The following is a 288358-nucleotide window of genomic DNA, read 5'->3' as shown; positions in this document are numbered from 1 at the left end:
ACACTGGAAAACTAGAGGAATACAGTCAAGAAAGACTAATGAATATAAGATGTGTGTGTGTTTTCATAGATCGTTGAGGAAAAGCTGTCCCTAGAAGTTAGCTACATCCCAGGGTAAAAAATATATATATATATTTTTTTGCCAAACGCCAGTAAAGAGGCTTGTAACTTTATTACATGATTTTAAGGGAGAAAATAAAAAATATCCCATGATTTACTCGCCCTCAAGCCATCCTATAATATTACTTCTTTCAGATGAACACAATCTGTGAGTCATATTATAAAATATCCTATTTCTAAGCTTTAAAGTCCAAAAAATTGCATCCATCCTCCATCATAAAATATATCCACATGACTCCAGAGGGTTAATAAAAGCCTTCTGAAGCGAAGCGATGTTTTTTTTGTAAAATCTTCATAAACTAAAATAACTAGCTTTAGGCAGACGGTCTGAATCACACACTCCGCATGTGCGCTTCTACCTCAGACTTTCTTTTCCCGCAAAAATAACCAATTTTCACTTGTTGGTAAAATATATGAATGCTTTCAACGTTTTCAGTGATGTGCGGCCTGTACATATCTGTATCGTTTCACAACTGAAAAAACATTTTTGGGTTTCAACCCTTTAAACTCAAGGTTCTGGTTTGACTTTGTTCCTATTCATTAAAATTAGCTTTTTTATAAAACTCTATGCGTGCTTGGGCAGGTACTAGGTACAGAGCTCCACTGTATTCCACCCTCTCATCCCCTGCACCCATACCTCCTCCGCACCAAACCCAGATTGCCATCTAAAACACAAACACACATACACGAACACACACACAGTGTGGTCTTGTTCTAAGTGTTGGCTCTATGTGTGTGCTACATGGGCAAAGTGAATATTTAATCATCATGTAAAAGCAAAGTTCACTCACTGACCAAACACACACACACACACACACACACACACACACACACACGTAACATCCCACAAAAGCAGGAACACACACACACACACACACACACACACACACACACACACACAAGTACCTATTCATCCCCTCCTCTCATGAGCTGATATGAACATTCAAAGCGGCTCTCCAACTTAGAGTATGAAACACTCAGGTGTTGCAGCTCAATCTTTAATCACCCACTGTGGATTCTTCATGGCCAAGTACCAACATCACTAAACCCTTAGGGGGAAAAATGATGGAAACCACAATTTCACCTTCTCTTGTAATCCATATACGCAGTTCTGCATGCTCTCCTGCTAGGAAGTCATCAGGAAAAAAAGATATAGGAGATATAGAGACACAGAGAAAAGTAAAAATAGATGGAGTGAGGAAGATAATAGGAGAGATAAGGGGATATAAAGTCAAGAGTCTGCCTCCTCGGTGTGAGTCAGCCGGTCTAGACGTCACCATCTCCTCCAAAGCCCGTTTCAGAGGCATGCCGCCTGAGGTGGAGATGGAAGTGGGCTGGGAGTCACACGGGGAGACCTGGAGGAGCAGGGGTGTGTATTGTCCTTGAGAGCCTCATTAATGTTCCCCACTGCAGCACCTCCACAAATAAACACCAACACAATAAGGTTTTGAGGTGATCTTTGCCTCTTTGTTGTTTCCTATGATGCAGGACTTTTATCAGCAATAGCGACAAGCCATGATGTAAAAAGAAGTTAATTCAAGATCATATAAAAATAATGACAATATAAATGACATAATAGAAAATAATTATTATATTAATAAAATTATTATGTAAAAATATAATATTATTGACACTAGGGCACATAGTCAAGCATGCGGGCAGAGGCTATTTTCACTAACTCCGCCCAGTACTGCTCAGGCAATTTGCCCCTATACAAATAGCATATCACTTCTATTTACATTATATGTGTGAATAGCATCTACTGTTATTTATACCTATATAGTGTAAAAACAAGCCATTTGTTGCTATGTATTCAGCTTTGGTGCAAACAAACCAAAAAAGGTCTCTGCTATTATTTACTCTTGAAAAGCAGCTACTTTCTTTACACAGAGCAAATAGCAGTTACCAGATATACATCACATCAAGATGCACTATCAGTATTTAGAAGAAGAAAAAAAGATAGAAAAATAATATATATTTAAAGGATACATCAAACTGATCAAAAGTTACAGTACAATACATTTTTATTGTTACAAAAAATATTAAGAAGTGCAGCTTATCAGACTTATCCGCCATACACGCATTACAATTTAGGACTGCACAGATAAACTTGAACTAAGTGCTAGTCAGAATATGTAACTAAAATGCAAGTACACTGTTGCTAACACTGTCTATCCATTCATAAGACCATCCATGCTTACATTATATTGTTTTATTCATTTATCTAAAAATGCCTACAAAAACCATTTAGAGTTAAAAAAAATGACACATGCTATGAGTGAATACACATGTGTGGCGGTATCAGTGAGTAACACAGAAAGCATGGGGAAGGATTAGTGTGAGTGCAGAACAATCACTCCCATAATCTCGGCTTTAATCAGAGCAGCGCTCGCTGTAAACCATTACAGAGGCAGAGAGGTTAGTCTGGAGGTTCATACACGAGGACCTGGAGATGGAGGGAAGCAACAAAACTACAGCAAATTGGAGGGTTCAAAAAGTTCTTTGATCATGACATAGCTAAATCACCTCTACTGCAATCAGTCTCTCGTTCCTGTCTGTCTCTACCTCTCTAACACACACACACACACACACACACACACACACACACACACACACACACACACACACACACACACACACACACACACACACACACACACACACACACACACACACACACACATCAAACAGAGTATCGATGCCATCAGAGAGCACTTCGACATGCTAATACAGCTGATTCTGAAGTTTTTTGAGAGCTTCATAACCATTGGATCGATACTCCCAAATGGTTGTGTGTGATGATAAATAATCCTAGCCTGATGCTCTTAACTAACATTTTTCTCAATCCACAGGGATGTTGGGTATTCATGCCAGTTTCATTTGCCATGACGCTCTCTCTCTCTCTCTCTCTCTCTCTCTCTCTCTCTCTCTCTCTCTCTCTCTCTCTCTCTCTCTCTCTCTCTCTCTCTCTCTCTCTCTCTCTCTCTCTCTCCTCTACAAAGAGACTGAGATACAGATGAAGGCTTGCCTTTAGCTCAACATTTGTTTTTAACACAATATAGCTCATTAAACATCATCTAATGATTACACTTACTTCTGCACAGAAGTGGGGGCAGAGTTATACAGTCACAAACTGACTGATTAAAAAAATTAAAAACTATTTTAAACTGACAAATAAATGCATGTCATGATGACACAGCGCACATGCAAAACTATATATTACGCAGCTTCTCTGCCATCTAAAGGCTACTGTGGTGATAAAACAGACGCAAGGAATAAAAGACCAATTCAATAACAATTCAATAGACAAGCACATTTAAAGGGGTACTTCAGCGATTAGAATATGGCTTTGTATCAGTAGAAACCCTGGAGTATATTCGAATGATGCGAATGATTGCTATGCCAACAACACGTTCAGCCTCGTTGTGCTCTCACGCCAGTTATATGAATGAAAATGATTTATAACTTGAAAGCGACTATGAAATGTTTCTTGTCTTGACAGCAATGTACCGTTCTAAATGTTTAAAAAGCACTAAACAGTTGTAATCCTGTTTACCAACAACTATCTATTGGAGGTAATAGAGCTTAAAAAACTAAAACAAGCTTAAACTACTTACATTTAAACACAACACCTACGCTTTTATGTATATCTTTGGTGGTGCCGTTTTTTAATATAATATTTAAAAAAATGACAGTTGTTAATGGCGACGCAAAGAATTGTGGGTTATCTCCAGCCGTGAAGGATACTCCTCATGCACACTCTGAATTCCTGTGAAAGAAGGACGCATTCGAAGGGTCTCATTTGGAGAGTCCTACTCACTTTTTTGAAATGAGACGGCCATATAACGCATGCAGCCTTTGAATGCGACCTCCGGAGGACGCAGCCTTCTGAAATGAGAGACAGCATATGTGTTTGAACTTCTCTAATTAATTCCTATAAAAGTTAATCTTCCAAAGGCATGAACTGAAATGCCTTTGGAAGTTCAGTCGCCAGACACGCTGTAAATCTGTCGCGAGTGCAGTCGCGTTTACCTCAGCTCTCATCACGAGAGCTCATTCAGCTCATCACGAGTGTATGTAATTTGACTCCTGCAGTGTCTATGCTGTGTGACACTCTCTCAGTAGCTAAATCACATATTGAACAGACCATTGTAGTACATTGTAGTGTCTGTTCTTTAACTGAACTGATTTTATGAAATGTATGCGGTCGCGGTGGAAAAGTGAAAGTGATTCAGTCCCAGTAATCCAGTAACAGTGGCTTTGGGAATGACCTCGTAGGGCAGCAAAGCATTCTGGGAATTGTTGTCTTTCATCCCCATGAGACAAAAATACATTTTCTGTCTTTTCTCAGTCTAGAAAGCCCCAAATAAAAAGATTCTTTCACATTTCTACTACATTAATGACCTAGTTTAAATACAGATTAATGTTCCCAGCGCTGAAGTACCCCTTTAAGAAAGAAAATCAATTGCAATTCAGTATGCAAATACAATGATGTAATATCTGAAGGTGAAGAGACTTTCCAATAACTTGACTTTAAATTATTTAAAAACTATAATGTTTACAAAGACATTAAAAAAGCAGACAAAAAAGTTTTATGTTACGCTGTTAAAGCTGAATAAATAGAAAAAAAAGATGAAAGAACTGAAGAGGAAAGAATAAGAAATACGTCTGAAATGTTGTGATAATGTTTTTTTGATGTTTTTTAACCATGAGTTAAAAAAAAGTCTGAAATGTAAAGGGTTAGTTCGCCCAAAAATGAAAATTATGTCATTAATTCCTCACCCTCATGTTGTTGTGAACTTTTTTCATCTTCGAACACAAATTAAGATATTTCTGATTAAATCTGAGAACTCTCTTGTTCCTCAGCCCATAGACAATTTAATAATAACTTTCAAGGTCCAGAAAGGTAGTCAAGGCATCATTAAAATAGTCCATGTGACTCAACCTTAATTTTAGGAAGCATTAAAAATGTTTTTTTGCACACAATAAGCAAAAAAAAAAAAAAAAAAAGCAACTTTATTCAACATGTCTGTGTCAGTCTCCTACACAGTTGACGTAGTAAATACAGTCCAGTGCTTCGGAGTTACGTCAGAGCTATGCCAGATGGCAGCTTACCATTGGCCGATGTCACACGAGAAGAAATTGTTTAATAAAGTCGTTAGTTTTGTTTGTTTTTTTGCACACTAAAATATACTCTTCATTAAGTTTGAACCACTGGAGTCCGATGGATGGTTTTAACGATGTCTATACATTTCAGGGCATTAAAAGTGGTAATTAAATTGCTGTCTATGGATGGTTGAGAGCTCTCGGATTTCATCAAAAATATCTTCATGTTCCGAAGATGAAAGGTCTTACAGGTTTGGAATGACATGAGGGTTAGTAATTAATGACAGAATATTCATTTTAGGGTGAACTAACCCTCTAAAACAGCTTCAGATGTGAAATCTCTCAAGGGTGAAACCCTTTTCTCCAGATACTCATCTTCTTGGCATTTACATAGCTCACCTTGAAACACTTTAAACGAGAAGGAGTGGCTGCTTAACACTCCACTCATTCTGAGAGTAAAAAGCCCCTGCTGGTACACACACACATACACACACACACCCTCTGCTTGCTTAAAAAGGCAAACAGTGCCCTCATTTATGTTAGACTGGATTGAAGGTGCCTGGGAAGAAAAATGCCAACCTGTTCCTATACACACTCCATCTCTGTTCACAGTGTGTTCGTTGGCTCCCCGTCAACCAGTGCAAAAACTGTGCCACTGAGCAGGCCAGTGACTCACAAATGGTTTATTTGCAGGATCCGGATTTTACATTGGACATCAAGTAGTGACATAATGTAGTACAAAACTGTTCATCACAGTAAAGTAATATAAATTAGAATTATCATAATTGGCAAAGACCCAACAATTCACAAAACATATTCATGAGAAAACTAACAAGTCTATCAAATTAAAAACAACAGAAGAAATGTGATTAAAGGGGGGGTGAAACACTCAGTTTCAGTCAATCTCATGTGTACCTATAGAGTAGTATTGCATCCTTCATATCTCCGAAAAGTCTTTAGTTTTATCATATTTATAAAAGAAATATAGGCTGTACCGAGTCTTTGCGGAAAAAACCGAGCGGCTGGAGGCGTATCGTGTGGGCGGAGCTAAAGAATGACGAGAGCGCACGTCCTCAAGCGGTGACGTCCTCACGCGTGGAGAAGAAAACGCTACACAGATTCAACTAATACAGATATGATCCAGAATCAGTTCCGGAGGCTGAAATAAATTAAACAGGAGAAGCAACAACAGCAGGACGTCCTAGAGCCCTGCACGGGCCTCAAATCTAAGCCCTAACCTGGCCCTGGCTCTAGACGCTGAGGCCCTAGCCCGGCTCGTGTCCGACAGCTTATCAAAATTCTCGGCCCGAGTCCGACTGGAGCCCGTGTTTTTTTTTGTTGTTGTTGTTTTTTTACATTGTAGCAGCCATTAAAATAGTTCTATTTTGTTTTTAATGTCAAAGTAGTTATATTTTGTTTTGTTTCTTTATTAAGTTAATTTAGAAAAAATGTTTAGAGCATTTTTTTGTTTGTTAAATTAAAGTTTTATTTTTTTTTAAGTGAATTTTTTTTGTGTGAAATATTAAACCTGTCAATACAGAACTAAATGTTCTGTAGCCTTTTGCCGTCAATACCATGGATATGGTATGGGCCGGCTACTGCCGATGTTGTCTTTGCTGTATCAATAGGCAATATATTTATATTTAACATGAAGTTTAGGGCTTCCCTGTACATTAATAGAAGCAGTCGCCCCGCGGATGACAAGCAACAGAAACGCCACGCTCACAAGAAACGCGCACTGCTGCTACTGGCGCAGACTCTGAACCTATGCTTTGAACACTGTGCGAGCCATATCTGACAGTCGCGTTAGCTATTATGGTCTCGTGTTGTTTCCACCAGAGCAGAACATCTCATTATTCCTTTTAATTAATAGAATAAATATAAAACGAAGGAGAAGCCTAAAAAAGGCCCAAAGCCCGGCCCGCGTTTTAGGTATGACGTGAAAATTGGGCCGAAGCCCGGCCCTAGGGGCGTAAAAAAGTCGGGGCCCGTCGGGCTCGGGCATAAATGCAGGGCTTTAGGACGTCCGTCTCTGTGGTATGGACTGTATTTAGTGGCCTGTCAACATTTGTGTGTGTTTACTCGCAGTTTATGAGGACATGATTCGGTTTATGGACTTTTGTATGCGACTAAACCTTAGCAGTAGCAAGCAAAACGGTTTTGCACGTCAGACTAGTGTAACGTTATAGAACAACAATGGAGTAACCGTTAGCACATTTGAATGACGAAGCACGCTTTGTGAGAACGCTAGGTCTATGTTTGGGTGGTTTTTCAATAAACAAACTGACACCTATAGTGGTCAGCTAAACAAATGTATTTAAACACACACCATACATCGCATGCTCCATTTATAAATTAACTAACATTATACACGATTGTGTTGTTTACTGATGTTTACTTACGCGACGATAGCCAACAACATAGACATTTGAAGCAGTTGTACTCACTGCCTGCTTCCAAAACACGACCATGAACCTTTATCGTCAACGCTCCATCAAAAACACACTTCTTTGGTAACTGTTGATTTCGTGAAGTCCTGACAGCAGTAACCGTGAAGATCTGCACCTGAGAGAGTGTTTATGGGCGTGCATTTCCTCTCTCGCTCTAGTCGCGCGCGCACACCCTTCCGTGAGAAGAGCCCGTACGGCCCGTACAAGGACCTTCCGCTCTGTCGAAGTCAAGCCGAGCCATACTCGAAAAAAAACTCTCCGAAACTTGTGAGAAACCGGAAGGAGTATTTTTGACACAGAAATACTCCATCAAACGTCCAACTTAGTTTTTGAAACTTTGTCTATGTTTAGGATGGGAATCCAAGTCTTTAACAGTGTAAAAAGCTCAGTATGCATGAAACAGCATTTAAAATTTGAGTGATGGATTTTATAAATGTTAGTTGAATTTTCCTTGGTAGCCAATAATTCAGCAATTACATCACCACTGCTACTAAACCTCATTAAAAGAAGAGCCTATTAATTTTGCTACCCTAACTATCCCTTATATAATATGAAACTGTATATAGTAGGTGTTTTCAAACTTTTTCAAGCAAAGCATACCTCAAATATTATGAAACCCAAAAATAATTATTACATATTTAAAACATCTAAAAAATAATCATATAAAAAAATAACAAATATATATATCCAGATAATTTTGCTACTTTATCCTATAGTGTTTACACCAGGACAATAAGAAACTATCTTCTCGTTTTTTCTCTTCTCATGGAATTAAGCACAGGCATAAGTTTGAAAGCCCCTGATATATATTTCCCTACCAAAACAGACCCATTTTGGGGTCACAACCAACAACTGAGAATCGCTGCCCTAATCCATTAGAGCACTAAAAACAATAGCTGTAACTAGAATCACACTGTATATTAAATTGTGAGCATATAGATGTTTGATCCCTTGTAGGAACATCAGCTCCAGACACACATCATTCATCTATAATCTAAATGTCCAGACATTGAACACTTAAATATATGCAGGCCATTTGATTTGTCTTCATATGCATGCGTGTTCCTGTTAAAAGAGAACGGCAGCGGTAGCCACCGGCTGTCGGGTGATGAGAAATGAGAGAGGTCACAATGCTGAAACATTAACCCTCCAGACCTCTGGCCCCCGCTGAGAAGAGGCCAGTTCCCGCTGACCGCGAGGGTCTAGCACTCACCGGCGGGGAGCACAGACAGCGTGATGAGGGGGTGCTGGAGGCTCGCTTCAGAAAAGGGCAGGTTGTATGCCCTTGGGGCCTAGACAGCTGTCAGACACCATAGTATACATGGTACAGAAGCACATGTACAAGGACACACACTTATACACAAGGGAAAAGCGCAGCAGAGGGTGAGAAGAACAGAGCTGGGGCTACGGGGAAAAGGGAAAGAGATTTGACAGGGGTTGTCCCACTTGACCGCTCTGTCTGCTGAAGTGATGAAAGCCACCAGGACAGAGTAGGGTGTAGATATACATGTGTGCACATACTACACGGTGTCCAAACCACATTCCAGTGACAAGCAATTCGTCTGTCTACACTAAAAGAGTATATGCAGTGGGATGCAGTACAATAACAGCCAATCAGAACCTATTTTAAACCGGCATTTAATATTCAGTTATGTGGAGTGGGATTTTTTTTAATGAGATTTCACATAGGGCAAGAGCTACTGAACAGGCTGTTGCAGAAAATAAAAACAAAAAAATAAAAGCAACAGCTTGTATCATGTCATGGATATTGTCATATGTCCATCAGCTAATTTAATATCCAATAAACCGACTGCTTCAAATTCTTAGTTTAGCTGGTCCAACAGCTGAGTAGATTTATTGATGCTATATGAAATGTTGTAGGAAAGCAGAAATAGTGATTGCAAAAATAAACATCATAAAAATGTTAAAATAAATCTTATAGAGAAACAAAAAATAATTTTGCAAAGTTTGCAAAGTTTGAATAATGAATCAATGGCACATTATCAAAAGGAACCAATTATTATTATAATTTAAAGGGACCAGGTTCTATACTTCTGGAGTGTTAGTTTTTTTCCTCCAAGAAGTCCATATAATAATGTTTCTATTTTTTAAACACAAAAAAACATCTTCAACCCTCTTTTTGGCCTTTAGAACGAAATGGCCTATTCTGGATACTGCATACAATTGTTTAAAGGGGGGGTGAAACACTCAGTTTCAGCCAATCTCATGTCAATCTTGAGTACCTATAGAGTAGTATTGCATCCTTCATATCTCCGAAAAGTCTTTAGTTTTATTATATTTATAAAAGAAAGATAGGCTGTACCGAGTCTTTCCGGGAAAAAACGAGCGCCTGGAGGCGTATCATGTGGGCGGAGCTAAAGAATGACGAGAGCGCGGAGCTACTGCACGAGAGATTGCTGAAAGCTGTCATCATCAAGCGTGGAAAAGAAAATGTTACTCTAATAAACCATGGCTATCAATCAGATTCAACTAATACATATAAGATCCAGAATCAGATCCGGAGGCTGAAATAAATTGAACAGGAGAAACAGCAACAGCAGGACATCCGTCTCTGTGGCATGTAAGTTACTGTATTTAGTGGCCTGTCAACATTTGTGTGTGTTTACTCGCAGTTTATGAGAACATGATTTGGTTTATGGACTATTGGATGCGACTAAACCTTAGCAGTAGCAAGACAAACGGTTTAGCACGTCAGATAGTGTATAAAAAAACAATGGAGTAACATTAGCGCATTTGAATGAAGAAGCACGCTTTGTTTGAACATCCCATAGGTTTATGTTTGGGTGGTTTTACAATAAACAAACTGACATATTAGTCAGCTAAACAAATGTATTTAAACACACACCATAGATCGCATACTCCTTTGATAAATTAACTAACGTATACACAATCGCTTTGTTTACTGATGTTTACTTAGGCGACGATAGCCAACAACAGACATTTGAAGCAGTTTTACTCACCGCCTGCTTCCAAAGCAGAACCGTGAACCTTTATCGCTGGGACCGCTCCATCAAAAACACACTTCTTGTTGATTTGGTGAAGTCCTGTGACAGCAGTGACTGTGGAGATCCACTATTGCGACACGACCGAAGCGTGATGTGACGCTTCTCGTCATTTCTGCGTTGAAATCGGTTCAAATACAGCGCTGCCCTCCCGGAATGCTCTGCGGGCGCATTAAAGTCGTTTGACGTCACCCATACGAATAAAGTGGAGCAAGGCGCGACAGAAGTGTTGCACGGACGAGTGAATCTGCCCCTTGAGAGCAGTGTTTATGGGCGTTGCGCAGTGTGGGGCACATGATAGTGGTTTTTGGATATTTTACTGCAAAAATACTACATAGTGCACATTTAAAGTATGTCTATTGTCTACAGAGTGCACTGAAACTCTAAATCCAAAAGTGTCCTGTTTTCCATGAAGGTGGATCCATGGTTCAACAATATTGAAAGAGGCACTGTTCATAGTCCTATTTAAAATAAATGAAATAATAAATAAACACTGGTTCTCCTTTTCTGCATTTCCCTTCTGCTCAAGCTTGTGTACTACTCTATCTTACACTTGGAACATGGAATTGTGTACCGCGAATATTGTATTGTTAATATTTTGCTGGTTGCATCTGCTAAATGACTAAACATACATACAAGTAAATGTGCGAATTTAACTGTGCGTGTAACTCTAAACCTAAATTTGTATTGCAAATAATTCATTCTCTCTCTTTGTTTCTCACCTTTCATCTCTCTCCATCACCAGCTCACTCACTGCCATGAAAATAGAATGATTGAAGAGGTAATGAATGATTAAGAGAGTGATGAGCTGAGAAGAGCGAAATGACACAGAGAGAAAATCCTATATTTAAAAGCGAAGCATTCTGCCCAACAGTTTACATTCCAATGTAGCTATTACCCGACAGGTGTCATCACCCTCATGCCCTTCAAAGCTTAGAAACAGATCCACACAACTAAACACACACTACTATCTGTCTATAATTACATTTCTTATCAGTCTCTCATGTACGCAAGTAGAAATGGAAGCTTACGTGTTAATTCTACCAGAAATTCATTCTCAATCAGTCAGAATGAGCTTGACAAATTTGCATTCACTCTTAAGTCCTATTTGTGGAATATAACAATTTAAATAGGGATGTCCCGATCAGGTTTTTTTGCCCTCGAGACCGAGTTCGAGTCATTTGATTTTGAGTATCTGCCGATACCGAGTCCGGATCTGATACTTCTATAATACATCAAAAAGTATAAAGAAGAGCGGGATATCAGCGATATCAAAAGCCCGCCCATACTCTCACAGATGCAGAACAATTAATTATGTTGGTGTGAAATAAACAGTTATGGAAATGTAGAAATTAAATTAAATTAAATTAAATTAAAGAAAACAGTGCCTCCGTTAGTTCCGTTAGTGCCTCAGTGACAACATCACTCAGAGAGGACCTCAGTCTCAGCTGTCAATCATGACGTCACACCCCCCGAACGATGAACACTTGAAATGAAATCATTGTGAGGATAACTGCCTTCAGTGACATAAACTCACTTTGGGGAAAAAATATTTGAAGTGTAATTTGATTGTTTAGTTTGCCTCGCGTCCATTAGAAAAAACAGAGGTGCGGCTATACTGGGACCAGTCACCTGGGGTCGATCGAGGCTCGGAGGCTTCAGTTTCTGAGAGGGGTGCAGCAGGCTTGATTTAAACAACAAAAAGTGACGTCATGCCACATGCGTTGCTGTTTCTGTGTGGAGTTAAAAGGGTCTAACTCTGTGCCACCGCATAACTATTGATGTTTTAAAAAAATAATGAGAACATACAAATTATGTATATTCTCATTATTTTTTTAAAACATCAAGATAAACTTAAAAATTCGCCAGAGTTGTCCTTTAAATTAAGGGATGTCCCGATTTCCGATCTCGTGATTTCAGACTCAATCGGAATCGGACCTTACCTCCCGATCAGGACTCGGACATATATTATATATCCGAGTCCTGATCGGAAATCGGGACATCCCTTAATTTAAAGGACAACTCTGGCGAATTTTTAAGTTTATCTTGATCGTTATATCTTTATGAGTACAGTCTATAGAAAGAAAGAAAAAACGAACCGGATTGGTGCTTGCAACACAGAGTTATTACAGTTAATGCACCCGTCTTTAATCACGGAATGGCATTTTTCTTCAACCGGCCCCGCTGTGTTGTGTCTGTGTAAGTTAATCAAGTGTTCACTGCAAATTTTCACAATTTGGAAAGGCAGAAATGCGAACCATTTCTTCTTCACTTGTGAGCCCGATCGGATCATCACTCTAGTAATGTCCGGTAGGGCTGTCACTTTTTATTCGATATTCGAATATGCATTCGAACATGACGTGAAATATCCGTAATCGAACTATAAATAAACTATCCGGTTTTTAAAGTGCCAAGTAGCGCAATTTTTTACAGTTGGGTGCGTTTACATGGAGCACTGTAATCGGTTTAAAAGTCCAATATCTGAATGAAAATGCTCCATATAAACACCTCAATCGTAATCAAAATGCCCAAACTGAATGAAATTGTTCTTGAGATGGGTGGGATAAACCTTTTCATGAATCGATCAAACGAAACATTTCACCATGTAAACGACCTGACCGGATTTCTTTGAGTGTGCTTCCTTATATGCTTCCTTATATGACGTATACAGCACGCTTTCACCACTGAAGAGCACGCGCCGCACTCATGCACCAAGCATGTTGACAAGAGAGGAAAGAACATTTTTCTGAGGGATAAACTTTTTATTTATTAAGAATTTATTAAGATAATTTTGGCAAAATGACACAGTCCCTAAACCTAGCAAACAATCAACTACTTAAACTGCGCCTGACATTCGAATTTTTTTTTCTGAGATGATTAATACAGTTTTACAACAAATAAATAGCTTTTATAAAACTGTATAAGTCCTGGTGGCTGTTGAGAGTTGCTATGGCATCCGTAAACAAATTCCAGCTGCTGGAGAGGACGGCGTCGACATCTGATGCGGTAGACAAACTGAAAGCTGTGATGATTGCATATAGTGGCACTTCATATATTAATTTACACTTAAGTTGATAACCTGCTGTTTCAAACATTAAGTTAACAATTTATTTTTCCATACAGGCTGTTGCCTGAGTCCTGTTTATGACTGTCAGACTGTTAATGCATTTGTGATTGAATCTCTGTTACGGCCATTTTTTAAATTTCTTTTTATGGGGTCGTAGATATTCGAATATATTCTAATACATTGGTTGATATTTGATATCCGTTCGAATTAGATTTTTTTTTTTAAATGACAGCCCTAATGTCCGGTTCACGAACAAATCGTTATTTTTAACCGGTTCTTTTTAGTGAACCGGTCGAACCAGTTCACCAAATTGGACGGAATCGTTCTAAACGGATCGCGTCTCAAATCAGCACTGATCACACAAGTTACTTTAGTTACTCACTTTCTGACATGAGTGACAGTCCCTCCGAATAGAAATAAACTAATGTCTTGAATTATATGTTGTAACTCCAACCGTTCACTGAACTGAGACATGTTTTGCTGAGAGAACCGATGAACTCACGAGCGGCTGATACTGAGCATGCGCGTGTAACTGAACTGAATGAGCATTGGTTCTCAGATCAGCAGTACAGAATCAAAACAGAAAACGGTTTCTCTTGGACACGTTCAATACTGAGAACCGGAAAGCTGATGAGCAGAGCCTCTTCATACAAACGATGCGCTTCCCAACTGGACTATTTTTCCGGCTACAACGGCGTTCCCACAGGACTTAAGCGCGATACACAGCTAGCCTTCTAAAACAGGTGAATTTAAACAATAGCTAAGTGGCTAAATGCATCTCTTTGTCATGTAAGGGCCCTGTTCATGTTGAACAGACATTTTAATTGCATTTTGTGTCTGTTAAGAGGCACATAGATACCCTTTACATTATGCCCCTAAAGCTGCCATTTTAGCTGAGGGGGGCATTAACTTTAACAGCTCCGTGTTGCAAGCACCAACCCGGTTCGTTTTTTTTCCCAATGACTGTACTCACACAAAAAAATAAAATGATCAAGATAAACTTAATGTTGTCCTTTAATGTAACTTTTCAGAAGAATCATGAATCATGAATTGGATTAATGTCAAAGAAAATATAATGTGAAATTTTATATTGGAACTGCTGGCAACTACCCGCAAATTCTTGCTTGAATATACTCTTGTGTATTGTATGTTCCTTTTTGGTTCATCCTTTTCAATGGTTTGTCATGTACCCTTCAGCTACAATCAAAAGGCACACACTTTTGTGGATGTTCATGCATTTGGAGGGCGGAGCAAGGGATGGGTGTATTTGTTCGGGTTGATTTCAAATATCAACATCCACCTATTTTTAAAAACATTTTGGTATATCTCGTAAATCGCATACAGGTCCTTCTCAAAAAAATAGCATATTGTGATAAAGTTCATTATTTTCCATAATGTAATGATAAAAATTAAACTTTCATATATTTTAGATTCATTGCACATCAACTGAAATATTTCAGGTCTTTTATTGTTTTAATACTGATGATTTTGGCATATAGCTCATGAAAACCCCAAATTCCTGTCTCAAATAATTAGCATATCATGAAAAGGTTCTCTAAACGAGCTATTAACCTAATCATCTGAATCAACTAATTAACTCTAAACACCTGCAAAAGATTCCTGAGGCTTTTAAAAGCTCCCAGCCTGGTTCATTACTCAAAACCACAATCATGGGTAAGACTGCCGACTTTCCTTTCCGGGAAGGAAAAAGTGTGGCAAAAAACGCTGCACAACGAGAAGAGGTGACCGGACCCTGAGGAAGATTGTGGAGAAGGACCGATTCCAGACCTTGGGGGACCTGCGGAAGCAGTGGACTGAGTCTGGAGTAGAAACATCCGGAGCCACCGTGCACAGGCGTGTGCAGGAAATGGGCTACAGGTGCCGCATTCCCCAGGTCAAGACACTTTTGAGCTACAGAGAAGCAGTACTGGACTGTTGCTCGGTGGTCCAAAGTACTTTTTTCAGATGAAAGCAAATTTTGCATGTCATTCGGAAATCAAGGTGCCAGAGTCTGGAGGAAGACTGGGGAGAAGGAAATGCCAAAATGCCTGAAGTCCAGTGTCAAGTACCCACAGTCAGTGATGGTCTGGGGTGCCATGTCAGCTGCTGGTGTTGGTCCACTGTGTTTTATCAAGGGCAGGGTCAATGCAGCTAGCTATCAGGAGATTTTGGAGCACTTCATCCTTCCATCTGCTGAAAAGCTTTATGGAGTTGAAGATTTGGTTTTTCAGCACGACCTGGCACCTGCTCCGTGCCAAATGGTATTACTGTGCTCAATTTGCCTGCCAACTCTCCTGACCTGAACCCCATAGAAAATCTGTTGGATATTGTGAAAAGAAAGTTGAGAGACGCAAGACCCAACACTCTGGATGAGCTTAAGGCCGCTATCGAAGCATCCTGGGCCTCCATAACACCTCAGCAGTGCCACAGGCTGATCGCCTCCATGCCACGCCGCATTGAAGCAGTCATTTCTGCAAAAGGATTCCCGACCAAGTATTGAGTGCATAACTGAACATAATTATTTGAAGTTTGACTTTTTTTGTATTAAAAACACTTTTCTTTTATTGGTCGGAGGAAATATGCTAATTTTTGGGGGGAATTTTGGGTTTTCATGAGCTGTATGCCAAAATCAGTTGGTGTGCAATGAATCTAAAATATATGAAAGTTTAATTTGTATCATTACATTCTGGAAAATAATGAACTTTATCACAATATGCTAATTTTTTGAGAAGGACCTGTATAACACTGGACGGAAACAGCAAGATGAGCATAAATTCTAAAAAGGCACATAAAACTGTACGCGCCCAACTGAGTCGGATAAATGTTTTATCTGATAAGAAAAGATGCGTATAAACTACGATGGAAACACATACCCAATAAATTCCTCAATATGCATAAAAAAAAGACATGTGACTTTGCAATGGGAGAGGATAACTGGACCAGTAGACTGATCTCGTTGTTGCACAGAATCTGAAATGCTGTATGTCATTCTGAAATGCCTGAGCAAAGTCTGTCATCAAAGTGGTTTGGTAGCTAATTACTTCCCAGAACTTTTAAGTCTTAAAGATCCACTGAAATCAAACTTTAGTTTTTTTAGTATGACTGTGTTAGCCTTAAAGTTATGAATAAGCTGGTATGTTCCAAAACTATGACAAAATTTGCATTTAAGAGATATAAGCATTCAAAATTTACAGTCTTCCACTTCCGTTAAAACGAATCTCAGATTTTGATGACATCATCGCAGACTTGTCAAATCATCTGTCCAAACAAAATGCTCTCTAGAATCTAAAGCCCGCCCCCTACACTGCCGAAGGTAAGGCTGAAATCAGTCAGTTGTTAATACATATTTACTCATTTCTACATGGTGAATGGCACATAACACACTATATATGTGATAGGACACGATTCAGTGTAAATATGCTTTCATTTGAGGTGAATAAAGTCTGTTTTTCACGTTAGTTTCACACACCGCAGCAGCGCACACACCCCAACGGCTCTGGTCTAAAATACTACAGACGCGAGAGCGCAGCGAGGATCATATGCGCAAGTCCGCGCAGACAACAAACATATCGACCCATTTGAATTCTGCACAGAATGCTGCATTTTAAAGCGATATGGAGGAGATTATGATGGTAAACAGTGTTAGAGGAAACTGGCTTTACCAAACAGAAAGTTTGGCTCTTGCTCTCTAGTAAAACTGTATATTAACGAAACGCTATTGGCTGTTTCAAAAAAGAGGAGGAGCTGCTAACAGATGAAGCCGTTTCAGGGGAAATTACGTCAACACATTGAATAATGCAGCGTGTTTCAAGGCACTTCAGTGGGCCTTTAAGTCATGTACACACAGAGGCGATTATCGTGCGCGCGCTTATGACCAGCGTTTTTCAGCGCAACTGTGTGTTTACACCCAAGCAAATTTTGACTGTCAATGCGCCGAGTGAATATTAAAATTCAGATGCATGGCATTCCCGGCACACAAGGTGGAGCTGCGCTACTTTACGCTTCGGACACTCAGATGACAGACATTCACACATTTTGCTAACTGGCAAGCAGCATTAGCAGCTCATCTTCTTTAATTACTTCCTCTTCGTTATATCAATGTGAGTCTGCGAAAATCGAAAATCATCCCTGTGTGAACAGGCCTTTACACGAGTGTGTTCCTCAGAAAGCAAGTTAACATAAACACATTTATTGAGTTTCGTCTGCACACTCCAAGGAGTATTATATGAACATTATGATATATTAGTCACTTCTCTTCCTGCATCAACTACCCTTTTTTTGTGAAATTTATCGGCAGTTAATCAGAAAGTGCCGATTTTGACTCAATGGAAAGGGAGATTTATTTGCAAATGTCTAAGCTAAATTCACAAATTTGGATAGAAACATATTCTCAAAAATCGTTCACTGCACCCTTAAAATAATACTTTGCAGACCAAAATAACTAAAAATAAAACAATGGCAAGTATTAAGCCTAGTTCACACTGCCCGATTTTTGCCCCGATTTTGAGTCGCCGACAGGTTTTGTGAAATCGCCGACAAATGCCCGAGGTCACAGGCAAATCGGTGCTCGTGCACGTGAGTGACAATCACGCAGTATGAATGATCAAAGACGCGATCAGAGAGAATCGCCGACGAGTCGCCGACGCTGGTGAGATATTTGGCATGCTAAATATCTGGACCTGTCGGCGATTGAAACTCCTGCTGTGTGAACAGCGTTCTGACTGAAAATTACACCGACAGCCAATGAGAGAGTGAGATACAGGGCAGCAGGAGGTTCAGGGAGGAGTTATAGAGCAGAATTTCAGTATATATTTACGATTCTATCAAACAGAAACAAAGGCCAAACATTTGCACATCCAGCCACAGCAGCAGCACATTTCAAAACTGTTTATTTGCCTCAAACTGTTTTTGCAGAACACAATCCTGGCTCCCTGGCTCTCCAACAATTTCTTCCGCCATAATCTTTTTTCTTTTTCTCCACAAATCAGCACACATGCAATTTGAAGCAAACTTTGTTCAGTTTATCATTTTTAATAACAATCCCAAGTCTCGCGCGATAACTCCGGTCTGATGCATGTGTGATCTCGCGTTGTTTACTTGTCACATCGCACGTGTGTTTGGGAAACGTAGTTTGCGCACCGGAGAGAGAGAGAGTTGTCGGCAATTCTTCCTCTTGTTCAGTCATGCAGTGTGAACTCCTCTGTCGTCAAACCATTGTGCAGTGTAAACACAGCAGTGACTGAATGATACCCCAGATAGTCTTGCAGTGTGAATAGAGCAGTGACCCGACGAGTTTGAAAATCGTGCAGTCTGAACTAGGCTTTAGTTATGGCAAGGGTGTCCAATCCTGCGCCTGGTTTAGCTCCAACCCCAATTAAACACACCTGAACCAGCTAATCAAAGTCTTACCATGCATACTAGAAACTTCCAGGAGGGTGTGTTGAGGCAAGTTGGAGCTAAACTCTGAAGGACAGTGGCCCACCTGGACCGAGTTTGGGCATCTCTGGTATATGGCACTGGTTCCATGTCTCTTTTCTTTTAAATGTGCAGACATGTAATGTTTTCTTAAACTAATCAACCTAGCTGTTGTAGATGTGGAGGCCACAAAAACGTGTGGGGATTTACTGTCCCGGCAAGTAAGAGATTGATCAGTTAAAGACTAATGTTTCTTCAGACACAGCCCCTTTCAATATTACTTGAATAAAGAGAAGACAGATGTACCACATCTAAATCCATAAATAAGAGACCCAGGCAAAGTGTCAAACATAAATAAGCATTTGACTGATATATTGCCAACATATAGGAGTCTGGTTATCAGATCTCCAATGTGACTGAAGGAGAATATGAGAAAATACAGCCTTTCCACAAGCCTGTACTGCCAACAGAAACAATTGCTGCCATATCCTGATAGCTGACGTACTGACTTGTGGTCTGTACTTATTTGAAACTGGATATTCACAACCCCTTGCTAACAAATTAGTGCCTCTAAAAGCATATTTGTATTTATAAATCAGTTCTGTATTTTATAACTGAGACCGGTTGCAGGACCGAATCTGCAGAAGAGGAGAAAGCAAGGTGCATAATAGTCACGAGCGCTGCAGAAAGGGCAGTGTGTAAACGTCACCCTGCCCCAACTGAGCGTATTTCTTCCCAGCTGTGATTTATCTGTTTACTCCGCCGGCCGCAGAGCCTGTTCAGAACTCAAGAAGATCATCAACATCCAGTAAACTTCATCGCTTGCCTTGGAGTAGGAAAGTGGTTTGTTAAATAAAACTTTAAGAATCAGTTTAATGAAACCTCAAGAGTAAACTGCACAATTGTTATTTGAGCTCATATGATTCACTTTAATGCTGAGCAAAGACCCATAATCATCTTAGTGTTCACCCTGGTCTAAAGCAATGGCCTTGGGCCTATAGAATGAAGCACTTCCTCTCTAGATCACAATCCGGCATTCACTAGGAGTCACGCAGCTCAAGGAGAAGAGGTGTATTATGTTATTTAGAGTTATTGTGTTCTTCAAAAACCCAAACGCTTCCTGATATGCAACACAGCTTTCAAAAAGCCCACATCACATGTCCGTGAGAGACTGCATTACAACTTTTGCACGTTTCAAGCATAATGAAAGAGTGAAATAGCAATGTTAATAAATAAGTAAGGTTTTGAAAAGATTTTAAAATGGCCTTGATTTGTCAAGATCAAACCCATCAGAGTGAACGAATTAACTGCTATGCACCATCTCTCATAGACTCAAGAGACAAATGAGCATCTCTGATCCGCACACCTGCTATGCGATGCTTTTACTCTCCTACTGTGAAATGTGGAAAATGGATGTTCACCAATTTCAAATTATGATTAAAGACAATAAGCGAAGGAATGCTTTGAAATGTAAAGGGGATGCATTAAGACATGGGCATCTCCAGAAATGAACATTTCTAATCCCAAAATATAATTAAACGCGAATAGACCAAATTACACATTTAAATGTTCACTTTAAGCACATAAGCAAATCAGAAAAAGGAGATTACATTTAAATCTTTCTAGAGAAGAATAAATGCTTTTGGGAAGTGGACAGTGCCAATTCATCCCAAGTAAAGAAAGGAAACATGCAAGCGGTGAGAGAGCAAATCTAATATAAGACACGCACTATCCTTGTCAGTGGTGGGTCATCTTGAGCAGCAATGTCAGATTTGCCACACACTGAACAAATCAATATGCCAAACTTCTGGAATGAATGTTAACTGTTCTTTCCCCTTTTACTTTAGCCTAGATGTTTACATTAAAAATAATCATAATAGATACACAAAAGGCAGCACCGAGTTCAAAATACGATAAAAATACAGTATGGTGAATTTTAAAAAATATTTTAAAATATAGGTTATATATTTTCCAACGTTATGATGGGGGAAGCAAGACCCTCACATTTCTCCTTAATATGCTTGTACAGAAGCCAATGAACTGAAAAATATGGTAAATGTTAAGGCACATTCATCATGACGGTGTACTGCTTGAAGTAATGAGATTGTGTGAGCTTTCACACGAAGTTTCATCCATTTGCAGCATGCCAGAGAATATATTGCTTGTTTTGACAGCAAAGTAAACATGGCAATCCTTACAGAGCTCGGCGAAGAAAAATAAAATAAAATTCCTTTTACTATATCAGTTATACTTTTTATACATTGTTTCTACATTCTTGAGATATAAAATAATTGCAATCGATAACCGATAACACAACTATGATTGATGCGTTAGTCAGACAGCATGTCCCTCGCGCATCCATCCAAACTTATCCTCCTTTCGGTTTGGTCCCACACCTGCCGTTTTAATCTAAACCGAGTCATAATGAAACTATAGTGAATGAATGAAAGGGAAGCTTACCCGTACCGTTGCGTTTGCGAGTCTCTCCGTGGTCCTCTGAGCCCAACATTACTACCGTAGGCTACTTCTCGCTCTCCGGTGTTCCCGAGCTGAGCTGAACTGATTCCGAGTACGTTACCTCGCGCAGCCCAATGGTCACCCGTGCGTCACAAACCAACGGCTCTCCCGCAAAGCTCGTGTCAATCGCACTAACGGCGCGCGTGAAAGCTCTCTTCAGGGAAACTTTCCAGACTTTTCTTCTTTCTACAAGACTATATTATAGCTACAGAGTAGTGGTGTGTGGTGGTCTTTTGAAATGAGGCAGAACTCCCCCTCTCGTTTTTCCCCAGTAACTATATATTTAGGTTCCATCCAGAGCCACTTGATGTTTCCGGATTAAACACTTTTATAATTATATAATACAATCAACCGATACATTAAGGTGCTATGAAAACTGGCTATATCGAAATTTTAATTGTGGTCGGGTTTTATTATTGATCACCTGACCTTGCCTACGTTCAAAAAATAAATTAACCAATAACGGTGTCTTTATGTGCTTGTGGTCGGGGAGCATAGCGACGGAGTTTGTCCAATGTATTCACTATCCTTAATGTAAAAAATAATAACTAAAAAGTACGTATTGCATATATTCTCTACGATTTGATTTGATGGGCCATTCACGTGCAACCTCAAATACAAAAACTGGCAAGTAAACTTTATTTACATAAACTATTAAATAAACTAAAAATGTATTATTATATTATATTATTATATTTATTAACTTTATTTTTTACGTTTACTTTATTTTTTTTATTTATTTCCCCCCCTGAACATAGACTGTAAAAAAATATTTGATTTAATATCCAAGTGGGTGAGTTCAGTTTAATTGATTTTAACTTGTAGCCTACCTGTTGTTGAGCACACGATTTTTTTTTTTTTTTTATGGCTATAAGCGTTTTATCCACAAATGTAGATTTTTTTAAATCTCTTTTGTTATATTATTTATTCAAGCCCAAATACAAAATAAGAATAAAAAAATAATGTATTATAATATTTAGTTAAAATCTAAGTGATAATTTTGTACTTTTAAGGGTTAGTTCACTCAAAAATTAAAACTGTCATGAATTGCTTACCCTAATACCCTATTGCGACACCCGTAAGACCTCCGTTTATCTTCGGAACACACATTAAGATTTTTTTTTGTTGGAATCCGAAGTACGGAAGCCCTGAACCGCAAAGTAAAAAAAAAAAAAATCTGTAAAAAAAAAAAAAAAATCTGTAAAAAAAAAAAATAAATCTATAATTTCGAGATTAAAGTCGAAATATTTCGAGATTAAAGTCGAAATTTTTCGAGATTAAAGTCAAAATATTTCGAGATTAAAGTCGAACTTTTTCGAGATTAAAGTCGAAATATTTCGAGATTAAAGTCGAAATTTTTCGAGATTAAAGTCAAAATATTTCGAGATTAAAGTCGAACTTTTTCGAGATTAAAGTCGAAATATTTCGAGATTAAAGTCGAAATATTTCGAAATTAATTAGGCTACAGACGCAGACTCATTGACGTACACACAGCCCTGCGCCAGCCGGTAGTGTATTTGAACAGGGGGCTTTCATCATCCATCAGGTAATTGTCCTTAATGTACAGTAAATATCACTATATAAGAGAGAAATTTGAAATATAAAATGTAGGCCTATTGTGTTCAGGTCATTGTAACGTTCATGAAACAGATAGGCCTACAGGAGTAGCCTATTCAAACTGCGAGTGCCTGTTAGTGAGGCTCAAGAATGATTGGTATAGGCCAAAACTGCTGTGACTGTGAATATAATTAAATAAACAATTTTATCAATATTATCTTATACATTAATATCTGCTCTGAGAGCAAAATCTAATTAAAAATCCCCGCACTTTTTTCGGATGTGTTCACGTAAAGATGTCTATGGGTCAATGTGAATAAATCTAGATTTAAATTCAGAGAGACCAGCGCATGACCTGACGGATTTGGATTATTCTTATCCAAAATTAGATGATCATGCGAGTCTTTAGTGTAACTTCGACAGTTTAAAGCTGCAGGGCGTTCTCACACAGAACGCCAAAACGGTCTCGTAAAGTAATGATTTATGACGTTCCACTAAATGGAAAAAAAGCATCCAGCTAAATTGAATAAAAAGCAGAAACCTTTTGACTAATGAAACATGAGGACAATTAACACATGATGTGATCATATATGGTTTGTGTGTGTTTTTCAAGCCATCTTTGGGTATTTCCATATGAATAATGCCGTGTTAATTGCCATATCCTTTATTACAGTATAGAAACCATTATTCTATGATAATTGTTTTAATTGTATAAAATCCATGATGTCTTAATGCACAAGGGTCTGCAGTACATAAGCCAATCATAAAAAAACAGATAAAAACCTGTCAAGCAGACAAAGATAATTAAAAAAAACTGGTATTACACACTTGGCATGTCTGTCTTTTTCACTTCTAAAATGATGGCTACGCCCCTGGTTAGCTAAAACTATACAATAAATGTATTTAATTTCACTTAAAAAGAAAATAGAAACATGAAAACTATTTCAATACTAAAGTAACACAGGCCAACCTATGTCCAGAGACTAATCTGCTGATCAAACTACATTTAGCTTTTATGTGATCAAAAACAACACTATGGTCTGTCTATATTAATTTGGTTGAAAACTATGTTTAGATTTAGAGAAAACAGAGTGTGACTGCAGCAATTGTAAAAAACTGCAGTAACAATACTAAAGACCATACTAAGACCAAACTTTTGAATAAATACATGCCATTTTATTTCATTAATTCTGTTTCTGATGCTTTTCTGACATGCAACAGGTTAAAAAAAACACCTCTATTTTCCCCACTAGCCTTATCAATTATTTTTAATCTATCCTATTTTAAAACAACTTTTTTGTACTTTGCAGACCCATGATGGAGGAGAATATAGATGTTTTCCGTTTCTTGAGAAATCGAGGCATTTCTGAGGAAACAATTACAGTTATGGAACAGCAAAAGGTATGGTGTTTTGGATGTTTGTACTGTATAAATCATATGCACACTGAATATGCTCTCTAACTAGCTAATATAGAAAGGTTAACGGGTTAGTTTAAAAATGAAAATTCTGTTATTATTTCCTCACCCACATGTTGTTCCAAACCCACTATCGTTTTAGATAACGAGAGTGCTTTGTTTTACATATTTACAAAATAAAGAACATATTAAGATAAATTATTAATGATGCATATGTGTTGTGTTGACATTAGAGCAAATGTTATTGGATGAATATGCATTGAACGTTAATATTTAAGTGGTAAATTATATTTGTGATTGTATGTGCACACAAAGCACTCACATTGCTTCATAAAACTTAAAGTTTAAACCACTGGGTTCACATGGATTACTTTAATGATGTCTTTACTACCATTCAGGGGCTTAAAAGTGGTAGCTGCATAGCTGTCAATGGAGGAACAAAAAGCTCTTAGATTTCATTAAAAACTATTTTAATTTCTGGGTGAACTAACCCTTTATTATATAAAAAAAATAAGAAGAACACAAATGTTTATTAAAATGTATTTTATTTTTATCATTATGTTAAAAGACCAGTTCCTGTCAAGTAAATAATATAACATTCTGAATTTGTGTAATATCCATTTTAAACATGCCTATTACTTTATCTAATATGAGTGACCAGATTTTACATTTGGTTCCCTTTTTAAATTACATGTCCTTTTAGCTGTAGACATAAAGCAGTATGATTTTCTTGTGTCCAAAGCTAACATGCTTATCCCTTTGCTTTCACAGATTGACAGAGAAGTCCTCCTGCTTATGGAAGATGCAGAACTTGCAAAGTACCTTCCCTCATATGGTGACAGGATTGCCCTGATACATTTTTGCAGGCATCGGACACCATCTGTGAAGCGAAAGCAAGGTCTCTTAGAGAAATTAAGAGAGAAAATGAAGCTTAGAAGGGAAGGAAATAAGGATGAGGAGGTGCCACAAACCTCAAACAAAAAAGCAAGCAGCAAAGCAAAATCATGCATACGAAATATTGAAATTGGATGGCTTCACAGAGAAAATAAAGTGATAAAACAGGTTAGAGCAAGGCAAGGCGGTGGGACTAGAAAACTACAGATAAATGTTCAGGCAGGATATGATGACATACTAAAAGAAGGAAAGGCATTATTCTTTCACAATGGAATTTCCACCAAAGGTCAAGAGTCTGATTTTGAATTCGAAGTTTGGGACTTCAAGCAAAATCTTCTCCCCAAGGATCTGTCAGTTGGAACAATTTACAATACTGTCAAACTCCCAATGTTGCGTTTCTATATAGCAACTCATGCAAAAAATAACCTGACTGAAGAGTCTAGTGAATCTAGTGAACATGACCATGCTAGTGATGTCTCAGATTCAGATTTGACAAAAGGTGATGACTTGTATATTCACGACTATGAGCAACTAGAGGTAAATGAGCCTCAAGTAACCCTTCCTGATGTGTTCTTGGTTTCTGATGAAGAGACGAGCATACATTCCTCACAAGACCATCTTGCAAGCAATGTCAGCAGTGACCCCGAGATTACATTTGGTCCGCAACACCTTATTGATGGAGATTCTCTTAGTGACACAGTGATCCATGAACCTTTTGACCCACAACAGAGTGCTCCTAATGCTTATCCCAACAGAAATGTAACCATACACTACTCAAATAGCTTCAGTGACATGATAGAGGCATTTTCTGAGCACACGATTGTCACCCAGTCCTTGATAGTGAGACGTATACTTCCTAACAACTCAGAGGAAGCAGGCAGTGGTCCGGGTGTCCTTCGCGATGTGTACAGTAGCTTCTGGTCTGATTTCTATGAACACTGCACTGTCGGGACATCTGTAAAAGTGCCTTTCCTCAGGCACGACTTCAACTCAGACAAATGGAAAGCTGTGGGGAGAATCCTTCTTAAAGGGTTTAAAGATTGCAAATACCTGCCCATTAAACTTGCTCAACCATTTCTTGAAGAAATGATGTTTGGGGCTGTATATACAGACCTAAAGGCAGCATTCCTTAATTTTGTGAGCTGCCAGGAACGAGATGTTCTCAATCAAGCGCTCAGTGACTTTTCCTCTGTTGACATGGATGACCTTCTGGACATCATGAACACTTATGAATGCAGGAGGAGGGTCACAGTTTCATCTCTACCAGGAATTGTTGACGAAATTGCACACAAGGAACTCATACAGAAACCAATGTTCGTTATTGACTGTTGGAGGGAGGTCACAAACGGCCAGATTTCTCTTAGTCAAGAAGAAATTCAACAGCTATACAAAGACCTGAAGCCTACACCAAAAAAGGTGACTGGGCTGTTGAAGTTCCCAGCACAAATGTCAGAAAATCAAGCAGAGGTTGCCAACCACCTGAAAAGGTACATCAGGGAAACTGACGAAGACAAACTCTGCAAATTTCTAAGATTCTGTACTGGTTCTAATTTGGTGGTTGCTGAGGCTATTCATGTACAGTTCACCGTCCAGACAGACTTCACCAGAAGGCCGATTGGACATACCTGTGGGATGGTCCTAGAACTCTCTGACTCATATGACAATTTCCCACAGTTCCGTGCTGAATTTAATTGTGTTCTGGATAGTAACATCTGGGTCATGGACATTGTATAGCTGGACATTGTATAAACTTAGATCATCATTACTATCAATCCACAATGCCCACAAATGCAGAATTTTGAAGAAAAAGCATGCTCAAACTTGAAAACATATCAAAGCGCATAACACTCTTTTCACACTATTTGAGACTTTTCATGTGGTACCTGTACAAATACACTATCTATTGGGTTTATATTTTATGTTTACGTTGTAATTATGTAACATTTTATGTTAACATTCCTTTTTTATGTTGATTCAAATAAATGTACACAATGAATGTAGAATTCTGAAGAAAATAGGTTCATACTTAAGTTGTGCAGTGTTAGCGCATGTACTGCATAAAACTCTTGTGCTGTTGAGACTTTGCACATATTAACAATGTACAGGTTAAAATGTTCAAATAATGATTCATATTCATATTGAATGTTGTAGAATGTTTAAGGAATAATTGAGTTGAACAACATTTCAAAAAGGTACATCAAGATTTCTTGGAAGCTTTTTAAATGCTTCCTGCAGTCACTGTGAGGTTTGCATATGCTTAGTGTCCATAAACTGTTAAAAATAATTGGTATAAAATGTTAAATCTGAATTGGGCAAGTATATTAAGTATTTTGCATGTATTGCCACTACTAGTTTATTTTGATAACTGTAGGTTACTGGTGTGCTGTAATTTCCTGTTTATTCAAGAATACATCACAACTGTGTTTTATATTTAAAAAAAAGTTTATTACACTTACAGCTCAAAAATAAAACAATCTATTAGCATAACAGTTTTTTTTGTTTTGTTTAGTTTTTTGTAATACAGTCTGATCTGAGCTCAAATTTAACTATTGTTTCATTGTAAAACAAACATTAAAAGTTTTTCTTTCTACATATTCTCTAGTATCTCAATTCTTGTGTACAGTTCATCTGCATGATGGGTCCAGATGAGCAGTTAATCCCTTTTCTTTCATTAGTGCAAAGAACACAAAAACAGGCTTGTCACATGGATGTGTGTGTGTGTGTGTGTGTGTGTGTGTGTGTGTGTGTGTGTGTGTATTACATCACATCAAATTTTGTATCTCCTGTCTTAGTATAATGAAGAGGTTTCTGCCTTCCTCAGCATCCTCTGGAGGAAGAAGATGAAGCTCCTCCATTAACAGGCAACAAAGTTCAAACACTGTCTCATCACATGGGTAGGTCAACATGTGACACTCCTCCTGGCAGTTCTCAACATCCAAAGAATTGCAGTGGAAAAGATAGTCATCTGAGCCATAAAGATGAGGAGCCATGTACATTATGGATGGACGCCCATGAGGTGCTGTAATGTTCCGTTGCGCTCGAATTCTGTGTGCGTTCCACATCTGCACAAATCTGTCAAGTTCATCCTTAAATGACAAAGGCACATACAATCCTCCATTAAAATTCCATTAAAAATGACAGCTTTATATATATATATATATATATATATATATATATATATATATATATATATATATATATATATACACACAGAGAGAGGCCTGTTGGTCTTAAACAAATAAATATGTGGACAGACAGACAGACAGATAGACAGATAGATAGATAGATAGATAGATAGATAGATAGATAGATAGATAGATAGATAGATAGATAGATAGATAGATAGATAGATAGATAGATAGATAGATAGATAGATAGATAGATAGATAGATAGATAGATAGAGATTTCTTACCTGTAGAAGTTTTGTAAAGCAAAACTGCACAACTGATTTGTCAATAAAGTCCCCACTGAAATGGTCTTCTTCTTTTAAAGTCTGAAAAAAGTTCATCCAAAACTGAATATTCTCTTTCCGAAGTATGCTCCAAAAGCTTTCTATTCTTTGATTATGATTGCTTGAACCGTATAAGAAACTCCGGTGAAAAGCAAAGTCATCAGTAGCATCTCGTCGAAGAAAGATCTGCATCTGCTCCATAGCAACGTTTTCAGTCCCACGATCGGCACGGATTCTTCTAGGACAACCATCTCTATTCTTTACTGTCTCAATAAAATAAGTTGCAATGACTTTCGGGTCATTATTGGTGAAATACACTTTCAACCACATCACATTACGTGAGAACCCATCCACACATCCATTAATGCAGAGGCCGTACGGTTTAAGTTTATCGTACGAATCAACGTGCCACATAAAGTTTGGACCAGGATTGTGGTACCTCCTCCGGCGGAGTCTTCGTGCTCGTCGACAGGCAACGCCATCTGGGTCGAGAACACTTAAAAGTAACCTTACTGTTTCCCTTGTCACCGTAAATCCGTTCTGAATGCACTTTAAATGCATCAGTCTGTAGCCAATCATTTGGCCGGATCCCGCGATTTCCTCGGACATAAAGCTGGCTACCTCCATCCAGTCTGAAAAGTGTTTTCGCCTGTAAAGTCTATTTCGGCGCAGTATATTTTGTAACGTCCTAAGGCATATGGTAATGCCATGTTGGTAGATTAGAACCTGTAAAATTTCCTTTTGTTGAAACCCCAAATAAAAGTAAAAAGCAACTATTACGTTTAGATCCATCATGTCAGAAGCAGTTCGACTTCTTAGCCTACGACTTTATTCTCGAAATATTTCGACTTTATTCTCGAAATATTTCGACTTTAATCTCGAAATATTTCGACTTTAATCTCGAAATATTTCGACTTTAATCTCGAAATATTTCGACTTTATTCTCGAAATATTTCGACTTTAATCTCGAAATTATAGATTTTTTTTTTTTTTTTTTACAGATTTTTTTTTTTTTTACTTTGCGGTTCAGGGCTTCCGTAGGGGCTCAGACATGCCTTCATTGACACCAATGTCAATTCCTCTCAAGACCCATAAAAGGCACTAAAGATGTTGTTACAATTACCACTTTCACTACAGTGGTAATACAAAAATTGTATGAAGCGACGAGAATAGTTTTTGTGCGCAAAATAAATAAATAATGACTTATAGTGATGGGTCGATTAAAAACAAAGATTCAAATCTTTATGAATCAGTGTATCAATAATATTTAATATAAAAATATCTTTATTTGTGTTCCGAAGATAAACGGAGGTCTTACGAGTGTTGAACGACATTGGGGTAAGTAATTCATGACGGAATTTTCATTTCTGGGTTAACTAACACTAAATTTAGAAGATTGTTATTTAATGCATTTGAAGATATTTGTTTTTATTTTGTTTATATAGCCTTTATTATTTTAATATCACTTCCTGTTGAGAAAGCATTGTAGTATTTTAGTTTTCATGATAAAAAAGACATGAGTCAGGAGACATGGCTTATTGAATTTTACACAGATGAAAATTAGTCTGTGAGGTATAGACTTAAAGTCTTTACAATGGAATGTACTGCATAAAAATCACATGCAATTTTTAATAACTTTTAATTGTAACTTGCGACTTCTAAAAATGTTTTTATGGAGGTTGTGTCCACTAATAGTGGGAATATGCTTTTGGGCTTTTAAACAACAATACATTGAATGTACTTCTATCCCTCACACCCTTGTTTTCATCCTGGTCAAAAATTACACATAGTGCTATACCCTGATGTATTCCTATGTCTGTTTAGTTTCATTGTGTTTTTGGTTCTGTTTTTCCTGTTCATGTTTGTGTTCCCTGTTATTGTGGTGTGGCCTTCTGGATGCATTTTTAAAGGGGGGGTGAAATGCTGTTTCATGCATAGTGAGCTTTTTACACTGTTAAAGACTTGGATTCCCATCCTAAACATAGACAAAGTTTCAAAAACTAAGTTGGACGTTTGATGGAGTATTTCTGTATCAAAAATACTCCTTATGGTTTCTCACAAGTTTCGAGAGTTTTTTCGAGTATAGGTCGGCTTGACGTCGATAGGGCGGAAGGTCCTTGTATGAGCCGTACGGGCCCTTCTCCTGGTAGGGTGTGCGCGTGTTACTAGAGCGAGAGAGGAAATGCACGCCCATAAACACTGCTCTCAGGTGCAGCAGATCCACTAGTCCGTGCAACACGTCTGTCGCGCCCCGCTCCACTTTATTCCTATGGGTGACATCAAAGCCCCTTTCACACTGCGATTCCGGCAAATACACAGATAATGCGACCCGGCATTTGCTCCCGGGCCGCTAAATTTAGTCCATTCACACTGCCAGCGAAATACCGTAATATGTGCGCTTTCACACACAACCCGTAACGGTCCCGGATCAAGTTGACACTTGACATCCGAATGTGACATATAATGGCGAGCAATCTCAGCTTCAGCACGGATAGTAAGGAGCTCTGTGGTCTTGACTTGTGTCCATTTTGCGCACATTTCTGCTTGTTTAATTTTAGTTTCTTTTGTATATGAACACTCTCTGCGTTTAAAACACCGACTAGCTCTTCTGGCACTGCAGAGTTGTATTATTGAAAAAACAAGCTCTAGGAGTCGCATGATAACTATGTACACGATGCAGCATTAGTTTTGGCTTTTGTTCACACAGCGCTCGTCCCGGGTCGAACCTCGCAATGTTATAGGTCCCTGACCCGGGTTCAATTCGGTAATCAATTCCGGGACGTGGTTGCTTTCACACAGAAGGCGACCCGGCAATGTTCCGGGAATATTGCGGGTCCGACGTGCAGTGTGAAAGGGTCTCAAGCGACTTCAACGCTTCAGCACAGCATTCCGGGAAGGCAGCGCTGCATTTGAACCGATTTGAACGCAGAAATGACAGAAGCGTCACAACAAACGCTTCGGTCGCAAAAGTGGATCTCCACAGTCTCTGCTGTCAGGACTTCACGACATCAACAGTTAACTTACCAAAGAAGTGTGTTTTTGACGGAGCGGTCCCAACAATAAAGGTTCACGGTGAGTAAAGCGAGTGAGTAAAGCTGCTTCAAATGTCTATGTTGTTGGCTATGGTCGTGTAAGTAAACATCAGTAAACAACACGATCATGTATAACGTTAACTTAGTTAATTTATAAATGGAGCATGCGATGTATGGTGTGTGTTTAAATACATTTGTTTAGCTGACCACTATAGGTGTCAGTTTGTTTATTGAAAAACCACCCAAACATAGACCTAGCGTTCTCACAAAGCGTGCTTCGACATTCAAATGTGCTAACGGTTACTCCATTGTTGTTCTATGTATAACGTTACAATAGTCTGACGTGCAAAACCGTTTTGCTTGCTACTGCTAAGGTTTAGTCGCATACAAAAGTCCATAAACCAAAACATGTCCTCATAAACTGCGAGTAAACACACACAAATGTTGACAGGCCACTAAATACAGTACATACCACAGAGACGGACGTCCTGCTGTTGTTGCTTCCCCTGTTCAATTTATTTCAGCCTCCGTATCTGATTCTGGATCATATCTGTATTAGTTGAAAATGATAGCCATGGTTTATTTAGGGTAACGTTTTCATCTCCATGCTTGAGGATGTCAGCTTTCAGAAGTGCAGTCATTCTTTAGCTCCACCCACTCGATACCTCCAGGCACTCGGTTTTTTAAGGAAGTAGGTATTTTGGGAAGAGTGTGTCCACAAGGTAAATTAATTTATAAACATACTAAATCATGTTTTTTTTGGTGAAAATTTTGAAATGCAAATTGTTTCTTGTGATGGGTAGGTTTAGGCACAGGGGCAGTGTGTGTAATGGGTAGGATTAGGCACAGGGGCAGTGTGTGTGTGTGTGTGTGTGTGTGTGTGTGATGGGTAGGTTTAGGGGTAGGTTTAGGCAGTGTAGGGGGATAACATTAGAATGAAATGGCATTGATAAACACGCTAAAAAAAGATTAAACGTCTTAATAACACGCCAAAATGGCATATGAATTGGTGTGTCATACATACGTCATTTCATGAGATCAGTCTGGTAAACAAGACACAAGTCAACACTGGATTTGTATGGCGTAATTTCCCTGTCAAATGTCGAGAGCGCATTATTGTAGCGCGAAAGTACATTAATATAGTGCGCGAGCGCGAATCTCTCTGCTCGCGCGCGGAATATAATGCGCGAGCGCAAATCTCCCTGCTCGCGAGCGAATTGTAATGTGCGAGCGCGAATCTCTCTGCTCGCGCGCGGAATATAATGCGCGAGCGCAATCTCTGCTCGCGAGCGGAATGTAATGTGCGGGCGCGAATCTCCCTGCTCGTGCGCGAGAACTCTGCGTGCGCTCTCAGATACGCTGCTCTTGTTAGATTTTTTTGTCTGGGCTCACTCAGAGAATATGCCTGCACTTAAAACGATTATGCAATGTTATTATCTTTGATTATTTAATTTCTGTACCTGAATCACTGTGTCCTGCAACTTCAACTGTTCACTTGTATTCAATAATGTTTTACATTTATATTATTAGGCTGAGAATTGTGAAATTTCACTGAAATCTACTGTTGTGGGTGCTTATTTATTGTTACATATTTAATGTTACATTGGTCAAAACAATGAAAACAAATAAGTATAACACATGATATTCACTGTCTCTGGACCCCCTAAAGCAGCCTTGGCCACCCCATGAATAAAAGTCTAGTTCCGCCACCGCCAGTGGATTATTTAGAAATGTATGCCAACTTTTGAAGTGAAAGGTAACTTAACTCACAAATTGCAGTAACATTTTCCCAACAAAATGGATTTCATTAATTTAGTAGTCAGTATTTTTAATTAGTTTTATTCTGTTGCATTTGTGTTTGATGCAGTTAGATACAACGATTTTACTGGGGCATTTTGCCCACTTATCTATTATTACATTATAATTCTTATATTATATCTATTAGGGGGCATTTTGTTCAGATTTTAATTATTTTTGCCTTTTGGAATCTGCATTTAAATCCATTTGGCTCAAAAATCTCACTTTCAAATGGGCATGGCACCTGTAGTGTGAACAAAGTGGCTGTGCAGATAGGCTAGAGTAGACAGTCTAGGTTAATATGTAAAATAATCCAATCGCCCTCTTCCCAGACATTTCTAAGATATATTTGACCTAGGCCTATTTTACATCAAAACAAAAATATCGTCTATACTGCGGATCCATCACTCATCTTTATTGAAGTCACTGAACTCAAGTGATTCTGATTCCATGTGGGGTTCAATATAAGATTTAATGTACGATGTCGCGTTTTCATTGGTCAGTCGTTGAAGCCTATTTCTGATTTGTTGTTGCCGTTTATGCCAAGAGCAAAGAGAACGAAATCGTAAAGAAGAGTATTTCTCTTCTTGCGAGCGCACGGAACACACAGTTTAGTTTAAGCGAAGAGGAGAGATTCGCGATTGCACTGGACACGTTTTAAGTGCAGGCATATTCTCTGAGTGAGCCCAGACAAAAAATTCTAACAAGAGCAGCTTATCTGAGAGCGCACGCAGAGTTCTCGCGCACGAGCAGGGAGATTCGCGCTCGCACATTACATTCCGCGCGCCAGCAGAGAGATTCGCGCTCGCGCACTATATTAATGTACTTTTGCGCTACAATAATGCGCTCTCGACATTTGACAGGGAAATAACGCCATAGATTTGCAGATATATTAAGTTTAAAACACAATGCTGTTCCTTCTATATTGGATATGACAGGAATGGTGCAGCAAACTTATGTGAGTAAAACATTTTTTATATGCGATACTATTGCATTGTTGTTACATTGCTTTCAGTTGAGTTCATGAAAAAAAATGATGTCAAATGATGGTGCTCCTTGGCCCAGGCTTCCACAGTGCTACCCCCTTTGTTAATCCCAGCAAAAAGCATAACATGTTGATTACCACTAGGATATTTTCTCTAGCTTGATCGATTGATTTATCATTAGCTCATTCAAGTATGATGAAATCAACAGCCACAATTTCTGTGGTCTAGAGATGCAAGCAGACTTCCCATAAAAACACTTTTTTTGGCTGCACTGCCTTGGCTGTGAGAAACCCATACCTTTCTTGACACCAGCATTTAATGTCTTGTCCAGGTCTTGTCACATAAAAGGCCAATAACTATACGCTGACATACAAGGGTGGTAGTTCTTTTCACCCTTTGATGACCATGGTTGTCATGGAGATTAGAAAGTACTTTTAGTAGTTTTCAGTCTCTGTGGTCACAACTTCAAAACTTCTTCTCTACCCCAGGGTTCATGGCTTTTACGATGCATGACTCCCTGATTTTCCTCCATTGATGCACCAACTCCATGACTGCTGAGATTCTTTTGCTCGTTCTATACCTTTTTCGAACATGTGAAGAAAGCCTGTATCACTGGATCTTCTAACTGCAATACTTTTAAATCAGCTGGTTTATACATGACTGTGAAATCAAATAAACAACTGTGCAGCCTGTTCTATAGCCCCCAACTTGGCGGTGCAAAAAGTAACAGCGGGATATTATCGGTGAACACTGTGAATTTACAACTCAAGAGGTAATCTCAACTTTTCAGTGACAGATTTAAGCGCAAACAGTTCTAGTTGCAAAGTTCTTTTCAGTGGGCCTAAGCCTACGACTTACATATTCATTTGGCCGTCATTGCCATCCTTCCTGTTCTTGTGACAGAACTGCACACAGGCCTAAATTGCTAGCATCCATGCCAAGAACAAATAGTCTGGTGAAATCTGCATACCCAAAAACCGGCGCACATACCATTAACATCTCTTCCTAGAAGGCTGGAACTTTGCCAACTTGTTGAGAGGGGCAGCATACTTGGCAAAACCTTCCACAAACCTTTGCTAGAAAGACTAAAAAAAGACTGCATTGCTGTCGATGGAGTCTTCCACTCTTTAATTACGCAGATATTTCCGGGGTCCATAGCAACCACAGCTGCTGAGATGACATGTCCAAGATATTTCACCTCTGCTTGAAAAAAGTGGCATTTACCGAGTTTGAGTTTCAGGCGATTCGGTTACAACCTCTGTAACAGTTAAATCTAGTTGACATATATGCCGCATTCCAGGCAACCTGTAACCCATGTTTTTCCAACCTTCAACCTGTAAAAGAGCAGTGAAACCCATGACTTCCCACCCGTGAACTCGTAGTAGATCGATGTAATCCCAGTTGCCAGTTCTGACGTCACATAACCCGTGAAACAGCAATGGCAGACCCTACTGATGCAGTGTTTATGGAAGTCATGCATTAAAAAACAAATCATTTATTAAAATAAGGTATTGCTCTAACATTATTTATCCACAAATGTTATGCATTAGCAGCAGCTTTTCTAGAATTAGCTAGTTTTCAGTCTATTGAGTGCAATACTGTAATACATTTCCAAATATACAAATAACACAAAATAAAAGGTATAATAGCTTCTCTTGCCTTATGCACCCTTGTTTCTCCTGTTTTCTTCAAATAAACAAGGAGTAAGCACCTTTGGTGATAGAAATGATTGTAAACGAGCATAAGTCCATACAGTCCACTATGCTCTGCTATCTAGCTACCGCAATTTCTCGTGCTCAGGCAGTTTGGTGTGAAGTCGTGATTCATGAGTCGTGGTTTGAGTCATAATTTATGGGCTCAAAAACCTGCCTGGAATGCAGCACTAGTTTAGTAAGTGCCCATTCGTTCCCTTAGTTACTGATTATGTTCACCTGTTGTTCATTTAGTTACCTCTTTGCCTCTCCTTGTGTATTTAAACCCTTAGTTCACCTTTAGAGTTTTGTCTTCCAATAACATTTGCATGATTGGTTAGTGTTTATTATTCTTGCACTTTTGTCAGTTAAAGAATAAATATTGAATTCTCTGTCATAGTGATTTCTGACCAGGGTATCGTGCATTGTGTGTTCTCAGTGTGTTCTGCACCATCGTCTTCTTTTTTTTGTGGCTGATTTGACACTTTGAGCTTTAAAGCTCTTGAGCGAGATTCTGAACTTGAGTAAGCACCTTTGGCGATAGAAATGATTGTGCAAATAGGCTGGTGTCAAGCGTCAGCTTGGTGTGTCCGGGCAACTTTGGACCCAGATACCACTACACTGTAAAAAAATTCAGGTCTCCATTTGAAAATGTTCTAGTGACTGATCACATCTACATTTTTCAGTTGGATTGAATTGAAATGAATTTCTGTGAATTACATTTCATTATTGTGAGCAGTTTTTAATTAAATAAAAAATTTTAATTTTCAATTGGATACTTTTTCTTTTTTTTACAGTGTAGTTTGTCATCGGCGCCGGCTTGGTAAAAGTCTAACATAAAATTTCCCAATGTTGTTTTTTCAAAGTTTGTATATTTGTACAAAATAAAACTAAAACATTTTTGTTTTGTACTGTTGATTTAAATGTGAAGCCCTGCCTTCAAGGCCTCCGTAGAAAACGCCAATGCCACAGCAAACTGAACATACAGAAATGGGAGATGAACACATTGTAAACACAGTTAGTCAATTTCATTTTGTGTTTTATGTTTCTCAATTTTAACTGTTATATATGACTTTTTTATTAGCCAAATAAATAAGTAACTATAAATTACCAACCCATCAAATCAGTACTCAGTAACCCAGAATGACACCTCCTCCTGCGCTGAGTGGTCTGTGCCAGACTTTCAACATGCTGACCTGTTGGCAGTCATAAATTATACTATGCATTCAATGTAAGCCCTATTAACAGACACTAATGTGCCTGGCGTCAGTATGGCAGGGTTTCCTCAAAGCTCCCTCCTCAAGGACAGCAAGATAAGCTGAAGAGTGTGTCGATTACAAAGACTATGCCCACACGTCCATAAAGGGCTCCCCCTGCCCAACTGCTGCAGTGAGCTGCATGTGTGCCACTGCTTTGTTCATGTTTATTGACCACAGTGACAACAGTTTCAAATTGAGCTGCGGAATATAATCACCAAGCTGTCAACGTTATCATTAATCAGAATCGGATCATTTTGTTGAGGTCTGCCTACCATGATTCATTTGTAATCTTAATATTTTGGGGCGGGCTTACTCTTAAACAATGCATTCTGAAATTGTTATTGATTGGCTAATTAACCCATCTTATCAGAGCTCATCTGGCATTTTGCCTTTGTAGAAATAGCCCTTCAAATTCAGGTCCACACGAAGCCAGAGCATTCCCAGTCTGATATTTTTTTCTCCTCGTTACAAGAAATATCTGCGTCCACACGAGATCACAGAAACCGATTCAAAACGATGTAGTATGCATGCCAGGGCAGTGTGTGGCGCTGTAATTCTGCCACAGAAATACACTAAAATAAAGAAGAGTTGTGGCTAGAAGGTGTTATGGCAATGTAAGGAGTTGTTACAAAGGAATGTATAATAAAATAACAATAAATACATTTGCTACTTAACAGATGTGTTTTATTAATGCCTACACCTACCTCAGCCCACAATAATGCAAATACGGTAATTAAATGACACGATATTGATGTGCGCATGCCCAGTACCCGTAGTTGTATCCCTTTAGTCTTTCACTGTGCTGGATAGGGCTGCACGATATTGGGAAAAAATTACATTGCGATATTTTTTTCCCCAACGATATATATTGCGATATTGAGAGCCATCAATCCAGGCTAAAGTCAATAATTACCATTCCATGATATTAATAATTTCAGTGATAAGCTTCATTACAAGTGACAAAAATACATGTTGGAAAGTTTGTGTAAACATGAAACTAAACCTCCAGTAGGTGGCAGCAGGTGAACGTCTTAATGAGTGAGTCACTGAGTCATTCATTCAAACGATTCATTCAAACGCTGAATCGTTCACGCTTGTTGTCAGGAGTGAGACGTTTTACGGGTCTGCTATGAACGATTTTAGCTGCTGAAATAGAACAAAGACACTAAATATTGCATCTAAAATGTAAGTGACTTTAAGTGATTGTTAATTAGTTGTTTATGGAACTGTCATATGAAATCAGTGTCATTTTCAGTCGTGATGGTATTCAGGAAAACGCTCTAGTGTTGTGATTTCTCCTCGAGAGGCTGCACGAGCGTGAACAGCGCGACCTTATTATCGTCAGTTCATTATATATTATCCACCACTATCAATCGCCACTTACACTAAATTAGTGCACAAACATTCTTGCATTTTGGTGATTCGCTAGTTTTTTTTTTTTTAAATCCAGCTCTTGTCAGTCAGGCAAGTAAAATTCTCTTTAAATTGTCCCTTAAAAAAATCCACATGTCCCGGACAAGCGTTAATGTCGAGTCCTGCTTTGTATTCGTCGTAAAGATCTTTGTGGTGCCGTTTTAAGTGATCAGACAAATTGGTGGTGTTTTCTTGTTTTGTGGCCACAAGACACTCCAAGCAAAGTAACTCTTTTTGTTCAACATCGTCCTTTATGTAGCCGAAATAGTCCCAAAAAGATGATTTCTGCTACAAATCTCTTCGGATCCTCTTCGTCGCGCATTTTAGCAGTGAATGTTTGGCAGTGAGCGGTGAGCAGCGGCACAGCGAACCAATCACTGTGCAGGCTCGCGTTCCGCGAGCAACAAACTCGTGTTTACTGTGTGCTACCGTTCTCTTAATACACCATGGTCTACTACCCTTCACATCGCATGTTCCGGCGATGTGACTATCGCACACGCGCACATCGCGATGTCGATGTTAAAAGAGAATATCGTTCAGCCCTAGTGCTGGACATAGTGTGATGACATCCCCGTTTCACAAAATATACGGATTTGCTCTACACACGAAAATGCAAGATTGTCGTTTTCCGATTTATCCACTCTGGGAACCGGTTTCAGAAAATATTGGATTGATGCGTCTAAAACGATGGCTCTGTGAAGATGAAACTCTGTATAATATATACATATACAGCTAAACGTGTCTCCGTGTGGACGGGGCCTAAGAGTATAAAAATGACTTAAGACATAAAGACGTTAAAATGTAGATTAAACAACAAAGAAATTGTGGTTTGCTTATTGTCTTTCTGAAATTGGATAAATCAAAAATGGGAAAAACTTAAGCTCTATTTATACTAACAAAAGGAGCAAACACACACAAAAAGGTATGGACAATTAAAAAACTTTTGGTCTTGCTACAGGTTTCTTTTGAAGAAAAAATGTTTGAATGCTTTTCAATCAAGGTTGAATATCGTAGCTGGTGTTTGTGTGCTCCTTTGTTGCTTTCAGCACTTGATGGATGCTCTTGTAAACACACTTTAGAGCTTCACTGATCCTTTTTTCTACTCTGACACTCTTGTCAACTAACAGCAAGCAGCCAAGCAAAATAAAACTACAGTCCCACCCTGCGGAGCAGGATGAAGCAGAATACCACACCCCACCTAACTGCACACGCACACACATATTTTGGGTTTTCATGTTTTATAGGGACTTGCAAAGCCTGACGAAGACCTATCGTTTGAAATGTTGCAGTAATAAATTAAGCAACAATTGTGTTGTAACAGTTATTACCAACACATTCTCACACCCAACTCGTCACATATGGACGCTTGACCAGGACCCCTTGTCGTCACTTTTCAACGAACTGGGCGTACCTTTATCGTCAATTTTCGTCGTGCTGGGTGCTCCATATTATCTACAATGCGTTTCTCAATGTCAAGGAAGGATACTAGGAAGCCAGAATTCTAAGGATGCCACGTCATCGACATCCGACGAAGGACTGTTCCAATGTCGAGGATCCTCGGAATTCAACCAAGGACTGAGTCCTTCGTTCAAAAAATATGTCATATACAGGAAAGGATGCATATGAGTAGCCTTCGCGCACTTCGCGTTCTCAAATCACCCACAATCCTATGCGCGCAGCTTTGCTATCAGACCTTCCCGGAGTCGGACTCGGAGCGTGAACGGGGCAAATATGCTTGTATTGGGGATTGTAGATGGGAAGGAAGGAGGCGGGAACCGGCAAACGTTCAACAACTTTATAATAGCCCCCTCACGGGCGAATGACAGCACACACATAATAAAACATAAACAAACCATAACATAAAGTCCAGGCCTAGTCCTCTCTCATCTTCCATGCTCCTCCAATTATACTCCCGTCACTGCCGTGAGCCAAGACCGGTGTGGCGGCGATCAGGGGAAAAAATCAATTCGTGGCCTTTGAGAATCGATTCTGAATCGGCCAGATTTTAAAAAAACGATTAATCGAAAAATCGATTTATTTGCCCAGCCCTACTATTTAGATACATTTAAACATGTAACCCAACCCCACCCCATCCCTAAACCTACCCATTTGTGTGAACATGATATAAAACACAGGATATAACATACGACTGCATCCACGAGTTATTCAAAAAAATTAAATAATCCAAGTTTTCCGAGGCCAAATGATTGATTTGCATGAAGAAAATCCCCAAAAGCGATCAGCATCCATCCGCCGAAGATCATGAACACATCAAATTTCAAATATTGCCTCCCGTACTTCAGATTTCATAGTGAAATTGCATTGGCTCTCATATGTCTTGTGACCAATTGCGTCATTACGTCAGCATTGATTGTAAAATGTCATTAGCTTTCGTGTGTCTTGTGACCAATTGCGTCATTACGTCAGCATTGATTGTAAAATGTCATTAGCTTTCGTGTGTCTTGTGACCGATTGCGTCATGTTTAAGAGTCTTTTGAATTATTTGAATGAGATATGAATGAGTTCACGGGGCAGCGCGGCTCATCATTTCAGCGATTAAAACATCAAGATCAACTCTGTTCTTCACATGAAGACATTGTAATGAGCTAATACTTTTATACTGTTTTGGTCAGATTTTGCAATAAATACTTGTGACTGTACATTTATTTGCCTGGTATGTGTTTTGTATTGTTAAGATGTGGGTAGGTTTAGGGTAGGAGTTGGGTTAGTTGTTCCAAAATATAAAAGTAGCCTTTAAATATTAATAAAATCATGTCTGCTTTTACAAACGCAAAGAATTAATGCGTCTGTGTATGACGCCAAAGGTTTCTCATTGAAATGAATGGAGCACCCAGCGCGTCGAAAATTGACGATAAAGGTACGCCCAGTTCGTTGAAAAGTGACGACAAGGGGTCCTGGTCAAGCGTCCATATGTGACGAGTTGGGTGTGAGAATTTGGTGTTATTACAATGCATAGATAACGTTACACATCACTGGCAAACTAACGTTAACAGATTTTTTTTTTTAATTGGCATTAGCTGTAACATCAATCTGTCAATTAACTAACGTATACATCAGTAAACACATAGCATTTGCGCTAACATTACCCTGCCAGTATATAAAGATAGATCAAAGTGACATTACCATGGACATTATTAACCAACCATTCAGAAACGTCCTGTTTCGCCTTAATTGTCGAATTTCGTTGGTGCTGTCATCTTGTCCCGGGTCCGACTCCGGTTCAAATTGATAAAGTTGCTCAGATGTGTCCTCAGAGACTCATGTCGCTATTCTTTCGCCTCTACTGTTGTCAAGGGCAACACTCCCCACATAACGTAGGGCAGGGTGAACAAAGCTAATTTAAAGCCATATTCCTTGAAATGGCTTGCTGAAAACAGAGCTATTTTTGACCAGGTCAAATTTGTTTTCTTACAATAGTAATGAGAATTTTTTATTAAAGTATACAAAGTTTTCATTTAGACACTAAACAATCATAAGAACTTGTACAAAAATGTCATTATATGACCCCTTTAAGTTGCCTCATTTGTCATGCACCTGAGCCCTGTTTGGGTTTGAGGATTGTGCGCCTTTCTTGTATTAATTTGGTTTATAGGTTTACATATTAATTTTTATACTGTACAAACTGCATTTTCTAGCCCTAAAACCAAGCCATAAACCTACCCATCACAAAAAACATTTCCATTTTCAAAAAAGAAATAATTTAGTATGATTTGTAAGCCGTTTTCCTCAACATGGTAAAAATGATATCATAATCTTTGTTGGGATAACTGGTCCCCATAACATAGGGTTTACCAGGACACCACATCACACGACACACATACACCTTTACTGGCATACTCAAAATATATCCAATCAGTATTGGCTTTCAAACCCCATCCACCATTTCCATTTGAATTACCTGGTTTCCATGGTAACTGGCTGCAAAGTGCACATCATGCTTTCCAACAGTAAGAACTTTCAAATTTAGAGTTGAATAGAGCCTTTTGAGGGACTGTGAAAAGATTAAATTTAATGGATTGAAGGCAAAGTGAAAGAACAAGACAAAGACAATAAGAGCTGAAGTCCAATGCTTTCTGTGTTGAACAAGGTGTTATATTGGTTTGATTTAAGGTTGGGAGGAAAATTATCTTCTTTGCATCTGGGTGTGTTTTACTGTGCTTTCTAAAAGTTGTTGGAAACAAGAGGATTGTTATCTGTCCTTAAACCCTCATGACTTAAAATAGTTTTCTTTATTCTCCTTTGTAAATCAACATTGTATAATGTCATACTGTAAAAATAGGAAAAGACAGCATTGGCCAATATTAAAATTCAATCTATTAACATTTAAACAAGCCAATAATTGTTTGTTATTGTAAAGATTATGGCTAACAACCAACAAATGGATGGTATTAAAATTCTATAAAATAAATAAAGTAAAAGTAAAATATTAAAAACAATCAGTAATTGAATTTAATGAAGTGAATTTAATCATCACAACATCAAAATGTACACTATGAAAAATGGATATTAATTTTGCGATTTGCTAAGATTACATTTCAGAGTATTAGTCATTATTTGTGTTTTTGAACATTAAAGTATTAGTTCACTTTAAAACGATCATTTCCTATCCTACTCACCCCCATCGCAATCCAAGATGTTCATGTGTTTCTTTCTTCAGTCGAAAAGACGAAAAGAAATTAAGGTTTTTGAGGAAAACATTCCAGGACTTTCCCCACCAACCGGTGGTTGGGTCGGTGGACCAACCAGTGAAGGTCCAAATCAATGCCGTTTCAAAGGGCCACCCCGGCTGAGAGATGGGGTATTGTCTATAGCGAATCCATCTGTCAAAGTAAATCGCTCATCTTCCACTGCTCAGCATTGCTCATCCTGGAGAGCTTGAGATGGGGATAAGTAAAATACCAGGACATTTTCATTTTGAAGTGAACTAATCCTTTAACTTTTGATTAAGACAATGGTAATGTAAATCTAAAGGAAATATAACTGAAACTGATAAATAAAACAGCATGTGTGGCAAGGCAAAGGCAAGGAAGACGTGAAGTGGATAAATAACAGCCGTTGTAACTTTATTAACAAATACAAAGGGGGCAATCCTACATAAAATGTCTATAGGAGATAACTAACACAATAGCTTTACCAAAACAAAGATAACACTAACTCAATAGATAAGTAGAACTAAATAAACAAGGGCTTTAAATACACAGGGTGAAAACAAAATAAAAAAAGAATCGGGTGCAAAAAGCAATCTCAGTCAGGCAATTTAAGAGGGTGCAAGGTGCAGTCATTTACATGCATATTTTAACATTTTAACTAACACATGCATGTGCACACATAATTTTATACATAAATTATCTATAAAAACTACATATTTACAAAAATTTAAAAAAGTACAAAAATGTCAGCACTTTAAAAATACTAGGAGATAATAATAATAATAATAGGAGATACACTTTTCGGCGCTTTGACTTCAACTTAATCAGTGCTTCAAAAAACATATTTCAAGACTTGATTCCACTACAGATGTTGTAAGTGTGTATACATGTGTTGTGTGTATTAATGATCTGGCAGTTTAAACCCATTTTTGTTGTGTCAGTAAAGCTTCTTTGAAATTGTAATCTTTTGGGATCCATTTGGTGTGAGAGACTGTAAGCAGTAAATACTTCAAACACATCTGACTCTTAATAAAGTATGAAGAGCATTTGGTTTGTAATGTGTTCTAGGGTGCCGTCCTCAAGCCCAATAGACTCCAGTCCATTTATTTCACTGACTCTGTGGCTCTTAATTATTTTGTATTTAATCAATAAACCATTAAGGTGTACAGATTGTAATCGAAAGACCCTGATTACCTTCACACCCCAATGAATGTCTCATGAATGATTATACAGGTCCTGTTCAGCGGCAGTTATCGCTTTCAACCATTGCATTTCTTTGACCAGCAAGATATGAGATGCAATGCGTGTCAAAACAGTGTGAAAATGCAAAATATTGTGATAATGTCAGCAGTGTTTTTAAAAACACAATGGAATTGCTATGCTCATGCATTTTTATTCCCTAAAAATTCCCACTATATTATATCTCAGCTGATTTATCAGTCAGGTTACTAATTGAACAAAGGTCACGCATCCCCAATTCCAAGGACCCTCTGTGATCACTTTGGTTGTACAGGGTATACTGATTCATTAATTCAGCCCCCATTTACATAATACATGCTTTCTGTTCCTTACGACAATGCTACCAAACAATCATACACACATTAACAAATACTGACTACAGTACTGAATATAAATTATAGAGCAATGTAAACCCCTTTAGTTTGCTACACTCAGTGTTATATCAACATGAACTGTTAGTATGAAGGAGTGAGTCATTGGTGAGTGCTGATTTTAGACAGACAGACACACACACACACCATTTAGAATCATCATGCATTTTATCATATTTTATTTATATATATATATATATATATATATATATATATATATATATATATATATATATATATATATAGATAAATTACTATTATTTAAAACTTGTAAACTAAAATATGGCACACAAATAATTTTCTCATTACAAGTTGACAAGTTTTGATTTATAACAAGTTATGAACATATAGTTATGAGTTAATAACTATAAATAATTGTATCTCATTATTATTTAATGTTTGGAAGACAAAATTGTAACTTAAAATACAATTTAATTGTATTACACAAAACTGATGTAGTAATGGGTGTTGATACTGACATCTCTTTAGTGTAATTATAAGTGAAGTTTCTGAAAGATGTGATGATGGAGAGGCTCTTCAAATGACCCAGACCAGAGGCAGGAGGCTGAATGTCACCCAGGGATGATTCGACTTTAGAGAGATACTCAAATGATAACAAGAGTCCTTGACTAGAGGTCTGGAGAGGTGCAGCTGAGTGGCTTTACCTAATCCACCCACACAAAAGCGCATTTGAACTTTACAGCACATCAACAGAAAACAAACTGACACTTATATGCACATAGATGTTCACACTGCTCACATATACTGAACATACATGCACAAACTCAATTACATTTCTCTGAAAATACATGCACTCACATAAAGTTGCACCAACAAACACTCAGAGCTGCAACAATCACGTGATCTCTGTCTCGGAGGATGAGGTTCGTAGGACACTCAAACGTGTGGATGTTAGGAAAGCTGCTGGTCCGGATGGCGTTTCAGGTCGTGTCCTGCGGTCCTGTGCTGATCAGCTCGCTGGACTCCTCATATCCATCTTCAATGAGTCCCTTGCTACATCTGTGGTCCCAACCTCATTCAAAAAATCCACCATCATCCCTGTCCCTAAGAACAGTAAACCCTCTTGCCTAAATGACTATCGCCCAGTGGCTCTCACGTCTTTAGTCATGAAGGTCTTTGAGAGACTCATCAAAAACAACATTTGCTCCTCCATCCCCGACACCTTGGACCCTCTTCAGTTCGCCTATCGTCCCAATAGATCGACTGAAGATGCCATCTCTCACGTCCTCCACTCCTCCCTCACACACATCGACAGCAAGAATGGGAACTATGTAAGACTGCTATTTATTGACTATAGTTCAGCCTTTAACACCATAGTTCCCATTAAGCTAACTAACAAACTCCTGGATCTCGGACTGAACTCTTCTCTCTGTCACTGGATTGAAGATTTCCTCACTGGCAGACCTCAAGTGGTGAGAGTAGGACAGTTCACCTCCACCTCCATCACCGTGAGTGTGGGAGCTCCACAGGGCTGTGTCCTCAGTCCCCTGCTCTACTCTCTCTACACGCATGACTGTTTGTCCACACACAGCTCCACCTCTGTCATCAAGTTTGCAGATGATACTGTTGTCCTGGGCCTCATTTCCAACAACAATGAGACCGCATACTTGGATGAGGTGGAGCAACTGACATCATGGTGCCAAGACAACTGTCTCCTTCTGAATGTGAACAAGACCAAAGAACTGATTGTGGACTTCAGGAAGAGACAGCAACGGTCATATTCCCCTCTCATGATCAGCGGGACACCAGTAGAGAGAGTGAGCAGCTTCAAATACCTGGGTGTGAACATCTCCGAGGACCTGACCTGGACTGCACATATCCAGTCTCAGGTGAAAAAGGCCAGGCAAAGACTGTACCACCTGCGCCAGCTGAGGAAATTCCGGGTCTCACCAGCTATCCTGAAAACTTTCTATTCAGGGGCGATAGAAAGTTTACTGACTCAGTGCATCACAGCGTGGTATGGTAACAGCACCAGTCACGACCTCAAAGCCCTGCAAAGAGTGGTGCGCTTGTCCGAGCGTATCTCAGGGTCAGCTCTCCGTCTCTACATCAAGGACATCTACATCAAACGATGCAGAGGCAGAGCTACAAAAATCATCAAGGACATTAATCACCCGGCCAACCCCCACTTCACCCGGCTGCCTTCTGGTAAGCGCTTCCGTAGCCTGATGGCCAAAACTGAGAGACTCAGGAGGAGTTTCTTCCCACAGGCCATCAGACTCCTGAACGCTGTCACTTAACTACATGTGACTTCACCTCACTCAGTATTAACAAACTCACATACTGATATTGCACTGCACTTTATTCTTGTGTTCATGTAACTACTCATTATAATGCTGTTTGCACATTACACTCCTGCACTTCTGTTATCCACGTATTTATTTTTAATCCAGTCTCCAGTTTACTTTATCTCACTTAGTTTATTCCACATCTCTTATTTCTTTACTTGATTTATTCATAATTCTACATATGTATATATATATAGCACCTTATCCTATTCCTATTTTATCCTATCCCTATTTTATAATTTATTGTGCTTTTTTTGTTAATTGTTATTTGCTGTCCATGGAGCGGACCTGTCTACATTTCACTGCCGGTTGTATTCTGTATAACTGTGTATGTGACAAATAAAACTCTTGAACTTGAAATCATTTTCTCTTTGATCATGTATAGGCAGCTTAAGTATCATAGATATATGATTCAAGTGAAGCGAATACCGAAACTGTTAACTGAATGCTGATGCATTTAAATGCTATAAAGAATACAAACAGTCTATTTCTTACAGTACTTATAACTTATAGCCATCTCTTCTGGTAACTTTGCACTCAGTGGCAAGCATTGATCTGGAACGTTTTCAAGTCGGCATCTTTTTTCTAAATTCATTTTTGACCTTAATGTGAGCAGGTTATACATGTAAAAAAAAGAAAACAAATTATATTATATATATATATATATATATATATATATATATATATATATATATATATATATATATATATATATATATATAATTTGTTTGTTTTTTGTTGGTTTAACTTAAAAAAGTAAGTAACCCGGTTGCCTTAAATTTGAGTTTATTGAAATTAAAAATTTGAGTTGATACAATGAAGGAAATTTGTTTAATAAATAGAAACTCAAAATATTATTGTATCTGATCCACATAAAAAATTTGATAAATCATGAAAATAGCACTATTTGGCATGTTTCACTGCTTCATCAGAAATAAAACACACACAATTACCCAATACGCTTACAAAATCTTTTAATAATATTTTAATAAAGGTTGTCGAATCTAAAAAAATGTTCATTGTATTAACTCAATTTTAATTTCAATGAACTTTTTTCTAAATAATTTTTTACAGTGTGTATATTTTTTATATATATATATATATATATATATATATATATATATATATATATATATATATATATATATATATATATATATATATATATATATATATATATTTAATGACAACTAAACCGTCTAATGAATTCTCCAATCATTTAGTCCGTCTAAACTCTGCCCACTTCTGACAATCAATCACAAGCTGGCAATAAAGGCAAAGTCTCTTTTATTGCCTATTACCTATCTATTGAACGGGGACATCCTGAAATTTAAAAAACTGCTTGCCGAACTCAAAATATATTTAAAGTCAGCAAAAAAATCTGACATTAACTGTCCCATAAATGTTGTTTATCATGCTCATATAGCATTAAATGAGGCTAGATGGCTCATCAAGGCTAGTGCGCATATACAGTCCTAAGTGCGAGTCTCAGGTTTCTATGGGAACCGGAGCTTCTAACAACAGCTGCAGTGGCGCACTGACTTTATCAATCAGCCTTGCCTGTTGCAGTTTCTCCCATTCATAAGTTAACCGTCTTTCTAAAGTCTTTGATTCAGGTCTACCTCCATCCAATCAACAACTAAGGAATAAAAAAAGCCCCTCGTCCTACATATTTTTCTTTGCAAATCGGTTTCACTCAGATGCACGTTAAAATATGAATAATCTGTTGTCACTTCCATTACATTGCAACTTTAAAGATACTGAAGTAGGCCTACTGGTATTTGAACTGGGTTTAAAGGCAGGTTTCAACACAATCCATCCTGCTTTCAAGCATCAAAAGGGATGCAAAGCAGCGAATACAAATATCTACTTTTATAATTTAAATCATGACGTAATCTTTTTTATATGATGCTAAATGCAATCAGCACCGATTTAGGCATTTAAGAACATGGACATGAGTATAATCTAACATTTCACCAAAATCATCCACTTCAAACACTTCCAAAACACACAAAAGCATTCATAGGAAATGAGCTAGGACATAACTGATACGATCAGTGGAGCAGGGAAAACCACTTCCTTTCACATTGCTCTAATCACTGTGGTTACTCATGCTGGGACATCGTGGAATAATATCAGGAATGGATCCTCCAAACCCCTTGATTGCCAACCCATTAGGATGTGTGCCATGTGTGAGGGTCTGGCATTACCTAAACTCACCGTTAAAAAAACGAAACGTCCTGCACCTGGAACACATTTAACCCATTAAAATGTGTTAATGCAGATTTTGTTGCCCAAGAGCCGCTGTCAGTTTATGAACTTAGTTCAGTCTATTGCATGCCGTATCATTTCTAATTATCGACCCACAGTAACGGAGCAGCAGATGCAATACATGCACCCAGGAACTAGTCACCCAAACCTAATTTCATCCCTTAATCCTCTCTCTGTATCGTTCTCTCATTCAGTGCATTTTTCATTTCCAATCTGAACGCCCTAGAAAAGCTGTAATCCTCCACCGCTCAGCTTATTGAAAAGCACTGGAGGCACATTCACATTAACGGTTTGTTGACACAAGAAGTTGGCCTGGGTCACACTTAAAACTCTGGTCAAATGAGGTGGAGCATTTTTTCATGCAACAAATATACAGACGTAAACAAACAAATTGAATATCCTTAACCACTCTCCTCCAACCGTTAGTCTTCTATGAGCGCGAGAAAACGTCACTTGGAAAAAGTCAGAGTACTGAAGTAAACTCACTTGCTACTTCTGGTTCACTGTGAAAGAAATATAAAACGATGTAAATATAAAAGATGCATTAAATTATCCCCCAAAAATAATTTTGTTTCAAAATGCTGTTATTTTAAAATAAAGCATATTTTGTAACCTTTTGGCATTTGCTCTTTAGTAAATTGCTAAGACATTTCACTTTTTGCTGATGATACTTCCTAGTCTTTTGTTTTCTGCCTGCGGTAACTATGAGTGAAACTTTATCATTGTGTATCAGACATTGCACTTATTCAGTCATCAAAGATTAAATTATTGTTGTGCAGAAAAAAATATATTTACACTGTTACACACCTCTTTTCGTTAGCGACTATACAATTAAAAATAATAATAATGGGAAAACAAGCATTTTTATAATTGTATTATTTAGTTATTGTTATATTGTATTATAATAATAATTATAATATAATGAATTGATTTAGGAATACTAAGATTGATGTTTAAACTTTTTTTTTTTAATTATGAGGAGAATGTATGACGTCCCGGGTCACTAAAGACCCAAAGTATTTATACATTGAGGGATTAAAGTTTAAGGATTAAAGTAATAAGTGTGCTGAACATATAGTCCTACATATCACTTTATTGCAAAAATGTGCAGTTTTTCTAGGTTGAGAAGGTGGCATTTTATTTTATAGTCCTGTTTTACGTGTACAAACTATTTAATTATTGTAGTAATGGATACTAACCCTGAAACTAACTTTAACCCATGCTGTTATTTTACATTAGGCCTACATTTCCTTGGGTAAGTCCACAGAAAGTACATTGAAAGTCCAGTACTGTAAAATAAAGTGGAACCCCGAGAGGACATAGATTTGCACATGGAAGCAGAACTTACACTGTGTTACATTCTGTGGAGGTGTGGTGACTGGGGGGGGGGGCAGTGTGGAGTAGAGGTGGGGTGGAAGTAGGCAGCGTCGAGCCAGAAGCTACTGAGAGAAACAGAGGGCTTACTTGTTTAAGACAAGTGGCCAGTTGAAATGCTCTTGCATTCCAAAACAGTTACTTCCTTCTCTTTTTCAGTGTTTTCACTGATATTTTTTCTATCCATCCATCTTCTCATCTACCTCTTTCCCATGACTCCATACAACACACCTTCTTTCCCCACTCGTTTCTCACTACTTTCCTGTCCTTTCAATGGCTTACATCGGCTAGTGAAGGTTACCTATGCCTTCAGGGCAGTGTGTGTTACTTGTCTGTGTGTGTGTGAAACAGAGAAAAAGCATGTGTGTGTGTGTGTCACTCCATTTGCAGCTACATAAATAGCCATTTCCCGCCAGAGCAAACCCACTTTTCTAACACCCACCTTACACACGAGTCCCAGCAGACACACAAATGCGTGCACGCACACACACACGGTTTTTATGTTTTAATGGGAACATTCAATAGGCGCAATGTTTTTTATCCTGTTCAATCTGTATATTCCATCCCATAACCCAAACCATACCCCCGCCCTAAACACAGAAATCTTAAAAATGCAGAAATGTTAAAGTTTGTTCCCTCATGGGGACCAAAAATGTCCCCACAAGGTCAAAAATCACTGGTATATACCACTGGTGTGTGGTATAGGAATGTATAGGAACTGTGGCTAGTAATCATGTCAGAACAAAGAAATGAATGACAGCCCTGAGATTAAAGAGGCAATGTTGTACACTATATTCATACTGTATCTCAGAAAAAGAAAGCTCTAATTTTGTGACATGGATAGTTTGTGCTTGGTTTCAGATATTTTATTATGATTGCATCTTACTGTTCTACTTTTTTGTGCTACAAAGGTAGCAATTTAAAATAGCTGTACAATTAACTGTATAATTTGTAAGTGATTTTTTTTTTCAGTGTCACATGATCCTTCAGAAATCATTCTAATATGAGGATTTGCTGCTCATTTATTATCATCAATGTTGAAAACAGTTGAGTTGTCTACTATTCTTTGACTAATGGAAAGTTGAAAAGGATAGCATTTATTTATATGGGGTTCCATTTGTGCCAAAAAGAAGCCAACCTTTTTGTACTATACATTTGTTCATGTGTATATTGCCTTGTTAAATTATACTAATGTGTATGTTTTATGTCATCTTGTTCTGCCATTTATGAAAGGCTGTTTTCAAAACTTTATTAATTTAATTTGTGCCAAAAATAGTGTTGACTGCTACGCACACTAAATTTGTAGGTAACCCTTTATTCTAAAGTGAAGTGGTTTACTTGTACTTAGTACAAGTACATTACTAGTACTTACTATACAAGTAACTAACACCAAACTAAACTTACCCTAATATAGTAATTAATATTACTCGGTACTTAAGCACATTTGTCAGCCTACTTTTATTTCTAATGTTTTGAGTGTTGTCTACTTAAATGTTCAAAGTTCTGCTGTATATTTTACAGATATCCAAGTAAACATATACATTTTGTAGAATTTTTATAATGAGTTCTCACCATCTTTCTAGAAAACACAATGTGAAACCTGCATAAAGAAATGCATCTAAATGTTTTTAAATACTCTTACTATTGTTATTATTATTATTAATAAATATTATCATTATTATTATTATTAAATGTTCTATTTTTTTTCCTAATAGATTTTTGAAATTTGTTTACCTGGATATCTAAAAAATTCATAGTAGAACATTGACTGACTTAAAGCATAAAACTCACCAGAATGTAGGGAGGGCAACTCAAATGAAACGGTTATAAATGTATTGTATGCAGTCAACCCTTTTTTTCAAAAATGGAATGCCATATATTTGAAATACATTTTTTTATTATATATGTCTTTACTGTTACTTTTGAAGAATTTATTGCAGTATATTTGAATAAATTATTTTTTTGGGTAATTTGTTCTCATTATGGACAATTAATTTAACTTGTTAAGTTAAAGGCAAAATTGGATTATCATTGCAATTGTTCATCAAAAAAAAAAAAAAAAAACTTGCTCTGCCTTTTAAAAGCGACCTAGCATGAAAAAATGAATTAACCTTGCCATAGTGAAATAATAAGAGTTCAGTACATGGACATCACATACTGTGAGTCTCACATACTATGCACGCCCCCAGCATTTGCATCTGTCCAAACATGTTCATTGTCAGGCGGAACTGATGGAGCCGAGTCATCAGGTAAACAAGACACTTAAAGGGTTAGTTCACCCAAAAATTTAATTTCTTTCATTAATGACTCACCCTCATGTCGTTCCACACCCGTAAGACCTCCGTTCATCCTCGGAACACAGTTTAAGATATTTTAGATTTAGTCCGAGGCCTTTTTGTCCTTTGAATGTAAGTGTATGCCCACTTGCTGTCCACATCCAGAAGGTAATAAAAACATTATCAGAGTAGTCCATATGTGACATCAATTGGTTAGTTAGACTCTTTTGAAGCGTCGACAATACATTTTGGTCCAAAAATAACAAAAACTTTGACTTTATTCAGCATTGTCTTCTCTTCTGGGTTTTTCTTCAAACCTCAAATAAAGAATCAAACGGTCGCGAATCAGCAGATTGATTCGTGATTCATATCGCCAATGTCACGTGATTTCAGCAGTTTGCCAGTTTGACACATGATCCGAATCTTGAATCATGACCGTTTGCTTCTTTATTTGAGGAACACGGAAGAGAAGACAATGGTGAATAAAGTCAATTTTTTGTTTTTTTTGGACCAAAATGTATTGTCGACGCTTCAAAAGAGTTTAACTTACCAACTGATGTCAAATATGGACTACTTTGATGATGTTTTCATTACCTTCTGGACGTGGACAGCAAGTGGGCATACACTTACATTCAAAGGACAGAAAGGCCTCAGACTAAATATAAAATATCTTAAACTGTGTTCCGAAGATGAACAGAGGTCTTACGGGTGTGGAACGACATGAGGGTGAGTCATTAATGAAAGAAATTTCATTTTTGGGTGAACTAACCCTTTAAGGATAGCAAAAACGTCTCTCATGACACACGTCATGTTCAGGCTGTGCAGGAGACTGTTTTAATATGTCAACAGTAATGGTTGAGGTTTATTATAATCAGATACCACAACAATTTATTTCAAAATTGTTTGTTTGTTCGGCCCATTTCAAGCAAGCTTCGCTCAGCATCTTAAACTGAAGAAAGGGGCAACTATATTCCTGCAAGCAGTAAGTAGTGATTTTATCCACTTATTGACGGTTTAAACAATTTCTTATTAAATTGAAATTTTCTTAGAGAGACTGCATTGTCTAGATAACGCAAGATGCTAGTACAGTAACAAAAGGAAACACCAAGTACCATACAAAACTAAATAGTGTGTCTAATGACAAAGGGTAATATTATTTTGTATTACAAAATACGACCGTAGATACTTTGCTCAGATCGTTCACTCGATCCTTCTAGCAAATGTCACCTTTTCCACCATATAAGTTAAAACGACAGTAATTTGACAAAACTATTCATTTTGTAAAAATTTAAGTTAATATTTATATGTTTGAGAAATGAAGTAGGCCTATGATGTTTTTGCATGCTTTTATTAAGAGTACATCCCAGTCACTGCGTAACCTTAGCCTACATTGTGACTAATGTTATATAAATATGCAATATCGTTGACAAAAAAAGACAAGTCTAAAATGTAGGCTGAATGACACTTTAAGCAGATCATCTCAAATGGAGATTGATAAAATGCAGCTTACTTGTTTATTGGTGTTTTCAGATCGTCCGCGCACGAGAGAGAGCTCGTGTGCATATGGTTGCCCGATTGGACATATACAGTATACTTTTTTTTTCAGAGAAAAGTTCTGTTTGGTGGATTTAAATTACTGAAATCTGGCAACCGCAAACACGCGAGCTCTCTCGTGCACAGATGTTCTAAAAACACAAATAAACAAGTAGGCTGCATATTATCAATCTCCATTTGAGATGTTCTGCTTAACATTTACATTTAATCATTTAGCAGACGCTTTTATCCAAAGCGACTTACAAAAAAGGGGAGAGCAATAGAAGCAACGAAACAAACAAGGCCAACAATCTGTAAGAGCTGTAAGAAGTCTCAATTAATTAAACACAGTACACAAAATCTAATGGATAGTTAAGTGCTATTCTTTATTGGTCAGGTGCAATTGGAAAAGATGTGACTTAAGATGTTTTTTAAAAATGGCTACAGACTCGGCAGCACGAATTGAGATCGGCAGGTCATTCCAGCAGGTGGGAACGGTCCAGGAAAATGTCCGTGAGAGCGATTTCATGCCTCTTTGGGATGGAACCACGAGGCGTCGCTCACTCGCAGAACGCAAGCTTCTGGAGGGTGTGTAAGTCTGAACAAGTGAGTATAGGTATATTGGTGCAGAGCCAGTGGTTGTTTTGTAGGCGAGAACTAGTGCCTTGAATTTGATGCGAGCAGCCATTGGCAACCAGTACAGTCTGATGAAGAGAGGCGTGACATGCGCTCATTAAAGACCATTCTCGCCGCTGCATTCTGGGTCAGCTGCAAGGGTTTGATAGAGCATGATGGAAGGCCAGCCAGAAGAGCATTACAATAATCCAGTCTGGAGAGAACAAGAGCTTGAACCAGGAGTTGTGCAGCCTGTTCTGATAGGAAGAGTCTAATCTTTCTAATGTTGTATAAAGCAAATCTGCAGGACCGGGCTGTTGCAGTAATCTGGTCAGTGAAGTTTAACTGGTCAATCAATCACAACTCCAAGGTTCCTGGCTGTCCTGGATGAAGTTATGGTTGATGAACCAAGCTGAATGGAGAAATTTTGATGAAGTGCTGGGTTGGTTGAGAAAACAAGTAATTCTGTCTTTGCAAGATTGAGTTGAAGGTGATGCTCCTTCATCCAGTCAGAAATGTCTGTCAGACAGGCAGCGATACGAACACTGACTGTAGGATCATCTGGTTGAAATGAGAAGTAGAGTTGAGTGTCATCAGCATAGCAGTGATAGGAGAAGCCGTGTTTCTGAATGACAGAGCCTAATGATGACGTAGATGGAGAAGAGAAGTGGTCTAAGCACTGAGCCCTGGGGAACCCCAGTAACTAGATGATGTGACTTAGACACTTCACCTCTCCATGACACCCTGTAGGACCTACCACAGAGGTAAGACCTGAACCACTGGAGAGCAGTTCCTGAGATCCCCATCTTCTTAAGTGTTGACAGGAAGATCTGGTGGTTAACTGTGTCAAAAGCAGCAGACAGATCCAGCAGGATGAGCACTGAGGATTTGGAAGCTGCTTTTGCCAGTCTCAGTGCCTCAGTTACCGAGAGCAAGGAGAACTGGTTGCTGATGAGAGATGTTTTGTTTGTGGAAAAATGATGCAAAATCATCAGCTGTAAGAGTTGATGAAGGAGGGGGAGGAGGAGGACAAAGAAGAGAGGAGAACGTTTTAAAGAGTTTGCGAGAGTCAGAGCATTTGTTGATTTTGTTGTGGTAGTATGTTGATTTAGCCGTGTAGACATTTGTTGAGAAAGAAGAGAGAAGAGACTGATACAAGGTATGGTCAGTATAGTTTTTAGATTTCTGCCATTTCCTCTCTGCCGCCCTGAGTCCAGAGCAATGTTCACGGAGAACATTAGACAGCCGGAGGGCAGATGGGGTGGGACGGGCTGGTCTGGATGAAAGGGGGCAAAAACTGTCTAAGGAGGATGTTATAGTGGAGCAAAGAGTGTCAGTAGCAATGTTAGTGTCCAGTGCTGAGAACTGAGCAGGTGGAGGGAGTGAAGATGAAACCATAGTGGATAGGAGAGAGGGAGAGAGTGAGCGTAGATTACGCCGAAAGGTAATCTGTGTAGGAGTGCGTGTTGCATCAGGAGTCAGTATGAGGTTAAGAGTGATGAAAAAGTGGTCTGAGGTGTGTAATGGAGTAACTAAAGTATTGTCCATGGAGCAGTTGCGTGTGTAGACGAGGTCTAATTGGTTACCTGATGTGTGAGTAGCCGTAGTAGATACTAACTTAAGGTCAAATGAAGTCAGTAGAGTGCTGAAGTCAGTGGCTAAGTGCTTATCCAGATGGATGTTGAAGTCACCAAGCAGAATCAGAGGAGTGCCATCCTCAGGGAAGCTAGAAAGTAACACATCCAACACCGAGGTGACCTGGAGGACGATAGACCACTACCACATAGATTTCAACAGGGTGAGTAATAGTGATTGAGTGTGATTCAAAAGAACTGGCCGATGGAGATGGTAAGGGATCAAATTTCCAATCATTTGAGATAAGCAAACCAGTACCCCCACCCCTCCCAATTGGCCGAGGGGTGTGTGAAAAAGTTAAATTGGTTGAGAGGGCTGCAGGAGTGGCAGTGTCCTCTGGTTTGATCCAAGTCTCAGTTAGGGCCATGAGGCTGAGCTGAGAATGAGTCCCAATAGATGAAATAAAGTCTGCTTTGTTTACAGCCGACCGGCAATTCCAGAGACCAATTGGAATAGAGAGTAAAGTAACAGAGGATTTCTGTAGACTGCGCAAATGATTAGGATTGCGGCGTCTCGCGCGTACAGAGCGTGATTTACGAGTGCTAGTAGTAATAGTTGAGATTTGAAAGCACATGGTGAATACTAGTGATGTTAACAGTGACACCAAAGCTCCGAAGCGTGTGTCATAAAAAAATAAAAGCTATTTTCTGTGAAGCTTTGTATCGATGCTTGATTCGTTCTATCAAAACCACGTGACCAATGACGACCGAAGCTTCGTTTCACAAACACCCACGTGACTGATTCAGAAAGGTTTAAAAATGCACGACACAGGGCGTGCCCTTGTGGGTTGTTGAGTTGTATTGCGTTGCATTTAGCAGGTTTTTTGTATTGCGCGAGTTTGTTATGGAACCTGCTGCAAAGAGAGGGCTTTCTGAAATGTGGGAACACTTTCATTTGATTTCGCCCAATGAGGTTGATCATTTATTTGGCTTTTGTTCTGCCGCATTTATTTATTTATTTAATCCGCACTAGCCTATGACTTCATACATTAGAGACAAGTATAGGCCTATCCTTCTATAATCATGTGAAAGTGTGGCTGTGTTTTTCCTTGTGTGCATGCATTTATTTAGCATACTTCCTTTATTCTTGAGTTTTATTTGTTTACAAACAGGAAAAATGTTCACATTCACAATACAAAATCATATCTTTATTGGTTTAAGTTACTAGGAGTATGCAATGGAACAGATTGTGTCATATAATGTTGTATATAATATATTGATTAATTCATTAATTTATTAATCAAGCCATTAATTCACTTTTTGCTTCTAGATAAACATTTTGCGACACAGCGCTTTCCCTCACTTTCACCAGCAGAGATCCTCGTTGAGCTCTGCCTTTTTAGAGTAATGAACCTTTTTCTGATACAACTGTGCAGATTGCAGAAAGCTTCACTGGTTCAGAAAGCTTCACTTCGCCATCACTAGTGAATACAGATCAAAGAAAAGGCCAGATAGAAATGAGAAAAACCGAACACAAATAATGAAAAGGAAAATGATACACAAGGGCTTCACGCTGCCGCGGACTATCACGCCATTTATACTCAGCTGGCCACGCCCCCAACTAGCGCGTTCACTCACAAACGTGGCAATGACCATAGGGCAATGACCAAACAAATGCTAACTCCCCCCCACACACACACACCGCGAGAATACACCAAAACTAATAATACACACCACTGCACTACACAGACACACTTATCCAACAACAAATGAACAAACAATCAAATGAGAAAAGTTACAAACACTTACAGAGTAGCTGTTTAGTAGTCAATCGATGCTTCACTTCTAGCCTATGCTACCTCGCTGGCCACGCCCCCAATTAGCGCGTTCACTCACAAACGTGGCAATGACCAAACAAATGCTAACTCCCCCACACACAAACCACGAGAATACACCAAAACTAATAATACACACCATTGCATTACACAGACACACTTATCCAACAACAAATGAACAAACAATCAAATGAGAAAAGTTACAAACACTTACAGAGTAGTTGTTTATCAGTCAATCGATGCCTCACCTCTAACCACTCTTAAAGTGTCTTAAATGACAGTCTGTGTTCTGTCAGGACTCACGAGCCTTCACTGAACTGCTGTGAGCTGCTGAAATAAGCCAATCAGAGCAGAGCTCTACATCAATGTTCATGACTCCTCCAAATAAGGCAAAAACAGAGCATTACATCCTGGGGACAATTTATAGGGTTGTGTAAATGGACCTGTAAAACTGTATCTGGACAATTTTTTTCCCTTAAATAAGCCATATACCCTCTATGTAGATATCAGAGAACAATTTAACATATTGTTACAAATCATTCTAGGGCACCTTTAAATAAATAAAAGCTTATTTTACAGCAGAAGTCACAAAATCTATAATGTTATAGTTAAATAATGGTATAATGTTAATACTTAATATTCACTTTACGCTTTATCAACTTATCAACTCTTAGAGTTTATCAACTCTTGTCCATAATTTTTGAGTTACGAAGAATGTTACGTTCTGTTTGAATGTGTTTGTGTAGTTAGGTTTGCATGTGTTGTACAAACAAACTAAAGCACTGAGTGCTTTGTTTTCCAATATTACACATTGTCTTGTGCTTAGCAATCTCACTTTCACACTAACACACACACACACACACACACACACACACACACACACACACACACACACACACACACACACACACACACACACACACACACACACACACACACACACACACACACACACACACACACACACACAAATGCTAACACACACCTGCCTGTTTTTCGAGAGCTGGCCTGCACAAAAGCCAGATAGGGGTTGATTGAACACAGCAGATGTGAAATTACCCATACCCCATTTGGGCCAATTTCCTTGTCTTTTACTGGCTGTTACTGGCTATCTGAAGTGAGTCAACACATCCATTCAGTCTCTCTTTTGCACACACGAATACACAGTCTATGCACACTGTTCTCTCTCTCTTTTTCAGTCTCGTTCAGCATTGTAACACACACACACACACACACACACACACACACACACACACACACACACACACACACACACACACGCACACGCAAAAACAACCCAGTCCACATGATCATTAATACACAGCTTCTTAGCAGAGAAAATAGGAGCCTATTAACTATAGAATAGGGAGAAAAAGAAAACAAGATTGACAGGGTGTTTTTCATACAAGGCTGAGAGATGGACAAAAGGATGAATAGGGGAGGAAGAGACAAAGACAGCAGGAGAGAAAGAAAGACTTAAGGAAAAATGGGTGTGACTGCCGATAATGACAGAGAATGTTGAATCTATGTTGAAGAACGTTTTTTGTTTGTGGTCTTCTTGAAGGAATAGTCAGCGCAAACAAATTAATAAAAAATGATTTAATTATTTACTCATCCAGGTCTCAGAAGTCATATTATGACTTTGTTTGAGGAACAGGCTAAAATTTAGGTCATTGATATCAATATGTTCACATTTATTCACATTTACATTTATTTTTTGCCTCTGTAAAGCAACATTGAGTTTTGAAAAGGTGATCTATATAAATAAAACATTATTAATTATTTTCAATCCAAACAATGAATAATTCTTTGGAGTCTTTTCAATAAACCAGTTGAGCTGGTTCTCAAGTTGAACTAACTTAAAGGGGGGGGGGGGGGGGGGGGTGAAACACTCAGTTTCAGTCAGTGTCATGTCAATCTTGAGTACCTATAGAGTAGCATTGCATCCTGCATATCTCCGAAAAGTCTTTATTTTTTTGATAATTATATAAGAAAGATGCGCTGTTCCGAGTCTTTCCGAAAAAAGCCGAGCGGGTGGGGGCGTATCGTGTAAGCGGAGCTAAATAATGACGAGTGTGCGCCGCTGTTATTGTGTTGAGTGCGTCATAAAGCTGTGTCATCCCTAACAGCGGGAAAAAAACTTTATTCAAAATAAAAATATGCTTTTAATCAGATACAGCCATACATCTATGATCCGGAATCAGACCCAGAGGCTGCAGTTGAACAGGAGCAGCAGCAAAAACGACTAGAGCAGGACGTCTCTATGTGGTACAAGTTATACACTAACTATATAATATGCTTAGCGGCTTGTGTTATTTACATATTTATACTTGAATTATATCGTCGTATTTTTTTGTCTTTGAAGGTGTACATGTGGGAAGTGCAGTTGTGCACGTGTGTGTGTGTGTGTGTTTACGCGTGGTTTGTGTAACGTTAGACAATTGTAGTAAGCGGACTGGTTTTGCACGACAGGCTAGTGTTTACATAGAAAGACACGGAATAGTAGCGCATTTGAATGAAGAAGCGTGCTTATTTAGTTCAACATATTTCCCCACTCTTTGTGTATTGTTGTTTGGAGTGCTTTTACAATACACAAACATAAAGTTACACATATAGTGGCCAGCTACACAAATGTACACGCACTACACATCGCATGCTCCATTGATCAATTAACTATACGTGATCATGTTTGGGCTACTTGATGAGCATAGGCAAAAACACAGACATTTGAAGCAGTCTTACTCACCGCCTGCGGTTCTAACGTTGGAACCTTTATCGTTGGGACTGCTCCATCCTTCAGCATTAGGCGATCGGAAAATCCGGCGTCGAGCTGGGCCTTGTTTATGAAACAGTCGGCACCGAAATGCAGTGAACAGACATAAACCTTTGCGCAACTCAGTTGCTGATCCGGAAAAGCAAATTCCATCCATGTTGCCTTAACGCGGGGTTTTTTGGCAATCTGTGCAGGACTGTCTTGGTCTGGCAACCAAAAACGCACTTTTTTGGTGACATTGTTAATTTCTTGAAGTCACATCACCTGTGCAGCGCAGCCTACGAGCCAGCGCTTTGATGGGCGTAGCCTGTTGCTTTCGCACTCTCCCTCTCTCTCTCACGCTCTTCCGGTAGAATTGTCCGTAAGGCCCATACAAGGAAATTCCGACCTTTAAACGTCAAGTGGACCCATGATCGAAAAAAACTTGCCGAAACTTATGACTAACCGGAAGTAGTATTTTTGACAAAGAAATACTCCCATCAAACGTCCACCTTAACTTTTGAAACTTTGTCTATGTTTTGGATGGGAATCCAAGTCTTTAACAGTGTAAAAATATCAGTATGCATGAAACAGCATTTCACCCCCCCTTTAAAATAAAGGTTTCGACTTGTAAGACTATTGGTTTCTGCAATTGCCAGGTCTTTAAATACTTCTTCCCCCTCCCCTCAGTCTGAAGAACCTTTTTCCACTATAAAGAACATTTTGTGCATTCTATCATCATCGTTCTTCAAAAGGTTCTATATTTAAAGGTTGCTCATGGAAACATGGATGCCAGTTAACATTTACTTTAAGAGTAATGATTTGGTTACAGCGGTTCTTAAGTTAACAGCTCATTGGAAGAAAAAAATATTAGTGAATGATGATTTAAATATCGTCAAAAGACTTGGAATCTGGTCTCATGAGCCACTTTTATGCTGTTCTTTTGGGCTCTTTAAAGATCATGGTCAGGAAAAGACTCATTAACATTCTTTAAATTGTTTCTTTTGTGCTCAAATAAAGGCAGAATATGGGTTTGGAGCAACTTGAGGGTCAGTAAGTGACATAATTTTCATTTTGGGTGAAGTATTCCTTTAATCACTCCACTACAATCACGTTATTTTTACATACCAAACTATTTACAGTCTCAGTGTGTTAGTGTGGTCAGATGGTTATATATGGACTGAAAGAAATGGGTTTATAAGCTGGACACAAAAAGCAAAGCATATGTCTCTGAATAGGTTCACGTTTGCATGCGAGCATCAGTAATTAAAAACCATGCTTAGCTACGACAGAACGAGGAAAGGAATTTTGGAAATATAGATTTGCTTTATGAGACAAGTCTGTATTTACATGTAACACTGACCATAACCATTGGGTTGGAGCTTTTATAAGATTTGGTTTTGATTACAGACTCTTTGTTGGACTAAGAGGAATGTCTCTCAGTCTCTATATGCGTGCTGAGTCATTTTAAATGACAGCAGGAGAAATATTTGGTTGTGTCTTCTTGGCGGGTCTATTTATTAATCTCCATTCCTTTGCCATCTCTTTTGCACCTGGGTCTACACACACACACACACACACACACACACACACACACACACACACACACACACACACACACACACACACACACACACACACACACACACGGGGGTGGGGGTGGGGGGGGATGTGGATGGAGCTAGAGACTTACGCAAACAGACCCAAACACACCTATGAACCCTGCTGGCATGATTAATCCTGTCTGATAACGTGTGTAGAGCGCTCAGTCGCACACACACCAACAACATCTGCGCCATGCGTGCATGCTGTAGTGTTGTCTCTATTTTTGACCCATAGCTGGTGCTAGACTCTTTTAGGGTCTTTTAATTTAACCCCCCTGAAATCTCTGGTTAAAGCTGTATGATCTCTTTACACATTTGCTGAAAACATCATCTGCAGTAAACCATCCAAGTCGGCTCCCTGCAAACTGATTGGTTCTGACTGGTCGCGGAATTCAGTAGTCAAATGCTGTTGCCCATTGACACTAAACTGCATATTGTTGCCCCCGACAGCAATCTGTACACAGAGCTAGTTATATCACCTCTTTTATTCACATAATAATATCCTTTAAAAATAAAATAAAAAAAATTCTAATTCTGTACGAATGGGTTCAAAAAAGTCCACACCGCAGCTATAACGATAACGACACAGAGGTACCATACAGCTGGAATCTCTTTTTAGAACGATTATTCAGATGATAAACGATTAAAACATTGACAGCCAATCAGAATCGACTCGACTTATAATACTCTCAGCGATACGCAATACTTTCGTTTGTTGGTGATAGGTCATCCAAAAACGAACATTCTGTCATCATTTTGTTTCTAACCTGTATGGGTTTCTTTCTTCTGCTGAACACAAAAGAAGATATTTGGGGGGGAAATTACAACCAAACAGATAGAACAGCCACTGACTACCATAGTAGGAAAAAATACTAGTCAATGGTTGCTGTAGCTGCTTGGCTACATTTTTTTTATTTTTTATATATCTTCTTTTGTTGTTCAGCAGAAAAAAAGACACTTATAGAGCTTTGAAACAAAATGATGACAGAATGTTCGTTTTTGTGTGAATTATCCCTTTAAGTGGTTAGGCACAGGGGTTAGACTATGAATCTGAAACACCTGGTTTTAGACCACAGTCATTTATTAGTGTGGTGTGTAGGGACTCATTTTGCGGCCAATACCAATGTCAATTGGTCTTTGGAATGACAGATACAAGTCCTCCACAGTGGCCAGAGGGATTTTAATCTATTCCTCTTCCAGAACAGTGGTCAGATCACTATGTGATGCTGGTAGAGCAAAAATTTTTCTGACTTACTCCTCCAAAATGCCCCAAAGTGGCTCAATAATATCTGGTGACTGTGCAGGCCATTGGAGATGTTCAACTTCACTTTCATGTTCATCAAAACATTCTTTCACAACTGACCGATTATCTGACTGCTGAAGTTAAAATCATACTCAGGTGGTGTACACACAAAAAGGACATAATGGACATGATAAGAAAATCAACTGTATGTAAAGGAAGTGAGTGTTTGCAGAAAATGGAGTGAGGGTACGCAACATATGTGATAGAGCTCTTGCTGTCTGTGACAGAAATTTAGCTTTGACTTTGAATGTCCTTGCTAAAGTCTGTGTAAATGAGCAGCATGTGTATGTGGATGCGTGTGATTTATTCTGCAGGCATTTTGTGTACGTGTGTGTTTAAATGTGCGCTGTGGGCTTTGCTGAAGCACTGATCCATGCAAAACCACACTGTCACTACACTACCCTTTATGTCAACCCCAGGCCTCTGGCTCTGGCTCTCTTTTGCTTTGATTACACTGAATAAAACGTCACCACAAGAACATATGTATATATAATGTATATTTGAAATACCTGTTTTAATGGCATCTTTTTACTAAGTACTATGAATGAAGGCCAGATACAGCTACTGATGTCTCTATTAAATTAATGAATGAAATAAATGAACTGGAAGTTCATTCAACATAAAAAACAAAAACAAAAAACACAGTGATGGCCGGACTATGAAAACAGACATTTCCACTATTCAAATATCTGTTAAAGATTTTTGAAGAATATTATGAACTTGAAGTTGATTATTTTATTTGTGATAACACAATAAAACAAACCAAACTGTGCAGACAATTTTGGCCAGGAAAGAATCCAAAGAAATTATGAATGCAAAAACAAGATTAAACCACTGAAATCTTAACAACTGATTATGTTGTAGATATTGTGCATTTTGTAAAATTGCCTAGTAAAAAATAACACCTGTAGCTGTTTTGCCAAATAATTTTGTTAGAAAAATACCGTAACCAAGTCTAGTATTTTGTTCTTCCCTAATATGATAAATATAAAATACCTTCTACATAACGTTGATGGTTTATGTGCAGATGAGGAAGGTGAACTGTAACTATTGACTCTTGACAAAGCATAGAACAAAGCCAAAAGTGTTTAGGTAAGGCAAATCCCGAGTGCATATAATTAAATTACTAATTAACTAAGGGAAACTCGCAACAATTAACATGGAAAGAAAACAAAACTGGATGGCGCCATCTAGTGGCTGACACAAAATTATTTTGAGAAACTCCAAATTATGAAATATAGAAAATCTTATCTTTAACGTTTTATTTTTATTTGTTATTCTTTTAGACCTCAAATATCACTCAATTCCTAAAACTCGCCTGAAAACTAAAAGGGATCGGGCATTTTCTGTTGCTGGCCCAAGACTGTGGAGCACCCATCCACCTCGATTGAAAACATTTGTTCTCTATGGCTATTAATTGTTGAAATTGTCTTTATGTTCTGTTTATTATTATTGGTAGAATGTTTTGTACAACCCTTTGGTCTACTCTAATGGAAAGGGCTTTATAAACAAATCAGACGTGATACTTTGTTGTCTCCTTAATGCAAATCTATGGCTCTAGTCTTTCCACATCCACTTGTGCACCAATCATAAATACGAAAACAAACATAGCTCATCACAAACAGAGCATAACTGTTTTATTTATTTTAAAACCGTTTATAGGCCTATTACATATTAAATAAACAAAGTCTTGTGTGTTAATGTCATGTAGAAATTTAAAAAGGTCAAAACATCTTATCTTATACATTATACATCTCATGATTATATTTATCCTCATTTGTCACTTAGGATAAAAGCATCTGTTAAATTAATACATGTAAATGTTTGAGCAATCTGAAAGCAACGGTCTGAGCAGACTAGTGTGCAACGAGGGCCATTAAGAGCTTAGAGTGCATTATATAGACATATTGCACGGTAATGTCAACAATAACTAATAATAAGAGAGCAGCAAAGCCCTGATCCCTGAGTGCATGAAACAGTGAAAAAAAGACACATTTTTTTCATACAAAAGCAAAACAAAAGTCATAAATGACAGAAACTACTGACTAAATACTACAATTGGAAGTACGAAAGTTTAAAGTTTACAAACAGAGGTTCCCAACTAAATTTTGACTATCACAATCAACCATGAAACCAGGATGGATCATTTCATATTTAAATGATGCTATTGAACAGTAATTAATGGTCTACAACAAGTGGAAAGCCAGTGGTATAAAAATACTCACTGTAGACAGAGGAAATCTGGCACAGTGACTTCTACAGGGTTTAGTTGGTCAGTCGTCTAAGTCTAGGTCAGGGAAACGGCTGCTCATGTAGTCAGTAAAGTCAAACTCTGCCACCTGGAACGGAACATCCTTCCACTGCTTGTGAGTGGATTTCCCTTCAGGAGTATTCAAGGAGAAGCTCTTTATTTTCAAACAGGGGAGTGTTGCCGCCCTCTTGAATTTAATCTCCATTCCCCAGTCCTGAGAGAGAGAGATAGATAAAGAAAAGTAGGTCAGTATTCTTAAGGACTTCTTCCTTCCTGTTAAGTTGGATACACTGATAATAAAATGTCATCAATTTTTTAACCTTGTCACAGTTACTGCAACTGATAACCCGTCCAGGCTCCCAATCTTCAAAGGTTCTATCCAGAAACAACTGCCCCCCAGTTTTATAATGCCTCCTATGAAATGGACCACAAAAAATCAACAACAAAAAACATTTGTATATAATCATGGTAGGAACAAAAACATTTGTATATAATCATGGTAGTGACTTTACTGTTTTTTTCCTAAGCTAATGACATTTTCTCTTCTATAAGCTAACAAACCATTTTTGTGAGCATATTTTGATTTGATTTTAGAATGTCCTTTTGCCTTAAAAAAGACGATAATACTTTTATTCAGCAATGCTGAAACCAATCATTTTTTAATAATGTTTCAAATAGATGTTTTTTTAACTTTCTATTCTTCTATTTATCAAAGAAACCCCGAAATTATTAAGCAGCACAACACTGATACTTTTTTAGAGCATCAAATCCTCATATCAGAATGATTTCTGAAGGATCATGTGACATTGAAGACTGGAGTAATGATGCTGAAAATACAGCTTTGATATCACAGGAATACATTACACTTTAAAATATATTCAAATATGTTTGAAAAGTTGCTCTAAATTGTATATTTCACAATATAATGCAGCTTTGGTGAGCATAATTTGCAGGATTGTTTACAGTATGTCATTAAAATAATCATCACTGTTCCACATTTTCAGAATTATTATGTCTATTTGGTCTGATATTAACTCACTCAAACTCGGGGTTGATATTGACATGGTGTGAATTCTCTATCTTTCTTATATCTTCTCCACTGCAGACACGAATGAAACATCCTCTACATTGGAGCTGAACCTGACCCGGACTGTAGCGCTGCATCCTCTCATTCTTTCTCCTCTCGTCTTGGATCCGAATCAGAACAGCTGATAGTTGGAGCTCAGATATCTGACAGGCAGAAAGAGACACGTTTTTATAGGCAATGGAATTTAAATACTTTAAAAAAAAATTCTATATGACATGTTAAGTCAGCTTTAAATTGCAAACCTTGATTCTGAACTCTCTGGGACTCATTATCTGTACTTTGTCAATGGCTTTTGAGGTCAGACTTTGTAGATACTCATTGGTGTATTCTCTGCGTAGTTCACGTCCACCTTCTTCAGCTACCACTGAGTAGACGCTGTTAGCAGCTCGAGCCCGACCACTGGCCTGCTGCTGAGCGATTTCATTGGTCAACAGCCCATAGCGTACAACTAAATTACATTCCGGTATATCAAGTCCTTCCTCGGCTACACTTGTGGAGATGAGGAGGTTGATTAATCCCTTTCTGAAGTTATTTATGGTCGTCTTCTGTACACTCTAAGAGAAAATACAACCAACACACGTTTTAGACCATCTAGGGTAAACATTTGAGATGTTTTCTTGCTGTAACTTACCTGGTTCATGTGGTTTGCACCAGTACCCGTTCCAGTGAGAATGCCAGCGCTGATATTGACCTTCTGCAGCTCAGGGTTAGACTCCACCCAGTCATACAGACAATGTGTGCCCCTGCGCGTCTTCGAGAAGATAATACCGCGAGACTTTTTTTTATTTCTAAACTCTTCCAGCAGTGTGCATTGCAACTGGGCCAGTTTGGGGTTTTCAAAGCTGGCATCCAATGCCAGGTGTCTTAGCTCCACGCGGTTCTCTGAGTAAGAGCAGACAAATCAGCTTTGTCATCAACACAGCGATTAGTTGAGATTTTAACACAAATTACATCTAATTTTGGAGTTAGCATAGACAATACAAATAAAGGGACAGTTCACTCATAAACTCATCGATTGAGATTTAATCAGGAAGAAAAATGATCAGAAAATTTGAATTGGACTTTCATTTCAGCCTGTTTCCCACACAAAGCTACTGTATGACTTTGTAATACTTGGAATATGGCGGACTACATTTATGGTGCTTTTTTTTTTTGCACCAAAATTAAAATTCTGGCCAGTAATAATTTCCATGTTATGGTAGATTACCCATAAAATATATGAAAATTTGATCCTATTCTATCTAAAATTTAAAATGAAACAAGAAATTAAATAATCAGGTTTTTTTTTTTTTTAGAGATTAACTTTAAGTCAGTGTTAGATGACAGAACGGTAATCAAAATGCAAAAATAGTGGATATGGGTAGACACAAATAAATGTATCCAAATGTATCCAAAAAAGCATAACATACTTAAACCCAGTCGCCAGTTAAATGCTTTCATTGTATGAAAAATATCGTTTGGGATTTGACAGAAGGAAAACAGGCAAACAGGTTTGGAAAATAAGGTGAGTAAATTATGTTTTTGTATGAACTGTCCCTTTAAAGGGATAGTTCACCCAAAAATGCAAATTAGCCCATGATTTACTCACCCTCAAGTCATCTTAGGTGTATATGACTTTCTTCTTTTTTCATATGAATTATTTTTTTAAACACCAGAGACGTGTGGAGCATGTTTTTTTGATGGAGCAACAATTCCTGCTATTAAAAACCTTGGATTAGCCAGGATTTTTATAATATAACCACTTTTATTTGTCTAAAAGAAGAATGTCATATACACCTAGGATGACTTTAGGGTGAGTAAATCATGGGCTAATTTGCATTTTTGGATGAACTAACCCTTTAAGAGCATCACAATTATCAACAGGATAGTAAAAATCCACACCATCAAAAAGTCCCTGGAGAAAGAAGTCTGTTCCATCCAGCAATTTGTTGTTCTTTGATTTGTAAAACTCGTCTAGAACATTAAACGCGTCCACCATGCGCACGGTGTCGTTAATGAGAAGAGCATCGTTGTATTGCCGCAGATGAAGCGCACACTGAGCGATTAGTCTGTTCTCTTGCTTTACACCTGATCCAAAAAAACACACAAATCAAATCAAATCTTTATTCTTTTCTTTTTTTTTTTTGCAGGGGATTGAGAATGTACAACTCAAAGTTGTAGAAACAATGACCTCTAACCTGTCTTCTCTAGTTCCACCACATCAGCTTCATATTCCTGAGTGCCCATGTCCCGCAGGCTACGGCTCACTGTTGACGGCAGGAACTCATGAATCATTGACATCATTAACTTCAAGTGCTCTCCAAATGGATCCTGTTGCACACAAACAAACATACACACATTTTGGTATTGAATGTTTACGCTGTTGTGCAGTAGAACGGTATTATGACTGAAGTGCAGCCTGAAAGCGAACAGAGGACGGTACCCGAGCTCTTTTTTCAACAATGTCATATTGCTTTATGGGTTTAGGGACGACTTCCTCCAGCACTGGTGTATAATTCTTGGTGGACACAATTACTGAATCCAGATTGGCACAGATCTGAAAACGAGAGCGAAAGAGTAAGAATTATTTTATTAATTTAAACACTTTACAATAAGGTCTCATTTGTTAATATTAGTCATTGCATTAAATAACACCAAAAATGAGCAACACATTCTTACAGCATTTACTAACCTTTGTTAATGTTCGTTAATAAAAATGTACTATTGTTTAAAAAATTCAGTTGGTTTTTGTATTCATGTGCACTGGGGCTGCTTCAAATAGTCAAATATTTACAAAATATTTGCTATGATTTTGCTAGTATTGAATTTCTTGATATACTTAACAATGGTTGTCAAAATGTATTGCTGAAAAAACAACTTTTCAAGCCATTTCAGTGCAAATACACAAATATCCATGTTGAATATCGTCACAAGATATAATGGTTTTAGCTGTATCACACCTGTAAGACATGTTCCACAGCTTTATCCAGTGTCTTATTTCCTCCTGTACCAGGTGATGCTGTGAGGCCCAAAACCTGGGGCAGATTCCCTTCTTTTCTTACTTTCTTCTCCACATAGCGGCTCATAATTTTGTTATATACACTCTCTTTTTGCGTGTGGTGACATTCGTCTATGATTAGCAGGGTGAAGTCTGAATAAAAAAAAAATAGACGATTTTTGTAAGAAACAAGAAGAAAAAAAGACAAAACAAGAAAAATATACACTACAATTAAAAATCTGGGGTCAGTAAATACTCATTACATTATTATGCAGAAGGTTTCTATTTCAAATAGAGGCAGTTTTTTTTTTTTACTTTCTATTAATCAAAGAAAAAAATGTATCAGTTTCCACAAAAATATTAAGCAGAATAGGATTTTTTCAATAGGATAGAAACGGTTGTCTTTCAAACTCCCTCTGCACGCAATAGGATAGCGCTACAACCAACCAGAGCAATGAAGAAGGTGAAGTGGAGCTAGTTGACAGATTAAACATTCACCGTATCCGGTCGGCTAAACTCAGAACACATCTTCCCTTCTTAAGAATGACTTCAGTGCCGTTCTTTGTTCTTTTCTCAGAGAAAAGCTTAACTCCGTCTTCCAGAGTCGCAGTCAAAGCTGATTCGAAAGACCGTCATTTGCCAGTTTCTGTGTTTACTAAAAGCACGCAAGCGCAACTCGGCCGTCATTATGTTAAGCCCCGCCCACCGACTCTATACAGATTGTCCCGACCAGAGTTTGGTTTTTATTTTAATGACTGATTAAACATTCGCCGTATCCGGTCGGCTAAACTCTGAACACATCTTCCCTTTTTAAGAATGACTTCAGTGCCGTTCTTTGTTCTTTTCTCAGAGAAAAGCTTTACTCCAAGTCTTCCAGAGTCGCAGTCAAAGCTGATTCGAAAAACCGCTGCCGTTCGCCAGTTTCTGTGTTTACTAGAAGCACGCAAACGCAACTCTGCCGTCGTCATTAAGACCCCGCCCGCCGACTCTATACATGATGTGATTGGCCCGTCCAGATTGTGAGGAATACAGCTCAGACGTGTATTGAGAGTTCCTGGACGACACTTGCGGGCAAATTAAATTTGCTGCCGCTAGGGTGCGTCTAGATTTCTAGGCTAGTTTTACTGTATTTTGATCAAATATTATCCTAAATGCCATTCATTAAGCAGTTTATTGTTAATTTTTTTTAAACTTTTTTTTATTATTGATACATTTATATTCTTGGTTCACAACTAAAAAATCTTTGAATTAATCATTAAAAAAAAAATGTCACAATGAAAACTACAATTTTTTTTTTTTGATACAGCCAAGATAAGATAAGTAAAGGATGATGGGCGTGGTGTAGATCTAAGCTAGAAACAGCACATAAATCATGTGTTAAAGTGAAGTGACATGGAGCTATGGTATCCCATACTTGGAATTTTTGTTGTGTTTTAACCATCCAATTGCACACACACAGGCAACACACTCACACCCATTTTTGCAGCGTCGCCCGGGGAGCAATTGGGGGTTAGGTGCCTTGACGTGCACTGTTCATTCACTCCCCTCCAACCAACATTTCCAATAATGCCAATAATAAGACTTGAATCCACAACCTTCAGGTTACAAGTCCGACTCTCTAACCATTAGGCCACAACTGCCTCTAATATACTGTTGTGGTGTGTCTTACAAAATCATCTGTTACCTGTGAGCTCCACATGCTTTTCCTCCTCTGTGCTGGTCAGGGCGTTCTCCAAGATCTGAGCTGTGCAGATGATCAGGTCTGAGTCCTTCACCAGACACCCAAATAAGTCCTTGTCATCGCTGTCCCCACTGATGGGCTTTATCCTGTATCGCTTCCCAAGATAAGGGCCGAACTCATTGTTAAAGTGCTGGTCTACCAAGTGCACCTGAGAACAATGAATATATAAACTCAGTGTGCAAATCTAAAGAACAATGCGTAATAAAAAAAGATACATACAATATTATGCACAGACCCAGTGTGATTAAGCACTAATGTGGCTTCACCTTGTTGACGAGCACTGCCACTTTGGCATTGGGTGTGGTCTCCAGGTGTTTCTTAGCTACATAAACTGCAGCACGGGTTTTTCCTCCACCAGTGGGCAGCCAGATGATGCTGTTCTCCCCCTTAAGAGCTGTCTGCACCACTTCCTCCTGGTATGATCTAAGAGTAAGCTCCGTCTACATTCAAACACAGTGGAAACCATTTACTTTTAATCCAAAATGGTTAGTGTCCATGTACACTCTTCAATGGGGTTCTATATAGACTGACAGTTCCTGCATATTGGTACACTAAAACGCATTGTCACTTGCTTTAGGCTTACATTAGTAAGTAAGTTAGTTAGTTAACCAAGTAAGACCTTATCTGTTACATTCAGCTAAAAGTATGAGGTATGAACATGAATGTATTACAGTAAGATACAGTTTATACACTGCTAATGTTTTGTGCTCTGTGGTTTAATCATAAGCCTAACCACTTTTCCATGTTACTACTCTGCTAACGCTTTTGTATGAAAGACTACAATTTAGATCAAAGAAATATCTGAACATGTCAATAGGTCCACTCACCGTTGCTGCCATTACTGTAGTACTGGCGAGAGATCGGTGCGCTTCTTTGGAGACCAAACCTTCGCTGCTCTTTAAAGCGTCAGTTTAGAAACCTGCTGAGCAGAAAAACGAAACCAAAAACAGAGAAAGGGCCCAGGAGGAGGAGATGAATGACGTACAACAACAGAAGGGCTACATTCAATGACAGCAGGTGGCTGTGGGCTTTTAGTATAAGAAATCAAAGAAACTTTATTAATAAGCAAGAGGGTGTTTTTGTATTCAGTTATCCTGGCTTTGTTTTTCTTTGTCTCTTGGCACAGCAGTTATAAGGACATCTGAAAAAGAATTTGATTTGTAAAAGTAAACGTAAAGAGAAACACTGGCATTGCTGCACTGAGAAAATAACGGAGAGACCTTGATGGGGCCCCATTTTGCAATCAGTGATGTTAGGAAAAGAAAACTGAAGGAACTGTCTTGTCATTTTCCTAACAAACACATTACAGAAACTGAAACAATATTGTGTGTGCAATGGAAAAAAGGAAAATAATAACATAACAATGGGTGTGGTATGAGAACTAGATTGAAGTCGTTGAACCCTTTAATTTAGCTTTAAACACTTATAATGTTTTATACACATTTAAACTAAGACAATTAAAATAAATTAAAATGATTAAGCTTAATACAAAATTCTCTAGTAAATGTATTGCAAAATATTACAGTTTGCACACTCAGGATGATTAATTCCTCTAATTTATTCCTGTGATGTCAAAAGCTTTTTCAGCATCATTAATCCAGTCTTCAGTATCACATGATCCGTCAGAAATCATTCGAATACAATTTGATACTCAAAAAACATTTCAATGTTGAAAAGTTGTGATGCTTAATATTTTTGCAAAAAAATTATACATTTTGAAAAAAGCTATTTTTTTGGGGTAACAAATGTTTTCCCTTTTGATCAACTAAGTGTCCTTTTAGAATATTTTTTTTTCTTCCAAAAATTTTAATAATTAAAACTCACTATATAAACTCCAACCTTCAGACTAATTTATAATTTTTTGTTCCGTTATGCAATCCATTGTGATTCTATAACCTCTATGTGTGATTCAGAACTGAAAAAGCTTGAATCTGCAACACTTCTCAGCAAGGCAAAACTTAGATAAAAAAAAGTTTATTTAAAAAAACAAAATCCAGAATTATAGTACACAGAACTGCAGCAATTTACATGCATCCTCCAAATGTAACCATATCCAACCGCATTCTATCACACCCGTCTGTCCTCTTCATGAAAGGGGTCATCAGCGACCCACAGTAAATCTAAAAATAAAGAACCCTGATAATACATCAACGTTGCAGCAGTTCGTCAAAGTCATGATTCAAGTAAATGCCCATTACAAGACTGAAAAAATAAACCAGCTGTCCTGTCCCATGTGTGAGCGTTAAACTAGCAGAGAACATGCGGTATCACAGAAAGCACATTTGGATATATAGAGGTTTGTGCAGTTGTCCATTCTGAGTATTTTAGGTAGTAGCAGACGAGTGTTTCGCAGTTACAATCGAAATGGAAATAGTTGTTGATGGTCCCAAATGGGTGTAAAAAAACAGGTTGAAAAACGGTGAACGCTTACGCCTGGGGTCATGACACATTGAAAGCTTTCAAAGAAGACAAATATAGGTTTGCAAAAAAAGATAAATGCTTTACGACATCACTGACAAAGCAAAGTGGACAGCAATAATTTCCCAGGAGACAAACAAAACACCACTATTGTTGCTTGAAGTGATCTGCCATGGAACGAGTCGTCTTTTTTTTTCCAATAAAAGCCACGGACTGAACTCGACTCAAAACAAAAACAGGAAAAAAGATTTCCCTCATATTGTCAGATTTATACTGAAGAGGCACATCATGTATATGACTGACCGGCTGTTTCAAACAGCTTTGGCAGAGAATGGTGGCACCGCAGTGACATCACTAGAGGCCAAATATTGTCTGTCTTTGGCTGCAGCATCTCGGGTCAGAGGAGTTTCGCAGGTTACGCAACTGCATGTTTGTGTATGTAGAGCAACAGCCTGCAGTGTGTGTGAATCATTCGTTTTATGCCGGAGGATGGGAAAGAAGGACAGAACTGCTTATGGTGATTTCTGTCTAAGCTAACGCCCACATCGAACACGATTTCAGTTTTCATTTTCCCTTAATGCACTGGCATGGCAGAGTCATACACATGAACATAACCTTGAGTTTTAGAACTATACTGTACAAGGGGGGATAAAAGTAACAAAGCAGCAACTTTTGTCAGTTTTAGATGTCGTTCATTCAAATTAAACGTGTGTGTGTGTGTATATATATATATATACCACTGAGCAAATGTGTATGTATATATATATATATATATATATATATATATATATATATATATATATATATATATATATATATATATATATATACATACACATTTGCTCAGTGGTATATATATATATATATATATATATATATATATATATATATATATATATATATATATATATACCACACTCTCTATATTATCTAACTGGCCCCTTGTCCTAGGCTACATGCCCGTTACTTTTCAATGAGCCCGGCCTCTTTCAGTTTGAAGTAGAAAAACTTCTCCAGTGTGTTGGCACACTTGCAGTACTCGCTGTCTGGAGGGTTGTACTCTCTGCAGTTCGTGATCACTCGCTGCAGGTCGGCGATAAACAGCTTTTTAGTCACATAATACCGGTTCTTCAGACGCTCTGTCATGGTTTTCAAGTCTGAGTAGGAAGAGAGGTTTTTCAATTGGATGCAATTTGATGTTGATAAAACACAACAGATTTTTACTGATAAATATTAGCTGTCCAGCTAGTTTGACTAATTCAATAGCAGCTCTTCAGAATGGTTGAAATCTCATTACTGTATATGCAGATCACATCAGTACCCACCAATGGGGAAGCGGATGACCTCATAATAGTCAGGAGCTTCGGATTTTTTCACTGGCTCCATGAAAGGCCAAGAGTCTGGATGCGTCTGTTAACACACAAATGAGATGCTGAGAATATACAGAATATTGTGTAGTTAATGCGTTTTGATGAATGTGTGTGTTCACGGTTGTGACTTTGTGACTCTTACTTTAATCTGTGCGAGTAGATTCTTTAGCATGTTGTAAAGCAGATCCGGATCTTTCAGCTCTTTACTGCAGAGATAAAATAAGAGAGAATGATGCACACACGCAGTGTGCAAAAATAACACTCAGTAACCCTTCCACCGGCCAAAAGCTTTTTTTTAACTTGCTGGTAACTTTACTAAGAAATGCAACAAGACTGGCTCATCTCATATATAATACACAAAGTGATGAAGAAGTGAACAATTTGTCACAAGCATGCAGAAAAACAGCTAAGACATTTTCGCAAAAATATGCTCTTAAATAAATCATGCCATTTACAGTTTTCATTGCAATTAAAAATATTGCAAAAGATCCCTGTGTACACTACCATTCAAAAGTTGGCTTTATTAATGTTTTTGAAAAAATTCTTATGCTCACCAACGCTTATTTATTTTTTACAAAAATACAGTACATTTCACAGCGATATTGTGAAATAGTATTTAAATATTTTAAAACGCAATTTATTCCTGAGTTTTCAGCATCATTACTCCAATCTTTAGTATCACATGATCCTTCATAAATCTAATTTAAAAGTCTTCATAAGTCTAATATGATGATTTGGTCCTTATGTAACATTTCTTCTTATCATCACTGTTGAAAATAGTATGCATAATATTTTTGTGTATACATTATTTCAGGATTCTTTGATGAATATATTTTTTTTCTCTCCAAAAGAACAGCAGTTATTTGAAATAGACATTTTGTAACATTATACAGGTCCTTCTAAAAAAAATTGCATATTGTGATAAAGTTCATTATTTTCCATAATGTAATGATAAAAATTAAACTTTCATATATTTTAGATTCATTGCACACCAACTGAAATATTTCAGGTCTTTTATTGTTTTAATACTGATGATTTTGGCATACAGCTCATGAAAACCCAAAATTCCTGTCTCAAAAAATTAGCATATTTCATCCGACCAATAAAAGAAAAGTGTTTTTAATACAAAAAAGTCAACCTTCAAATAATTATGTTCAGTTATGCACTCGATACTTGCTCGGGAATCCTTTTGCAGAAATGACTGCTTCAATGCGGCGTGGCATGGAGGCGATCAGCCTGTGGCACTGCTGAGGTGTTCTGGAGGCCCAGGATGCTTCGATAGCGGCCTTAAGCTCATCCAGAGTGTTGGGTCTTGCGTCTCTCAACTTTCTCTTCACAATATCCCACAGATTCTCTATGGGGTTCAGGTCAGGAGAGTTAACAGGCAAATTGAGCACAATAATACCATGGTCAGTAAACCATTTACCAGTGGTTTTGGCACTGTGAGCAGGTGCCAGGTCGTGCTGAAAAACCAAATCTTCATCTCCATAAAGCCTTTCAGCAGATGGAAGCATGAAGTGCTCCAAAATCTCCTGATAGCTAGCTGCATTGACCCTGCCCTTGATAAAACACAGTGGACCAACACCAGCAGCTGACATGGCACCCCAGACCATCACTGACTGTGGCTACTTGACACTGGACTTCAGGCATTTTGGCATTTCCTTCTCCCCAGTCTTCCTCCAGACTCTGCCACCTTGATTTCCGAATGACATGCAATATTTGCTTTCATCCGAAAAAAGTACTTTGGACCACTGAGCAACAGTCCAGTGCTGCTTCTCTTCAGCCCAAAAGTGTCTTGACCTGGGGAATGCGGCACCTGTAGCCCATTTCCTGCACACGCCTGTGCACGGTGGCTCTGGATGTTTCTACTCCAGACTCAGTCCACTGCTTCCGCAGGTCCCCCAAGGTCTGGAATCGGTCCTTCTCCACAATCTTCCTCAGGGTCCGGTCTCCTCTTCTCGTTGTGCAGCGTTTTTTGCCACACTTTTTTCTTCCCACAGACTTCCCACTGAGGTGTCTTGATACAGCACTCTGGGAACAGCCTATTCGTTCAGAAATTTCTTTCTGTGTCTTACCCTCTCGCTTGAGGGTGTCAATGATGGCCTTCTGGACAGGGTCGGGTCGGCAGTCTTACCCATGATTGCGGTTTTGAGTAATGGACCAGGCTGGGAGTTTTTAAAAGCCTCAGGAATCTTTTGCAGGTGTTTAGAGTTAATTAGTTGATTCAGATGATTAGGTTAATAGCTCGTTTAGAGAACCTTTTCATGATATGCTAATTTTTTGAGACAGAAATTTTGGGTTTTCATGAGCTGTATGCCAAAATCATCAGTATTAAAACAATAAAAGGCCTGAAATATTTCAGTTTGTGTGCAATGAATCTAAAATATATGAAAGTTACATTTTTATCATTACATTATGGAAAATAATGAACTTTATCACAATATGCTAATTTTTTGAGAAGGACCTGTACATGTCTTTACTGTCACTTTTGATTAATGCATTCTTGCTGAATAAAAGTAGGAATTCATTTAATAAAATCGTACTGACCACAAACGGTAGTGTACACAACATATCATCGCAGTAAAATCAGTAAAATTATTTAATACAGACACACAGATGGTCTTAGACTTCTGAATAAATATGCATAAATTCTTCTCTGACCTCTTCTCCTTGGCACTAGGTTTCCAACCGGTCTCTCCTAAAGAAGAAAAAAGGGAAGGAGACAGTGTGTGTGAATGGAAGGATTTTGTGGTTGAATTATATCCAGTGCTGTGAGACGAGCACACACTTACTGATGCCTGGTATACTCTCCACAGGAATCTGCCGCACACCCTCTTTAAAGCAGGTGAGACCGGGATACACTTTCCTGATCTGATTCTGTTTCCTTTCGATCAGTTTCTTGATTATCTACAGCGGATGACAACACAACCATATACACAATGTTAAACCATTCGATTTCCTAACGCAATCCGATTCCCCTCCAGCAAAAGGGGGAAACTGATGCACTCTCACCTCTTTCTGTCTCTTTATGATGTGTGAGAGTTCAGTGTATGGTATTCTGGGATTGAGCTCGCACTCCATCAGCGTGGCTCCCTCGTAGTCTTTGATGTAACCAAGGTAGCGGCTCTTCGGCACTTTGATGTCTTTGGAGAAGCCCTACCGACAGAGAGAGAGGTCAAAGATGAAGTTGTGCAGTGGAAAAACAGGGAATGACAAGAGTCTCTGTACATCAGTGGTCAAAGCTGTACCTGTTTCTTGAAGTAGCCAATGGCGTATTCGTCAGCATAAGTAAGAAAGTACAGTATGCCATGCTTGATGTGGTACTCCTTAAGATGATTCATCAAGTGTGTGCCGTAACCCTAAACATGAACACAAAGAATTATCAATAAATTGAGTTAACTTATATAGCATACAACATATTAATATAATATATAATTTCTGTGATTAATGTGGACTAAATTTATTTTTTTGATGAATGCATACTGAATTTAAATTAAGATTTTACTTTCGGAGGTTACTTTTTAAAACTCAAATCTCAGACCTAATTTATTAAAAACATTTTGCTTGACTCCACCTGAAACCTGAACACATGCCATGGTGCCTTATATTTTGGCATAAAGCAAGCAGATTTGAAAAGGTCATTAGGTACGCAGCTCATTGCGGTATTTATTATTATCTAAGCTTTTAGCAGAACTTAGTAGTAGTTGTATTTAAGTTTATCAGCATCACTGCCAGATACATATTACACATTTATCAACATTTCATAAATACAATATAATAATAAAAATCTAATTAAAAATAATAATGACATACAAAATGAGTAACATTTTATTAAAGATTCTTTAAAGGTACTTCTGCTAAAAACTGTTTAAGATTTTCTGGATCCATTAAATAAATCCTTAAACGTTTGTCCTGACAAGTTTGTCCTGGCCAAAAATATTCATAATATACAACGCTGGGTTTATTAGACAACTAGATTAGGTACACACCGTTTTGGGAAATGTATTGCTTCCGAAACCGGCACAATTCTTCAAATTAAACAGATAAATGATCCTGGTCTTTTTCTTTTGGGGCCTCCTTCCAAACGCAAGCAGTGACACTGACATTGGATGCATCAGGTTACAGATTGTTGGATAAATTGCTGCTTGTGGCAAGGGAAATGGGTAATGCATCCTCATTAGATGGATAAAAGAAACTCACCCACTCTCTGTGACTCAGTGGTATAAAGAGGTTTTTGCTTTCATGAGGGAGCCCAGTAAAAACCTCTTTAGAGACAAACAATGTTCAGAACTTCCAAAACCTATGGTCTCTGTTTATAGACCACTGACTTCCAGATAAGAGTAAAATAGTTTTGTGCATTGGTTAGGGCTCCCTGGGGGTGTTTGATCCCTCTTTCTGGAGGAGAGCCTAAAGCAGGGTGCACACTGTACGATTTGGCCGTCTCAGACAAATTTAGCAAATCCTAAAAGATTCCTCAGATCCTAGGCTAAAATCTGAAGTCTTTGGTCGTTAGTTTGACATGTTCTCCGGCAGTCGATTAATGAGCGCTGCGATCAAATTTTACCTCAGACGAAATTCTGGCAGTGTCAGAAGATTTGGCACACAATCCTGCAGTATGACTTCTCCTACAACCACAGTCCAATATCTTGGTTTTTCAAGACAAACTATGATAAAAATGAGAGCTAGAGATTTCTTTGTAGCCAGCATTTCAGTCCCGCGTGTAATGCAGCTCACTGTCACTGAACGCGTCATTCATTGATGATATAAAACTCCGGGTGAGTTTTCTTGCGCGCGTCCGTTTTTAGCGCGCCTTAACTATCGTGCAGTCTGACATTAATGACAACTGAGATCTTACAGTGTGACATGGCTTACATCGGGGATCATGTTCGTACAGTCTGACAAGGGACATTCGCAAAGGATTTTGAAAAATCGCACAGTGTGCAGGACCCATAAGACAACTTATAGAGAATGGTCATTGTTCCTTTGTTTTTCATTGCTGAAAGTAACATGTATCAGTATCCATAATGTGTTTGTCAGTGGAGATGAATATGAATATGTACGGGAAACCTTTTCATGTGCTTTTCTGTAGGTTTCGCTTGTAATTTTTTTTTTTTATGTTCTCTTTTAATTTACTTACTGTATACTTTTAAAGAAATATTATTACTATTGATACATTATCACCCAATCTCTCTATCTCTTTGTAGAGGACAAGTCAATTTATAGCAAAAATCCATGTAACAATGTTCTTGAGGATTGTTTGACTAATGATTCTCTCTCAATTTTTCTCATTTACTCTGACCATGTTAACACTGAATAAACATGTTAAAAAATAAACTACATTAGAAAAGTTTTTTGTGTCAAATTTTTTTTCTGGTATTGCTAATGTAATTATGACAAATTTGCTTGCTTTGATGTTTTTTTTTAATTATGAGAAACCATGTTATTTAATAAAGTAATTACGATTAAATAAGTGAGCACCGCGTTCTTCAATAAAAACTAGTTTTTGAGGAGGGAAACGGTTATATTGATTTGGGGTGTTTTTTTTAGCATTTTAATTTAGAGTTCAATCATTTAATATACATTTTAATGATTTATTAATTTAAATATTTTTAAGTCATCCTGTCCCCCTGGTTGAGAGCCACTGGTTTACAGTCACCAGTTTAGCCTCCATCGAGTGCATCTCCATACCTTGACCTGCTCGTTGGAGGTGACGGCACAGAAGACGATCTCTGTGAATCCCTGAGTGGGGAACATCCTAAAGCAGATTCCTCCAATCACACGGCCATCTTTAATCAGAGCCAAAGTCTTGTGCTTCCTGTGGTCACACAGAGGGTCAAAAGAGGCTTAGGAAGCTAGCGATACTCAGACCTGACAAAAGGTTGAGGCAAGTAGTGGGTTCTTTGGAAAAAGGAAGGGGTCACTGCGAACTTACGGGTCAAACACAAGACGTGTGATGTACTCTTTGGGCATGCGGGGAAGTTGATGGGAGAAAACATTTTGCAGGCCCACGAGCCACATTAGAATCTTCTTATTGGACTTCTGAGAGAGAGAGTTACCAATCACATGGAACTCAATAATGCCTCTCCTCTCCTCCAGACGAGCAGTCTCATCACGAGCCGCGTTTGCAGACAACAGACTAGTCTGGGAAACCAGAAACCAGATAAGATGATTTACTCTTCAACTGTAAACGCAAAATGGAAAAACCTTACGGTAGATCAAGGCTCTCATAAAGGTGTGATAAACTGACCTCTGGCCCCAGCATTGCAGCAGGGTCTGTGATGGTTTTCATGACTTCATTGACCAGTTCCATTGGGATGTCACCCATCACTCGGATCCGCTTGGCATCCTCGAGGGTCAGTGCCTCAGGAAGCTTTCGCTTCTCTCCTGAGAGAATATGTATTACACTGTTATGCAAGACTGACCTGATCATTGTCATCATTACCATGTCAACCGCAGGGGCTCTTAAATCTGGCCCTTGAGATCCACTTTCTGCAGCTTATCTCCATCCTTGATTAAACTCACCATGATTAGCATGTTTAGGGGTTTGATTAGGGTTGGATCTAAACTCTGCAGGAAAGTGGACCTCGAGGGCTAGAGCTGAGAACCCCTAGTCTTCTGCATGTATATGATTGCATACATACAATTGTAATGACCAAGTACACAGTTCACAGTGCACATTAAATAAATCTTGCAACTTGATCTTCTTACCGGTTGTTGGTTCAGAGGAGGCGATGTCCAAACCTGTAACACCCAGAGCAGAACTGCTGCTGCCTTTACTGAGAGGAGAACCAGACACCGAGACTGGACTCAGTACTAAGACAGTAAGAAAAAGGTTATGAAGTCTAAAAAAAGCATGTCAAGACAAGTCTCTATGGTGGGTAACACACTGGTAGATGCATTAGTTCAGTGAGAATTCCTTTATGACACCATACAACTTTATTAATAAAGAGTAGCTTGCCAGTTTAACTCTTAAAAAAGAACTTTCAAAAGACACTGAGCTAGGACATAAATCTTGTCTGGATTATTAAATGTTTGAAGAATCAAATTACAAATTGTCCCCTCATTCACCTTTTATTTTTCTAAAATTATTTCAAAATATATATATTGTAGCCTTTATTGATATAGAATGCATTATGGTGGCAGTGTACATGAAGTTATCTTTATTGTTCTTCAATTTTGATGTTTTTAGGAAATGCTGTTTCATGCATACTGAGCTTTTTACACTGTTAAAGACTTGGATTCCCATCCTAAACATAGACAAAGTTTCAAAAACTAAGTTGGACGTTTGATGGAGTATTTCTGTGTCAAAAATACTCCTTCCGGTTTCTTACAAGTTTCAGAGAGTTTTTTTCGAGTATGGGTCCGCTTGACGTCGACAGAGCGGAAGGTCCTTATATGGGACGTACGGGCTCTTCTCACGGAAGGGTGCACGCGTGACTGAGGCGAAAGAGCAAATGCACGACGTAACGCCCATAAACACTACTCTCAGCTGCAGATCCACTCATCCGTGCAACACTTATGTTGCGCCGCGCTCCACTTTATTCTTATGGGTGACGTCAAGCGACTTTAATGCGCCCGCACAGCATTTAGGGAAGACAGCGCTGCATTTGAACCGATTTGAACGCAGAAATGACGAGAAGCGTCACAACATCGCAAAAGTGGATCTCCACAGTCACTGCTGTCACAGGACTTCACCAAATCAACAAGAAGTGTGTTTTTGACGGAGCAGTCCCAGTGATAAAGGTTCGGTCCTGCTTTGGAAGCAGGCGGTGAGTAAAACTGCTTCAAATGTCTATGCTGTTGGCTATCGTCGCGTAAGTAAACATCAGTAAACAACACGATCGTGTATAGTTCATTCATCAATGGAGCATGCGATGTATGGTGTGTGTTTAAATACATTTGTTTAGCTGACCAATACAGGTGTCAGTTTGTTTATTGTAAAACCACCCAAACATAAACCTATGGGACGTTCTCACAAAGCGTGCTTCTTCATTCAAATGCGCTAATGTTACTCCATTTTTTTTTATACACTAGTCTGACGTGCAAAACCGTTTTGCTTGCTACTGCTAAGGTTTAGTCGCATCCAATAGTCAATAAACCGAATCATGTCCTCATAAACTGCGAGTAAACACACACAAATGTTGACAGGCCACTAAATACAGTACATACCACAGAGACGGATGTCCTGCTGTTGCTGTTTCTCCTGTTCAATTTATTTAAGCCTCCGGATCTAATTCTTGACCATATATGTATTAGTTGAATCTGATTGATAGCCATGGTTTATATAGGGTAACGTTTTCTTTTCCACGCATGACGATATCAGCTTTCAGAAGCTCTTGTGCAGTAGCTGCACGTTCGCCATTCTTTAGCTCCGCCCACACGATACGCGTCCAGCCGCTCCGTTTTTCCAGAAAGACTCGGTACAGCCTATATTTCTTTTATAAATATAATAAAACTAAAGACTTTTCGGAGATATGAAGGATGCAATACTACTCTATAGGTACTGAAGATTGACATGAGATTGACTGAAACTGAGTGAGTGTTTCACCCCCCCATTAAAGTTGGTTCATTTGACACAATTATAAGGGTGATGTAGCCTAATATTTGAGAATAAAAGTACATGTCCTGCTTGTATTTTTACTTTAAAGAGTTACATTTGGGCTGTGCAATATTGAAGAAAAAATGCAATATGCAATGTCTTGTTAAATAATGCGATATTCGATATGCGATTGCTATTAGTGTGTAAAATCTATTTAAATTATATTTTAATGATTTAAAAACTGAGAATGATACCATTTATGCATTTCACATTCTTTCTGGGAAAATAACGCATCGCTACAACTTCTGAAAGTGACCAGAAAGGGACTAGCAAAAATTGATGTCATAAATCTGACAACATCATTTTAACATCAATGTAAACAAACAAATAATGTAATGTCAATATTTAAATACCAAAAACTCATGACTTGGTAATATATAGTTATGTCAACCTAAAACTGAACATCAAAAACATCCAAGTAAACAAAGACACCTGAACTAGGGGTGTTCGATTATTCTTTTATTTTTATCTTTGTTATTAAAAATAAGAACTAAAAACAGTAGTTGTCACATTAATTAATCATACACTGATACATAATAAAGCTACAAAGGTTATTCAGCCAAGAGCACTGAGGGATTTCTTCTTGTTCTTCTGTTGTTTGACTGACAGCGTCAGGTTTACTGTATTAGCCGCCTGTCACTTTAAGGCCGGAGACTGCAAGCGTGGTGTGAGCGTGGCGTTTCTGTTGCGTGTCAGCCGTGGGGCGGCTGCCGGGCGTTTTATCTGCCTTTGCACATCAGAAGCGTGTCTGACGCGGCGCTGCTGCTGGTATTGATGTACAGGGAAGCCCTATACTTCATGTTAAATATAAATATATTGCTTATTGATACAGCAAAGACAACATCGGCTGTAGCCTATGGACAATACATATCTATGGTATTGATGGCAAAATAGGCTACAGAACATTTTGTTCTGTATTGACAGGTTTAATATTTCAAAATTGATAATTATGTTTTTTTATTATTATTACAATTAGGCCTATATCTGCATTTACGTTAACCTACAGAATTTTAAACATGAAAATGTCATTTTTTTACTATGTATTCGTGTCAAAATGGCATATAAACATCTTTTCCTATTCTATTTTGCCTGGAAACGCTTCCAACACGCTCGCGTGTCGCGTGAAAAATAGGCGTCTCTTCTATTTGAAGCATGCACACGTTTTCCACGCGGCTCGGACCGCGCGTGAGCCGTGCATGTGACGCAGGCAGTATGCAAGCTCTAACCGGTTAACATGTGAGCCGAAATAAAAACGGACACGCCACGCAGCCGAGACGCTCACGGCACGCTTGCAGTGTGTCCCCGGCCTAAGAGCTAATGCACAGATCCTATTGACATGCATTCGACTTCTTTCCTCAACTGATATCGTTCACTTAAAGGGTCATGAAACCCCAAAACACTTTTTTTGAGATGTAAACAGATATGTATAGCCTGCACATCATTGAAAACACTAAGGGTACTCATTAATGGTATTCATATGTGAAAATAGTTATTTTTGCATTTTTCAGAGCGATTTCTGTCTTCCGGTTTGAAAAGCTTAGTCGGAGCAACGTCACAAATGCTGACGTCGGCGCGGCCTTTTCGGCCCAAGTATGGGCAGCTGGGCACATGCTGACGTCGACCGCTCCGAGCGATTCTTGATATATATTCATGACATAAAGCTCATTCAGTCCAATCCCTGCGCTGTAGTATGCATGCAAGATAATTTATTTAATATGCATGAGACAGTCACTTCTGTCAGGCTCGTCGTCTTCCATCATTATTGTAGAGATATGGTGGGGAAGTTTTGGAAGCAGCGTGCGGAAAAGTCACGGAGAAAAGCTAGGCGTTGTGCTGATATGAAGTAACGTAAGGGCGCTCAGCGAGCTGTTACCGGCGCCGTCTGTGGAAGCCTTTGCTACAAAGGCTCGGTAAAGTAAAATTAACTTGAGCAATCGCACGCCGAACCTGCAAGTGATGACTATCTATGTCAGGAGTGCAAAATAACCAATCTGTAATCTGTAGGATAATGAACAAAAGCCACGTCCTCTCCGTTTTATTTGTGGTCACAGCCATGCACTAAACCGCTTGTGTTCGGGCTCTTAGTGAAACAGCGTGCTGCATATTTGGACAAATATAGATTTAGCTGCCGAGTGATAGACAGCGCGGATCGTCACGGCAACCCAGCGCGCGTCGCTCTGCTTCAGATGCGCTGTCGTGACTATAAAGCCTCAAACCCCTTCGCTTTTCCCCCGATCTAGAATTACACATCTCTATCACATCGCATGTTGGGTGGTTCACGTTCTCTTATCACGTCGGCGCGTTGTTCAGCTTGCCAGACAGCGTGCATTTGGACAAATATAGTTTTATCACGTTTGCAAAATATTTCGTCATGCAGAATAACATTTATTTTCATTTCTCACTGAATTATGCTAGTTTGAACTTTGAAGAGCTGAATGATTTGCGATCTCTGCTGCACGCCACTCATAGCTCTCTCATTCGCTGTACTCATCCCTCATTTAATCTCACTGTTGTAAACAATGCCAACGTGAACCAAGAACTTGTCTCAGAACCGCTGTAACTGCTGCTGTTGGTATCACTAATCAACCTACTGACACTCCCCTATTTATGCAAACCATTCCCTCTTTCCACACAATACCATCCCACCTTTTCACAGTCGACCACTCCCCTTTTAACAAGCCTTTTCAAATTGAAGGTGTGAAAAAACACCGCTGCAGCAGGGGGGTTTCATGACCCTTTAAAGCATAACTGACTGTGTTTATATGAATATTCATCAAGACAGCCGTTTTGACATAACTGTGTATGTATATTCACAATGGTGAAGTAGCCAATTAAAATCATCAGATATTGCATGCAGTTTCGATATGCATATTTGCGATATTTCGATATTTTGCACAGCCCTACATTACATTATGAGAAACATTACAAAAGGCTCATCCCTAATAACCACTTAAACACACCTGTTTGATGCCCCAGTTGTGTCCCTTCTGAGGCTGGCATGGTGAAGTCTGCCTCCCAAATGGGGGAGTTTTCTCCATAGATTTCTTCTTCCAACATGGAAAGAAACCTAACAAGTACACACACAATTGGACTTTGTGAGAGTGATGGCTTTGGTGTGCAAATGAATACAACAGTAATGTGTCTTACTTGGGGAAGTGTGTGAGGATCAGTGTGCGTTTCTCTGGTGGGAGCTTGTCTTTTTCCACTCTGAACTTCTCTAGTAACTGTCTGCGGGTGACGGTGAAGATGGACTTCAGCAGACTGCGGCCAAACACCTGACAGGTCTCGTACCGTGGCAAGCTGTCATTGCTCTGAGGAACGTGACAGTAACACAGCCACCTGAAACACACACACACACACACACACACACACACACACACACACACACACACACACACACACACACACACACACACACACACACACACGTAATTGTATTGGTTCACTGTTCATACACATCAAAATTATAATTATAATAAGAAATTTCTTAAGCTCACTAAGGTTGCATTTTATATGATAAAAAAATACTTTAGTTTTTTTTTTTAACTGATTAGAATTTAATTACAGAATTCATTTACAGTAAAAACGAACTTGCTATATATATATATATATATATATATATATATATATATATATATATATATATATATATATATATATATATATATATATATATATATATTTTCCTTGTGGCAGCGTTTTACTTAATATAATAATAATGGTAATAATAATAATATTACATTTATATAGCGCTTTTTTTCTAGAGTACGCAAAGTGCTTTACATATGAAAGGTGGGAATCTCTAGCTTAGAAATCTAGACGCACCCTAGCGGCAACAAATCTGATCTGCCCGCGAGAGTTGTCTAGCAACTCTCAATACCCTTCTGAGCTGTAAAAACCAAACTCTGGTTGGGCCAATCACATCATGTACAGAGTCAGTGGGCGGGGCTATAATGATGACGACCGAGTTGCGTTTGCGTGCTTCTAGTAAACACAGAAACTGGCGAACGGCGGTCTTTCGAATAAGCTTTGACCACGACTCTGGAAGACTTGGAGTTAAGCTTTTCTCTGAGAAAAGAACAAAGAACGGCACTGAAGTCATTCTTAAAAAGGGAAGATGTGTTCGGAATTTTGCCGACCAGATACGGCGAATATTTAATCTTTCAACTAGCTCTGTTTCACCTTCGTTACTCTGGTTGGTGGTAGCAATTGCGTGCAGAGGGAGTTTGAAAGACAACCGTTTATCCCGCCCCTCGGACTGAGCCCTGTCAATGGTGAGTTTCCAGACCAAACATCTTGATGTGGGTCTGGCTTGTCAGGCTAGGGAATCTCCTCATCCACCACCAATGTGCAGCATCCACCTGGATGATGCAACGGTAGCCATATTGCGCCAGAACGCTCACCACACACCAGCTGATTGGTGGAGAGGAGACCGAGTGATTAAGCCAATCAGGAGAGGGGGATGACACACAGACCACAGTGTGAGCGCCCCTTGATGGCCTCACTAACACCTCTTCCAGCAGCTACCTAGTTTTCCCAGGAGGTCTCCCATCCAGGTACTGACCAGACTCAACCCGGCATATGTAGTTGACTAAGACTAACCAAGTGTTGGGTATGTGAAATGTAACGGGCTGTGAAGCGCTGTATGAGACAAACTAATAAAGCCTATATCCAGCTTTGGCTTGGGGTGAACACATTTAATTTTGTGTGCGTGTTTGGGAAGTTGCAATGACAGAAACATTTAATTTTAATTTAGATTTAAAGGGGGTAAGCCTGTGTTTAGGAAATGCAATTTTGTCAAAGAACTTAATTTAGAGTACTTTAAATAAATGTTTATTTAAAAGCAGTCTAATTCAGTGTAGTATGTAACCACATTATCACACGTCATTGAGAATAACTGATATGTAATGATCAAAATCAGAGAAAAATCATAGGTGCGGGTGAATGGTTTATTTTTAGGAGTGTATTCGGGAGTGTATTCGGCATTAAAGGTGATCTGCACAACTTCAATATGTATATAACCTACAAACAAAAACTCATTGTCAATATAACTCAAAAACACACACACCTAGTATAATCAACTTTGTAGGCGGCTGTATCCTCTTTCTGAGCCCTCTGACGGAACTGTGATGGAGTCTCCAGCTTCCAGTAGTTCAGACAGAGCAGAAACATCTTACTGAGCTCATACATGGTCTGCCTCTCCTTAGGCGCCAAATGACTGAACTTGTACTGAACAAAGTTCAACACCCCCTGAGATAGAGAGAGAGATCTTGAGAGCGGAACAACTCTGCATATATGACAAACCCAGTCTGCTCATCACTTCCTCTTAGCCTTAAGGACATTTCACATGGAATGTGACTGACAGAAAGCTTTGCTTGTGATACAGACTTATTCACAACATACACACATACTTGTTCTATGTTGGGTTTTTCAAAAGGAGGGCTACCGAGAGAGCCTTCCACCACTGGCTTCCCCATCTGCAGAATACACTTCCTCAGCAACTAAGAAAAGAAACAGGCAGCCATCAAAACAACACAGCCAAAAATGTTAAAAAATCTTGAAAGGATTCTTAACTCATGCTGAGCATACTTGCACTTAAAAAATGAAGGAAGCAGATCTCATTTGCCCATTTACCTTGAACAAATAAAAGTAGACTTGCTTGGTGTCAGTGTCTTCTTCTTTATGCACAGACATGAAGAGATTCTCCACATCCACCACCATCCCCAACAACCGGTTAATCTCCTCCTCAGACACATTCTCCAGGTGAGACACATGTTCCGCTAAAGATTAACACAAGAGAAGGTGAACACTACCTGAAACAATAATTACTATACATTATATGATGTAAACTTCACAATTAACATATTCACCTTATTTACATGGAAAATAAGGTGAATACTGGCCTGTATAACCATGAAAGCTGCTTGTCTTTGGATTGGATGACATAAATTTCATAAATCCATAGGGTGCTGTACTTGCTACTGTACATTTCTATGACACTTTTCAATATTATTTTGGGGCTTTTGATAATTTATTAAAAGCACCTGGTCCATGGGTTACACAGTGGCTTGCAGCGTTTAAAAGCTTAGACATTAAATAGAATGGAGCAATCGGGTTGCAAAAATAAAAAATAATTGTGTTTAGCAGCGAAGAAACTACATTAACAAGAAATAAGTCCACCAATCAGGGAATAGCAACAAGCAAGTCTTATTGTCAGATTTCCTTCCAATCTAATTATCTAAAACTTTTTTTAAATCCCTATTCGAAAGAAATTAGGGGAAAACATTGTATGGAAACAAGGCTATTGAAAAAGCGGACGAGCAATGTTACACTACATTTACACAAGTCTATTTGGATGAAGGGTCTGATAATAGTGGGACGTAACAGAACCTGCATAGAGGCATTATTCTTACCCAAAGAGTGTCCACAGCTTCGGCAGGCCTCTGTCAGACTGGCTGCCTGCTGCTGGAGCTCCATTCGAGCAGCTGTTGGTGGATTGGGGTTTTTCCATCCATTACATTTGCAAGCATCATTCGCCTGTGATCGGAGAACATGGCTGTGATTTAAAGAACTGTCAATAAGGACAGCGAACATCAGGTTCAATGAGATGTTGATCAGGTGAATATTGTAATAACATTCTTATTTATTGTACGAAGTGGTAACAGTGATAACATGGCATAATAAAAGGGGATTATACTAAATAACAACAAACCTAATGTATACTTAATAAATGCATTCAATTAACCACCATAGACAAATTGTATACCAATTTCTTAAAAGCTATTATGCTACCCATTTTGACAGCAATAATTCTGCATATTCTAAAAGTTCACTAGAAATGTGTAGTGAAATGTGTCATTTTCCACTCTTTGGCTCATATGAAAGAGGTTTTCAAAGTCTTGTGTTTGTTATTTTCCAGACTTATATCGTCTTTAGTCTTTTATTATTTTGTATTCGTACCAGGAACATACGGGGCTAGTTTGCAGACTGTTAGTAAGGCATTGACACATGAAAGGCCCGGGCACTCGCTCTATTGTTATGAGACGAGCTCTTGTTTACCTTGCAAGAGGAAAACACTCCGAGCTTCTCCAGCTTTTTTGCCCGCGGAAACGAGCGGACTTGGGCTTTCTTCTGGCTGGACCATTGCTGTTGACTCAGGCCTGGTCGGGCGGGGTCACTGCTCCCGGCTGCGGTGTTTGGGTTGGACCCTGCCGGGCCGCTGGACTGAGCTTGCTGAAGCCGGGGCTGCGCGGAGGTCTGTGCCGCCGGGTCCGCCATATCAGCAGCCTCACTTCCCCTCCTAGGATCGCCGCGCACACTTCCACCCTGTGTCGTTTTAATAAAGTTTTGTGATGATTTTCGATACACTGTCTGGCCACTGCACTGCGCGTGCGTGCGCAACATGGGAGGATGCTGGGAGATGTTGTATTACAAACCGTACTACAGGATAAAACGATACAATACTTTCCACTAGGGGGCATTAAACACTTGAGCTACTTATTATTGTTTTAAAAGTCGAGAAAATAAGGGTATTAAACATTTAGTACTATTTTTGTAGCAACATGTATTATGACATTTTTCAAAACGGCTAATGTGGTAAATTCATTAACTGCCTTTTTAGAAAAATTCCCAAAGCTAAATGAATATACATTTGGGACAGGGTATGATAGTCGTAGGATGTTCCGTATAACGTTACATTTACTGCTCTATGCCTTAAAAAAAACTACATTTAGGTTAATTAATCTAAATATAATTGATAAAACGAAAACTTATAATGTGTATTTTTAACTACCAGCTAGAACCATGCAGATTTGTCTCACGATGTCACAAAATTGTTAAAGGTGCACAGTATTTGCTCCCCTTTTAAAAGTTGTACTCCTACAAAAATGCACTTTAAAACTCGTGTATAAATTGTACCTGGGGTCCACTTAGGGAGGCTGCCATGCTAGAGCACATGGTTAAATATTATTTGCCGAATCTCAGTAACCACCCTGTTAGACACTTCATTCATGGTTTAACTTGATCATGATTGATTGTGAATAGTGACTTTTTACAATAGCATCATCAGTCATTCAAAACTACTGCATTCAGTGTTATGTTCAAAAAGACTGCCTGCAGTCACTTACCCAAAACACTTTACCCATGATGCTCCCTCCACAGCAGCAAAATAATGTATATTTGAAAACCGTTAATAAAACAGTAGAGCACCCTTTAAATTAATGTATTAATGGTGAATAATTGAGGACCAGTCTTCAGTTCTAAAAACTATTTAGGGCAGGAATAAAAAAATGATTCCAAATAACCACCTACGTTTAGAAATAACACAACAGACAGAATGTATACCTTCCCCTCCTTTATTGGTAAAATTACAAGTTCTGCTAAGGTTTGTTTTTCCATTTATTTGCCTTTGTCCATTGCGCCCCTCATTCCTCAGACCTTGCTTGAGACATCTGGGTCACTGTTCACATGTGTTGTGCTAGGTCACAAGTGATGCTGAAAATGCCGGCCGAAATAGACGTCTTTCGACATTAAACAGGAGGGAACAATATTGACAGAAAATTACATGTTGTCAAGAGGACAAAGAAATACCCAGTGCACTCTAAGAGACCTTAAGTACAAAAACAAAGAAAATTCTTACAAAGGTGCTGAATTGAAATGGCTAATGATTGGGTCATATTCACAGGATAAAGGGAAAAAATAAGAGCACAGGAACAGCAACATTATCTTTTCCCCCCTCCTAAATATTTGTGATTTTGGTCAGAGGCGGCTGATTTTGCCTTGTGTAATTCATGTATTTTCTCCAAGTCTGAATGATTTCAAAAAACATTTCATTAATGCAAAGGGGACAAAAAACACATTGGAGTTATACCAGCTGTTAATGCATTTAGATACACAAGTATATATATGTAAATGATTAGAAAAGAAGTCTAGCCTATCAAATCATATACTGGTTTCATTTGTGCAGGAGTAGTGGACGTCTGAGAGACTAATACAATAGAAATAATACAGGATCTACAGAACAGCCTGACATAGATGGAAAAAGAGCCTGTTTTCTCATTCTCCAATCCTTCCTCTCTCCGACAAAGGAGGAACTTGATCAAGGAGAGCAGGAGAAAGTTGAGATGTAACTCAATACTGGCAGTATGCATCCACCAAGAGGGAGAGCACGTTTAAATAGTGGCGTCCACACTAGATTTTTTTTTTTTTAATACAAATGAGAGTATAAGGAAATACAAGGGAGAGACAACTTGTTTTTCCACCAGCAGCAGTCTGGATTTTTTTCTTCCGTTTTAAGAGCGATTGGTTAGATCTGATCATACTTGTCTCCTTTTTGTTTTGTCAAAACTATACAAGACAAATCAAATAACTCATAGATGGCAGAGAGACGTCGTAGCTTCTGTGTGTGTGTTTGCGTGTGAATGTTTGCATGTACTGATCTTGGGAGGGATAAACGGTCGGAACATTAACGTCTTGATTTACAAGGGTATCGATGGCCTGTTTCCAGTTCTGAAGCTCTAATTGGCCATAGTTTAGAGCTGGGTCATAAGTGAATGGATCTCACACTATGATTCATATTGTGTTTGTGTGTCTGTATCAGTCCTTGGGTGCATCTGCCAGCTGATTGGTCCAATAGTTAGTTGCCGCCTCCACAGCACTGGCCGCTTCTACCCTGAGGTGCTGTCTCCTGTAAGTCGACGCCTCCTCTGGCCCGTCCGCCACTCCCTGCCCCACCCTGCGGTTCATTCTTCGGAAGCTTCTTGGCTGCAGGATTTGAGAAGGAAAAATATATATTTTTAAAATCATAGACATACTAGCTTGCTTTGTTCTGAATTAAATCAAAAGCTGTATTTGAATGATTAGGCGTGGTGTCTATAGGAGCGTCTTTGCGGCAGGTGGAAACCGGTGTCATGTTGCTGTGCTTTGCGTTTTGCTCTTAGATGAGATCGTACCAATAGCCATGAATATCTCGTTCACGTTCATGGCGGTCTTTGCAGACGTTTCCATGAAGAGTAGGCTGTTGTCGTCTGCGTACGCCTGCGCCTCCTAAAGAAAGCATGCAGATGTGTTACAAACATTTGCAAGCAGATTTACTGAGGTTGTTTTGCGTTCATGTAAACGTACCTGAAAGTCGACGGCTCTCTTGTTGGCCAGGTCTGCCTTGTTGCCAGCCAGAGCAATGACAATATTTGGACTCGCCTGACGCTGCAACTCCTTCACCCAGTTCTTTGCTCTAGTGAATGTGTCCTAAGAGAGAGGGAGAGAAAAAAAGTAAACGGTAGAGTAACTGTTAAACAAAGAAAAATATAAAATAAATCAAATAAATGAAAAATAAAGGTCATAATGTAGATCAACAGAAGTTTCTTGAACTTGCTGAAATAGATTTGGGCACCAATAGAATCATAGGTTAGGGATGTCAATGTGCTCATTTAGTGCAATTAATAATTATAACGTATTTAACCAAGCCCCTGACACGAACTTGTAACTTATCGTCTAAATGCAAAGCATGTCAGAAATGTATATTAAATGCATATATTGTACATTTTACCTGCTTGCAACAATGTAATGCCAAAGAATAATGCATGTCAAATTTTAAGTACACAGGTTTGGGGTCAGATTTTTTTTTATTGATACTTTTATTCAGCAAGGAAACATTCAATCGATTTAAACTGACAGTAAACAAATGTATAATGTTTCAAAGGTTTCCCATTTCAAATAAGTGCGTTTATTTTTAACTTTCTATTTTATCTAAGAATCGTGAAAAAGTATGATGAACAAAAATATAATAATAAGCAATGCAAATCAGCATATTAGAATCATTTTTGAATGATCATGTGACACTGAAGAGTGGGAGTACAGATGCTTAAAATTCAACTTGGCCAAATATTTATGATGAACTGTTATCCCTGTTCATTTACTAAAAGCAGACATATGCATGTTTTAAAAAACATATACATATATATATATATATATATATATATATATATATATATATATATATATATATATATATATATATATATATATATATATATATATATATATATATATATATATATATATAAATATATATACACACACACATATATACATACATACATATATATACATACATACATACATACATATATATATACATTATATATATATATATATATATATATATATATATATATATATATATATATATATATATATATATATATATATATATATATATATATATATATATAGTCACACACACACTATATTAGCTTAAAGTTGCCACTGTGACTGTTGCCTGACTTTGAGCAAAGGTCTGATTGTATCCTACAGAATAATAATTAACCCCAGCAGTCAGTCAGGTGAAACCTTATTATTCAAAACAGAACTTACCCTTCTGCTGAGCACAACGCTGTGATGTCAGCCTTTATTAGAGCCAATGTATAACTGGCAAAGTCACATTGCAGCTGAGTTGCCATGCAACTCTCAGCTGGTGAATGACTGGCTGTATAAGACACCTTGTAGCAACTCAATGTAAAAACTGCACATAATGTAATAAGCATTACATTATTATTGTGATAAAATGTTCATAATGCAATCATTTTCTCAAAATATAATAAAATCTTCAGCTCATAATGTAATACTTTTTTTTTTTACATTGTTATTACATGTTTATTAAACATAAAGCATTGGTATTCCTTTAGTGTACATTTAACAAACCTAAATTCTTAACTTTAAAGGAACACAGCGACTTTTTTGGGATTTAAGCGTACTCACCGTATTCCTGGAGTTAGATAAGTCCATACATACCATTTTTATTTGAGTCAGACAAAAAATGAAAAGTTGTAATTTTCTAGACCGATGTGGTCCCATTCCTGCGTAATAATCCAGAAACTTTGCTGCTGTACCATGGGTGCAGCGACAATTTTAAAGGCTAACATCCGTTAACATAACCAACGCGACAACCTGCTTGCACAGAGAGCGTGCTGGGGACTATCTCCAGGCGCTGTGTAATATCATTGCCACTGCACCCACGGTACGGAAGCAAAATTCCTGGATTATTACACAGGAATGAGAGAATAGTCCCAAATCATGTCAGTCTAGAAAATCGCAACTTTTCATTTTCTGTCTGACTTAAATGTAAATAAAATGTAAATAATTTTGTAAATAGGTACAAAAAAGTCGCCGTGTTCCTTTAAGGTAAAGAATTTACTTTTTTTTTTTTTTTTAAATGTACTCCATTACAATAGAGTACACTATTACTATAATAATGTAATACTTCTTATGTCTTACATTACGAGTTGTTACACACCTGGCTGACCAACTCTTAAGTTTTTGATTTCATTATCCCGGGCACTTACTGTGTTAGTAATATCGTAGACGACGATGGCCGCCTGGGCTCCTCTGTAATACATAGGGGCCAGGCTGTGATATCGCTCCTGTCCGGCCGTGTCCCAAATCTCAAACTTTACTGTTGTATCATCCAGGCAGACTGTCTGTGTAAGGAAAGCAGCTAGAAAGAAAGAAAAACCTTTGTTTATGACATGACGGCAAAGTGTATCAGTTTGTTCAATCAAAATGATAATTTTAGCACTTCCTTACTGCGTAGCTATTTCAGGCTGGACATGTGAAGAGAGGAAGAATTAGAGATATATGCATAATCAGGCCATTAGGAAGGTGTTTGACGTTTTATGGACAGTTAAGTGGAGCAGGATTCAACAAAGTGTTCTGCATCTCATCACAGCTGCTCAGTTCCTGTTCATCACACCTTTCCCAATCATTCCCTCTACTATTTCGCTTCCTGTCTACTATACATTATCCTACCATAATAAAAGGCAAAAAAGAAAAGAAACGTGTGTTGAAAAGCTTAAAACATTAAAAAGTTGAGAAGGGATGGACAAATCACGAAGAGAACAGGAATTTCCCCCTAAGGGTTTCATTACATTTGCGTTTTATGCTCGCTTTAGTTTAAATAGTGATTGAGCTGAGATAAACATCATTATTACTATTGCTCAAAACATACTGTTGTAAAGGTTTGGGTCAGCAAGTTTTTTTTTTTTTTTTGTTGAAAGAAATTAATACTTTTATCCAGCAAGGATGCATAAAAACTGGTTGATTAAAGTGACAGTAAAGACATTTACAAAATATGTCTATTTCAAACAAATGCTGTTTTTTTGAATTTTCTATTCAAAGAATCCTGGAAAATAAGAACAACAACAAAAAGAAACACCATTGTTTCTAAAAAAACTCTCACTTTTGGTAGTTTATACATATATAAGAACACCAGATGACATGATAACAACCACTAGCACCTTAGAAACCAGTCGTGATGTGTAGACTTCTGGGTGGTTGCCAAGGTCTTTGTGACATTTACACAGGAAAGAGCTAAAAAAAATAGTTCAGATAATTTCGATTTTAGAATACACATTAAAATGACGCAGGCACGGGGAGTATGCAGAAGTGCAGGATAAGAGAGACAATCCATATTTCTAATCCCTTTCACTTCAAACTTTGTGCTGAGTCAGGTGCCATGGTCACATGTTTGCAGCTCACATTAATTTCTCCAAAGCATTGAGTGCTACGATCTTTGACCTGCTCACTGACGACAGGATGATGGCATTGAAGGAAAATATGCCGAAGGACAAAAAAAAAGTGCTGAGAATTTCCTTATTGTCAGCCATGTGTAAGCATGTGGTATCCTGCCCGTAACCAAATGTCACTCCAGCACTTTTCTTTCCTTGTGTCTGACTTAATTCTAGAATATCTTGATAAGTATGAGACTGATCCCTGAATGTCCATAATCTAATTTGTTTAAAGTTCCCCTAAATTGCAGGCAACTTAGTAATAGCTTGACACAATAGCACACACTCAGGAAATCCCATTGTTGCAGTTTCCCTTTCCTTCTGACCCCTCGACTCCTTTCTCTCTCCCAGTAATTCAGTGGCTAACAATCCATCTTTTAAATTAATACAATTTCTAGCTGTATACAGCATTCACACGTTTGGTTAAGAGATCAGATATGTGCATATCTGTTTAATGCTCCAGTATAACTCATGTGGTAGTCATGTGATTAGCGAGTAAGAACCAGCTTGTCTGCTTTAGACCAAGCCCAGCCCTCTCACCACACAACCTCATATATGCCGAGTGTGTTCAACTCAAAAAAAAGCCACATATATAATACGCACACACCCATTTTATTCATCTGCCGATTTTATCAGCCGATATGAGCCTGTCGTGGATTTGTCAGTTTGCTACTCTCACGGATCTCCTAGTTGTGCCCACGCATCTCAAAGCGTGTGGATATTCACAGAAAAATTATGTCAAAATGCCTGTCTTGTTGATTATCATCAAAAAACCAGTTGGTTGTCTTAAGTGAACGTAAACATGAAAATTGCCAGTCACCACCAGCATTTTTGGTCATTTTCACAAGTAATTTTTACATCGATATGTAATCTCGATATTGTCAAAACTTTTACAATATTCCATGTATATTTTATGTGATGCATATGTTTGCAATTGCTTTAAAAATAAATAAATAAATAAATACATAAATTATATATATATATATATATATATATATATATATATATATATATATATATATATATATATATATATATATATATATATATATATATATATATATATATATATATATATATATATATAATTTCTTTCTTTTGTCCCCATTAAAAACAACAAGGTAGAACTAAATCAAATACAAAATGTTTATGTTTACTGAACAGGTTGGGATGTCCATGATACGAGTAATTTAATATTTTTGAAATGCACTTTCATAATTACAAATTAAAATGTTATCTTTATTTTTTTAAATAAGCAAAACATGCAAATGATAAACAACACGACAAAACAGTGCTTTATTTTTCAGCTATAAGTCTATTTAACAGTAACAAGTCAAGAAAGAAATGATCATATTAAAATACTGCTTAGTCTTCACTCTTTAAATTAACTATAGGCTACACTGATTCTTAATAAATATATTGAAGTTATTTAGCCAAGCATTGAGTGTTTATCTTTTTATCATTGTGTGTTTACCTGAATACTCACCAGGGCGTGAGTTTGTGAACATATTTTTTACTAGGGCTGAATGATTTGGGGAGATAATCTAATTGCGATTTTTTAAACCAATATTGCGATTGTGATTTAATATGCACATTTTTTAAAGCTCTTTTTATTCTTTTCAACAAAGAAGAGCAATAAATCATTTTATAGTAATAGTGGGAATCGGCACCTCACTATCCGATTCCAAAACAATTCTTGAACTTTTTTCTTATTAATAAAACAGTTTGTCCTGTCTGTTTAATCCCTTAAGACATTACTGACTGTGTTTACATTAATTTTGCGTCATAAAAGCATTGAGATGTGCACAGCCGCATGCACGAGCACTCTTCACAAAGCGCGGTGCGAGCATTTGAAACTGAAAGCCTTCTGTCGGTGAGTTTCCTATTTTAATACACAAGCACACTGCATTCCAAACAACATAAATGAAGACTTCCCAGGGAAAAATCCCAGGGGGCGAGAACACACTGTAAGCACAGGACCAAGCAAAGTTTCTCACAGCGCATATCCTATGCAATGAAGCCTGCGAATGTCATTGTGATTCGCTTCAACCTTTCCGAACGTTATGAAATATTATTTTATGGTTTGTGTGCGCGTGTGTGAGAAATAGAGAGCGAGGAAATGGAAGCAAGCAGAATACGGGTGTTTCTAAAACATACAGCCATTGTGCGCCTGCAGTTAAAATCTAAGCTCAGAATTGGTCTAGAATCATTGGATAGAGAATCTTTTCTCCACCTCTATTGTATAGTATGACCAACACAACATTAGATTGATTAAACACAAACTGTTCTTTCCTGTAGGCAAAATGTACAAGTTGATTCTGCTTCTGCAGACTCCTCGCGTGTCACTTGACCAGACTGTAAACGCAACCTTTGCAGTTACAAAATCCAGTTATCATATCGCGATATTATTGCAAATGCAATTAATCGTTCATCCCTAGGCCTGTCACAATAGTCAATAAATCAATTAATCGCACAAATAAAATGAGCTCGATAATTTTTCCGGCCGCGGTAATTTCCATTTGTATGCTTGTTTGTTTTCCTCGTCTCTCTTGTTGACTCCGCGCGCACGCCTCGTTTTGGGGAGGTGTTTACACTCGACGCGGAGACCGGGTGCCGGTGTTATGAGCCTCAAGCTCGGACAGATCCGTCTGGAGCTCGTGCATCTTCGGTTGCGGAGCCGCAGGCAAAGTTACAAAATTTGACGTGCACAGCGCCATGCGAATGGGGTCTCGCGCATTCTGCGATGACGTTATTTCTGCACGCGCACACCCTCACGCTCGTGCAGACGAGCCGAGTATAAAAGAGGATTAAAGCTACACTGAAGTTGGCAGTTTGATAAATGCAAGTTAATTCTTCAGTTCAATCTTTGTGTACTAAAAAAGGCACATAAGTTCCTGTAGAGATAGCAATACACATTCTCCTTTTTTGCCAAATAAATGAAAAGCATGTCATCAATGTCTTCTCTCTTCCTGTATCAAAATCGATTTTGAGATCTCACCTAGCTTTCCTCAGAGATGGTCAAGTTGTTTGAGCATGATTACAAGATATAACTTTTTTTAATGCTGTATCCTACATTGTTGATAATTAAGTTATAGATCATATTTGCTGAAGTAAATTTCAGGAGTTTTAACGATTTAAACAAAAAAACAGAAACAAGAACCGTACAGAACCGAACCGTGGGTTTTGCGAACCGTGCCACCTAGACATGTGCCGATTTTCGATAATGCGATTTATCACGATAATGAAGATGCACGATATTGTTATCGTGGGCACTTTAAAATATCGTAAATAATAATTTATTAACAATTTATAATTTTTTTATAATGCATTCAAGAATACTTTGCCCATCAACCGTATAAATGCTCAACACCGCTGTTCTGCGTCAAAGGGACACGCGCTCAGATATAAACAAGCCCAACGTGCGTTTGCACATGACTGAACCGGTGAAGGAGCCGCGCTGCTGAAGTGCCGCTCAGTGACAGCAGAGGGCGCTGATGAACTGCAGAATGCGGCTGTTACCCCGGGAACCCCGCAAACAAACAAAAAACGCGTGTAGTTTTTGTAATCTCAATGTTGTTCATCAAAGCACCAAATACTTAACCTGATAACCGTCACGAGGACGAGGACGTGCTGAAACTCTCTTTGCTTAAATTAGCTCAAAATTACTATCAGATGTAAGTAATTACCTTGACAAACTATACATCATTAAAAAGATCTAAGACTAAAGTTTAATTTTGTTACCTCTGTTTTATTCTCAAAGTCTTATAATGACCGTAATGTGTTAATATGTGCCAGGAGTTATGAATATGATCTTGGGCGTCGCTACCTTTTGATTGTAATATGCGCGTCATTTGCTCCCATTCATAAAAAACTCTTCTCTGGTCGTCATGAAGACACTCGACAAAACAACTTCCCTCAGGGTTTTTACTTCAAATGTGTGCAGATGTGGAGAAATATTGATAGATTCTCACATGTTTGAGTCAAATTTCAATACAGAGAAGTATTATTTATTCAATCTTTATCCAAAATCCGCGGATGTGTGATTATGAGCGCAGTAGACTGTGTTATGCTGTGTTTTCAATTCATTCTGGCAGCCGGAGGGCGCTGGAAAGCTGTACTACTGAAAATTCACTCCCCTATGCATAGATGAAGAACAGACACACCATGTGACATTCAGGAAGTATCTGACATGACCAAAGCTGCTTTCTAGCGATCGTTATATCGCTATTTTATGCAGATAGACACGTTTTAAGACAATAAACACACAATCGCGGCAATATATGGTTGGTCTGTGTTCTTTATGCCATGTTGGGTGGTTTCATAATAGATTATATTTATAATGCAATGCTATTCCACATAGCTTTTAGCATTGTATATTTTCTGTCAGATTTTTTGACCCGAAGCTACATGAGATCACATATTTTTATATAAAACACTCGACTTATAAATTATAAAGTGATATGAAGCAAGTTTTGAATAAAACATGATTTTAATCGTATAAATTGTTGTTTTGCTGGTGTGCTAAGCTAACATGCTAGCTTGCCCTAGATGCACCTGCCACTGAGTAAATACTTTATTTTTATGAACATTTTCTAAATGTAAAACTACTGAAATGCTTATTTGGACGAAATGCATTCGATAGAGTCTCAGTGAGGGTAAAGTGAGAGGTTTGATTTAGAAATGAGGTTTGAATAGAACAGTTTGAATAGAGAATCGTTAGTAATTATAATGCAGACAAAAGAATAATAATTGGAGCCATAACCAGTCCGCAGAAGTGTGAATGTGTGCCGGGGAGACAAACTGAATGGGGCAGTTTGCACCTCTAAACAATAGAGGCAAAATAGAGAATGAAAGCTGAGAAGACATGGCCATAAACATCAGTTGATATTTTAGAGATATCTCAAAATAAAATCACATGAAACGATCTTGTAAAACGTTTAATAAAATTCAGAGTTTTAGACTGATCATCTTCAGATCTGAAATATAACATGGTCAGACTTGTGGCTTTAGCTGTAGTGCATTTCTAGATTTCTCCAAGGCCCACTTCAATTTTATTTTCATAAAGATATTTCATACAAATAAATTTCTAATAACTTTACAAAACTTTGAAGCTTATTATAGCTTTTTTTTATTATAAAAAATATTATCATTTTGACTTTACAGTAAACTGCCAGGTGTCTGCTTTCAAATGAGACCATAATTATGCTTTTAGTGCAAAGGATTCACAAACTGTATTTGTTTTAGTCTGAGTATACATTTCTTAGGATTTTTTCAAAATTTAGAAATCAGCTTAACAGGTTAATACTTAAAGACTTAATAGGCTATTTATTTTCAAATTTAAACATTTTTATGTTTTAATCTGGACTACAACATGCCCTAATGATTAGAACTGTTCTAAATATTTGTTAATGTTCAGTAAAACTTTGAGACATACGACTTCATTAGTTAACATGTTAATTCATTATTACCAAACTGACAATGAAAAATACTTATAAAGAATTAATCATTCTATGTTCATTTCTTAGTTACTGTTTAATAACATTAAAATCAATATCAAAATAACTTTGTTAATGGACCTAAGATAAAACTAACAATGATCAGTATTTCTTAACTAACATTAACAAGAACATTGTTTTCTGTACCAAATGTAGCTATTGCTCAATCTTAGTTAATGCATTAACTAATGAGACCTTATTGTAATTTGTAAGCCTACCTGTTGTTCTTTATAGCCTAATTTTTTTGCAATTTAATCTGTTTGAAAATTGTACTTCTACAGCTCTGAAAAATATCAAGAGACCACTTAACATTGATTTCTCAAGAGGGGTCTCTTAATTTTTTTTCCAGAACTGTATATATTTTTGGTGCATTATTGTATTTAAACATTCAGTTATTTTTGTTATTACAAAAATAGTTCTTAAAGCTATTATGCTATGGCAACACTTTTTTTTGCAACTTATTTCAATATCGTGATAATATCGTACATCGTGATAAAACTTCATCAATTAATCGCAACATGAAAAATTGATATCGGCACATGCCTAGTGCCACCCATAATCTGCACCTTATCTGTTGCAGTTTTCATCCATTATATTTATTGTTTTTGGTTGTTTTGTTCATTTATTGTAGATATTTAAAATGTTTTCTGTTTTCAGTGTTAAATATTTAGTAAAATAAAAGTTTATTGATCTTTGAAAAAATGTACCTGCATTATTGTCATGATCATTATTTTAGATGACAATGGTCTCAGAACGACAATGTTTTCGTTACACGCAATAATTTCTTGGCCAATTTATCGTCCAGCAAAATTTGTTATTGTGACAGGCCTAGTTTTGGGTCTGTGTTAATATTCAAAAAGGCGGGGAAAATTCTCCATCCGTCGATAGAATAAGTTTGGACATTAACATGCTCTGGCTCACCTCCAATAGTGCTCTCCTGGTACTCGTGAAACTGGCCTTTGACGAAACGGAGCACCAGGCTGGACTTGCCCACGGCAGACTCTCCCAGCAAGACCAGTTTAAACTGGCAGATTTTGTTCCCGACGGGGGCGGCACCGTTGGTCCGCGCTGGTCCACCTCGCCCCGCCATGCCAACAGGGCGGACAAAAGGAGAGAAGAGGGCTGACTGGATCTGAGAGGGGTCCTCAATGGATATGACAGAGGTCCTGAATCAGGATCAATGGAGCTCGGGGGAGGACAGGGTCGAGAGAGAGTAAGAGAGAGAGAAAGAGAGAGAGAAAATTGGGAGAGAAAGTGAGAAAAAGATGGAGAGATGGGATGAATAAACCTAGAGGAAAAAGGAGAAAACAAGTTGATCAACAAAAGCACAAATGACTAGATTTAATTGACTATATTATAAAACACTGGACTGTGACGCTTCTAAGTTGAGTGAACGGAAAAGACGGACTTATTACAGGTCGTTAACAGCTATCACACCATTCCAGTGCACTAACCATTAACCAGCCACCCCATAATGCTCCAATAAAACTCACTACAACAAAACAATTCCCTTTAAAAATTCCACCCACACTGTGCCGCAATTACAGTTAAAAGCATCAATACGAAAACACGCAAGGTAAATATCAGAATGTCATGTCACACACACACACACTACCCTAGTACCCCACATAACATCGACTGAAAAGGTGCTGAAAACAGGTCAGGTCCTGTTGAGTTTTTTTGTGTGTATTTTTGTTATTCGGAGGGCCACACAGACCAACATTCAGCTCAGCTTGGGGCAACAAAATGAATTGTGGACTGTGGCGTAAGATTTTTTTTTTTTTTTTTTTACTTTCAGATTGATAAATAACATGGCAGGGGGGAACACATATTTTCAACTTTTGAAACATTTATTTTTTGTCCAAAATGAGTTTCAGTGTTACGTTTTGTTCAAAGTTCAATGGATTCTCTGTAACCAAATACAGACACACTAAAGTAGATCACTGAAACAATTGAGCAAATAAAGGTGAGCAAGAAAGAACAAAGAAATAACAGCAACTCAGTCTGAGGTCATTATTTCAGCTTGTTAAAGACAGATCCAGATATTCTTTCTGCTGCAGCAAACACAGTAATGGGCAGCAGGAGAGAAGAGAAGACAGTCAATAAAAGGATGGGCGGACCTCCATCCTCTGTTGGAGAATATTCAAGCATTGAGGCCTGGGCTGTCACAAAAAAAAAAACCAAACATTTTCATTTAAGCAACGTTAAAAGTAAGACGAAAGGCCTGTTTTTCATATAACTGCAAGAAAAGGCCAATGAAAATAATTAAAGGGGAATCAAAAAAGTGATTATGGGGAGGGAGATCTCTCTGCCAGCATCAGGTCTTGAGATTCAGTCTAATCCAGAGCATGTGACGGAGGTTTAGAACCGCTCTCACACACACATTTCTGCAAACCACATATTCTCATGCCTTTCAACATGCTTTGCAGAGAAAACATAGATGGAAACATAAGTAGTGCAAAAAGAGTTGGCTTGACTATAAAGCTAAAAACAATGAAATCGGCTGTCTCAATTCGATTCATCTCACTCAAATAAATCAATAGGCAGCAAAACATTCAAATCTATAGCCTTAACAAATAAACTAATTTCCTCAAATAAAAGTTAGTCCACACAAGTCAGGATGTTAAAAGGCACATATTATGCTCCTTTTTGCAAGATATAATATAATAGTCTGCATGCGTTTTAAAGCCATATAACTCTCAACTTGAGCACACACATCTGACGGATGTGCACAGAGATGGCTGGATGTTGACGACTCAGTGAATATTAAACAAATCTAGTTGCTATTGCTAAATCTGCTGTTAATATGAATCAAACAACAGAAGAGAAACAGAAAATCACTCACTGCATTTGACTGAATAACTTCATAGCTTTAATAACATTTCTTACTTGAATGCTACTGTTAAATTCTCTGGCAAGGAGATAAACATGGCCGACTGTGCTTAGCTCTCTGAGGGCGGGGTCTATGCTAATACATCATGTGGGTGGGGCCTGTGAAATGTGATGTCACATTGGTCAGAATCTGCAAACAGCTTGTTCTAAGACAGTAATTATGATTAATAGGGATTTTAAAAAAGGAGTAGGTTGATTTTTACCATTATAGGGTGGGTACACACACTGCCAACACACATTTATGTTCAAACACCTTATAAAAGTGAATTTTGCATAATAGGTGGCCTTCAAGGCATTTTTGTTTGTTACCACGACAAAGACTTATGAGTTATGAGAAGCATAGAATACATTAAGCAAATTAATTTTTTAGGATGTTAATATAGCTGTTCAAGAGTCAAGTACATCTCATTCATGTTGTTTCCCCTTTAATCTGATATAAAATGTCATACCCCATTTTCCGGTAGTAACAAACCTATAAGAATAGGTTTTGTGAAGGCTTTCAAAACATATCTTCGAGTGGACATTTATGTGAACGAGAGCAGAGAAAATAAACGCGTGGAAATGAACCATGAAGGTAAAATGTAATTATTTTGTTTTCTGCTCCAGATATATACTTTTCAAAATAATATATTAATTTTAAAATATAACATTAACACGACGGTAATTAAAATTTTAGCCTTTGTAAAAATATAAAGCTAAACATTAAATGTGCCAAAAAAGTTACTAGTAATTAAAAGATAAATAAAAGATAAATAAAATAAATATTTAAGTCGTTAATCGACTAGTTGAATACTTTCGCAAATCCCTAGTAGCATCTCTAGGGCCCTATAATTTCCGCGATCATGGAATCGCGGACGGAATCACGGAATTGGCATATTAACGCGGAATCTGCATATAAACGCGGAATCTAGTGTTAACGCAGATTTCCCCGGAATTTTGCATATTTGTAAATGAAATTCTGTGTCGTGTGGGTTAAGAACGTATGTCTGAGGAAAGTGCAGACGGGGGAAAGCAAATCTCCGCGACACAACCCCTCCCGTCATTTCAGCTCGCCCTTCAAAACAATGAAAGTATGGCGAAGTTGGTCTCCACGGCTCTGCTTTCGGCAGCGAAAAAGTTAAGAAACTCGACGCTAACGGCGGTTTCACACTGCACGCGCAGGCAGCGCAGAAGCTTTGCGTATGGAGAGCGGGAGCCGCGCGCTCGTTGTGCTCAGGCAGCATTGGTCGCGCGCGCAGCTGAACCGCGGCTCGTGTATTGCACAGACAGACAAATGTTGTCCATTCTGTCAGATTTTCCAGTGTTCTGCTCGACCCCTGTCATCTCGTGCTTTGATTTATAATGTGCACATTAGGCAGCAATGCATATCTGCTGCAAATGCGACCGTTTTCCCCTCTGTTAGTCTGTTCCAAACATGCATTTAACATGCTGTATAAGGGTAGTTTACATGATAAGTAACCTTAAAGTTAAAATTAAGCATCTAGTTTTAATCATTTAAAGGGGCCTTTGAAGTTGGGGAAAAAAAACTTCAAGCAGTGTTGTGTTTTCGTGTATTTTTATTTTTCACAGCTCTGGATATCATAATGGTGATTGTTAAACACACAGAACAATTCACTACATGATTTCATGGTGAAATGTGTTATTTTTTAACGTTAATTTTCAGCTTTAAATGTTTTACTTAATAGTACTGTATGTAAAAGATGATTCTTATGATTTTTTTTTTTTTAGTTCTTTTTAAAAAAAATTACTTGAAAGAAAAAGCTACTGGAGCACTTTCATTTTAACTTATATAAACTATTATAATTTATTTTACCGGAAAGTTTAAAGCTAATAACCATTAATATTTGAAGTACTTGAAGTGCAGTGTTATGTCAAATATCATATTTGTCCTAAAAAGTAAATGTGATGTTTGTTACCTCAATAAATTTAAGGTCATTCCTATTTTTTGTTTTATGTTCTATTATATTAACATTAAAAGCACACTCTTTTTTCACCAAAATAACAGTAAAGGGTAAAAAAAAACCTGAATAGCCAAACATTTTAACGGAAAAAAAGGAATCTGCAAAAATTAAAACGGAAAAAACGGAATTTGCAAAAATTAAAACGGAAAAAAAGGAATTTGGGGAAAAATAAAACGGAATTTGGGAAAAAATAAAACGGATTTTATAGGGCCCTACATCTCAAATACTGCGTGCGACAGGAGTCAAGTCGGTATTTTTATTCTCTTAGCATTAACATACTGACTAAATATCAAAGATGGTGACTTCCATAAAACTCTCTCATCACTTTTGATATGATAAAAGTCCAATTGAGCATCCATCAAATCTTCATTATCAAAAGCAGCTTTTATGACTCGGTGGAGAGAGGAGTATTTTTTAATTTTATTTTTGCACACAGAACACAAAACAGCTCCGGTGGAGAACAGTGACCATGTAAAACCTTCATCGTTATTAATGCTAGTGTAATGAGTTAAGGAGACCTAAATGTCCAAACAAATGCCTTTTAAAAAACAACAACAAAAAACCTTCTCACCACACTACAGAATAATTCTCAAAATGAGGGCAAAGGAGGATCAAAATATGGGAAATAATTGCACCAGAGAGGGCGTTGAGAAACAGAGTTCATGTTTATCAAATATTGATGTGATTTTCATATGTTCTGCTTTACTGATTTTTACCGAAGGACTGAAGCATCGTATTAGCAGATGGACACAGACATCATAATGAAAACGTTGAGCAGGACCTACACTGAAACAAGTGTGCTGGATTTACATTATTCAATTGTGTACGTTGGTCCCACATGAATCAGTTCAGTTAAACAAATAATTTATCATGTAGCTCCAACATCATGGAATGAATACATTTTAAGTGACCTGATTAAACAGTTTCAAAGGGTATTTTATATGACTCCTTAAAATGATTCAGGCATTTCATTTAGTAAATTAATTCGTCCACATAAATTTATTATAATTGAATGTTATAAAACTGAATTATAATACTGCTTTTTGTTGACAAACCTTTAGCTAGCAATAGCACACATTAGCATCTTCAATGATAAGCACTGAAAGGTCCTCCAGCAAAACCAGAATGACATTAGATGTTTTAGTCCACAGCCTAAGCAAATGCTACATTATTCTCCACAATGGTAGCCCACAATAATTTAAACTGTTCTAATAATTCCAAAATAATTAATAAATATTAAACACTATTTAACACAATCAAGTCTCCCTCTTTCACATCTTGCTCAAAAATACATACACAAATAACATTTACTCTCTCTTGATTTAGCCATATGCAAAGCAGGCTGGGAACTTACAAGCCCCACCCAGTCTCAGTTAATGCAACACAAATCATTCATGTAAACTCAACACAAACGGATTACGTAAACTTCGATTTGATTTATATAATGGATTGAACACAATCAAACTAAGTTAGGACAAAATGTATAGCAATTGTGCTGCTTTAGCTAATTTGAACAAGTACTATAAATATTTTTTTTCAATGTATGGTTTACATTGTTACCACAGAAGGATGTTTTTTACTGTAATCCCACTATGTTCTGAAACCAAATGACCAAATACCAGGCAAAGACAACGATGAAATTCCACAGAAGCACTTCACAGTAGAACTGCTGTCATTTCCAGGCATGTGTTTATCAGAATCAGAGACACCTGATAAACTTCCTGTCATCTATAGGTAAGGCCACTGTGCCGATACCTGTGCGTACATGTCGGCCTGAATCTCTGGCACCAGCATTCCAATCACTATGGCTCATTTCCTTTCTATGCAAAATCATATGCTGAATATACAGTTTTGCGGTAAGAGCCTTAAATCCAACAAGGAGTAAAATAATACCATCCCTCCCCCATCAAACACTGGGAGGGAGGGATCTCAACAGAGTGGAAATAGGAAGTGCTTTACAGGAAACCGACCAGCTGCAAGGAAATCACACGCATCACCAACGTGGGAGCGCAGGCCGGCCTGATCATTAAACAAATGTCTGAGAGGGTGTGTTGGAGAGTACGGTCTGTCTGTCTATCTATCTAAGAAGTTGTTGCAATTTTGCAGAGAGAACACACAGATAACAACGCACCCACACCCTCCTGGGCACGCTCAACAGCTGCATTCATAAATAATACAACTTAACAGATGCCATTATATGTGTTTTGAAATAAAACGCTCCATCAGAAAATGCCTTTTTTCCATCTCTCTGTTTTTGCCGGCATGTAATCTACTTCATGCTCCAATTTTTCCTATTACCGCAGCTTCAAGATCAGTTCAAACATTTCAAATAGTTGGTTTGTACTTTAAATAAACATGTTTGCATATATCCTTGTGGTGATAAACATTCAGTATGTGTTTGGCTTTCACCATGACCTAAAGACTACGGGTAAGTTTACACGACATATTTGAATAGATACAAAAATGTCCACTTTTAAACCCATTTTCAAAAGTTTGTTTTTCCAGGCCCTCAAAATGCTGTTGTTGAGTAAATAAACACCAATACAGATAAAAGGTTCCTTTTTTTTTTTACAGTATAGTGTAAACGGCCCCTACAAGGCAAACTGATGTGGTTGTTGGCAAGCAGACCAGTACTACTTTAGTATTATTTATATACTATTATAGTATTTATTATATTGAATTTGATTTTTAATTGTATATTTTCACTTCTCTTTTTAAATTTAGCTTCGGTTTGAGTAACTTTGCTATGCGTTTTTGTATTTCTGTTTATTATTTTATTAATTAAGTAAGTGTGAGCAATTTTAGTACTCCAAATTAAAAGCAAGTTCAGTTAATTGTCAAGGTAACACTTCTAAATTTTTCACATTTTAAGTTTAAGTCTCCTAATATTTGATTCTATTTTAGCTTTATTTCAGTTAACAAAAAATGAATGAATCAATTTCTAAGACGTTTTTCCAGTCATCATGAATACTGGGATAAGGATTTTTAACTATTTTTTTCAGGGATTGTACACACAAAGACCAATTTCCACATAATAAAATAATTTGGTTTAAGATAACAAAAATAAAAATGAGTCGTTACAACATTACCTCAATGTCTACTTAAAATTCCCTGTTCATTTTGAATTATTCTAATCAAATTTTAGTTATCAATTAAAATGTCAGCTTACAGCGAACCCTGTGTAAAACAATATAACTGACAGTCATAGTCATAAATGTTAAGAAGAAAACAAACATTCAGTGGTAAAAATAACCTTGATCACACCCTGTTTTTTCATAAAATGCTCAATAACCTCATCATACTCATAAAAGTCATCAGTTAAAAGAACAATATATACTAATGGCCATTTAAATCCAATGAGGAAAGATTTTAATTTGATTGCTTTAAATGGAAGAAAGACAAAAACAGCCTTCTTGATGACCTACAATGCCTCAAGCAGTTACAAAGCATGCTGGGAAAAGCAACTATGCTCTCTGGAGCAGAACTAGGAGATGAAAGTAATATTCTGTTCCTGTTTGTTTACCTGCAGTGACAGCCGAATCAAGAAAGTGGCACACAGTAACTGAGATACATTTCCACCATAATGACATCTGTTTTTATATTAAGTCGCACAATGTTTCGTTTAGCAATAAGTAGATCCTCCTCACACACAAGAACCAACCAAACAACAATTAAGAAGCTAACCTACATTCTATAGCCTACCTCAAAGACAATGACATTATGAGACTGTAAAACAGTGCTAAAGAAAGCAGGTTTCACAAGTCATGTGGGCATCAAGTGCCTCTGCTGAACTAAAGTTCACTATGTGCAACAGGACAGTAAATAGGTGTTATACAAGGAATCCTCTCCGGATCAAAGGTGGACATTCATAATGGATAATAATGCTTCAGATATATATATACATCTACACACACACACATAATACAAGTCTGAATAGGTGATACAATTTATTAAAACAAATGTATATTTCAATAAAACAATCACCTATCTAAAGAGGTGGACTACTATCATACATTCCAATCAAACTGCTCTAAGTTCATATCAATACATACGAGATCTTTAGAATGACTCATCTAGCTGACCTGTCAATCAAGCCTCCTCAGGCCACATTATTGACTTCCTCTAGAAGTCCGTCTTTCACTTCTGATCTGCACCTCCCACGAGCTCTGACCACAAGCATTCAACTGAACGCCGGTGAACCTGCTACACTGGTAAAACAAAAAACAAAACAAAAAAAGGGCACAACTGCAGAAAAGTTTGAAAGAAATAAAGACACGTTAATATGGAAGACAGGTTTTTTGGAGAAGTATCACCCTTACTAATCGTAGTGCAATCAGCGCTTAGCGAAACCACAGAGATGTGTTTAGCTGCATCACAACGGTCAACCGATGATAAGCCATGAAGAAGGAAGGAAGCCCTGCTGTAGATGGACAAACTTCAGAGCTGCTGATCGGGATCTGATCAAACTCACATATGTACATGTACACACCCACAGAAGCCTTCTCCATTAAACGGAACTTTGCCGTAAGATTCATATATCCAGAACATGACAAGAGAGATTGAGAGGCCTGAATTATTTCTTTAATATGTCGCTCAGGGAAAGATCCAGAGGAGCGGCTCAGGAGCGTCATGAGCATCGGCTAACAGTCTTGACAGTTCCTCTCTATCTGTAAACCACGACCAGCTAACAACAACCTACCAATAAACATATGAATACAAAAACCAGCCAGCGGTTACCTTGAGATGAGTGCGGCGCTTTTCTCTTTCTGTCAAATCCCTGGCTGTCAGACTGAGAGAAAATTCCCCTCCAGTCGACTGAAGCGTCTCCTGTCGACGAGCCTTGGCCTTCACTTCCGCTTTAAGGGACGAACTTCCGTAATCCACCTTCTTCCGAGGAGGAGGGGCTTGTTTTGATATACGTGGTGGTGGCCAATAAAATCGCGGTTACGCTACATTTTTAATCCGCAACCAGACAATGTTTTTTTGTGTGTGGTATTTTTTCATTTATTTAGAGCGCAAATCATTTTTACATGTTTTGAGAGCAAGATTTAGATGTAATTTCCAAAATGGATCATTTTAATTCAGAAACTGCGCATTTGTTTTTGTTTTTTAAATCTGAGCATACTAGGCCTACCCCTATTCTAGCTAACTACAACAATTACATAATTTTTGGTTAATTGAAATAAAGCTGAAATAAATTTAAATACAAATATTAGGTACAACTTAAACGTAAATGCAATAGCCTAAATAAATAAACGAGAATGAGAAAAGTTGCTGAAATGAATGTTTTAAGTTGACGTACTAAAATGATTAAAAAACCTGAAATAGAAAATTATTAAGGACTAAATAGTTATACATAAACATAATAATAAAAAAAACTACAAAACCACGTAACAAAAAATAAAATGAAAATATAACAATAAAAGCTATATCTAAATATTAATAAATATTATAATAGTATAGGCTAAATACACTATACTAATATAACGCTGATGATAGGAAGCCCAAGGCATATTAAAAAAAACTTCTGAAAAATGATTATCACATGTGATGTCAGTATCTTGTAGATTGAGCATGATGTAGCCTAGCCTATTTTATTTGTTATTTGCAATTTTGAATTATTATTATTATTTACAATCTATGGTTATTTGTAATTTGCCCATTTGTCTGAAATTCATTTAATTTCTCCTTTTCAATAATAAACTTTAACAACTTGATAACCACAGCTACTTCTGTGGCAGACAGTTGTTTTAGATAGCAGTGAATTCAGGTTGATTGGGACACTTTTCCCTTTTCCCTATATATATATATATATATATATATATATATATATATATATATATATATATATATATATATATATATATATATATATATATATATATATATATATATATATATATATATATATATATATATATTTCACTCTCATCATGTGTTGGACCCTTGTGTTGTCAAACAGACCTTTTGTGTTGTCAAATCAACACAACAAGAGCATAAAAACAAGATCATCTCTGCATGCGGCTGAAGGTTATGCACTAAGCAGTAATCTCCAAGCTGGGGCGCTATAGGCTAATTAAACTTTTAATAGACACCTTTGTTCAAACCTCTTAAAACGCTGGTCGGTTTTTTGGCAGGTAAGTAAGGGAATGATTGTCAACCTTTTTGACTCGAAGGCCACCAGTTGTCTAAGACAAAGATACTTTCCGTATTTCTCATATTTCTGCTATAATTACGACAAACTTCCTTTTTTAAACTAGGCCTATGTATTAACATAAACGGTGAGTATGAATATTTTACATTATACACGATTCATTTGTGATCACAGAAATTTCAAGAACTATTTGTTTCTTTAAATTAAAAGTACGTATAGGGGGACAATATCTTATGATGTTATGTTATCTTATGATGTTATGTTTTCTTGTTATGGCGTAGCCATCATATAAGTGAGGAGAAGTTAGAAGTGTAATACCAGTTTTTTTTTTAACGACCTTTATCTAATTGACATGTTGTTTTTCTCTATTTCTCTTATAATGTATAATCTTTTGCTTTTAATTAGCTAAGAAATCAAATACACTGCTGAACAATAGGCTAGGCTAACCAAGAAATTTTTATATTCTCATTATGTTAGTGTTCCTATATTTCCCATTTGTTGTTTGTTTATGTAGGCCACTACAAATGCTTGAGTATTAAGTCAACATATATATATATATATATATATATATATATATATATATATATATATATATATATATATATATATATATATATATATATATATATAAAATCACAGAATAAGCCAGGACAAATTTGATAAAAATCTATACTGTAATAAGGCTATGTCAATTAGTACTGCCTTATTCATATAGGACCTACTTTACTGTTATGAAAATATAATAAAATGGTTTGAAAAACTAACAATTATATTGTTGCAATCGTATATAAATTGACTCTACGTTTCATCAGTCAAAATGTTTCAGCTATTTATTTAACAACAGCTAGAGCTGGATGCCTGTCCATTTAAAGGAATTCCTGGAACGTTATATAACTTATTACTTCTATGAATTCCATTTTGAACTTTCTGTGCAAGAAACATAAGTTATGAGAGTTAAAGTAATGTTTGCATAAACTTGTTTTGAATAAGAATTAATGTCAGGTTATTTTATTTAGTTTGATCATTTTGATTCTATGTTTCAATTTAAACTTTTCTATGCCCTCCTGGTTGAGGACCACAGGGGTAGGCTAAAGACTCCTCCCCTAGAATAGTTTCATTAGCCTACTCATATTTGATATATTTTAATGGGCTACAAACTCCTGCCATTGTATTGACCTGATAGTACTATATTTAGTTCTCACTCACATACTTCTGTCAAATTAAATCTGATCTCTCAAACATGCTAATTACTGCCCAGCGGTATATGTAGAACAATCAGTGAGCAGTGTGTCATTAAAATTGTGCGGAGGTGGCGAGTACACATATGCTGCTTTTTCTCAACAACGTGCTAATTTTAATCAGACACACAGCAACTGTTTCTACTCGTTATCTGGAAAATATTCTGTTCAATAAATCAAAAACACAACTCTTTCACTGTATAATCAAATGACTGACAAGGGCCTACTTTATACCTTATCTGTCCATATGCTGGCAAGACCCTTAAGCCAATGGTCCAGCTGCGTTTCAGATTAAAACAACAGATCCACAGTCTACATATAGATATAGAAATAGATATTCTTCATGAAATGTTGACATGAGGCATTCATGGGCCTGGGGAGGAGCTGATAGATAACAGGTTGTTAGTAAGATTATCCCACAACCAAGCAGCATGTGTGGGTAGCCTCCTGCTGCTAATGATGTGTCTGGAGCCCTGATGTAGACAGAAAGAGAGAAAGAGCGAGATGGTGGGCGTCTAAAGAAACATCTCTTTGGAGAAGATCTATGCAACATAGCCATCTCAGTTTGTGTTGTTTAAACTAGATTGATCCGTATGTATCTTTGCTTAGATGGGAGGTTAAGCATATTCTGATGTTACATAAACTGAATATTAAAACAACAGTTATCATGTTGATTGATAACACATGAAAATGATAACACAATGGTCTCTACATGTGACAGAGTAAAGCCTATAGATTAGTAAATGTTAGATTTTGTGAATATTTTGGATAAAAGACCAAGAGGATAAAAAACAACAACAAAGAAAAACAATTATTCAACGCCCGTTTGCGAGGGCACTGTATGGTATCTTCAGCCTATTGAGATATTTTATTTTATAAATCGACCAGCCTAAAAGTACTGTAGAGCTAAAACTATAGCCTGTATCAGACACAAAGCAGCTTAATTAACTGCCATTACAATCAGTTTTTTATTTTCATTTAATTTATTTTAAAATTGGCCAATCAAACCTGCAATGGGTGGCAAACATATGGTTTATTCTCTGAAGAGGGCATTTTCAACAGGCAAAATATTTATATATTATTTTATTTTTTTTTACAAATCGCAAAGCATTTAATTTAGGCAGGCGCAACCACAAGATAAGGAAATGGAAGGTATATTTAACAATAGCCAGAGAAAGAATAAATCAGAACAAATCTTTTTCCAAACTTCCTGACAATGAAAAAAGAGGATCAGCAACAAAAATAAATGTATATTGTTCTGCACATGCTTTTATAAACATTCTGCGTGTGTTCAAGTAACACAATTCAAGTAGTTTTTGGTAAACTTATACAACTATATAAAATAAGTTATTTTAAGGAATGTTGGAAACCAAACAGTTTTGGTTACTATTGACTTCTATTGTATGAAAAAAAAGACATGTGATCTTAAATGATCTTTTATGTTCCACAAAAGAAAAAAATCATACAGCTTTGCAACAACATGAGGGTGAGTAAATGATGACAGCGTTTTTGGGTGAACTGTCCCTTTAGCACACTTGAAAATGCCAGGGGAAATAAAATGTTATCATATCATGCATTTGGGTACTTTTTTTCAAACTGAAAGAGTTTTGAAATGAGGCTTTGAAAATTATTCTGGCTCTGTAATCTGTGACTCAGTCCTAGGGGACACGTCTTATACAAAACCTACTCAGTGAAACTGCCAATGTAAAATCAAGCCATATAAAGTCTAAATAAACCCAACCAGTGGAAACAGAGTTAACCTAAATACAATTAAGCATGACTCATACTGACATTTAAGTCCTACTTTAAATCTAAAAAGTGGCGATTTTGAAACAATAGGCACAGTTGTGCACATTATTGTGCATATCTAGCATAAGTCACTTACACTGTCCCCACAATGCATTGCATTTGGCTTAAATTCGGGGCATTATCCATGCAGTAGACAGAGCATGTTAGACTACCCTTCTTAATATGATCACTCCTGCTGATTGATGGCTTAATCAATGTGTCTATCCTCAGCAGGTCCTGGTCTCTCTCCAGTGGATGATACGATGGGCTCAAGTGTGTGAAGAGGACTTGATCCCACCAGATCATTCTGTCTTGTGCCTGTGGGGAAATGTAGCAAGGTGGATCTACAAATCCCAGAATGCAGTCGTGAACTGACTGCTATGAGAGGCTCTGATGGGCCAGTTGGTGTAACAGATAAATGGATGGGTGTTGGCGCCCTGGAGTGCAGCTCAGAGGTCATCTGTACGTTTAGAGATGGATGCGACTGACTCTGGATATTATGGGTGCACAGTGACAATGTGTTGCTGGGACCCCCACTCCTAACCTGAGGGACCAAACCACTGGACGGAAAGGCTGCTGCCAAGCCCAAGAGTGACCCGCCAGTGCAGGGAACATGGTGTCCTAGATAAGGAGAGTTTGGTGTGGTCTTAGAAGTCTGATATGTGTTTGGCTGACTCTCTACGCCCAAGGTAGCCACCCTTTCCTGATCAGGGCAGCATGGAAAATAGGTTGAGTGAGAGCTGGGGGTTTGATTGAGGAGCTCTATATCCCCTTCCTGCCCCAAGACGGAGCCTCTTTCCTGGGCATGGCTGACGCTGCAAATGCACGTGTGCCTGGATCCTAAAGAATCTCTCTGAGAGGGATCCGGCTGCAGGCAAGGACTGGCTGACATGTTAAATGGCAGCCTAGACTGCCAGTCGGCGGTAGAGGAGGCCACGTTGGTGCAGTTGGATGATGTATGACAGTTGAAAGAGCTGAAGGGAGTAAAAGAGGAACTGAAGTGAGTTGGGGTCACGTGCGTATGTAGGAATTGCATCATTTCGTGGAGCTCCTTGGTCAGTGAGGACACTTCCTGATTCAGGTGGTTCATCTGGAATGGATTCAAATGTTAATTTCAAATACTGGTGACAAATGTCTTAAATAAGATAACATATTTTTTTTTCTGTTGATTTGCAGCAGGTGTATCCTGATACCTCTGTATTGAGTTGACGGAGACTCTGTCTGACTTCCTCTGTCTCAAGGAGAAGGTTTGCTCCAACCTGAAATGGGTCTAAAAGGGCCAAAACAAGTAAGAAACTTGAGAGTTTTATGAATACAATTATCATATTTTTAGATATATCAGGTTCACTGGGATCTCAGGGATTTTGCAGCAGCTTTTCTCAATAGTTCTTTTTTTAAATTTGCACTGGAAGTATACCAGTAATGTATATAACATGCGCACAATGAATACGCTGTCAAAATGGCAGTAAAGGTGTTTACATGCAAAGTGACATTGGAGTAATGAGCAAACCATTTTTGACCTTTATTCAATAACAGAACACTGTTTAAGGTTTGTGCATGCTCTTACAGATTGCCAGGTCATTAAAAGTAATAGGTGTAAGATTGTGCATGTAATTGCCTTCCTTAACTGAATAGTAGACTGAAGACATGCAAATGCTGTTGACATTGATGTTTTACTAGCATATCCTGTTAGTTTCAGGAATTTCATGTTCAGTTATGCTGAGATTTATAGATCTTGACTAGTTGAGCTTGCATTTTTTTCCCCTCAAGCAAAAAAGAAACAAAGGGACGGAGTCTACTTAAATTTTCATTAATTATTTGCAACTGCAAAATCACAAAATCCTAGAGGGACTGACATTTAAGATGCATCTGTCTAAAACATTTCATTTCATAAAAATAATTGAATGACAATATTACCCAATATTCATTATTAGTCTAAAAACCAGTGTTTTATAAAACAACATTTCTACATTAAGATCAAAATCCTTATTAAAATAAAATTGTATTTAACCCTTTGGGGTTTGCGGTCATGCCGATGATACCATCTCACTTTTTCTCTTATCAGTGCAAAAGAGACTCAAAATACTCATACAGATACAAGAGTTATACTTGTCATTAAACACTGTTAAGTGTCTATTTTTACTTGTGTACACTACACTCACAATAAAAAATATTAAGAAAAATATTGTGCTTTTTGCAAAATAAAGCAAATATGCTCAATCTACCGCCTCTCTCTCAATGAAGTCCAATCTGATACTTGTCAGAAAATGAACTGTAACTCAGTGAATACATATCACACAAACATGAGACGCATGTCTAAAGAAACGTTGAAATATCAGCTTTTAAATATGTAAATCAAATCTAAAACAAATATTTTCTGCTTATGTAATCTGTTTGAAAAGAGAGAGGTGTCAGTTGTCCTCGATCTGCCCCATTATCCGCTAGGGGTGTCAACAATAATCGATTCGGTGATGCATCGCGATGCGGGGCATGAACGATTCAGCATCGATGCGGCAAAGTCCCATAATCGATTATGTCACTGTTTATTTTCAGGCGGACGATAAAGTTGTGAAGTTTCAAATACTTCCGGTTCCGGGAGAATAACAACAACAACAAGGAAGATGGCTGAGGCGGAGGGAGATGACCGCGATAGACGGGTTATTAAAAACACGCTAACGACCCGAGGTGTGTAGGATTGTACGTATATATTTTTTGCACAATAATCAATGAATCTATAATGACGAAATGTGGCGCAATTCACCTTTATTCCACAAAGTGGCAATGTCTGATACCCGATGATGAAGTGACGTTTCACTCATAGTTACCTCTGACAGAAAACTAAACAATAATTATAATCTGCAAAACTTGAAATGGGTTAGTGATTTACTTCAGAGAGCAAGTACTAAACACAATCATATGTTAGTGTCACTGTCTCTTGATGATGGATGTGGTCAAGAAGCTGTCAGTGATCAAAATATTGATTTTGAAGACGTTGAAAATGAGTTTGGAGAATATGCTGGAGATGGCGAATATGAGGCAGATGCTGGTAAACTGGTAAACGAGCTCTGACAAGGACATATGATGATGGTATTAAACATCTGCTCAAACTAAATCCTTCCAAGCTCCAAAAGGTAACGAAATAGGTTTTATTTTATTCTTCTGTAGCTGTTACTCTAAAATCAGGAGTTTTATATATTATCACGACAGGTAGAGGTCTATCCATGTTAAATATAGATCTGGGTCGCTAACGACCTGAATATGTAAGAATGTTTGGTGAAAAGCATTTAAGGGCTAATTGCATTTTATTTAATTACATTTTATTTTATTTAATAACTTTTATGTCAAATATACAGGAGACACATAGCAGCCAATACAATCTGTTGTTTAATATCTGCTTGTATTGCCTCATGACTGATGAAAAATTTGCTTTGTGTGCAGTAGAATTTTGATGCATCACAATGCATCGTAGAATCGAATCGTTACCTGGTGAATCGTAATCGAATTGAATCGTGAAGGCAGTGCCAATGCACACCCCTATTATCCGCTAATGCGACAAACGTTTTAAAATGTGATTTCTAGATCTGGATTAATCAAATAGCAAATTCATAAAATCTTAGAATGCCTTGGGCATCATAATAATGAATATACAGTTTTCTAATAATGCCAAATTCTAAATTATTTGTTTGGGTAGACATTTATGGTGGATCAACCCCTGCAAAAATTAAAAATTAATTAATTAATGAATGAATAAGTAAATAAATGCTAAATAAATAAATATAAACATATGTAAATTAGTAAACAGATAAATAGATAAATAAATGTAATAATAGGAAAATAAATAACAGAATAAACGACTTGATAAAATAAATATGATTTATTTTAAATCAAACTACATTTTGTACTATCTTTCCCAAAATTTATTTTCTGCTTAAAAAATGAACTTTCATTTATTTGTTAATTAATTGTAATATTTATTTTAATTTTAACTTATTTATGCATTCATTTATTTTATAGATTTGTTTATTCCCACTTATTTTGACATTTATTGATCGATTGATTCATTTATTTTTACTTTTCCTGTGTGTAACATGGAAATGAGGAGGGCGGTCCTTGTGTAGCTTCAGCGCATCATTAGTTGAGAGAATCATAAGACAGAATCATAAGACTCAAACCATCTGACCTAAGCAATAGTGAAGAGTTGTCAGTAAATGACAGCTGGATAGTTCTTTCAAAGACACCAAACAAGTTATCAATGTTTCCAGCAGTTTGACCCATTGAGAGATAAGCTTCAGTGGTTCTTATCGGAAGAAAGTATGATGGCCGTCCCACCTACCATCTGACTCGCACAGATTTTGAATGTGCTGGGACATATTTTGCAAAGTGTCTATCAGTTATTGCGGTAACATTTCAATCTGTACTTCCACATTCATATCCCTCAACATAACCCTCTTAAAACATCGATAAGCACATCTAATTTTAACTACAGTAATTTGATGCGTTGTTTTCGACTTCATTCGCTAAATAGCGCAACTTTCTAACGTTAGCCGTTTGTCTGCTTAGTTTCAGTGGGAAATCAGTCTTGGGCTACAGCGTGATATGGCTGCTTTACTTCGAGTAAAAAAGCTTGGGAACCTTCTAAACCATAATGCACCAGTCTAATATTAAGGGACAGTCCACCTCACCTTTGAGCTCTGCGTTAGAAGATGGCTCGCTGTGCTCAACATTAAAGTGAAAAGCATGTTCATCATCTTCAATGCCATCGACAATCCTACAGGACAGACATGAGGATATTAGAGGATAAAAAAATCAATATTATCTGTTGTCAATATCAATAATATTTTATATGAATGGTTTCCTTCTTCTAGAGGTAGTGCAACTGCAAATATAGTTAAATCAAATTAAATAGTATGTTATAATAAATAGTATATAATGGTAATGAATTATAATTTCTGCTTACCGCGGGCTCAGGTCCAGAGGGCTGACACAGTTCAGGGCGGGAATGAGGAGTTTGGCTGGTCTGTGGCAGGAGCTCTTGTCTATTCTTGGGGCGGGAACTGCACCTGGAGACAGATCCTCATGAAGTGACATCTGAGGAGCTGGGATTTGTACCCGGGAGCTTTGAATAGGCGATCTGCAGAGACGGAGCATGCTAAGGCTGCGAAACTCCTCCCCTAACATGGCACTCAGATTAGTCTGAGATGAAGGACCGCCCAAGCCAGACAGCAGGGGCTTCCTGCCCTGGTTCTGTCCAGCAACATCCTCTTGCTCTGCCTCCACAATAAAGGGCAGCTTGGAATCGCCAAAGCGTTCCTAGGAGACATAGAAAGGAATAAAAACAAAGGTTATGTGATTTAGAGGCAACTGGTTGCTATGTTATTATTTTTTGATTATTAGCAGTGCAGAATATATTTGAATGTGTCAATCATAGCCTTGAAGGGTTTATGAATTGTTTTTAGTTCATTTGTAGAGCCCAGGAAATGCATGAGTTTTTGAGAGCGAGATTTTTTTTTAAACACTTTTGTTGGAATTTAGTGTCTTCTGTAATTTGACATTTATATTAAATGGCATCTACTCCAGTAAATTTTTTCTGGGGGAGAAACCACCAGAATTTGCTTCCGACAAATTGTTTTGCTTCTGACACCCATGGATATGTCCATTAGTGGAGCATTAGTGGTTGCAGCCTTTAGCCTACTTGTTAAAATGACTGACTCTCACTGTTTTGAAGTCCTGTTTGGAGCGGGTGGTTCAAACAGGAGGGGTTACGCATGATGAAATGCTTGGTCTTTGGAAAACAAACCCGATTCCAAAAAAGTTGTACACTGTACACATTGTGAATAAAAAAAGCAATGCAATAATGTACACATCTCATAAACTTATATTTTATTTAATTAGAATATAGATAACATATCAAATGTTGAATTTGAAATGGAGGACCAATTTGCAACTTATGTCAATTGGCAACATTATTGGGTATAAGATAGGAAGAGGATCACCAATTCACCAAATGCTGCGGCAAAAAATAGCTGAGCAATATCAGAAAGGAGTTTCTCAGAGAAAAAGATTCTGAGAATCTGGAACAATCTGTGCGTAAGGATCAAGGTCGGAACACCATTCTGGATGCCCGCGATCTTCGAGCCCTTAGACTGTACTGCATCACATTCAGGAATGCTACCGCAATGGAAATCACAACATGGGCTCAGAAATAACATTCTCGGTGAACAACATTTTTGGAAAACATTACGGAAAATATTCAGAAAACATTGTCGGTGAACACAATCCACTGTGCCATTCGCTGTTGCCGGCTAAAACTCTATAGGTCAAAAAAGAAGCCATATCTAAACATGATCCCGAAGCGCAGGCATTTACTCTGGGTCAACGCTCATTTAAAATGGACTGTGGCAAAGTGGAAAACTGTTCTGTGGTCAGATGAATTAAAATTTGTAGTTATTTTTGGAGAACTGGGATGCTGTGTCATCCGGGCTAAAGAGGACAGCCCAAGTTGTTATCAGCGCTCAGTTCAGAAGCCTGCATCTCTGATGGTATGGGGTTGCATGAGTGTGTATGGCATAGGCAGCTTACACATTTGGAAAGGCACCAATGCAGAAAGGTCTATCCAAGTTCTAGAATCAACTTATTTTTCCCTTAAAATTATACATTTTCTCAGTTTAAACATTTGATATGTCATCCATGTTGTATCCGGAATAAAATATTGAAATTTGAACCTTCCACATTATTGCATTCTGTTTTTATTCACAATTTGTACAGTGTCCCAACTTCTTTGGAATCAGGTTTGTAGATCTGCTTTGCTTTATTGCTGCTTGCTACTACCAATACATAAACAAGACACTCTGCTGTGAGCAAGAAAGACATGTTGCTGGTGTACAATATAGCATACATCAGTTGTCTATAGGAGACTCCCTGCCCCAGGAGAATGGCCATTTGATCAGGGAGGGAAAAGTTACAAGTGCAAAAAAAGAAAAGAAAAAAAAGATGTGCACAGATAAATAATTTATATTAAATACTGCAATATTTCATAAGAAACACAAAAATTGTCAATTTTGCTTTTTTACAGCGATTTTAATAGAGCAACTAGATCTAAAACGATCATTGGTACATGGCCATTTTAAAGTCTTGGCAGGTTGGAATTTTTAGCTTACTCAAGAAATGTACATAAATTAAACACTGCACTGAAAATAATCAATGAAAACAGCTGCCTTTTTAATGAACACCTCACTTTTTACTGCACTGGGTTCTTTTTACAAAAGAACACTCAAAATGATTTATGAGTCACTGCTCTGTGCATGTCTTCATGTTCTTCTGAGTTTGTGTGAGTGTGCTTCTGTCTCCTTCCTTTGGTTTGTGTATGTGTCTGTGTGTGTGTGTGTGTGTGTGTGTGTATCTGTTCTGATCATTAAGACGGCTGGCACAGCAATGAAACAGAGGGTCAGTGCCACTGATTCAGACACATCCAGATGAGTTGCTGTCTTCTAGCTGTGATGTCGCACACTCACAGTGTCTGCAGTTCAGAGTGACACTGATAATTGGGGAGCTTATGTAATGTCGTAGAATAGGTATGGCGGCGACAGCACATGTGCGAGCATGAGAGTGTGAAACAAAAGGTTAAAAAAACATTTATGGATAACAAATCCGCTTGTTACCTGTGGGAGTCGATTTGAGCGAGAGAATCTGGCTTGGCCCTGTTGAGATACAAGAAAGTCCTGAGTACTATTATGACTCAAGCACAAACTGAATATAGATACACACTGCCAACGTACAACATGCAAGTTTATATTGTATATGTAATACGGGAGAAAGAAAGTCAGGAGGAATTCAGTTGAATGAAACAGTTATATAATGGTATTATATAAAGTTTAAAAAATACGTGACCACTAAGAAATATTACAGATTTAATTTGTATTCAGTATGTATCAAATATGTACAAACGATCCATATAATTTGCATACTGTATATAAATTATTTGAATTAATATATAATTATTACTGTATATTAATTGTTTGTTTATATTGCATGTTAAAGTAAGGCACTTTACCTCTCTGAGGTTGTAGGTGAGGTTGTGGTGTATGTCCTCATTGAAGCGGCTGCCATATTCTGGGTAGAGCTCTAGAACCTCCTGCAGCGCTCTGACACTAATGTACTGCAGGTCACAGTAAGTCAGAGCCTTTACATCTGCGTTAGCTTTGATCACATTATCCTTCCCAGGCAAATCAGCACCAATCAGGTCTCCTTTACCTGTAAACCAGACAAACATGTTACTACATGTGAGTCAAGCTGTTGTTTGATTTAATTTAGCTTAATAAACAGACCAGAGCTGAGCTTATCACGTTAAGTAATTATTTATCACTCTATCACTTTGACTGCCAAATGCCTACTCATCGTTTTAAAGTATTGATTTATCAAGATTTAGCCTGCTGGACCAGACTGGGTAAACCAAGTCTGATCTGCCGGCGATTTGATTTTGCCCGGCACAACTCAGTGTGCTTTCACATCTCTAGTTCGGTTCATTTGGTCCGAACCAAGGGCAAACAATTATACATTGTTGCATTTTTCAGCTTTTTTTGGTTCCTTTTCACACCACACTGATTGCTTTGGTCCGAACCAGTTGAAACGAACCAAAACGCAGGCACGTGACAACATCCACATCACTCATTTGCCATGGTGTATTTCCTAAACTGCTTTTCAATTGGTCAGAATTTACGTGTGGGAAAATTCCAACAGAAGAGGCAAAGCCAGCAAACTATAATAACACTATGGAGAGACGGCTGCGCGGGCCAGTTTTGTCCCTGGCCATAGTCTACTACACTGTGTGTATTTACCACAGTATGTACAATACATTTCTATAATGAAGCACGGATGCGATGTGAAAACAACGTTCTAATGCACTGCAAAAGGCGAGCACGCACCACTCGTCATTTCAAGCGGAGGCGTGCATTAATTATTCTTATTACACGGCTCTGTGAAATACTTGATTCTGATTGGTCAATGGCGCATTCCAGCAGGATGTTATTTCCAGGTAACAACCGCTCATCCGGGTACTACGAGTTATCTTGACCTTACTAAACTACTTATATGCTTAACGCTGGCGCCATCTTGTGGCTGTTAAATACTTAAACAGCCATGGCTACAATGGAAGACTTCAAGGTGGGTTTCCTTTATAAAGTTTTAAATATGGATATTTTTCTTACACAAATGCATCGATTCGAATCAGAAGGCCTCTATTAACCCATCGGAGCCGTGTGGAGCATGTTATTTGACTGACAGCTGCATTTTTTATGGGCTTCAAAAACAGCTACAACTACTGCTTGGATTAACGTTAGCCTGGACTTTAAATATAACTCCGATTGTATTTGTCTGAAAGAAGAATGTCATATACATCTATAATGACTTGAGGGTGAGTAAATCATAGGCTTGGTTTCATTTTTGGGTGAACTAACCCTTTCAGCATTCACTTTCAACATTTAGCAGCTATAGATAAAGCCTTAAAGCAGTTTGGAACTGTTTTACTTTGCGGAAGGTTTGCGTCAGAGCTAATAAAATATATAATCTCTACAATATTTTGTGTCTAATTTATTTGAGACTAGGAGCCATGTAATAAGCGGAATAATGTACACCCAGCCGGTTGTTATGCAGAATAAACCCCTTCAGAGTGATGCAAGACCCCTCCGCTCTGTCGGGGTTTATTCTGCGAAAACAACCAGCTGGGTGTACATTATCCCTTACTTAACTCTGACATGCTCATCTTCCCGAAAATATTTCCAACGATCTATCAGGTAATGTCATGCACACAATGTCAGCACAGCTAACTACAACAGCTGGTTCAGTCCAAAAATTATCAGTACTTTTGCCGTTGGTTCTGTTTGAGGTCGGATCACGTTCTCACCACAAACGAACCGCTCCAGGGTTCGTTTGAAAGCGTACAGACAAGAGCTTTAGGACTCATGTTAATATTACAAAAGTTTTCTAGCGTTGGACGTGAGATACATTGTGTAATCCTGCCTACAACATTTGAGGTCAGGAAGTTCGGTCTGGACTTGATCCGTTGTGGAGCAACTATGCTCAAACCAGAGCTGTTTGGACCAATCAAATCGTCAGGGCGGGTGACATTGCCATACTAAAAACTAAAAAAACTTTAATGTAAGGGCCTTTAATGTAATTTTTTTTTACATTTTGACTATAAACAAGACAAAAACACTAAGTAAGAAAAGCATTTTTTTTGCAGTGTACATCTTCTAGCGTGCATGCGGTTGAGTTCAGTTGACAACTATGTGTCGCTCAACATACAACACTTACTCCGTTGCTCTGATTGGTTGTAGTAGGTCTACCCAATTGAGTCCAGAAGCATTTTCTTTCCATGCCCCAATCACTAAGGGTGGGGGGGGTCTAAGAATCAAATCTAAGAATCAAATCTAATTTGATTCTTAGATGCATTGCGATGTGGACGTGGATGATTCTGAATCGACTCATAAATGTAAAAAAACGTTCTAAATGTTGATAACGTAATGTAATGTAACGTCAGAACGCAAAAGGCGTAACGCTGAACGCGCGCGTGGTGCAGCGCCCTGACCGTCAGTGGCGTGCACACGATGGCTGAGAAACTATTATTAAATATTTTCGAAACACGACAAACGTGAGAAACCATACACTGTAAAAATAAAATGTCTCCAATTGAAAAATTTCTAGTGACTGATCACATTTTTTTGTTGGCTAATTTTTTAGTTGGCTAAATTTAATTTCTGTGAATTGATGCAATTTAATGTACTGTTAGTTGCTGCCATTTGCGTCTGTATCCTCTGCAAATGTTAATTTAGTGTTCAGAAGTTCATTTCATAAGCTGTTTTTGATTGTGGTATACAAAAGGAAAAAAAAAGCGTCTGTGCTCAGGATTTAGTTTTAAGTCATACGTCTTAGACTATTTTTTAGTTGTGTAGAAGGGCAGCTGTGTTACTTGTTATTCAGAATATGCTGATGTCCACAAGCATTATTTTTGTATGAGAGCTGCTGGTACAGAATTCTATATTTTGGTATAAAGCTGTGATTTTGGGACAGCAAAATGTTTTTTTTTCTTTTTTTCTTTTCTTAAAGATTATATTGCTTATTGCACATAACAGAAGGGTGTTGGTTATTACTTTATGTTAGTGATTTAGAATATGCTGAAGTCTGCATTAACTTACTATGCTGCTACAGACACTTTTCCTGTTGGTTCTTTGCGATGTTTGGACATATTTTAGCAAATTACTTGGTACCTTTAACACACGAATCCACCTTTTCTTAAATCAAAATTATTAAAAATATATGACCTAGTTAAATTTAATACAGTACAATATTTATTTAAGACATTTTACAACTTATTACCTGCTAACATACAAAAGTTATTCACACAGAGAGAGCAGTTATATAGTTTGAGGGGTTATGGGCACTTTTTAATACCAACTATCAGAACCACCAGGAGAAGTTTCTGTGTGTCTATATGTAGAGTTAAGTTATGGAATAGTCTGGGGCTCGAACATTAACAATGTAAAAGCATTCACCAATTTAAAACACGGAGCAATGAAGGAGGTGTTGATTTTAAGTATCAACAGTGCTTCTCAGAAATTGCTTAGTGCATCTTTAGGGCAAGTGGCTTTACTTGGTACTTTTCTGGTAACACCTTTGGATAGATTTTTTCTATAACATCTCTGAGACGTACCTAGTATGGCAAGTACCATGCCATCCTTGAGGACCTCCAAAGACCCAGAACAGACGAAGTGTTGCGCATGCAGGGCATCTCCATGGCGAATCAGGTACTCTCCAGGTGCACAAAACGAGGTCTTAATGTGCAAGGATAGTGAACGCAGGCACCCTCTACTGGCAGAGGAGAAGAGAGGCAGCTGCAGAATGTCTTTGTTCAGGTGCATGGCGATGTCTGCCCGCAGCTCGTCTGGGAAGTCATGTAAAAGCTAATGGACAAGTAGACAGATGGATATTACCCACAATACATTCAGGTGATCTTAAGATCAAAGATTAAAGTTGTAAAACATTGTACAGGCTATTGTACTGTAATTACTGTCATTATGCAATATATTACAGTAATGTTGTTACCAAGATAATTCACCTAAAAATGAGAATTATCCCATGATTACTCACCCTCAAGCCATCCCAGGTGTATATGGCATTCTTCTTTTAGACAAACACAATCAGAGTTATAATAAAAAATGTCCAGGCTAATCCAAGCATTATAATTGCAGTCCCAAAAAAGAGCATCCATCCATTATAAAAGTAAACCACACGGCTGTAATGCAGTTCAAAACGCTTCCGACATCATGCGCAACACCAGTAACATTTTTTACAGAAGGCGATCTGGCAGAAGCATGTGTAAATATGGATATTTTTCTTACACAAACACATCACTTCGCTTCACAACCACTTTATTTACACCCGGAGCCTTGTGGATTACTTTTATAATGGATGAATTCTCTTTTTGGGCTTCAAATTTTGGGTTTTGGATTATGCTTGGATTAGCCAGGACATTTTTAATATAACTCTAATTATATTAGTCTGAAAGAAGAATTTCATATACACCTAGGATGGCTTGAGGATGGTAGGTAATCAGGGTAATTTTCATTTTTTGTGAGAACTACCCTTTAAGTAGTAATTCCTACAGCAATGTTGTTAAGTATAAGTCAAGTATTAGATAAGGTCATCGCTCTTTCTTAGAGATCAGAATTTCTCTTTCGGTATGATTTCAAACAGATGTAGTTTCAGCCATTTACAATAGCTGCTGCTTTTCAATCACTGTATAAAATAGTAGCATGGCAGATGAGAGTGTAAATGAGCTAGGCCACACTTGTCAGTTGTTTTTTCTTGACACAGATAAACATTGCTGGGGATTAACAAACTAATAGTGCTACTAACTAATTACTACCAACTAAATGCTAAACCTCATTTGTAGTAATATGACTGTAGCTCAGCTGCTTTATTAATAGTTGCTGTAAAAGCTACACACGCAAATTTTAATACTATTTTGTGCACAAAGCTTTACAGTCGTGCAAGCTCAAGAATAATTAAGCACACTTCTAAACAGACCTCTCTAGAAAAGTCAGATTCATTTTAGTCACCCAGTTCATTCAGATGATTTATGTAAATCAACTCAAAAGAAAAATTAACTGATTATTGTATCAAATATTGATGCACCTCTGGATGGAAGTAAGTGTGACGTGATATTATTCAATTTCCATCAAGATGTGCATTAATTTTGGGTCAAGATCTAGTATTGATAATCTAAGAGTTGAGCACTCTGTAAAGTCTATTCCAGCACATCCCAAAGACTTTCAATAAATTTAGGTCTGGACTCAGAGGTGCCAATTCAAGTGGGAAATGATTCTTCGTGCTCCCTCTTGACCAGTCTTTCACAATTTGGGCAATTTTTTGACATTTTTATCCTGGATTCTGGAAAATGACCATGGTGTGTCTTACTACATGGTTGTTTAAGAAATTAAAAGCTAAAGACTCCACCAATTAAGGGTTAGAAGATCTGCTGCCAAACGTAATAATCACTGCAAAATGGATACAGTCAGACTGTATAATTTGACTATTTAAATCAAATATAAATATATATATATATATATATATATATATATATATATATATATATATATATATATATATATATATATATATATATATATAATTACCTCTTTAAAGGGGTCATATAATGCCACTTTTTGTACAAGTTAATATGAATCTTTAGTGTCTAAATGAAAACTTTGTAATATACTTTAATTAAAAATTCTAAAATTGGATTTTTATCATTATAGGATGGTTGTGTACAGGCACTGCCAACACACATTTCCATACAATCAGCTTATAAAAGTGCATACCATTATATGACCCCTTTAAAGAAAAAAAACTGTAGCTTCCCAAGTTACAGGCCCCTAATTTAAAGTAGCTTCTCCAACACTGCACCCAAGGCTTTCCTTTAGATATGGGTCTTTTCATTTTGGGCTATCCAATTACCATTGTCATTGCTTTAACAATGACAGTTTTCAGCATTGGTGTAAGTCTCAGAAAGCTATAATTAGTTCATTGAAAGTAGATGTGACCCAGATCTGTGCTCATGAATTGTCCTCCATCTGATGATGCTAGTATATTATCAAACTCTGATGGGGGCTTTTATACTCTTAGAAAAAAAGTTAATTGGGGTTCTATATTTAACTCTTTATTTTGCTCTTTAATGAACTCCATAGAACACTTTATACCAAAAAATAAATAGAATCAATCCGAGCCTCCACACAATTTAATATTGAAGATAAAGCAAGTGAATTAAATGCCACTGTGTACATTTTTAAGTCATATGCTCCACAAGAGCCATGTGATGGTTTGTTGGGCCTCACCTCATTTGCGTTGATACCGTTGTTGACAGACCAGGTGGTCTGGAAGTACTCCAGCATGCGCTGCTTCAGCTGCTGAGGCAGGCGATGCACACGGATAAAGTCCTTCAGATCCTTCATGCGTGTGTGGTAGAGCGAACGGCGAGAGTACATGCGCTGGATGATGGCTGTCACATTACCAAACACCACCGCATGCATCAGGGCTGTGACAAAAGTGAGAGAGTCTGAATCATCTCAGTGAACAATATGTTCCGCATCCTAACTCAGACACTAAACGTTCTGAAATGAAACACTTGTTTATTTATTTTTTCAAAATGGATATCAAAAGAGGCTTGTTTGACCTACAAACAAGTTAATTATATATTAGGCCTGAAATATGGGCTGGTGAACACACCCCCGATAAGCATGGTGCAGATGGAGAAGATCTTCTCAGCGTCTGTGTTGGCACAGACGTTTCCGAAGCCGACGCTAGTCAGACTGCTCAACGTGAAGTAGAGCGAAGCGATGTAGGCGCTCCGCAAAGATGGCCCGCCAACTGTACCATTTGTGTAAGGAGTCTCCAGACGCTTACCCAACTCTTGCAGCCAACCTAAAGAGGAAAGGAACAGTGAAACAAAAAGAAAAATAAGGAATTGAAACTTGATCTGAAAGAGAAGCTAACAGTTGATATACACTACCGTTCAAAAGTTTGAGATCAGTATTTTTTTTAAAATAAAAATGTATTCATTAAATAGATCTAAACGGATAGTTATAAAACATTTCAATTTCAAATAAATGTTCTTTTAAACTTTGTTTTCATAAAATAATCCTGTAAAAATGAAAGATTATGGTTTTCCACAAAAGTATTACTCTTTTCAACACTGATAATAATGTTTCTTTAGCATCAAATCCTCATATTAGAATGATTTCTGAAGGATCATGTGACACTGAAGACTGGAGTAATGATGCTGAAAATTCAGCTTTACCATCACAGGAACAAATTACACTTTAAAATATAAAGTAATAAAGTTATTTTAAATGAGCCACATTTTTCACATAATTACTCTTTTTGCTGTATTTTTTATATGATTTTCAAAACGTAAATCTTGCTGACTGAATTTTTGAACAGTAGAGTATTTAACTGGCATCTTAATACACAGAGAAACATTACGGTGCCTCACCGATGTCCCAGGTCAGGGGGTCATTGCTGGCTAGCTCTTTGCGTCCAATAACGTACCACACGCATGCCAACCAGTGTGCCAGCAGGGCAAATACAGACATTAGTAGTGTCAAGACCACAGCGCTGTACTGAGAATAACCATCCAGCTTCTGCAGTAAGCGAAGGAGACGGAGCAAACGGACCGTCTTCAACAAGTGCACAAGGGAAGTCTATAAAACAAAACACACATTAGCCAAATTATGATTAATATACAAACATTTCTAAATTCTAATTCTAATTGTTTGAATTTGTATGTATATGATTATATAAGTGATAAATGAGTTTAATATTTGGTTTATAAAACAACATTATTTTATACTATTTAAAGTTTTAATATGTATTTTTACCACTGAGATGTTGAATAAATAGAGCAGGTCAAAGGGCAGAGCAGCGATGAGGTCCAGAATGAACCAGGTAGAACAGTAGTGCAAACAGATTGAGCGAGCATCATAAACCACCTGACCCGCAGGCCCAACGTAGGTGGTTCGGAAATTCAGAATGATATCTATAGAAAAACAAATCAACAACAAAAAGCCATTTTAGAAATAGGATTTGATTACAGCATTCAAAAATCGCACGCAAACCCACAAGTTTATTAACAGTGCTCTTTCAACTGAGTATAAATATTAGCTGCATTAATATTAAAACATGCTAATTGGAGTGATGAAGCCTTGTACATGCTGGACTAATACATATTCATGGTTCCTGTGGAGATCCTTTTTACATGGAACATTTAGTGCCACCAATTATTATCTGCATGTGGGGGCTTCTGTATTATTATTATTTTTTGAAAATAAAAAGACATTTAGTTTAATGCTTTAAGTAAAAAACAGATTATATTGGGAGTGTGGATTAGAAAGATGTCTCAGTTGGAGACGAGGGTGTGATTGTCACTTTGTTAACATGTTTAAGGTGAAAGCAGCTCTAAGCTCTGCAGATGTCTGAAGTTAACACTGTTTAAAAATGGAACAGAGGTGGAAATAAACCCCAAGAACAGATAAATGTAGGAGTCCAGACCATTTTTTCCACGAAATCAACAACAGTGGCACATACCGAGTATGAAGAGCATCTCCACAGCTATGTCGCTGACGATGGTGGTTCTGGAGTCCGAGTCACAGTCCGGGTTGTCGTGTTCGCTGTCATCGGGGGCGGAGAAGCAGACGTTGTAGGGGACGGTGACAGCTACATAAAATGTCGCAAGGAGGATCAACCAATCCCACAGTGCTTTGAACACACTGTAATGAAGCAAAATGAAGCGGGATTTCTGCACCGACGCCACCTTGTATTCCGGAAGAGTTGGCTGTGAAAAAACATGCTGTGAAAAGAACATGAAAAGAAACATCTTTTTATTTCTAAACCAACCAACATGCCTGTATCTGAACAATAAACCCTACACATTTCACAAGGAAAAAGTTATTTGAACCTAGGACATAATCACTATCAGTAAGAGCCTCTTAAGTGGAAGGATTTCCTTTTTTATGTGCGAACTAATTATTTCTCAGCAGTTGCGATTTGAGAGTTATTTTCATGCAGCTTTTATGATACATATTTCTTCTTAGTAATTCAGTGTTTTAGCCTGTAGTGTTCTGACTTTAATAACGGCTGATCCAAATATTCTTTAATGCGTCACTTGTGTGAATGTGGGCCATGTCGTGCCTGTATTATAGGAGTTTTTAAAATAACTGGTGTCCCAGCATGCCCAAATGTTCAATGTGCATGTGCTTTCACCTCATTAAAAAGAAAAACTATAGTAGCCTAACAAAAGTAGTTTCTAGCTACATTAACCTTTCAGAATGTTTGGCGGACAGAGCTGCAATACCTTGCTGCTAGAAATTGACCTTCAGCTAACGTTTTGTTCTCACAGTTAAAACCATCTGAATCTTTAAAATAAAAATGGAGAAATTCACAGAAAAATAAAACAAGTCTCTTCAGGGGCGGGGGGTGGGGGTGGGGGTGGGGGGGAGTATCCCTTTAAGTATAGTCTATTACATTTTTTCTACCATATTAAGGTGATGTCCTTTCACAATCCACCGTTTTCAATCAAACCAATGCCATAGTACAAAATATTGAATAGGCTGTTTTGAACTTTTTTCAAATGGGTGTGTACAGCATACAGATGCAAGACAGTTCTTTATCAATGGAATTTCAATAGATGTGTTTTTGTATGCATGTTTACATAAAATGTATTAGAAGGCATAAAAATCCATGTTACATCATAATGCAAGTATTCAAGGATCTGGGAACTGTGTGTTATTTTCCAATGAGGACTGATTGTCCTGTACAAAGGGCTGGTGTCTGGAATTTTTATTTATAAAAGTAAGAATCACCAGCTGGACGTAAATACTGAATATTCTGCTAGATATCAATACAATTCCAGACATGTAATGAGTCTGACCTTTTCATTTTAACAGCTATACTTCGGTTTCATCTCGTTAGCTGGAAGCACAAGGACATTTCCTCTTTAAAAGTGTCAATGGGTTTGTAAGGTCAGACATTTCCAAACATAAATGGCAGAGAACAAAGAATCTCATCTGATGCACTGCAAAATGGCCTTTTTTTTAAACCAGTATTTTCATGTGTTTTCCAGTAAAACCATAAACAATTAATCAACTTGCAAAAGAAGCAGTCAGCATAATTTAAAGGTGTCATGAACTGGCCTTTTTTCTTTTTTTTATACTGTTGTCTGAGGTCAACTAATGACGTTTGTGTGTTTTTTTTACATTTAAAAACATCATAACTAATAAGGAATAGGCTATTTTCTACACTTGTTTTAAGGCTGTCTTCTGAACGCTGGGTTCTGATGGGCGTGCCGTACTGGAGACTTGGAAGTAAACGCCCACGGCTAGGATTGGATAAGATTTGCATGTTTAATGAGCTTTAGCTCCCCTGTCATATATATGCCCCTGTCAGTTCAAGGTGATTTCTCAATTCATCCCCCTTTTACAATGTAATCAAGCATAGCGTTAGTTCTGATAGGTCACGTAAGTCAAGCTTACATCAGCTGAATGTCATCTGATCCACATCTACCTATAGGAATACACCTATCACGGCATTACTATATATATATGGTTCAGTCAGTATTAACAGCAGCGTTATTGTGTTGCTTTTACCCTCCTCCATCCCCAGCTCCTCCTCTCATCCAGTCAGGACTGGGATTTTTGATATTCCTCTTGAATCAGAATTTTATCAATTATGTTGTAATTATTGTCATTAAGAAAATTAAGGGGGGGGGGGGGGGGGGGGTTATGACAAAAAATCAGACTGTATGACAAAAATCACCACAAAAATTAGTGAAAAAGATTGTGAGTTTCATCACAACTGCTTACGTTCGGCAGCTTCCTTTTGCTCCTATTGGTGAACTGACAGGTCAGGTGGTACAGAACGCTGCGGCCGCGCTCACGAGCTTGACTCAGATGAGTTCGATCGGACTTCCTGTTGTGAGTACCATCCTCTGACACAACAGCAAAACACACAGCAAGTACATTAAGTGTCAAAATAACCTATAGAAGATCAGCTACTATTTAGATCACAGCTGATTTGTTGACTCACTGCCAGTCAGTTACCTTCAGTGGTGGAGCCGGGGTGTGATTTGCCATACGAGTTAGTGATGTTTTTGAAGGACAAGAGAAAAAGAACCACTTCTCCTTTCTCATTTTTAATAGGGACAATGTCCAGCAGACACCAGAATGTGGTACCTAGTCACAAAAAGGCAAACCATGAAAGCTTTAGTATTTAATCGGCCCACAACATCTCATTTAATGGTGTTAATCACACAGGTTTCAAAATTGTGTCCAATGCAGTGTGAACAATTACTCTTTCAAATGGTCTTTACCGTTCTTCCTGTAATAGCGGACCTCTGTCTGGAACTCTCTCTGTCCTTCCAAGGTTTTCTCCACCTGCTGAGCGACTCTCTCGCTGGTTTCCTGTCCGTGCAGGAACTGACATGTGCATGTCTTCTTCATCACCTCGGTACGTGCAAACCCGGTGAGCTCGCAGAACCCATCCGAACAGTACACGATGGGGTAGCCGCGGCTCCCCTGAGCATTTCCCAGCAGGAAGTTACTGTCTGTACACACCAAATTTAGACACACAAAGGAAAGAATTGGAAAACGGTGAGATGTAAAAAGTCACTTGCTCTAGCCTTTTATAAATGTAGGCCTACAAAGTAAATTCGGGATGTTCATCATCGTCATATAGAACACTGTGTGCCATTTAGTTCTCTTTTCATTAACAAGCTAATTATAGATTTCCTGTTTTATTCTGAATTCTTGATCTCACTGGTAGAAAACTAAAAGAGCTGTGTACTGTTTCCATGGCAACTTTGCTATTCATTTCACCTAAGTTCTGCAGGGGTGGTAATTACATAAGAATTGATTGCCTGTGGGTGTTTGTGCATGAGTAAAATGTAGTAATACGGCCCTCAATCCTAAACAGCCCCCTTTCCATCATGGTACCAATTTATTGGTTCCAGTTAAACCGTCCTGAATATGTACACAAACTAAAAGGCAAGTGGAAATAATATATGAAGCAAAGTGCAGTGTATTTGTTCTCTAGTAATGAACAATTAATGCTTAAGCATACACAGAATAATCTTTCCACTTCATATTACGTTCGGTCAGCCATTCAGATGAGCTTCAATCAATAATCTTTATAAAGCCATTATTAAACATTGTTAAAGAGATGGAAAGCATGCAATTGTTTGGTATCATGTTACTCTTTACACACATCTGCAAAATACATTTCATCCATCCATCAGTGGTTCCATGTTTGAATAAGAATCAATAGACAGAGAAACTATACTATAAATAAAGCGCAAATAAGTTCGATGCATGACCTCACCACCGCACCGACCTAAGTCCACAGAACAAGCCTAGAGTGAGTGCTGCATCTGCGGCACTCACTTAATGAATAAATAAATTGACTGGAGCAGGAGAGTATGAAGCCATTGAGGTTTCTAAATGAACAAATAAAACTATTCAGGGAGTTCAGATTTCATATGAGTACATAAGAGAAAGGCCCTTGACATCTGATAGGGTTTTGCTTCATCTGTTACTAATATTATTTCATACAATCATATTATTGACATAGCATTATTCTGTTACAGTCGACATACAAGATTGAGAGATTGCCAATTTGTCTGCTCTTGTCTGCTCGGTTTTAATGTTCATCATTATCAGAGGGAATCTGTCTGTGGTATCAGATAAGCTAGAAAGAATGCAGTGTGTTAGACCATGCTAGATGTAAAAACTAAAATATGCCTAATATCAACCTGTAGAGCTAGATCAAGCCCAAAAAAGGCCAAAATCAGACAAGAATTCAACATAAAAAAGAACATTGTGTTTTTAAATTCTGCACAGAAACAGGTTGTCCTTGCAGGCATCAACTTCAACACAAGACTACAGATTTGTTCAGAATTTTTGTTTTCTTAATATGAATGATCATGTTTTGCAGAACTATGAGTAGGGATAATTGAATTTGTAAATTATACATCTATATTTAAACGTAATTAATTTCAATGAAAAAAAGAAAATGATATTTGCACACAGAGACTTAACCGTGTGTATGCGTGTTCTATCCCTATCAATCCATAGATACTCATCCAAGACACTGTTAATGCCACAAAAGCTAATAGTTTTGACAGATTCAGCTTTCCAAGATGGTGTGATGATACCTGATGATAATATACGAAAACTATCATTTTGTTCTGTGGTATTAAAGCAAGATGGTTCTTGGTACTTGGTTGCTATGGAAATATATATTTAAAAAAAAAAACATATGTCAGTGTGCTTATTTCTGTCGCTGAGGTTACCAGGGAACTGTCTACAGTTTATTTTTTTTTATAGAAACTGTGAAAACAGGTTAATATCCACTTACATTTGTGCCTATTCCTTTAAAACTGCAGTGCACAAATAACTGATAAAAGTTTAGGATCTGTATGAAGTGAATACTTAGTTTTGAAATTAATACTTTTACTCAGCACAGAGATCAAAAGTTTCATTAAAGATATTTATAATGTAACATGGTGTCCACAAATGTATTTAGCAGAACAGCATTTTAACATTAATCTTAATAAGAAATATTTCTTAAACACCACAATCAGCTTATTAGAATGATCACGTGACTCTGAAGACTGAAGTAATGATGCTGAAAATTCAGCTTTACCATCACAGGAATACATTACATTTTTAAAATATACATAAAAAAAAGTATTTTACATTTAATCAAATAAATGATGAGCTTTGGTAAGAATAAGATACTTTTTTATATACTTTTATATATATATATATATATATATATATATATATATATATATATATACACCAACATTTTCAATGGTAATTGTTTAGTGTATATTTCTGAAAAAGTAAACCTTTACATGCATCACATTGTGCCTCCATACATATTATGGTAATTCAAAACATCAACAGTTCTGCAAAGTTTTGCAGAACACTATTATCAAATAAAACAATTTTTTATGTGCCACAAAACTTGCAAACTTTCACCCTTGATTTTCTTTAGGGATTTTCACACTTTAAATAGTTAACCATGGGCAATTCCAGGGTAAACTGAATCATGGGTTATCTTGCTTCACGCTGTTCATAATTTACCCCGGGGTTAACAGTCAATCCTGGGTAAACCAGGATTCACTTTCCTAAACCCTGGGTTAATGTTCTTATTTGCAGGGTCAGTGTCAATAGTGAATAAGATGAATTCAGCATGCGACCTGTTTACATAAAAGCTCTAGCATTGTGCATCCTTGTATTGCCGACTTTACTATCAAGTTTATACTGAATGGATACTTCTGACTATAAAGGTAGGAATGAAAGGTCTCTTCTTCAATCAAATTGTTTTCTGTCAGCATTTTTCCTCTGAAACATTGAATTTGTTTATATAGAATGTGCAGTGTAAATTACAAGTGTGAAACACTCCTTAACGAAATCGACATGAATACAGTAAGAGCTTCTGTTGAGCTTAACAGCGTCATTCATTATACTGGCCGTTTGGACGAGTGTACACTGCAGATATACGTGTGTTAGACCGATCTGAACATTATAAAGAGTGTTCTTTGATCGCTCTCTGTAGTTTAATCATTTAAATAACAGATTGGTTTCATACTACTAACAGAAATGAAGTGAAGTTGATCGTTTTAGTCACTGGATTGATTCACTGATGCATCAAGACAGCCAGCTGCAGGACTGTCAGTATTAAACAATTTAGAAAGAAAGTCTGTGTGAACTTGAATGATTAGCTACACATCAGAACTCACTGATCCCAGATCAGGCATTAATGAACACTGTTACTCACTGTTTGTGGCGGTGCTGTTGAATCCATATGGTAAAGCCTGTGCTGACATTGCAACTGCAAAAGGACAACTCCGGTGAAAAATTAACCTAGGAGTAGTTAACACATGGTTACCAAGTAGATCGTTCTCTGGGATGCGATTTTCATGAAAATCGAATGTAAAGAGTTTTAGCTCTAAAAACAGTTTAGCTTATAACGATTGTCTATGGGGCACAGAGTTAATAAAATTAAATCGCTAGTTTTAACAAGGCTCAAATAGCCTCACACTAACACGGTAGCATAATGAGGGTCCCTTCATTCAAACTGAAGCATTGAGAACTTTGTTAGTGTACAAACAGTTTAATAAGAAGATACTTATAAAGACCTGTCCATTACACGTATACAGACAGGAGCCATTTTGGAAAACAGTCTCGACAAGTCGAGCCACGAACGCTGTGGCTGAAATTAAGTTTGTGAAATCTAATTACATGGACATTTTAATTTATTTATTTTCTCTGTTGTGTTTAGTTTTCTTCCAGAAACAACAGACCATATGAGAATCTAAGTCACAGTTCATCACTTAGCACAACCTTTGTGGCTCAACTCGACACTATTTTTCCAAGATGGCTCCTGTTTGTATATGCATAATGGACTGTCTTTATAAAGTATCTTCTTATTAAAATGTTTGTACACTTACAAAGTTCTCAAAGCTTCGGTTTGCATGTAGGGACCCTCATCATGCTACTGTGTCAGTGTGAGACTATTCTGAGCCTTGTAAGTGGTATTAACTAGCGATTTAATTGTACATATTCTATGCCCCACACTAGTATTATAAGCTAATCTGTTTTTAGAGATAAAACTCTTTACATTCGATTTTCATGAAAACGCATCCAAGAGAACGATCTACTTGGTAACCATCTGTTAATTACCCCTGGGTTCAGTTTTCAACGGAGTTGACATCACAACTGATAAACTGAATACATTCTCTACTAATTCTCTGGGCGGGTAAAGCAGAGGAAGGGGAGGTAAACTTTCCTGTTATGATGTCATAACAGAATTTCAAGAATTCAGAATTCAAGATCAGCTCGTCTGAGCTCTCATTTTCTCAAAGGCAGAGAAAGACCGCCAGAACTTGCTTTACAACGATCACAATTTCTAGCCACTGGGGACAATATTCAGGCTAGGGGAACTCTTATTAATGTTGAAAACCCTCATGAAATGAAAATTTCATGCCAAGGGACCTTTAAGGCCTTGTCAACCACCTCTCTGTTCTAATAAGCCTTTCCAGATCTTTAGTCTGCCTCAGCTAATTAAAAGTGATTTAAGTGATTCTGAAGAAGTGTGTGTGTGTGTGTGTGAGAGAGAGAGAGAGAGAGAGAGAGAGAGAGAGAGAGAGAGAGAGAGAGAGAGAGAGAGAGAGAGAGAGATGAAGCATACACATACTCAACGTCACGTCTCTCACTCACACATGCACATACTGACACTGAATCTAGACAGCCAGTGTTTAGGACGGGTGTGACACGATCGCGGGAGGTTGTTCTGAAAAGTGAGAGAGCAAATGGTCAGCGTGACATTTCATAGTGTGAAAATCTGTCCCTAAGAACGGCAAAGAGAATGATTCATATGATTTTTATGATTGCTGTACAGTGAGTTAGGGACATTGCTTTTTTGAAGAGCATCCCACAGAGACGCTTTCCCTCAGTGGCCTCTTGCAAACAGCTAAGGAGGAGAGGAGGAGAGGACAAGGGAAAGCACAAGCCTTTTGCAGGTTTTAGTTAATGTGACTATATCAATATTTCTGCTTAGTGTTGATCCTCTTATTAGTTTGTAATTTTTTATTTTTTTAACAGCCTCATCAAACAAGTGCAGAGAAGGTGAAAGGCTACACGCGAATTCTCTTGAGAGCTCATTAAGAGACTCCTTACTGTCTAATAAGGAAGACTAACAACAAATGCTTCAATGCATCTGATATTCGGACAGGTTAAAGATGTTGTGAGCTTTTATTAGACCAGAACATGGTTCCTAATGACTGTCTGATTGAAATGGGAGGGGGTGGGGCGTACCCAGTAAAATAGTAAATTACATGATCATAGGTTCAAATGTCTCTTTTCAGGCCAAACTTGATGCTAAAATGGACACGAGCCACCGACTAATGGTGTGTTCACACCAAGAGTGAAACCGTAAATTCACCATGTTACTGCAGATGGTGTAACGAGCCAACTTTTCAGAGTGAATCCTGGTTTCAAATACATTTAGTTGTTTGTAGTGTGAACAGTGTGAACTGTACTCTTACAAACCATTCATATGTGGCTTGAAATCTGATGCTATTTGAGTTTAAACTCCAGGCACAATACAATCAACATGGGAAAATCTCACAGTAAAACAAGCAGCTTTGACTGAGAGTTTATCTATGCATCATCTTTTAACTATTTTAATTCCTTTTATAACCGTTTTAATTGTCCTTTATTTTGTGATTATTTTAATTCCCTTTTCTCTGTAAAGAACTTTGAATTACCTGTATGAAATCATGTGCTATATAAATAAACTTGCCTTGCCTAAATGGTAAGATTGGATTTCAAGTGTTTTCCCCCTGAATTATTCAATTTGTGCATGTATCACAAAACACAATCCATAATACTGCATTTTGAATACTGTGTACGAATTCACATTTACTGAACAAATGATTTCATCCCTTTGCACAGTCAGTTTTAAAGACTGACAATTAGTTAAAAATTGGGTGCAGTGAACAAAGCATCCACTAATAAAGTGATGTTCACACCAAGATTCATAACTACATCTACAGTTTTAATTCTGAGAATAAGGAAATCCACCCGGCTTTAAGAGCTTGAAAACTCTTGTGGTATGCGTCATAACTCAATCAATCAATCAATCAACTTTATTTATATAGCACTTTTAGAATCACGATTGTGTCAAAGCAGCTTCACAGTGTCAAACAGGATAATATTGCAACAAAATTAGATTTGGCTGTACAGTCGTACTGGAGAAAACAGTGATGTCATCAGCTTATTTTAATTTATCATATAGCGACAATGTTGGCAGATCTGTATTATAGTTTATAGAATTAATTAAAACCTAATTCATAAATTTTATTTGTATAATTAGTTGAATAACTTTGATCATAATTTTAATGTCTCCAACTGAGCAAGCCAAGCCAAAGGCGACAGTGGCAAGGAACCAAAACTCCATCAGGGCGTGATGGAGAAAAATAAATCTTGGGAGAAACCAGGCTCAGTCGGGGTGCCAGTTCTCCTCTGGCCTATTAACACACTGTGTAAGATTATTATTCTGGCAACCTTACAGGTCAGAAAACATATTAGATCGGAATATTCAAAATTTCAGGCTATCACGGAAGAGACAGGTTTATTTAGGATGCGGCGCTGATTACACAAGAGTATAAATACTTGAAAGATCGGAGTTATTGCGCCGGAGACAAGTTTATTCAGGATGACGGTGAACTGCAAGTTATTGTCCATTGGCGTGTATGCTAATATAGTTATTATTGGCATAGTTATCGTTCTTTGAGTCAATGGGCTTTAAAGAATTAGTTCAGCCAAAAAAATTAAATTACTCCATGATTTACTCACCCTCAAGACATCCTAGGTGTATATGACATTCTTCTTTCCGACGGTCACCATATGACGAGCGTAACTAGTGTGCAATGTCGTCAGACGTAAACATTTTGAACTGCGAGATGCGTTACACTTTTTCTGTAAGTTGAATACATAGACCATAAAAAAAATAGGTTGAATACAAAAGACGGTCTATAAACGCTCTATAAAGTTTTAGATACAGATATTTTTCTTGCAAAAACACATTACCTTGCTTCAGAAGTAATTTTTCAAGGCAACTGCCCAGAGCCGTGTGGAGCAGTTATGGATGGATGCACTTTTATGGACTTCAAAAACGGAGCAACAATTCACTGCCATCTTGGAAGAGCAGGACATTTTTAATATAACTCTGTATTCGTCTGAAAGAAGAATGTCATACACCTAGGATGGCTTGAGGGTGAGTAAATCATGGGCTAAAATAAGTCACTGGGTTTATTCATCTCATGTATTGAAGGATCAGACTATAACACACTGACTAATGTCATTGTGTCTGTCAGTTGGGAGTAGTATCGCTCTTCATGGTTTAGTCATGCATGCTCACCTTCATGGCTTTAGTACTCTTTGAGTTCTCTAACAGACATGATGGCTGGTAGAGAGGTAGTGAGGACCACTTATACAAAATGATCCCAATCATGTATTGGCCACCATTTTTTTTCTTCTTTTATCTGCACAGAACTGTAGAGCATAACTCCCACACTACCGAACATCGAGTGCCGTTCTTGCAATGAATAACACTTCAGGGAGGTTTCAAGTAGTTCTGCTCTCATATTATTTATGCTCACTGCAAAAGATAATGACTAAATCCAGAACAATACTGAATAAAATTCCTGATTTGACCTACTGACACTAAAGCAATACATTCAACAATTAAGGATGGCAAAATTTCTGCCTGCTTCATAAAGTGAGCATGTAATAAAAATTATGATTGATTCTCATAGGCTACTTTCACCAAATGAAGGTCCAAACTGTAAGCAATCTTATTTCACAGCTAATCTGCTCAGGAAAGACATTCTGCATTCAAATATTCTGACTTTAGTCTTTTCTATTTATATGAATAAAATTGGTGTAAAAATATTTAATGTACAAAAATGTTTTACCTAAAATGTGTTATAGCTTTCAGAAACTTTGAAATCAACAATTCTTGTTCAAATCACTATTTCTTGAAAACTTGATAGTGTTGTTATTAAATAAAATGGTTTAAAAATCTAATTTGGTAAATGAAATAAAGTTGAATTAATAACAAAAATGGAAAATGGAAAAAACTTGAAGTGTTGTTTGGCAATAAAATGAATTAGATTAAACTAAAACAGAAATAAAAATATCCAATATTTTTTAAGATTTATGGAATTTTAATTAATAGTAAAATTCAATTCAATAAAATGTTCGTATGGTAAGTGAATAATTGAACAATTGTTAATCAATTATTCAATTCAATTTTATGGAATTTTACTATTAATGAAATTGAGTAAATCTTAAATCGTAAAACACTTTTTTTGTGGTGTACATTAAAGAAAAGAAAAGAAAAACTAAACTAACAATAAGCAAGAGAACTAAAACCAAAAAAGAACTAAAACTAAAAGCTAATTCAAAATATCAATACATTCTCTAATAATAATAATAATAATAATAATAATAATAATATATTGATAAAACTAAAATAACATGTCTTCAAATGCCTTTCAGGTCAGAAGCTGCAGAGAAAGAGGGTGAAAGCTCAGACAGAGGTTGGAGAAAAGCAGAACTACTCACGTGTGCCATCAAAGCGCTTGGCGATGGTGTCAAGAAAGGTGTTCTGAGGGGCCAGGAGCCCTTTCATCACTGGCATGATGACAAGTCCTCAGATCCCCTTCATCGCAAACAGAAGAAGAAAGAAAGGCAGAGCGAGAGAACGTAGAGAGGAGAGAGGTGAGGTGATTTTGTCCGAGGTTTAAACTGTGTTGGTGGCTTATAGAAGGTGTGAATACCACCTTGTAAGGACCGTATAAAAAAGCGTTCTGCAGCAGTTTTACTTCAATCCTCCATGTCTCTGCGCTTCATGTTTAGCAGCTCCACTAAGCTCAGGAAACTGTAGTTTGGGAGGATGCATTCTTGTCGTCCAGCAGTCTTTGTCCGTATTAAGTTTGCGAGGATATTGTGCTCTCTCTCTACAGCCCATCAGTTTGGTACAGCTGTTCTGCACTCTCTCCAATATAATTGGATTTTATGTCTTCTTTTCTCAAAAATAGCTCAAAACATAGGCTTCGCCTCTCTCTTGTTGCGTGCATTCAATCTCGGTCTCTTCAATGCCTCGTTTCAGTCCCCACACAGCTAGTCCTCAACTCCCTTTTTTCTGTGAATTCCATGTATTTGTTGGTTTCTCTGGTTGTCCTAATAGGAGTTAGGATGATTCTTTTCATCCTTCACTTCCTTTTCATCATTGGTGTCCTCTCTGAGGCAGGTGCACAGTCGCTACTGCATCTCTCACTTTCACTCACTGCTATCTCTTCTACTCTTCTGTCCCTCCCTCTTTCTCTCTCGTTCTTTCTCTCTCCCACTCTCTTTCAAAATGAAGCACAAAAAGTAACAGTAAATACGGCTTGTCAAAAAAATGTGAATTATATATACAGTTTGTGTATATATATATATATATATATATATATATATATATATATATATATATATATATATATATATATATATATATATATATATATATATATATATATATATTATTGTTTTATTTATTACTAGAGTATTTATTGATTTCTTGAATTAGCGTTTATTTTTTTAATATTTTCAGTTTTTATTTTATGCTTTTTTTCTATTATTGTAAGTTTTTTTTTTATAAATTTTAAATAGTTGTATTTGGCTTTAATGTACATGCAAATATAAAAGTACACACACACACACACACACACACACACACACACATAACTATTTCTATTTACTGTACATATATTCCAAAAATTCTCAGATATAGAACATTTATGTATGCTTTTTGTTTGCGAGACAATATTCTGCCTGAAAAGCCTATACAGAAAAATCTTTTGCATATAACCGAATTAATGTGGCACAAGCAGATCTCCAGTGACTGAGCGACAGTTATAGAGGCTGTAATGGGAGCAGTAAGGAGTCTTAAAACCACAAATAAAGAGACTTTAAGAGCTGAAGTGGGTTTAAAGGGACAGTAACATTACTAGAAACAAAAATTAGGAGAGAAAGAGAGAGATGGTGCGAAAAGGAAAGCAGAACAGCCATCTGTGCTGAGCAGATATTTACATATATTACCAGACAAAAGCAACATCTCCCACAACACACACAGTAATTTATATAAGGGTGAAATTTGAAAGCATACAGCTCTGGGTCAATAATACTTACTGGCAGGGCTGCAGGAACAATCTGGAAATGTGTTGTTTTCACAGGCAGTGGGAGTGGAGGGATAAAAGCATGGGCCTTTATGAAAAGCATTAATCATTTCCCAAAAAGTGTCAGGTTGAGGCAAACGGTCACATCGAGACGGGCATGTTGTCACGTGTTTGTGTATAATTCATGAACTATTTTGTGTCTATTATTGTTTTACTTATATATTGTTTTATGTATATATGTGGTTAAGATACCATTTAATGTTTTTGTTTTTAATTATTGCATTTGTGTCCCTTTATCTTGTTATTATTGAGCATTTTCTTTATTTCAGTATTTACCATTACCTGATAAATATACCTGTAAAAATAGAAAACTTTAACAACAATTAGCTAAAACTAGGCCTAAATAAGACTACGGTATATCAGATAAAGCATTAAATATAACACATTTTAAACACAGATAGCTATGTTGTCGAAGAGTTACATCCTCAACCCTTAAGCCAAGTTGTTTGTCGACCAATTTTTCCCCCTCATCTTTATTGTGAAGTGTTATTTTACAATATTTACACCGCCTGCCATCTGCTGACCACAAAACATACTACACATTAGAGAAATTCAACAAATCACTCTCTCACACACACACACACACACACACGCACACACACACACACACAATATATGATAATGCTTCTACCCTGACCATGACTAATAAAACGAGCATTATTAACATTATTATTAGCCTTATTAATTTAGCTCACAAAGTCCACTGAGACTGTTATGGAAAGCAAAGGATCTTGCATTTTTGAAAAAGACACAAGAGAATTGAGTTTTACTAGGTTTTTAAAATGGGTATTTATTTAGTCTACGTAAAATTACGTAGATAGGCCTATAACTTTTTATATAAAACACACGGGATCTTACAAATGAACATCTGAGGTAAGACAACAAGTCTCTTCAAGTAATGTTAACGACAAACATGTATGTTTTACTCAAATAAAATGTTAAAACCCCATTAGGAACAGACTTCCGTATTGGCAATTGACCTGGCGAAATTGACTCGTTTTAAAAAGCGACAGTTGTCATCGTTTATCATAAACGTCCAAATCTTCAGGTACCGTGGTTATCATGGGATATTTCATCAGACGCTCCAGTCCGAGTCTCACAGGCGCGCTCTCGGTCCCTCCCGCGTGCACGAGCGGCAGGTGCCCACCGTCCTCAAATCTCTTTCCCATAGTCAGGATTCCCGCGGCTTGATTCCGTGAGCCGTGCAGTAGTTGTTGTAGGCGGTCTTCGATGCGTCTCTCGTCCACTTTACGTTTGCCAAGGGTTAGAATCCCGACAGAAGCGTCGTCATTAAAGCGACCGAAATGCCTGGCGACGGAAGTATCGTTTCGGCGTCCAGCGCGGCACAGCAGCTCGTAAAACTTGCAGGATCTAGAAGAAGTGCTCGTGCAGCAGGTGGCCACGCCCTCAGCGTCTCGCGCCAGGTGCGCCAACAGCGCCATGAAGAGGAGCAGTTGAACTCTCTGTTGTAAAGAGAGAGTTAATTGTTGAAATTATATATTGTTATATCATTACCCAGACACATAATTGCAAACCCTTTACCACACTAAATTAAAATAAAATCAGCTAAAATGGGTTCATTTTAAACAACTGATTTTGATTCCGTTACTTTATCTGAATTTAGGAAGTAGGCTACATTTATTTTGTTTTCCTTAGTTGGGGCTACATGAAAATAGACCATCTTGTCACACTAAAATGAGAAAATGGGTTTATTTTAAATATTGCAACTGTATTTGTTTTTATTTTTTTATTTATTTATTGAAAGTTATTTTATTAATATATATATATATATATATATATATATATATATATATATATATATATATATATATATATATATATAGTATTCCTCAAAATAATAAAATCTGTGAAATGCAAAATTGGAATGCAAACCTCCAATAATTAAATATGTTCAATAAATACATTTAATGTTATATTTCATCTCACTTTATTGACCAGTGTACATGCTGCTGACCTTTAATGAGTCTTTAGATCTTTAGATTTTTTGTTTTTATTGGTGAAGTAAGTGTTATCTTTGACAATTTTCAATCTGGTTTCCGACCGCATCACAGCACAGAGACACCGCTCATAAAGATTATAAATGATATTCGCTTAAATACGGATACAGGCAAAACATCAATTCTGGTTCTACTCGACCTCAGTGCTGCATTCGACACTGTTGACCACACCATACTTCTTGACAGGCTGGAAAACTGGGTCGGGCTTTCTGGGATGGTCCTCAAATGGTTCAGATCATACTTAGAAGGGAGAAGTTATTATTTGAGTAAAGGAGACCATAAGTCTGAGTGGACGTCCATGACATGCGGAGTCCCACAAGGGTCAATTCTAGCACCACTCCTGTTTAACCTGTATATGCTGCCACTGAGCCAAATAATGAAAAAGAACAATATTGCTTACCACAGCTATGCTGATGACACCCGGCTCTACTTAGCACTATCACCTAATGACTACAGCCCCATTGACTCCCTGTGCAAATGCATTGATGAAGTTTACAACTGGATGTGCCAAAACTGTCTTCAGTTAAACAAAGACAAAACTGAAATCACTACATTTGGAAACAAAGATGAAATTCTCAAGGTGAATGCATATCTTGAGGCTAAAGGTCTGATAACAAAAAATCAAGTCACGAATCTTGGAGTGATTTTGGAGTCAGACCTGAGTTTCAGTAGTCATGTCAAAGCAATAACTAAATCAGCATACTATCATCTGAAAAATATTGCAAGAATTAGATGCTTTGTTTCCAGGCAAGAAACTGGTTCATGCTTTCATCACCAGTAGGGTGGACTATTGTAATGGCCTTCTCATCGGCCTTCCCAAAAAGACCATTAGACAGCTGCAGCTCCTACAGAACACTTCAGCCAGGATTCTGAGCAGAACCAGAAAATATGACCATATCACACCAGTCCTCAGGTCTTTACACTGGCTTCCAGTTACATCTAGGATCGATTTTAAAGTTCTACTACTTGTTTATAAATCTCTCAATGAGCTAGGACCTAAATACATTGCAGATATGCTGATTAAATACAAACCCAACAGATCACTCAGATCAGCAGGATCAAATCAGTTAGAAATACCAAGAGTTCACTCAAAGCAAGGAGAGTCTGCTTTTAGCTATTATGCCAGTTGTAGTTGAAACCAGCTTCCTGAACAGATCAGATGTGCTCCAACAGTAGCCACATTCAAATCCAGACTCAAAACACATCTGTTCAGCTGTGCATTTACTGAATGAGCTCTGAGCCACTGTACGTCCGAATGATTGCACCTTATCTATGCATCATTTTTTTAATATTTTTATAACTGTTTTAGTTTACCTTTGTTCTTTTCTTTGGTTATCATCATTTTATTATTTTTATTTCTCTTTACATTGTATTCTTTTTCTTATGCATTTGTTATCCCTATTTTAATTCCTTTCTATGTAAAGCACTTTGAATTGCCATTGTGTAGCAAATGTGCTATATAAATAAACTTGCCTTGCCTTGCCTTACCTGCGTCTTCTACTCTTAGTGTGAAAGGATCTCTACATTTGATCAAAAATAGAACTTTATTGTTAAATGAAAAAACAAGCCCAGCCCAGGTGAAAAAAAGTAACGCAAAGAAATGTAACATTACTTTTCTTAAAAGGAACCAAGTAACGCAATTAGTTACTTTTTAAGGGAGTAATGCAATATTGTAATGCATTACTTTTCAAAGTAACTTTCCCCAACACTGCTTGCCTACCTGAGAAAACTTTAATCCACAATAAAATAAAGTTAAAAGGTAATGAGACATTTTAAGCATCTTCATCTCAAGAATTCTAATTACTTTCTGACAGCTGTCATAAAACATTATTAGGCTACCAATAGCCTTTAGCATAATTTCTGATGTTCATTTTATTTCTATGAAAAAGTTTTATTGAATTACACAGTTAACCTTTAATTAAATGCTTTACAAACTATTTTCTTGGCAGGTTGTATAATTTTTTTGGTCTTTATAATCAGCATGAATGTCACTGCAATCTAAATGGTATAACCCGCAGACGTAACCCTTAACGCAGCCTTCAGTTGAAATTGCTGAGATAAACTCTTACCTTGGCTGTGCAGTCCATGAGTCTGGCAGCTGCTCCGGTCTTGTTGTAGACAAATGTCATGAATCTGATGGACTTGATGTTTAAAGTCAATGCTCCTTTAACTCTCTGAAACGGGACCAGTGCTTTTATACAGACATGCCACCCACTGCTCCATCCTCTGAAGTTAATTATAGGCATACATTATACTGACAAAAAAACCCAGCTGATATCACCCCCTTTATTTCTTCAATGTCATGTTTCTCATTTGAAGCTGGATTATGATACAATGAAGAATTGTTAGGGTTGTTAACGTCTTTGTCATTAGCGTGTAACCAGGATTGCCTGTATCCAAGTAATTGTACAGAGTTTTTTAAGACTATTATGGAAGGCCAGACGAGCTTCGTTAGCGAATGCCAACAGAATGAGTGTGACAAGGCCTTGACTTAATTAGCTGCAAATGAAGAGGGTCTGATAGAGTAACAAAAGACGGAATGGAACAAAAGAGCAGCAGCATCACTAACAAATAAAGAAGGGGAATATGGATGGCAGGATGCCTTTGTGTGAAGCAGAAGGTCAGAGACCAGTCAGTTAATAATGAGACACTGAATACACACAGTACACCTGCATTACACCACAGAGGAAGGTCAATTTATTTATATGTCGTGGATTGCATGAATAATGGCATTCACATTATATGTAATGGATGTCTTTGGATGAAGTCATAGGACACTACAAGAGAACCCTAGACATATTCTAAATGATTAGAGAAATGCAAACATGAAGGAATTTAAAATTGATGCCACAAATAATCATCTTAGTTGCAAATGTCTGCATATGAATGTTTGTAATGGTTTGTTCCAACGTCATGTGTCTTTGAATGTTAGTGGTTTTCCTGTCGCTTAAGATAGTAATGCCAAAATCCTGGGTTTGATTCCCAGGCGACGCACTGACAAAATGATTTTCATGAATGCACATCAAGTCCAAGACATTTATGATCTTCTGTCATCTACTCTTAACATTCAAAAGTTTAGGGTCAGTGTTTTTTGTTTTTTTTTAAAAGAAAGGCATTAAATTGATCAAAAGTGACAGTAAAGAAATAATATTACAAACTATTTCTATTTCAAATAAACGAAAAGGTTATTTTGACCTTTGTAATCAGAAAACCCTGAGAACATTTTATTTCTATTTCATCACAGTATCCTCAAAAATATTAAGCAAAGCAGCACAACTGTTTTCAACAATGATTATAATATGAATTATTGATTTCCAAAGGATCATGTGACTGAAGACTGCTAAAAATGGGTCTTTCATCATACGAATCAATTACATTTTTAAATATTTTTACCAATGCCAATATACCAATATTATCATTTAAAATATATTTGTTCTATTTTACTATATTATCACTAAAGTATTACTGTTTGTACCGTGTTTTGATCAGCCTCGGTGAGCGTAAGAGAAAATAAAAAAACGCACAAACCCCAAAATTTAAAATGTACTATGTCCTTTGATTTTCTGAAAATGTGATACAACACAAGTATAAAACACAATAATGACATGGAGACATTTCTGATGTCATGTGGGCTTTATAAATGACAGACATCATCTCAGTAAGATGTAATTTGACATTAAGGTGACAGTAAACACCCAAATTCTGACCCAAACTATATTTCCTGCCCTGACCCCAACATTCACATTTTCTGTTCCTGTGAGGTTTCCACCAAGGAAAACTGGTACAGAATGACACCCGTTTACGCAAATATAAAATAACCTCCATTTGAATTAACACCTACCCACAATATTAACAGCAGTAATAACAATATTCATGAACAGGATGTATTATTGGGTGTGATGTGTTCTTAATGAGATGATCAAGTGTCTTTACTCTGACTTAAAATGATTTATTCTTAATTTATTGAAATATTTGTTTCCTTTTCTCATCGTCAGTGGTGCTTTTCTCAACAACTGAGAGCCGTATTTTCCCAGAGTTTCTAATCTTACCAGTAGAGCATATGGGATGTGTCCAGTTTCCAGTTTAGAAATGATATACACACTTTTTCTTATTCAAAATACACCACATACGCATTACACATACATACACGCACACTGTACATACACGCATGACCCCTGGAGAAAGGCCCTTTTAGGACCAGGGTGTATTGAACTGAGTTTTAAAATTAATTAAAAAATGTGTGGAGAAGCCAGCAGAGGAGTGAGAGTCTTGAGTTCTATGTTGCTATAAATGAGGAGGTGTAAACTATGTTGGTGTAAACCTTTGCCTTCATAAGTGAATTCAAATGTACTTTTAATTTTCTGTTTTGCCCAGTTTTGTTAGCTCAGAAAAATCTTGCTCAATCTGGATGTTTATGATTGATACCCCGATGCGGTTTTGAAAACAAAAAACGAATTAAAACCCAAAAAATGAAATCTGCTTACCCCCAGGGCATCCAAGATGTAGGTGTGTTCAAAGATTTTTAACTCCAACTGTTGCTCGTATAATGCATGTCAATGGGTCTAATTAGACCCCATAGACATGCATTATACGAGCAACGACAAACACATCCACATCTTGGATGCCCTGGGGGTAAGCAGATCAAAATCAAATTTTCATTTTTGGGTGAACTAACTAAATTAGTGCATACGATTGAGATGTGGGAGAGTTGTGGCTAGAGAAGGTGATCACCAGCAGCTGAGTCACAGGAGTGCAAGTCACTATAATCCTTTAAAACATGACTTCACAGTGGGGATACCAATTTAAGACCCAAGCCATGCAGGCATTGTGGAGCTGGGAACACTGATCAAAACAAAACTGTCTCTAGTGTGTCCTTCACTGACTCAATGCACCTGACCCCTTTCCTACTGCTGCTTTATTCTGGACTTAAGAGGCAAAGACCAACCTTCCTCACAATGTGTAGAAACAAAAAAAACGTTCTTTCTCTCTCAGTGCAGGGTGGTGCTATTCGTCTCAGTCTCATGGATGGTGTGGAGGGGCCGCGCATGGGGCGGCAGTAGAGGGGAGGCAGGGGACGTGGAGGCTCCATTCTTGGCCAAGCCACACGAGTGAGCAGCACATTGAATCTGTCGCAAAGTGTCTATCGCTTCTCCTTTTGCGTGCTTCAACAGGTCCGCCTGGCCCTGAAAGACAGGAAAAAAGAGTAAATTATTGATGACATTTTTAAAACACACACACACACACACACACACATGTTGGTCAATGTGGTTTACAGGGACTCTCCATAGGTGTAATGGTTTTTATACCGTACAAACCGTATTTTCTATCCCCTTACACTGCCCCTGCCCCTAAACCTACCCATCACAGGAAACATTCTGCATTTTTACTTTCTCAAAAAAACATCATTTAGTATGTTTTTAAGGCCATTTGAATTATGAGGACATTTGATATGTCCTCATAAACCACATTTATAGTGTAATACCAGTGTAATACCCATGTAGTTATACAAATTTGTGTCCTCATAAACCGCATAAACAGGCTCAAACAAACACAAACAAACAAAGATTGTTTTTTTGACATATGGGGACATTCCATAGGCGTAATGGTTTTTATACCGTACAAACCGTATTTTCTATCCCCCTACACACAGAAAAATAGGGTGTCAAAATTGTACCTTTAAGGGTACAACAGCTTGTCGCTGGGGCAGTACCCTTAAAAGAACAACGTTGTACCATTTTTACCACAAAAAGGTTCATAGTAGTACCTTAAGGCACGCATTTGAACTCAAAGGTACTAATATGCACCTTTTAGGAGTAAAACAGGTACAAAGATGTCCTTTTAAGGGTACTGCCCCAGCGACAAGCTAAAGGTACAATTTTGACACCCTATTTTTCTGTGTGTACACTGCCCCATGCCCCTAAACCTACACATCACAGGACACATTCTGCATTTTTACTTTCTCAAATAACTCATCTTGTAGGATTTATCAGCATTTTGAAAAGTGGGGACATGGCCAATGTCCTCATATTTCACCCTCTCCTTGTAATGTCATACCCATGTCATTATACACATTTGTGTCCACATACGTCACAAAAACATGCCCACCCACACACACACACACACACACACACACAGGTTTGTTTCACTATATTAGTGAGGACATTGCATAGACTTCCATTGATTTTATATCAGGTCAATGGTATTTTCTATCCCCTAACCCAACCCCTATCCGTAAACCTACCCATCACTGAAACGTGTAGATCAATAGATTTATATAAAAACACGTTTTGGCTGATTTATAAGCCTTTTTAACTAGTGAGGACCAGTCCAATGTCCTCACTAGTGGGTCATTTTCATGTTTTACTATATAAGTGAGGACATTTGTGTCCTCACAAGTATTACCAAACAAGGAACACACACACACACACACACACACACACACACACACATTTGTGTTCTCACAAGTATTACCAAACAAGGAACACACACACACACTTTTGTGGACCATGGACTTTGTTTCTCTTCAGTTACCCGTTTCCTTTTTTTCTAGTTTCCCGCCACTAATCTATTGTCATGGACATTTATTTAAGTTCCTCTTTGTTCTCTGTTCATTTGTTGGTTTTCGTCTCCTACTTTAGTTTGTAAATGAAGACTGTTTGAGTTTATCATATTCACCGTGCCTGCTAACCAGCACCTCATCGTTCAGTGACACACACAATTTTACAATTTATTTTTTAAAAATGTTAGTAAAAATGTGATCAAAATAAATGTATAAACGAATTAAATGATAAAATGATGCTTTACATAGCATGCTTATTATTGCAAGTAAAACCAATTCACCAATATGTTACAAATGCAACTGTTCTGCATTTTGATGATTTTGACTTTTTAAGGAAACCAGTGAACTTATACACAGGGGTCATAAGTTCACTGGTTTCCTTAAAAAGTCATGAAAAAATTATGCCAAAACAAAATGTGAGAATTTAAGTTAAAAGTTTAATATATAAAAAATGATAATCCCTATATGCACTGAAGGGATTCAGCCTGCAGGGGTCAGTCTAGCACAAGGTGATAGAGCACAAAGTCATTGGCACTGCATTCACAACAGAGCACAGAATATTCCCAATAACCTCTGTAAATCAATGCTCTTTCCTTCGTCTCTTTCTGGAAATGTACCAGAGGGGACTGGACGAAGGGGACATAGACATTGTAAGAAGATGGGACAGGAAAGGGAGGGGTATGAGGATCAGGACATTTTGTCTCCTCATCCTGTGTGTGTCCTTTAAATCAGTGTGCCAGGGAATTTATAAGCGTTTGTATGTATGTGAGAAGACATCTTGAAGGGACCTAATACATAAATGCTAATATACAAGGACATATTACCAAACCGCAAACCTTCAACTGCAAAACATGCACAACCACACATAAATTAGATTTCTATCTCTCTCACAAGGACTCTTGCCATCCTTATTTTTTGATTGTTATAAATCTGAGCCTTGGACAAAACAATAATACAGTAATGGATAATACATTATTAGATATGATAAAGTGAAGCTGATTTGTCTATTTCAGCAGTCAAAATCCAGATGTAATCCAAGTTATTATTTATGATTCAAACATGAAGCAGCCGATAAAGAGCTTTCAGGACACTTGATAACTACATCATGAGGTCACCTAGAGTTCCTATTGGAGGACCAGAGTAAAACAGAATTAACTTTACTCAACGTGATGACAACTCCCAATAGAGCACTGCAACATCAGCTGCATTTTTATTCATTCAGACTGCAGCGACACTCTTTTATGCGCCATGTTGTGAAACAGACAGGACAGGTGAGATGCTTTTCCTGCATGTGCTCCAATATAGGTCCTCCGAGGACACCTGCATGGGTGCCTAGACTAGAGCTCCTTGACCTGGATAGAGGAGTCTTTTGCCATAAATAAGTGATATATTTTAAAACGGATGAATTATGCATATGGGCGTGACGCATATAGACTCTTAGGCTGTGAGGAGAAGACAGGCTAAGAGCACTGCAGCAAGACAAGGTGGTACATACTTTATAAAGTCTGGAAGAAACGCTTCTATGTACTGGGTGATAGTTTTATGTCAATTTCTGGAGTCAGGACTTATCTAACTCATCCAAATGTGTCACAAGGTCAAATCAAACATAACATTTGTGGTTTATGAGCACGGCGACGCTAAAAGTACACAAGTATTTTAAATTCATGATTATAGTTATTTATTTTAGTCATTTTCATAAAAGCTATAATTTAAAAAAATTAAAACCTTGAAAATAAGTACCCTTTCTTTCTTACTTGGCAATAAATGCAAATTGGGTTTGACATTTTGTTGTGTATTTCAGTGATTGTCAAACTGGGGGACATAGAAAAAAAGTGCAAGGGTTCTGTACAAAATGTGAGAGAATTTATTAAGTTAACATTTTAAATTTAAATCCCACAAGTTAAATTAAGTTTTTATACATTTACATTTTATACATAGTATAATTTATATATATAAAAGTTAAAATGTTAAAACAAAATATTTATTAAATGTTTAATGCAATAATATTAATGTACTGATTACTACTATTTTAAAGGGGTGATGAGTTGAGAAATCAACTTTCCCTTGAGCTTTTGATATATAAAAGATCATCGTAATATAAGAATATCCCGTAAGTTCTGGAGCTGAAAATATATTTGTTAGTCAGATAAAAGCTTTTATTGACAGCTCTCTGTGACATCATAGAGCAGCAAAACGCTGCTTCCACAACAGAAGAAGAACGCCTAATTCTGCTGCCCCGCCCACTGATTCACGCATGACATGTAAAAGTAAATAACATAGGCCTAAACCTGATCGGGCTGCCAAGCAATAAACATGCCATTAAAGATTACAAAATAACAAACTGGACATTGCATGTTAGTTTGCTTCACTTCACTGCAGATTCTTTCGTAAACAAGACTGGATTTGCAGACAGAATGAGAAAAAAACAACAACAAAAAAACAATGCTATGCCTTCTATATTGGATCTTAAAGGAATGGTGCGACACACTTATGCGAGCAAAACAATTATTTGTTAGATATCTACTGATTGTGTACATGTCTGACTACAATACCTTACCATGCAGTCACAGGCTGGAGTATCTTTTGTATTTTAATGTTGTTGGTTCATTGTCCTGCAATGTATAGGCCAGGGCTCGAAAAATCGCTAGCCCGACATCCCGGGGCTAATGTGTTTTCCAGTCGGGCTACTGGATGTGTATCACCGGCCTGCCCGACCAGCTTAAATAGTGCAATGATGCTCCTTTGTTGATGGACACTCTCTTGACTTGTTATTTGAAGGAAAAATACAATTGCAGAAGTTTGATCATGCTGATTTGTCTGCAGTGAAGTTTTGCTGATGCACATACTTGGCTTTGTGTGTGTGTGCGTGTGTGTGTGTGTGTGTGTGTGTGTGTGTGTGTGTGTTTGTGATGCGCGGTTTGTGGTTATATCCATCATGATGAAGTAATAAAAGTAATAAAAAATATCATTAAAATGAATTGAGGGTAGATAAGAGATGCATCATTGTGTTTGTTTGATAAAGATATTTTGCGAGCCTTGTGGCCGAATCATTCTGGTTGCCGCTTTTCCACATTGGAAGTTTAAAAAAAAAATCCTCACATATACTGACGCGGGAGTCAAAGCTCATTAGATTATGCAAAACTGTTATCCAATCATAGTAGTGGGCTATCCTTCCAAGTCTTCAATGCTTATAAAAACGAGTGTTTCAAGAGCAAGTCTCAAAACCAGGATAGAAAATAGCCTATTACATACACATTATGATGTTTTTGAATGTAAAAACCATGTGAATGTCATAAGTTGACCTCAGACAACAGTATAAAAAAGCCAGTTTAATAATTGCTGTTGTGCAGGACAATATAAAATCCCATTATTTAAATTATTTATTTTGCAAACATTTTTATTATCACACTTAATATTTTTTCACTCAGTATAAATGGATTTTACATTTACATTAAGATGCTTTTATCCAAAAGAGTCAATGAACAAATATATTTGTCTTTGTACTTTAAGTAGGGTTTAAGAAACACTGATCTAATGCAGGGACATTAATACATTTCAGGTTTGGCTTACTGCATTCAGCCATGTGAATGTGGAACAGAAGTAAATAAATCAGCTAATGCACACAACGACACACAAATAGGAAGGTTTATGTCAGAAACCCACAATTCAATCCCTTTAAGGCCTCTTTAGTCTTTAGTCATCTAATTAAATTAAAGGCTTAAGACAAAAATCTGCCCCACACCCATGTGCTACATACTGTTTTGCAATGGCACACAAACCTAATTTGACCAAAAAAGCTCCCCATACTTATATTAAATACAAAAAATATATATTAAATATACTACACAAATATTTAAAAATCTAGAGATTTCAACAAGAACAAATTGCTACTGACAGTGCAATTAAATTCACAACAATACCAGAGACCCATCTGTATTGTTCCGCAATTTGACACTTTCATTAACACTATTGCGCACTAAAGGTAACATCTAATCTTTGTTCTTTCACTGTGTCCGGTTTATCTGTTTACATAAGTATGGACACAATTAATCTGTTAGAAAACATGGCACTTTAGCAAAGCTTATCTTATCCTGGGCACCATAAATATATCAACACATCTGCAGAGAGATAAAGAGAGCAAGAGTGATTAAACGGAGAGAAGGAGGCAAAGAAGGGGGGAGAAGAGGATATTTTCCCTTTATAAAGGTTTAGCATGTTGTCAATACTACAGATAATAATCTGATGATGCTGTTAACAAAGTGCACAACTCAGCTATCACAGTTTTGGTGGGTTAATGGGCAAGACTGGAAGGGCCCTTAAGGCCGTACTTAATTCTCTTTCTTCCTACTGTATGGTAGCTGACTGGTGTTTAGAGATGTATATCTCAATCCATTTGCAGTCATCTAATGTTCAAAAACATATTTGTTTAGAAATATAGTAAAAATACTAATATCGTAATACTAACAAATGATTTTTTTCTATTGTAATTTATTCTTTTGGCACAGATGAATTGTCAGCATCATTACTCCAGTTTTCAGTGTCACATGATTCTTAAAAAATAAATCTAATATATACACTCAGCTAAACGATTATTAGGGACACCATACTAATACTGTGTTTGACCCCCTTTCACAACTTCTGACTCTAATATCTGAATGTCTCAACAGAAATCGAGACTCATCAGACCAGGCAACATTTTCCATTCTTTAACTGTCCAATTGTGGTGAGCTTGTGCAAATTGTAGCCTCTTTTTCCTATTTGTAGTGGAGATGAGTGGTATCCGGTGGGGTCTTCTTCTGTTGTAGCCAATCCGCCTCAAGGTTGTGCGTGTTGTGGCTTCACAAATGCTTTGCTGCATACCTCGGTTGTAACAAGTGGTTATATCAGTCACATTTGCTCTTCTATCAGCTTGAATCAGTCAGTCCATTCTCCTCTGACCTCTAACATCAACAAGGCATTTTCGCCCACAGGACTGCCGCATACTGGATGTTTTTCCCTTCCCAAGGCTCATTGATGCACATGGGAGAGAAGGCTGGTCCCGTGTGATCCGTTTAAATAGACGAGCTACTGTAGCTCAAATTGCTCAAGAAGTTACTGCTGGTTCTGATAGAAAAGTGTCAGAAAACACAGTGCATCACAGTTTGTTGCCTATGGGGCTGCATAGGCGCAGACCAGTCAGGGTCCCCATGCTGACCCCTGTCCACCACCAAAAAAATCAGAACTGGACCACAGAACACTGGAAGAAGGTGGCCTGGTCTGATGAATCACATTTTCTTTGACATCAAGTTGAATGGCCGTGTGCGTGTGTGTTGCTTACCTGGGGAACACATGGCACCAAGATGCACTAAAGAACGAAAGCTGACGGAGGCAGTGTGATTCTTTGGGTAATGTTCTTCTTGGGTCAAACCTTGGGTCCTACCATCCATGTGGATGCTACTTTGACACATACCACCTACTTTGTTGCAGACCACGCACACCCTTTAAACGGAAAACCTTTTTCCCTGGTTGCTGTGGCCTCTTTCAGCAGGATAATGCTCCTTCCACAAAGCAAAAATGGTTCAAGAATGGTTTGAGGAGCACAACAATGAGTTTGAGGTGTTGACTTGGCCTCCAAATTCCCCAGATTGCAATCCAATCGAGCATCTGTGGGATGTGCTGAACAAACAAGTCTGATCCATGGAGGCCTATGTATATATATATATATGTATATATATATATATATATATATATATATATATATATATATATATATATATATATCTTTAGTTAACATTAACTAATAATGAAATGTACTTATAAAGCATCTATTTATCTATTTTAATGTTCATTTCAACATTTACTATTACATTATTAAAATTAAAGTTAATATTAGTTGATGCACTGGGAACTAACAGCTGTATTAACTCCTGTTAAACGTGCAGTATGCAACTTTTGGCCACTAGGGGTCACTCATTCAAAATAATAACAACAGACGTACTTTGATGACGTCGGGAAAGTGCGTGGGCTCATGGGAGTTGTTGTCATTGTCACTGTCAACCAGCGAATCTGGCATCTCCAGCAGAAAACATGTTCACTGACAAGGTAATTGTTATATTACATCTCTATTATTGTTAAGTTTAGTTACGGCTTTTCACTTTATATAATGTCAATCTAATGAAATAGCAGCGAGCTACTGTTACTTAACAAACTTATCAGTAGCGTTAGCTAATGTGTGAGACAGAATGTTGTGCGGGCGGTCGCTATGTCAACACACCTATAAGTTGGTAGGCTATGTTGACATATTAACCGCGCATCATAATTTGAGTTACTCAAATTATAGATATGTTGACATGGCATCCGCGATTGTCGAACATTCTGTATATCAACTCTTCAATAAGGAAATACATTTCAATTTAGTTTATCATTACCAACATAAAACATAGTAAATGAGAGAACCAGGACCAGCAATACGTTGTTTATTGGAACACGCGCTGTGTCGCTCCCCACGTTCATCAATCATTCTAATAAACATTTATTTTGGAACTCAGAGATATATGAATAAGTAGATCATTATTAAATCAATATTATATGTAGCTAGTATTAACATATGATAAAAGTGACGGTCACCTTATATTAATTGACCAAGATAGTGGCATATTACCTGCTAACGTTACTTTCTCCAGCTACATATAAAACCAATAATAGCTAGTCCATCTGCGTTTTACACATGACATCATCGTGTCACTAAATATACGGATATAAATATACTTTTGAATCAGTTTTAAAAAGTCTCAGTTTCAGTCTCCAAAAACACAGAATCCGCCTGTTTGAAAAGCCGATGCAATACAAAATGTATACGTATTCAGCTAAACGCGTCTCAATGTGGTCAAGATCGCTATGCAATATGCAAACATACAGCATGTTATGATTATATGATTATTATGTTAGCTGAATGGTTACTTAAATTACCTGTTTATTAAAACGAAAGCGAGATCAGCATCTCTCTGCAGTCCGAGCTTGTCACGAAGATTTCGCCATCTTTCAAAGGCTTCTCCAAGGTTTACACGTCTCTTGCTTCTTCTACTGTCCCAAAATCTTCTCGGGTCATTTTTTTTCACCCGTACGTTTGCGCTTTGTTGAGCTGGCAAAACGTACAGGCAAAGAGTAGTCATGATCCATTATCATACAGACTTTTTTATACGGGTGTTCCCCTTATACTGTCAGTGTTCCTCTTTGAGTTTGGCGGTTCCGCCGAGTTCCGCAGGAAGCAAGACGCAAACGTGGATATGACGTGAAAGACGGGCGACATAACGGAAATAAAGACACGGTCCGTGTCTTCGAATTAAAATATTAATTTCTCTGGATTTAGAAGTTAATTGGAACTGTCGGGATAATGTAAACACACAACTTTAAAAAATATATAACATAGATATAGTGATCTTTTATATTTTTAATGCTGAAACATTACATATTGTGCCTTTAACAAAGATGAACAAATACAGCAACAAATGAACTGCTCATAGTTCATGTTAGTTAATACATAAACTAATGAATCCTTATTGCAAAGTGTTACCAACGACTCCGTATTGGCTATTCAGAGTGGATTCTTTCTTTTTGGAGACAATAACTTTTTTATCGTGCAATTTTGCAGAATGTTTACATTCACAAACAGTGATTTTATACACTACGCGTGAAAGTGAATATTCGAAAAACCATATTGGGGCACTTTAAGGACAATCAATACTATATTTGGCAAAACCTTTGTATGAGCAATAATATAAAACATTGATATAATTGGACTATACACTTTAATTTTCATGTCTTTCATCATTTACACACATATTAATATTATAAATGATCATATCTCATTACGTTGCTTTAGAGTGCAGGTTTAAAGATCATCTACATTGTAAAGTACACAATGACAGGACAGGACAAAAGCTATTTAATTGAGGTCTCGACTAGCATGAAATCTGATTGGTTGTGGTTGAGCTGCCTGCCAGGAAACACTTTGAGTAGCAGCACTGAAAGCAAAGCTATTAGTAACCATTTAATGATTATCCCCTGTACAAAAATCCTATACCATGATCTAAATAAGATAAAGAAGAGGACATCCTGGTATATACATCTCCCAGTCCATAATATACAAACCTTCAGCACAGTGATGTTCCAAGCGTAACTCTCCATGGCCTTCTGTAATTTCCTCCCTTTCAGTCCTTCTCTCGCCCCAATTCGATGCAGATCCTCATGAAAGTCCAATCCTGAAAGTACAATAAAGCAACATTTTTTTATAGGATGAAAGACACAGCCAATAATTCCTAGCCAGCATAATGTGAATCTCAAGAATATGCTTTGTAAACATATGGGCGAAGACATCACAGAGTAACATGGGCGTGTTGTTATTGTTAGAAGCTGTTTTTATTTCTGACATGCTGCCACAGGGCAACAGAATCGCAGTCGTGACTCACTCAATATATCATTCATAGCAGAAACAGCCACAGCCACAGAGACAGGACAACACAAACACAGCACTGTGACGAATGGATGGATGGATGGATGGATGGATGGATGGATGGATGGATGGATGGATGGATGGATGGATGGATGAATGGACAGATGGATGTACTAAAATGCAAATGCAGTATGTGAAAAAAAGTATCTGCTCCTTCATACAACAAAACTGATGAAAGGCCGACTGGTGATTCAGAAACGTTTGTTAGCAGCATCTCAGTGTTAGAAGGTAAGCCAATCTGAAGGCAGATGAAGAAACGCTGCTTATGTTGACACAATCTGTCTAATAAAAAGTGTTCTCTGAAGTAGAACAGTTTATATCAGACGACACATCAACAAAAATGTTTTCTTCCTAGTAAACAAAAGACAATTTTCCCTTACGGAGATCTGCTATGGCAGCACATGATGGTATCAGATGTCATCACCAAGTTGCTTTGATATAAACAATGGAATTAAATGACTACTGGTATTTACATTGGTACTTTTTGTTGGTAAATTCTGTCACGATCATTTTCCAGTTTACATGTTGTGACTTCATATTAGTCTTTAAGATTTATTTGAGCAGTTTTCCCTTCTGTGAGAGTATAGCGTAAACAGGAAGATAAGTGGGAGAGAGAGGGGGACGGATTTGGGAAAGATCCGCGAGCCTGGCCTTGAACTCCTGCCGAGGCACAAACGTTTCACAACATTCAGAACATCCACTTGTGACATACTGAATGAAACCCTAGATATGATGTGGGCTCTCGGCTGCATTAGCTAGTGCACACGACTAAGAGAAATGTCTGAGAGCAAGTTCAGGCGGCACTCACTCCGGGCATAAGCCTGAGGGTGTTAAAACATTCCCTAACACCTGCCCACCGTCCACTTTGCTCAGCTGGGATTCATTCCAAGAACAGCTCCTCTCATCTCCACAGCCAAAGCCGAATTTATGCCAAGAGAGGCTGCTACTGCAAGGCTAGCTAGTCATAAACACTCTTTTTAAGTAAAGCGGATGTAGTTGCTCAGCATTCATATGATTTTACACAAGTCCCCTGAGGCCACAGCTGTAAATGAGAACAGCCATGCTCACTCAAGTTTATTTGCTCACTATGTCAGTATTCGTACAACATTGTTATCCAAGTGAGCTCATCTGCAGCGCCACGTTTTCAAGAGCGAGAAAGGGCTTGTGAAATGGAAGGAGTAATAGGGCTGCAAATGACAACAGATTTGCCGGTACCTTTCTGAGCTGTCGCCGAATGAGAGGACAGCTACATGTGTTTGTGTCTGAGGGCCTTTGAAGTTGATACAGATGACAGAGTGTTTAATGACAGACAAAGTTGCCTTGTTACATTTAATGTGGTTGCTATGGCGATGGTGATGCATGGTGATCCTCTTAGAATAGGTATAGCCTCCTGATTGGACGACTGGATGTGACATGTTTGCGTGTGGGATGAAATCTTTGAGTCGGAGGTGTCACGGTGAAGGGAAAGAGAAAAAGAGATGGATGAAGAAAAGGATTAAGGGAAGATATGAAGGACAGGATTAAAGTAACAGGATAAAGTACAGGATTGAGCGATCGTAATGAAGTGAAAGAAAGATTGTGTTAGTAACGGGTGGTATTGCACAGCAGTCGTAGATGATGAAGTACTTGCAAGGGGAATATTGACATGTCAAGTAGATTATTAGGAAACTTAAACTGCATGCATTTATACAGTTATAGTTAGATTAATGCATGTGTGTGTGTTTAAATGCATATAGACATATGCATTATGTATAGACATTATGCTTAATGTATTTCCATTAAGTGTGAGAGTTAGGCCTGAAAGATCCATCCATCCATCCATCCATCCATCCATCCATCCATCCATCCATCCATCCCTTTATCCATCCCTTTATCCATCCATCCATCTGATGTGTTGTATCACAATATCCCAGATGAATCATGGACATCAGGGGAAAACAATCTTAAAGCTACACTGTGTAACTTTTTTAGTTTATTCTTAGCTAAAATCACTTAGTTCTTTCAAAAATATATGTGTTCATGAATGTATATTTACTTCTTTCAAGCAATAAAGTATTCTCGTAAGTTTATAATATGCCATTGAAAAAAACATACGGGTGAGGGGTTCGAATGCCGGTCGCCATGTTGCCCCTCCATCTTGAAAGTACATTAGCCAAAGAGGAACATACCCATAAATTCAAGCTTCGCCTTTCGCGTTTTAACACTCAATGGCACCGTGTCGAATGTGAAGAGGGGGATCGCCATGTTAATCTTGGACTTAATCGGCCACCGTAGGAGTTAAAACGAAATCAGAATTGAGAGGAACAGAAACTAATATTCACTGGATGGTCATATACCTTTACACCGCTAGATGGGGGAAAATATCAGAGTGTAGCTTTAATTGCAAACTCAAGAGAAAATTGTGAAAATTGAAAATAATTTCGGATGTTTGGAATCAGTGTTGTTATTGTTAACTAAAACTATTATTAACATAATTGATTTTAACTGAAATAAAATATAAACACTACAATAAAATAAAAAGGCTTTTGTGCTTATAAAAGGGGAGGAAACATATTTTTTTTTTTTAAAGATTGCATAAAAAGGCTTAACATTATAATAAACTCTGGGTTTATGGTTAATACTCAAAATATAGCCCAGTGTTTGTTTAATGTGTTAAATCACACTTTTGATGTTCACATAAAATATCAATTATTCCATTAGGTTTATTTAGCATTAATCATTTTGCATATAGTTGGGCCTGAGCAGTTCACGGGAATGTTAAGACCATTTTTACAATTGATAAAAATTTAAACAATTAAATGACAAAAGGCATAGTATTGTTTTAGTCTGACTAAACTGCATGTTAACATACAGATAAGTGGTGAGTTTATTTTTTGCCTTAAGCCAGGGGTCTTCATTATTTTTCAGGTCAAGGACCCCTTAGGCGATTAAGTCATGGAGCAGGGACCCTCAATACCAATGTATCAAACAAAGCAATCAGATTATGATAGTATGTTGGCAGTTTATGAGAACTTAGCACGTCATTTCCATTGCACATTCATTCATTAAAAAGACGTCACTCAACTCAGGTCATCGAGATCTAATAAAGTTCTGTTATAATCAATGAAGTTGTCTACACTGCATAATAAATCTATTCCTTACATTGTGTGTTTGCTTGATAATAAGAGTATTCGCGAGGGTTCAGAACTCGGTACTAGACAAAAAAAGAAGTAACACAAACGAGATAACAAACGAACAGTGTGCATATAACACAAACATACCGGACAATGTAAAAAACAGAAACAAATATACAATAGCCATGTTTCAATCCATTTTTTGCACCCCAAATATTTGTAAAATGCAGAGAGTAATGAGACAATTGAAATTCACCAGTTTACTGCTTACTGTTTACACAAATATTAAGCCTAAATTAGGAAATATTAGGAAATCAAACATCACAGTGTAGTTGGACCGCTTGTCTGACAGGACTGAATGTAACTGAAACTCATGGGTTTGGACACAGGGTAGCTCATTTGTCCTGTATGCAGAATTTTGCAGAGTCCATAACATTCAGTCAAGTGGTGTTACGTGGCCGAGAACTCATTAAGAGACATATGCAGCTTTTATTTGTGTAGGCCTATATTTAACTTTTTAAAATGATCTATATCTTAACTGATGCTGTCTTAACAATTCTAAAATTCATTTAGTGTTTTTTCCCCCCTATTTCTTTTAGAAAATTCTTTTATAAATTGTCAAAAAGTGTCATGTTTGAGATTTTCATTTGTCAAGTAGCCAGTATCTGACCATGAAATCTTTTATTTGATTAATTTTTGCCAGTTTTGGAAACGCCTTCCTTCGTTTTTGACAGATGCTGCATTTTATTTTGGATGAGATGAAAAGATTTTCAAAGTGCTATATTTTCCTCATCCATTTAAAACAAAACTTTATTTAATCAAAAAAAAAATTTTTTATTAACAAGCGTAATTTCTTTTGTACTTCATTATAAATATTGATTTGCTTCATTATTAAGCAATATTCAGAAACGGATGCAGTTGTAGCTATTATTTGTTAAAAACAAACAAAAAAAATTACAAAAATAAGTATGAATGATGTTTAAGAGGTAGTAACAAGTCTTATTCTTACCAATAGTAATAAATAATTTTGTATACCATTTAAAAATATGAATATAATAGATTGAATGTGTTGACTAATTATGTCATGTGATACCACATTTATTTTTTCTCAACAAAAAGTGTTTTAAAACTAGTTTTTCCGCAACATTTGAAGTATCAACATAAAATCATAAATCAAACAGCTTTGACTGGTCATAGCATTCAAGAGTCTGCGATTGGTTCCATTTCTGAGCACTGCCAAAACACGCTGTAAACAGAAACATTTGACGTTCAGACTGCAAACACAAATACATAAATACATAAAGTGTTTCCAAATCTGTTTCTACAATATGATATTATAACAGAATCTACTGATTGTGCTCTTGCTTCATTTGAGGGTGCTTAGCATTTGACTTAATCCAAATATTATTTGGCGGACCGCCTGGACCCCTGGGTTGAAGACCCTTGCCTTAACCATGGGACACGATAATCATCTGAAGACGTAAGCAGGAATGGACAGTTATACTTATCCTAGCTCTCAATCCTCTCCATCTCAATTACTTAACTCACTTTTAATTAGCAGAGTTGGACCGAAGTGTTTATTAGGACGGCGAGGAGCTTTACAAGGCTATCAGGGCCTTCCACAGCTCTTCATCTCTCTCAAACAGCTGCCCCCCTCTCCTCACGCTGCTAATTAAGGTTCAGATCGGCAGCTGTGACACTCAGCTGGACAAGTCCTGATCCGCACGGCAGAATGTGAGAGACGGCGAGTGCTAGAAACATGTTTATTTTTGAGCCAAAACCCGTAAGAGAAGAGAAGAGGTCATTAGCAAAGGCATGATTCAACCTCTCCAATGGCGTGAGATAGATGGAGGGAAGAACATTAGATGAGAACGAGTGGGCGAGGAGACAGTGCAAGAGCACGCCAACCTTGTTTATTTACTGACACTCTATTGCTCTCTAAAGCAGACTTTTCCATTAACATGGTGACACAGCCAACTAGGGGTTCTGGTCTGACGGAATGTTATAAAACTGACTTTAGATTCGGATTGGATAGGCTGCATTCAAAGCTGCTGTAAAATGACTATAAACACACACGCACGTTTGTTTTTGTGAAATGTGAGAACATTCCATATGCGCAATGGTTTTTATACCGTACAAACTGTATTTGTATGGGTCATACAATGCAATGGTTTTACAGTGAAAAAGGCCCATAATCACATTAGACACTGTTAAAACTATGATACATTTAGATTTTTTTTGGTGTGAAAAGGGGTTGGTGTATCACTTAATTTATAGTAAAAAAAGTTATGTTTTTCAACATATGTTTCTCTCAAATATTGGCTTTATCTATGTGAACACAGTAGTGAGCTTTAGGGCACAAGCCCCCTAGCATCACTTCCAAATAATAGAAAATTGTGTCTTTGGGTATGTGAATTTTATGCCAAAAGTGGGTAAAAAAAAGCCCCCAGGCTAAGCAACACTCGTCCACGAGGTCAGATGATTACTTTTTTTTTTTCAAAAACATGCACAAGAAATGGAAAACATAGCTCTCAACTGTGCTCTGGAAAGTAATTAACTTCAACTAGAAAATAGATTATCAAGGGGCACACTGATTATTAACCGTGCAAGAAAATATCTGTGTGTGTGCAAAAGTTTATGCTTCCTATAAACAGACAAAAACATTACTTCACAATAACAATTATGCATTGTTAATGACTGTACTGTATTTAAAGGGGTGATTAATTGAGGAATCAACTTTCCCTTGAGTTTTTGGTACATAAAAGGTCATGATAATATAAGAATAGCCTGTAAGTTTCACAGCTGAAAACACCCTTGTTAGTAAAAGAAAAGCTTTTATAGACACCAGGCCCAGCAAACAACTAGTTGGGGATCTATGACGTCAAAGGGAGGCAGGCACCGTCTCTTCAGAAGAAGATCAACGCCTGTTCATCACTGCCTGTTTAGCCCTGCACACTAATTCATGCATGTAACAAAAGCCTAGTGTTAAACCAGATCGCCCTACCTAGCAATAAATGTTGAGGATTACAAAAATGTGTGCAGTGCCTGGGCTCAACAGTAATGGAGCATGTAAGTAACTGTTCATTCTAATGCCTGATCTGAAATGTAATGATTCATGTATAGTCAGATGTTCTTTGGCCGTGTGTCAGTAAATCAAACCAGGTACTAAACGTCAACTTGTGTTGTTTCTCTTTGTAGGAGGAAAATAATCGTATTTAACAGTGATTAAATTCTATAAAGAAAGTGATCAAAGAAAGCTCCCTTTGCAATAGTTTGAGCTACCAATGAAACAGTGAGAGTTTCATTGGTAGCATTCGATAGTGTACAGAAACTGAATTTCAAGGACGAGAACCACTGCTTTTAAGCGCACAACATGTGTGTGATCGGCTACAATCAACACTGCAACCTTTCACGCCACGGTCTGTATATAATGCCATGCCATAGATTTAAATTTAATGCCATAGATCTAACTGTAATGCAATACTTTTCATGATTAGTTAACCATGAGAGCTGTAATAGTAAAAATGCACTAAAAGAGAGAGTCATATTATTTCAAATAGAAAAACGTTAGCCAATCACAGCAGTTGACACTTACAAGTCTCACAGCAGTAGTAGGAAGAATGTTTGTAACCAAGCAGATCGAACAACCACTGACTATCATAGTAGGAAAATATTACTATGGTAGTCAATGGTTGTTCTAACTGCTTATTACAAACCTTCTACAAAATATCTTCTTTTTTTGTTTAGCAGAAGAAAGAAACTCATACAGGTTTGGAACAAAATGAGGGTGAGTAAATGATGAGAGAATTTTCATTTTTGGGTGAACTATCCCTTTAAAATAGAGCGTTCAGAGCAGAGGCTGATGTCAGGGGAGAAGAAATGCCTTTAATTTCTAAATTATGACAATTTTTGATGTAAAAAGCATTCTAAAATTATAAGTGCACCCCAGGAAACATCATAAAATGATTTTAAAAGATGCAGTTCATGACCCCTTTAAATAATAATGGCACTTGAACTGTTAATCTTACTGAAAATATGAGTACTGTAGGTGTGTGCTGGGTGTTTATGCAACGATACCTGCTCGCTGTGCTTGTGTAAGTTTAGAGTACACGCCATCGGCTGATTCGATCAGTGTACGACTCGTCTGGATCATCTATAGGAAACCAAAAACAGGAAACAGGAAGTCAGGTCTCAGCAGGAAGTGAGACTTCCAGATCAGACATGCCCTCCCCAGAGAAGCTCAAACACACACGCTCACGGCATAATGGTTTTTATACTGTACAAATTGTATAGTTTATCCCCCTACACTAAGCCTATCAATCACAGAAAACGTTTGTGGGTTTTTTTTGTAACTTTGTAATACCTAAGTCATAAACATTTGTGTCCTCATAAACCACATATATCTGTACATACACGACATATTCCTGCATACATTATATATGAGGATGCCTGTTCTTCATATCAAAATGGAATTGTGCCATGAAAGAAAACAAATACACAGCTGGGTATGATAGAGCAGGGAGGGTGTGTAATACAATCAAACACTCTCACATCTTTGCAGAATTTAATCTGTTGTAGTAAAGTCCCATTATAAATGAACAAGCAAGAAAGAGCAGAATGTTGCAGTTATTCTGCCGTAGGCTATGATGTCTATTCATAAGCGCAGCTCCAGTTTAAAAACACAGGTACTATATAAATACATATTTGGATTAAGAAATGTACACTGAACAAAATTATAAACGCAACTCTTTTTTGCCCCAATTTTTCATGAGCTGAACGTAACCCTTTTTCTTTGTACACAAAAGGCCTATTTCTCTCAAATATTGTTCTCAAATCTAAGTCTAAATCTGTGTTAGTGAGCACTTCTCCTCTGCCGAGATAATCCATCCACCTCACAGGTGTGGCATATCAAGATGCTGATTAGACAATATGATGATTGTTGCCACAATTAACAACCTGATCAACTCTATGCAAAGGAGAGTGTTTTGCACTGTGTGAGGCAAATGATGGTCACACCAGATACTGACTGGTTTTTACAATACAGTAAAATTGCACATTTTAGAGTGGCCTTTTATTGTGGCCAGCCGAAGGCACACCTGTGCAATAATCATGCTGTCTAATCAGCATCTTGATATGCCACACCTGTGAGGTGGATGGATTATCTCGGCAAAGGAGAAGTGCTCACTAACACAGGTTTAGACAGATTTGAGAACAACTTTTGACAGAAATAGGCCTTTTGTGTACATAGAAAAAGTATTTGAGATCTTTGAGGGCAAAAACAAAAGTTTTGCATTTATTATTTTGTTCAGTGTATATATCTTGCCTTTTAATTCATTACAGTATGAATAAAATAAATAAAATATAAAACAAATTTAAGATTTTTTATATACATTTTAGATTTACATTTCTGGGGCCGTATTCATAAAACATCTTAAGGCTAAAAGTATCTCCTAACTTGCCGATTTAGGAGAAACTCTTACAAAAAATTATGTGTGTGTCAGTACTAATTTTAGGACTCCTACATTTTTGATCCAAGAGTATTTCACAAAGCATTTTAGCACTAAAACTAGTACCTAAATCCATGAAACACTAGGAGCAGTCAAGAGGACTCCTAAGTCACTAAGACCAAACCACAAACAATCCCAATGGCTGTTGCCAAAATCCGTTATACAGACATTATACAATACTGAGGGATGCAGAAAACTGAGGAGGAAACAAACGCTAGGTGAGTCGGCTCTTGGCTGTGTGTATATAACTCCTCTCATGCTGATTAGATGGACCGTTTGAACATGCTCCTCACACACTTTGTTTATAAAACAATTTTCGCTTGAATTCTGCAATCTCTCGAGATATATTCAGATAATTGTCAGTCTCTTAAATGTATTTATGAATATATACTACTTTAATTAGTGACACAGTCTACTTTTTAAAATCTTTCTTTAAATATGGCAACATTCTTATTTTAAACATTTTATTTGAATATAGCAACATGAAACCTTGTTCAACAAAATATTTCTATAATTAAATCTGACAGAGATCTGTCCCGTATCAGCATCACATCACATCACAGCCATCACAGTGGTTATAGTTAGCAAGCGATGACATCATCCATAGCAACGAGATCAACCCCGCCTTTACTCTTAGCTTAAGACTTCTCTTTTCCTTGGTAAAAATTGCTGGCAGCAGCTTTCTGAATATGTTTTAACACTTTACTAAGAACTTTTACTGCCATTTAGAAGAACTCTTAGTGCTAAGATAAAATGTTTTGTGAATACGGCCCCGGATATATATTATGACATCAGATTATCAATTAAATATTTAGACCTTTTATGTTATTATGTACGGAAGCCCTGAACGGCCATGGATAATATTTTTTTTCTGTGTTGTTATGTCGTGATCACGAGTTAATTTTCTCGTGATCTCAAGATAACGAAAGTTGTTTTCTCGTGATCACGAGAAAATAACTCGTGATCTCGAGATAACAAAAGTTGTTTTGTCGTGATCACGAGTTCATATTTTCTAAGTTACACAACTGCGCCACGAGGTGGCAGTATAGAACCAATTAACTGATGGGGTGCGGTATAGCCTATCCACCTTGTGTTGTACTGGTCCAGATTGAACGCGTTGAAGACCTTTCGTGATCACTATAATTTGTGCAGTACTGTGTGCATTAGGCAATTAATATAACTGAATGGTCTAATGTGATTAGTTTGCTATAATAGCGTTTGGTGCGTTACTAAACTTACTGTTAAACTCATTTTGATTTCACTATTCTATTTGCACCTTTTTGTGCATTAAAATGCCATTTTAATCAGCAGCCTAAATAACCGTTAGTTTGCCAGATTGTGTCACTCAATGTATCGCCTAGATGTGATGTATAGCCCATGTAAAGATGCATTGCAGCCTAATTCAAATCAGTGATAATGTGCAATTAAAACGATTGTATTTTGTACGAGACTGTATTAACTGGATTAAACGTTTGTTTGTTTTTAGAAATATGGAGTAGGCTACTGCACCGCTTTTTAATGGAATAAAGGCTAGAAGGAAGGATACTAATAACAAACACATTATGTAATGTTATTTCAAACGAATGAGGAAAATAAAATGGGCTGAATCGAAACTAAACGATTTTTAGAATAGAACAGAATAATCTGCCATCCTTCTGAAGGATCCTTCTCTTTTGATCATTTAAACATGTTAATTACACAAATAAAATGTGTATTAAGTGAAGCAAAGATTTTGCTGAAAGATCCAGCGCACGGTTTATTATCCATTGATCAGATGACCGTGAAAGTTGTGTTCGTTGCTACAGCAACCGTAGACTCTGGGTACTGTGCAGTATTTCAGAATGAAACTCGTGATCACGAGAAAACAACTTTTGTTATCTCGAGATCACGAGAAAATTATGTCGTTATCACGAGAAAACAACTTTTGTTATCTTGAGATCACAAGATAATTAACTCGTGATCACGACATAACAAGACAGAAAAAAAAATTATTATCCATGGCCGTTCAGGGCTTCCGTAATTATGAGAACTTAAATACATTTCCAGGCCACCACAATCTAGTGCAAAGAACTAAAATGTATTTTTGCTCAATGTATTATATTGTGGTGGGCAGCCACAAATAAATCAATGTCTGGGAAACACACTGTTTATTACTATATATTCAGTATTACTGATTATACATCCATAGTCACAACTATATTTTCAGATTTTGAAAAAAAAAATCATTATTTAGTGCTGTCAAATCAATTAATCACATCCAAAATATAAGTTTGTGTTTACATAATAAATGTGTGTACTGAGTATAATTATTATGTACAGTCGTGGTAATGATCAAATATGGCTGTAAAAATAAATCTGCATTGTTTATCCTTTTGATCTTTTATAAAAAAAATTCTCAAAAATCTAACCCTTTCATTAAAGTAAAATAATTGAAAATGGGGGGTAAAACACATTATGAAATTAATGCTTTTCTCCAAAACACGTAGGCCACAATTGTTGGTACCCTTTTATTAAATACTATTTACAACCTCCTTTTCCCAAGATAACAGCTCTGAGACTTCTCGGCCTGATGAGTTTGGAGAACACCTGAATAGAGATCAGAGACCATTCCTCTATACTGAATCTCTCCAGATCCTTCAGATTCCCAGATCTATGCTGGTGTTCTCCTCTTCAGTTCAGCCACACATCTTCTATAGGGTTCAGGTCAGGAAACTGGGACGGTCATGGGAGAAGCTTCATTTTGTGCTCAGTGACACGTTCGTGTGTTGATTTTGATGTTTGTTTTGGATCATTGTCCTGATGGGAGATACAATCCCAGCCCATTATAAGATTTCTAGCAGAAGCGGTCAGGTTTTGATTTTTTATCTTTTGGTATTTGCTCAAATCCATGATAAAATGTATCTGAACAAGATGTCCAGGACCTCCAGCAAAAAAATAGGCCCTCAACATTAAAGATCCAGTGGTAATTTTAGCCTTGGGCATGGGGGACTTTTTATCCCTGTTCGCACCAAACCCATCTGGTAGATTTGCTGCCAAAAAGCTCTTTTTATAGTTTCATCTGACCACAGAACCAGTCCCTTTTGACGTTCCAGTCGTGTCTGAAAACTGAATGTGCTGGAGTTTGTTTATGGATGAGCAAGGAGGATTCTTCTTGAATCCCTCCCAAACAACATGTGGTGATGCAGTGGTTGTTTGAGTTTAAAAAAAATATATATATATTTTCTGACTCCAAGACTCAACTAATCTCTGTGATTCTCCATCTGTGATCCTTGAAGAGTCTTTATGTAGTCAAATGTTCCTCCTCACTCTGCATTAGGTCAATATACACACATGTCCTCTTTCAGGCAGATTTGTAACATCTTTAGTTAAATGGAGCTTCTTAATTATTGCCCTGATGGTGGAAATGGGGATTTTCAATGCTTAAGCTATTTTCCTACAGCCTCTTTCTATTTTGTGAAGCTCAACAATAATTTTCCTGCACATCAGAACTATATTCTTTGGTTTCACTCATTGTGATAAATGATTATGGGGAATATGGCTTTTCTGCCTCCTTATATTTATACTAGGGATGCACCGAAATGAAATTCTTGGCCGAAGCCGAAACCGAATAATAATGAAATGCTTGGCCGAAGACCGAAGGCCGAATACCGAACGCGGTGTTTCGCATTTTTTCCATTTATTTGGCAATTTTTTTTACCATTACAATTATTAAATAGTAAAAATTTGCTTTTTACTATTTTGTGTTGCTTTTCTGAGAAATAAATCAAATAACAAAAATACAATTTCAAAATATTTATTTAACACTGAATTTTTTTTAACATTCCAGCAGATATTATACAAACTAAGCACAACATAACTTAAAATAAATAATTAGTATGTAGAATGTAACTCTGTATGTCTACAACAACAAATGTGCATTGAATAGTGCAAAAAATGTGGATGAACCCACAACAAATAAATAACTGTCCTAGACATAAGCCTACTTAGCCTACTTCTTCAGGAAAAGTGGCAGGTTCTTCTTTATGAAAAGTAGCTTCTCTGCTTTCTCACATGAAAGTCAGTTCCTCTTCTCATCGATGACATGAGATGCAGCACTAAACAGAGCTTCCACACTGCTGACATGTTTGCTGCATAAAGCACGCGGCTTTCACTCTACGTGGGTTACTTTTTGATCGCTTCATTAAAAACGTCATTGTTCGGCAAAAATTATTCGGCCTTTTTACTTATTCGGCCGAATGCCGAAAGTGCTTTTTTGGCTATTTTCGGCCGAATAATTTCGGTTGCCGAATATTCGGTGCATCCCTAATTTATACTCCTGTGAATTTATACTCCTTTTACTCATTTAAAATTCTAGGGGTACCAACAACTGTGGCCAACATGTTTTAGAGAAAATAATTTTTCATAATGTGATTTACCCCCCATTTTCAATTATTTTACTTAAACGTAAGGTTGGATTTTTGTGATTTTTTAAAATAAAAGACCAAAAGGATAAAGAATGCAGATAATTTTTTTTACATTTTTTATATTTGATCATATTTACCAGGGGTACCAACAATTTTGACCATGACTGTATATTTGAATACACATACATACATGCATATATTTAAGAAATATTTGCATGTATATATATATATATATATATATATATATATATATATATATATATATATATATATATATATATACACACACACACACACACACACACACACGACCTAGGTTATTGTAATTATATAATAATATATTGTAATAAACAATCTCCAACTGGTCCAAAAGGTAACAGCTAGAGTTCTTACTAGTACCAGGAAGTATGCCAATATTAGCCCGGTTCTGTTAACACTGTTTTGTCTCTCCAATAAACATTGCATTCATTTTAAAATCTTGCTATTAAATTACAAAGCAATAAGTGGTTTAGTACTGGAGCAAGCTCATCTACTGCCATCTCAAAACTCTGGCCAGTTGACAATACCTAGAATATCAAAATAACCTGCAGATGGAAGTCCTATTCATACTTTGATCACCCAAACTCTGGAATAGTGTTACTAGCCTTGTACAGCAGGCAGACACACTTTGTCAAGTTTAAATCTAGATTAAAAACACATCTCTTTATCCTGGCATAGTATACATCACAGAGTATCAAATTTCTATAATTTTTGTTCATTTTCGCACTACAGCTACTAAACAAGTTAATGCAATATTCGAGCTGAACTATTATGTATACATGTACATGTTGTGTCCCACAGTATTTTACCAGAGCCTAATATATTTTTATGGTTCGCAAGTGCTAGCACATTGCGTTGCATACTCTTTGGGTCAGGCTGTTGAATTTCACCGTACCGTGTCATAAGCGGTGAGGACTTTACGCAGTAGTTCTGGAATGGGGCCATGGGCTTCCATGGTGGGGTAGGCCTCGCTGAGATTCACCATTACCCGTAGCGCTCTCTCACTGTTCATCAGCCAGGAGGACACAGTCAGGATACACTGTTTCATGTTAGCTGCCGGAGTCAGGCCGCAGAGCTCCTTGAATGACACTGTGGCATTCTAAAGAAAAACATAGCAGAGAAGACATTAGCTTTAGTGACCTATATGTAAACTGTAGGTCAGTTTCACATTCAAGATAAATGCCTGACTACCCACAGCAACACCACACACAGTGTGGTTATATTCAAATACATTTACCACTGACCATGGATAAGCTCATGTTTACCTCAACTAAGGGAATTTAACTTTCCTCTCTGTTTTTGCTCAGTAATTGTTGAAAGTGCACAAGAGGACACAGCACTCTGTGAAGTTGGAAGCCAGATCAAAGTCACGCACTAGCTCGTAATAAAAACGCATTCAGCTCGTCAAGTCCCGGAGAGATGCAGAAAGGACAAAGCTTTGCCTTCTAATAAGTAATGCTGGAGAACAAAATCACCACTGAGAGTCTAAGAACTGCTCTTGCCAAAAATGTTGTCTTGGTTCAGGACATTATTAGGAATGATACCCTTTTGAGAATTTTTTATTTTTTTAATGAGAGTTCTGTAAACACAGAAGGCCTTTGAGAGAAGATCAGCATGGTTTGAGTTCCCATGACATTAAGGTCTCAGACCACTTGGATTTTGGGTTGTTTGCAGTCTGATTAACAAGAGTATTAAGTAAGCAATTGAGAGGATGGACAGCTGCTCTTAAGCTGACACTGATCATAACAATCCTGTTTACCTGCCCAGAGACCTTATAGGCTTCACAATTAATCAGATTTAAACCGAAATCGTGATATGGCTTCGTGCGCTTATCTAATAATACATTTACTTAAATATATGCGCTGTGTGTCTCAGAGTAAAGCGTGGCACTGTGTCCTTTTACACACGAGCAACTCATGATCTGGTGTTTTCAATGCCTTAGAGAGGCATGGTTTTCCATAAATCTCTGCATCAGCTGTGTGGGTCGCTTATGACCTGCATTTGTGAAAGTAACATACTGCAACCATATTCCCAAACTTTTAATAAGAAGCGCTTAAAACAGTTGCCATCAACAAAGAGAAGCTAGGGTACATAACAAGCACATATTAATCTTAAAGGGTTAGTTCACCCAAACATTTAAATGCTCTCATGAATTGCTTAACCTAATGTCGTTCGATACCCGTAAGACCTCCGTTCATCTTCAGAACACATATGAAGATATTTGTGTTGAAATCCAATGGCTCAGAAAGGCATTCATTAACACCAATGTCATTTCCTCTCTCAAGACCCATGAAGGCACTAAAGACGTCGTTACAAAGCCCATATCACTACAGCGGCTCTACAATCATTTTATGAAGCGACGAGAATAGTTTTTAATAAAAAAATAAAATAAATATATAACGACTTATATAGTGATGGGCTGATTTCAAAAAGTTTAGAACGGTTATGAAGCAGCGTATTGATTCATGATTCGAATCTCATGTCAAACTGCTAAAATCACGTGACATTGGCGATACGAATCATGAATCGATACACTGATTCATAACGTTTAAAACTTTGTTTTGAAATCGGCATCACTATAGACGAGAATAGTTATTGCGTGCAAAAAAATGTTTTTTTAATAACGACTTATTCGTTATTAAAAAAACATTTTTTTGCACACAATAACTATTCTCGTCGCTTCATAAAATGATCCTAGAGCCACTGTAGTGAGATTTGTAGGCTTTGTAACGACATCTTTAGTGCCTTTTATGGGTCTTGAGAGAGGAAATGACATTGGTGTCAATGAAGGCCTTTCTTAGCCATCGGATTTCAACAAAAATATCTTCATTTGTGTTCCGAAGATGAACAAAGGTCTTACGGGTGTCGAACGACATTAGGGTAAGTAATTAATGAGGGCATTTCAATTTTTGGGTGAACTAACCCTTTAGGAACCTATATGGAGTAGTATTGCATCCTTTAGATCTCCAAATAGGTTTTAGTGTTATCAGATTTATCGGGCTCTTGCGGGAGATGTGTCCATACAATGAATATTGCCCTTTATGAAGTCATACAGGGCCATAATTGGAAAAAAAAAACTTTCTGAAACTTATTTGAACCCTGAATGAGTGTATTTGGCACAGAAATACTCTGTCATACGTCCAATTAGTTAGTGCAGAAGGTCCTTCGGATGAGACGTTAAGGGGGGGTGAAATGCTGTTTCATGCATACTGAGCTTTTTACACTGTTAAAGACTTGGATTCCCATCCTAAACAAAGACAAAGTTTCAAAAACTAATGTTGGGCGTTTGATGGAGTATTTCTGTGTCAAAAATACTCCTTCCGGTTTCTAACAAGTTTCAGAGAGTCTTTTTCGAGTATGGGTCGGCTTGACTTCGACAGAGCGGAAGGTAGGTAGGGTGTGCGCGCGCGTGACTGAGGCGAAAGAGCAAATGCACGCCCATAAACACTGCTCTCAGCTGCAGATCCACTCATCCGTGAACACTTCTGTCGCACCGCACTCCACTTTATTCCTATGGGTGACGTCAAGCGACTTTAATGCGCCCGCAAGGCATTCTGGGAAGGCAGCGCTGCATTTGAACCGATTTGAACGTAGAAATGACGGGAAGCTTTACAACATTGCTTCAGTCGCGTCGCAAAAGTGGATCTCCATGGTCACTGCTGTCAGGACTTCACGAAATCAACAAAGAAGTGTGTTTTTGACGGAGCGGTGACGATAAAGGTTCACGGTCGTGTTTTGGAAGCAGGTGGTGAGTAAAACTGCTTCAAATGTCTATGTTGTTGGCTATCGTCGCGCAAGTAAACATCAGTAAACAACACAATCGTATATAACGTTAGTTAATTCATCAATGGAGCATGCGATGTATGGTGTGTGTTTAAATACATTTGTTTAGCTGACCACTATAGGTGTCAGTTTGTTTATTGAAAAATCACCCAAACATAAACCTAGCGTTCTCACAAAGTGTGCTTCGTCAACGGTTACTCTATTGTTGTTCTATGTATAACGTTACACTAGTCTGACGTGCAAAACCGTTTTGCTTGCTACTGCTAAGGTTTAGTCGCATCCAATAGTCCATAAACCAAATCACGTCCTCATAAACTGCGAGTAAACAAACGCAAATGTTGACAGGCCACTAAATACAGTACATACCACAGAGACGGACGTCCTGCTGTTGTTGCTTCCCCTGTTCAATTTATTTCAGCCTCTAGATCTGATTCTGGATCATATATGTATTAGTTGAATCTGATTGATTGCTATAGTTTATTTAGGGTAGCGTTGTCTTCTCCACGCTTGAGGACGTCACCACTTTGTGCGCGCTCGTCATTCTTTAGCTCCGCCCACACGATACGCCTCCAGCCGCTCAGTTTTTTATATAATAAATATATATAAATAAATATAATAAAACTAAAGACTTTTCAGAGATATGAAGGATGCAATACTTCTTGATAGTATTATACTATAGTATTATTCCCCCCCCTTTAAAGGTGTTCCACAGGGGAGTTTCTCTGTGTTTTCTTTGTATATGCCTTTTCACAAGGCTGGATTGACACCCACGTTAAGCATTTTTCAATGAGCATAAGATAATGGCAAATTGAATCATTTAAATACTTAAATACTTAAGACTTTTTATTTTGCAGTTAAATTCTTATAATAGTAATATTTTATTTTAATATCACTACAACTTCTACCACCACTAATAATAAAAATAATAATATTTTATAGTTATATTGCTGTATAATCACACCATTTTGACCAAATTGTTCAGATCTACAAACAAGCACTGCACATTTACAGCTTTAAAAATGCATTTTATATTGCACTTGCAATTTTTATCAGAAAGTCATAATTGCATTTTTTTCCACTCGTACCCTGACTGTGAGTCTCTTTGCATCTACATATACAGTACACTAGATTCTTTATAATTCAAGAAATACCCAGACCTCATCAGACTGTACATCAGAGCTGTCTAATTATCAACTGCAAAAGGAAACAGCACAAAAGAAGATGTTATATGGAATAGAAAGAGATATTTTGCAAACTGATGAGGTTAAAACAATATTGGATCCCAATATACGGTCCTTCAAAACATTACAATATCTTTTTGTTCCACTGAAGAAAGTCATACGGATTTGAAACAACATGAGAGTGAGTAAATGATGACAGATGTTTTATTTTGGGGGGGAACTACAATGCTCTTTTGGTCTCATGAAAGCATGTGTCAAGCCGATAACCATTTACAGACATGTGCATTTACATACTTTTTTACACGCGAGAGTTTATATTTAGCACATTTATTAATCTGTGTTCCCTTTGAGACGACCCCTGAAAAACGCTTTCAACAGGATTTGCTTTTCTCTTGGGAAATCGTCAGAAAAAAGGTCCTCACAGGAATACCAAAACATCCCCACACACCTACCTACCACATTGGTTAACAAAATTACAAAAAAACAAAACAAATGATGCTTGTGTGTAAGGGAAAGTATTGGAGTGTTTAAATATTACTGTTTAAGATTTGGACTATTTGTTCATATAAGAGAGCTATCAGCTAGCACACACCCACCCACACATGTAAACAAAATGAGCTCCTCTATCTGTCTAATGCACTATTTTTTTCCTCTCCATTCATCATACATTTTTGTTATTTTCAGTTTAATGAACTCTTTGCTGCATGATCCAAATAGTGTAATTGAATTCACACACAAACAGCGTGGCTCAGGCCAGGAGAGCGCGGGAAAGAGCTTCTTCCGGCGCACGCTCGGATAATGTGTTCCAGACACTTCGTCCTGTGTTTGTGAAAACAAGGGTGTTTGTGTTTGCATGGGTCAGGAAGAGTGGGGGACTGGGGGGGGGTTGATGGGGGTCACGCTAGCTGAGCTATTATGTGAACATGGATGAAAATTATAGTGTAAAAACAGACTATTGTGACTATAGATATGGCAACAAATTGAGCTGAGAACAAAAAATGGAGGGTGATTGGATTCATTGGAATTTGAATTAGCAAGTGACCCAATAGAGAAAGAGAGAAAAAAACTCTTAAGAATGTAGATTGCAAATTTGAGCATATGGAAAGTGAAGGTATGTAAAATGTATAAACTCATTACTTTTCCCTAACTTTTACTTTTAAGGAACTTTTTGTCCTAAACTGAAGGCTTTCTTTTATGGAACACAAAAGGAGTAATCATGAACTGGGTTTTCTAAAACAAGGATATGAGGCCACAAGGGGGCGCTAGGGAAAAAGTATATAAAAAAAAAACATAATAATAATTAAAAGTGAAATATAAATGCAATTTATATATCTCTCTTACCTCATTAAAATAAGAGAATAAACAAATAAACAACTGAACAAATAAAATGTTTTTTTGTTGTTGTAATTTTTACGGTTTCATTATACTTTTTAAATATTGGTCAGAATTCATAAGATTAATCCCTTTTTTGACAGGTAAAATAATATTGAAATAAATGGGGATTGGTCCCCATTTTAACATCATAAAAACATTAAAGCATCTGCTCTTAGTCCTCCTTGACATGTTTAAGAGAGAATTAGCCATTTCTGATTCATGAACAAATGTTTTTTTCGAGTCAGATCCTTTCAATGAATCAGCTGATATTACATGATAGAAAGAAAATCACATGGCTTTATCATTTTGTGAAAATTCTAAGGTGATGCTACAATGAAACAAACAACTTCTTCTGTGTTTAGAACTATAAAAAGCAACATTTGAGCAATACTATCTTCCTAAAGCAGAAGTACATTATCATGAAACTCAATAGTTGTTTTTAAAGTTCTCATGGTAAAACAGCTGTGATTTATTATTGTCATCGAGGCATAAAACTGTCGCTCCATGACCATGAAATACTCATATTTACCCATGAAATATTGCAGCACAAGTCTAATTCATCCACTTACTGGCTCTGTGCTTCAGACACAATTAAAAAGCTCAGGCAGGTTAACTTTAGACAGGATGTTGTGCTAGTAAAAAGTGCTGACTCATGACAGTGTGCATAGTATACACTGAGTAATGTGCACTCCAATATGTCCTGTTTTAAAGCAAAGCAGATTCAGATTTAGACTAGGCTCCAATATGGTTGCAATGCAACCATATTTTTTTGCCTAAATTGAAAGATTACTTCCTCATGATTGATCGATAGCATCAAATTTAAATCTGACATGCAAGCCACAACTACAAATGGCTCTGTGAGACTAAAATAGTTCAAGATGTGCTTTCAAAAATAAAAATGTAAGCATAAGCTAATCACTGGTCTGTGCGAGTCTGTGCTGAAGTTGTTATTTCATTAGTGTGAGAGAGCGGTCCACAGAAGTGACAGATCATTCTACACAAACAGTGCTTCCTGTGGGACTGCTATGACACCAGGGTGACCGTGCTGTTTAAGTGTAGAGAGACACCGAGAAAGAGGAAGCAGCAGACAGATTGATGTTGAAACTTTATAAGCGATAGAGCAGAATAACATCCTGCCAAGTACAGGATCATTTGGCTCTCGATACTAGCGCTCTGCCCTCACCTTCCCTGATTTTATTCCAAGACACACCAGGAAAAAATAAAGTGTTACACAACAGATGAATTCTTAATAGCAGCATTAAAACCCTACACACATTCTGCAGTCTGTGACCGACGTTGTTCACTGTGTTTCCTTTAACTGCTTGCACGGTTAAGCATGAAAGGAGTGTTTTCCTGCACCCTCCTCCCTTCTTCTCTTCTCTTTGGACATGCATCAGTTTCTCTAATCAGTTGAGGAACTGGCTAATAGGGAACGGATTCACTGTTTGAACTGCACAGTGACTTCAAGGAGGCTAAATTAGGGCTCTCTTTAAAAAAGGTTTAAATACATTTTCCTTACCCTTTTCGCCGTTTAATAGTGTCTATTCTGGGCCTGATTATTTTTCTCTTTGTATGCTTTGAAAAAAGTAATTCATAATTTTGTTCTCACAAGGCTGGATTCTCTTCACCTCAGACAGAATTTAAAAGAACATCTTTTGGAATTAACATTTTGAGAACCACATACAACACACAACAATAAATGAAATGTGGTTCTTTAAATGAACAGCAATTTGGTCAATGGTCTGATGTTTAAATAGTACTTTACTAATAAATAAAACATGGTTTAAGAATCGGATGCAACTAAAATCCTATTCAAAAAGTGACAATTATTTAAAACATTAAAAAGTATAAATGCTCTGTAGTAAAACATGCTTCAAGTGAATTCAGGCATCACAACATTAAAAATGTGCAATACAAAAAGGTATTAATTTTGTAATATTCTAAAGATCATATTTAACAGTGTTAAATTAGTTTTAAAAATTAGCATACGATTATGGCAAGGGTAATCTAAATTTAAAAATACACAATGCATAATTTAAGCATCCAATATCGGCAAAGTTGCGAGGTCACTTTGCAGGGGAATGCAAGAACTGATTTTATGGACACATTAAAAGCACCGTCAGTAGCTTTGGATAAAAGCATCTGCCAAATAAATACAAATGTAAATGACTAGAAACACATTTTACTATCAATGTGAACACCAGAGAAATGGACAATGCGAGAAAATGTATGTATGCAAAAACACAGATCTGTGATAAAGGAACAGCAGGCATTCTGGCAAATTAAATAACACAACACTTACACGCATACGTGCACAAATTTAAAGACAAGGGGGAGATCCAGAGCAGAAGGACAGCTCAAGCTCGCCATATGTTTTCTGTCTATAATCATCTAATGGGATGTCCTTTGAGGTTTTAGTCTTCTTAAATTAGGACCATGCACAAGAGGACAGCATGTTAAATCTGCTGAGCATTGAAATCAATATTATTTGCAGCTTGCACCCAATCTTTCATTACATGAACTGGAATGATGTATTGCCTTTGTAACCCAGCAATTTCCCTCTTCCACTAGTATTCAGGGACAAAACATGATTAACATTAGCATTTGAGAAACATCCATAGTCTCTCAGATAAGTTCTCTTATCTGTAAAAACACATTTTGTGAAAGATATAAAAACATCTTTAGAAACGAAATGGGTATCCAGTTTTAAGGGCATTACTAATTAGCTCAACAACAAAAGCTTTTATTTTTCTTGTATCATTAACTCTCTCACTTACTACCTGTCCCTGACTTCACAGGTAATTTCAAGTGTGTGATTTCAATACCATGTTGTCATAATCCTTGTTACATCACCTTCACCTCCCTTAAACTGCCCGTAGGGCCAAGGCAGATTTCAAGACTAAAAGTGACAGCTGATGCCATTCCACAGGGAAGCATTTTTTTTTTTCATTGTAAGACCTTCATGTGGCATTGCAAGCAAATTTCACTTACATAAAAATATATTTTGTGCCATGTAGAGAGAATCTACTATAGTGGGCACAGTCACTGCTATCATTGATTACTCCAATACAAATAGCTATACAAATATCATTAGTACTTGTATATCAATGCTTGCTGTCAGAACGGCAATATCTCAAAAAGCTTAGGAGCAAACAAACTCAACAACCAAATCTTAAAAACATTGACCCTGAAAAGACCCTACCTGTACATTTTCCCGTAGGTCTGTTGCTTCCCGTAGTGGCTGTGTTGATGCCCTGAAGAGCTCATCCACTACTTTGATCCCTGTGGTCTTAGTAGAGGTGTATTCCCTTGCTTTGCGCCCCTTTCTCACAGAGAGACCCCTCTTATGGGCCTTACCCCCACCTCGTCGGTTTGTAATGGCAACATGAACAAACAGCGTGGTGTTAGGCAAAAACTCCCCTGTAAGTGACTGCAGTGGTACGTGCCGGTAGCCAGGAAGCAAGCACTCAAAAGGAATGGTGTACTGGCCAATAAACTCATCGCCAATGTAGTCATCATCAAGTACAACAAAACGTAAAGCAGCCAATTCGGGAAGGTTGATCTGGAACTCAAAGCTTTCATCAAAAATCGGATTGTCACCATTTTGCGAGACAGTTTTTGTGCGTTGTTCTGTGCAGTCTGCAGGAATTCCATGGATCTCCACATAGATGTATGGCTCTACCACATCGCCTTTAGCAGCAGAGCCTCGAGGCTTTGGTAGGTTTTGACCGCTGATCACCTTGATGTGGAGGAGCTGGGCTGAGACTCCAGGAAGTGAGTCACGAGCGTTGGCACTGAAATACGACACCTCCTCACGCATTATTGCTGGACGCAGGACATAGCCACAGTTGCCGTTTTGTCTAAACCAGCCAAGGTTCAAATCCATCATCAAACCTGGAGTCTGGTAATTCATTGCCACAATTTGGCAGCCACACTTCCAGAAGTCCTGTGGATTCATGTTGCTTGCATCAATGCGCATGGGCGTTGGGTACACCCGTGATAGAAATCGCTTATTGTAAGAGACAAAGTCCTCAGGAAACTCGTTGGCAAAGTGGTTGGCATCAACCTCATTAAAGGAGCAAATCTCCCAATACCTCTGATCCCTTTTCGACATCTCAAAGTCACGGAACTGCACAGACTTGCAGAGGGTGACTAAGTCTGAAAGTTCTCTGCAGAGTCGTAATCGTTTGCAGCCAATTCCGTTGAGCTGATCCTTATCTTCTCCACCCATCATTCTTCTGGACATCTCAAAGCCTTCTTCTTCATCTGTGACCTCTCCTTCAGAGTCACGAGAGTCTGCTGGCAGGCGCTTCCCTTTGATGAGTATCTTTCCCTTGAGTTTCTCAGGGGAGGGCAAATAATGGTCCTCCATATTAGGAGGCTCAATGTGCAGTTTGTCCCCAAGAATCTTCTTCAGGTGTTGAGCCAGGACCCTCTGTTGGGGAATACTGCAGTGTGTGACAAGACAAAGGATTAGTGGATACTCTGAACTCTCGAAGGCATACTGGTTAATAACATCTAGAACTTTACAGAAGGCCAGTTGGGATGCAACAGAGCTACCAACATAGACTACGGGCTCACAGTCAGGGCCATCCCAGACTACAACCTCAATGCTTCGACAACCCATGCGCAGCGCCCTAACGTAGCTACTGAGGTCTGATGAGCCCCAATAGTGATCTTCCAAAAGTGAGGCGTTGTGGGAAGAATTGATGTAGTAGTGTGAAAGGGGCTGTGTCATATCCTGACAAACATGCTTGTGCTGTGGGTCAAAAATGTGGCACTCGGATGACAGGAGGTAGTGTGTGAAGCCATCTATGGATAAGTAGCCATTGTTACGTCCTTCAGCGGAGGGTTCGTACTTGTGCACAATCTCCCGACACATTTCTTCTGTGACTCCCTCCACTCCCTGCTCCACTTCCACAAAGAGCATCAAGTCTTTGGAGTCCAGGTACTCTTTGTTGCTGGAGAACTGCACCAGCAAGAAAAATATCTCAGGGCGTGTGCACAGTTCGCAGTAGGCTTCTACAAACGTGTCTAAATCGATGCCTTCACCATAGCAATCCTTGGCCTTTTGCAGCTCTTTGAACTTCAGTTCAATGCGAGGCTCCCTCATGCCAGGATTGAGACCCTTGATGATTTGGGTGGCCCGGAATAAGTCAATGTGTCCTTGCCTTTCTGGATCAGCAAGCTCAAACACTGACCCAATCCAGGATGTTCTTACACTAGGTTGATTGGGTTCGACTACACCCACCATGTGCCGCCCATATGAGACCAGGTACCGCAGTCCCATCACCCAGGTGCTAACCACTTCTGCCGTGCTTGCGACCAGATCCAAGGACTCGTAGTTGTCTCCATATATAATTGAGAATGCACACTCATCCGGGAACTGATCCGAAAGGCCGTTGCTGCGTAAGACGGGGGTTTTCTTTCCCAATCGAACTTCTTTGATGCTCTTGATCTCAAGCTTGGCTTTCTCCGAGTCTTTCTTCGATGGCTCCCAACGGAGCCAGCGCATGTCAGGGTCCAACAGGAAGTAACGATTGTACATGCGAGAATTGGAGCGAACTTTCTTCATCTCACAGCCTTCCATCATGAAGGCCATGCAGGCGGCTGTGCTGTTCATCTTGCGATCACTTGGCATGGAGCTGAATGAGACAGTCTTCTTCCTTGACTGCCTCTGCTTTGAACCATCCTGCAGAAAGAGAACAAAGAAGACTGGTAAGTATAGCTGACATAGACAATCTAAAAAGGAAACATTACACACAATGGTGTATTACATTATCAAAGCCTACAGAACATGCTAGAGATGTACAATGGTGAAACAAGCAAGAATTATTTTATAATAACAAAATGAAAAACTAAATTATTACTCAACAAAATATACCTCTCCCTACGTAACGATACATAATCAACCAGTATTGACTATAAAAAAATAAAACTAATCACTGTCACGACAACAACAAACCAGTGTGAACATGATTGAAGAAGCTGATGAGACCGCTTAGCTTGGCCCCGTGGATGGGAAATTTTGTTTTAAAAAAACGAAAGATTGGAAGCGTCGTCAAGTGCATGGTTGTGTGCAAGCTACAACAAGGAATTTGCGTATCACCGCAGCACATCGAGCCTCAAATATCACATATATGCTTTTGCTAAACTTAATGGCAAACATTGCACTGCTGGACTGAAATAAATAAACTATATTTTGTTGATTAAGCTTATGTATTCAGTCATTATTCAATGGTATACTAAAAATACATGTGAAAAATTACTTCTCATTGTTCGCAGGTCAAATATTTATATGCAATTAAAATGCAATTAATTTCGATTAATTAATTACAAAGCCTCTAATTAATTAGATTAATTTTTTTAATCGAGTCCCGGCCCTAGTAATTTTTACTAGCTGAATAATTCAATAATAACTTTGTTTTGACAGTGCTTACTTAACTGAGAAATACGTCATTGCTGTAATTGAATGTATTCATATTTATTCAATGTCAATCATCACAGTATCGCATTCATTGTCACATAAGTTGAGTATATTGCTGCAGCATTAATATGCTGATAATGAGTAATTTCGCTGGATTGACAACCCTTGCATGGAGCATGGCAATTACACATTATCTTATAGACTGATATGGATATAGGCAGTAGTAATCACTAAGGGGGAAGTCAGGTTCAAAACAATGATAATAGACAATAAAACATGAACAAATTTACAACTACAGTATATACATTAAGTCGGACATGTGTCAAAGTAAAAAAGAAAAATGATGGCCTAGAATAAATATAAGGACACTAAGGTAAAATGCTATCTACAGCTACCTCAGATGGAAAAATTAAGTTTTTACCACACAGGTCAACGTAATCAATCCCACAGCAATCAGTATAAAAACAGACTGGAAAGAGCAGTCAATGGCAGATAAGACACTTAAATAAAGCGTTTAACATATAACCTCTGATAACAACCATTGTGTGCCCGCCCTTTGTCACGCTTAAAGATGCATAAAAGAAAGAAATGTAGAGCGCAGGGATATTTAAACTCTATAAAAGATCAGAAGTTCTTTTCTTCAACAATAACAAAATTAAAAATAAAAAAAATCTATAAAGTTTCTTAATTTTTTTTTTTACAATTAAACACATCCAGACACTACCAGTCTCAAACCAGCAAAAACAACATGCACACACAGAAGATCAGAGATATGTTCACTGCCAAAGGAAACATCAAACAGATCTGATTACTTGATCTAAATATGAACTTCTGCTCTGGAGTCTTTCCAAGTCAAAGCACAAGCAAAGAGGAATACCAGGGGAGTCTTTAACTGGATCCAAACCCTATCAAGCTCATACCACATCAACCTACCTCTGATGAAGAGGACTGTTATGGCAGCTGAGCTTTACATACACTAGATACAAATGTACAAAAGCATGCACAATGTCATACTACACTGTATTAAGGCTACATTAAATAAAAAAGCTGTTGTTGAAGTTAGTCCAGTAACTTTGAGACCATTTTAAGAGGGAGTCGTGATCTGGCAGCAGAATGGTGCCACCTCTGACACACACACACACACTTTAATTTGCCTCTACTCTGTTACCACTATGGTCCAGGTGCACACGAGGCCCATGGCACTTGTTCATTTTTTTCTGTTTAATTAATATTTTCCAGGTAGGGGATCTGATTCTTTTTGTACGGTTTTGGACTTGTATATACATCACACCCCATGAAGAACTACCCCTCACTGTATATGAATAAACTGTATACAATTTATTATGAATAAATTGCACAATAGTTCAATTGTGAGGGTTTTTTTTTTCATCTTGGACCATAACCCACTTCCCTAGAGACTATCTAGCACAGTGTTTCCTGGATCACTTTTTGTTGGCTCTGCTGTAACCGTTGTGCAACAGTAAGCAAAATAGTATTTTACCTGAACATTTAATGTGAGCTTGCAGTCTACAGTCGGCCATGAAATAATGGTAAGAAATGACTTGATAGTGAGGGCTAGAGAACTGAACAAATGGCTCTCAATAAGCCAGTTCTATTTAGTGAATCAAAAACATATTGTGCAACCAAAGTATGAACAAATTATTCTTATAAACTGAGTCTTTTAATGAATTGTTCAAGAAATGACCCATGGTGTGTGTGACTTCATGGGGCAGTACTTTGATTTCACACACCGACCTTGGGCTGTGTTCGAAATCGCCTCTTATTCTTCTTAGTCTCATCCCAAACTCCCACCATTGGTCAGGCTGGTTGAAATGCTCAAAAATATGACTTCAACATTGAACACTTCCAAGTAATTTTTTCTGTATTTACTATTAATATTCAAACAGGCTTGTAATGAGAAGACGCTAGACAACAGATGAAATGAGCAAAGAAAAAGCCAGGCAAGTAACTGGCAACTACCAAATACCAAGGCTGAGGGTTGCATTTCATTTCCTAAAAGATTCTAAGCTTATTTGGACACAGTTTACCTGTGCATCGCTGCACAGGAAGTCATTTCACCAAGCCCCGAGCATGTTATTGGAAGCAGATCCTTGAGGGTCGTCTGAGTGTTAGCCTCGTTTCATGACACAGCTGTGCTTGCACCGAACTGCTGAAGGGTGTCTGCAATCAGACTGCTCCTGAGTGAGAATGACAATGGTCAGCGCATGTTTTTTTTGATTGTCTCTCCATGTGATGAGGAGTAACTGAGAGAAAAAGACAGAGAGGTAAAAGGTCACATTGCACCAAGTTGACAGAGAATGATTGTGCCCTGACCTTTGTCATTTAAAAGGATAGCAGAACATACATCTACACAAACCCAAACATACGAGACATGAGAAGGAGCATGACTGTCTACACTCACAGCTATTTACACTAGTCAAAATGTCATCCTGTCAGCATGTCTGCTAAAGGATACACAAACATATCCTTATCAAATAGTCTGTTCTTCTAATATGTGCCTATAGGAAAGAAAGAAAACATTGACTCTTTAACATCTTAATTATTTAAAATCTGTTATTTAAATGATTATACTACAGAGAGCGATCAAAGAATACTCTTTATAATGTTCAGATCGGTCTAACACACGTATATCTGCAGTGCACACTCGTCCAAACGGCTGTTATAATGAATGACGCTGTTAAGCTCAATAGAAGCTCTTACAGTATTCATGTCGATTTCGTGTTTGTTGTTAGTTGTGGTGAAAGCATTTTATGAGAGAAATAACATTGAGAGCTCTGAATAAACACGAGTGAACTTTGCAGATACAAACAAAATAAACTCGCTCTCAACAACTCGGTACAATAACCCTTTCTCAGCAATCTTTTCCCAGCTCCCCTGTCCCGTAGTGATGTTACGTTCGTGAACGAATCGTTCTTTTTGAACAAATCTTTTAGTTGAATGAATCGGTCATGTAGTCTATTGACTCATGTTTCTCATTCACTGAAATTCCTCCCTCCACCGCAGCGTGGCGCTATTAGCAGCTCTGTGGACTGTTTCATTCTGTCAAAGAATGACAAAACCTCAAGCCAATGGCATTCGAGTATGAGATGTGACGAAGCATGGGATTGGTTGAAATCACTGAACGAATACGCCCTTTACTGACCGAGAGGCTTTTGCTGCGTCCCAGTTCGCCTACTTATACTACGTCCTAAAAGTATGTACTCTTTTTGTGAAGAAAAGGTATATACTTTTGAGTGTGTAGCAGAAAAGTATGCAAGCTTCGGGACATACTACTTCGCCATCTTTAACGGACTCTGTCGCTTAGTTACGTGCATCCCGTCACCATTTATCTGCCCTGTCAATCATCGTCAGATTCGTCATACTTCAAATCCTCCACATTCAGTTTAATCTCCTACCATATCGGAGAGAAACGTAGCCGCTCGTTGATCTGCCATGGGTGGGTCTTTGTGGGTCAGAGACTCTCCTCATGTGTTTGCAGTTTAAATATAATGATGCATTAAAAGTTCATGGCCAAACGTGTCATTAAAAAAGTTCACAATGCTGCTGTAGGTGAAATATTATGTGGCCAACACTGAATAAATATATTTTTGTCAGGTTAAATATTGATAGTTGGTCACTCAAACCCCTTTATCTAAACTTTTTAACCGTCGGACTCGCACACTCGTCATGTTTGTAGTTTTTTAACGCATTTTGTCCGTGTTTGTAGTTCTAATCGAATCCTCGTCCAACAAGCTGAGATAGCGATGGGTTTCTCCACGCTTGAGGACGTCACCGCTTTGTTTGCGATCGTCATTCTTTAGCTCCGCCCACACGATACGCCTCCAGGCGCTCGGTTTTTTCCGTAAAGACTCGGTACAGCCTATATTTCTTTTATAAATATGATAAAACTAAAGACTTTTCGGAGATATGAAGGATACAATACTACTCTATAGGTACTCAAGATTGACATGAGATTGACTGAAACTGAGTGTTTCACCCCCCCTTTAATATTCACTGGATGGTCATATACCTTTTCACCGCTAGATGGGGGAAAATATCACACAGTGTAGCTTTAATGAGTAGATTATGCACATTTTAATAAAGACAAATCAGTTTTTTTGTAAGTTAATGGGTTCGTTGACTTATGACATTACACATAACACTCTTTTTCGTCACCGGCGGTCATATTTATGTAATATAAAAAAAAAATGTTACTGAACGAATCAGTGAACGAATTTGAATGAATCATTTTGGTGAACGAACTGAAAATGAATGACTCTCTTAAAAGAATCAAAATTTCCACCACTACTGTCCCGGCCCTGGACTGGCAGTGCTGCAGCTGCTGCTCATCCCTCACTAAACCACGCCCCTTCCACCACATAATCTCATTTCAAATGCAGATGTCAGCCAATCACAACAGTGGGTGTTTTCACTGAGGTTCACAGCAGAAACGCCTCTTGAAAGAGAGCATTCAAGCCAGAGGGCTAATATCAGTATAGAAAAAAATGCCTTTTATTTCTAAATCATGACATTTTTTGATGTAAAAACCATACTAACAATACAAGTACACTTCAGGAAACATTATAAAATAATAAAACAATCCATGCCATGGCACCTTTAACATAAGCATTGAGCTGGTCATGATAACACTTATTTTCAGTCAGTGGGTCATGATTTGGCAAAATCCAATAACAAACAAAAATACATTTTTTTTAAGGAAGTTAATTGCTTCATTTGAAGAATAATATAAAGGTTAATATAAAAAAGAAGCTTTTGCTGTTTTATATCTGTGCTTTTTTTTGAAGAAGACTGCAGATGATTGCCAAAAAAAAAACAAAAAAAAAAAAAAAAAAACAGATGGTGCATGGTATTACTTTGTGCATTTAATTCAAATCATAGCAAAGGACACACACATAACGATAAAGTTCAAAGAGGTTAATTTAGCATGCTGTTCAAAAAGAAGATAAACTGCTCAGACTGATAAACACTGCCATGACAGTAAATGTTCACACAACCAAGCATACATGCTGTGTATGTTGAAGAGAACAGGATGGGTCTCCATGGTATTATCTGCCTTGCACTCAGCTCATGTTTTTGACATTATTTTTTATATTTTTCCAGCTTGGGCATGTGTCTACTCCAAAGGGACCAATTAGAGCACTGTCTGTGATACTTCACTGATCATACTAGCTCAAATGCATGCGTACAATCATTCATGTATGTGTGCATGGCATGTACATTAGTCAGTCTTTGTATGAAAGTGTGAGTGTAATTTTTCTCTGTCAGCTGCAATGCAGGTTGTAGTCAAGGTTTTTGTGGAGGCATAGGGAATGCTACTCAACCAGCCCATAATATAATACCTTTAACAGGTTTCCGTCTTTCAACATGGTGCATTTTAACTCTATCTCCTTTTTTCCTCCATTAGATGTAATGTTTTGTTATCATACTGTACATACCTGCTGTGATTTTTTTCCCACAACGTGCTGTGATTTTTTTTTTCTATTGCCAAAAAAAACACGTAATCGTTCAGTTTAGCAGTGCATTAATTAGTTGTTAGTTCTGTAATACTTTAGAATGAAGTTAACACAAAAAACTGAGCACCTGTTCTGAATCAGTAATTACCAACAGAAAATATGCTTATGTTATGCTTTAGTCAATCAGACACTTATGAGAGGTCATTCCACGATTAATATAAAGACTGTTATAAGTTGTTATAAGTGAAAACTTGTTATCAGTCCCAAATTCAGTACAATATATTGGTTTCTTCTGATTGGTCAGAAGGTCTGAACTCATACAGTATATGCATTATTGATGCAATCATATCTCAGGAGGCAAAAGAATGTTCTGGTCTGGGTAAATGGATCTAATCATGGTCTCATTGCGTGGGTATGCTTTACAGGGAATGTGTCACATCTGAAAGCTGTAATGGTATGGGGTTTGACCTGCATTTATATTGCATAATGCATTTGGCTGATGCTTTTATTCAAAGCGACTTCAAACCTATGACCTTTGCATTCCTAGTGGCATTTTGTTTGAGCTACAGGAAAGCTTTATTTTTAAAACAAGTTTTCCCACACTCAATAGATATAAAACAACTGACTCCAAATTGTAATTTGAATTGAATGATTTTGGCCCAATGCGGCAAATTTGTATGTTTCTTGTCAACAACATATACAGTGAACAGATTAATAAACCATTAAGTCAGACAATTGTTGTTGAAATATTAATAAGTGTAAGAATTTCTTTTGAATTACAATATGATCTATTTCATCATATTGCTGTCATTTTGTACACACATTCCACTCAATCTACCAGTCATTTATTAAAGCACATGTAAGTGTGAACTTACAGTAATTATTTGTAATTGTGTTTAGTGTTCGGTCAATTAAACAGTTCTCTAGTGTCTGTGTAATCTATCTTTTTATGCGAATGGCCGCACGTTGTGTTCTCAAGTTTGTGTGTATGTTAAAAATGCATGAGAACCAGTTTTAGCAAACTCACTCTGCTAAAATTACAGACTGAGGAAACGAAACATAATCCTAGGCTACGGACCACCCGACTGAAAGAAAGAAGGGAACAGAGAGCTTTAATGAGTGAAAGAGAGATTTACAGAGAGGGAATGGAATTGATATTAAGCACTGAACATTTTAACTTATTAATACATTATATATAGATAGATAGATAGATAGATAGATAGATAGATAGATAGATAGATAGATAGATAGATAGATAGATAGATAGATAGATAGATAGATAGATAGATAGATAGATAGATAGATAGATAGATAGATAGATAGATAGATAGATAGATAGATAGATAGATAGATAGATAGATAGACAGATAGACAGATAGATAGACAGATGAGTATTTGTGTGTTTGTAAGAGTGGAAATATAAGCATCTCTTTATTTAGCACAGAAGTCTTGGCTTGGTTCTGCTACGTGAGGGTTCCTCTGGCATGTGACGCGGACCGCCCCTGCAATGGCACAGCCCACACACTTCTATTAATACATCCAGCACGGGTGCACTGCTATAAAGCTGCTCAGCCCACTGAGCACCTCTGTGCCTTTGGATCTCTCCTGACGCTCCAATGGACCAGAACTTCAGGCCTCGAAGCAAAATACTTCTTCTTTGTCTTGCTGCCAAATTGCAAAGGCTACAGTATCTGGTTTCTTTTCTACACAGGAGCGAAGAATAAACCCAACTTGATTCTGATTTGACAGATGCACTATGTAAACTGTCACTGTACTCTGTTGTCTTGATTGTGCCGTGCGCTTGCCTTTTGATGCCGCTGTTCTTTTGTACCTGATGTTCCACAGAGTTTGAAAGCGCTGCTCTTGAGAACTGAACTATTTCTGCATGAACATTACATCTCCAGAAGCCTGAACTGTAAAATGTTTTCACTAATCTATTTTTCTTCCTTTAGACCAAAGCATTTGAGCAGGATTGTGAGATAGCTTTTTTTGAAAAATATCATTTCAAGCTGGAGAAAAAAAAAAAAAACGAAATGTATTGTTCTATTTCTGTTTTTTTCACACAATAACTAAATCTGAAGGTTTTGAAGGCAACCTGAGACAAATACTGCATTGAATAATATATATCTATATATATGTCAAACAATTAATTAATTATTTTTTCTATACTGTGGTGAACAGCAAATTCCAGGGCCCAGTTTATGGCCGGGCTCCTCTCTGTCTGCAACCATAGACAAAGGTTTGCTACATTTTGATTGGCTCTTGGTTGGTTAACATAAACAGACTGTCCAAAGCCATCAGATAAAGATGCTAGGTCAACAGCCAGACACCTCTTAGAGGGCAAGAAGAAGACCTCTAGTACCAAGCCTGGGAAGGATAGGACTTTCTCATTCGTCCACATGCAGTTTCTGTCCTTTATCCATTTAATAAATAATAATAATAATAATAATAATAATAATAATAATAATAATAATAATAATAATAATAATAATAATACATTTTATTTGCATTGCACTTTACATTTGGAACTAATCTCAAAGTGCTACAGTTAAGCATTCCAAATCTGAGGAGCGGCAGAACAGAAAGCCCGATCACCTAGAGCTGAGCTTAGTCTTGGGAAGATGGAGATGGTTTGAGTTTGTTGAAAGAAGTGATCGAGCTGTAGTTGAAGGTGTGAGTAGTTCTTTCAGATAGGAGGGGGCGTTACAATAGATGCACTGGTGGGTTAGAAGGGAGACCTTATATTCAATCCTGGTGGAAACAAGAAGCCAGTGAAGTGAATGGAGAATTGGTGTGATGTGATGTGATCGTAACTCGCAACAGGATCCTTGCTGCACTATTCTGAACACACTGCACTCTCTGCAAGCTTTTGTTAGGGATCCCGATGAGAAGTGCATTACAGTAATCCAGTCTGATTAATTGATTGATTTAGAAAATAATTCCTGACGTTTTGGATCTATAGGATCATCAGGGCCTCTGAAATCAGCAGGAGTGGGAGGAACAAAGAGGGATCATAATGATCCATCCAAATCCATTTCTATTTATGTAAGGAAACCTTCAAACTGAGGTAAACTATCCATTTCATACTTATTCAGAGACATAGTATTCACGGTAACAGTTATTTGTTGTGCAACATCTTACACAAATGCAGCTGTTAATGACCACATAAATTAATGTGTGAATTTTTCCATCTTGTTTGGACTCTATTTGTTTAGAATATTGCCAAAGGTATTTTGTTGGTGGTTTGGAAAGTGATTGGTAAATTAACTGTGAGATATTAGCAGATACATTATTGAGTCCTACCCTGCAAGGGGTAGATTGTATTGATCAATCAAGTTCTGAGTGTCTGGCCCAGAGAGGAAGAAGACAAACAGACATTTGCAACAAGGTTAAGCTCAGGAGAGCAAGCCTTCATGTAAAGGCCTTTCGTCTGCATGTTCCAGGTTGTTAAAGACCTCGAATGAATGAATGAATGAATGCATGAATGAATGAATGAATGAGGCATTTATATAGTGCTTTCATATGTACTGTACACCCATAGCGTTTTACACTCATGTCAGGGATCTCTCCTCAACCACCACCAGTGTGCAGCATCCACTTGGATAATGCGACAGCAGCCACAGCCAGTGCACTCACCAGCGATGTTTGGAGAGGAGAGAGGGTGATAGAGCCAATTCAGTGGATGGGGATTATAAGGAGGTCATGATTGGTAAGGGCCAATCGAGGGAATTTGGCCAGGACACTGGGGTTACACCCCTACTCTTTACGAGAAGTGCCATGAGATTTTTAATGACCACAGAGAGTCAGGACCTCGGTTTAAAGGGGGGGTGAAACACCCAGTTTCAGTCAATCTCATGTCAATCTTGAGTACCTATAGAGAAGTATTGCATCCTTCATATCTCGGAAAAGTCTTTAGTTTTATTATATTTATAAAAGAAATATAGGCTGTACCGAGTCTTTCCGGAAAAAAACGAGCGCCTGGAGGCGTATCGTGTGGGCGGAGCTAAAGAATGACGGGCGCAAAGCGGTGAGGTCCTCAAGTGTGGAGAAACCCTTGCTATCGAGCTCAGCTAATAGATATATGATCCAGAATCATTCAGAGGCTGAAATAAATCGAACAGGAGAAACAGCAACAGCAGGACGTCCGTCTGTGGTATGTACTGTATTTAGTGGCCTGTCAACATTTGTGTGTCTTTACTCGCAGTTTATGAGGACATGATTTGGTTTATGGACTATTGGATGCGACTAAACCTTAGCAGTAGCAAGCAAAACGGTTTTGCACGTCAGACTAGTGTAACGTTATACATAGAACAACAATGGAGTCCGTTAGCGCATTTGAATGACGAAGCACGCGATCGTGTTGTTTACTGATGTTTACTCATGCGACGATAGCCGACAACATAGACATTTGAAGCAGTTTTACTCACCGGCTGCTTCCAAAGCAGGACCGAACCTTTATCGCTGGGACCGCTCCGTCAAAAACACACTTCTTTGGTATGATTTGGTAAAGTCCTGACAGCAGTGAATGGTGGAGATCCACTTTGCGACGCGACTGAAGCGATGTTGTGAAGCTTCCCGTCATTTCTGTGTTCAAATTGGTTCAAATGCAGCGCTGCCTTCCCGGAATGCTGTGCTGAAGCGTTGAAGTCGCTTGATGTCACCCATAGGAATAAAGTGGAGTTCGATAACGGAGACTATAACGACGACTGGATCTGCACCTGAGCGAGTGTTTATGGGCGTGCATTTCCTCTCTCGCTCTAGTCACGCGTGCGCACCCTACCGGGAGAAGAGCCCGTACGGCCCATACAAGGACCTTCCGCTCTATTAACGTCAAGCCGAGCCATACTCGAAAAAAACTCTCCGAAACTTGTGAGAAACCGGAAGGAGTATTTTTAACACAGAAATACTCCATCAAACGTCCAACATTTGTTTTTGAAACTTTGTCTATGTTTTGGATGGGAATCCAATTCTTTAACAGTGTAAAAAGCTCAGTATGCATGAAACAGCATTTCACCCCCCCTTAACGTCTCATCCGAAGGACCTTCTGCACTTACTTCAGGGTCTCATCTGTGCATTTCATATTTTAGCTCCTTTCCCCACTGCATTGTTACCTATCAGCACAACCAGTGGAAGAAGTCACCACTATTGCACTGCTCACTCGACCATGTGAAATGTAAATATCACTAAACCAAACCTCTTTCCAGAGACCTTGGCATTGTTGTATATTATCAGTATATGATTTTCTAATTTACCTTAGATGAAATATAGCTGATGCTAGTTAATAGCAAATAATCTTTCTTCTTTTTTTGAAGAACAATAAGGTTCTTCACCTTATTAGTTTCAGAGAAACAACAGTTCCATAAAATATATTTTAGTATCCTTCCATAAGATAACACAACTGTTCCACACACTTTACTTAATCACTTGTATTTTATGCATCTTATGCACTTTCTTCCTTTATCATTAATGGTATTCATTTAGTAGCTGTGCTGATAATATAGAAATAGGTTGTACAGGTATCTCACCAAGTTCTACAAATATCTCACTAATCATTCATCAGCTGACCAACTCCCTCCAGTTTACATTCATTCTAAATGATTGAACCTGTTGGGAGCGTTCTCAAACTGCCAAGGTAAAAGTCATTGGCTGCATGCAAAAATCACATACTTCCCTACTATACAGTATAGGCCAAAAACACTATGTGACAAAAGAAGCATGTCCAAATTCCCAGTATTCATCAAAGAGTAGGAAAAACGAACAAGGATGACATACAACATCTGACAGGATTCTGAAGTGTGCATATACAGTTCCTTCTCAAAAAATTAGCATATTGTGATAAAGTTCATTATTTTCCATAATGTAATGATAAAAATTAAACTTGCATTGCACACCAACTGAAATATTTCAGGTCTTTTATTGTTTTAATACTGATGATTTTGGCATACAGCTCATGAAAACACAAAATTCCTATCTCAAAAAATTAGCATATCATGAAAAGGTTCTCTAAACGAGCTATTAACCTAATAATCTGAATCAACTGATTAACTCTAAACACCTGCAAAAGATTCCTGAGGCTTTTAAAAACTCCCAGCCTGGTCCATTACTCAAAACCACAATCATGGGTAAGACTGCCGACCCGACCCTGTCCAGAAGGCCATCATTGACACCCTCAAGCGAGAGGGTAAGACACAGAAAGAAATTTCTGAACGAATAGGCTGTTCCCAGAGTGCTGTATCAATGCACCTCAGCGGGAAGTCTGTGGGAAGGAAAAAGTGTGGCAAAAAACGCTGCACAACGAGAAGAGGTGACCGGACCCTGAGGAAGATTGTGGAGAAGGACCGATTCCAGACCTTGGGGGACCTGCGGAAGCAGTGGCCTGAGTCTGGAGTAGAAACATCCAGAGCCACCGTGCACAGGCGTGAGCAGGAAATGGGCTACAGGTGCCGCATTCCCCAGGTCAAGACACTTTTGGGCTACAGAGAAGCAGCACTGGACTGTTGCTCAGTGGTCCAAAGTACTTTTTTCGGAAGAAAGCAAATTTTGCTTGTCATTCGGAAATCAAGGTGCCAGAGTCTGGAGGAAGACTGGGGAGAAGGAAATGCCAAAATGCCTGAAGTCCAGAGTCAAGCACCCACAGTCAGTGATGGTCTGGGGTGCCATGTCAGCTGCTGGTGTTGGTCCACTGTTTTATCAAGCACGGGGTCAATGCAGCTAGCTATCAAGAGATTTTGGAGCACTTCATGCTTCCATCTGCTGAAAAGCTTTATGGAGATGAAGATTTGGTTTTTCAGCACGACCTGGCACCTGCTCACAGTGCCAACACCACTGGTAAATGGTTTACTGACCATGGTATTATTGTGCTCAATTGGCCTGCCAACTCTCCTGACCTGAACCCCATAGAGAATCTGTGGGATATTGTGAAGAGAAAGTTGAGAGACGCAAGACCCAACACTCTGGATGAGCTTAAGGCCGCTATCGAAGCATCCTGGGCCTCCATAACACCTCAGCAGTGCCACAGGCTGATCGCCTCCATGCCACGCCGCATTGAAGCAGTCATTTCTGCAAAAGGATTCCCGACCAAGTATTGAGTGCATAACTGAACATAATTATTTGAAGGTTGACTTTTTTTATATTAAAAACACTTTTCTTTTATTGGTCGGATGAAATATGCTAATTTTTGGGAAGTTTTCATGAGCTGTATGCCAAAATCATCAGTATTAAAACAATAAAAGACCTGAAATATTTCAGTTGGTGTGCAATGAATCTAAAATATATGAAAGTTTAATTTGTATCATTACATTATGGAAAATAATGAACTTTTATCACATATGCTAATTTTTTGAGAAGGACCTGTACAACCCATGTAAATATCTTTGTATTCTTACATGCTACAGTTGTACCTATTAAGGTACTATTTTAACCTCTATTGTGCAGTTTTTCTTTGACTACCTTGTGAATTGATGCCCCCACTGCACGGTTGTCACCTTGTGGATAAACAAATTGGTGCAAAAAATAATTAAATGCGCACATGCGACCTGCACGTAGAAGTATGCATGGTTACAAAAATCCGGCAGTGCACTTACAGTACGCCTGTACTGTAAAAAGGGAAGTATGCTTTGGCCTAGAGAGTATGTTTTTTCGAATGCAGCCCTTGACTGGTGCCTCGAAGGGAGGAAGTGGTCATCTCATGTACTCATAATCACACCTCAAGTGATGTGTGGTTGAAAAATCACAATGTCAGTGGAGTACCAATCACTAAAATGCCAAGGTGTAAAATAATAATTCCCATTATAGTATTATATACTTTAAAATTGAGTAAATTAGATGATAAAGATCATGAAAAAAAAAAAATTCACATCAGAACACTTGAGCATTTGCCCGCTTGAAGGAGATGCAGGACGCGTGTTAATTGTATTTAAACTGCTCAGCATCCATATATAGTAAAGGTGACCTGCTCATTACCCAGAATGCAATGTGGTCACATATCAAGGCCACATACCCTGTGGAAGTAGGGCGCTGGATAGCCCTGCACATACTTGCTATACTTCCTTTGGGAGATGGAGTGGATGCTTGGTAAGTGTCTGTTCAGAAGCTGAAACAACTCTTCCCACCTTGTTTCCCAAGGGGTCGACGTGAGAGAACAAACAGTGCAAAGTCTATCTGACCTGAATTCAGTTTCGCAGTTTCTATTACAGCAACATATGCAAGCCGAACTGAAGGAGTTGAACCAAACTGAACCCAGGTTAGCACGGACTGAAGATTCATGGATACCCTCAGCAGCATTCCCAATCCAGATAGAGCATTCAGACACATTCACATATGCTTTCATGTCTATGCGTGTACAATAAGTTAAACCACCGGATTTAAACGGAATGCAAACAGCTGCATTTCAAGCAAAATAATAATTTTAATGAACAGGTCCTTCACAATAAGGGCCTTTGTTTACAGAGTCAACAGCAGCAATTTTCCTTCCACTCAATGGAACAACAAAGGCACACACATACTTCACAAAATGAACAGGAGCAAAACAATCCCACAGAACTCTCATAGGTCCTAAAGTTCACAACACCACTCTAAAGTGGGGGAAGAAAAAAAAAAATCCCAGCAGCCAGCTTTTGACAAACAGAGCTCACTTCTGCTTACCATACAGCTCTGTATCACATAGCCTAGTGAACACAAGCACTGAAGCACAGCATGACTTACAAAAGTCAGCGGGTGCTTTCTCGTTCTCAGAATGAGCTCTCACCCTGTGAAGAACACAAAATACACTCAAGACAGAAATAGAAAGACAGCAAAGAGAAATGAAACTTTGGAAAAATAACATTAAGAGCCTGATATAAATATGCACAAAGGATTCTTCTTCATACACACAGTGAAGTACACCATTAGAGCACTCCAGGGAGAGAGGAGGACCGGTTTGTTTCAAAAGGTAAATGGCCGCACACGACAAATAAAAAACTGTGGCGAAGCTACATTTAATGATGGTCTTTCAGCTGAGGTGTGTGTTGAGAGGATGGTAGCACTCAGTCTGTTGGAGGAAAGCAGGTGCAGAATTAGCAACGCTGTGCACATTTTCCAAAAAGCACCTGTATACTTGTCATTGACTGCTATTGAATGAAGAGTGCAAACATGAGAGTGGAAAACATGTTCTGGAATAATCCACCAACCCAACATACTGTATGTTCATCAATTCAATATTTATATGCCAATATATATTACTAATTAAAACATACTTTATGCTAGTGCTTGTAATTGCGATTTTATGCCTTAAATTCACATTGTTTTCAAATGTGTCAGAAATCAGATAACATGACAAGTACGCGTCGCATCCTCTGTATTGCCACAAGGCTTCCAAAAGATTAAGATTCAAAAACGATTCTTAATCTACTTTTTTTCTTAATTAATAATTTGTTTACAGACGTGAAATTCTTTTTGAAAGAGTTTTGATTTATTTATATTTAAGCCAGGTTATCCCTGTATATTTTTCTGTTGATATGAAAAATTGGGAACATATAGCAATATAGCGGGTGTATGATGTATATTACGATGTTATGATGAACTATATATGCTTTTCACCACTGACATTCTAAGTTGTTCAAAGCGATTCTAATGAGTCTAATTTTAATCATTTCTTCCTAGTTCAGACTACACGATTTTCAACCGCGTCGGGTCACTGCTCTTTTCACACTGCATGGCTGCGTCGGAAATCGCGTACTATGTGAGTAGGTCCTATATTTGAATTAGATCATACTTCACGACCGTTAAAAAAGTATGTTCTATGAATATGGGTAGTATGAATGGAGCCCATGACTATCTGGGGTAGCATTCAGTCACTCCTGTGTTCACCCTGACCGGTGGATCGGCGACAGAGGGGTTCACACTGCATTAGCCTACTGTACAAGAGGAAGAATTGCTGACAACTCTCTGGTGCGCAAACATTCCCTGTGTCCCAATTCCCATACTATCCATACTAAATAGTACTCGAAAATAGAATTAGTATTTCCCAAATCGCAGTATGTTGAAAAGAGTATTCCAAAGATACCCGGATGGTTTACCATTTCCTGTCAGAATTCGAAGTACGGTTCGACGCACACTCTAACGGCTGATATTGCCCACAACCCATTGCGAGTTGGACAGGGATTCAATTAGAACTACAAACATGGATAAAAAGCATTAAAAAACTACAAACGTGACACATGCGCGAGTCCGACGGTTAAGTAGAGAGGTTTAGATAAAGGGGTTTGAGTGACCAATCAGTATTTAACCTGACAAAAAGATATTTATTCAGTGTTGTCCATATTATATTTCACCTGCAGCAGCATTGTGAACTTTTATAATGACACGTTTGGCAATTAACTTTTAAATGCATCATTATATTTCAACTGCAAACACGAGGATAGTCTCTGCATTAAAGACACACACATGGCAGATCAACGTGCTACTAGACAGAGGGAGCAAGGATTGTGTTCTGCAAAGAGAATTTCAGGTAAATAAATCATTTTATAATATGCTGCTGCTGCAGCTGGACTTACAAATGTTTGGGCTTTGTTTCTGTTTGATAGAATTGTAAATATATCTATTAAAATACTGCTATTCTATCTATAACTCCTACTTGAATCCCCTGCTGCCCTGTATCTCACTCTTTCATTGACCTTTTGGTCATCACCGATCATTTTCAGTCAGAACATTTCACACAGCAGGATTTTGAATCGCAAACAGGTCCAGATATTTTGCATGCCAAATATCTCACCGGCCTCTGCGACTCATTGACGATTTTCTTTGATCGCATCTTTGATCATTCACACTGCCTGATTGTCATTCGAGTGCACCGATTCTATGATTTCGGGCATTTGTCTGCGATTTCGCAAAACCTGCCCGCGAGTCATAATCAGGGCTAAAATCGGGCAGTGTGAACTTGACATAAGGATGCTGCTTTTTTCAAGGCAGCTGTCTGATTCTGAGATGGGGAATAGGAACATAGTTCGCATAACATTAGCAACACATTATCAGCTGTTTGAAAACATAGTCTAGCAAAAGGCTAATCATATAATTATGTGTTCAACATTGTAAAGAACGATATTGTGCAGTGTTTACCTCAAGTCAGTTGATCGAGTGAATCACTGACCTGGCATGACTGAGTGGCCTCCAGCAAAGCAATTAGAATGTTCAAGCTCTGCGTATACTAGAAGGTAAGGGTGGAAAATTACATTCAAGCTATTTTAAGGCATGAAGACTTTTTTTTTCCACAGGAAAAAAAATGTAATTTTGGTGATCAAAGATAAGTTTTAAGGGTTCAAATAATTATTGACTACAGGATACTTATCTAGAGTATCTGAACATTTTCCATTCAAGAGCTGCGAGTGATTTACTACCAGCGCAAACCCTCTTTTGGAGAAAAAAAAAAAAAAAGGTTTACTACAGACAGCCACTGAAAAATTTGTGCTAAAATGGCGAGGACACATTTGTAGGCATTTCCCTTTTAGATGAAAAATGTATTTGATGAGACCATTTAAATGAATCAACTCAAGTTTGTGCTAGTCAATTTACTAGTATTTGCACCATTATTTAACAGGCAAAAAAAAAAAAAAAATCTTAAATCAGACACTTGAGTATGATGGCTAACTTCTAGCTATGCAAATTCGATTTCACAAACTGTTGTGTTTCAAAATGTGTCATTACGCAATTCACAATGCTACACATTGCATTTGCAGTGTTGCTTTAAGGAGCGCTATAGCATATACGTAAACTCTTGGTTTATAGTCCGTTTTCTCTTTTAGTCATGCAGTGTTCACTAGTTTGAAGAGGGTCTTGCTGAGCAAGTTATTTAGAGCCAACATAGCTAACAACCTTAAAAACAACAAATCCAGTTTAACAGCGCAGACATTTGGGTAACTCTATCGCCCCCCTGGAGTTTTGACATTACCACTGCAGTAATGCAAAAACGTAAAATTCATCGAACCCCTGGTTTCACAGACAAGGCTTAGATTCAGACTAAAATGCATATTTGAACTGTTTTAACTAAAAGCAACTTGCACTAACATATTTTTAAATATGTCACTGCATTTTGTCTCAATATGCAGACCATTAATGTTTTTTTTTCTTTCTTTTTTCTAAGGCTGTCCTAATTGAACTAAGGTCTAATCTTGACTTAATCTAAGCCCTTTCTGCGAAACCAGTAAGAGGTGTGTGCTGAAAGAAACCCTTTAAGGTACCATCCCTGAACCTTTTCTCCTCAAACAGTATTTTTTTTTTTTTTGCCACAGCGTATCCAAAAGAAGGGAGAGAGAGAGTGATTTTGAATGATTGTGCGTAGGTGTTGTATACTAAAGCTTTCAGATGCTGCCAGCTTTCCACTGAACACAAATGCATTTTTTGCTTTCTCCATACGGTGCGACCTCTTCTCTCTACACCACAGACAAAACTGCCTACAGCTGTGCTAGCTTCACCCCCCACACACATCAGCTTTTTTGCAGTAGAAATAATAATATTTGCTTACATACTTGCCAGAGGTCTTTTCCTGTCAGGAGTCTGTCAGTTTATGGGTATTTTTAGACAGGCAGGACCTACTACCACACACAATAACTGCCTTTTGTTTTCAAATAAGACTTCAGGAAACTTGCTCAAAAGGTGCAGTCACACTAACTGTTGTTTGGTGAAATTTTGTGGAAGAAATAATCTTTTAAATATGAATCTGCACCATCTGTACTTTCACGTAAGGGTGAACTTTTCTTTGCGCAGGTAGTGCTTGTGTTCAAGTTGGTGTCCCACATCTGATGAACAGAAAGCTTCAAGTGACTTCTGTGTGAGCTGTGCTTCATACACGGTTGACAATAGATCTTTATTGTCTGCAAAATTTCACTGAAATGTCACTAATGAAACCACACTTCAATACAAAAATACACCATGACCATTTTCATACTTTTACAAAAAATATAGACAAATACTATTAAATTGTATGTTTACACTATACTATTTTATATAATTTTACATTACTTAAAACAAAAATATTGTTTAATAGCCATTAATTTAACAAAAGTACTACTACTATAAAACAGGTTACGCTAGCAACAGGTTGTAGGTTGTGCTAAAAGGTCACAACTCTAGACTGCTCAGCCCTCCTTCCCCTATCAGAATAATTTCCAATCTCTTTTTTCCCTTAGATCTGTTCTACACAAGGTAATCTGTGCATGCACAGCTCACGCCGTATCACGCTTAGGGAAACTGAGGCCCACTGTCATCTCTAATGTTGTAAATCTGGGCCTGATGAAGGCTAATTTAAGTAAAACCAGGGATTGACATTAACAGCTGCCAAATGTGGGTGGATTTCAATAGTGGTGTGTAATGCGGTCATTCCTACTAGCCACTTTGGGTTGAATATATATATATACTATATAGCTAAAAGTATTGGGACATCAATACAAATCGTTGAATTCAGTCAAAGAATCAGTCTTAACTCACCATGTGCAATGTAAAGCGTCAGATGCAGTAGTGTAAAGCATGCCGCCACTGGACTCTATACTAGAGCAGTGGAGATATGTTCTCTGGAGTGGTGAATTTTTTTTTTTTAAATAATAATAATTCACACTTCTCTGTCTGGCAATCCGATGAATTACTGCATTGTGCCACGTGTAAAGTTTGGTTGAGGGGGGATTATGGTGTGATGGTTGTTTTTCAGAGTCTGGATTGGCACCTTAGTTTCAGTGAAAGGAACTCTGAATGCTTCAGCATACCAATTCATTTTGGACGGTTTCATGTTCCCAACTTGTGGGAACAATTTGAGGATGGCTACATCCTGTTCCAACATGATTGCTCACAAGGTCCATGAAGACATGGATGAGTGAGTTTGGTGTGGAGAATCTTGATTGGCCTGAGTCAACCCGATAGAACACCTTTGGGATAAGTTAGAGCGGAGACTGCAAGCCAGGCCTTCTCATCCAACATCAGTGCCTGACATCACAAATGCATCAAAAATTCCCATAAACACACTCCTAAACCTTGTGGAAAGCCTTCCCAGGAGAGTTAAAGCTGTTATAGGTTTAAAGGGTGGGCCGACACCATATTAAACCCTACAGATTAAGAACGGGATGTCATTAAAGTTAATGTGCATGTAAAGGCAGTTGTCCCAAAACTTTTGGCAATATAGTGTATATACTATATACATTTTTCAATTGTCTTTTAAAATGGTATATGAAATAATAAACTAAGCTCAATGTAGTAAGGTTTTTTTTCAATACTGAAATATCTGAAAAGCAAAATAGATACACAATACCAGTTGCACTTTCTCGCTTTCTCACCTCACGACATCGAGTTGACACCCAAACCCCCCTCTCCTTACTCACTCATTTCATTTGTTTCGAATGAATATTGTTTTTGGTGTTACAGGACTTGAATTTTGACCTGGCATAATTTTACTCATTCCTGCAGATTTTGTTCTCATACCCAAAGTGCACACACACACAAAGCTGCCTCTCTGATATTTTCTGCTGCTTAATGGCCCTCATTTATCAAAAGTGCGTACAGCAAATTTCCAGCGTACACCTGGTGTACACCCAAAACCACGGTGACTTTGAGATTTATCAATATGGACGTTGGCGTACGGCACGCTCGAATCCTACGCCAGCTCAGGAGGTGGTGTACGCACGTTTGAGTTAGTGTGAAAATGCGCAGAAAAACAATTCCTAATACCACAAAACGCACTGACAAGATATGCTATATTATGACCCACTGTAAACAACAACAACAACAACATATGTTTATTTTGTGTGACTTTACCAAAGCGTTTGATTTGTAGGCATATGTATTCCTCCAGTTGCGAGCCTGTGTGCTTTACCTGACGGTTCAGCGTTAGGCCCGACAGCTTCGCACGCACTGGGACTGAAAATAATTCAGACTGACAAAATAATAAAAAATAATTGGGAGGCGGATACTTGAATATATAGGGGCGTGTTATTCTAATGATGATCGTTTTCAGCCGCAGCATTTATCAAGGGCAGGTATTGCGTACACCTGGATTGCAGAGGTGCGCACAGCTTCATAAATCAGGCGATGAGAGTAGTGTAAGCATAATCTTACGACAACATATACAACAGTTTCTACTCAAGATTGATAAATGAGGGCCATTGTGCTTAAACAATCAAATACACACAACATATAAAGTTAACCCTCTGGTCCTCATTTTACCTTTTGAAATTTTACTTTCTTTTGGTTCAGCGGAATGGGATGACACTTGGTGACTTTTGTTGCATTAGCCATGTGAACACACACACACACAAAAAAAAAATTCAGGGAAATGTTTCGGTTATGTTAAAGGGTCATCAAAAATGACAGCCCGCCATAGGAAATGAATGGGAAATACGCAAAAACACAAAAACTCAGGGAACCAATTAACCAGAAAAAAAGTACATAGCAATGTAGGGGTGACACTAAAATATCAAGAGTGTAAAACAGACCTTTTGTCTTTGAGAATGTCTAAGTATAAATCCAAATCCACAGCTTAATAAAAATAAGTATTTATGTCTAAAAACACTAAAGAATTTATAAGCCACTTTATATAGAGTTATATAGGAACCTAGTGGTCATAACAGGGCATTACATCCGTTTTCTTTTTCTTTTTTTACTGCCACCAGATGGCAATTTTTTGACCTTCAATTTTTTTTTTTTTTTGAAGGCCCTGTCTTTATTTTAACATGGAAAACTGTTTACATTGAAAAATACAGTTTTAATTTGAATAAATTGTGTATTATTTTCAATGGGTAAAAATAGCTAATAAAAGTTTTATAAATATTGCATATCACAAAATACCCTTAAAATTCTAAATAATAATCAACAAATAATATTGAACTATGTCCTCCAAATGTTTTAGTGGCATTGAAGCATTTAAGGCCCATTTCTCTTTCTTTCTTTCTTTCTTTCTTTCTTTCTTTCTTTCTTTCTTTCTTTCTTTCTTTCTTTCTTTCTTTCTTTCTTTCTTTCTTTCTTTCTTTCTTTCTTATAGCTGCATTCTTTCAACCTTTTGCAGGCTTTATTTTAGCTTCTAAATGTTCTAAATGTGCATTCAGCAGGTTTGGCAGAGGATAATTTTTTTTTTTTTTTTTTTACGGGCATCTGAGATTAGCCAAAGGTAGAAAACCTTTTAAAAATGTCCTTCCAGAGCACACAAACAGCCAATAAATTCAGCCATTTGACAAAGTAATAATAACAGGGGCGCTTGGAATAACATTATGGGAATATTTCAGTGTGACCTTGCCATTTTTTACATATTTAAATAATAAAGCAAAAAAAGCTTTCTTCAAATATTTATTTTTTTATAACTAGCAGTTTTCTACTAGCAGCAAATACAAATGCAAAGTGTTTTTTTGCTCTATCAAATACCAACTGACAGAAATGGACAGAACACAACACCTGTTGGCTACCCAGTCATGATCATACTAAATAAATTCTAGCCAGAATAGGAGTCTGAAACTGCTCCATAGGGCTATGATTATGGGGCGTTTTAACCCAACCAGGAAAGACCTCAATTGAATAGACCTACAACCAATCAGAGCACAGGGGAACGCATAACGTTAGTTGTCAAATGTCAACAGAACTCGACTGCACTGTGTTGCCAAGTGTGCATTTTTCCAGAGGGCTGTTTTCCTTGTCCGCGGGTTGAAGTGATATACATCACCTCAGTGATGTGATAGACTCAGGAATGCAAATTTTAACAGTCACCCTTGCCAAAATAACACATATTTTACCCCCAAACCCCCAGGTGTTTTTTCATCATCAATTTTGACTGGGATTGTTGTAAAATCGTCATCATCGTTTCTGTCTTTACAGTGTGTTATAATCACTGAGCTTTAAGAAGCCTCCTGAAACTGAAGTTCAGTTATGGTAATGATTGTGTGCTTCCAAAACACGTGCAGACTGGGCAGTCTGACCAATCAGAGCAGAGTAGGCTCGCAGAAAGGAGGGAGACCGCTTTTAGAGAGACCGCTTCATCCATTGGGTCGTTTGAGAATCATTGATGTGGGGACAGTTTTCAACATCAGAAGTTTTCAAAACAACTCCTCGTGTGTAATGATAGGGACGTTGTATTTTTCTCATGGGGTTTTACTATCCTTTTGTAACTGACCCACACACACACACATTTATCTATCAAAGCTATTAAATAGATATACATATAGCTATATTTTTGTAATACTATGGACTATTCTAAACCCAATTTAAAAAAAATGTAATGAAAAAAGATCTTTCAATATAGCATGTCCCCAAAGAGAGATTTTGTTGAGTTAATTTTCAGTAAAATGAACCCACACACACACCCAACACAACACTAAACAACCTCAGGAGTCAGTAATCTCTCTGCTAATTGTGCATGCTGCTGATATTGAAACTGAATTAGATTATTAACCATTTGCTAGACCCAATTAGCTGGTCAATTGAATGCTGAGCTAATTAACAAGCTGAATCATAATACCAGATTAGCTCTTAATGCCATTGTAAAGTCAATGTATTGTTGTGTTCCCTTAATAGTCTTTTTACATTTAAGTCATCGTGACATAACCCATAAGCCATTCATAACCTATTTTACTTAATGGGTTATGAATCTGACATATTTGCAAACCGACAAAATGTAGGACAGATATTATCTGTCAGGAACTGATTCATTCAGACAAAAAAACGAATCTGCCAACCAAGTTGTCAGCAAAATTCAGAGCAAGTTATTCGATTTTCATGTTTGATTTTCAAAAAGCACCTTATTTGTACCTTACACGGACCAAAGAATTACGAAGAGTAAGACAAGTACACAGCGTCCATTTTTATTTAAAGTTGACTTTAGGTATAAGAGTTCTTCAAGACTTTTGACTTTGAGGCGTTAAACAGGAACAAAAAGAGACTCAAGGCCTCATTGTCCTGCTATAAATTACCTCCAGACAAAAAGAGGCCATGGAGAGAAGGGACACAGGAAATCCGCATCTGAGCAGCTCCCAATCTCATTAACGTGTTAAGCACTAATCAAGAAAGCTTTAGAGCTGGAGCAGTGATGGATGTCAGGCACAGTGTCTCAGACCATAGATGCCTAGATTGGCAGTGATTTCAGGCTGTCACTCTATTTATCTGGTACATTGAAATATACACTTATATATACTGTATATACAAAATGTCCTCCAAACAAAATATGTTTTAAATGTATTTTACTAGATTTTTTACAGGCATGCATTTTACAATTTATAATTTGTCTTTCATTATTCCAGAAACATTGGCCAGAGGAAGTACAGGAAAGGCTGGTTGCTAGGCAATATGACAATGTCTTTTAAAACATGGTTGACATGACAAGGTCAAGATCTCCTCCCTCAGACTTGCCCCTTGTTCTCAGTATAAAGAGCAAGTGCAACAAAACCAGGCTTCACCTGCATGCACCAACAACAATAATAGGATCACAATAGAATAGAATTGTGGAATCAGGACTCTAGATTATAAATATAGCTGCAAGCAACAATTATCGGGACCAAGCTCAAAGAAGACAAGACCATTAAAAAAAAAAAGTGGCGGTTCTACGTTGAATTACACCCTGGGCGAGACCCCCTTCGAGCACAAAATTGTGCACAAAATATGACAGTATTAGTTATCAGAACTTAAATATACACTATACATAAATTTGCCAAAAAATAGGCCTAAATGCAATCAGATATGTAAAAAACTAGCAGAGAGCAACAGTAATATCAAATATTAAGAATGATACAGGCTACAAATAAAATATAGAATACATATTTTAAATAGCATAAATCCATCATTACATGCTATTATATAAGGCCGCATTTACACCATAGACTGTAAAAAAATATGTACATAGTGTCCGTGACCTCACCATAGGATTCTGATAAGCCGTTCTGAAGCTTAAAGTATGGGCGAGCTGGCCATTGCCATCTTGTCGTTGCCATCCAACAGAAAATGGGCAAAAAGTCGGGATGTGGGCGGAGCTTAAGTGACACAATAAATATAGACGGCAGATGAATGACTATCCACCTGTAACCACGCCCTTAATTATGCAGAACTTTAAGGCTTTATATAACGTAAACGAATGAGTTATAAAAAATAATAATAATAATAATAATCACCCCCTCATAGTTGTCATGAAGGTCAAAATTAGCCTTATAGACATGTTTTTTTTCTGCTGTAAAGTTGGGCATTCTAATATGGGCCTCAATGAGATTCTGCTCCCTTCTGGAGCCTGTCCCTAGTGGCCAGTTGAGGAATTGCAGTTTACATTACTTCCGTATTGGCCTCAAGAGAGATCGCGGGAGGTTGCCGCTTGATTTACACTGCATGGGTACATGACCAAATTCCGATTTTTTCCCCCACAGATCGGATAAGACGTGAACGTGTAAGCAGGAAGAAAGTGCATGGATTCCCATATTCTCAGATCAGTTTCAGGCCTCACTCATATGTGGAAATAAATACATTTGAATATGAATTGGATATGCGCATTTGCGCCTGCCATGCAAGCGGACAGTTCGGATATTCCCATCTATGCAAGTCATACATCATTGAAAAAGTGACTTTTTGGTACAGATACATCTATAAAAGATTAAACAACTCTAGTTGACTAGCAGAGTATTATTTTCGGTCGTTTGTGTAAAATAAAAGGCGATCTGATGTTAAATGTGTTGCTTTTGAAATCATGCTGAGAGCTCGTTGTCGTTGTTGACAGTCACAGCGGCTCGTGCTCAGATGAGCGCTTCAGTCCCATTGTGGAGAATCTCTATTCATTCCAGTGAAAAAACTAAATAAGATGCACACAAACCTGCCCCTGTCCCTGCCCTCGATATAAAATCACAGATGAACGCATTTGGTTAATGAGTAAAAATAAAATCTATACGTGGGTGGATCGAAACCAAACCTCTGACGTGTTTAACAAAAGTTAACAGGGTGCCAATTTTCCAATTCCCCACACAGTGAAATTATAGACAATAGGACGTGTCATGAAAAAATGCCACCCGGGCAACTGCCCGGTTCGCCCGTACCTAAAACTGCTGCTGAAATCGGGACCAAATCAAAGTCAGTTTTCAGTTTTGACCAATGGGTGGCACAGTTATGAAATTGATAAGAGAGAGGTAACAATAACAGTGTCCATATGCCAAAGCATTGCAGCAAAATTTTGGCATCATGCCTCAACTTCGCCGCTGCGGTAGACAAAATGGGTTTTGTCTATTAACACTCAATCAGTCTACGATACGATTTTGGTGAAAGTAGGACAAACAGACTAGTTTGATTTAGAAAAAAAAGGTTTTTAATAAAAAAAAAGGCAGACAATTGATATCTATGTTCTCAGGATAACCCACAAAATTAAGAACAGTTTCATTACAATAGGAAAATGGAATCAAAGTTATTAGCATTTTTTAACAAAATTAAAAATTGCAAATGCCCAAAATGGCTGATTTGGTCAAATTGGGTATCGTTTAACTCCCCGAATCTAGGAGAAGTTGTTTTTTTTTCCAGAAATTCTAAAATGGCGAGATAATTTTGTTTCTAACCCTTATGGTTCAAAAGTTATGAGCGCAAACATAAGTCAAAATTTGACTCCAAATTTGCTATGGTGAATGTGTGGACTGTCCTTTCCCACAAGCGGTCCTATGGACTGCCATAGAGGTCTGCATTCCTGCGGCTCTCTCGTGGAAAACCGCGGGACCCGATCAGTATTCTTGTAGCGTGGGAGTTAATGTCCAAATCCAAGAACCTTCAGAGAGAACCTTCAGCCTTTGTGTTTGCATTGACGTTGTCGGAGAGACGTAGACGGTAATGTTGTCAGTCAGCGACATTCTGTTCTTGCACGGATGTTAAAATTTGTTTTATTTTTGCAGTAGCCATGGCTAGTAAGAGGTCATATTTGATTTAGCCTATTTTTCTCTGTGACATTTTTTACGGTGTTGACAGTATAGCCAGTAACTCTCTTTCTTTAGGGGAAATTTAAATCTGAGAACGAGGTCTAAATTTAGCGGGCTCGGTCGGGTCGGGAAGGAAATCATTCTAAGAGGTAAGCGGGTGAACACAGTGTGAAATTTAAGCAGGAGCGGGTGGGTGCGGAATAGAACCTAGCGGCAGCGGACCTCTACCATAGACTCAAGAGCGGAATAATAATAATAATAATAATAAAATCAATAATAATAAAATCAATAGAAACTGCAACAGATACAACATAAATAAAAATGAATGGAAAAGTGAAAAACTGGTTGCTCAATGTGCAGTATACACACAATTTGCCACTGTTTTCCAACTAAGCTGGTGGCTGTCTCTTGAATCAAAAAATGTTTGATTACTTGCAAACTCAAACCCATGTCTTTTCACTATGTATTTGTGTCATGATACTATGACAGTGAGTACTACCATTTGTTTACCACTGTAGCAGAGTATTGACTCAGAAGGAGAAGATGTCAGTTTAACAGTTAAACTTTAGTGCACTTTTGTGTGCTGCAGATGCTACGCAACTTGCAGGATGTGCAAAAAATGCACTCTCACTGAGAAATGCTCTATACTATATACTATAGTATATACTATAGTAAGTGTGACTGAGAACTTGCAAAGTTGCACATTAGACACTAATCGGCGTTAGTTTTTTTTTTTTTACAATTTTTGAAACTTCGTTGCCATTAAATCCTTAAAACGTAATGGAAGGCTTGTAGAATGTGTTTTCTATCTGAACTCGCCTCCTGGATTGACAAATGTGAAGCGCTGAAACAGATCCTAATGACTGGAATTCCCAAAGGGAGCACAATGTTTCACTGTTGACAGGAATATATGTTGGCCACACAAAATAATACTGTGGCTTAAGGGAAGACCTGAGGATCTGGAATGCAGGATATAGGAATCAGCTGCCTGGCAGGGGATGGGTTTCTCTGGCCTTGTGTGCTGGATCAGCTACATGTATACAAACATGCAAAATGCATACAAAATGTCTGTGTGTCATATACATGCCCTTATCTCTGGCAATGAGAACGATTTTAAAAGCTTATGCATGTCTGTATGAATGCCAATGTATATGCATCTACATGCCTCTGTGTGTTTGGTTTTATCATACACTAGCTTTTCAACAGTTGAGTTATTCTCAGACTGAAACTCCCAGACTACAAAACAGTTTACCAGATCACATTTGATTTCCCGTCTCTTCTGTTTCAACTTTCATATCATATACACCCTCGAATACACACACCCACACAGTCACGATTGTTTTTCTATTAAGCTGGGGACTTTCCTTGACTTCTTCTGTTGTTTTACTGAGATAGTAATATTTTTTAAATCTAAGAAACCTCAGAATTGATATTTATACTTAGTATGTTTCTTAACCTGCTTTCCTCATGTGGACTATTGCCTGGTCCCAACAATGATTTCAGGTGTTGCGATCCTTGTGAAGACATTTTGTTGTATGTAAAAACCTGACTAGTGAAAGACTCAATCAAACACTTATTATCAAATCAGTTTGATAAAAAACGAAAGAAAGAAAGAAAGAAAGAAAGAAAGAAAGAAAGAAAGAAAGAAAGAAAGAAAGAAAGAAAGAAAGAAAGAAAGAAAGAAAGAAAATAATTAATTCACAAAACAAACAAACAAACTAAATATCATTAAATGAAGTGGCAAGCCAAACAAGGTTACCAACAAACCTATTGTGCATCTCAGGGCCATCTGGATTGCTGTGGCCAGATTCAATAGAAAACCCATTCAATTTAGCCATTAGACAGCCTGGGCCACATTTACAAGAGTCAAGGACTCTGAAGGGACAGATTTTATGTTGGTAGATACTTTCACTGCCTGATGACGTATAAATCTGCAATCTCTAGGGAAATAGTGTCTGGAAAAGCAAACACAAACAATTACAAACACACACACACACACACACACACGGTTCATTATCTTTGTGGGGACTCTCCATAGATGTAATGGTTTTTATACTGTATATTCTATACCCTTTACACTAAACCCTACCATTAAACCTACCTATCACACATTTCATTTTTATATTTTCATAAAAAACACATTCTGTATGATTTATAAGTTTGTGTCTTCATTTCCCATGACACGAGTCCCCATGAGTCAGTGTGCATTCTGGTTGAAGTCTCCACCAGGAAAGAAACACGCACACGCACGCACTAGATAACTTAAGCTATAATGCCATACTGTGATTTTAGTTTTTCATAAGAATAAGGCAAGAAAGACTATATAGTACAAAAACACAAAATGTAATAAATGTTGTTAAAATTACACCATGAGAGTAAATGACTTTAGTTTTGTCAAACATCCCTTATTAATTTGATTAATAAATCAATTACAAAATGCAGCAGTTATACACAATACTTTACCAACATTTGAGGTCAGTACATTTTTGATAGAAATTAATACTTTTTATTCCCTTTTTTGCAGCTGTTCAGATTTCGGATGGTGGTAGTGGTAGTGTAAATATGTAGCCTGACAAGCCAGACCCACATCAAGATGTTTGGTCTGGAAACTCACCATTGACGGCTCAATCTGAGGGGCGGGATAAACGGTTGTCTTTCAAACTCCCTCTGCACGCGATAGGATAGTGCTACAACCAACCAGAGCAACGAGAAGCGGAGCTAGTTGAGAGATTAAACTTTCGCCGTATCCGGTCAGCAAAACTCTGAACACATCTCCCCTTCTTAAGAATGACTTCAGTGCCGTTCTTTGTTCTTTTCTCAAAGAAAAGCTTAACTCCAAGTCTTCCAGAGTCGCGGTCAAAGCTGATTCGAAAGACCGCCGCCGTTCGCCAGTTTCTGTGTTTACTAGAAGCACGCAAGCGCAACTCTGCCGTAATTATGTTAAGCCCCGCCCACCGACTCTATACATGATGTCATTGGCCTGACCAGAGTTTGGTTTTTAAAGCTCAGACATGTATTGAGAGTTGCAAGACAACACTCGCGGCAGATTAGATTTGCTGCTGCTCGAGTGCGTCTAGATTTCTAGGCTTGTAAATATGGTAATATGGTTAAAAAAACTCACTTATGATTGCTCAACTGCACTGAACAGCTGCTGTCCAGTCAAGTACTGTAATTTAAAAAACAAGGATAAAACGTAGTAATTTTTTTCTACCGCAATTCTTTTTCATGTACCATGCAACCCCAACTCTTATCAGGCTAATCTTCACTAAGTGTGTCTGTTTAGCGTGTGTGTGTGTGTATGTGTGTGTGTGTGTGTGTATTTGAACTAATGTTTGATAAATGGCTCCCTAATTTGATGTAATCATGTCTATCCTCTAATTTAACATTGTTGCCCTTTGATTTCTCCAACTCTCTCTCTCAGTTCCCTCATCTTGTATCTTTTCCTTTCTCTGTCAGGACACCCCTCCACATACAGTCGACATCTGTCTAGATGTGAATATTCATCATATACAAACTAAGGAGAAGATTAAACAGATGGTGCGTGCGCATGGAAGGGGACATTCTAATTACAGGTCACCGTTATTCATTTTTACTTTCCAGTTCACATACATACACCTATAAAATATAGAAAAAACAGAAGACTATTTATAACAAATACGAATGTGTGTGTGTGCACGTCCACATCTACTGAAGCCTTGCCAGTTGTCTGTTCTTCATCTCGCACATTCACACTCTCATTGTGAGGGGGGGCTAGGGGAAGCAAAATTAAAGGGGGGGTGAAATGCTGTTTCATGCATACTGATCTTTTTACACTGTTAAAGACTTGGATTCCCATACTAAACATGGACAAAGTTTCAAAAGTTAAGGTGGACGTTTGATGGAGTATTTCTTTGTCAAAAATACTACTTCCGGTTAGTCATAAGTTTCTGCAAGTTTTTTACGATCATGGGTCCACTTGACGTTAATAGGTCGGAATTTCCTTGTATGGGCCGTACGGACAATTCTACCGGAAGAGCGTGAGAGAGAGAGAGAGGGAGAGAGCGAAAGTAACAGGCTACGCCCATCAAAGCGCTGGCTCGTAGGCTGCGCTGCACAGGTGATGTGACTTCAAGAAATTACAATGTCACCAAAAAAGTTTGTTTTTGGTTGCCAGACCAAGACAGTCCTGCACAGACTGACAAAAACCCCCGCGTTAAGGCAACAGTGGATGTAATTTTCTTTTCCGGATCAGCAACTGAGTTGCGCAAAGGTTTATGTCTGTTCACTGCATTTCGGTGCCGACTGTTTCATAAACAAGGCCCAGCTCGACGCCGGATTTTCCGATCGCCTAATGCTGAAGGATGGAGCAGTCCCAACGATAAAGGTCCCAACGTTAGAACCGCAGGCTGCTTCAAATGTCTGTTTTTGCCTATGCCCATCAAGTAGCCCAAACATGATCACGTATAGTTAATTGATCAATGGAGCATGCGATGTGTAGTGCGCGTACATTTGTTTAGCTGGCCACAATATGTGTAACTTTATGTTTGTGTATTGTAAAAGCACTCCAAACAACAATACACAAAGAGTGGGGAAATATGTTGAACTAAATAAGCACGCTTCTTCATTCAAATGCGCTACTATTCCATGTCTTTCTATGTAAACACTAGCCTGCCGTGCAAAACCAGTCCGCTTACTACAATTGTCTAACGTTACACAAACCACGCGTAAACACACACACACACACGTGCACAACTGCACTTCCCACATGTACACCTTCAAAGACAAAAAATATGACGATATAATTCAAGTATAAATATGTAAATAACACAAGTCGCTAAGCATATTATATAGTTAGTGTATAACCAAGGGGGTAATCTAGCGCTCGGAAAGCGTTCCACCCCTAGGGGCTGCCATTGCTAACCAAGCCATCACCTGCTGTTAGCATCCCATTGAGTCCCATTCATTTTTGAGTCACTTTGACAGTGAATAACTTTACATCTGAGACGTTTAAAGACTCCATTTGTCCATTGTTTATTTCTAAAGAAACACGACAATGTATAAAAGGCTCCGTTACCTTGTATCTTACACTATCGCCCCGCAGAAGCTGTTTTTGTAAAAATAGGCTAACGATTGCGTCATAACCAACGCGACTCTGTCGCACAGTTGAGAAATTACCGTATAGACCTGAGGAGACGCTCGCAGGCAATCTTTTACTGTCTATGAGACAGTCGGGGGGACGTGGAGACATAAAGTCTGATAAAGTCAAGGGAGAAGAATGGAGAGAAGCCCATAGTGAGCCAAAAGCAACGGGAGAAAATATTTAAACAACGTGATTCAGCTTTCACTTTCCACATCTACTAGAAGACCTACAGCTGTCAGACAGGAGGCTCACGTCACAACTACGTCCTCAAGCTCAATCTGAGCCTGCGCAGTTCTCTCAGCCATCAGGAAGTGAGTGCCCCTAGGTTGACTTCATTATTTCGCCGTTGACGTAATGGGATCGCTCGGTCCATTTCTTTTACTGTCTATGTGTATAACTTGTACCACATAGAGACGTCCTGCTCTAGTCGTTTTTGCTGCTGCTCCTGTTCAACTGCAGCCTCTGGGTCTGATTCCGGTGATGTATGGCTGTATCTGATTCATAGATGTATGGCTGTATCTGATTAAAAGCCATTTGAATAAAGTTTTTTCCCGCTGTTAGGGATGACACAGCTTTACGACGCACTCAACACAATAACAGCGGCGCGCACACGTCATTATTTAGCTCCGCCCACACGATACGCCCCCACCCGCTCGGCTTTTTTTGGAAAGACTCGGAACAGCGCATCTTTCTTATATAATTATAAAAAAAATAAAGACTTTTCGGAGATATGCAGGATGCAATGCTACTCTATAGGTACTCAAGATTGACATGACACTGACTGAAACTGAGTGTTTCACCCCCCCTTTAATGTAAAGTTTTTTGCGCTCTAGCGGCTATAAAAAGAACTGCATGTGTCTTGCGGAAGAACATTGCAGCCGGAGCTACTTCTCTCTGTTTAATGTATATGGCGAGTCACGCAGGGACAGTGTTATTATATGATGGCATTCTGACTACGGAAATCTATGTGTGCAGATTCCACGCGTGGCTGCTTATGACATTGTTTATGGTCAAGGAAATTACCAAAATAAAACATACCTAGTGCACAATTTCTTTCTCTCATTATAATAATTGCAGTCATTTTCAGCGCCCTACTGCTTTTAAAAAAGAGGACCAATTTAAACAGCATAAGTTATTCATACATCTTTTGTTGTTTAAATTGGTCATCGCTCAGTTGCTTCTGCCTGAAAAAAAAATCATTCAAACACCCACAAACGTGTGTGTGTGTGTGTGTGTGTGTGTGACTGTGACGATGTGTGTGTGTACGCGTCTTTAAACGACCAGAATCTCGTTTCAGCCTAGAGAGATAACACAATAACAAATACATCACTAAAGCAAACATAAACACACAAACGCCTACAGTCAGCGCCCCATAACAATACCTCAAGTTCTCAACTTTTCCACATTTTTCACACAAACATAGAGATGCTGGGATAAAGGCAGGAATGCAGCAGAGATCCCTCAGGATAACATCCTTCCCACTAAACACACACACACACACACACACACACACGCTGAAGGGGAGTTGGGGAGGTGAAGTTGTACTCTATCAAACTCAAACAATTGTTCACTACTTCCTCTCTCTCTCAATTGATTTTTTTCCTTTAAAATCAACATTTGACTGTCATCTACTGTGATCTAAAATAATTGGATCAAAAATATTACTTCTGTGTGGGAGGGGAAATATGAGACAGATGAATTGTCCATTCAGCTTTATTGACTAAATCACAAATTCCTCAGGGCTTTTCTAGAAATCATAGCGATAAATAAGAAATTAGTCTAATCCTAAAAAAATAAATCCCACACAGAGCAACAAACATGTTTTAGTTTATGTTTTAGTTTTTTTTTTTTTTTTTTAAAGATAACATCTCATTAAGGCTGCATTTACTCTTTTTTGATCAGAAATACTGTAAAATGTGTGAAATATTAAAATGTGAAATAATTGCTTTTTGATATAATTTCTAATGTAATTTATTTTATTTGAAAATAATAAAGGAGTTATTAACCCTAAACACTTGTAGTGCATCTAAACGTGACTCTATGATTTCAGAGTCACAATGTATGTCAATATGTGATATTTTGCAATTGAGTATCCTCTAAACTTGGAGTAAATTTACAATTAAAAAATGTCATTCATTCAAAATGTAGTGAATATGTGCAACATTTTGCAACTAACTACTGTTACCGTTGAAATTCCAGGTGGTTTTCTGAAATATGAAGAGAGACGTCACACAATAACTATTTTAATGTGGATGAGGCAATCGCATTTGGTACTGCCAGCTGAGTTAAACACAGTTGGACTGGTGATGATATTGCCAATAAAATAAACAACATTTACCCATCACGTTACCTAAAGAAGACTCATTGTTTTATATACATTTAACATTTTTTTAAATACTTGAGAGCAGTTAAGTAACAAGATAAATAATGAATACTAAAAAGACTGGAAAATATGAAAATATCCAAACTGTATAAGTCTAGAATTGCCTTTTCAGCATCACACTGCAGATGACAGAAAGAGAAAGACATTGATGCATGAGGTCTCTCAGTGGCAGCATGTGTCACTGAGGTCTACTTGGAAAGCAGTAATAGATTGCTAAACACTTTTTTACGACCAATGATATTGGATCCGTTCACTTTTTTACAGTCTTTTTTTTTACCGTAATTCATCAGCACATGTCTGTTTACCTTCCCCTAACTCATAAACACATTATTAAATACGTTATATGCTTTATTTCCCCTTTCTAATATTTTCTTCATTTTTATTGAAAATAAATGCCTTTCCAATCGGATATGTGATGGAAAAGGGGAGTAGAGTGAGTGAGTTCGGGAAAAGGCGGATTCAAACCTGGTCGATTTGTGTCAAAACTAGCTGCCATGCATCTTACCCCTACACTAGTACCGCTCTAAACCGTTCAGTGATTTCAGTAATCTTCTCTACTCCAACCACACATTTAGTAAACGCAGTATATTTGTACTTAATGTATGGCATCTACTCCAGTAAAAACTTTCTGAAAGAGGACCACCCACCTTTTTTTTGTGCTTTCGACACCTATGATTTAATTTGATCTGTTACCAGAGGTTACTCTGTCAGGTTATGCATTTCAGAAATGTACATAAATCATTGAGTCAGCTAACAATGTATTATCTTAACAGTGAACTAGTAATGAGCCATAACGTGAAAATAATTATTGGTATATGAGCCAGTATTTTAACATCAGTCTACATTCTCACATAAAACTCCTACAAAATGACTTCAGCGTTATTAATAGCACATATCCTAAGAACTTGCAAGTGGACTGTAATCTGATTAAGGTAACTAATATAAACAGCAAAAGCCAACCAGCAGCATAGGGCTCAGCACGAGAAATGTTCCAGGAACCTGCGGTTGATCTACCAGTGCCAACAGTATCCTGCCCCTCATGTAGTTCTCTGTGGAGGGTCTCTCAGAAAATATTTAGGAACTGTCTTGAGATCACCACAGGCACAGTTCTGCTCAAGATTCTAATATATAGAATAATTTCACTGCAATGCTGAATCTCTCTGAATATATATATATATATATATATATATATATATATATATATATATATATATATATATATATATATATATATATATATATACATACATATATATATACATACATATATATATATATACATACATATATACATATATATATATATATATATATATATATATATATATATATATATATATACACACACACACAAGCCTCACAGCACAGGATCTCAGCAAAAACCTTGAGCAACAGATTGAATCAACATGACAGCCCAAAACAAGGATGCTATTTCCATTTGCACACGACCAAATCCTACACACAATGTGTCCACACACACAGCATGTGCGCATGCACACAAACACACACTGTACACGCCTCCTCCACTTTCATGGCACTAGTTGCCATCGTATCGTAGCCATCTGTGTACCAGCAGTACTGGCACCTTGACTAGAGAGAAAGTGAGGATAGAGCTGACTCTGCTTTGGCAACAAAGCACCAAGCTTAACTACAGCAGATTGTAATACCAGAGATTCATTTAAAACTCTTTAACTTTAAAACAATCTACCAAAGGGACAGGCTGACAGGTTTATAAGGTTTTAAAAGCATTATTTATCAAGATTAACTATTTTTATTTAGTGATCTAGCAAATTAGCAGTCAATTCTTTGGCATTGTTGGTTGTACAGTGCCTTGCGAAAGTATTCGGCCCCCTTGAACTTTGCAAACTTTTGCCACATTTCAGGCTTCAAACAAAGATATAAAACTAATTTTTTGTGAAGAATCAACAACAAACAAACAAATCAAAAACTGAAACATTGGCCGTGCAAAGTGATTTAGCCCCTTTACTTTCAGTGCAGCAAACTCCAGAAGTTCAGTGAGGATCTCTGAATGATCCAATGTTGACCTAAATGACTAATGATGATAAATAGACTCCATCTGTGTGTAATCAAGTCTCCGTATAAATGCACCTGCACAGTGATAGTCTCAGAGGTCTGTTTAAAGCGCAGAGAGCATCATGAAGAACAAGGAACACACCAGGCAGGTCCAAGATACTGTTGTGGAGAAGTTTAAAGCTGGATTTGGATACAAAAAGATTTCCCAAGCCTTAAACATCCCAAGGAGCACTGTGCAAGTGATAATATTGAAATGGACGGAGTATCAGATCACTGCAAATCTACCAAGACCTGGCCGTACCTCTAAACTTTCAGCTCATACAAGAAGAAGACTGATCAGAGATGCAGCCAAGAGGCCCATGATCCCTCTGGATGAACTGCAGAGATCTACAGCTGAGGTGGGAGACTCTGTCCATAGGACAACAATCAGTCGTATACTGCACAAATCTGGCCTTTCTGGAAGAGTGGCAAGAAGAAAAGCCATTTCTTAAAGGGGGGGTGAAATGCTGTTTCATGCATACTGATCTTTTTACACTGTTAAAGACTTGGAATCCCATACTAAACATAGACAAAGTTTCAAAAGTTAAGGTGGACGTTTGATGGAGTATTTCTTTGTCAAAAATACTACTTCCGGTTAGTCATAAGATTCGGCAAGTTTTTTGAGATCATGCGTCCCCTTTGACGTTAATGGGGGCGGAATTTCCTTGTATGGGCCTTACGGACAATTCTACCGGAAGCGCGTGAGAGAGAGAGAGAGAGAGAGAGAGGGAGAGAGCGAAAGTAACAGGCTACGCCCATCAAAGCGCTGGCTTGTAGGATGCTGGACAGGTGATGTGCACATAACAATGTCACCAAAAAAGTGCGTTTTTGGTTGCCAGACCAAGACAGTCCTGCACAGATTCCCCAAAAACCCCGCGTTAAAGGCAACAGTGGATGTAATTTACTTTTCCGGATCAGCAACTGAGTTGCGCGAATGTTTATATCTGTTCGCTGCATTTCGGTGCCGACTGTTTCATAAACAAGGCCCAGCTCGACGCCGGATTTTCCCGATCGCCTAATGCTGAATGATGGAGCAGTCCCAACATTAGAACCGCAGGCGGTGAGTGAGACTGCTTCAAATGTCTGTGTTTTTGCCTATGCCCATCAAGTAGCCCAAACATGATCACGTATAGTTAATTGATCAATGGAGCATGCGATGTGTAGTGCGTGTACATTTGTTTAGCTGGCCACTATATGTGTAACTTTATGTTTGTGTATTGTAAAAGCACTCCAAACAACAATACACAAAGAGTGGGGAAATATGTTGAAATATGTTGAAGCGCGCTTCTTCATTCAAATGCGCTACTATTCAGTGTCTTTCTATGTAACTTAACCTGCCGTGCAAAACCAGTCCGCTTACTGTCTACACAAACCACGCGTAAACACACAAACACACGTGCACAACTGCACTTCCCACATGTACACCTTCAAAGATAAAAATACGACGATATAATTCAAGTATAAATATGTAAATAACACAAGCCGCTAAGCATATTATATAGTTAGTGTATAACTTGTACCACATAGAGACGTCCTGCTCTAGTCGTTTTTGCTGCTGCTCCTGTTCAACTGCAGCCTCTGGGTCTGATTCCGGATCATAGATGTATGGCTGTATCTGATTAAAAGCCATATTTTTATTTTGAATAAAGTTTTTTTCCCGCTGTTAGGGATGACACAGCTTTACGACGCACTCGACTCAACACAATAGCAGCAGCGAGCACACGTCATTATTTAGCTCCGCTCACACGACACGCCCCCACCCGCTCGGCTTTTTTCGGAAAGACTCGGAACAGCGCATATAATTATTAAAAAAATAAAGACTTTTCGGAGATATGCAGGATGCAATGCTACTCTATAGGTACTCAAGATTGACATGACACTGACTGAAACTGAGTGTTTCACCCCCCCTTTAAAGACCTCCATAAAAAGTGTAGTTTAAAGTTTGCCACAAGCCACCTGGGAGACACACCAAACATGTGGAAGAAGGTGCTCTGGTCAGATGAAACCAAAATTGAACTTTTTGGCAACAATGCAAAACATTATGTTGGCGTAAAAGCAACACAGCTCATCACCCTGAACACACCATCCCCACTGTCAAACATGGTGGTGGCAGCATCATGGTTTGGGCCTGCTTTTCTTCAGCAGGGACAGGGAAGATGGTTAAAATTGATGGGAAGATGGATGGAGCCAAATACAGGACCATTCTGGAAGAAAACCTGATGGAGTCTGCAAAAGACCTGAGACTGGGACGGAGATTTGTCTTCCAACAAGACAATGATCCAAAACATAAAGCAAAATCTACAATGGAATGGTTCAAAAATAAACATATCCAGGTGTTAGAATGGCCAAGTCAAAGTCCAGACCTGAATCCAATCGAGAGTCTGTGGAAAGAACTGAAAACTGCTGTTCACAAACGCTCTCCATCCAACCTCACTGGGCTCGAGCTGTTCTTCAAAGAGGAATGGGCAAAAAATGTAGTCTCTCGATGTGCAAAACTGATAGAGACCTGAAATGTGGCAAAAGGCCGCAAAGGTCAAGGGGGCCGAATACTTTCGCAAGGCACTGTAAGTAGGCATTCTTCGCAATTACACCAAACCAATACAGGTTAAGATTCTATATCATAGATGGATAGTTTGGATACAAACTTATTTACCAGAAATATCTATGTGTGTGTGTGTGTGTGTGTGTGTGTGTGTGTGTGTATGTGTATGTGTATGTGTATGTGTGTGTATGTGTATGTGTGTGTATGTGTGTGTGTGTGTGTGTGTGTGTGTGTGTGTGTGTGTGTGTGTGTGTGTGTGTGTGTGTGTGTGTGTATGTGTATGTGTATGTGTGTGTATGTGTGTGTGTGTGTGTGTGTGTGTGTGTGTGTGAGCCTGTTTATGTGGTTTATGAGGACACAAATTTGTATAACTACATGGGTATTACACTGGTATTACACTATAAATGTGTTTTATGAGGACATATCAAATGTCCTCATAATTCAAATGGCCTTAAAAACATACTAAATGATGATTTTTTGAGAAAGTAAAAATGCAGAATGTTTCCTGTGATGGGTAGGTTTAGGGGCAGGGGCAGTGTAAGGGGATAGACAATACGGTTTGTACAGTATAAAAACCATTACGCCTATGGAGAGTCCCTGTAAACCACATAGACCAACATGTGTGTGTGTGTGTGTGTGTGTGTGTGTGTGTGTGTGTGTGTGTGTGTGTGTGTGTATGTGTGTGTCACATTTATCCACTTGAGGCAATGTTCAGAACCCAAGTGCAGCTTATTTAACAAAACATCCAAAACATAAAAAAAAAGATTTGGCTTGGCAAAACAATAAACTTAGCTTAACTAATCTAATCTAAACTTGACTTGACATGAACCAAAACATAAACTTGGACCATAAACTAATACTCACCACCCATGGATTACAACATCAATATCAGACAACGACACAATGCAAACTCAAAAACATGAACATAACCCAAACATCCTTAAATACTTTTTCTTCTCATACAAATTTCAGTATTTTGAATGTCTCTTGGTTGAGAGAGACTACCTTTGAGGTGCTTTGAAGTTTGAACCTCCTTCAGGTATTTTTTTAAATTCCATTTGTTGTTTTTTAGTTAAGAAAACAGAGCAAAACTAGACTGGACTGGTTTTGGGAAACATTTTATAACAGTAGAACAACCAAGTCTAATGTGATTGTCACACAGCCTCATGTCACACACGCAAATGTATTACTAATAAAACATTACACATATTTATGTCTACTCTGTATATCAGGCACGCAGACACACAGTACCTTACTAATATGGGAACAGTGCACTTTCTAGCACAGTGCCAACTAAGACATATAGTACACACTCATAAACTCACGTTGAGATTGTCAGGTTGGTGGATGGCGATAGATCATCTGACCCAAACTTAAATCATGACGACTCACATTAAAAAAATATCTGCAAATCTGTTCTGAGATCAGTTCTCTCACTAAAACCTCATTCACTAGCTGCTTAGTCTGAATTTGAGCCAGATGCCTGGCTGAGAGGGCTGGCATACTATCAAGATTGTGTCTTCTGGACTTTTAAAGAGTGTTTGTGTGTTCCCACTGTTCTTTATTCTACCTTGTGGGAACAAGTGTCTTTGGGGTGCGGAGCCAAGAATGTACAAAGAACAGATAAACTTACCCTGCAGCTACTGATCTAAAGAGATTTGTTAACGATGAATTCACCCACATGTGTGCAGCATGTTTGGTCATGGATTAAGGGAGAATAACTACAAATGCAGGACATTTTACAAAATTGTATTTTTAAAAAAAGTGTCAATTTTCAATAGCATAGAGATGTATGAATCATTGCGCACACAGAAGTCATGGATAGATTTTACAATAAGTTCTCATTTATGAACATTGTGTAATGCATTACCTTACATGAACTAAAAACGAGCAATATATTTTGTATTTAGTTATTAAATATATTTTATATTTAGTTCACAGTGCATTAACAAATGTTAACAAATACAACATTGGATTTTAAAGATGTATTAGTAATGTTGAAAATACCATTGACAAATATTAAAAATGATTCAGTTCATTGTACGTTAATGGTAAAAATTGAATTTCAAAGATTATTAACTCCTTTTGTATCAGTACATTGTCTGTAAAAATGCAGATAAACAAATAGTAAATAGTTTTCCATGTTATCTGGACCGAGAAGTTCACATTTATTTGTCAGCAAAGGATGACAGTTGACCTAAAACACTGTGTTCATAATCTATTTTGAAATCCTGACTACAAACACAGGTTTATACAGATTTTCTGTCTCTACGCATTTACGATTCTTTGCGGCCCTTTAGCTACTGCCTACTGCTGGATCCTTCACTGGATACCGAAAGTCCTAGACAACTCACTCCCGCTAAACGTTTATGATTTGAATTCTTGCACCCAGAAACAGTACAAGTCGACACCATTATGATTAAAAGTTTGCCATGAAGTATTTCCTACAAAAGCACAATCGTATAATTTTACTCTATTCATAGCAGACTGGTGGCTTTGGACGGCAACATGCCCAGTGTATTATGGGTGTTGACATCTTCCTACCTATTTGGCAAAAGGGAAGACAACATTTCAAAAACATTTTTACTTTTCTACTGTATAAGCATCCAAGTTTTATTGAAGGCCAATTTTTGCTAATGGTGTAGTACCCTTTAACTAACATAGCGTTAACAAATGATAACTTCTTGTTAAATTTTACCAAAGTCAATTTCAAATCAAGCTGATTTTTGTTGGTCAGCACAGCTTTTTTTGCCCTAATGGAAAACTATTTGTGTGGATTCTTGGAATGAATTTCACTGTAAATGTGACTATCTTTAATCAGGTCTCCAGACTAAATAAAAGGACTTATGACTATGGCCCCCTACATGAAATATTGAGGCACAAAATCCATTGATTCATTTTTAAATCAGACATGACTGAAATGACAGGTAAACTCAGTAAGGGCACTGTCTCTGAAGAGTTTTGTGACTCTTTCTGACTGACTGGTTAAAAAGAACCAGTTCTTAAGTCATTTTTTAGAGAATTAGACATAATGAACTGCACTGTGTTCATGTGATAAGGAAACAATGGCACACACTCCTAAAAAAATAATGCCAACTCACAGGATCGCCAAGAACATCAAGATTTTAGATTTAAGTTTCCATTTTTGGGTGAACTATTCTTTTAGCTTCAGACTTAAAAAATGACTAGTGAACAATTGGCTCAGAATAAGAAGTATTGGAGCCAAAATTCTTTAGTTGTCAAATGTAGAGTTGCACAATTAATTGGTAAAAGATTTCAATCTCTATTCAAAAACTAAAGCAAACTCATTCCTAAATATTTTGCTTTTGTCTATTAAAACTTTGCTAATGAGAGCAGTTGTCATGTAGAAAGCAGCTTCACAAACACTAGTCTTTTCAACGACATATAGTATTGTTATTTCTGTCACAAATATTCATATCACAAAAGTCCCAGGATGAAAGATTAAAGTTTGTATTTAAAATTGATGAATAGTGACTTAAACTGCAATTCATCAACTGACCGCTAGGGACATGCTCCAGAAGGGAGCAGAATCTCATTGAGTCCATGTTAAAATGCCCAACTTTACAGCAGAAAAAAACATGCTACAGCCAGGTACAAATCGTGGTTTTGGTCTATATAGTTAATTTTGCCCTTTATAACAACTGTGGGGGGTAATTTTTTATAAGTCATTCGTTTACAATATATAAAGCCTTAAAGTTCAGCATAATTAAAGGTGCACTATGTAGTATTTTTGTAGAAAAATGTCCAAGAGCCACTAGGCCGGTGTTATATATTTTGTTCAGTTGTTCTTACAATATCCCAAATGTTTCTAACTATTTGTAAATTGTGAGAAAATTTCTATTTTAACTAAGGACCGGGACGTTTCATCATAGCGTTTGAGTGTTGTCGTCTGTTAATCGCATCATATCTGTGTCACCCTCGGTTTTATTCTGCAGAAGCGCTTTTCTCTTAGCAGTGTGAACATGTCACAGCAGCGCCGAGCAAACGCAGAGTAACGCCATAACATAATTTTAAACACACTTAAATGTTTCTAATATGATAAACAGAGTTGCTTTACCTTACAATCATGACCGGAAAAGAGGAAGTGCGAGTGCCCGGCGACTGTGTCCCGTCCCGTCATAATATAAGTCCCGGTACTCGCGAGCCGTGTGTTTGTATAACAATCGCTCCAGCGGCCGTGCTCAGCTCTACAACACTCGGTCCTGCTCTGCTTTACACTACAGTAACGTTAATAACCTCATCCATGAATGTGATTTCTGCCCGAGTCCTATTTTCCACCGGCTGTGAGGTGAAGACCACATGTCCCAAGATACTGCGCTCACACTTGGTGTCATCAAACTACGCCTTTGTTTAGAATAGGCGCCCTTCAGTGGACGGAAAGTTGCATAGTGCACCTTTAAGGGCCTGGCTACTTTGAGTGACAGATAGCCATTTATCTGCTGTCTGTTAGTCATCAATATGGCAATGGCCAGTTCGTCTTTACTTTTAAAACGTCAAAGCTGCTCTTCAGAACCCTATGGTTGACGTCACAAACACTGCATTGATTTTTTTTTACAGTCTATGATGCCGCTTCAATGATTTTAGCAATTACATTTTTACACCACTAGGTGGCGACAAAACTTAAATGTATTTGTCATTGAATCATTCATTCAAGAAATTTGTTCAAAAAAGCTGGTTCATCCTAGCCTAGAAATCTAGACGCACCCTAGCGGCAGCAAATTTAACTTGCCTGCAAGTGTCGTCTAGGAACTCTCAATACCATTCTAAGCTGTGTTCCTCAAAATCTGGACGGCCCAATCACATCATGTATAGAGTCGGCGGGCGGGGCCATAATGACGACGGCCGAGTTGCGCTTGCGTGCTTCTAGTAAACACAGAAACTGGCGAACGGCGGCGGTCTTTCGAATCAGCTTTGACTGCGACTCTGGAAGACTTGGAGTTAAGCTTTTCTCTGAGAAAAGAACAAAGAGCGGCACTGAAGTCATTCTTAAAAAGGAATGTTTAATCAGTCAGCGAGCTCTGTTTCACCTTCGTTGCTCTGGTTGGTGTAGCGCTATCCTATCGCGTGCAGAGGGAGTTTGAAAGACAACCGTTTATCCCACCCCTCGGATTGAGCCCTGTCTATGGTGAGTTTCCAGACCAAACATCTTGATGTGGGTCTGGCTTGTCAGGCTAGGTTCATCCATTAATTAAACAAGAGAAGTGTTTATGAGTGAGTCATTGAATCATTCATTCAAACCTATATTGTATTTATATAATGCATTCAGATTAATTAAACATTTAAATAGACTGCAGCAATTCATATTTTTTAGAACCTCTAGTAAATTATATGTTATTTTGTTTAACCTGTTTGAAACAAAAATTGTGATTCTCAATGTATCTAGAATCTTGCAGCGCTAGTCAAATGCAATGATTCATTTTGAATGAGAAATAAGTGTGATGGCTTTGAGCGATTCAACTAATGAGTGAGTCATATTCAAATCAATAACTCACAAGCTAGTTTTTCAAGTCTTTCTGACTGACTCGTTATAAAAAGAACTAGTTCATAAGAATCATTTTTTAGAATAAGACAATGATTAGAGCTGTGTTCATGTGATAAGTAAACACTGGCACGCACTCATGGGGCGCCACTTAATGGTAGTTGGAATAGCAACTAGATTTAAAATTATTGTTTCAAAGGTGTATTCTTTTGCAAACATTTTAAATCAGTCTATATCCCTACTTTAACATGTCTAAAGTAATATTTTCTTCATTGTGGGGTGAACTATTGCTTTATTGTTCCGCATTTATGTGACTTTCAAGAAGCATCTACTATTCAAATGAAGATGTAAATAAAACTCTACAGGAAATCTACAGGCAAACACTGATTTGCCATGCATGCGACAACCACAAACACATACAGTGCTGAAACAAATTCTGCTATGAGCCGATAACTCTCATTTCCTGTTTTTTTTCATTTGAAAGCCACCCAACTTCCCCCATGCCTCATGAACTCCTCATCCAGGCAAGACTTCATCATGTGACAGAATGACGGGTGGGGAAAAATGAGAGAAGATGCAAATGCATGAGCAGTCAAAGTAAACATACCAATCAGTTGGAACATTAGATGGGGTTTTAATGAAAGAGGATAAATCTGATCTCTCTCTCTCTCTCTCTCTCTCTCTCTCTCTCTCTCTCTCTCTCTCTCTCTCTCTCTCTCTCTCTCTCTCTCTCTCTCTCTCTCTCTCTCTCTCTCTCTCTCTCTCTCTCTCTCTCTCTCTCTCTCTCTCTCTCTCTCTCTCTATAAAAATTGATGGATATATTGATGGATATAATTGATGGATACTCTTTGAATTCAAAGAATATAAACTTTTTAAGTAACTAATGTGGATTGTACATTTTTACATTTTGGATTTATTATTGTGTTATACACTCACCTAAGGGATTATTAGGAACACCATACTAATACTGTGCTTGTCCCCCTTTTGCCTTCAGAACTGCCTTAATTCTATGTGGCATTGATTCAACAAGGTGCTGAAAGCATTCTTTAGAAATGTTGGCCCATATTGATAGAAAAGCATCTTGCAGTTGATGGCGATTTGTGGGATGCACATCTATAGGGCACGAAGCTCCCGTTCCACCACATCTCAAAGACGCTCTATTGCAGGGCTATTCAAATCTTACCCTGGAGGGCCAATGCACTGCAGAGTTTAGCTCCAACCCTGATCAAACACACCCACCTGTGATTTTCTAATGATCCTGGAGACATTTATTAGCATGTTCAGGTGTGCTTGATTAAGGTTGGAGCTAAACTCTGCACTGCATTGGCCCTCCAGGGTAAGATTTGAATAGCCCTGCTCTATTGGGTTGAGATCTGGTGACTGTGGAAGCCATTTTAGTACAGTGAACTCATTGTCATGTTCAAGAAACCAATTTGAAATGATTCAAGCTTTGTGACATGGTGCATTATCCTGCTGGAAGTAGCCATCAGAGGATGGGTACATGGTGGTCATAAAGGGATGGACATGGTCAGAAACAATGCTCAGGTAGGCCGTGACATTTAAACAATGCCCAATTGGGGCCTAAAGTGTGCCAAGAAAACATCCCCCACACCATTACACCACCACCACCAGCCTGCACAGTGGTTACAAGGCATGATGGATCCATGTTCTCATTCTGTTTACGCCAAACTCTACCATCTGAATGTCTCAACAAAAATCGAGACTCATCAGACCAGGCAACATTTTCTATTCTTCAACTATCCAATTTTGGTGAGCTTGTGCAAATCTTAGCCTCTTTTTCTGCATACCTCGGTTGTAACGAGTGGTTATTTCAGTCAAAGTTGCTCTTCTATCAGCTTGAATCAGTCAGTCCATTCTCCTCTGACCTCTAACATCAACAAGGCATTATCGCCCACAGGACTGCCGCATACTGGATGTTTTGTGAAGGGGGGGATTCTGAAAACCACTGCCGCGTCACCCTTTTCACACCATTCTTTGTACGTGAAAATCCCAGTAACTGAGCAGATTGTGAAATACTCAGACCGGCCCGTCTGGCACCAACAACCATGCCCTGCTCAAAATTGCTTAAATCTCCTTTCTTTCCCATTCTGACATTCATTTTGGAGTTCAGGAGATTGTCTTGACCAGGACCACACCCCTAAATGTATTGAATTAAAAAAAAAATCAGTTCAATAAAGGGGTGATGAATTGAGAAATCAACTTTCCCTTGAGCTTTTGATATATAAAAGCTCATGCTAGCTGGTCATCAACAAAAAACAATCCTAGCCATTTTACTCCAGTGTGGCAAGCCCACCAAAACCCAGATTTTTGGAGAGAGCCTCAAAATCAGTGTAGAAAATAGCCTATTACTTATTAGTTATGATGTTTTTAAATGTAAAAACCACACAAACATCATTAGTTGACCTCAGACAACAGTATAACATTTTTTTTAAAAAGCCAGTTAATGACACATTTAAGAGATTCACTTAAATAACCCAATGCTGACATGGGACACTTTAAGTGGAATACTTTCAATATGCACATTATTTAATATGGAAGCCCATTTAACCATCAGAGAAAAAATAAAAAGGTAAATATTAGATTTAAAATACAGAACTAAGTCACAATGGCAAAAAAAAAAAAAAAAAGCCTAAAGTTCGCCAAACCAATCAGTTTCAGGTCATAATCTAATGCGCTGCGCTACACTGACTGAATGCACCTTCATGACTGAAATACAATTGTCTACCAATCGTGATAGAATCCCACAGTCTCTATCACAGTCCACTGGTTGAGGAGATGACAGATTTGTGGTCAGCCTGATAGACTTACAATAGATGTAAACAGCTCCTGCCTTTTCAATGAAGTTACTGTGGTAATTTGTAGCATATGATATACTGAGCTTCACCCAGAGGATCAGAGTAGATGAAAAAGTGCCACAAACTGGGCCTGCAGCCAGATGCCTTACCTGCTGCCAGGAGGGGCAGGCAAAAAGAGGACATGCTTGGAAAGGGGAAATGGGTTTCTTGAATTACCTTTCAGTTGTATCTGCATGAAATAACTGTACAATGATTGGTATGAGTTTACACCAGTAGATAACTCATCTACCCACCTTCCTGAGAAACAATTGGAACACAGACAAGAACAGAACAAAAGCATCCAGGACAGGGTGTGAAATTGCTTTGAGTGCTCATGCTGTTAAATGAACCTCTCGATCAACTAAATGACTCAAATTCAATGACATCTTCACTGATTTCAAGATTTATGGCTGTGGGTTGTACCACTGTCCATAGTAGTGTTTCCAAACCACTGTAACAGATTATCAGGTGGTGTGAAAAATTATTAAATTCCAAAAAATAAGTAAAATAAATGCATAAATACATTTTTTTCATTATTGTTTTATAAAATTAATGCTATATTGGTCACCATTTGGTCATCTGTATGTGGCTCCTCAAACTGTCAGTCAAACCTCATAACTCCACCCGTATCAATTTTAAATGAAAAAGTAATGCTGAACATGCTGCCTCCGATGTGGCCGTTCCAGTGACAGACAAAATATATCTGTCTGGGTAAAAACACTCCATTTGATTTTCCTAAAATGTTAATATTATAAATGACAAGTGCAAGTGTCTGACCATAGCTATATAAAGCCGCAATACCAACTTTGACAACAGTGTTTATTTAAATACAAGGTTTCCGCCTGCCAGCGACGATATGTAAATTTGTTAATTTATCATCAACAACATCCTATAGGCCTAGCTTAGACCTTGTTGTGTTCCTACCTGACTTAAGCTCAACTTCACATGAAATGTGTGTACCACTTTTAATATAATATCTAGTTTTACTACGCCATTATATACTATGATTTAAAAAATAGATATTTTTATATAGTGGTGTGCGGGGGAAAAGTTTGGGAAACACTTCTGTAACACACACAATTAGAATTTAAATTATATCGATTTAAATTTCTTAAATCACAGTATATGAAAAAACACCCAAATTATACTATTAGAGGTATATAAACAGTATACGTAAGGATGTATTTTCCATAATTCCCTGCATTTCAGAAGGCAAGATTTCGTTTTAGGGATGCAAATATAATACATGTACATGTCACGTACATTATCATGTTGTGATGCCTAAATTCACTTACATTTACTTACATTTCATTTACAGCAACTGATTTTAGTGTATTATTATTTATTTATTTAGACATTTAAATATCACCCTTTTCAATGGCAATAACATGAAAATAATTATTAGCTTATTGTATAGGCCAACATTTTGGTGCGTATTAATTATCAGTATATACATATGTGGAATATTATATAATTTTACGCTAACGTCTTTAGCTTCATGCTATTACTAACACATACTTTGCAAATGCAAAAAGTATGCAATAAAGGCATCTGTGATTTTAAGAGAAGTACATACACAAACTAGCTTAACCAACCTACATTGTTACACTGGTCTGGCTTGATGGTTTAGCAGCTTGGATAGGCTACAAGAACAGCAAACCACCGAAAGCTGGTTTAAGTCTTGTTTTGTTAGCAGGGACGTGGCTTTGTTTTGGCATAATGCTAATGCTAAATTGCCAGAACAACATCTAACAAACACACCAGATGCAACAGCATTATGGGTGAGAAAAACAGTGTCATTGTTGGAGCACTGTTTCGGTCCAGCTAGATGAGTATCCAGTTTCATCACGGCCTCACTGGTCTCGGGGATACTAGAATGAAAGTATAGCTTTTGGATGACAGAGCCGCTTCCTGAGAGGGGGGTGAGGGGAAACACACTGTGGGGGAGGTGAAAGGGGAAAGAAAGAAGGGTCCCAATCTGGCACACATGAGGTCATTTCTGGGAAGAGGAGAGAGTATGCATTTCACACCATGAACAACAGACTCACAGATGCAGTATGTCTGTCTCTCGCAAAAGGTGTGCTGACGATGCATAAAACAGGGAAATGTGATAAAGGGATAAACTAATGACATTTAAAATTTATATTTTTATTAAAAATATATGTTTCAAAAGTTCAGGGTTTATATGACCAGGGGTGCATTAATTTGATCCAAAATGCTGCAAAAATAGTAATATTGTGTATAATTGTTTTCTATTTTATATTTTTGATCAATACTAAATCATTGTGTCGTTGCTGAAATAAGTATTATTTCTTTATAAAAAAAATAAAATAAAAGTATTACTTAAAATATATTATTTAAATTATACAAAGAATTAGAAAAATCAGTTTACATAGAATTAGACGGAACATATTGTATCATGTGTTGACATGATATAATATATTCCGTCTAATTCTATATAAACAAATTTTTCTAATTCTTTGTATAATACCCCGAAATTATTACATGTCAGTTGCCATTTTTACACACACACACACACACACACACACACACACACACACACACACACACACACACACACACACACACACACACACACACACACACACACACACACACACACACACACACACACACACACACACACACACACACACACACACACACACACACACACACACACACACACACACACACACACACACACACACACAGCAGCTGTCCAAGATTCAGGTGTTATGTAATGTTGACAAGTGAACGTCCTTCTGGCAACTTTTGGGAGCCTGCTGACAGCAAATTGGTAATGTGGATCGACTGGACCATTACCACAGAGACATAACACACATATATCCTTAAAATATACGGTCTTTAAATCCTGCACAACGATTATGATAAAAAGTCTAATATATAGAGATCCCTCGAACATCAAATATTGTATGCCTGATCAGGAAATCCATGACTAGACAAAGCTTCACACACTTGAAGAAAGCCACATTTGATGTCTCCACTAAAGCGTATGTGTGAATTCCAGAGACCGGTGACCCAGATTCCCAGCATACTCTTATTCGGCATCCCTGTATGTTTTTCAAATGTCACTTTCATTTGGACTCTTTATTTACAAAGAACATGAACAGAGACAGCCAGTCAAGTCAAACCCCATTATGTGCAGGGAAGATGGAGTGGTACTCTGCACAAATTAGCTTAGCTGAAGCCTGCGTGAGGCAGCATTATCACACAGTCTCACACACGGTGTGGCCCCGCAGACCACCTCAGCACACCTGCATTAGATTTAGCAGAGAGCAATTTCTCCAACACGCAAATTCCTCCAGCCAGTCTAATCTCAAAACCCCCAGACAGCTGACCCGAGCGTTTCTCCCCAGATGACACCAAAAGGAGAGCCATCCATGGCCCAAATCCATTACCACACTGAAGAAAATCAATGATGCAGCATGGATTTGAGTGGACTGTTTATACCAATAGTGCATTTATGCTCGGTACTGGAATTTTGTTATTTGAATTATTTTCAATCTAAAATTATTAAAAAACATTTCAGTTAACTATTCAGAAGCTAAAATAAAAGAATAAGGCTATAAGTTCAAATAAAGCCAAAATAAGCCAAAGCAAAATAAAGCAAAAGTGCAAAGAAAAGAAAAACAGGTTTACTGGAAATAAATGAAGTTTTAACTGAAATAAAATTACATTTAACACACACCCACACACACAAAGTGCAAAAGCACAATTGCTAAAAATGAAACTAATGAAATTAAAGCAAAAGCTGAAAAAAGAAAAAAAAAGAAAGAAAGCTAATTCATTATATTGATAAAAACTATTAAAAAAAACTACTAAATAATACTAACCTAACACAGGTACACAGAACAATAACAAAATACATAAAAACAGATAAATAAAGATATTGGGAGAATTTGATGAGAAATGCTTAAATTCATATTATTATATTTGAGTTTGAACCTTATTTGGCAAGTGTGTGGTATTTTCGAGATCTCTTCTGAAATTCTAGAGGAGATTTATGGATTTTTTTTCTTTTCTGGACACATGAAATGTCAACAAAAGCCTTCATTTATTCTCATTTCTATCTAGACAACACTTATTTTCCCTTCTATATAAAGTCAATTTACAGGTACATTAACATGTGAACAATATAAACGAACCAAACGCCATAAGTCAGCCACTTATCAATGTCATAATTAATGTCTGCTCAATAGCGACTCAATTATTTAAACACTGTGCGATATGTAATAACATGATCAGAAAATGTCACATTTGTTAGCATGCCCGTGGCCTGACTTCACCTGTTGTTTCCTAATATGCAGAGGCGTGCACATAGCTACCGAGTCTAGATATTTTTCCATTTGTCAATGACATTTGCTCAATTTAACAGCATCTGATTTGATTAAATGCTCCTGCGTTCACTCAACCAAGCACACAACAACCCACACGCAACCCGCTCCCTTTCACGTTCTCCCTCTCTCTCTTACTATTGATAAAAAAAAATCACCCACCACTATTCATGGGCAGCAATATAAACTCATAAGGAAGATGGTGAACTGATAACCAACAGAAATGTCACTAATGGAGGTTTGTTTTTATGAGCAGTGATTTATAAAACATTTGACTGACACCTCAGAGATTTATATACATCAATCATTATTCCTGAACAATGTAGGAGAAAGTTACTTTGAAAAGTAATTCACTATATTTCGTTACTCCCTTAAAAAAGCAATCATCTGTAGTTATGCGAGTTGTGCATTGGCGGCACCTCGGCCCGGATGAATCTAATGTTTTGTGGAGGATGTGTGGCTGTCAGACACCGCACCGGTGTGGATACTGAACTTTAGAATCACAGAGTATGACTTTGAGTAACCTAAATAAGAATTCACCGGAAAGTGTCATCTGAACAAGTAAATAACATGTCTGCCACTAGGGATGCACAATATTATCGGCACGACATCGGAATCGGCCGATAAACGCTTAAAATATAAAAATCGGCATCGGTCGATATGAAAACATTATGCCGATATGCCTTGCCGATATGATAACGTGTTGATATGCGCCTGCAATAACTCACGTGTGCAAGGAGTGCTACAGATGAGACCATGTCAGCACTGCAGTCATTCTTCAAGTGAAAACAAGAAAATACATTGCATGTACAGTGATTTATATTGACTGTTTTTAAATGCTGCCTTGAATTTCTGAATGCACGTACAGAAGGACGTGACCGTCAGCAGCAGATTTGCCACGTTTTCACAACAAAACGAACCCAAAACAAGCCCAATCGCGTCTCCCCACTCTCTAGCGCGTGCGGCAGCCTCCACAGCAGCAGAAGCTCCTAGACCGCTATATATTTATACATGTAGTGGGTGCGCTGTTGTTACACTAATACAATGAAAAGTAGAATACACAAATAAATTGAAGTTACTTCTTGTTCAGAATAAACAAATCAGTAATGATGTCATAAATCACAAGCATGACACTTGTAAATTAAATACTTTTATATACAGTGTATTAATCTGTAATAAAATTTTATGAAATGGATGATGAAAAATAATCCAAGGAGCTCTACAATAATTGTAGAATTAAAAGACAGCATCAATGGATGTCATGCCACCCCCACTTCATGTGCACAAACGTTAAATCCAAAAATACAATATTAAGGTTACAGCTGCATCTGGGGTGAAAAATTACTGACTTTATTATTGTTATTTTCAGAGCTTTTAATATACTCTTATCATAAAAAGAACTTTATTAAAATGTATTTATCTTCAACAAGAATCCTTTTATTAAGGAGAAAAAAATTGTTTTTGCTCAAAATGGTGTTGTTTCCAAACAAAGGGAAAAAATAAACATATATCGGCATCTGTATCGGCATCGGCCAAAATGAGCTGAAAAATATCGGCATATCGGATATCGGCAAAAATCCAATATCGTGCATCCCTATCTGCCACCTTTGGGAACAAAACATTACAATAAATCGGGCTACCAACAGCGATTAAATCTCTCATATAACATCAAAATGTGGAAAATATTAATATTGTTATACTTTGTTCTCAAATTGTTAATGTTAACAGCTGTAGCATTGTGTGACTTACGTTTATTAAGTGTTTATTAGCATGTAGATTTCAAATTTTTTTTGTCAACGGGTGAATATCCAGTCGTCACTGATGATGTCATCTGGATCTTTCTGGATTACAATCCGCCATCAAAATGATAAGTTTAATTATTCCAGCTGCTTTGAGAAACGGCTATAAAAGACGTGCTGAAGAACATGCGCTATACTCTTTCTTTTATTTATACAAACGTGACGTAATGACGCAAAGACATGCTTGAATTTCCTGCAGAAATCCACTGTACCACTCAAATTATAACACATTATTACAAGCTTACTGTTGTGAATGGGGCTAAGGTAAGGAGATCGTTTTGAATACTGAATTATGTACTAGCTCAAAAATGTATTTTGGATCTTTTTAAAGGACAACTCTGGTGAGAAATGAACCTAAGTTGAATTAACAGATGGTTACAGAGTATATCGTTCTCTGGGATGCTTTTTCATGAAAATCGAATGTAATGAGTTTTATCTCTAAAAACCGATTAGCTTATAGCACTTGTCTACGGGGCACAGGGTAGACACAGGGTAGTAAAATTAAATCGCTAGTTAATACCACTAACAAGGCTCAAAATAGCCTCACACTAACACGGTAGCATAATGAGGGTCCCTACATGCAAACCCAAGCATTGAGAACTTTGTAAGTGTACAAACAGTGCATTATGCGTTCACGGACAGCAGCCATCTTGGAAAACAGTCTTGACGAATCGATCCATGAGTGTGGTCTAAGTGAGCTGGTCGATAGGAATTACGTTTGTGAAATGTAATCACATGGATATTTTTATTTTTATTTATTTGTTTTTTCTGTTGCATTCAAGTGTTTTCTTCCGGAAACAACGGACCATATGATATTCCAAGACACAGTTCATCACTTAACACAGAGCTCGTGGATCGATTCGTTGAGACTGTTTTCCAAGATGGCTGCTGTCCGTGAACGCGTAATGCACTGTCTTATTAAGTATCTTCTTATTAAACTGTTTGTACACCTACAAAGTTCTCAAAGCTTCGGTTTGCATATAGGGACCCTCATTATGCTACTGTGTTAGTGTGAGGCTATTTGAGCCTTGTTAGTGGTATTAACTAGCGATTCAATTTCACTACCCTGTTCCCCATAGACAAGTGCTATAAGCTAATCTGTTTTTAGAGATAAAACTCTTTGCATTCGATTTCCATGAAAATGCATCCCAGAGAACAATATACTCTGTAACCATCTGTTAATTAAACCTAGGTTAATTTCTCACCGGAGTTGTTCTTTAGTCGAAAAAAAGTTACGAACTGTAGCTTTACCAAAAAAAAATCTAATCTCAGTCATTTTTGCTTACTGTTTAACCGAATCAACGAAGGTCAACAGCAAGTACATTGGTCAAAAAAGTGAAATTAAATATTAAAAAAACGTATTTGTCGCTTTGTTATTTGTTAAATCTTCCTTGACATTTGCAAAATATTGCATTTCTCAAAACAATTCGTACAAATAGCAAAACATCATGGATTACCTGCAAAAGCCAGTCTCTAGTTCAGAATCCTTAGTCCATCTCAAAAGTAAATATCTGTGTCAATGAACATGTCCCTGCCATCAGAATGACAAGTCCTTGTGTCATTGTGTACGGATAAGACAGTCATGTTGTCAATATAACAGTTTACTCTGGAGGGATGTTCTGGTGTAAATATGGCTAATTTTGATGCCAATTATTGTAAATTGTAGGTTACACCTTATGTTGGAGTTTGATTGCAAGAGACTGGACAAGAATCACATTTACACTTTTACTGTTTGTACTCTCATTTGTTGACAGACCATGTCATTGAGATACAGAATGGAAAAGACAGCACTGCACAAAGGAAAAACAAAAAACAAAAGTAGAAATGTGAATGTCTAATGGAAATGTATAGAAATATGCTTAAAATATGGCAACTTGTTCAACCATTTTGCATGTAAAGACTTATGCTATGAACTAATGCCTAAATGTTGTGGGGCGGGGGGGGGGGGGCTATTTAACAGAGACACAAATACATTTTGAGCAACATGACAAGCAATTGAAAATGTAGGAAACCACAGAAGTGTACATAATCATTTGCATGGATTTACAAAGGCATTTGCAACTTGTTCAAAGAAATGAGAAACTGATGCACTCAAGTGACACGATGATGTGAAGATTGAACAGGTGGTTTTGAGAATTTCAATTTTGATCTGAGAAATGTACCAAAGCGACAGATTTAATTATTAGAGGTTTGCATTGTATTTTGATTTTGCATTTCACTGACTTAATTCATTTTGAGGACCACCATATATTCTTTATGTGCAAGTGAATAGATGCATGATCACATTTAGTCTAGAACTACAATAACCCTCATGTTTACACACAACACCCTTGCACTTATATTTTTCTCAACATGGGGACAAGAGAGCTGTCAGTCAATAAATGGGAAAACAAAGTAACGTGAGCTACTTATTTGAAAATGGAACTCAGATATGGTGTTGTAAATTTAAAATGAATGCGTTACTTGGAAAAAAAAGTATTCCGATTACGTAACTCAAGTTACTTGTATTGCGCACTGCAACTGAATCAAGACATCCATCTAGTGCATGTTTACACTGAAAAACAATGGAAAAGTAGCGTAGTGGAATGGAAAAAACATCTTTGTAAATGGCCCCGGGACAACTGCCCTCAAAGATTATAGTAACCTAATCCCATTTTACTATTAAGATCAAAGCAAAAGCCTTGGGCCTGAAAAGACAAGAAGGAGAGACTCAGAGCAAAGGTGATTAGAAGGACAGCAGAAAAGCAAAACACATTCTCCTCTCTGGATTGCTGGATTGCTTTGGCCCTGGGCGGTTTGACTGGAGGATCTGTTGTAGCAAGTTTAACTTTACAGAGTTTTAGCTATGGACATGTTGCTAGACTGTCACTTTTAGCGTCTCATACAAAAGCATATCGCATGACACCTGGAAACACTCTGCAACCACTGAACATGAATGGGAAATCATCAAGAACCCCAAATATGCTACTTTAAAAGCTTCCTAATTTTGTTTTGGAGGTCTCCAACAATGTTTAAATTCATTCATGGTCAATAAACACTTTAAATGTCTCATAATATACATTGTAGCATAACATCTTTTCTCACAGTGTCTAAAAGTTTGATAAAGAATTCAGACTCTATAGAGCCCTCCTTTCTCTGATTGGTCAGATGGTCTGTTTTGATTGGTCTATCGCTAATCGCTAGTGTGTTGAAAACAAAACATCCATTACCATATCTGAATTTTACATGTGTGACAAGACAAACCAAATTCTTCCCGGCCTCAGCACTACAGGTGATCTATGTGAAAGTAGATCTCGTTCACGGCCAGCCAATGAAGACCACAGGATGGAATTATGCAAATTTGTTACAAACTCACTTAGGTTTGTGCAGGAAATAAGACTGAATGACAACTTGTTTCAGGCAGTTCATTAACTACATACCTTTTACATTCACAGCTACATAATACACTGCAAAAAAAGACGTTTCCACAAAAAAGCGCAATCGGAGCACATTAAACCAGGGACAAAATAGGTATTTTAAAAAGAGTGGCATGATACAGTCTCCCTGTGCAAAAAAAGCAGTCAAATCAAGCATTATGGTAATTAACAGCTATTCGGTTTCTAACAACTATACAATAACGGAAATTCAAGTATGCGAAAGTTGATTCTCCATATGATGACACTTAAATGCTGTGGTTAATGGGGGTCTTAAGTAAAGACTGTGTACTTCCATTCTGTTAAATCTTCTATAATCACCACAAATTCACACCAAGTCTACTTTGAGTGCTCAGATGTCGGCACGTTGAACACTTCACTTGTTTCCCTGTCAGTGGTCCTCTCGTGGGTGCCAAGACACCCACACAGTCGCATAGGAATTCAATAAAGTGAGGGAATGAGAGAGTACCATGCTGTTTTGTGTCAGTTGCTAAGCAAAGGGAATCAACCAAATGACAATTTTGACGTTCGGCTCTTGGTTCATCTCAAACAGCAGCATTGACCCACAATGATACTGAGGAAAACAGCCTCTGCTTTAAAACATAACGGGTGATCTAAGGCATGTTTATAAAAGCTACTTACATTAAACCAAGCCTTATATTCGCCTTTTTTTCTCCTGCTGTCATTTGGTGCTTACCTAAAAGTATTGCTAACTTGTTAAACAACAGAAAATAAAATTAAAAATGTAATTAAGAAAACCTTTTTACATTACATCCATTCAGATGTAACTCAAAATAGTCCATACATTTACATTGCAAAAGAAATATGCATACATATCAAAACAATACTATTTAAATACTTTAAAAATTATTCAAATATTAATACTGGATAGTGTTTTTATTTATTGCTGCAGCCTAATTATTATTTATCACTCAAAATAATCATCAAAATACTCTAAAAAGGTGTTTTTAAGACGTTTAGGTAGATAGGCATCTCACTTGATTTTGAGCCAACGTGACAGTCCAAAATAGCCTATAGAAACAGTCAAATATTGCTACATAATGTGTCCAGCTGTGGACGGTTCCATCGGCATTTCGCTGCAAAGGTCTGAAAGTCCCCAGTCAATATCAAAGTGAGGACACTCACTCACCTTCATAATACCGCAAGGTGGATTCCCGGTGCCGGTGCACCTCTCTGCAGAACTGTCGCGGTTGCGGGTACCGATCCGCGGGCTGCTGTGCTCCCTGTACCGTCCGTTAGAGTATACCCCTTCGGCCCCGTACACCGGGTGCGCAGCCGCCGACACGTCCAGGTATGTCTGATAGGTATCGCTGATGCTAAGTGCCGCCGCCTCTGCCGCGTCCCGGGTCGGAGTGGTCGCCTCGGAGACGAGCTCGCATAAGGGTCCCGCCACGGATTCGGAAGCCTGCGGCTCAGCCATCGCGCGCTCTGCCGTTAGCTACGCCAAAAAACTCACCATCGGAGTGAGTGAGCCTGTGATTTTAAGAGCCCACGGCGAGACAAACAGCCATCGGAGTCCTGTGCATCCGCGCGAAACCGTAAAATCCATGAACAGACAAGGCACCGCGCGTCCTCTGCCAGCCGAGGTGGTGAATAGATTGTGCGGGCGGATAGATTCAAACTCCCCTCTCCTCCCTCCCTCTTTCTCTCTCGCCCTCCCTCGTCGACACTAGGAGAAAATAAAGCGCACAGATGGCGTGCGCCGTCTTCTGCCGGTAGGCGTCCGTAACTACCGAGATAATACAAGGTTATGAGGGCCAATTAGTCTCGTTCTGTCACTTGATTGCCAGACGCCCTGTAAGCGGTGATGGAAGGATTTCCGCTTTCTTTCTCGGTGTTGTCAGTACGCGTTCAGTCACTTCGGTAGGCTTTTGTCCCTCCAGCGTCTATCAAGCGTAACCAATCAAGGATGGCTGAAGATGGTTGGGAGTCTTGTGACTGATTAAAAACACATTTGGAGAGTCGGGTCCTGCCACTTGATTTGCAAACTATCCCATCTCACTTAAACTAAAACATTTAAAGCTACGGACACGAGCTGATTTATAAACATGCTATTCGTCGACTTTCAGCCTGCCTGAAAATTATAAATAAACACAATGCTACGCTCGCGGTAAAAGCAAAAAGCCTACACCATTAAATTATCCAGTAGGCTAATTGCCCATTTTATAGAGCCATTCATAGATGTTTTGATTTACAAGTAGCCTAAATGCCTGACTGTATGGGAAAATAAAGGACCATATAAAGTAGGTATTTAGTAATTATTAGGCCTACTTTATTTAGTAAAATAATAATAATTATAGCCTATTATATTTTTCATTTTTATTCATTATTTGTGTCCTATATTTTTGATTGTTTTTGAAAGAAGTCTCTTCTGCTCACCAAGGCTGCATTTATTTGATCCAAAATATTGTGAAATATTTTAACAATTTAAAAACTGAATAGGCTAAATTTTAAAATGCAAATTGTTTCTTTGATGTCAAAGCTAAATCTTCAGCGTCATTACTCCAGTCTTCAGTCACAGGACCCTTCAGGAATCATTCTGATTTGCTGCTCAAGAAACATTTATTATTATTATCAGTGTTGATAACAGTTGTCAGACAAATAAAAAAATTAAATCAGGATTTTAAGAACAGCATTTATCTGAAATACAAAGCTTTTGCAACATTATAAATGTCTATACTGTCCCTTGATCAATTGTATGTCCTTGCTGAATAAATGTATTAAAAGTTCTACAGATCGAAAACTTTTGAATGGTAGTAAAATGTTACAAAAGTTTTCTATTTCAGATACTTTTAAACTTTTTATTCATCAAATAATTTACTGGTAGTACGTACACACACACACACACACACACACACACACACACACACACACACACACACACACACACACACACACACACACACACACACACACACACACACACACACACACACACACACACACACACACACACTTAGAATAGATAGTTTATAATAGATAATAGATCACTATAAAAATATTGTAAGTGGCCAATGGTGCATACAGACAAAACACCATCAGGGTAGAACACAACACTAAAATTAATGCAATAAATAAACATCATCTAAATAACATAAAGTGTAGCACAAAACACTCTAATGTACATTAATATTACCAAAAAATGAAGAAAAAAATATTAATGTAAAATATATATGTGATGTATATTTTCACCATAAATTTGTGAATTCATAGTTTTTACTGGCTTAAACCATCCATTTAAGATTTTTTTCCCCAAAATGTGTACTTTTTTTTTTACATCATATATAATGGAATGTTAGACAAAATACACATTTTCACCATAGGTTATGAAAACTTACAGTAAAAAACATTTTTTACAGTTTTTGTGCAGGGCTGTAACCACCATTGCCACTGATTAACCAATAATTAGAAATGTTCAAAATGCTGTTGCACAGACTATTCTTTCTGATGAAATCACAAAACAAAATACACACGAACATGTCCATGCTTTTATTTATACAATCAATGAACATCTTTGATTTTAATTGAGAAAAAAATCTATATGAGGATGGACTAGAACCTGTAACCTTGACACGGTTTACAAAAAACTTCTACCACTACTCCACAATGGAACTGTCAGACACAGACGAGGACACAGAGGTTAGTGCAACGTGTAACAGTTTGTTAAACAGTTAAAGTGTAACAGTTACACCTTTAAAGACTTGGATTCCCATCCTAAACATAGACAAAGTTTCAAAAACTAATGTTGGACGTTTGATGGAGTATTTCTGTGTCAAAAATACTCCTTCCGGTTTCTCACAAGTTTCGGCGAGTTTTTTACGAGTATGGCTCGACTTGACGTTAATAGAGCGGAAGGTCCTTGTATGGGCCGTACGGGCTCTTCTCCCGGTAGGGTGCGCACGCGTGACTAGAGCGAGAGAGGAAATGCACGCCCATAAAGACTCTCTCAGGTGCAGATCCAGTCGATCCAGGTGCCGCACTCCACTTTATTCCTCTGGGTGACGTCGAGCGACTTCAACGCTTCAGCACAGCATTCCGGGAAGGCAGCGCTGCATTTGAACCGATTTGAACGCAGAAATGACGGGAAGCTTCACAACATCACGGAGCGGTCCCAGCGATAAAGGTTCGGTCCTGCTTTGGAAGCAGCCGGTGAGTAAAACTGCTTCAAATGTCTCTGCTGTTGGCTCGTCGCGTGAGTAAACATCAGTAAACGACACGATCGCGTGCTTCGTCATTCAAATGCGCTAACGGACTCTATTGTGTTGTTCTATGTACACTAGTCTGACGTTAGAGACAGTAAAGACACATAAATAGACAGTAAAGACACAGAAAGAGACAGTAAAGACACATAAATGTTGACAGGCCACTAAATACAGTACATACCACAGAGACGGACGTCCTGCTGTTGCCGTTTCTCCTGTTCGATTTATTTCAGCCTCCGAATGATTCTGGATCATATCTATTAGCTGAGCTGGATAGCCATGAGTTTCTCCACGCTTGAGGACGTCACCGCTTTGCGCTCGTCATTCTTTAGCTCCGCCCACACAATACGCCTCCAGGCGCTCGTTTTTTTCCGGAAAGACTCGGTACAGCCCATATTTCTTTTATAAATATAATAAAACTAAAGACTTTTCGGAGATATGAAGGATGCAATACTACTCTATAGGTACTCAAGATTGAGATGAGATTGGCTCAAACGCCCCCTTTAAGATGACTCTTGACACGTAGAACTTAAACAGAATGATAACAGAACTTTTCTTGTGTTGAATGGTAAAGAGGGTGATGACAATGATGGAGACAATGACAAAGACAATGATGAAGACAGGTAAGTGAGGGCTCAGGTAATTAGACGTTTGTCGTTGGGTGTTGATCGGTGCAGGACGTACGGTTGTGACAGGAACTCAAATGTTAACAGCGGATCTATGTATTTTTTCACTAACAGAAAGAACATCGAGACTAACAATATATTTAATAATATATTTTTTTGCAAATAGTCCCAAAATTATTATTTCCCAACTAGGATTAGAATTTTGTTCACTGTTCTTTTTCTTTATGCTTTATAAAAATAAAAAAAATGGTTAAGACATGGTTACAGCCTTGTTTTTTATTAAACATTGCAAAACATTTTTACAGTATTTAGTATTGACTGAATTTGATATAAATGCTTGAGTTTATAATGAAATGTTTTGATTGCAGACTTCGTGAAATATATTTGTATTTATTCTTGCACAGATATGAATCCTCAGAACCGCTGGAACACTGTGGGCTTTCATTTGACCTCTGCTGTTAACTCTATCCCTGACCTTCACGCAAAACTTTCTGGATTTCTACATTTTAAATATATTATTTATTGAATATCCCAGACCCCCCACACACATTAATGCACAAAAAGGCAACTGTGCACATAGACCAAAACAAAAAAACAGGACAGACAGAAAGAGAGGAAATATTATACTGTCAAATTATATCCTCCAGAAAAGCCAAATCCCATTAGCTGGTGATGGCATGATAGAAATATCATATACGCCTCTGCCCGAGCAGCCATTACGGTATGATTCATCACATTCAGACTGCTGCAATCAAATGTCGAGTTGGGGCATTAAGGCCAGACAAGAGCAATATACGGTAACTCAGAACAAGGTCATTAACAGCTGACCAGAGTGCCATTGGCACATACTCCTACAAAACTGCATGGCACGTTTAAATTTTACATTTAATCATTTAGCTGACTCTTTTATCTAAAGTGATTTACAAATGAGAACAACCGAAGCAATCAAATTAACAATAGGGCAACAATATGCAAGTGCCGTGACAAGTCCTACTTGTACAGCATACATAGCAAGATCTTTTGTTTTAATATATATATATATATATATATATAGAGAGAGAGAGAGAGAGAGAGAGAGAGAGAGAGAGAGAGAGAGGACACTAAATATTCAACTACTGATCTGCCTGCATTGACACTGTGATAATTGAACTGAGCTGGAAGATGGCATGACTGTTTTCTCCAAAGTGGTTCTACAGCCGAATCAAATTCTATTGCACTATTTTCCTGTTTTCACTGTGAAGCTGCTATGAAACAATCTGCATTGTAAAAAGCATTGTCTATATAAATAAAGGTGACTTGACTTTGTCAGTTTGTGGTGTGGAGAACTGGCTGCTAATGTTTGTTGTCAGCTATCAGCATTTTTAGGAGATCAGAAGTTCATGTGCTTTGGAAGACAAGTGTATCATTTATTTATTGTCAGACTAAAAAAAAAATCTTAGTGATGGATGAGAAGGAATTGCCTCAAGAACAAAAGCTCATAATTCCCTCAGCACAATCAGTTGATGCCATCAAAACACTGCCTGGAACCCACTTCTTCTGAGAAACTATTTTCTGGACAGGGTTTGACGTCATGCTTCCTTTTACAATGAAGCCCTTCTGTTCTTATAAGGCTGAAAAACACTTTGGTTTCATCCACTTTTTTCTTTCTCTAGTATGAATGAGGACAGCAGCCTTGCCGTGACCCCAAAACGTCCTTGCAGATGATACTCCACCCCCGCCATCATGCAGTGCACTGATTCATTAGTTCTCCAAGTAATGCAGTGATTTATTGAATGGTGTGGTTGTCCTGGTGTAAGAATACTGTAGACAGATTGATGAAGGGAGACTGGCAAGAGAAAACCAGAATGTTTAATGACAGACAGACAGAACCCCACCCATTTTTGATTGGGGAGAGTAAGAGAAAACATCTCTTAATACAGATTTGTCACCAGCAGGCCACAGATATGCTCTGGAGGGATTTTAGATCCATCAAAACTCATTAGGGGAGAGCAGGGATAATTCCAACACAAGGATTTTTCTACATTTACTCAGAATTTTTTTTGTCTTAACCTTTTACATTTCTTTAAACTTTGACACATTAGCAGTGATTTCCTGTGTTGATTCAATTTTCTGCACAGTCGGCTCAAATACAATTAAATTAGTTGCACCAGCAGGCCAAGTATTCAATCCTAAATCCCAAGCCCGATATTTGCAGAGATGGTATGTGATGAAAGTAACAGTAATTATCATTTTAATTATGTGAATAGTTTACTGGTACACTGTAAAAAAAAGACAAATTTTGAACTTTTGCAGTACAATCGACTTGGATGTTTAAGTTATTTCAACTTAAATTATGTTAAACTGACTTTAAAAAATGAGTTACATCTTGTATAACTAATAAAAACAAGTTTAACATTGCTTAACTTATTTTGATGAGTTAAAACAATGTAAAAACATATGTTGTCATAACTTATTGAACGTATAATTTTTTACAGTGTATGTGCACTGTAGCGGACCCCTTCCGAATGATGGCCAGACTTTACTGATGTTTCATGGAGTTTATTGAAACCATTTATCTCCAAAAAATCACCGTAAGAGCTGAACAAAAGCAAAGAAGTGCTCATTAACACCTCGTACACAAACGCTCTCTTCATAGCATTACCAGTAACATAATACAGTCCCTGACAAAAGTCTTGTCGCTTGTGTACAAATTTACCTAAAGTGCCACTGAAATATATTTCTAATCAAGATTTTTTTACAAGAAATGGCTCATTTTAATCCCACCAGCTTTTGTGATAATGTTTCAGTGAAAAACTCAACTTTCAAAAAGTATTCTAATATTCACAGCTTGGTAAAGCCCATTGAGTCAATTTTTGCAAAGACATAAGTGTTGTCACCTTGTCATATGAGCTTCACCTGTGACTAATAATGGATCAATTAGGTCTCAAGTGTGTATAAAAAGAACCCCAGTACGCTTGACCTTCACATCAACTGCAACTAGACCTCTGCAAACATGCCTAAGATTCACCCAGAGACTAAAGTTTTGATTATCAAGAGGCTGAAGACCAGATCCACTGCTGATGTGGCAGACACCTTCAATGTGTCTCATCGTCAAGTACAGAGGATAAAAAAAAGATTTGAAGAGACTGGAAACGTTTTTGACAAGCCCAGGTCAGGCAGACCCCGCAAGACAACTGCTCGAGAGGACCATTTGTTGGCTCGAAAATCCAAGGCCAGCCCATTTTCCACTGCAGCAGAGCTCCACGAGACCTGGTCACCTGAAGTCCCTGTGTCAACCAGAACAGTTTGTCAGATTCTGTCTCGAAATGGCCTCCATGGTCGAATCAGTGCCCAGAAGCCAGCACTAAACAAAAGACAATTGAAAAACCGTGTGGCATTTGCCAAGGCCCACTGCCTGCTAAAAGGATGGACGCTGGAAAAGTGAAAGAAGGTGGATTTTTCAGATGAATCTTCTGTTGAATTACACCACAGTCGCCGCAAATATTGCAGGAGACCTACTGGAGCCAGAATGGATCCGAGATTCACCCAGAAAACAGTGAAGTTTGGTGGCGGAAAAATCATGGTCTGGGGTTACATCCAGTATGGGGGTGTGCGAGAGATCTGCAGGGTGGAAGGCAACATCAATAGTCTAAAATACCAAGAAATCTTAGCTACCTCTTATATTCCCAACCATAAAAGAGGCCAAATTCTGCAGCAGGACGGTGCTCCATCGCATACTTCCATCTCCACATCAAAGTTCCTCAAGGCGAAGAAGATTAGGATGCTCCAGGATTGGCCAGCCCAGTCACCAGACATGAACATCATTGAGCATATGTGGGGTAGGATGAAAGAGGACGCATGGAAGACGAAACCAAAGAATATTGATGAACTCTGGGAGGCATGCAAGACTGCTTTCTTAGCTATTCCTGATGACTTCATCAATAAATTGTATGAATCCTTGCCAAACCGCATGGATGCAGTCCTTCAAGCTTATGGAAGTCATACAAGATATTAAATTTGGATCTCACAGCACCACAACCTAATTTGCTGACATATTTTTGTATTTGCTGTAAATTTGTTCAATTTCTGTATAGGCGACAAAACTTTTGTCTTGCCAAAATTGGACCTTTCCGCCTTGATTAAATGATAAATATTTTTTCTGTGAATATTATTTATTTCAGTGCATTGAACATCATTTGGGAGGGTTTTAGCTTTTCATATGAGCTATTTCTAACACCAATTAATTAATTAAAAGTCAGGTTAATATCAGGTATTTCTAGAAAATAGATAAGCGACAAGACTTTTGTCAGGGACTGTACAGCAAATACTAATTACAAATGACAAAAAACAAGCACATACACACCTTATGCCTTTTCGGGGGGTGCTAAACAAACTGTAAACTTTAATCTGCTTAAACTCACTGTAAGATGAACCACTGAACCGCGAGCTCTCACTCTCTTTCCCGTGGCGCGCCGTAGATTGCAACACCCGTCAATATAAAAGTCCCTACTTATTAAGACATAAGGCAGCATAACCTTAAGCATATTTAAGCATACAGAAATGTCAAAAATGGACACAAAACAAACATCACAATGTAGTCTGTTACATGCACATTGTACAAAACATCCTAAAGCACTAGATATATCTTAAGCATGGATATAGTAACATCAGTAACAATAGTGACATCAGGCTATTTGCAATCACACAGCAAGTGAGAAAGTTGGCATGGAATTAAAATTCACTATATCTTATTAAAGGGTTGGTTTGCCCAAAAATAAAAATTCTGTTATTAATTCCTACTCTCATGTCAATCCAATTGAATATTTTTGTTAAGGACTTTTATTTTGGTGTTGAGTTCTCTGAGAAAGAGGATGATGTAATGAGAAGGGGAGTGTGGGAAGAGTAAGGGAGTAAAGAGCGTGCGGGCCAGGATTGTCGTGTTGCTCTGCTCCCCAGTTTCTCTGCTCTAAAAAAGTTATTTACTGTGTCAATATTTCAAATCCATCATTTTAATGGAATCAATTCCAGAGCAGCTAAACCAAATGCCTCACAGTAGTAAAGACATCATTAAACAGTGGTTTACCCCTCCTTTTATAAAGTGACGAGTATACTTTATTCAACAATTTCATAAACAGTGCAGCAGTTCTTATTTCTACAGCAGAACGACTCCTGCACATGCGTTGCGGTGCTCAACAGCATCGGCCAATGGTCAGCCTGTGTTCTGGAAGTACTGCACTGTTTACTCTGCCTCAACAGCGTAAGAGTCTGACACAGGCATTATTGAATAAAGTCATTATTTTTGCGCACAAAAAATATTCTCACCGCTTCATAAAAAAAAGTTTGAACCACTAGAGTGTTAATTAAATTGCTGTCTATGGAGGAGTCAGAGAGCTCTCAGATTTTATAAAAAATATCTTAATTTGTGTTCCGAAGATGAACAAAGGTCTTATGGGTTTGCAATAAATCGAGGTAAGATGAAATGAAAGACAGAATTTTCATTTTTGGGTGAACCCTTGAAATCCATGTTATGGATGAATCTTATTGTGAACCATTAATCTGTGCATATGATTTTGTGCATATGATGTTTCTCTTTTAAAGTTTTGACCTTGTAATGTTTAAAGGGGTCATGAACTGCATTGTTTTATTGTTTTATGATGTTTCCTAGGGTGCACTTATAACGTTAGAATGATCTATACATCAAAAAATAGTCATAATTAAGAAATAAAAGGCATTTTTCCTCCCCTGATGCTCTCGTTTAAGGGGCGTGTCTGCTGTGAGACTTCAGTGTAAACGCCCACTGCTGTGATTGGCTAACATCTTGCCATTTGAAATAATATTACTCTCTCTTTTAGCGCATTTTTACTATTAATAATAGTAATAAATTTGATTTGTAATGCACTTTCTATTAAACAAAATTTCAAAGTTCTACAGATTTAAAACAATTTAAAAAATGAAAAATGAAACAAAAATAATTAAGAAGTAACAACTCAACCAAAATCTTTGCTAAAAAGGTAGGTTTTAAGACCACGTTTAAAAGCATCTAGAGTCTATGGGATCCGCAGGTGGTCAGGCAGAGCATTCCAGAGATTAGGGCTGCTGAGCAGAAAACCCGATCTCCCATAGTATGGAGTTTGGTCCTGGGAGTTTTGAGAAGATAAGTTAAAACAGAACGGAGGTTACAAGTGGATGTTTGGGTGGTGAGCAGTTCCTTGAGATAGGTGGTTGTGTCACCATGGGTGCACTGATGAGTAAGGAGGGAGAGCTTGTACTCAATCCTGAGCGAGACAGGAAGCCAGTAGAGTGATTTGAGAATAGGATGTGGTCATATCAGGATCCTACAGCTCTCATGGTTAACTAATCGTGAAAAGTGTTGCATTACAGTTAGATCTTTGGCATTATATTAAGATGCCATGGCATTACATTCAGATTGTGGCGTGACAGGTTGCAGTGTTGCTTGTAGCCAATCACACACATGTGAAAGCAGTGGTTCTTATTATTTCAACTTACCACACGAAGCTAGAGCTTTCCCAGTCTATTTTTTTTCCTCCTCATTTCAAGAAATATCTGCGTACACAAGAGAGCAATGAAACCGACTCAAAACGATGTAGTATACATGCCAGGCCAGTGTTTGGTGCTGTAATTCTGCCACATAAATACACTAAAACGGAGAAGAAGAGTTGTGGCTAGAAGGTGGTATAGCAGTGGTAGGAGGTGAGGCAAAATGTCACGATAAAATAACAATAAATACATTTGCTACTTAACAGATGTGCTTTATTAATGCCTACACCTACCTCAGCCCACAATAATGCAAATACGGTAATTAAATGACACAATATTGATGTGCGCATGCCCAGTACCCATAGTTGTATCCCTTTAGTCTTTCACCGTGCTGGACACAGTGTGATGACATCACCGTTTCACAAAATATACGGATTTGCTGCACAAACGAAAATGCAAGATTGTCGTTTTCAGATTTATCCACTCTGGGAATCGGTTTCAGAAAATATTGGATTCATGCTTCTAAAACGCCGGATCCGTGTAGACGAAACGCGAATACACGTATACAGCTAAACGCTTCTACGTGTGGACAGGGTCTTAGTTTCTGTACACTAACGAATGCTTTCATCTTCACTAACAGTGCAAACTTGATTATAGTTAAGAGATTCGTTAAATAAAACGTGAGTCACTGATAAACGCATCACTAATAAACTCTCACTTCATTGGCAGCTCAAACTATTGCAAAGGGAGCTTTCTTTTATTGTTTCTTTATAGAACTGAATCACCATTAAATAACAGATTATTTTCATCCTACTAAGAGAAACAATGCAAGTTGGCATTTAGTTACTGGTTTGATTTACTGACACATGGACAAAGAACATCTAACTATACATGAATCATTACATTTCAGATCAGGCATTAGAATGAACAGTTACTTACATGCTCCATTACTGTTGAGCCCAGGCACTGCACACATTTTTGTAATCCTCAACATTTATTGCATGGTAGCGCGATCTGGTTTAACACTAGGCCTTGGGCGGGTGTAAACAGACAGTGATGAACAGGCGTTGATCTTCTTCTGGCGGTGCTTCACCACTCACAGCCTAGCACGTTCTGAGATCGAGCTTTTGTTGGGCCTGGTGTCTATAAAAGCTTTTCTTTGACTAACAAGGATGTTTTCAGCTCTAAAACTTACAGGATATAACTTTTATTTTTCAAAGGCTGAATGAAAAGTTGATTTCTTAAAGGGGTAATGTATTACTATCTGAGGGAGGTAGATCAGTCATGAAATCCACTCCTAGGTGTGACCGTGGCCAGATGGGAATGGGCAGTGGGTAAAGTTTGCTTGTTTATAAATGGTGAGGGCTCTTTATGATGGGACAGTCAGTCTCACATCCATGGCCATATTAGGCACTACTTTAGCAACGAGACGGTGCTATTTGCCCCTGGGTTCCCAGAGATGAGTAAACAGAGTGGATGAGAGATATGCGTTGTGCCCTGGTGACATACTGATAGTCAACTGGACAGCCCGGCAGAGTAGCTGTGGATACATTGGAGGAGGTAGCAGATATGAGGACCATTGAATGGGACTCACTATCAGCTCCTTGGAAAGGATGGGCTCAGGTTACTCCTCGACCTCTTCAGTCGTGTGAGGGAAGGGATGGGCATCTGAGAGGGCATCCGGCTTCACATTCTATGTGCCTGGATGATAGGAGATGGAGAAATCAAGTAAAGAATAAAGCCCAACAATCCTGGCGGGGGTTGAGTCCCTTAGCTCCTCTTATGTATTTAAGGTTTTTGGGGTCCGTAAGAATCAATCAATCAATCAATCAACTTTATTTGTATAGCTCTTTTACAATCACGATTTTGTCAAAGCAGCTTCACAGTGTCAAACAGGATAATATTGCAACAAAATTAGATTTGGCTGTACAGTCGTACTTGAGAAAACAGTGATGTTATCAGCTTATTTTAATTTATCATATAGCGACAATGTTGGCATATCAGTATTATAGTTTATAGAATTAAATAAAACCTAATTCATTATTTTTTTGCATAATTAGTTGAATAACTTTAATCATAATTTTAGTGTCCCCAACTGAGCAAGCCAAGCCAAAGGCGACAGTGGCAAGGAACCAAAACTCCATCAGGGCGTGATGGAGAAAAATAAATCTTGGGAGAAACCAGGCTCAGTCGGGGTGCCAGTTCTCCTCTGGCCTATTAACACACCGTGTAAGATTATTATTCTGGCAACCTTACAGGTCAGAAATCATATTAGATTGGAATATTCAAAATTTCAGGGTATCACGGAAGAGACAGATTTATTTAGGATGGGGCGTCGATTACACAAGAGTATGAATACATGAAAGATCGGAATTATTGCGCCGAAGACGGGTTTTGAGCATGTTGTGCCGGTGAGGCAAATTTGAAGGAAACACCATTTGACATGGCTCAGCAGACACTCCAGGATGCGTTGGTCATGTCCAGGCAGGTCCACCATCCGATTCGGACAGGGCCCAGATCCGGGATAAACCTCGGAATAAACAGAGAGACTAACATTAGTGTAGATGCCACTCTTTTTATGATGTAACGAGTACATCAGGTGTTATGGGAAGTGTTCCCGGTTCCGGCTGACCTAGTTAATGCAGCCTAACAATCAGTCAATTGATTTGAATAATGAAAGTTAAAAATGTTTTATGTGTATGCCATAGTAAAGAGATGTGTTTTTAGTCTAGATTTAAACTGACAGAGTGTGTCTGCTTCCCGAACAATGCTAGGAAGACTATTCCAGAGTTTAGGAGCTAAATAGGAAAAGTATCGACCACCTGCAGTTGATTTAGATATTCTAGGTATTATCAACTGGCCAGAGTTTTGAGACCGCAATAGACGTGATGGAGTATAATGTGTTAAAAGCTCGCTTAAGCACCGGGGAGCTAAACTATTTAGTGCTTTATAAGTAATAAGCAAGATTTTAAAATATATGCAATGTTTAATAGGGAGCCAGGGCAGTGTTGACAGAACTGGACTAATATGATCATCCTTCCTGGTTCTAGTAAGAACTCGAGCTGCTGCATTTTGGACTAGCTGGAGTTTGTTTATTAAGCGAGTCGGGGAACCACCGAGTAGAGCATTACAATAATCTAGCCTTGAGCTCATGAACGCATGTACTAACTGTTCAGCATTTTGCATTGAAAGCATGTGCCGTAATTTAGATATATTTTTAAGATGGTAGAATGCGGTTTTACAGATGCTAGAAACGTGGCTTTCAAATGAAAGATTGGTATCAAAGAGCACACCCAGGTTCCTCACTGACGACGAGGGCTTGACAGAGCAGTCATCAAGTGTTAGACAGTATTCTCGGTTACTACTTGTGGAGCTTTTCTGTCCAATAATTAAAAATTCCGTTTTATCTGAATTAAGTTGCAGGAAATTACTATTCATCCAATTTTTTATATCAGCAATGCATTCCGTTAATCTTGTGAATTGGTAGGTTTCGTCAGGGCGTGAGGAAATATAGAGCTGAGTATCGTAAGCATAACAATGAAAACTAACGCCATGCTTCCTAATGATATCTCCCAGTGGTAGCATATACAGGGTGAAGAGCAGCCGTCCTAACACTGAGCCTTGCGGTACTCCATACTGAACTTGTGATCGGTGTGGCATCTCTTCATTTACTGCTACAAACTGATAACGGTCAGATAAGTACGATTTAAACCATGCCAAAGCAGTTCCACTAATGCCAACATAATTTTTGATTTTATTCAGAAGAATATTGTGATCGATAGTATCGAATGCAGCGCTAAGATCGAGTAACACTAATAGAGAGATACAACCACGATCAGATGATAAGAGTAAATCATTTGTAACTCTAATTAGAGCAGTCTCAGTACTATGATACGGTCTAAATCCTGACTGGAAATCCTCACATATACCATTTCTTTCTAAAAAGGAACATAATTGTGAAGACACAGCCTTTTCTAGTATTTTTGATAGAAACGGTAGATTCGAGATCGGCCTGTAATTGACTAATTCTTTAGGATCAAGTTGCGTTTTTTTAATAAGTGGTTTAATTATAGCCAACTTAAAAGTTTTCGGTACATATCCTAATGTCAAGGATGAATTAATGATATTAAGCAGAGGATCTATGACCTCTGGAAGTATCTCTTTTAATAGCCTAGTCGGTATAGTGTCAAGCATACATGTTGTTGATTTTGATGATTTAACAAGTTTAGCCAGTTCTTCTCCTCCTATAGTAGTGAATGAGTGTAATTTTTCCTCAGTGACACTACAATGCTCTGTCTGAAGTGATAATGTAGTAGACGGCTAATTTAATAGCAAGGAGTTGCCAATGTCATTGTTTGTCTCCGCTGGGCGGAGCTTCTTGGAGAAAAAAAACGCATAGATGGAGTCTGACCGCGGTCCCCTGGTGCTAAGACAACACCGGTCCAGCTCCAGTGGTAGAGGTACCTACCGCCATGATGGACAATGCACGATAATCATGTTTGTGTAATGTCCTGTGTGTGAAAAAGTAGAGTGGCAAAAGACATCACTGAAGGGGCATAACATATAGGTATGTCCACCGAACTCCTCTCCACTGGACTCTCGATGGTGGTGGAGTTTACTGGGAGAATCTTGAGCCCTATTCGCACAGGATTAGTATTATCTGTGATTTAGAAATTACTCCCCCACATCTGAATTTTGCATGGCACATTCACACAGGATAAGCAAACACTGCATGAAAAGTGGGATTTTCGTCAGTAAGCGGCACTGTAGATTGTCGTGGAAGATCAGGTTTACGACTGTACACGGCAGTTTGCAGGCGACACCGAAAACTGCCGTGAATTGTCAGAAATTGACGTGGGCCTTGCTTGGCAGTTGTCCCCCCCAAGACCCCCCTTCCCTTAACTCCAGGGGAGGCTTTAACATGTAAATGAACATGCTGTGAGCTATACAAATGCAAATCAGGGTAGCAGGAGCTTTAACCCATGTGACATTTTTCTAAAAGGTATTAACTTCCTTCTAAGAAAATCTCTTAGATAGATCAGGCTCAGTATAGCCTAATTGTAAAATCTTAAACTTAAGCTTGAATTTATATATTTGATGAAAGTATTCTAGATTATTTATTGTGTGTCATTTGCAATCAGTCCCCGTGAATTCAGTGCGACTCGCAATTTTGACCAATCACCGCAACTTTTACCAATTCATTGCGGTCTCCTGCTAATAAGCGGCGTCATACATCAGCAAACTTTATATATCATATATCATTGCCTGTCAAAATTAACGTGTTAACGCAAATTAATTTTTAACGGCACTACATATATATATATATATATATATATATATATATATATATATATATATATATATATATATATATATATATATATATATATATATATATATATATATATATATATATATATATATATATATATATATATATATATATATATATATACACATACATATAGGGGCTGACATTAACTTTTTTGCTCACCGGCCACCGTGGCTAGTGGTTTTCCAAAGTTACTAGCCACTCAGCATTTTCACTGGCCACAATTTTGCTGTTTGGAAATTACATTGTATATGTTTAAAGTTGACTTTGGCATATATAAATTACTTGATTTTGAATCATTTTACTTTATTTAGAAGATTTAAAACCCTTTCAAACTTTCAAATGCAGAATGACCCCCCAAATCTTGTATATCAGCTGGGATGTGCAGGTGGGCAAGGGGTGGGCAATATAATAGATTATAATAGAATATAATAGGCTAATATAACAGGCTATGAGTTATTTTAGTTAGTATCGGAATTTTTATTTTATTTTTAATAACTATTGTTTTTGTAATTTGCTTAGGGTATTTTTTAAATTATATATATATATATATATATATATATATATATATATATATATATATATATATATATATATATATATATATATATATATATATATATAATTTAAAAAATACCCTAAGCAAATTACAAAAACAATTTATAAAAAATAAAATAAAAATTCCGATACTAATACGACACAATGTAATTTATTGAATGTAATTGTCATTGGATACGACTTTCATCGAAAAGAATGTAACAAAATGTGGGCGTGGTCTGTGTTGTGAAATGAAACCACATTAAAAATTCCCTTAAACTGCGTTTGAAACATACAGCAAAGCAGCGACAGAGGAAAACACAGAGCCTGATATTATGCAAACATTTACCAATAATGTGGAAAGCGTTTTAAATGTGTTCAGAGGAAAATCCGCTGTGACGAATCTGTCCTCGTCTAACATCTGCTGTAAATCCAGGAAAAACTAGCTGCGTGCACGCGCCCGTCCCCAGATAACATGATCCCCAGTTGATCCGTAACACCGGCGGGGAGAAACAGCTGAATGCAATCAGTGGGCTATCTCGTCAGCTTGCTCAGTTTGCTGCCGATTTTAACGAGCAGTTCACTTTAGTAATCTCCAGGTTGCTGTCCATAGATGATAAGTTGCTTGCTTTGGAGTCGAAAAACTGTGTGGAAGATACTAACTTTAAGAAGAGAAGACGAGTGCCTAAGAGAAGACCAGTCCTAAGATTGCGGTAAGACTGTTATCTAAGCTAAAGTAACCTAAAGCAAAGCTTATTAAGTAGCACAAGCTGAAATTAGCCTTGTAAAAGAACAAATGTAAGTTGCTTTATAAAAGTGTTTTCTTTTTCTGGTCATTTTACAGGAAGCAGTACGCCGTCTTCACAACTTCGTCATAACACTCATTTAATTGTTTTCCAGCTGCATGTAAGACATAGAGACAGTACGCAGGCGGCAGGAGGTACAAACATCCAGTTCTTGCATCGCACGCAGAAGCTGTGAAGAGTGCAGCTCGGAGTCGATTGAGAAGAAAGAGGGTAAGATTTATTAGATTAGATCCGTTTTTGGTCAGTGTGACTTTTTCAGGTGCATTTTACGCAGTACATCGCGCAATACTGATTGTCTTTATTGTTTGTTTTTACAGCTGCTACAAGCAAGAAAGAGTGTGTTAGCTGAGGATGAGGTGGGCCTTTGGAAGTGCGCTACCATAGACCTGATTTCTGATGAGGAAGACGGCATCGTTCGCGCGGTGTCTGGATGGACTGTTCGACCAGCCAGGAGCTCGCCGAGCTCTGTGCCACGCTGCAATCGAGATTAGAGGCGATTCCAAAGAACAGGGCAACGCACGACAGACGTCTGAAAAATGGACTTAAAACAGACAGAATGGTGCTAGTTACCTACAGCTCTGAAGCGGAAAACAGAGACTTCATGGTGCTGTAGGATTTTGGGCTTCTCCTTGAGCTTCCTATCGTTGTGTGGGCAGATCTCAAACGTTTTGCATTTGGTTGTGTGTTTGTTCTAATAAAGCTCTTTCTTTGAATAAACTGCACGTCCCTGGCATATTTTCCTTTCCTCAATAAATGAATGTCCTTGATGGTTATAATAGCGTAGTCCATAGGATAACAATGACATGAATATAAAACATAATAGCATATCACATGAATATATATACAATTAAAAAATAATATGCAAATCATAATTTTATATATGTGTGTAAAATTATTATAATTTGGGGGTTTAAATTTATTAATTTATTACCCAGGTTGACCAATAGTAACAGATCTGCCAACCAATCACGAGTGATATTTCTTGTTTCAATGTAGTAGTTTCAACCAATACTGAGTGAGGAAATTCAAGCCATTCCGGCAAGGCAACGCCCAGAGCTGCTATTCATATGCTAATTAGAGCCATTAGCGCCGGCGCCAGCATGCCTCCGCAAGCTCCACATACGTCATGGTTCGTTTCCGTCAATATGTGGCACAGACGAACGCGACGTTCACAGGCTGTAAACTGACGTTAATTGTCGAAAATCAGGGAGATTTCCGGCCGTTTACGGGGACGAAAATCCCACTTTTCATGCAGTGAAAGCCTGTGATTTTACTCAAATTTACTGACTTATCTCCCCGATATGTCAAGAATTGTAAATGTTTTTTTGTTATAGTTATAGCTGTATGAAATCATAAACAGTCATATGTATCAATATCATTTTTATTGTTTCATCGTAATAAAAATTATTTTGTTCAGTTAGAGGCTACAATTAAAAACTTAACTGAGCACAGACCAGCGGCAGGAGTCAGATTTCATTCATCACGAGTAAGAAGTGACAATATACGGTGGAAGATTCAGTTTCAAAGCTAAATGTAAATACCCATTTAAGCGAGTTTGTCATTGTAATGTTCTGTTGTTGTTTTTGATTAAGAATAGTAGTGATATTAATATTAAACACACCATTCAAGCAATTTGCTCCCAAATTGGTACTCATTCTAAAGTGAAAGTATATCTCTGCGGCCGCACAGGAATTCATAACGGCGCGCATTATGAATGCAGCCTCCATTCTTTGTGAAAGATAAAGATAGAAATGCGCACAGGACACACAAACACACAAAAAAATTATATATACAATCCGCCTAATCCTGGCCAAATCAAAGAGATGTCGATTCGCACGGGACTACTATTATCACAGGACCTCGGTGTTCAGCGAAATATGGTAGGTAATTTGCTGGGGAATTTTAACTTTACAAATTACAGACATGGCCGATTCGCACGGGATTAAGATCACAGACATTCTCTGCAATTATTACAAATCACCAGAGGTCCCCAGAAAATACTAATCCCGTGCGAACAGGGCTTTGGTCTGAGATGGAACGGGATGTGGAATTTGAGGAAAATAGCCGCAAGGGTTCGAAAATTGAGGGCATACTCATTAACTGACATTTTCCCTTGATGAATATATGATAAAGTTGCTCATTCACTTCGTAAGTTGAATTCAGAAGACAGTCTGCCAGAAGCTAGATATTTTAATTTATATTTTGTTAAATATGGATGTTTTTCTTACAAAAACCCACTGATTCGCTTCAGAAAGCCTTTATGAAGCCTTCACAGATGCATGGAATACTATTATAATGGTGGATGTACTTTTTTGTGCATTCACTGCCATTATAATACTAGTAAGAGAAACGTCTTGGTTACGTATGGTAACCCTCATTCCCTGAAGGAGGGAATGGAGACGTACGTCGTGTCCTACAGGGAACGAGGATTACCATACGCGAGACGTTCCCTTTCAGTCGGTCACTACGACGTATGTCGTGACCGACGAATTGGGATCCCTATGGAAAACGGCACAGTTACTACCATTTTCAGTGCCCTGACGGAGTCCCTCGGACCCCGTCTGTACGGCCGGGAAAATTCCTGCAGGGAGAGTCACACTGCCATCCCACAAGACCCAATCAGTGGAATATTGGATAACGCTGGGAAAGCCTGCCCCTGGGGGCCACTGCGGAAACCACACTACCCCGAAGGGGGATGTCATGTTGAAATTACACGTATGGACTTACCGTGGGCAGTACAACATACGGAAGTCCCAGGGGTGGCCCCGGCCCAGCCTAACACAAGTTCCACCAATGCATATGAGTATTAGACCTGGCGTCAGATGCTCCGCCACATCTGACTGCCGCGGGTTGCGGAGGACTCAACAGGGTTCGCCATACTGGGGAACTCGACTGGAGCATATAAACCCACGTATCCGTTCCATGAGGAAGGGAGTGGCGCAGCAAGACGACACTAGAACGGGCACTCCGGTGCCACCGACTATGGGAAGTGAGTACACGGGAAGATACCGGCTCTACACGTAGGCTATAGAATCTAGCGAACATGTTGGGTGTCACCCAGCCCTCAGCTCTACAAATATCTGTCAGCGAGGCGCCACGAGCCAGCGCCAAGGCCGAGGCTACACCCCTGGTGGAGTGGGCTCTAATCCCGAGCAGGCAGGGCACGTCTTGGGATTCATACGCCAAGACAATGGCATCCACTATCCAGTGGGCCATCCTTTTGCTTGGAGACAGCCTTTCCCTTCTGCTCGCCTCCGTAACAGACGAAGAGCTGCTCTGAGGTCCTAAAGTTTTGCGTTCTGTCCACGTAAGTCTAAAGGGCTCGGACGGGACAGAGAAAAGCTAGGGCTGGGTCTGCCTCCTCCAAAGACAGCGCTTGCAGGCTCACCACCTGGTCCCGGAAGGGAGTGGTGGGAACCTTGGGCACGTATAGGAGGTCTGCAGGTCCCCTACCCTCTTGATAGAGGCCAATGCAGTCAGGAGGACCATTTTTAGAGACAGGATTTTTAACTCTACTGACTGCAAAGGCTCAAAGGGAGGTCTATGCAGTGCACTCAGAGACAGAGGGTATAGAGGGGGGCGAGGCGGATTTAATCTCCTCGCGCCCCTCAGGAACCTGAAAATCAGGTCGTGCTTCCCCAAAGACTTACCTTCTACTAGGTCGTGATTGGCAGCGATTGCGGCCACATACACCTTGAGGGTAGAGGGAGACAGCCTTCTCTCCAACCCATCTTGTAGGAAGGAAAGCACGGCCCCGACCGACCATCTTCGGGGGTCTTCTCAATGAGAAAAACACTAATCGACAAACAGATTCCACTTCAACGCATGGAGGTGCCTTGTAGAGTGATGGTGTCTACCACAGCCTGTGGCAGATCACCTAGAACTTCCACGTGCCGTTCAGGGACCAGACATGGAGTTTCCAGAGGTCCGGACGCGGGTGCCAGAGGGTGCCCCGTCTCTGAGTCAGGAGGTCCTTCCACAGAGGAATGGGCCAAGGAGGTGCTGTCGCAAGGAGCACTAGTTCCAGGAACCACGTCCTGTTGGGCCAATACGGAGCCACCAACAGCACCTGCTCTTCGTCCTCTCTGACCTTGCACAATGTCTGTGCAAAAAGGCTCACGGGGGGGAACGCATACTTGCGTAGGCCCCAGGGGCCAGCTGTGCGCTAGCGCATCCGTGCCGAGGGTCCCCTTGGTCAGGGAATAAAACAACTGGCAATGCCCCCTGGCCTGCCCGCCGTCAAGGGTAGTGAGGAGAGAGGAGCCACCAGGTCGCCCGCGGGTGCTAAACGGTGCTTTCCACAACCTAGTCAGCTCCTCATGCACCTCCGGGAAGAAAGGCACCGGGGCGGGACGCTGAGAACCAGCACGGCCCGCTCCGAGAAACCAATCGTCCAACCTAGAAGGTTCAAGATGTGGTGGAGGGTTCCACTCAAGCCCGACCTTTTCAGCGAAAGCATAGTCGTCAACTCCCGGTCCGACTCGACCATTGCCACTCTCCCAGAGGGAGGCAGTACAGCCGGATCTTCATCCCCCGAGGACTGAAACTCCCCCTCCGATGCAGCGATCGACATCTGCTCGTCCACGGGTGCCCCAAAGGAAACCATCGGACGCCCATGAGAGGGGCCGACGGGATCCTTCGGAAGCACCACTGGTTGCACCGCTTGTGAGGGATTAGGGTCCCGCGGAGGTTCACTCGACGAGTTTGCCCTAACTGTGATCCTCAGGTCATCCTGGCCATCCGTTGAAGTAGGCCTATTCTGCTGGGCAGAAAAAGACCTAAATCGAGCTATGGGTAGGGGGACTCCACCCTCCCGAAGGTAGGTGGGTCTCGACCTAAGCGCAGAGATAGTCATGTTCCCGCAGTGAGAACATGAGCTATCCACAAATGCCGCCTCAGCATGCTCTAAGCCCAGGCACGTGATACAGCGCTTGTGACCATCGGCAGGCGACAGGGAACAACCGCATCCAGAAACGCACGGGTGGAAAGACATCCTGAAAAGGACGGCAGGTCACCCCGTGTAGCTCTTTTTGTGAGGAAATCTGCTCTTTTAGTGCTGAAGCACCCAGGGATCGACCGCGCCAGAATAACAGGTTTTGTGTGCAGCCTGTTTCTGCTCTGCTCTAAAGCACGCACGCCAATGTTCATTGGCCCGTTTTCTATATCTCGAAGCTGATAGGGGCTCCCAGAAGTGATCCCAATTCGTTGGTAATGACGTACGTTGTAGTGACCGACTGAAAGGGAACAGGACATATTTTAATATAAATCTAATTTTATTTGTCTGAAAGAAGAATGTCATATTCACCTAGGATGGCTTGAGGGTGAGTAAATCATAGGGCAGTTTTTTATTTTTGAAAATGGAAAAATCACACAAGGAAGACCTTTCTCACTTAAAACAGGTAATTTAAAAGTGTCTGTGTAACTAAAATAATTATTTTTTTGAGGGGAGGTGGTAAAAGTGGTAAAATTTGTTTAATGTATAATCGATATGGTTACTACAATTGATATGTAGTAAGTTATGAATGATGTTGCATTTATTGATCACTACAATCATTCCTGTTGTCCTCTACTCAGCATCAGTTTACTTATTTGAGTGAGGCAGATGGGAAACAACAGATAAACAGATAAAAATATAATCACTTTGATCTCTCTTTTAGCAAATTGTATAAGCTATTCATTTCTTACTGGTGCCCACAACAACATCCTGAGACAGGAAGTGTGCCATTTTCAATCTTACACCATCCAACGATTCACAGCAAAACATCTTATCACAGACTACACCCTGAACCCACCATGCAAAGACTCATTTAAACAAAAGACTAAACATATGAAAAACATATAATCAATCCAAAAAAAATTTTTGTGCACATTGATGCCTGTCACAAAAAGAGGGAGGAGTTGACCAATCAGTGATGTGCTCACACACACACACACACACACACACACACACACACACACACACACACACACACACACACACACACACACACACACACAAGCACGCACTCTCTCACAAACACACGCACACACTCTCTCTGTCACACACACACACACACACACATACACACACACACACACACACACACACACACACACACACACACACACACACACACACACACACACACACACACACACACACACACACACACACACACACACACACACACACAGAATTCAAAATTGTTCCTACACTGTAAAAAATTATTTAAGAAAAAATGTGTTGCCTTAAAATTGAGTTTATTGAAATTAAAATTTTGAGTTAAAACAATGACATTTTTTTGAGATTCGACAACCTTTATTCAAATATTATTAAAAGATTTTGTAAGCATATTGGGCAATTGTGTGTTTTTTATTTCTGATGACGCAGTGAAACATGCCAAATAGTGCTATTTTCATGATTTATCAAATTTTGTATGTGGTTCAGATACAAGTTTCTATACAAGTTATACAAATAACAGTTTCTATTTATTAAACTAATTTCCTTCATTGTATCAACTCAAATTTTTAATGTCAATAAACTCAAAATTTTAAGGCAACCAGGTTACTTACTGTTTTAAGTAACAGAAACCAACAAAAAAATGTGCAGTGTAGAATTCTAAATGTTTACTGATTGTTCAACTTGTTACTATTATTATTGTAATTAATTAATTAATTAATTATTTTATAATTATTTTATTTAATATATGTATATAAACATGTATGTTAATGGTTTGACAAACAATTGCCATGCCAGTAAAGCACGACTGAATTGAAATTAATAGAGAGAGAGAGAGAGAGAGAGGGAGAGAGAGAGAGAGAGAGAGAGAGAGAGAGAGAGAGAGAGAGAGAGAGAGAGAGAGAGAGAGAGAGAGAGAGAGAGAGAGAGAAGAAAGAAAGAGAGAGAGAAGCTTAATAGTGAAGCTTGTTGGTTTAATTACAGTGAAGTTATCACCTTATTGCTGAGAAAAATAAAGTACCTTTCAGTAGTGAAGCTGTTAAAACTCAAGGGACAGAGGTGGAAAAGCAGCTCCTGAATGTTTCTGTGTGTGCGCAATTTATAAAGTTCCCACCTCAATAAAAAAAAAGCTGTGAGTGTACACCGGCACATCTGGTTCATCACACAACATTAAACAAATCTTTGTGTGGAAGCGTGCCGCCCTCGCCTTGCAGTGTTTTGTAGTTCCAAGGGGAATCAGATATTTATATTTAGACGTAGGTTGGATGTCCAGATATCAGATATGTATCTAATTACACACATTTGGAAGTGCTTCAAATTGGATGATAATTTTTTTGTGTTTATATATGTGCAAAAAATTCTGATCTGCGTCAGATGCAAGTAAGAAAATAACACGTTGTACCCGTGTAAACACCCATGTAAAACTCACTAGGCTTTAAGAGTTAGTCAAAACTCACTAGGCTTTAAGAGTTAGTCAAAATTTACTAGAATTAAAGAGTTAATCAAAACTCACTAGGCTTTAAGAGTTAGTCAAAACTCACTATAATTAAAGAGTTAATTAAAAGTACTAGAATTAAAGAGTCAATCAAAACTCACTACGCTTTAAGAGTTAATCAAAATTCACTAGTCTTAAAGAGTTAGTCAAAACTCACTAGACTTAAAGAGTTAATCAAAACTCACTAGACTTTAAGAGTTAGTCAAAACTCACTAGATTTAAAGAGTTAATCAAAACTCACTAGACTTAAAGAGTTAGTCAAAACTCACTAGACTTAAAGAGTTAATCAAAACTCACTAGACTTAACGAGTTAGTGAAAACTCACTAGACTTAACGAGTTAATCAAAACTCACTAGACTTAAAGCGTTAATCAAAACTCACTAGACTTAAAGAGTTAGTCAAAACTCACTAGGCTTTAAGATTTAATCAAAACTCACTAGGCTTTAAGAGTTAGTCAAAACTCATAGACTTAAAGAGTTAGTCAAAACTCACTAGACTTAAAGAGTTAGTCAAAACTCACTAGACTTTAAGAGTTAGTCAAAACTCACTAGACTTAAAGAGTTAGTCAAAACTCACTAGACTTAAAGAGTTAGTCAAAACTCACTAGACTTAAAGAGTTAGTCAAAACTCACTAGACTTTAATATTTAATCAAAACTCACTAGACTTTAAGAATTAGTCAAAACTCACTAGACTTAACGAGTTAGTGAAAACTCACTAGACTTAACGAGTTAATCAAAACTCACTAGACTTAAAGCGTTAATCAAAACTCACTAGACTTAAAGAGTTAATCAAAACTCATTAGACTTAAAGAGTTAGTCAAAACTCACTAGACTTTAAGAGTTAGTCAAAACTCAATAGGCTTTAAGAGTTAGTCAAAACTCACTAGACTTAAAGAGTTAGTCAAAACTCACTAGGCTTTAAAGAGTTAGTCAAAACTCACTAGGCTTAAAGAGTTAGTCAAAACTCACTAGACTTAAAGAGTTAATCAAAACTCACTAGACTTTAAGAGTTAGTCAAAACTCACTAGACTTTAAGAGTTAGTCAAAACTCACTAGACTTTAAGATTTAATCAAAACTCACTAGATTTTAAGAGTTAGTCAAAACTCACTAGACTTAAAGAGTTAGTCAAAACTCACTAGACTTAAAGAGTTAGTCAAAACTCACTAGACTTTAAGATTTAATCAAAACTCACTAGACTTTAAGAGTTAGTCAAAACTCACTAGACTTTAAGATTTAATCAAAACTCACTAGGCTTTAAGAGTTAGTCAAAACTCACTAGACTTAAAGAGTTAGTCAAAACTCACTAGACTTAAAGAGTTAGTCAAAACTCACTAGACTTAAAGAGTTAGTCAAAACTTACTAGACTTTAAGAGTTAGTCAAAACTCACTAGACTTAAAGAGTTAGTCAAAACTCACTAGACTTAAAGAGTTAGTCAAAACTCACTAGACTTAAAGAGTTAGTCAAAACTCACTAGACTTAAAGAGTTAGTCAAAACTCACTAGACTTAAAGATTTAATCAAAACTCACTAGACTTAAAGAGTTAATCAAAACTCACTAGGCTTAAAGAGTTAATCAAAACTCACTAGACTCAACGAGTTAATCAAAACTCACTAGACTTAAAGAGTTAGTCAAAACTCACTAGACTTAAAGAGTTAATCAAAACTCACTAGACTTAAAGAGTTAGTCAAAACTCACTAGACTTTAAGAGTTAGTCAAAACTCACTAGGCTTTAAGAGTTAGTCAAAACTCACTAGACTTAAAGAGTTAGTCAAAACTCACTAGGCTTTAAAGAGTTAGTCAAAACTTACTAGGCTTAAAGAGTTAGTCAAAACTCACTAGACTTAAAGAGTTAATCAAAACTCACTAGACTTTAAGATTTAATCAAAACTCACTAGGCTTTAAGAGTTAGTCAAAACTCACTAGACTTAAAGAGTTAGTCAAAACTCACTAGACTTAAAGCGTTAATCAAAACTCACTAGACTTTAAGATTTAATCAAAACTCACTAGACTTTAAGAGTTAGTCAAAACTCACTAGACTTAAAGAGTTAGTCAAAACTCACTAGGCTTTAAGAGTTAGTCAAAACTCACTAGGCTTTAAAGAGTTAGTCAAAACTCACTAGGCTTAAAGAGTTAGTCAAAACTCACTAGACTTAAAAAGTTAGTCAAAACTCACTAGACTTAAAGAGTTAGTCAAAACTCACTAGACTTTAAGATTTAATCAAAACTCACTAGGCTTTAAGAGTTAGTCAAAACTCACTAGACTTAAAGAGTTAGTCAAAACTCACTAGACTTTAAGAGTTAGTCAAAACTCACTAGGCTTAAAGAGTTAGTCAAAACTCACTAGACTTTAAGAGTTAGTCAAAACTCACTAGACTTTAACATTTAATCAAAACTCACTAGACTTTAAGAGTTAGTCAAAACTCACTAGACTTAACGAGTTAGTGAAAACTCACTAGACTTAAAGCGTTAATCAAAACTCACTAGACTTAAAGCGTTAATCAAAACTCACTAGACTTTAAGAGTTAGTCAAAACTCCCTAGACTTAAAGAGTTAGTCAAAACTCACTAGACTTAAAGAGTTAATCAAAACTCACTAGACTTAAAGAGTTAGTCAAAACTCACTAGACTTTAAGAGTTATTCAAAACTCACTAGGCTTTAAAGAGTTAGTCAAAACTCACTAGGCTTAAAGAGTTAGTCAAAACTCACTAGACTTAAAGAGTTAATCAAAACTCACTAGACTTAAAGAGTTAGTCAAAACTCACTAGACTTTAAGATTTAATCAAAACTCACTAGACTTTAAGATTTAATCAAAACTCACTAGGCTTTAAGAGTTAGTCAAAACTCACTAGACTTAAAGAGTTAGTCAAAACTCACTAGACTTAAAGAGTTAGTCAAAACTCACTAGACTTTAAGAGTTAGTCAAAACTCACTAGACTTAAAGAGTTAGTCAAAACTCACTAGACTTAAAGAGTTAGTCAAAACTCACTAGACTTAAAGAGTTAGTCAAAACTCACTAGACTTAAAGAGTTAGTCAAAACTCACTAGACTTAAAGAGTTAGTCAAAACTCACTAGACTTAAAGAGTTAGTCAAAACTCACTAGACTTAAAGAGTTAGTCAAAACTCACTAGACTTAAAGAGTTAGTCAAAACTCACTAGACTTTAAGATTTAATCAAAACTCACTAGGCTTTAAGAGTTAGTCAAAACTCACTAGACTTAAAGAGTTAGTCAAAACTCACTAGAATTTAAGATTTAATCAAAACTCACTAGACTTAAAGAGTTAATCAAAACTCACTAAGCTTAAAGAGTTAATCAAAACTCACTAGGCTTTAAGAGTTAGTCAAAACTCACTAGACTTAAAGAGTTAGTCAAAACTCACTAGACTTTAAGAGTTAGTCAAAACTCACTAGACTTTAAGATTTAATCAAAACTCACTAGGCTTTAAGAGTTAGTCAAAACTCACTAGACTTAAAGAGTTAGTCAAAACTCACTAGAATTTAAGATTTAATCAAAACTCACTAGACTTAAAGAGTTAATCAAAACTCACTAAGCTTAAAGAGTTAATCAAAACTCACTAGGCTTTAAGAGTTAGTCAAAACTCACTAGACTTAAAGAGTTAGTCAAAACTCACTAGACTTTAAGAGTTAGTCAAAACTCACTAGACTTTAAGAGTTAGTCAAAACTCACTAGACTTAAAGAGTTAGTCAAAACTCACTAGACTTAAAGAGTTAGTCAAAACTCACTAGACTTAAAGAGTTAGTCAAAACTCACTAGACTTAAAGAGTTAGTCAAAACTCACTAGACTTAAAGAGTTAGTCAAAACTCACTAGACTTAAAGAGTTAGTCAAAACTCACTAGACTTAAAGAGTTAGTCAAAACTCACTAGACTTAAAGAGTTAGTCAAAACTCACTAGACTTAAAGATTTAATCAAAACTCACTAGGCTTTAAGAGTTAGTCAAAACTCACTAGACTTAAAGAGTTAGTCAAAACTCACTAGAATTTAAGATTTAATCAAAACTCACTAGACTTAAAGAGTTAATCAAAACTCACTAAGCTTAAAGAGTTAATCAAAACTCACTAGACTTAAAGAGTAAGTCAAAACTCACTAGACTTAAAGAGTTAATCAAAACTCACTAGACTTAAAGAGTTAATCAAAACTCACTAGACTTAACGAGTTAGTGAAAACTCACTAGACTTTAAGAGTTAGTCAAAACTCACTAGACTTTAAGAGTTAGTGAAAACTCACTAGACTTAACGAGTTAATCAAAACTCACTAGACTTAAAGAGTTAGTCAAAACTCACTAGACTTAAAGAGTTAGTCAAAACTCACTAGACTTTAAGAGTTAGTCAAAACTCACTAGGCTTTAAGAGTTAGTCAAAACTCACTAGGCTTTAAAGAGTTAGTCAAAACTCACTAGGCTTAAAGAGTTAGTCAAAACTCACTAGACTTAAAGAGTTAATCAAAACTCACTAGACTTTAAGAGTTAGTCAAAACTCACTAGACTTTAAGAGTTAGTCAAAACTCACTAGACTTTAAGAGTTAGTCAAAACTCACTAGACTTTAAGATTTAATCAAAACTCACTAGACTTAAAGAGTTAGTCAAAACTCACTAGACTTTAAGATTTAATCAAAACTCACTAAGCTTAAAGAGTTAATCAAAACTCACTAGACTTAAAGAGTTAATCAAAACTCACTAGGCTTAAAGAGTTAGTCAAAACTCACTAGACTTTAAGAGTTAGTCAAAACTCACTAGACTTTAAGATTTAATCAAAACTCACTAGACTTTAAGAGTTAGTCAAAACTCACTAGACTTTAAGATTTAATCAAAACTCACTAAGCTTAAAGAGTTAATCAAAACTCACTAGACTTAAAGAGTTAATCAAAACTCACTAGGCTTAAAGAGTTAGTCAAAACTCACTAGACTTTAAGAGTTAGTCAAAACTCACTAGACTTTAAGATTTAATCAAAACTCACTAGACTTTAAGAGTTAGTCAAAACTCACTAGACTTTAAGATTTAGTCAAAACTCACTAGACTTTAAGATTTAATCAAAACTCACTAGACTTTAAGAGTTAGTCAAAACTCACTAGACTTAACGAGTTAGTGAAAACTCACTAGACTTAAAGAGTTAGTCAAAACTCACTAGACTTAACGAGTTAGTGAAAACTCACTAGACTTAACGAGTTAGTGAAAACTCACTAGACTTTAAGATTTAATCAAAACTCACTAGATTTTAAGAGTTAGTCAAAACTCACTAGGCTTTAAGATTTAATCAAAACTCACTAGACTTAAAGAGTTAGTCAAAACTCACTAGGCTTTAAGAGTTAGTCAAAACTCACTAGACTTAACGAGTTAGTGAAAACTCACTAGACTTAACGAGTTAATCAAAACTCACTAGACATAAAGAGTTAGTCAAAACTCACTAGGCTTTAAGATTTAATCAAAACTCACTAGGCTTTAAGAGTTAGTCAAAACTCACTAGACTTAAAGAGTTAGTCAAAACTCACTAGGCTTTAAGAGTTAGTCAAAACTCACTAGACTTAAAGAGTTAGTCAAAACTCACTAGACTTAAAGAGTTAGTCAAAAGGAAAATTATGTTATTAATCACTCGCCCTCATGTTGTTTTTAATGAAATTAAAGAGGGCTTAAAAGAGAGCTTTCTGTGCCTCCATGCTACACAACTAACACTCTCAAGCCCCAGAAAGGTAGAAAAGCCAAAGTGTAAACTTGTGTCACTTCATAAAATTAAGTTTACACCATGGCATTTCTACCTTTCTGGGGCTTGAGAATGGTAGTTCTCTTTAATTTCATAAAAAACAACATGAGGGCGAGTGATTAATAAACATATTTTTAATTTTGACTATCTCTTTAAGCCTAGTGAGTTGTAAGCAGTAGGATGACCATATGATTCATCCACACAGTCATGCAGAGCCAAGATACAACCAAAACAATGTTTGGTAACGCTTACTATTACACTCCGGAAAGTACTGCTTAAGTAAAGCGAATTTACAGTGTAACTTTCGGTAATCATACTATAACTATAAATATTTGGGGAATAAAGGGGTAACTATCAGGAAAATTTACAAATTATTTATACGGTAAGTATTTTATTTTTTTTTAAATGAAGGGGTAATTAACCATGTAGTTACAGGGTAGGCCTAAGTCTGAATCGGCAGCCTGGAAATTTAAATTGCGGGCTGAAAATTAAATTAAAGTGGTGTCTGTTCCCCTCGTTTCAAATACTTACAGGGTAAGTAAGTACAATAAAAAAACTGTACAAAATCTGGAACAACTTATTAGGTGGCCTTAACTACTGTCTATATACTAACATTTTAATTAATAATTTGAGTCAGTGCACTTATTGTATACATACATGTTTTACATTGTAATTTAAATTGATTAATTAGCTGCATTTAAATACATCTGTAAAATAAAAAAATTGTAGTTACATTTATAATTAAGTTGAGACTTCCCTTACACATAACCCTACCCTTAAACTGACTCATCCCGCCACACCTGTCCCTAACTTTACCCTTAAACTTACCCATCCCACCACACTTGTCTATATAAAATAAATTAATATTAACTGATCAAATCTATGAACCGTAGTACTACTGAAAAGCAAAAGAAGAAAAGAAACGCTATGAGAGAAAAGTGTAATTTCCTGTCAGTGTCATCTGCTCGTCACAGAATGAGGAATCGAAAGCAACACAATTCACAGACCTGACCTGGGAAGACTTGCAAAACTGTGAGAGAAAAAAAATTATAAAATCAAAGAAAGCCTGTCACCCACAATCATGCCATTTTTTCATCACTATGCAATATTTTATATTTAGGTATTGGTTAAATTTGCTATTCTTGAAGGAGAAAAAACGCCGAACGGCTACAGCTCAAAAATTGTAACGAATCGTATCCGTTTACTCTCAAGTAGTGTTTTAGCGACATCTGGTGGTAAAAAGGCGTATTTATCCAACATTATGAATGATGCAGAGAATCAACAGATAAAGATATATTCTCTTTTATCTCTCTTTTAGCAAATCGTATATAGGCAATCATTTTCTTACCACTGCCCACAACATCCTGACAGGAAGTGTGCTATAGGCACTGGTGAGGACTACAGACTGGATGCTCTGGCCATGCTGTTAAGGTTGATTGATTATTTATGATTATTTAGGCCTATACAAAATAACAAGACAATTAAAAGGTTTTAGACCATGCAGGATGGAGATAAAGAGCTAAAGTGTGTCATTGCTCAGTAAAGTGTTTTAAAGCTTATGAGGAAGTAGATTGAATCATTTTTATATTATTAAATTAACTTTCAAAATGTTGATATCATCATACTCATTTTAAAGTTAGACAAACCAGCCAATGGCAAAACATCACAGAAATCAGACAATTCCTGGCTAATATTAATAAAATTACTTATTAAAACATAAATATTAATTAAAATCATACCAATAATGGTAATTGATGGATTAAATACGCGCGCGCACGTACGTGTACGTGTGCGTGTGCGTGTGTGTGTGTGTGCGTGTGTGTGTGTGTGTGTGTGTGACATATGAGGACACAATGACATGGGTATGATATAGGTACAAGGAGGGTAAAATATGAGGGCATTGGCCATGTCCTCATCAGAATGCTTTATAGATCATACAGAATTAGTTTTTTTTTTTAGAAAGTAAAAATGCAGATTGTTTCCTGTGATGGATATGTTTAGGGGCAGGGGCAGTGTAAGGGGATAGAAAATAACCCAGCAAGCAATAGCCGTCATTTCACCGTCTAGATTAACTATAGACCTGATATAGTCCGGCTATGAGTAGACCACTTTTAGCCAAAATAACCTTGAATTTGGTTACATGTATTTTTTGTCCAAATAACTTGTGAGATGTGTCATATTCCATCATGTAAGCAAAGTCAACAGTGATTACAATGTGTTTGGTTTCATTTCTTTAACGTGATATATTCATGGCTATGCCTAGCCACGGTTTAGCTCCTATACAGACCGGCTATTCGTAGCCCATTTTTAGTCAAAAGACAAAACTGATTAATTTTAGTTTTTGGCAATGTAGCAAATTATATGGTTGATATTACATCATGTTCGCAATGTCAATAATATTTGCAAGATGTGTCATTTCATGTCACGGTCTATCTGTAGCCACGATTTAGCTCTGAATTGGACGAGCTATGTGTAGTCTGCTTTTAGCCCAACCTTTTGTAAACATTTGAATTAGTTTTAGCTTTGCTGTCTGGCATAACATTCACTTAAAATGTAAGACAGTCAAAGAAAATCGTAAACTATTGTCTCTTTTTAAAATAAAATTTAAAAAATCAATTACAACTCTCAACCGCTAGGTGGCAACTGTAGCCTGTACTACTGGCAACGGCAGATATCGCGAAAAACATTTCTGTCGGTTGGAGTGAATTTTTTTTACACAACAGGAGGAGAACGGAGAACAACAACGGGCAACAGCAAACGTTAAAGGACATTATTTGGCCTTGTAAGTATCTGTGTTTTCGTTTTGACATGTGTTCATTATATACATTATTTGTTATCGTGTATGGACGGTGAGATTTTAGCTAAGTAATATTGTCAAAGCCATGTGGTTAGCTTATATGCTACATGTAGTACCTATAGGCACCTTAAAAAGGGATAAACACGAAACGTGCAAACTATTATAATTTGTTATGAAAGCCACATATATCCTTTTACTCTTTAGATCATTATATGAAAATATGAGTCTTTGACTTGGCAAGGCAAATGTGTATTGCACATTTCACCAAGCCAAAAGTGCTTTACATAAAAGCAACATTGGGGAATCTAAAAAGACAATATAAGAAGACATTGTTCTATAAAAAACAAACAAAAATAAAAACATGATAACAGCAGAGTAAAAGTTACAGTGCAGTGTAAGAAATGTATCATTATTTATTTCCAGTTAATAAAAGGCAGTGGCAAACAGTAAACCTTGATTTAAAAGAATTAAGAGTTGCCGGAGGACTGCAGGTTTTCTTTGAGATTGTTCCAGATATATTATGTATAAAAACTGATTTCTGCTTCTCCGTGTTTAGTTTTGACTCGGGGGACAGAAAGGAGACCTGTCCCAGACACCCTGAGAGGATGGATCATAATGCAGCAGAAAATCAGACATTTACTTTGGCCTTAAACCATTCAGTGCTTCCCCAATCATCTACCTCATTGTTCTAATGCAACATAACGGCTAAAACATCTTTTAAACCCAAAAATCAAGATGTCATTGCTTCTTGTTGTTTCTTTTCATCTGTTGAACACAAAAGAAGAACCTGGGCAATAAAAAGCTTTATGGGCCCCATTGACTTCCATTGTATTCATTTTCCTACAATGAAAGTCAGTGGCTACCATCAAATGTTTGGCTATCAACATTCTTCAAATATATATTTTTGTGTGTTCAACAGAAGAAAGAAACCCATACAGGTTTGGAACAACTTGAGGGTGAGTAAATGATGACTATCTCTTTAAACATGTCACATACATGTATCTTAACCTTTTATAGCCCAGCTTTAGTGCGCATCCAAGCAAAAGAGAATGACTTCATCACAATTACTTTAAATAAAGTAAAACATTATGATGTCAAAAAGGCTTTTCTTGTGCAATGTTTTGTTTCTTATTTGGCAGATGCCGTGATGATGCGTTTTATAAACCAACAAAAGGGTTAACTTTTTATATATATATATATATATATATATATATATATATATATATATATATATATATATATAATTTTAATTATATCACGTTGTTAATATTCCATATTTCTTATCCTAATTTTATGTTTAATTGTATTTGTAAAATTTTATTTGGTCATTTTTATGTTTTGATCTTTTTGTATTATCTTAAGTTGTCTATGTTAATGTTCTTTTTCTAAATAAAACCTTTATATTTAATGTGTTTGGATGGATTGTTATTTTTTAGAACCTGTTATATTTGAGTGAAAAGAATCCTTTAGCCATTTTGTTGTCTATTAAATGTATATATTAGTCATTCGTTAGCCGTCTATTTGATGATTAGTCTATCCTTGGGCTATGGCTAGACGTCTATTAGATTTTCACTGACAGCCCAAATTTAGCCTTGATTTAGCCTAGACCCATATTTGCTGTCTATTAGACGTATAGATGAAGCCATTCAGTAGCCGTCTAATCTTGGGCTATGATTAGACGTCTATTAGATTTTCACTGACAGCCCAAGTTTAGCCTTGATTTAGCCTAGACGTCTGGGGTGTGTTTAGACGGCTAGTAGACGTCTTTTAGACGGAAAATTGCTTGCTGGGAAATTTGCACAGTATAAAAACCATTACGCCTAGAATGTCCCCATATGTCACAAAAACAAACGCGTGTGCGTGCGTGTGTGTGTGTTTAGGTTTAGTGGCACTAATTGTTTCAGAATGTAGCACTAGATCCATTTAACCCAGTTATGTCTTTACTGCCGTGATGGGATTGTTAGAGTGAATTTATTTGATTCAATATACATGGGCCAGTTGCATGCAACTATTACACAAAAACGTAGGCTATACTGGTCTAGCTAATTTGATACCCAAAAGTAGGCTAAGACTGATTACCCTGCTAATTAGACATAGGGCGGCAAGTTCTTAAGACACAGTCTTTACATAATGGCTACGTTGCAACTGCAAGCTGATTCTCCATCAGCTCATCAGGTCAAACGGATCAATTGACTGGGATCTAACTTATGGTTACGGCTACTGCTCTATTAAGCATATATTTCCGTATCCAAGCAACAGATAATCTCTTTCCTCAAGCAATCTCTTTAGAGACAAAACGTAGCTGCTGCCTGACGGTAGCCTACATTCCGCTTTGTTTTTATAAATAATGCCTGAAAGTTGGCCTATATTTACGTAAAAGAAGGTTTGAGCTAGCCTACTAACAATTTTAGTCCGTTTTCTCTCTGATTCAATCTCATCGTTATGAGATGTTTTTGTCCACTTTGACCAAAAGAGGGAGCAAGTTTGCTTCATTTCAAGGACGAAATACGAAACAATGTTAATTGGAAATCTTTGTGTTATGCTGTGAATTAGGCCTCTATAAAAAGGAAAATGTTTTTAGGCTACAACAAAAAATAATATAATATAAACACTCAATGCGTGTTGGATAGCTAACTAAGACATTTTAAACAAAACACGTGTTTGTTATGTAAAAATAGAATACAGTGATAAAGGATGACAATTGTCAACGTTTCTCGAAACCGATAGCTTCTGGACACTCACTGCAGCGCCAGCTTTTTAACGGGAATGAAGCGGCGAGTAGCCTAATGAATTAGGCTACATCTCTTCAGTAAGAGTTGGCTACTATTTTACTTGTAAATTCTTTCCAAGACATTTAAGTAGACCGGTGCCACTGAAAACGTCACTTTCATACGTCATGCTGTGAATCTGCGAACGCAACTTTTAATCGCTATAGCTTGCATACATACTAATTTAAAGTTTACCCCAAAATGAAATTTATGTCATTAATTACTCACCCTCAATTTATTCTAAACCAAAGACTTGATCGTTCATCTTTGGAAAACAAATTAAGATATTTTTTTTTGCTAAAAATACAGAGAGCTTTCTGCAACTGCAGACTTTTCTTTACTGCAAGTCTGCAACGTTAGGCCTCTGCTTTCAAGGCCCAGAAAGGTAGTAGGCTAAAGACATTGTAAAAAAACAAAACAAAAAAAAATTAGACAGTAGTTCAACCATGGGTTCACTGGGCTATTGCTCTAACGTTATTTATCAGCAAACAGCAGCTTTTCTAGCATTAGCTAGTTTTCAATCCATTGAGTGCAACTTGCAAGAATTAATACCAAATACATTTCCAAATATACAAATAATGTAAAATAAAAGGTATAACAGCTTCTCTTGCCTATGCACTGTTTTTATCCTCCTTTTATTAAGCAAGTAGGCCACACCTTTGGCGATAGATATGATTGTAAATGAAGCCTCATATGGTCTGCCATGCTTTGTTTACATCTAGCTACCACTTTTCCTGGCGCTCAGGAAGTTTGGCGTGACTTTGCCTGGAAAGTCGAGAGTCATGGTTTCAAGTCATAAATTACAGGCTGAAAAACCTGCCTGGAACGCAGCATAATACTTAAGCATAAAGTAAGCATAAAGTCTTAATTGATTTTGAAACATAATACATAATACATAAAGTCTTAGCCTACTCTTTCTCTCTCTTGTTTTTTTTTTTGTGCACAGAAAAGTGTTATCATCTCTGACTACTACCTCCTTGAAAGTGCTAATAATGTTGCTGTCTACTTTTATCATTGCTGAAACATTTGTAAACCATTTTGAGTTTGTATTGTAGAACAAATTGTAGAACAAGCCAAACTCTTACCAAAACCTGAGACAACCTTTGTGTTTCAATGTCAGAAACAACTAAAAACCAAGCCAAGACTATTTTCATTGTGTGTTATTACATTCTCTCCATGCTTACTGTGAGAGAATGGCTCAGATTTGGCAAAAAAATATGCATTTTTGCACTGTGGCATTATTATACTTTGCACCATTACAGGAACTTTTCACCTTCAAAATCTGGAAAGCATCTCTAAACATTAGTGCTGTAATACTGCCCGTTTGTATTTAAATCGATAAATATGATCTTTTATTAAAAACTAATTTTGCAGCAATAAGTGCAAACATTTGTGAAAGAATGGGTCACCGTGTGGTACTGTGATAGGTTGCCACCTATGTTGCCACCTAATTGTGGAATTTTGTACAATCACAAGTCCCTTTGTGAAATTTCCTCACTACTAAATATTCCGGTAAACTGTTAGTGGTATTATAATAAAGTGGAAGCCATTGGGAACAACAGCAACTCAGCCATGAAGTGGTAGGCCACGTAAAAACACAGCACAACTTTCTGCAAAGTCAAAAGCTACAGACCTCCATACTTTGTGTGGCCTTCGAATTAGCTCAAGAACAGTGTGGACTGTGGAGAGCTTCATGAAATGGGTTTTCATGGCCAAGCAGCTGCATCCAAGTCTTACAATCACAAGGGCTATGCCAAGTGTGTGACAACACAGGGCCTGAACAAACTAAAGTGACAGCTGACTTGATGTAAAAGCCAAAAGTTAAAGTTCAGGTTTTTGTCCTTTGAAATACTATAAAGACAAAGCTATGTAATACTATAATAGTTTAAAGACAGCTAAAAGTGCGTATCATGATGCTGTATTATTTTGCTTGTTAAAAATGCATATTTCTCTGCCAATCTCCGTTCCTTACGGAGCATGCAACACAGCTTCTTGTCCAAGCCCTGGTCATTTCTAGACTTGACTATTGCAATGCGCTTCTGGCTGGACTTCCATCTTGTGCAATCAAACCGCTGCAAATGATCCAGAACGCTGTGGCACGTCTTGTCTTCAATGAGCCCAAAATGGCTCATGTCACACCTCTGTTCATCTCTTTGCGTTGGCTACCACTCGCTGCCCGGATCATTCTTTAGCTCCGCCCACACGATACGCCTCCAGGCGCTCGTTTTTTTCCGGAAAGACTTGGTACAGCCCATATTTCTTTTATAAATATAATAAAACTAAAGACTTTTCAGAGATATAAAGGATGCAATACTACTCTATAGGTACTTAAGATTGGCATGAGATTGACTGAAACTGAGTGTTTCACCACCCCTTTAATTGTTATTTTTTTATTCTACCACCCAATACCCAAAAATTACATCCAAAAGGCAACAATTGAAATTCTTTTTATAAGGGATGATCACAATATTTGTACAATTGTGAATGTGTCTTATTCAAAACATGTCTATGACAAACATCAATAGGCTGGATTTGACGTAACCCTTTGACTTTTCCTACCACCTTTTCCTCCTGTGAGATTTCTTCGGTCTTTCTTCAGAATATAGTCCACAGTATGTATATGTTTATAAGATAGCTGTGTCTCATGTAACCTTGTTATTTGTACGCGCTGTGACTATACACATTGCAACATGTAAATAGGAAAATGTTGGCCTTATTTTGTCACTTTTTGAGCAGTAGACTAGCTGAAGCCATATAGCACCAGTCTTTGTGGTAAGCTAGGCTAGCGGGAGTGTGTGTTAGACTGAGTTATGGGATGCACGGAGATGATATATATGGACTTATCTAACTCTGGGGGATACACTTAATAAGCCAAAGTCCCAAAAAGTTGGCGTGTTCCTTTAAGAACAAATCATTTCTAGTCAGCGACTTAATAACCACAAACAACCTTGATTTTTTGCTTCTAAATGAAACATGGTTAGAAAAAAACTGTAGTGCAGCATTCTTCAATGAAGCAGCCCCTCCTAACTTTACTTTTATGAGTGTTTGCAGAGCAGTTAGGAGAGGTGGGGGTGTTGCTGCTCTTTTTAAAGATATCTTTCAATGTAAGCAAGTGTCATTTGGAGAATATTTGTCTCTAGAATATCTGGGTATTGTGTTAAAAGGTGCTCCACATATCCTGCTTATCATTGTTTACAGGCCTCCAAAGTACTCTCCAGCCTTTATTGAGGAATTTACAGAACTGTTATCAATAATTTCCTAAGAGTTTGACTGTTTTGCTATTGCTGGGGATTTTAACATTCACATAGATAATATTGAATCCAGTACAACAAAAGAGCTCATGACTGTTCTTAACACTTTTGATTTGACACAGCATGTAAATGGACCCACACACAATCGTGGACACACCCTAGATTTGCTTATCAGTAAGGGTCTAAACATTTCATCAATTGTTATTAAGGATGTGGCACTGTCTGATCATTTCTGTATTTTCTTTGACATATAAATCTTCTTTGACATATCAATCAATCGACATATCAGCATATCTGCAGACTGTTGATTTTCTCCTCGACTCCTTTAACTCAAAAGTTTAACTCAAAACTCCTTTAACTCAAAAGAGTGTAATTGATGATATTGCTCCTCTGAAAATCAGGAAAAAGAGTGGCAAACAAAAGGCCCCATGGAGAAACTCAGCAGCAGTTCAAATAATGAAAAGACAATGCAGAAAATGAAACGAAAGTGGCGGAAGACAAAACTTTTAGTCCATTATAACATCTATAAAGACAGCCTTCATGCTTTCAATGTTGAACTAGGCAAAGCTAGACAGACCTTCTTCTCAAATATTATAAACAGACACATAAACAACACGCGCACTCTTTTTGCTACTGTAGACAGACTAACAAACCCCCTGAGTCACATTCCAAGAGAAATGCTCTCAGACAGCAAATGCAGCGAGTTTGCTTCCTCCTTCTCAGAGAAAATAAAAAATATCAGAAAGGCGATCAGCACATCCTT

The 288358-nt window shown here is 37.8% G+C and overlaps 8 protein-coding genes across 15 annotated transcripts in view; 1 reads left to right on the top strand and 7 right to left on the bottom strand.

The window, feature by feature from the left end:
* Positions 1-21749, bottom strand: part of znf385c (zinc finger protein 385C) — a 129494-nt gene extending 107745 nt beyond the window's left edge. For 4 of the 5 annotated variants that reach the window (XM_067414154.1, XM_067414164.1, XM_067414183.1 and 1 more), the window contains exon 1: positions 21641-21749. In XM_067414154.1, the coding sequence (XP_067270255.1) occupies positions 21641-21689 (49 nt within the window). In that variant the 5' untranslated portion in view covers positions 21690-21749. The remainder of the gene's footprint in view (positions 1-21640) is intronic. The other variant, XM_067414172.1, reaches the window with a different exon arrangement.
* A 1979-nt stretch (positions 21750-23728) lies between these two features.
* LOC137052702 (uncharacterized) lies at positions 23729-27539 on the top strand. Its single transcript, XM_067428906.1, has 2 exons — positions 23729-24655; positions 25442-27539. The coding sequence occupies exons 1-2, from the start codon at positions 24569-24571 to the stop codon at positions 27296-27298; spliced, it is 1944 nt and encodes a 647-aa protein (XP_067285007.1). The 5' UTR covers positions 23729-24568; the 3' UTR covers positions 27299-27539.
* Positions 27540-66562: 39023 nt separating this feature from the next.
* On the bottom strand, positions 66563-74437 carry dhx58 (DEXH (Asp-Glu-X-His) box polypeptide 58). Its single transcript, XM_067414143.1, has 12 exons — positions 73804-74437; positions 73243-73416; positions 72920-73124; positions 71198-71388; positions 70681-70794; positions 70436-70568; positions 70140-70325; positions 68890-69140; positions 68501-68812; positions 68211-68401; positions 67492-67585; positions 66563-67385 (listed from the first exon to the last, which is right to left on the bottom strand). Exons 1-12 carry the CDS (start codon positions 73813-73815, stop codon positions 67194-67196), a joined length of 2055 nt encoding a protein of 684 aa, XP_067270244.1. The 5' UTR covers positions 73816-74437; the 3' UTR covers positions 66563-67193.
* A 496-nt stretch (positions 74438-74933) lies between these two features.
* Positions 74934-92724, bottom strand: kat2a (K(lysine) acetyltransferase 2A). 3 transcript variants are annotated; one of them, XM_067414130.1, is made up of 19 exons: positions 92423-92724; positions 91777-91900; positions 90998-91143; positions 90775-90864; positions 90432-90613; positions 88511-88702; positions 88324-88430; positions 83473-83577; positions 83012-83148; positions 82697-82905; positions 82453-82579; positions 80013-80123; positions 79777-79920; positions 79557-79671; positions 79426-79462; positions 76907-76970; positions 76720-76804; positions 76280-76551; positions 74934-76113 (listed from the first exon to the last, which is right to left on the bottom strand). In XM_067414130.1, the coding sequence occupies exons 1-18, from the start codon at positions 92639-92641 to the stop codon at positions 76358-76360; spliced, it is 2388 nt and encodes a 795-aa protein (XP_067270231.1). In that variant the 5' UTR covers positions 92642-92724; the 3' UTR covers positions 74934-76113; positions 76280-76357. The 3 variants fall into 3 exon arrangements, with proteins under 3 accessions (XP_067270231.1, XP_067270214.1, XP_067270223.1); XM_067414113.1 differs by having other exon boundaries at positions 74934-76111; positions 76288-76551; XM_067414122.1 differs by having other exon boundaries at positions 74934-76111; positions 76294-76551.
* A 977-nt stretch (positions 92725-93701) lies between these two features.
* On the bottom strand, positions 93702-114167 carry rab5c (RAB5C, member RAS oncogene family). The gene is made up of 6 exons (XM_067414100.1): positions 114011-114167; positions 105342-105708; positions 97705-97856; positions 95486-95608; positions 95314-95407; positions 93702-95125 (listed from the first exon to the last, which is right to left on the bottom strand). Exons 2-6 carry the CDS (start codon positions 105508-105510, stop codon positions 94998-95000), a joined length of 666 nt encoding a protein of 221 aa, XP_067270201.1. The 5' UTR covers positions 105511-105708; positions 114011-114167; the 3' UTR covers positions 93702-94997.
* Positions 114168-117733: 3566 nt separating this feature from the next.
* kcnh4a (potassium voltage-gated channel, subfamily H (eag-related), member 4a) lies at positions 117734-147465 on the bottom strand. Its single transcript, XM_067414086.1, has 16 exons — positions 146695-147465; positions 137868-138101; positions 137599-137730; positions 137362-137486; positions 135089-135350; positions 134383-134540; positions 133998-134205; positions 133232-133426; positions 132841-133040; positions 130158-130407; positions 126504-126703; positions 126112-126150; positions 123411-123763; positions 123136-123221; positions 119647-119723; positions 117734-119543 (listed from the first exon to the last, which is right to left on the bottom strand). The coding sequence occupies exons 1-16, from the start codon at positions 146768-146770 to the stop codon at positions 118662-118664; spliced, it is 3477 nt and encodes a 1158-aa protein (XP_067270187.1). The 5' UTR covers positions 146771-147465; the 3' UTR covers positions 117734-118661.
* A 1773-nt stretch (positions 147466-149238) lies between these two features.
* On the bottom strand, positions 149239-152542 carry hcrt (hypocretin (orexin) neuropeptide precursor). Its single transcript, XM_067428905.1, has 2 exons — positions 152437-152542; positions 149239-149812 (listed from the first exon to the last, which is right to left on the bottom strand). The coding sequence occupies exons 1-2, from the start codon at positions 152494-152496 to the stop codon at positions 149366-149368; spliced, it is 507 nt and encodes a 168-aa protein (XP_067285006.1). The 5' UTR covers positions 152497-152542; the 3' UTR covers positions 149239-149365.
* Positions 152543-154402: 1860 nt separating this feature from the next.
* On the bottom strand, positions 154403-249299 carry plcl5 (phospholipase C like 5). 2 transcript variants are annotated; one of them, XM_067413986.1, is made up of 6 exons: positions 248778-249299; positions 188020-190509; positions 179375-179578; positions 172608-172683; positions 165057-165166; positions 154403-155550 (listed from the first exon to the last, which is right to left on the bottom strand). In XM_067413986.1, the coding sequence occupies exons 1-6, from the start codon at positions 249066-249068 to the stop codon at positions 155356-155358; spliced, it is 3366 nt and encodes a 1121-aa protein (XP_067270087.1). In that variant the 5' UTR covers positions 249069-249299; the 3' UTR covers positions 154403-155355. The 2 variants fall into 2 exon arrangements, with proteins under 2 accessions (XP_067270087.1, XP_067270096.1); XM_067413995.1 differs by lacking the exon at positions 248778-249299 and adding an exon at positions 193293-193434.
* Positions 249300-288358: the final 39059 nt, after the last annotated feature.

This window comes from Pseudorasbora parva, chromosome 2 (assembly GCF_024679245.1).
Source record: "Pseudorasbora parva isolate DD20220531a chromosome 2, ASM2467924v1, whole genome shotgun sequence".
Lineage (NCBI taxonomy): Eukaryota > Metazoa > Chordata > Actinopteri > Cypriniformes > Gobionidae > Pseudorasbora > Pseudorasbora parva.
The sequence above is the reverse complement of the archived record's forward strand: the minus strand, read 5'-3'. Positions and strand labels throughout refer to the sequence as shown.

Excerpts from the sequence above, each read along its gene's own strand:
- LOC137052702 (XM_067428906.1), top strand. The coding sequence starts at position 24,569 with ATGATGGAGGAGAATATAGATGTTTTCCGTTTCTTGAGAAATCGAGGC. Across the intron at positions 24,656-25,441 it reads CAGTTATGGAACAGCAAAAG|ATTGACAGAGAAGTCCTCCT; the intron begins GTATGGTGTTTT and ends TTGCTTTCACAG.
- dhx58 (XM_067414143.1), bottom strand. Across the intron at positions 70,326-70,435 it reads GGTGGAACTAGAGAAGACAG|GTGTAAAGCAAGAGAACAGA; the intron begins GTTAGAGGTCAT and ends TTTTTGGATCAG. Across the intron at positions 68,813-68,889 it reads GTGCAAACCACATGAACCAG|AGTGTACAGAAGACGACCAT; the intron begins GTAAGTTACAGC and ends ATTTTCTCTTAG.
- kat2a (XM_067414130.1), bottom strand. The coding sequence starts at position 92,641 with ATGGCGGACCCGGCGGCACAGACCTCCGCGCAGCCCCGGCTTCAGCAA. Across the intron at positions 82,580-82,696 it reads ACACGTCTTGTGTTTGACCC|GAAGCACAAGACTTTGGCTC; the intron begins GTAAGTTCGCAG and ends GTGTGACCACAG. Across the intron at positions 76,971-79,425 it reads CCTAGTGCCAAGGAGAAGAG|TAAAGAGCTGAAAGATCCGG; the intron begins GTCAGAGAAGAA and ends TTATCTCTGCAG.
- rab5c (XM_067414100.1), bottom strand. The coding sequence starts at position 105,510 with ATGGCGGGGCGAGGTGGACCAGCGCGGACCAACGGTGCCGCCCCCGTC. Across the intron at positions 97,857-105,341 it reads CCAGGAGAGCACTATTGGAG|CTGCTTTCCTTACACAGACA; the intron begins GTGAGCCAGAGC and ends CTTTCTTTCTAG. Across the intron at positions 95,126-95,313 it reads CGAGATATTCATGGCTATTG|CCAAGAAGCTTCCGAAGAAT; the intron begins GTACGATCTCAT and ends CAAATCCTGCAG.
- kcnh4a (XM_067414086.1), bottom strand. The coding sequence starts at position 146,770 with ATGCCAGTGATGAAAGGGCTCCTGGCCCCTCAGAACACCTTTCTTGAC. Across the intron at positions 138,102-146,694 it reads CAAGCGCTTTGATGGCACAC|ACAGTAACTTCCTGCTGGGA; the intron begins GTGAGTAGTTCT and ends TGGTGTGTACAG. Across the intron at positions 119,544-119,646 it reads TCCGTCAACTCAATACAGAG|ATGAACCACCTGAATCAGGA; the intron begins GTATCAGGATAC and ends AATCCATTCCAG.
- hcrt (XM_067428905.1), bottom strand. The coding sequence starts at position 152,496 with ATGACATTTGTCTACAACAAGACCGGAGCAGCTGCCAGACTCATGGAC. Across the intron at positions 149,813-152,436 it reads TCATGGACTGCACAGCCAAG|AGAGTTCAACTGCTCCTCTT; the intron begins GTAAGAGTTTAT and ends TCTTTACAACAG.
- plcl5 (XM_067413986.1), bottom strand. The coding sequence starts at position 249,068 with ATGGCTGAGCCGCAGGCTTCCGAATCCGTGGCGGGACCCTTATGCGAG. Across the intron at positions 179,579-188,019 it reads ACCTACGGGAAAATGTACAG|AATGCCACAGTGTCATTCAA; the intron begins GTAGGGTCTTTT and ends GTTTTTCTTTAG. Across the intron at positions 155,551-165,056 it reads GGAACATCACTGTGCTGAAG|GGCCAGGCGGACCTGTTGAA; the intron begins GTTTGTATATTA and ends CCTGTCTTTCAG.